The 261,933-nt window shown below is 41.6% G+C and overlaps 1 protein-coding gene across 1 annotated transcript; it reads right to left on the minus strand.

Moving 5' to 3' along the window:
- Positions 1 to 8,020: 8,020 nt before the first annotated feature.
- On the minus strand, positions 8,021 to 161,249 carry DOK5 (docking protein 5). Its single transcript, XM_026503767.4, has 8 exons — positions 160,707 to 161,249; positions 91,365 to 91,472; positions 60,108 to 60,222; positions 59,903 to 60,022; positions 56,939 to 57,128; positions 42,733 to 42,868; positions 16,501 to 16,621; positions 8,021 to 8,785 (listed from the first exon to the last, which is right to left on the minus strand). The coding sequence occupies exons 1-8, from the start codon at positions 160,770 to 160,772 to the stop codon at positions 8,721 to 8,723; spliced, it is 921 nt and encodes a 306-aa protein (XP_026359552.1). The 5' UTR covers positions 160,773 to 161,249; the 3' UTR covers positions 8,021 to 8,720.
- Positions 161,250 to 261,933: the final 100,684 nt, after the last annotated feature.

The raw sequence follows: 261,933 nt of genomic DNA on the forward strand, positions 1-261,933 counted from the left end.
GGTTTGAGGCTACATTTACCAAAAATTCACTGAAGGCCAAAACTCTCCCCCCAAGAACCTGCATTGGCATCTCCTGGAATGCGCTTGGGGAAATCCTAGTCTAGCCCTGTCTGACCCCTTCACTATTAACTGACATTGCCCCCAGGCAAGGAAAGGATCAGAATTAGATACTGGGCTTTTAAGACTTCAGAGCCCGGTTCTTCCTATTGTTCTCCGCTCTTTTCTTCCTTCTCCCAGTAAATCACAGGATCATCAGAAACCCTATTGAAGCCTCTCCAGGACTGCACTGTGATCTTTATCTTCAAAGCCATCCCGCCAGGCCTCTGGCTCGCGATTTGCATGACAGCGAAAGGAAAGTAAATTTGGGGGCTGGCTTCCTTTGATAACCAAATGATTCTCTTTCTTTGTTAGGAAGGTACAACTTTAAAAGAAATTCAGTGATGAGGAAAATAATTCTATAGTATTTAGCGAGGCGCAGTCACTGTGACTGGCTTGGGGCCTTCGCTCAAAATAGGAACTGTGCCCGGTGTCTTCAATAGAGGTCAACTAGCCAATGACTGCACTGGAAGGTTCAAAAGGCGAGCACCAGTTCCTGGTGGGAGCCTCGAGTGGAAAGCAGGAGAGAGGCCCAGAACAACACCTGAACAGAATCCACTGTCCGGGTCCCCTCACCCTTCCTTCAAGGAGCACCTTCTGCACGGGACTGGCCACAGAATCTGCGAGACCACGTGTAAAACAAAAATGCAGCGCTCCTTGTGCAAAAAGCAGGAAAGAAGTGCCGGTTAAGGGACTGAAATGCTAAGCGTTCTCCTTTCTCCTAAGCTCTCCCTCACTCGTCACTGTTTCTCAATTGCTATTAACGTCATTGTAAGAAAAATTAAAAGTCTAAGTTATTGGCATGAGTTTTACCGGTCGCCTTTATTGTGCAGGGTCTCACTTAAATGTGATTATAAGAACATTTAATTCACGGGGCGCCTGCGTGGCTCAGTCGGTTGGGCGTCCGTCTTTTGGTTTTAGCTCAGGTCATGATCTCTGGGTCCTGGGATCAAGCCCCGCGATGGGCTCCGCACTCAGTGAGGTGTCTACTTGAAAGTCTCTCTCCCTCGGTCCCTCCACATGCCCCGCCCTCCACGCATGCACACACGCTCTCTCAAATAAATCTTTAAAAAAAAAAATTTACTTCTCATGCTGATTCATCAAAATTGCCCTCCTTGCCTTTTGTGGCTCCAACAGGCACATAAATTGTTGTTCTTGCCAGAACGGAGGAAACACTGCACAAAATGACCACGACTGCTTTTATTTCACCTCTTGATGCACGCACGTTCTAGCAACAACACTCTGGCTTAGGTTTAATGACGGAGAAGGAAGGACTGAGGCCAAAGGAATGGTGGGTTGCCCTATCTTTCCTTTTCCTTCTAGGTCATATAGGAAAGCAGTGAGACGAAGAAGACATAGGATAGGCTTCTTTGGTTGTCCAGGTTTCTTTGAATAACATTTTCTTTCTGCGTTAGAAGCAAGTTCTGGTTCACAGGGAAAGGCCCCTGCTTGTTTGGTGATGGATGTAACACACTTATCTTGAACTTGCTTTGGGTCTCGCTGAACTCCCGCACATCTTGGGTCCTCTGGACTTTTGTGTTTATGGGGCACATGACAGCTACACACAAACAAGGCACCGAAAGAGCAGGGAGTGGACCTCACGCTTCAGCTGCCTTCTCTCCTCATGCACCTGCCCCACTGTCCCACTGGGCTTTACTTACAAACATAAGTTCAAAGATAAAAGTACGGGAATTTCCACGTGGCTACATTCAATCAAGTACGGGGCCCTTAGGAGCATGGATCCCTGTGTGACTGCGTGGGTCGCACCCATAAAAGTGCCTGCTGTGGGTACCAGATACAGAGCTGGGGTCTTAAACCCTAGAGCCTACATGGGGGGCAGTGGCAAGGCAGAGAACCTAATGAGGGCAGAAGTTCTCACATTTTCTCTGCGAACTCAGCACTCTTAAGATCTCGGGAAATTTCTTCCTCTCACCTGTAGGCCTTTAGGCCAAAAGAAATACCTAGCAGTTTCATTTCTCATGTTGCTAGGGCCAAACAACTTTAGTATTTATGTCCTAACAGATCGGTAGCCATTAAAAAAATAATACACCTAAATCAAAAGAAAAAATATTTGTATTTTACTCTTCACCAACCACAATTCCTTGCTAAGGGGCTGTGTATGTTGGGCACTGAAGTGCCTCAGACCTTGGGAAAAAGACTGGATTCCCACTCCGCATGGATTTTCAAATAGTACTTCTGATTTTTATCAGAGCAACTACCCAAAACCCAGCTTCACAAAAATGGTATCACAGAAGTGAACTGAGTGTGATCTAATGTTGAAATTGAACAGCCTCTAGCCTGCAGTAGTTCCCAAGGGTCCAATACACGTTGAGTACCACGGTCTCCTGCAAAACTCAATATATCCCGCAGCGCCTCTGTGGGCTCCCTGTGGCACCCCAGGCCACCTTAGCACAGTTTGGGAAACACAAGTGTAGTAGTAAAGAGTGTCGACACTGGAGTTAGACTGTCCTGGAGGCAAGTTGCTTCAAGTCTCAGTGCTGTAGATTCCACATCATAAAATGGGGGGGTGGGGGGGTTCACCTCATGGGGATGATATAAGGATTATACTCAGCACACAGGAGTTCCAGAAATAGAGAGAGACTACCTATCCGAGGTAGAACCCATATCACGTATACCGTGATTTAGTAATGCATCTGTTTTGGACTCACTTTCCATTTATTTACAAAATGAATATTTTGAGCACCCACTAAATTCACTGGGTATATTGTTTGGTCCCGGAGGTACAAAGCTAAGCCAAACAGACATAACATCTGCTCTCAGGGAGCTTGAGAAGCATGGAAAAGGCAGACAATCCAATAACCATAGGAAAATGTCGTTCTGAACAGAATGTGTGCTAGGACCAGCGACTTCGTCTAGCCTGGGGTCTCAGGCAGGAGCTCCGACAACTTGCTGTTTAAGTTGAAGTCTGAAGGGTCAGTTTGGTAAGAGTGGAGGAAGATAAGATTTTTCTAGGCCAGTGGAACCATAGCAACAATAACCTCTGCTGTGAGAGGGAGCAGGCCCTACTGGGGGAGGGCTGAGCATTCCCGTGCACGGAGAACATTCACTTCACAGGTAGCGCTGAAGATGGGAAACGTGCAGTAGCAGGGATCCTAGCCATCAGCTGGGGGACGGCGGGGCTCATACAGAGCAGGACCCAACAAGCCTTTCCTACAGAGGGCATATGGCCCTGTCAGAACCTCTCAGACTTACAGGTGTCCCACAAAAGCAGCCATAGATAATACATAAAAGAATAGGCATGGCCCTGTGCCAATAAAACTTTATTTGCAAAAGCAGTAAGTAGGGGCGCCTGGGTGGCTCAGTTGGTTAAGCGTCTGCCTTTGGCTCAGGTCATGATCCCAGGGTCCTGGGATCGAGCCCGGTATTGGGCTCTCTGCTCAGCGGGGAGTCTGTTTCTTCCTCTCCCCACCCCTGCTCACACTCTCTCTCAAATAAAATCTTAAGAGGGCTTCCCTGTGCGCCACATTGGTTGGGTCTAGAAAGGGTAACTACCTACTGAAAAGACAAACGATTAAAGCTGGTTCTTTGCCTCTTAGGGTTTCCAATGCAAATAAACACAACACATAAACAATACGGAGGCACAGAGCGGAGCCGAGACGGTCTGCCAAAACTCAGACCAAAATACCCATCTCTACCTACATCTTCGACATCTTCAGTCCGCTCGAGCAGCTCCCGCTTTTCAGCAGAGACAAATGCAACAGTACCAAAGGCCAAAGAAAAGAAAGTTGCTCTTGCAGTAAGGCTGGGAGAAGCTGGGACAGGAGTGGGGGGGGGGGGGCGCTTGGCTAGGGGCTCAGCGCTGAGTCGTTAACAATGGCAACTAGGCTCTGGCTCCTTCCTCGCCCTGCTCGTCTTTTCCAGCCTATGCTTTGCTTTCACAAGTAGCTCTTGGCTGGCGCTTTCCTATTAAAAAGAGTTCAGGAAGCCCTTTGCACTTCAGGCTTTCTTAGAGAAACAAAGAAAGTCAAACCAGGCTCCTTATTAGTTGTTATAGCAACAAAGAACATATTGCGGAGGCACTGAGAAGGCCACGTGGGAGCCCACTTCCAGAGCCCCATTCACGACACATCCCCCCTTTCTGTGGGCAGCCACACGCACGATCACACTTGTACCTGTATGCCCGAATCCCCACATCTCCTGGCGTCCCAGCTCCTCCTGCTGCCTTCCTGGCCGTGGCTTGGTTAAGAACACCTTGCTGATTGCCTCTGGGGGTCAAATCTCCCCTGATGGGAGATCTCTAGCTCCTCAAGCTGTAAGATGGGATTTTACACCACCTGCCCGGGAATTACCTACAGACGCTGATTGAAAAGGCAGAATCATGGGCTCCCCCCAGATCCACGGAATGAGTATCTTTGGCCAACATTTGAGAACTACAAGCTCAGAGAGTAGAATGTGGGTGGCTCCATCTTATTCAGCACAGCTGTAGGCAAATGATTGTCACACAGTCCTGGCTTGGCCGAAACGAATTATCACAGATTCAGCCAATGAGCTTGCTCTGAAATCAGCCAGCTGTTGACTTTCAGCAGAAGATGGGCAGCCTTACCTCCAATATTTAACCAAAGAACTTAAAACCTCAATAGGAATGGAAAGTATTGAGTTTGCTGTCTTAATGGGAATCTGAGAATGGATGTATTTGTTCTGGGACTAGAGGGAAGATTTTGTTAACACAGGTGACCCTTGAGCAACCCAGGCACACTGACTCCGTGCTCAGTTGAAAATCTGAGAATAACTTGATTCCCCCAAAACTTAACTACCAACAGCCTATGGCTGACTAGAAGTCTTACCAATAGCACAGTTGGTTAGCCAATTTTGCATGTTGTATGTATCATATGTTATATATTCTTAAAGTAAGCTGGAGAAAAGGAAATGTCAAGAAAATTGTTATGAGAAAATACATTTACAGTACTGTATTTATCAAAAAAAAAATCCGCATGTAAGTGGACCCACACAGTTCCTGGAACCCCCCCCCCCCCCCCCCCAGCCTGGCACACCCAGGGATGATACTGAATAAATGCTTGGTAAATGAATGAATGACCTTCAGAAACCCAAACAGTCTTACCCTAGAAAGCATTTTAATAACTACTACATTATTCTGCCTTAAACTGAGTAAAAGATCTTTATATCACATGCCCGGCATGCAAAGGGGACACACAGAACATACACTTTACTCCCCAATCCCCCCACCCCACCTCCCACCAAAAAAATGTTGCTTTTCTTAGTATATAATTAAAGCAGAAACAACAACTATGTCTAAGAAGAATTCTGTAGCTTAACCTCCAGATTCAGCTCATTTCTAATGTTGGCATGAGTGCTTTAGAATATATTTGAATCATGTACAAATCCACATGGCTTTGAAAACCTCCCCCTTTTCTTACATTACATGGTCACCACCTGGGTTAGAGAGTAGAAAAAGACAAAGAAAAATCATTTCAAGTCCCTATTCCCTTTATTTAAGGCCCAAGATTAAAACGTTTAAATTTCTCATGGTTTCGATCCCAAACCTGAAACTAATAAAAGGGAATATTTGAGGTTCTTACGACTTAGAGTAGAGGTTCGCGATTACCGGGTGGGCAAATCCAGCCTGTCACTTGTTTTTGTAAATAAAGTTTTATTGGCACACAGCCATGCCTATCGGCTTATGTATTGCCCATGGTTGCTTTTGCGGTATAGCAGAAACGGAGACCATACGCCTAAAATATTTATATTCTCACCTTTTAAAGAAAAGTGTGCTGCAGGGGGCAGCACGTGTCAGGACTTGACACAGAAGGCTCAGGAATCAGATTGCCTGGGTTCAACTGTGAGTCTGCCACTTAGCAGCTGTTAAAGTAATTAAACAAGGATGGGGAGGCGCTAACGCCCCGGTAGCCTACGTGAGCCAGAGTCGACGCGTGGACTCCTAGAAAATGAAACTCAAGCACAACCAAGCGCGAGACTTTCTCAAATAAGACAATCGCTTAAACGAGAGTCAATCAAATAATATCCTTGCTTTACTGCCTCATCTTCTCTGTAAAAACCTCTCCCCGGCTCCTGTCCGCGGAGCACCCCCAACCACTCTGGGTTGGGCGCTGCCCAGTTCAAACAATTTTTGCTCAAATTTCAATTTTTGCTTGAAAACGTTACCGTGCCTCCGTTTACCTTTTAACAAAGCTAAGAGACCTTGGACATATTATTTAGATTATTTATCCTTAAAGCTCAGTTTCCCCATCTATAAAATGGAAACAAGAATTATACTCACCTCGTGGACATGTTGTGGGGATTAAGTATGATAATACAGGACAACCGAATAGGACTCTCTTTTTTTTTTGTCGATATGTTTCTTTTTTAAAAAGTCCTAAAGGAGGTTCTGACATGTAGTTCACTATATTCAGCAACATTTCTTTACGTGCTCATAAGCTTGGGACTTGCTTCAGCAGTTCTGACTTCATTAAAATGGTAATTATTTCCTTAATTCCATTCCCTTTATCTCCTTCAACATAAGCCCCCATGTTGGCAGCCCAGGCCCCGGGAACCGGGGGAACCTCTTATGAGGCAGTTTTAGAAGAGAAAGAAAATTAAAGAAAAGCCAGCTAGCGTTAGGACAATAAACGGTGAAGAGCTAGTCAATTGCGTGTGGTGAACCAAATTTTTAGAAGATGAGTCTGAATACACCCGGGAGAAGGAGGATTAGCGAGCGTGGTGTGGAAAGTCACTACACAGACACAGAGAACACAACGGCATCCCAGCAAAGCCATTAGCACCGTGTCATGTAGGCGTCCCTAATCCACTCATTCTTCCCTGAATTTAACCCTCCTTCCCCCCAATTTTTCTCCACTTCCGAGACAAACACATTCTAACCAGCAGTGTCCTTGGAAACCCCAACTAACTCAGATCCAACCAGGATTTTCTGTAGGCAGACTGGATTTTAGCAGGTCCCTTGGCATGGGTCAACCTCCATTTTGAGATAGTATGCACTTCTGGGAAGGAGCACAAATGAAAAGGAACCCTTTAACGGCCCTTGCTTGCTGAGTAAAATTCACTTTTTTCCCTAGAAAATACAGGATAGATTTTTCTGGGGAAAATTATAATTTTAGAAGGGCCTAGCTCAGTGTCTGACACTGAGAAAGTATACAATCAATATTAACTTGCCTCCCCTTATGGGAGGAATTCTATCCCTAGGATAGGAGTTCATTCATCTATTCATTCAATTATCACGTATTTTTCAAGCATGAGCTATGTGTAAGGCACAGGTCTAGAGCCTGGGAAATAGGACTGCCAGATTTAGCAGAGAAAACTACAGACCATTCCATCAAATTTCAATCTGAGATATACAATGAACAATTTTTAGTATATTTATATCCCATGTGATATTTGGGATATACTTACACTAAAAACTTAAGCCATCATGTATCAAATTTAACCAGATGCCCTATATTGTATCAGGGGACACTATTGACAACAGGGCAATGACCGAGACACACACCATCCCTGCTTCCCACACAGCCATAGCCATTCTAGCCTCGGGACCTCCCAAGCTTGAATTCCCATCTGGCAGATTCCAGGTGGAAAGCCTGGGCCAGAGACTGACCGTCTCTTCAGAGGCACATGGCCACTGAGGACACATTCATCAGATGTCACTCTGTATTATAATTGCAACTTTATTTCCCTGTCACACTCCTCGGCACTTAAGGGGACAGGGCTCTTATCTCTTCATTCTTGTATCCCTGGACTCCATCTAGGACAGTGTCCGGAACTAGAAGATGCTCACGACAGACCAGCTGAATGAGTAAGTGGCCAACGCATAAACGGTCACACGGGCATCAAGGGCAATGCCAGACGTGCTCCAGGCTCCTAAGCAAGATATTCACATACCCTCATAAATACCGAAGATAGAAGAGAAAACCAGATGGCCAGAATCCAAAGAACATAGGGGTGAAGAATGCTCCTTTATTTTAAAATGTTTTACGAAGGTACTCCAAACAAAACAAAGGCTTTTAAAAAAGGAAGGTAGAGGGTAGTCGGAAGATGGTGTCAGAGCAAAACGGTAACCCTGAAAAGAAGACTAAAGGGTCCTTGGAAATTCTTTCTTGACCTAATAGGTTAGAGTCAGTCAAAGCACTGATTTGACTAATCGGTAACGTAATAAAAAATCATTTCCAGTAACCAGAACCATAATATTAACAACTGAGGATTACGGTATCAACAAATAACAAATAATGAAGAGCCATTTTATTATCAGTACTGTCATACAATTGAAACACTCAGAAGGAAAATCACAAGAATCCACAAAAGGATAGATTCAGAGAAGTGCAAGGGACATGGTATCTACAATAGAAAATCATTCTGTGGCATTGACTCCTTTCTGTCTAGCTGTAAAAGAGGGAACAAAAAGTCGATATCTATAGAGCATGTTTCAATCACGCTAAGATTTAAAAAAAAAAAAAGAAAAAAGAAAGAAAAAGACAAATATTGCATTGCAGTTTCCCAATGACCACACAATTAGCCAGGACTTCCAGCCTCTTTCCTTCGTGGCTTCCCTCGCTGCCATCCCATGGCCTCCTGGTGAATCTGCGGTGGCCAGCACATCACCAGTGTGTCACATGAGTCTCGATTCTCGGCAGCTCCTGTCAGTGCTCGGATCGGTAGGCAGGAAAAGTCTCTGTCCGATGAAGCTTCAGAGGGCTGGCGACATCTTTGCCAAAAAGAATTTAAAACCGGCAGTTATATTTCAAGGAGGCACATGATCAAATTAGCTAGCAACAAGTTTCTATAGCATAGAAATAAGTTACACACAACCTAAGATTTTTTTCCAGAGGGCACTCAGTGATATGCAAATAAGAGTCAGGATAGACTACATGATTAACATATCATTTGCATGTGGTCTTTGCACGGAGCTATGATCAAACTACTAGCAGTTACTTTCCTCCTTAATTTTTTATCTTCATCAACCCCTCTGTTCAGGATATTGAAGGGAAATGAGAAGGAATCGTAGGACTCGGAATCGTAGGAATCGCAAGCACTCAACCCCGCTGTGTGCAGCACAAAAACAGCACAGTGAATACATGACGAACAGGCACGGATGCCCCAGCAGAACTGGGTTCACAGGACCAGACAGCGGACTGCATTTGGCCAGCAGGCCCTGGTTGGCCAATCCCCGTAGACAGAGCGCTTGATTTTATACAAACAAGAGGTTTTACTGCCACCTGCTGGCTGGGGGCTGCCACAAGCCAGGACACTCACGCTGTGCACTAAGGGCGAGGCTCTCAGAAGGGAGCAGAGCAAAACCAGCACAACTGAGTACAGCATTTCTTTTCTTTCCCTCTCTCTCTCTCTCTTTTTTTAAGATTTTATTTATTTATTTGCGAGAGAAAGCGAGATGGAGAGAGAAAGTGAGCACAAGCAGGGGGAGAAGCAGGCTCACTGTGCAGGCAGCCCGATGCCAGACTCGATCCCAAGAGTCCAGGGATCATAACATGAGCCGAAGGCAGACGCTTCACTGACTGAGCCACCCAGGCGCCCCCAGTACAGCGTTTCTGGTAACCGAACGCGTGGGTCAAGCCGGCATAACGCAGGGTTAGGGCTGCGGCTACGCGGAGCACGCGTGCCCCACTGGAGCACATTCAAAACAACGATGTTTTTAAACAATGAACCAAGCGAAAAGGTTCATGGTGGCGCATGGCTTAGTTTAGCCTCTATGACATTGTCCCAAACAGCCCTGAGCTCCATGAGACCTGTCAAGACCCTTTCTGACATGAGTCATGGATTTGAGTCTTTGCAAGCCTCAAATCTGAACCATAAGGACATTACAGACCTAGTCAGACAGTCACTGGTACCTAACAGCAGTGATAATTAGTAAAGAAGCATGAATACAAGGATGTCCAAAATCACAAGAAACCATTTTGAACACAGATTCTATTTTCTTTCCAACACACACACACACACACACACACACACACACACACACAGAAATGTGAATGCATTTGAATACTACAAGGGGCACGTGGCTGGCTCAGTTCGTAAAGCATCTGACTCTTGACCTGGGGGTCGTGAGTTCAGGCCCCATGATGGGTGTAGAGATGACTGAATGAGTTTGAGGACTACAGGTAAATATCCCATTTATCTTTATTACAGTTTGATAAAAGTTCCCACAGGAAGCAGACAGTGCACAAACAGTATCGATGCAAAACCCAAATCTTCGGTCAAGAACAAAGCCCTCCCTGAACCTTCATGTGTCACTCCTTAGATTGCAAAAGTCTGTGAGAAGAGTGACTGACGGTATTCGCTTGAGGTCCCATGAGAATGGAAGTACCCACAGCCTCGATCACCACTCTGGCCAACGGAATCTTTCCGGCTTGGTTTCTGTGCTATTTTTAGCTTAAAGCCAGGAAATGGATAGAATCACCTGTCCCACACTTTTGCAGTTCACGCAAAGGTCATGAGCTGGAACCAATCCAGACCCAATCTGGACCCAGACCTGGTTTCTGGCCTGCACAGGTCATAAAACGTTTAGAATTGATGGTCAATAGTTAAATAACTTCAAACGTCCACAAAGGTGCCGATTTCCCTGTTCTCTTGTCCTGTCTTCTGCCCCGGGGTTCCTGGGATTCACCAGGGACCCCATCACACCCACCCATGCCCGGTTTCACTGTTCACACGTCCTCCCTGATCCCGAGAGACACGAGAGATTGAGACTTTGGTTTATTCGTTACCTTTCCCCATTTGCTCGGATCTTAATCCATTCTCCCATAATTGATGCACACACCACGTATGGGACTGTGTTAGAATTCATATTGAAAAACCAGTGTTGATGTCTCTGAAGTAGCCACTTGCTCTAGGACTCTGTCGTCCTTTAAATATGTAAGTCGCCCAAGCTGGAACGAACCCTCTGGAGGAGCTGTTTCCGTGCTACGGTATGTGCCTTCGAAACAGCCAAGCTGGCAGAATTTCTTCTCACAGGTAAGAACATATGATAAAGAAAGGAGTTTTAACGTCAGTCCCTCCACCCACTAGCCCTGTGATCTCGAGCCAGTGCCGGACCTCCCAGGGTCTCAGGTGCTGTCTTCTGAAATGGAGAACGCGGTCCTGCTCTTGCCGACCGCAAGTGTTGCCAGGAGAACCAGATACGGCCACGCGAAGGGTGCCGGCAGACGATGACACACACGTCCGATGCCAATCTCTGATTTCCTAAAATTATCTAAAGTCAAAGCTGATAAATGATGCCTATTTTCATCTTGTTTTTAAACAAGGGACACTATCTTCCAAGGCAATTCCAATAGAAGGATTCTGGAAATAGGAAGCAACAGAGCACCTTCAGAGTAAGAGAAAGATTCCTAAGAGGATCACTTTAAGAAGGAAGTGACAGAGTTTAAGAAGGGCCCCCACTGAAGCTGGATACACCTGCTGTCTCCTACCGCCCCTGAGGCACCAGCGACACTCCCCCCATTCTGGTTTTTACCGCCAGCCCATTTCTGTCTCAGGGCCTTTGCACTTGCTGAGCTCTCTATGGAGAATGCTTTTCCCTGGCTCTCAGTATGACTGCTTCTCTTCTGACTTCAGGTCTTGGGGTAAATGCTGCAGGCTCTTGTGACCACCCCATCTAAAGAAGTCCCTTTGTCACCGTCCTCCCCAAACCAAGAACTCTGCTTTGCGATTCTCCATTACAAACACTTCATTTTTGATGTGACAGGGGCCAAGTTGGAAATCATATATATTTGTGTCACTATTGTTTGTGACTCTTCTTTAGACTTGGAGCTCTAGGACAGCAGACGCATGCCTGTCTGGCAGCCCGTGTATCTCCATCACCTAGCACAGGGCTTGGCATAAACTTGGCATAAAGTAATGCTCGAAGAATATTTACCAGCTAAATGAATGAGTGAGCGCTTGAATGAATAGAGAAATAAAGACCTCACTTACTAGTTAGGTGACCTCGGACACACTACTAGCCCTTCAAATCCTCCGTTTCTTAGCTGCGAATGAAAATAATATACTCTCGTGTCACTGTTTGAAGGACTAAGCGAGGTCATGTATGATAGGAACCTACTGCAAAGCCCGCAGTGCAGTGGGTCTTCAAGGAAGGCTATCTTCGTCAAAGATGCTCATTCAGGATGTCTTGTCTGCCTTGTGAGGAACTAGCTACGTCACTAGGGATCTGTTCGTGTTTACGTACGTTAAAAAAAAAAAGGAGAGAAGAGGTTTCACATGCAAATAAATTTGCAGAGCTCTGGTTTGAAAAAGATTAAACAGATTCTTTATCGCAGGACATCTTGAAACCTTGAAAAGAGTGATTGGCATTCTCAGTCTCCAGAAGGAAAATTTAACTTAACATGTAGCATTTCCCCCAAACTCACTGGACCACAGTACGGTTTGGGGAAAGGGCCATATCTCCTGGGGTTAGTACTCCACCGAACACACTGGGGAACCCACCACTCTGTGGTTAATTGATGCGATGCATTCATGAAGGACTCCTGGGAATACAGTGTTCAAACTTGATAAATGCTTCTCTTTCATGAATTCCTTCCAGGATTCATGATAAACCTCTTTCACATGTTCATTTTTGTATGTGCTCAACCCTAGAAGGGCATTTCGATATGAAAACTGGAAATGGGGCAGGAGAGGCAGTGATGGTGGATTAAATATGTCTTCATACACCAGGCTGGGTCAAAGCCAGCACCTCTTCCCCACCACTGACAGTAATATGAAATAATAATTCCAAAACCAACCAGCAGGTGGCTCTGTAGGACTAAATTTGGAGACGAAATGCCCTGTTCTCAAACCAGATGGACTAACACCCCCTGGTAAGGGTCTATTATGCTTTCCACGATTAGCTTCCAGATCTGTCATCTAGAAAAGTCATCCTGAAATACCCCCAGGTAAATGAGCTGGCCAGAGGAATCACAGCTCACAAACACCATCAGAACAAGAAGAGATCAAGTGCCATGTAACCTCAATGTATGGCACACAGGCAATGATGTCATTCACTTTCTCCCGGTTTCAGCTTTATTCAGGGGTGGGGGCAAGGGAAGGAGGGAGACAGGGAGCATAAGTAGAGCAACAGATGAACTTATCCTATGTGTCATATAAGTGACCACCTCTGATAAACAAGATAATTTTAGGTCCTCTGAGAACTTTTTTCTTTTTTTTAAGGTAACAAATTACTGGTACATTGAGTCCCATACGACACACAGACCACATATTGGCCCTGTATCTCAATGAATACTGGTGACTCAAAAGTGATCCATGAGATAAAGCAATGTAGACAAATGTACGCAGAATGTGCAGGTGGAAGAAATCTCTCAGTAAGCACAGATTAAATACCAAAATAAATAAAATACCAAAATAAAACATATTCACCGACACAGGTAACAGAAGTATGGAGAAGCAAATAATCTGACGGAATAATTTGTACCAAAACATAAAGCAAAAAACTAATAATTCTGGAACAACTGTAATGCCATTGTCATACATACAGATATTCTAAGATATTAGGGTTTTCACCAAGTATTATCAGGGGGCCAAACAGGGAAGCCATAAGAACTCATATGGACATTCATGTTCAGTGAAGATCATAATGTGACAAAGAGTAACTAAGAGAAGTTTTCACTATCATCTTGAAACCTAGAACACAATCATCTTGAAAACCCTCTGCAGAAAATCTGTGGTGTCCGTTCTCATGGTGATGGCCATTAATCTCACTAGAAACTAAGAAGTCACTATCCTCAAATTACTGTTCTGGAACTACCGTAACTGTGAACGCTTCAAAAATCTATACCAAGAAACTCGAACCTGATTTTACAGTAATATCTCATTACTTTTGAGTGATGGGTTGAGGGATAATTAATAATACAAACTATAAAGGGAATAAACCCGTTTAATTTTGATGAGTTGATTTGTGACATGCTAGTTTTGATAAAAAGAAGTATTAGGAACTTCTCAAAGAATGCAAATTTCTTTCTTTGCTGGGACCTTGTGCATGGCTCTGCTCTCCTGTTAGAGGCACCATCATCGCTACTATTATTTTGGAATCGGTGGATCACTAGTCTTTGACAATCAGCCCAGACCCGTAATATGGGCTTCCACCCGTAATATGGGCTTTTTGTGTGCAGGTAAATTTGCAAATTATGTTGTTGTTCTTAAGAAAAATGTGTCTCTATGCTGGAAATAGAGCTGTTTCCTCATAGTAACCAGATGTAGACATTGTCAGAACAGTCATATATAAGACCCTTAGGCTTCATCATTTCTGATGAATGTCTCCTCGTTTTGGTTAAGGATGGTTAGATTAGTTAAGGAGAGGTAGGGGAGTATGCTCTTCGTATGGCATCTTCTATGTCCTGAGGATTCTTAAGCTCTGGGATATTCACTAATAAATTCTAAAACTGCAACATATCCTAAGTGTTCAGGTTTTCCCGCTCTCAGTGCATCTTTGCAAACACGCTATTCTACAGACACCCCACCGTACATCACCTTTGATGCAAACTGACTTCTCCAATTACCACGCAGTGTCTCAGGAATTAAGGTCACTTATCAATTTCCTCCCTATGAAGCCTACATCACTTTGGTTCCCAACTTTGTTTTGCAAGCCTGACATGCAGAATCTAAAAAAGACATACTTTCTTAGTAAAGACCATCCTGGTATGTGTAGAAAGTCAAGTTACAAAGCAATTCAATAGCTTTGTGTGAATTTATGTGCAATGCATACTTCCTAAACTTTCAATCATTACTGTTTATCTTATTGTGTATTAAAAAAGACAGCCAGTTGCTATAATAGTATAAAGGCAGTGGCATACAATTTTCTTTACAAAAATGAATTTGTTTAAGGAAACGAGACTGCGTAAAATTGAATAATAGTATGGGGGTGTGCATATGAGAAAAATGCTGATAATGTAGTTCAAACATTACAAAAATGTCTGAACACGATAGGGCACAAACGGTCTTTGGGACAACCTGATCTAACCCAACTCTCTGCCTCTCTCTCTCTCTCTCTCTCTGTGGGTATGTTCTGGAAAGCAAGCTTGTTTATCCGTTATTTATGAGTGCAGTCACTCACACAGGCATTTAGGACATGTTTTTCCGAGCATCCACACTGTGCCATGCTCTCTGCTAGGGAGCAGAACTTACAGTCACAAAGACTAGAATGTAAGTGCCCTCAGTACACATTCATTCAACAAATACTCAGGGCATGGCCACTGCTTCAAGGCACGGGGGGATAAAATGAGGACAAAAGAGACCCCGCTCTCCTTGGCTTTACTGCTGCGTGGAAGCTGAGTCCAATGGCCACACGTGAGCACTGGGATCAGGACCCTAAAGAGAGGGGTCAGCACCCCCGTCTTGGGAGCACACATAATCAAGATTCCACACCAGTTATAAGGGAATCTGGGAAGGTTACCTTGGAGTCAGGAGGGAAGACCTGGAAAAGACAAAGAGAGACCTAGGATGGGGGAAAAGCCCAGCCTTCCAGGAAGAAAGAATGGGAAAAACTCTCTGGGGGAGAAACGGCCACCAGGAAGGGCTGAAAAGGCTGAGTGAGTAACAGTGCCATTTACGGCCGAGACCACGGTTTTCTGTGACGCTTCATTTGTTCTTAGATTCATTTATTCAGATTTCTGCATACGAACTAGGTGCCGTCTAACGCATGCCCTGCAAAGTTCCAACATCTTCCAGCTCATCATCATGCAAAGTTCTTCATCAGGGGTCCCCCCAATAGGCCTATTTATTTTTTATAAGTTACATATGAACAAGCTATTCTTATATACTATAAACCACAAAAGCTGCATTTGAAAAGATAAGAAAATGTTTAAATTTTTTATTGTTCCTGCTGTCCCCACCAAATAGGGGCTATTCTGTATCCCGTTTCTGAGCCCACTTTTCTGGAAGGCAGGCCTCCTAGGGTTTGCTTAGAGTCCCCGCAGAACCAGAACCCAGGACCCCACCCCAGAGCATCTCTTTCCAACAACACATGGTTCCTAAGCTTAGGCGATCACGAGAATCACCTGGAGGGCTTGATGACCACACAGACAGCTGGGCCCCACCCCAGAGTTCCTGATCCTGGAACTTTTGGGATCCTGGAAGGGGCCCGAACATTTGCCTTGTAGCATGTTCCCAGGTGATGCTGATGCTGTGGGCGCCTAGTGCGCTTGACTGTTTCTCGCAGCGTGCACCACATCCCTCCTGCCCACACCCTGTGCAGGTGTTTGCTCAGCCACTTCCTCTGCCTTAACATCGAGAATCTCTGGAGTTGAGGGCCAAGAATCTGCATTTTAAACAATTTCCCCAGGACACTGTGATCAAGGACGTGCCCTGGAGTGCAGCCTCGATGGGGGCCCTGGCCCTGGGGGGGAGAGCCAGTCTGGCTGAGCGCCCCCTGCACAGGGCTGCCAGACGCACCAGCCGGGCACGTGGCCCCGCGCTTACCTTGCAGGCGGCAGAGCTGCCCGGCGCTGTGCTGCCGCGTGATATGCTGCCAGTAGGCGCTGCGGGGCAGGGGCACCATGGTGCTCAGCGAGGCGGCCCGCTCGCTCATCTTCATCTGGAGCTGCAGCGAAGGGAAGAAAGGAGCGTGTCAGTGACCCCGGGGCTGGAAAAGACCTGGCAGGGAACTGGAGCGCTGGGAGTCAGCACGAGCTTGCTGACCCAAGCCAGGCCAGTAAGACACAACCCCTGGGAACGTTTATTAGAACTTTTGTGGAAGAGAGAACCAACAGAGGTAAGCCAAGGTTTTTTGCCTGTTTGGTTCATTGCTCTCTCCCCCAGGTCTGGAATATTTCCTGGCACGTGGTAGGTGCACGATAGATGAGCATTGTGTTGAATGCATGGGCTTCCTCGCGGGGCTGCGCAGGCGCCAGCCTTGGAACAACGCGGGGAGAGCATGCCAGTCAGTGAACTGATGCAAAGGAAGACAGCCAAGAAAAGGGGGGGACCTTGGATCCCACCTAAACCTGGAAACTAGCCCTGGACTTCTCAATTATATGAGCCAGGATCTCTTTTCAGGTTAAGCTGATTGGAATTGGGTATTCTCTCACAAGCCTCAGAACAAAACACTGCCTGCTCTTCCAAGCGCCTGACCCTCGTTCCAGATACTGAAGGAGGAAAGGGGAAGCCACGGCTCTTGGCCCCGGGTGCTGGGGAGTAGCCTGACCTGTCCTGTCTTACACCCTGGAGGAACTGTTCTTACAAGGGAAGTTTCAGAGAGAAGGTGGCCTCATAGGATGGGTAGGAGTTGAGTAGAAGGACAGGTACACGGGGACAAGATAGCTGGAAAAGCACAAGTGTGGTGTGGGGTATCCCTCCCCGCCCCCCTCTCTTCTCAGCCCCGTCTAAATGCAACCATGGTTTAGTTTTATTACGCATTAAGAGAAGTGACTATTTGCAATGTTTTGTTTCCTGGAGTTGTCTGGATATCAAATAACCCACATCAGTCTTACAAATGTGCCCAAAATACACAGATTTGCACAAGCTTATAAGCATCGAGAACCGGAGGCAGCTCACATCTCTACCCGAGGACCTGGTTAATTGCACTGAGATGCTAGGACATACTTGGCAACTGCAAACCAGAGGAAGGTAGATTCACGTCAACGACAAAGGAAGCATTTATATATTCTATCATTAGGGAGACGGTAAGTTGCAGACCATTGTATCTAGTGGAATGTCATTTAATTGCTTCTGTGAGAAGCAGTGACATGAGATGCCTACCCACTGGGGTTGCAGAGAGTGCGGCACCCGCTTAGCACAAACGAGGTGCAGGAAAAAATGAAGGACATAATTATTATTATTATTATGAATTGCAAGGCCCGTTTGAAGATTTTTTTTTTTTTTTAAGAAAACTCTCCATTCTACACACCTCATCAGTATGGCAGATTCAGGCCTAATATCTGTCCATTCATGCAGTGAAGCCAAAATAATAGGAGGCTTCATACCCTGGTGACCAAAACTCAGTCTAGTTGATGAGATTGAACTTGAAAAAAAGATTAGAGCCATTTATTCCAAAGATAATTTAATTTACATGTGCTGCATTTATATGCGATGGATTGAATCCTCGGTCCTATCACAATAGGACATTTACCAAAATGTGTCCCCAGGTAGAATTAGATAGCACTAGGTTTCGTGGGGACATTTCTTCCCTAAACATGTCCTGTCAGATCAAAAGGGCAAAGAGCCGAACACAAAGCTAGTAGAAAAGTTCTGTGGCTGTTTCTCTATTTCTGTACACATGAAAGTCTCAAAGCTTAGGAGCAAAAAAAAAAAAAAAAAAAAAAAAATCAAAGAAGCAAAAACTAATTTACCAGTGACTTCCAGTGACATTTAACCTCATTTACACGGAACACAAAAATAAATAAATAAATGAAAAGAACTGGACTTCCAAGGTACTGATTATTGGATTTCCTTACTAAAAAGAGACTCTATTGAATATAATAAAACAATTTAATATAAAGAAAACATTCGGGAAATAGCCGTCACTTCAAATTTTGCACTACAGTACTGCGAATATATTTCTGCAGGCCAGCATGATTTGACTGTATTTTTAGAAAGCTTATTTAGGAACAAGAATGCAATGACACCAACATCATGTTTCATGCAGAACATTACACAGCCTGGCTCTCTAGTTCCTCGTCAACCCTTTGGAAGAGTACCATAGTTTATGAAAAAAAGGGGCATTTTAATGGTCTCTGGAGAAAAATAATGAAACAAAATCTTGTTTAACAATGCAACTCTTTAACGGTGAGAAGTCATTTGGTGAGATATCAATCTGGAAAGTTTCCATCGTAGTTCTTTAACGCTGCAAGGCGCTCCGAGTCTTAGTCTCCACACCCCATGCAGGGGACATGAATGGGTGCTCATTTACACCGTGGGCGGAAATAGAAAGTAACACTACATTTTCAGAGGATTTAAAATTAGGTCATCTTGAGTACATAGAAAGGTTGCATTCTTCCTCCTTTTTCTTTTTTAACCGTACACACTTTTATATAGTTTGGTTTTGTTTTTCGATTACAAAAATCATGGTAATGTCACATGAAGAAGTAAAAAATAAAGAGGACCCCAAACCATAAAAATGTGAAGTACAGCTATTTCTGCTATATCGTGACATGGGCATTTCTGAAACACCTCCCCATCTGCAATTCTTTTGGGAAAATTGGTTTATGGGACGACCCCTCAAAACGTACGCTGCTTTCTAACCAAAGTCATCACTCCTCTGAGAGACAGCTTGGAGGCTGGAGGTTTTGCAAGGGTTATTTGAAAAAGACAAAAAAAAAAAAAAAAAAAAAAACCAAAAATCACACACGGAAAAACATTTGCTTAGAAATGCTGTCTTCAGAAGTCCAGGCTAGGCAGATGGAGCACAGGCTCTTCCGAAAAGGTGTGCACTGCGGACAGTGTAGCCACAGGACCCAGAGCTGGTCCACAGTTGCACAAGGCGGGCACGCACCTCTCCAGGCAGAGCCTTCAGTGCCTCTGCTCACGTCCTATCTTCTTAGTGTATCTGGAAGAGGCTCTGTCTCTGCAGGGGTTTATTGAGGGCTTTTGCCTTTCCTGCTAAAGGTTGTAACTCCACTCCTGCTATTTTAGGCTTCCCTTGCCTAGAAAAAAAAAGTGTGTGTGTGTGTGTGTGTGTGTTTTGCACCAATGCACTTTGATATTACAATGAATCATTCTCCAATTTATCAAATGCATCTGAACTCAATGTGACTACAGAAATGGTGTTTTAGGTAGAACTGTCTACCACATCTGACAGTCTTGTTCCCATCTTTCCATTAAATAGGTATTCTTGAACTCTCTCTCTCTATATATAAAAAAAAGACAGAAAAATTATCCAAATCATCCATTTTGCATCCTGTGACTATTAGGAAAGTTTAATACAATCATGGGACACTGAACTAGGGGAATATCCAGCCCAGTCTGTGATAACAAGCCCAGAGATTAGTACCCGAGTTCACACAGGAAGGCGGCAGCTGGCACCTGCTTCCCAGGGCCTGAACTCCTTCTCTCAGAACCTACTGACAGGTACCTATTTGTTCTCCACATTTATTCAAGTTCAAGGTTAAATTCAAATCACCTCCTAAAACCATGGCTGCCAAACGGGGAGCAGTCTTTACATGTGCTCATAAACATTCCAAGTGGATTTTTCCAGACATGATAAACTTACAAGGTGTGGCCATCTGAGCAAATCAATGGAAAGAACATTTATTCAGCTTATCATCAAATACTTGTTGATTCTGATGCATAGTCTATAACCTCAAAGAGCTTGTGTCTAAGATAATACAATAAGGGCAAAGCGGAGGAAATCTGCGTGCCCTGGGATGACAGGAAAAGGGCATCCTGGGCAGCAGGAGTGACAAGGGGACAGAGCAATCAGAGAGGAATCCCTAGAGGAGCCCAGGCACACAGTCTAATCCCCAGTCGTCTCTCCCGGGTCACAGAGGTTCCGCTAGTTCCACGTTTAGTACATCTCCCAGACCAGCTCCAGCCCGCAGGAGCTACAGGAGGATGTCGGAGGTCAGACTAGGTGTCATTAGCTGCTGCTTCTAAATGCGAGACTCTTGAGATGCCTGGATGTGTGCGCGCCAGCAGCTCTGGGGATGATATGCCCAGGGAGCCATGACTGCGGTCAGTGGGAATCAAGCCTTGCAGACGGCAAAGGGAACATGGAGGTCCAAGACTGGCTAGAAAGATCGGTGACTAAAAATCAGAATTTTAGAACCAGAAGGGAAATTTGTTATTTGTTCTGTTCACCGATGTATTCTCAGCTCTCAGAACAGTGCCTGGGGAACAGCGGATGCTCGGCACATTGTTGCTGAGTGAAAGAATGACCCCAATGATGCAGGGGAGCTGGCTCGAACCAGCTTGTGAAAGCCAAGTATTACTTTTTCAGACATTTTGTGAGCTGGTTGTTAAATGCAGCCACCAATAAACATTAAATTATACAAACTTACAGTTAAATAAATTGTATATATAACATATAACACAATTGCATACATGTTATTCAAGTCATAACAGATGTATTACTCAAAACTCATTGCTTCCTGGTTATTTTACTATGATGCATGCTCTGGATTATCTGAGTCTGTTACAGCTACTTGGTATGAACACTGTAAAACAGTGTGCCTCTGTTTATCACTTCCCAACTCTGTGTACACACATGCACTTTTTTCCAGAGAGCCATTTATTAAACATTTGCGAGCACATGAGTGAATTGAACCCCTAAGTGTAAAAGAAGGGCCTGCCAGCCAAACAGGGAGAACCAGATAGGCTGCATCCGGTCTGTGTGCACCCATTTCCCCACTTCCCACCTGGCTGATGCCTACCTTCCCTTCGGGAGTCAGCTCAGGAACCCCTCAACATTTTCCTGACATCTCTTCTCCCTTAATGACATCAAGTGCTCCTACGAGACATCTCTAGCTCCATTCTTTTTTTCCTTTCAATTTTTAAAAAGATTTTATTTATTTGAGAGAGGGGAGAGAGAGAGAGTGCGCAAAGCATGAGTGGGGGGAAGGAAGGGGTGGAGGGACAAGCAGACTCCCCACTCAGGGCTCCATCCCAGGACCCTGAGAGCATGACCTGACTTTAACCGACAGATCCGCCCAGGCGTCCCTCATGCTCCATTCTTACTCCCATCATTTCTGTGTTTTGTTGATAGTTGCTAGACCAACCCAACTCTACTGCAGACCATAAATAAACTCCTGGGAAACGGTGATTATGTATTTGATCTCCATATCCCCAGCACCTCACTAGGGCCTCCAACGGCTTCACAAATACAGAATGGATGAATGAATGAATGAATGAATGAACCCAACTTTTGCCCAGCTAGCAGGGAATAGTTTCCAGAAATCAATCCTCATCAGCTCAGCAAATGAGAAGCACCGTTAGCCCCAGGCTGAATTCCTGGGGAAGCTCTAGGTCCAGGTTAAATTACCGTGGCTCTCACCGGCTGTGGGGGACGTGGTAATAAGACTCGGCTTCATCCTACTTTGCTGTTCAGGTGACGAGCAGCAGCAAGGCCCCAGGGAAAGATCTGCCTACGTGCGCATGCACAATTGGCCAAGACAGCCCAGCAGCAGGGGAGTTCAACTCTACACATTTATGCATTCTATTAGCAGTGTGAGCTCAAGATCCCACCAGGGAAGAAAGACAGGCTTCGTGAAAGTCAAACAAATGCCTTCTTGTACCTGAACACTCGAACTTTCTCCCTCAACAGCAGGGATGCACGTAGGTCTCTTCCTGACTCAGCCTGAGTGAGCTCTGATGCTGCCGATGGTCGGAAATACTCAACCGATCAATGGTTGTAACTGATAGGGCACGAAAACACTACGTTGCCGGGAAGAGAGACTGACGGTGGAGTCAGAGACCGTGCTCCAGCTTAGGCTGTGCTCCCTAAGAAACGTGGGATATGGACACATCCTCCTCTTGTCTGAGCCTCAAGGTGCCCTTTCTCATAGAACTTCCCTTTTACTGAGACAAAGAAACAAAACATGTAAAAAGTAATCAGACTGCGATACAAAAGAATGAGGTCTGGCTACCTGCTACCACATGGATGAGGCTGAAAACGTGATGCCAGTGAATGAAGCCATTTGCAAAAGACCATTATGTTGTATGAGTCCATTTATACGAAATATCCAGAACAGGCAAATCCAGAGAGAAAGAGAAGGTAAATTAGTGGTTGCCTATGGCTGGCCAGGTAATGGCTACAGGAGACAGGTTTCTTTTGGGGGTGATGAAAATATTCTGGAGTTGATGGTGGTGATGGAGACACCTCTGTGAATATACTGAAACCATTAAACCGTACAGTTGAAAGGGTGTATGGCATGGTATGTGAATTATATCTCAGTAAGCTGTCCTCAGAAAAATAAAATCAGACAGTGGTAGATGCCATACAGACTATTAAAAAATTCATGATATAATAAATTAATGGTTGATGACTTCCGGTCAACGAGTCCCAGGGGAAGTGACTTTTAAGCTTGAGTGACACCTGGCCCAAGCATGGTCTCCCATCATTATCATTGTCAACAACACAGACAGATCCTTTTAAAGACCTCCCAAGGCTCACAGTGAGGGAAAGGCTGATTGCCCAGGCCCTTCTCGCATAATGATGGGCAAAATATATCAACCCTCTTGGGAGAGAAAAAATTCTAATGACTGCTATTTATAGCTTCTCAGTGAGAAAAACAAACAAACAACTGGCCTCCACGCCTCCAACCACATTTTTGGTTTCTGTGTGCTTCATTTGGTCTGGCTGACACTTGTTGCTTAGACAACCCTTTTATGAGCGGGAGACCAGTAGTACAGAGCGGTGGTGAGTCTTAGCCGAATATGCCACCATATTGTCCTTCTCCGGAGTCCAACTGTTTTATGGCCAAGCATTGTGTTTTTCGAAACTGAACAGCACGACAGGATGTAGCTATCTGCTGCTGCGGTGGGTCGTGAGTACCATATGCCGTGTCTGTGACATCAGTCTGGACCCATTCAGAAACAGGCACGCATCACCACAAGGGCAGGTGAGTACTTCAAGAACTCACTCCATCCTCCTCAGGCTCTTCAACTTGCACCACGTTGCTCCTTCAAGTAACTAGAGCGGGGGTTTGCCAAGAGCAACTCTGCATATGCAAATCAGATCGTAATTTTCCATCTCCTCCACCTGGATCCTGAAGTGATGGACCAGGACACAGTTTTGACAATGAGATTCGGCTGTGAGTCAGAGCCGCCTCTCTGCCAGAATGTCTGCTCAACCTGACAGCCTTCCAGAGCTCATGCAGTTCTGACAGCATCCTCAGTTGAAATGTATAGAAACCAATTTATCTTCTACAGATATTTTAAGCACAAAATGTGGGCAAAGTTGAGTCAGAGGGACAATTCGAGAGAGAAATAGTACAACTGTGTTTCAAAAAAAAGTCGGCATCTCAATGTCTGCTTTATTCCGCTCACTACTCAGCTTTGTTAACACTACCCTCCCTGTTCATTGACGTTCTGCACTGGGCTTCCTGAACTACGCCTTCATCTTCTGCCCATTTATTCTCCATTGAAAAGAATATTTGAAAATATGGCTTACCTATGCTTTCCAGACCCTGGGTCAACTGCTCTCCAACTTTAGCAAGCAGAAGAATCACCTGGAGGGTTCATTCAAATGCAGATTCCTGGGCCCCACCCACCAGGAATTCGCATCTCTACCAAATCTCCAGGTGGTTCTGATCTAACCAGTCCAGGGACCACACTTTGAGAACAACTGTCCTATGTCCTTTGGACCAATCATGCTGGGGGGGGGGCGGAGTTTTCCATGTGGTAAGAGCCCAAACACCGCCAAAAATCAGGTTAATGTCTGGAAGCTGCCACTACTAACTGCAGGACTCTAGGCAAGTTAACCTCCTTTACTCCTTACTAGCTCGTCAGTAAAAAAGAGAGAGGAAAAAAATAGCTTCTACTTCGCAGTTAATTTTAAGAACATCCATGGCTTATTGTGGGGTTCCATAAATTTAGCAATACTATAATTAAGCCCATATCAATCAAAATACTGTCTTTAGCAAGAGTTTCTGAAAAGGGTCCTAATAGGAAAATTCACATCTTTTTAAATCTAAATATTTGATACTGGACTGTTCCTGGTTTCAGGACAGAAGCTTTAAAAAGCATTCAGGCAACAACAACAAAAAGCCACCCAATTAAATTGAAAACACAAGTATGTTTAGAGAATATATGTAATCACCCGGTCCCATTTAGTACACAATGCCTTCAATGAGTAAGTATGAACAAAGCTCTTAGTGTGGGCACATGGAATAACTGTAGGGAATGGAGAAAACCCAAAAGTCCCCCTAAAACCAAAGTCTCTCTCTCCCCCACCTTGGGGAGCTTACAATCTCCAAGGCACCTCTATCTACGTAGCCAGTAGCATTTTGCTTAGCACCTAAAACGGGGTAGGAGGGAGGTCCACATTTTGTTCATGACCCATTTCTTTAAAACTTGTAATACATTTATTCTTTCTTCCCTAGTACTGATATATTTTTATTATGTTCGGGAAATACACAAAAGAATATAAGGGAGATTTGAAACAAGCCCTATACACATCACCTGGGAAAAATAAAAGCAAAGAAATAAAGAGACCTTTTAACATGTTAATAATTACCTTCCAGTCTTTTTTTTTAAATGTGCATACATAATGTGTATTAAGCACAAACCGTATGCCTGTGGATATGCTGTAATGCCATCCTCTCTTTTACATTTCATATATCGTGAACAGACCTTAACGTTCCTAAACACTACTATCTTCTGTATGGCAGCCCACCCCTTGCCTGTGCCAGACTTTATTTGCTCATTTCCTTCACCATTTCTAATTTACCAGATGAGATCGTGGAATTAAATTCTGACCCAATCTCCTTCCTAACATTTTTTTTTTCCTGCTAACCACAATTTTTATTCTGGGACCCACTCTACCAACGACTATACCAATAACCAGTTTTTAAATGAATTTAAAATTTTAATTTTAATTTACATGTCAAATTGGGTTTTACAGTGACTCAAAAATTACTTGTAAATGCTACAACATCAGAAAAGTACATGAGTTGATAATTTTGTTTTTATTCTTAAACAAAGCTGTCTTACCTTCACAATACTGTGGCATCCATATTACAGACTAATCTGTAGCCGTTAAAAAGAAAAAGGTAGATCTCTGTGAAGTGATATTGAAACAATCCTAAAAATAAGGAGCCACAGTTACTTATCTATACACATGCTCACAGGGAGAGCGTATCACTGGGGTGGGTTTAAGTATCATCTATCCACACTGTGATGATTTTCAAACGCACATCGGGAGCCCAAATCTGTCCCCTAAACCTCAGACTTGTGTGTTCAACATCCCATGTCCACTACGTGCTTAGTAGGCATCTCTCATTTAACACGTCCATTTCTGAACTACGGTTTCTCACTGTCCACTCCCTCCAATCTCATCTCCTTCTAGATAAATGGGTCTTCCATTCTACCTGTTGCTCTGCTTGAAGCAGAAAAAACCCCACGAGGCTACCTTGTTTACTCTCTATCGTACAGGATTGCTTGCTTACCCATCAGCAAATCTGGTTTTTCTAATCTTCAAAATGTGCCGAGAATCCCCCACTTTTCACCATGTCCAGCCCGCCATCTTGGTTCATGTCATCGCACTCACGTAGATGCCACCATAGCTGAAATAGCTCCCTAATGTGTCTTCCTGTTGATACTCTTATCCCACCTACCCGGAGTCTTTTCCAAATAGCTGCCAGGGAGATCCTTTTAAAAGTGAAGCCAGCATATCTTACCTTTCTCAAAACCCTCCAATGACTTCCCAACCCACCCCAAGGAAAATCCAAAGTCTTTATCACAGCTTCAAGGTCATATAGTGCCTGGCTTCTAGTTACTTCTAGACTACACCACCTAGTCCCCCTTTCTCCACTTTTTCTGCTTCAAAATCATAGCCTTTTTGACCTTGAACATGCAAAGCATAAAACAGCCTCAGGACCTTTGCACGCAAGGTCCCCTTTGGCTGGAACAACTGGCCCTCAGAAATTTTCAAGGCTCATTCTTTACTTCCCTCAGATCTCTGCCAGAGTATCACCCCATCAGAACCTTCATTGTCCTCTCCTGCTTTACACTGCAATGTTCTTCAGAGCATTCACCACCTCTTGATATAGATTTATATTTCTATTGTTGATTGCCTGTCTCATCCCCCACAACAATGCAGCAAATTCTTTGAAGACAAGGACTGTTTCTTGTCCTCTGCTGCACTCCTGCTTCCTAGAACAGGGCCTGCCACAAGGTAGATATTCATATTTGTAGAATGAATGAATGTATTAATAAGTAGATATGTTTTCTATTTAATAAGTGATACCTATTCTGGAAGGATACACAAGAATCTGGCAAAGTGTTTGCTCCTGAGAAAGTAAACTGGGCGTCTGGGGTGATAAAGCCTGGGAGAGAGACTTATATTACACTGCAGGTCCTCATGCAGGATTTGTTTTTTACATCATGCACAAATCCAATTCTTTTTTTTTTTTTTAAAGATTTTATTTATTTATTTGACAGAGATAGAGACAACCAGCGAGAGAGGGAACACAAGCAGGGGGAGTGGGAGAGGGAGAAGCAGGCTCATAGCTGAGCAGCCTGATGTGGGGCTCGATCCCACAACGCCGGGATCACGCCCTGAGCCGAAGGCAGACGCTGAACCGCTGTGCCACCCAGGCGCCCCCACAAATCCAATTCTTAATCCAAAAGTCTCCTTTTGATATTAAATGCATCTCAAAATAAATCACAGCTTCCTCTCTCAACTGCACCTCGTCCATTCACTAGTTTAAAGAACTCTGGAGCTCTCAGTAAGGCACTGAGGACTATGTGTAAGAACAGCACTCCTCCAAGGCTAGGCTTGCACAGAGCCAACATCTCTCTGCTTCGACACCGTAGCTTTACAGGCCCTCCCACTCCCCAGCCCTTACCCGTTTGGGTCTTCTCCAAATGAGACTTATGAGAAAATGAAAACCAGGAGAAGCTAAAAGGAGTCGAGAAAAGAGTTCTCGAAGAAGCTAAAACGTAATTTCAAATCTCTAGCCAGAGAGAAGTACACTTCAAATATCTCATGAATAGTAAATACGTTTTGAACGGAATCTTAAAATGTTAGGCTTATTCTTATAAAATTCAGACCAAATGTCTCTCTTAAAAGAGAACAGTGGTTTTAGACAATACTTAAGAAAAGAAAAAAGACATAAAGATCAAGCATGTGTTTGTGGAGCATGCAATCTATTTACCAAGTCTGACAAACCTCTATTTCTGAAGGTTATCAAACACACTGTAAAGTTCTAGCAAATATATCTTGTATGGTTTGGTGCTAGGAGTCATTTATTGAGATAACTACATTTGCTGCATTCTGTGGGGTTCTTTCTGCTTGATGAAGCAGATTCACTTAATACAAACTGCTTAAAATGCTAATTGCTATGCTAAGTGGCGGTAACCAATCCCTCCTGAACAGAGATGCAAATGCTGTTGAAAAAGTTCTGCAATCATTGCGGGGCAACCACGTGGTGCATGAGATGTCATTCATTCTCATGGTGGCATACAGAGGTGTACAGAGAGGCTCTTGTGCCCCTTTTCTCCACCTGCTGGACAGGCACCCTCCCCTCTGTGTGGCAGGAGGAATGATCTCTTAAAAGGGTCTAGTGTTCTTCAGTGAGACAGCATCACATATTCCTGCTTTCCCAAACCCTGTAAACACAGACCACTGATACACATGTAAAGAGTGGTTAGTGTCCAATAATAAAACAATGAGGGAACTATGCACGCATTGACACTCTGTTCCCATCAGAGGAGTACACTCACTGATTGGCATATGTCTTCCTGTGAATCTTTACAGGTATACAGGACATCAAGGCATGCGGTCCCATGCTGTGCTGTCTCTAGCTCTTGTTCCATTTCTTCCAGATACCAAGGAGCCAGATCCTCAGAGCCACTTTAGAGCAGCGTTCTCAAAGTGTGGTGCCCAGACTGGCAACATCAGCATCACTTGAGAACTTACTAGACATTCAAATTCCAATGCCCCACCACAGACCTGTGAAACACTCGTGGTAGAGCCCAGTGACCTGTGGCTCAGGAAGCCTTCCAGGTGACTCTGATGCACTCTGAAGATGGAGAAGCACTATCCTGAGTCTCCCTTCCCCATGCTCTCGCCCTTTCCCCCCGTGCCCAGCCCATAAGCACACACTAGGGCCCCAGAAGTCCTCCATTTTCTACCTATACAAAGTCCCCAAATTTGATCCTCCCTGTCAGTCCCATTGAATCCATGTACTGGGCTTTACATCCCTCTCCTGACTCTTCACTTACTAATTGTGAGCTACTGAGCCTCAGTTTCTCCCTCTACGAAACAGACCTAATAGAGCTCCCAATGAAATGCAAAGTACTCCAGTATTTTGGAAGGCAATATAGCAACATTTAAATTTAAAAATACTAACAACCTTTAATTCAGCAATCCTGCTCCTCAGTTTAGAAAATTCAGTTAAATAAAGTAAAATTTAGAAACTCAGTTAAAGTTAACATACATAAGGGCACGTATACGAGGATGTATGGTGTAGAATTGTTTATATGAGGCCCCCAAAATCTGATATTCCCATAGATAGGCTTAATAAGTTAGTGTCACATCGAGACCCTGAAATATCAAGCATTCCATTAAAAAGAATGGATAAGAGCAAGGTTGGCAACCTTTTCTGTCAAGGGCCAGGTAGCAAGTAGCTTTGTACACTGTACAGTCTGTATCAAGCCAATAAATCAACTCTTTTGTTTCATTGTGAAAGCAGCCATGACCACATATCAATGAATGGGCATAGCTGTGTTCTAATAAAACTTTATTTATAAAAACAGGCATAAGCCAGATTTTGCTCATGAGCCACAGCTGGCCAACCCTTGAGTCAGACCTATGCTGTATTTCCATTAGGTATTTACTATTAATTGAGAAAGCCAAGGGGGTAGTTTTGGAAATGTGTAACAGGATCACAATTTTATAATATAAACAATGACTTCCAAACACCCATCTTACATATGTATCTACATGTGTGTGTGTATCTATCTCCGTGGGTCTGTAGATACGCATTTTTGTATAGGATTATATGAGTACAGAGAAAAACACGGAAAGAGGAATACAAACTTCTGAACAAGATTTAGGGGTTGCTAAGGAGGGGTTGCTAAGGAGGGAATGGGATGTATACAAATAAATCATGAAGGGAGAAAATACTGTAGTACTAATCATCATCTCTATGATCATACCTTTGCAGTTAGTTAAATTTCACATACACGCGTTTCCGTAAAAATAAGCAGGATTCAAAAACCAACCCCTATCCCTTAGGAGAGCTGTGAAAATTAGATGAAATACAGCATTCAGACCCTTGCACAGAGCCAGATGGAGCTACTCGTTCCAACTTTAATTATCCCTCTATTAGACTAAGCCCCTCAACTTGGTTTGCTGCTTACACACTCCCTAACAGCCCTGCCTCTCCCCTTACCCCTTTCAATGAATTCTGTACTGAATGTTCTTCAGGTCTTTCACTTATTGCATCCATTCATATGCTATGCATGCACTAATGTCAGGGGCTGGAAACTTAAAAATGAATGAAACACAGTTCCTCTGCTCCCCAGGATTTTATAGTAAATGGCTGGAGAGCTAAAGGCCAGCTTTGGTCATGTAGCCCGCCATCTGCCTCCACAATGGCACTCCCTCCTCTACAAAAAGGGAATGGACTCTCATGTAAGCAGCGCTCTCCTTCATGCGGGTGGGGGGAGGGGAGGAGATTCTTTGTATGTGCGTGTGTCACACGCTTGGGTGCCTGGCAGGAGTCCTGGCCCACAGGAGGCATACAGTAAGGTGTGGATCAATGACTGAATCACTAAGTGAATAAGAAACCTCTATCATGTCCCACCCCCCCTTGCCATTGTATCCTTTCTTACTGTGAGTCAATGATAGTAACCACTCAGTTTGATTTGTTCTGAGCAGGTGCCAGACACTACATCAAGAAATCACTTGCTTTATCCCACCTGGCCAGGTAGGTATTAATAATAAAAAAAAAAAAAAAAAAAAAAAACCCTTTATAGAGCCAGGAGCAAATACTAAGGGTGGTGAAGTCACCTGCCAAAGACACTGAGCCAGCATGTACGACCTGGCCTCTTTATTACTCCAGAGATAAAGTTCATATCACAATCCAGTGTGTTCTAGAAAGCACTAAGGATGTTACAAAGGCCTTAAAGGATGGGCTCAAATCCTTTTCTGAATGATAAAAGGCAGCTGAATTTTATTTCCAAAGCTTAGAGAAATGGCAACTGGCCAAAAGTCTAGGCTGCTAAGAGAGGGTTATGCCCCTGCCATCTTGAGTAACAGAATCTACCAGTAATTCTACCAGGCCTTCAGACCCCCACTGTCCCAGGGGCCTTCTCTCAAGTGGAAATTAGCAATCTGCCAAACATGTGGTCTTCCTTGGCTTCTTAACGCAACCCATTCTCATGGCAGTCTGATCCTGGTTCCAGCTCTGTCAGATGTTTGGCATAAACCACCCAAAGAGCCGTCTTTACTTCCTCTCACCCTTCTCCGTTGTTCTGACATTTGCAGGAAAAGTGATGGGTATGCCCATCATTGAAATGTTACCGAGGTATCACAGAATATTACTGCAGTGTCAAGGAAAGAGAGCACGCAGAGGCTTAGTTATTGAATGTTATAAAGAGAAGGAGAGACAGAAAAACAGAGAAAAGAAAAAGTGAGTAGGAGAGCACGACCGCTTTCCTCTTAAGGAAAAATGCAGTAGAGACACTACTTGGTGAACAGAACTCGCTAAAACAATGCCTCCATTGTCACCACAGCTTTGATAAAGCAGACTGTTGGTGAAATCAACCATTTGGGGCCAAATTTCCAAGTGAAGCATTTGGTTGAACACCAGATGCACTCAAATGGTTATTTTCATGGGGAACGAAAGTGATTTGCAGCAATTTATTCAGAGCCATCTGAATTCTCAGCCACATGCATAAAACAAAATCACTGCTCCCTTTGCTTCTGGTAACTTTTAATGCCTCCTTACTAAGGAAATCCTCTCCCCACCCGTACATCCAAATTGATATCCTCGGGGACTATTTTCCACAACCTCTTAAAGCAGACTCGCTTGAAACCTGGGCCTTGGCTTGGCATTAAGAGGGAACTGGATTTGGTATTTGGGCTTCACTTTTCTTTTTCTCTCTGCTCATAAAATGACCTATTTGGCCCCCATTTTTGTTCATTCAACAAATATTTAGTAAGTCCTGTGCCAGACCCTGAGCACATTACAGACACGTGGAGCCTAGCCTCTGCCCTCCGGAGGCTTCCAGCTTCTAGAAGAATGGCCAGTTACTCAGTCAGCCTTCAAAGCTAATGCAAAAATCCCATAGGCTCAGACTGAACTCAGCAGCTCACCTCAACAGAAGCAGTTGCTTTTGTGACAAGATGCAGGGCACATGCTGGAACTGAGACCAGGGAGCAAAGAGGTGGTTTGTGTTTTCTGTCTTATGCTTACCCCAGGCACAAGTCTACTGGGAGGAGTGGGGGGCTGGTGGCCAAGGAGGGCCACGTAGATATGGTATACTTTGTTTTGTAGCACTCTGGGCATATTTATGGGGTCCTGCTGAGTGCCAGCCCCTGCTAGTGCCCCACACCTAAGGCAGGGGCCTGACCTCACAATCTGATGCTGCACAAATACCCCTGAATATCTTAAGGAGACAATAAACAACAGCACTCAGCTCCATCACCCAATTTCCTGGAGTTGCCTGTTGAAATCCCCATTGCTTCAACGTGAGTCTCTTTCTCCTGGCTCATCGCATGCCAGTTTGTGTGAGTAAAGCTCACATTCTCTCACACCATACCCAAAGATAAACTCTAAATGGATGAAGGACCCTGATGTGAGACATGAATCCATCAAAATCTAGAGGAGAACATTGGCAGCAACCTCTTCGACACTGGCCACAGCAACCTCTTTCATGACACGTCTCCAAAGGCAAGGGAAACAAAAGCAAAAATGAACTTTTGGTACTTCATCAAGATAAAATATTCTGCACAGCAAAGGGAAACCACGGAATGGGAGAAGATATTTGCAAATGACACTTCAGATAAAGGGCTGGTATCCAAGATCTATAAAGAACTTCTCAAACTCAACACCCAAAAAACAAATAATGAAATAAAAAAAGGGGTTGAAGATATGAACAGACACTTTTCCAATGAAGACATACGAATGGCTAACAGACACATGAAAAAATGTTCAACATCATTAGCCATCAGGGAAATTCAAATCAAAACCACATTGAAATACCACCTTACACCAGTTAGAATGGCAAAAATTGACAAGGCAAGAAACAACAAATGTTGGAGAGGATGTGGAGAAAGGGGAACCCTCTTACACTGTTGGTGGGAATGCAAGTTGGTACAGCCACTTTGGAAAACAGTGTGGAGGTTCCTCAAAAAGTTAAAAATAGAGCTACCCTATGACCCAGCAATTGCACTACTGGGTATTTACCCCAAAGATACAGATGTGGTGAAGAGAAGGGCCATATGCACCCCAATGTTCATAGCAGCATTGTCCGCAATAGCTGAACTGTGGAAGGAGCTGAGATGCCCTTCAACAGATGAACAGATTAAGAAGATGTGGTCCATATATACAATGGAATATTATCAGCCATCAGAAAGGATGATTACCCAACATTTGCATCGACATGGATGGAACTGGAGGAGATTACGCTAAGTGAAATAAGTCAAGCAGAGAAAGATGACTATCATATGGTTTCACTTATTTGTGGAACATAAGGAATAGCAGGGAGATCATTAGGAGAAGAAAGAGAAAATGAAGGGGGGAAACAGAGAGGGAGATGAACCATGAGAGACTATGGACTCCGGGAAACAAACTGAGGGTTTTAGAGGGGGTGGGGGTGGGGGGGATGGGCTAGCCTGGTGAAGGGTATTAAGGAGGGCACAGATTGCATGGAGCACTGTGTTTTATACTCAAACAATGAATCATGGAACGCTACATCAAAAACTAATGATGTACTGTATGGTGACTAACGTATCATAATAAGAAAATTAGAAATTAAAAAAAAAGCTCACATTTGTTGACTCTTCCTATGTCCCTCCTAAGTGCCTTACATGTTCTAACCCGTGTGAAGCACACCACATTGTGAGGCATAAACACTATTACTATCACCCCCGTTTGACATATAAAGTAAACAAGGCAAAAGGAGGCCAAGCTGCATAGCTCGGAAGTGACATTCAATCCCAGACACACTGACCCATCAATTTCTGGCCCAGCCTTCACGCAGAACCTGCCTATCTTTAGAACAGGGTTCTCAGCCTCCCACTGTTGACATCTGGGATCAGGTTACTCTTTGTTGTGGGGGGCTGCTCTGTGTATTAAGGGATGTTTAGCAGCATCCCTGCCCTCCGACCCCAGACCCTGTGTTAACAACCAAACTGATTCCAGATACTGCCAAATGTCTCCCAGGAGGCAAAATTGCTAGCCACTGAGAATCACCGGTTTAGGGTGACTATACATTTCAGTTTTCCTGGCTGCATCCTGCTTATACCTGTTATCAGGCATTACTCTTCAACAGGGCCAAGGTCAAGGGCAGATGACCCATGTAGTCACGCCGAGCCCCATGCCTGATTGGATGTTCTGCCATCACCATCTTGAAAAATCTTAACTTTTGAACAAGGGACCTTATGTATTCATTTTGAATCAGGTCTACAAATTGCATGGCCAATCCTGCTCTTAAGAAGGTTGACCCTGACTCTCAAAAGTGTCCCAGCTTGGAAAAAATTCCTAGGGTAACCCTACTGATTATATGTAACAGAGCCTTTAAAAGCTCACCATGCAATTTTTGCCTTTTGAGTGAAAAATACCAAAGTCTGGTTTGCTCTTCTGTACCAGGCTGCACAGCTGGTTTTAGTCACCAAGCAGCACTCTCATGCTTACACGTTTTGCATTTTCCCTCATAGATTCCCTGATGCATATCCTGACATTCTTCCCAGTAAGAGCTAGTCTTTGCTTCTAGTCAAATGGCCATAATCTTCCATAAAAAGAGGTATCAAGGACACAGCTATCTTGGCAAAAATATAAAGGGCAAGAAGGCATGTGTTGTTCCCCTAAAGCAGGGGTTGCAAATTCAGCATGCCTACATGGGTCATGCAAGTAACAGAAATCAATAAAGTCTTCTGGTTAGTGAGACGACAAGAAACAATAAGAACTATGTAATCCTGAAGGGCATTCATCCTCTCAAAAGGGTAGCTCCTACTCAATTTTAACTCAAGCAGACACGGTATTACCAGATATTCTCATTTCTCCAAAAGATACAACTATTTTATGTGACACCTCCCATTGTAAACACTGGGAACTAATTTAATTAAAAAAATATCACCTGTGCCAATACCCTGTAGACCAAACAAAAAGTCTGCATGAGCGAGCTCCCAATACCTGTGCTATCATCTTTGGCCATCTTAACTTCTTCTCCCTGTTCTGGTCATTTGGGGACTCCACCAAAGTTTCCCTACTGCCTGAAGCTGAACCAATAGATAATTTTACCCCTCCCCCTGGCTAATCACATGGTAGAGGAGGAATTGTATTTCATGCTTAGAAGGGTTGACAAATATCTGGGTAGGAACCTAGTATGTAATCGATTTCCAGTTCTGCAAAAATAATTGACTAGATCTCCCTAAAATATTGAAACTTGCATAGTTGGTGACAACAGTCCATCCTGGCACCACCTTTGAATGCATTCTCTAGGTTGTCAGATCCTGGTCACACCCAACACCTTAACAGCATGAAAAAAATAGAGCCATACAAGGCAGAGCATGTCCGCTGGGGCAACCAAAAGCTGAAACCCCTATTAAACGATCTCTTAAAATCACGGATTCTGGTTAAAGGCATAAATGGCCTCTGGTTTTGTGACAGGCATTTAGGATTATTGCTTTGCCTTCAGTAAACTCTCAGGAGAAAAAGCAAATGCGTGTGGTGTACAGGAGAGGGACTGATTAATAATATAAGCACCTTTGCGTCTAACACCTAAAACCAAGGTGCACAGGGGCTATCAGTGACCTGCAGCCCGAAGGCCAAATCCTGTGTTTGCAGAGCCTAGAACCAAAAAAATGGTTTTTACATTTTTAGAGTAAAAAAGAAGAGGAAGTCCAGGAGGAAGAAGAGGTGGAGGAAGAGGAGGAAGGAGTAGTACCGTATGTGGCCCACAACATAAACTACTTACCATCTGACCCTTCACAGAACATGTTTACCAACCCGTGGTGGAGACGGATACATCACTCATTGCCTAACTTCTCAAAATTGATTAAAAATGGCACTGAACTGATCCTACTCATCTCTTCATCCCCCCCACCATCCCTATCTCTATCTTCCCTGTCATGACTGACTTTTGGAAAATTCTATTACTCACCACTGTCCATCTGGTCAACCAGATGCTCCCATATGAACATCTTCGGTTCCTGTCATGAACTGCTGCTGTCTTACCACCATCAGGCTTCCCACGGGCTGGCTATTTACAGAGCCGCCATCTTAAACATTAATATTAGTGTCAGAGTTAACAAGCAAAGCTACAACCTGTTAGCATCATTGAGTTTGTTTCCTTTCCCTGCGGAGACACAGCCACCAGCTGACAAGGAGCACCGGTGGGTCACAGGAGCCCAGCTACGAGGAGGAATTGCATAAGACAGGGCACACTTAATAACCAAGTAAAAGGACTACTAAAATCCGCCACTGCACACCGCAAGTTATTAGGTTATTACAAGAGACTGGAAAGGATGTATTCCGAAAATGACATTTTCCCCCTAATATACCGGAACAAAAGTTACAGCAAGTTTAAGGAAGAAACCTGAGTTTCATCTGTTTCTGTCCTATCTTTAGAATAAATTCCTGGCAGTACTATTGCTGATAAAGAGATACATGAATTTAATTTTGATAAATAAGGACAAATTGCCCTCCAATGAGATCATAGCAAACTGAACTCACAGGATTATACCACTGCATGCATTGAGGGGTATAAATCGCAACTCCTTATCTAAATTTCAAGCTCCTGTAAAGATTCAAACAAGTTTTTTTAATGTTTATGTTCTCCATAAGACTTACTACAACGTTTTTTTTGCAAGGAGTAGATAGGTGTTCCATAAAAGGTTTTTAAATCATAACTATTATGCCAGAATATAAAAAGGGTTTATTTGGGTGGGGGGAAAAGCTGATAATTGCTTTAAGTGGTACACAATAAACAAAGAAACAAATAAATTAAATAATGAATAAATCAATCCATAAGTTAACCCAATTAACCAGAGCCCACAAGGATGATAAGAGATAAAACCTGATTCTTTTGAGGGGAGGGGGTTGAGAACAGAGGGGCAGGTTGAGCTGGGAGAAGAGTGTTTATATACATTAAAAAAAAAAATTTTTTTTTAAAAACCCCAGCAGGGAAGAGCTTATTTCAGTGCTAAACAGTAATGAAATTGATTCTATGATTTCTCTGATTCTCGCTCTATTAAAAAAAAAAAAAACCTGCATAGTTTATGGCTTTTTAAATTAGGTTGAGTAAGAACTACTGTGGTCTCCAGAATTATGGAAGAATGCCACTGGAATTCTACCAATTCACTACATTTTATTTGCAAAACCAAGTTTGGAAGTAAACCTATCAATTAGGCAAACAAACAAACAAACAAAGAGGTGACAAAGAATGGTTCAGATTAACTCTTAAGCCTGGGTGCCATCCAGGGCTCTAGAGCACAGGGGAGAAGTCATGCCCTGGGGCCTCGATGGCACTCTCACCTGGGGCCTGGATGGAGCCCCACCTGCAGCCCCGGGGACAGCCTGCTAAAGTAGTCTTTCTCCACCTTGTCACTCAATTTGCCTTGAAGGAAATTCTAAAAACGACAGGCCCAGGCATGGAATGAGGAACATCCCACACGCCGGCACTCCTTGCTCCAAAATTAGACTTTGTCACAGACACTGATCTCCAAGGTGGCAAAAATAGCAAAAGCTGCTCGGGGGAGTCCCGAGCTGTCCCGGCAGAGTCCCTGCAGCTTCTCCAGCAGGCCAGCTGGCAGCTGCTGAGCAAACAAGTGCTTGGTGCTCGGTCTCCTTCAACAGTTGGTCCTTCCCTCCCGAGACTCCAGCCACCACCCCCCAGCACTCCCATAGAGGACAGAACAACAACACGTTGCATTTAAAAAGCGAGAATGTGAGAGAGGAATTTTGAGATATAATATTGCTATTTGGTGCCAAAACGACCCAAAGAAATGGATTTCTTGTAGCCGTGATCTTCTTAGGCCTACTCTAAATTGACAGATATTTCTGAAAGGCACTCTGATATTCCAGGTAATTTGCAAACACTAAGCCACTTCTTAGTGGGGACATATGAGGGATATGAGAGCCTTCAGATTCTCCAAGGGAGCAAGGCACTGTGGCCAGGGGTAGAGGTTTAGGAATCAGACAAAAGGATCTTGCATTCCTGGCTCCGGTAGTGAGGAGCTATGTGGCTGCAGGCAGGTGACTGAACCACTCTGAGAGTGAGTCTTCCCATCTCCCTGACAGAGACTGTGATTCCTTCCAGGTCAAAGGTCATGAATAATACTCTTTTGAATTGTGATCCCGACAAGAACATGAGCCTTACTGTCCATCCACCACTATATCCTGGAGCGCAGAGCAGGTCAGGTCCTCAATAAACATTCTTGAATGAACAAATGAATAGGAATGAATGAATGAGCCTACTTTCCAATTAAGGTAGTGATGAGAGAAACAGCACGCGAAGTGCGTGGCACAGCGCAGGAGGCTTGGTAATAGTACCACCTTCGAGGAGGAAATATTTACAATATTTACAAAGGTAAAATCAAAGCACTAAATAAATACTATTCTGTAAGTTTGTGTGGTGTGGCGACAGACACCATGATGGCGGTCTCCACGGTCTTTTCCTCTAGGAGTTCACACTCTGTGTGGGCCTTTTCCCTGACTATGGGAAGGACTTGTGACTTGCTTTTAATCAGCAGACAGGGCGACAGGATGTCACTTGTGTGGTTAGGATACATAGGATTGTGGGACTGCGGCCTGCAAGGAGACTCTCCCTCTTGTTGCCTTTGATGAAGTCAGTGGTGTGTTGGGGGAGCCCATGCAGTAAGGAGTTGACGGTGGCCTCTGGGAGCTAAGGATGGCTTCCCAGGCCACAGCCAGCAACAAATTGAGGCCCGCAATCCCTACGTTTACAAGCAACTAAATCCTACCAATAACCACGCTCGCTCATGAGTGGATCCTTCCCCAGTCTAACCTTGAGATGTGCCCGAATTATCTCAGCCTTGTGAGAAACTGAGGCCATACCAACCCTCCGGACCCACAGCCAACTATGAGATTATAAATGTGTGTCGTGTTACGGTGCATAGCTGGTGGTGCTTTGTTATGAAACAACAGAAAACAAACAGGCCAGATATCGACTGTCCACAGCATGGGTAGCCGACACGCAGAGAAGGACCACTTGTGGAGAGTAACGAGACAGGGAGGTGGGGACTGCGGGGAAGTGAAGCCCCCCAATCTGCTATGACCCCCAATCTGCCCAAAGAGGTCAGACTGTACTGGGCATATCTGATTTCTGTTGCCTTCCGGGGGTGTGAGATCAGGGCTGTCAGACCTTTTCACTTTTCAAGATAGCATTGAAATCTGAGTTTTATGTGAAACCTCTCAATTTTTAAATGTTGGTCCCTAATTTGGTAGTTTTAGAACAGCAGTAAGCTAATCTCATGGAGGACAAAGAAAACAGGTCATGAGCGATAGGGAGAAAAGTGGGGGTTATCCCAGGACACCTGCTCCAAAGTTGAGTCCCATGACTTCCAAGCTGGTGGCCTTGGGCCTTCCATACAGCAGTGGTTGTAGGGTTAGAAAGTCCTGAAAGTACTGCTTGTTATAGAGTAGAGACAAGATACATATTTAGTATTATGGATAGCGTTATCGTACTAGCTTCCTCTGGCTGTAGTTAACAAATTACCATGACTTGGGGGCTTAAAACAACCTATATGCATCCTCTTACAGCTCTGGGGGCCAGATGTCCACAGTCAGTTCACCAACCTAACATCAAGGTGTTGGCCGGGCTGGGTCCTTCTGGAAGTTCCAGGGGAGAATGTTTCTTTACCTTCTCCAGCATTTAGGGGCACCCACATCCTTTGGGTCACATCTCTCTTCCACCTTCAAAGCCATCAGCATACAAACTTCAAATCTCTCTCTCTCTCTCTCTGTCCCTCTGTTTCCACTGTCACATCACCTTCTGACTCTTCCTCCTCCTGTTTCTCTCTCGTAAGGACCCTTGTGATAACACTGGCATACTTGGATGAGCCAGGATAATCTCCCCATCGCCAGAGACTTAACTTGATCTACAAAATCCCTTTTGCCACATAAGGACACATTCACAGGTTCCAGGGATTAGGACACATCTTTGGAGCCAACTATCACTCTTACAGTTGTTGTGATGGGACCCACACGCCTCGTCTTTATGGCTGCTGGGTTCAGGTCACAAGTGTATCCCAACCAATGCACTGAAGGCTGTAACTTCAAACTGGTGCAGGTCCCGCGGGGAAGCGTCTGTCTGGAGAGGCGGTCTTGCGAGTTTTACGACAGAGGCAGCCAACAGTGGGTCGGGGCTTCCTAATAATGAGGCTAAGCCCAGAGGTGAGCATCACCATCTTTCTCCATTTATGACCTTGACCATCTCAGAGAAGCCAGCCAGTAGTGGTGAACATGCAATTCCTAGTTGAGAATATAACCAACAGATCTGTGTGGTCTGTTCCCGGTCACCAGAATATGCAGAACTGTAACCCTGGGGGGGGGGGGGGCGGTCAGTAGGGTTGTCTTCATTTGCTTCATTGTCACGGGGCATCTATTTCTCCCCAAATCAGGGATTGATTCGTGTACATTAACTTCAAGCATTTCATAATCCCCACTTCCCTTCCTTGAAATTCAGATCCCATTCTGAAGCTTCCTCATTTCCATCTAAAACAGGATGTTGTTGCTTTAAAAATCATATTCGTTTTACGGAACTCGTTAGGCATACAGCAAATTAAGAGCAAACAACATTATTTTGCAGTTAAATTTGCAAAGGGATGATCTAAACGAATTACTCATATTCCGGATTAATTTTTAGTGGCAGTAATGAGGAGGTCGTAAATGGAAAACATGTGCACACACAACCTCCTTTCAAGCACAAAACAATTCATGCTAATTGATGGCTTTGCCAGTAAGGTCATCTTGGAAAAACGTCTTCAGATGCTTAAAGGTATCTAATGGGACAGCTAAACAATTTTAACGCAATGACATGTTGCCCTGTCAAGTTCCAAGTGACTTGAATTCTACGTTACGGCCATCTGTCTGCCTACCTACCTATCCATCCATCCATCCATCCATCCATCCATCCATCCATCCGTCTGTCCATTTACTGATCTCTATTGCAATATCCAGAATTAGTAAGCATATGAGGAAATGAATACCAAGACTGCATTAGTTCAAAAAAATATTTTGAAATCAGTGGGGAGAAAATCAAGAGAATATTTCATGATGTGTGAAAATTACATGAAATCTGAATTTCAGTGTCCATGAATAAAGTTGTTTTGCAGCAGAGTCCTACCCACTGGATTATGTTTTTACCTATGGTTCCTTCTGCACGACAATGGCGGAGTAAAGTAGTTGCAACAGAGGCCATCTTACTCCACAAAGCCTGACGTATTTACTGGCTGGCCCTTTACAGAAAGTTTTGCTGATCTCTGCTCTAAAATCCCAGACCACTGCATGAACAAGTCATTTGGGAATAATCTGAGGCCACTTTGGGACAGATCATATTTCTGGTATGTTTTCCCCCTCTTTAAAATCCAACCACCCCACATGTTTTAATCATAAATCTTCAAACTACCCTAATCTTACCACGCCAACACAGTTCCTTTTGGTTTTGCAGACTTCCTTCCAGATGTGAAGCTCTGTGCATGTATTTGCAGCGACAATGGATGATTTGCATTATTTAACTGCTGTACGTTAAGATTTCAATCCTAACTCTGTGCAAGTCACGGTCCCCAGCACAATGCAATGAACAGAGGAGGTATTCCTAGACAGCTATATGCTCATGTGTATTTGTGTTTGTGCTGTCTTTATAAATCAATGTCCATGAAGGTTGATCAACCAGAGATGGGAGATGCATGGCTCCGGGCAGGATGGAGTCTCTGGACGGGTTTCCCTGGGCCCACAAAGTGTTACTGTTTTGTTGCTGGCTTTAACTAGAATTCATTTCCAACAGTTACAAACTACGAGATTTTATATACAGTTCAAATCCTCGGCTTCTCTGGAGAAAAATCAAGAGATGTCCTATGTGAAGCCCACAGTCTTGTCAACACTCTTCTGGTCTTGGGCTTATGATATTTCACCCCCATTCCCCTCAGCCCTCTTCTCTCTGGCCCTGTTACCATTTGAAATGATAATGTTTGGTACAGCTATAAATGTATACCTAGTGTGTCTACAGATGTCCGGATGCATCCAAATTGATGCTGGTAAACCTACTCACAACGGTGGACTAATGATGATGGCCCCTCCCAAGTTCATATACTGAAATCTTAACTCTAAGGTGATGGGGTTAGGAGGTGGGGCCTCTGGGAGGAGATCAGGTCATGAGGGCAGAACCCTCACAACTGGGATTAGTGCCCGCATGAAAGAGACCCTAGAGAGCTCCCTTGCCCCTTCCATCAGTGAGACACAGAAAAGATAGCCATCTCCGAACCAGGAAGTCGGTTCCACCGGACACTGAGTAGGCCAGCACCTTGATCTTGGACTACCACGCCTCCCAGTGAGAAAGAAATACATTTCTATTGTTGATAAGCCACCCAGTCCCATGCTATCTGCTGGAGGAGCCCAAACTGATGAAGACACACACAAGTGATAACTGAGGCACAAAGTAAATAAACAGGGATGTCCGGTTACTGTGCTACCAGCTGGCTCTTGAGGCTTTGCGAAGACGGCATTTGATCCCAGTGACACACTGTTGAGCACAGGAGTGAGCCGGCTGCTCAGACAACGCCGGCCGCACTTTTCAGCATAAAGATTCTAAGACGCATTCTACAAGGGTATGCGCTGGGTCAGAAGGAAGAAATTCCAAACGTACCATTGAATTTTTCACGCTCTGGAGCAAGCGCTCGTGCTGCTCAGCGATCGCCAAGGCAGCAGAGTGGACCTTCTGGTAGATGGCCTCCCCATCTCGCGTTTGAAAGATAAACAGCCCTTCCCCAGTTTCACACATCCTGTGAAAACAAAAACAAAAAGCTGTTGAAGATCCAACTCTAATCACTTCCGTGCACGGAGGGCCTAGAATACTCCATGAAACCAGCCCCATTTACTTCACACGAGATCGGGATTCCTGTTCACATTTGCTAAACGAAGTTAACCAGAATCAAAATTTCCAATTAATCGTTGTTAATATGGGCAGGAAAGCATGCATTCTAGGCTAACACGGTGCTGAATTTTTTTGTTTTTTAATCAAGAAGCAAAGGTTAATAAAAAGCTGTTTCTTGATTCTTTGTATAATTCCAGTACTCCAGCTTTCCACTTCCAAAGAGGCACCTGTGCAACTGTGTTCTCACTACTGTCCACGAATCAGAAATTCATCAGAAACTATGTCATCCCGCGCAGAAGTGGAAGGAGGATTCTATGACTCCCAGATTCTGTTCTTTCCTCAGAGACATGGCTTTAAGGATTCTTTCATTTCCAAAATCAATCTAGATTCCTTTTTTTTTTTCACTGTACCCACTGACTTTTATGTAGGACACTTTTCCAGCAGCCAAAGTGGTCCTAAATGCCCCCAGCACTCTTTCCTTATGGCCTTATACTAACAGAAACCAGTAGATGGAAACCCAGAGTCCAGAGAAGGTAACATAATGAGTTGAAGTTGGGCTTCTCCTATGTCCTTTGTGAACGTAAGGATTCAGACATAAGCACATGGTGGCCATACAGACACACTTAACAGTTTTGAACTTCCCCGGAATTACTTTGTCTACATGATAATACCGACACTCCAAGCCACGGATTATGCAATTAATCAAAAATCTAGAAGACAAGCAGGAGCTCAGAAAGCATTGGGAAATTCACTCCTGCCTGCGCATAACCAGTATGTAACAAGGCAGACTGAAATACGAAGCAAAGCTGGATACCTGGCCCAGGTAGTCCTCTTGCCAGCTTTTTGTTATGCGTTACTTAGGCTCTCTACACCTACATTTCCATTTGAAAAATAAACAGAATGCCTGGGGTGCCTGGGTGGCTCAGTCTGTTAAGTGTCTGCCTTTGGCTCAGGTCATGATCCCAGAGTCCAGAGATCCAGCCCTGCATGGGGCTCCCTGCTCAGCGGGGGGCCTCTTTCTCCCTCTCCCTCTGCCTGCTGCTCCCCCTGCTTATGCGCTCACTCTCTCTCTCTGTCAAATAAATAAATAAAGTCTTTAAAAATAAATAAATTAATAAAATAAATGAATAAACAAACAAACAAACAGAATGATTGTAACCATCACCTAAATGTCCTGAAAGTGTTAGATAGGATATGTGAGTAGGCAAAGGAAATCTTCACGTCCATTATTTCACTGGAAGGTAAGCTCCGTGTAGACGGGATTTGTTCCTGAGTAATTCTTAGTTCCTCGACCAGTGCCCACAACACGGCTTGCCCTCTATCTGGCACTCAATAAAGAACTGTAGAATGGCTTGAGGATCAGCGGGCGGTGCTGGGCAGTGGTATAATGAAGAACTTGACCCCGGCTTCCTTGAGGAAGTTTTATTTAAGTTGAGGTTTCATGGAGCCACCCTGGGGAGGGCAGGGCTCTGGCAGAGAAGGCAGAACAGTCCGGCAAGGAAATGCACAGAGAACACCCTGAGGCGGGACAAAGTCGAGAGACCCAGCACACCAGGGAGAGGGTGGCAGGAGGGACGGCCTATGTTCCTGGAGCTCCGGGGACGAGCGTGAGTGCCCCGAGATGAGGGGCTTCATTCTGCGGGGATCACCACCCGAGGGCAACAGTTCCATGGGCTCGGATGCCCGATTTTGGAAACTGTTCCCTCTCTTTGCCAATGACATTTCACACCAACGTCCCATATGAGAAAAATACTGATGGGATTGCAATCATGAAAACCAAAATAAAGGATCTCCTGGAGGAAAGTATTAATAAGCGAACTTAAGAGCTCAGAATCCAAGAGTTCCACATTTCCTCACGGTCAAGATATATTTCGTGTGTGGGCATGTGTGTGTTTAGAATTTTTGGACACTGACAAGCAGGATGGATCTTATACTCGACATGTGTATTTACGGCAATCTTTCTTTCCCTCCATCCCTGCAAAGTGGCTATTAAATCAATGTTACATCTCACATGTATGATTACATTATATTTGAAAGAATATGGTACTTGTTAGACAAACATAAGGCAAATCCTAAGAGCCACAGCAAGGGATGGAAGGGTAAAGACATGGGCTTTTTCCTCGAGGAGTTTACAATCGACTCGGCTTAACAAGATCTATGTGAGTGAACAGGTTCAAGACTAACGTCGTGGTACAATGAGCCACGCTGGTCAGAGGGACAACTGATAAAGCAGAGCTGGGGGAAGGGGTGGGTGTCGATGTTACACAGTAACAAAGAATAGGAGAAAGCCAAAAACTTGAGAGAAACCGACCAGAAGCACCTCGCAGAAGAGACACAAAATTAGGAGCCACACATTGCAGAATGGTGACATTCTTTTGTCGGCGAAAGTGAGGTGAACAAATGGAACGTGACCCCTCCCCCACCCGTGGCTACCGTGTGCCAGAGACACGACGGTAAGAAAAACAGACGCACAGAAACACAAGACGAAGTAAACAAGAGCCCCAACCACACGGGATCTGGTGGCTCCACCTCGAAGAAAAATCTGGGGAAAGGTTTATTAGGAGCTTGTAATTTAGAACAGGGGCTCTCGACACTGGCACAGCTGACATCGGCCATGTGGTAGGGCCAGATCATCCTTGGCTGCGGCAACTGTCCTGTGTGTTGTAGGATGTTGAGCGGCATCTACCCACTGGCTGCCAGTAGTCTCAAGTTGTGACAACCAAACATCTCTCCAGACACTGATAAATGTCCCCGAGGTGGCAAAGTGTTCCCCAGCTGAGAACCACCGAAATAGCCCAAAGACAAGGGGTTGAGGGAGCACCGAACTTAGGGGTCAGCGGTAGAGAGGCTGTACACCCACGGCAGCTTCCGGGTTCAGGGGAGCTGTTGCTTCGCCACTGACGGTATCCAGGTTGAAGCAGAGAGCACACCCCACGCCTGTGGTCTGCGTGGTCTTGCCCGTTCCAGTCACTGGTGCCACTGCTGGCAGATCTCAGCTCGAGATGAGGTAGCAGTTGATTCTGTTGGTGCAGTGTGTGTGTCCATGTGTGTGTGTGTGTGTTGGTTGGAGACCAGGCAATCGAGGCTGCCTGCTAATGGGATGACTGTCCTGTCCTTTCCCGAGACCAGTGGGGTGAGAAAGAGAAATCGGTGTAAAACCCTCCACCCTCCACAAGGCATCACTGTGCCTCCCGGGCCGCCGAGCAGGGGGCAGCTCTTGGGAATGTCAGTCACTCTCGTCCAACTTCCATTCGTCAAATCTTTGTGCCGCCTGTTTCATACTTTTAAAATCAACTCAGGCTTCTTCTCCCTTAAACAAATATATTGTCAAGGAGCCACCAAATCAATAGTCCTAAGCCAACACGCTCCGCCATAAATTGAAGGCAGACATGAAAATGAACGCAATGGAGACAAAATATGTTATTGAACTCTGTCAGGGCCTCTTGTCAGAGATCCGAACAGGACGTGTGCTCGCTTGTTAGTAACAAGTAAATGAGAAAGTGTTAGAAGATGTGTTCAGCACCCTGCTGAAATTTATATATATATATATATATATATATATATATATAATTTAATCAAAAAGATCAAAAAGGTAATTGGGAAGAAAAAGACTTTATCACTGTGAGGGTCACATTCATTTAATGTTATGCCGCTATCACTACAATCACCCCACGTGTGGAGAAACGTGGGTGCGCTTCCCGGAGCCCTCCTCCAGGTGCTGTGGGAGAGAGGCAGGGAAGACAGAAAGTCTCCTCCAGTTCCCTCACAGGCTGGAGTCATGGTCAAGTATCCTGACCTCTCCAAGTTCCATGGCCTTATATCCCAAATGCGAGTAATAAGATCACTGAAACCTCTTCGGATGGTGGGAAATTGTGTTTTATCGTTAGCAAAGGATCTTGCATTGAGGGAAGCACTGAATTAGGATTTGCTGTTATTTTAACCCTTTAAAATGTCAAAGCCAATGAGGATGTGGTCCTCAGGGAAAACTTCAAAAGGGAGACACAACCACATTTTTGCCTGGAAGGAAACGTGGGTGACCCACATTCGGCAACAGTGGGGAAGCGAGCCAAAGATGTCTGGGGGTGGAAGGTGTGTGGCTGGGGAAGAAAGTCTATGTTTGAGGTTCACAGGCTATGAAAACCGAGGAATACAAACCTCTTCCCTGAGAATGGAAATTTGGCTTCAGGAATAGGATTCTCCCATTAAGAAAAGCAGCAGCTTTCACTAAATAAAAACTACGATGCAAATGACCGGGGGTTTTGTTTCTCCAGCCCCAGTGAAGTACTGCACCGCGTCTGCTCCGGAGTGTTCGCGACAACTTCCATACAGCTCACCGGCCCAGTGAGCGAGGGGAAGACAGGGTCCCAATTCAGAGGCAGCACTGATTGTCACGTGCTGTCCTTTCTCCCGTGTCGCCACCATCGATGTCACCAGACTTCCCAACGGTTCTCTTAAATGAGGACCTGATCACTTTTTAGATTTAAATTCTAGGGGCGCCTGGGTAGCACAACGGTTAAGCGTCTGCCTTCGGCTCAGGGCGTGATCCCAGCATTTCGGGATCGAGTCCCACATCGGGCTCCTCTGCTAGGAGCCTGCTTCTTCCTCTCCCACTCCCCCTGCTTGTGTTCCCTCTCTCGCTGGCTGTCTCTCTGTCACATAAATAAATAAAATCTTAAAAAAAAAAAAGATTTAAATTCTAATCCCATGTGTATGGACTAGAGAGTTTAGGAAAACCAAACCAAACCAGACTAACTATCCAAAGTCATAAACTTGGCTAGTGTGAGGGATGGTGGTAGTTTAACTAATGATATCTGTTCTTAATCATGTAACAGGTAAAGTCAAAGAAACATCCCCGTTTTCCCCTTTTGCTTCCCCATGCCACGCCCTGACCTAGATCTAGGGGGGCACTTTGCCCCTCGTTCTCCCCGCTGCAGAGCTCTGTCAGCAGCGGGTTGAAATGGAAGTGCCTTTCACGATGGCTAAACTCAAACACCACGTGTGGCTTTCCTCCTCCCCAAGAGAATGAAAAGTCGGGTTAGCACCAGAGGGAAACTGCGGAACACACCTTGACGTTAACAGGCCCGAAAGTGAAGTCCGATCATCCCCACTCTGGCCCCCCGCCCCCGCGGCCCCCAGACCTCCCTCCGCAGTCTGAGCGGCTCCTGGAGAATCCTGACTCCTCTGTGTCTGTCTCTCTCTCCCCCCCAACTCACGTCCAGCCAGTCAGTATATCCTTTCGGCTTTAGCTTCAAAACATGTCAGTGTCCAAACCCTTAAGCCCACGTTCATTGTTACCAATGTCCTTGCCGCCACTCTTGTCCTCACTGTGAGCACTACAGCACCTTCCTCACCCGGTTGCAGCCTGAGAGGCTAGTTAAATAAATAAATAAACAAATAAATAAATAAATGTCAGACCACGTCACTTCTTTGCTTACCACTTCCTGTGTAGTAAAGAATTTAATCTTGTCCAAAACATCTTGTCTAGCTTGGTGTTGGCAGTTACCTGGGAGGTAATTTTGGTTTGCCTGGGGTTCTTGGGTTAGGCAAACAGTAACAACGGGATTTAGGGTGAGGCTTTGGGTCACGTGCTGTCAGCTGACCTGGAGGCTGGGATCAGCCATGTGCACAACGAATGAATCAATCAAACATGCCTGTCATGAAGCCCCAATAAGAACTCTCAACTGTGGCTGGGGGCTTCCCCGGTTGGCAACACTCTACGGGTACCGTCAGATACTGTGTGAGGGCAGTACGCTGTCTGACTCCACAGGGAGAGGACACAGAAGCTCTAGTCCTGGTATTTACCACTTCTTCCCTTGGCTGATGTTAGTTACTCTGTATCCTTCGCTGTTAGAAACTTTGACCATGAGTTTCATAGACGTCAGTAAGCTCTGAGTCATTCTAGCAAATTATGAGACCTTTGGTAGTTGTGGGAACCCCTCAACTTGCAACTGCTGTCAGAAGGGCAGAAGGTCTCGGGGACTGTTCCTTCGAACCTTGCAGGGACCCACCTCTACTCACCACCCCCAGTGGCGCCCCAACTAAGACTAAAGCCAAATTCTTTACAGTGGCCTTCCAGTCGCACACAATCTGACCCTGTTGCATCTCTACCTTTATATACATTGCTCCCCCCTCCCTTACTCTGCTCCAGTCGTGCCAGCCCCTTGCTCTTCTTTGCACACTCCACATATACCCTCCTCAGCACCTTTTCACAACCTCCTTCTTCTGGCTGGAATGCCCTACTCCCCACCCCACCCCCAATTCCTCCTAGAGCTTTCGTCAGGCTTCACTGACTTAGCAAAGCCAGTTCCGCTCACCCTATTTAAAATTGCAACCCCCCCTCTGGCACTTTCTATCGAATGACTTTAATTTTTGCTGTGGACTTACACAATCTAACATCTCTTTTACTTTTTAAAATGTCTATTATTGTCTGTATCCCCTTTCCTCTATGGAGTGATTTTCAAAATGGCAGAACACTTGTATGTTTCATTCACGGCTACATCCACAGTGCTTGGAACCACACCAGGCTCTTAGGGTGGACTCAGCGAACATTTGATGTAAGAAGAAAAGGACTCCTTTTTGTTAGACCCTTCTAGAAGATCACATATAAAGTGGTCACACATTAGTGGATCATCACCTGCAGGAAGATGGCTGCACATACAAATGGCCAACAGGCTCATGAAAATCTGTCCAGCATCACTAATCATCAGGGAAATCAAAACCACATAGGATATCACCTCACACCTGCTAGAATGGCTAATACGAAAAAAGAGAAGGGATAACAAGTATTGGAGAGCATGTGGAGAAAAGGAAACTTGCACACTGTTGGCGGGAATATAAATTGGTACAGCCCCGTGGAAAGCAGTATGGAGGCTCTTCAAATAACTAAAAATAGAACTGCCATATGATCCGGCTATTCTACTTCTGGGTACAAAGAAAATGAAATCACCATCTCAAGAGATATGTGCACCCCATGTTCACTGCAGCATTATTTACAATAGCCAAGACATGGAAACAGCCAAGTGTCCACCAATGGAAATGCATAAAGAAAATATATATACATTGTATATATACAATGTAATATTAGCCATAAAAAAGAAGAAAATCCTGCTATTTGTAACACCATGGACAGACCTCAAGGGCATTATGGTAAGTGAAATAAGTCAGACAGAGAAAGACAAATACCATATGATCTCACTTGTATGTGGAATATAAAAAAGCCAAACTCAAGAAGCAGACAGTAGAATGCGGTTACCAAGGGCTGGAGGGTGGGGAAAAGGAGGAGATGAGCACAGGGCACAAACTTCAGTTAGAAGGTAAGTTCTGGGGATCTAATGAATAGCATTGTGACTACAGTGGAAAATACTGTATTGTATACTTGAAAGTTGCTAAGAGAGTAGATCTTAAATGTTCTCAACCACACACACAAAAGGTAATTATGTGAGGTGGCAAAGGTGTTAACTAAACTTACCGCAGAAATCATTTTGCAATTTACGCATTGTACACTTTAAACTTAAACAATATAAGTCAATGTGACCTCAAGAAAGCTAGAAAAATAAATAAATTAAATTAAAAATACACATAAAAATTTTTCTTAAAAATGATGGCCACTAGATAGGATGTATTGATGAGAGGTTTTACCCAAAGGTCATGAGAAAGTCATCCTTTCCTTTAGGGATTTCACATGCTAAAATCACAACAAGGGGGTAGAAGGGACCTGGGGCTAAGCTTCTTATGTATGATGTGGTCTTGTCTTGTCTGTGTTCACACCCCCACACCTAGCACAGATCTCCTGAAGATGATTACTAAAAAACTTACTCCATAGAGAAGAAAGGAGACTCTCTCTTCTATTTCACACCTGCCTCCATTAAAGGAATATTTATAATAGGCGTGTGTTACCTTTATAATTAAAATTACTTTTGAGATAAATGTTAAAGGGGAATAAACGGCCACAAAAACGGCACAACGGCAGTTTGTATTTTCTTGCAAAAGAAAAGAATCACACTTCTAAGCAAGCCCGTGTTTGAGATCCAGCATGTGTTTATGCCAATTTCTCTACTCAACATGGCAGGAAGAATGGAGTACATTTTGTCAATTTGCTTTCTATCATTTACTAAGAATGGGTGTATATTCCCTAAAATATTCAGGAATGAGAGATTACTAAATAGCTTAGAATCAAGAAGAGAAATAGAGACTATTCAATGATTTATATTAGAAGAGTGGTCCTGTGAACTCATCAATTACAGGGGGAAACAATTTGCTTCTCCAATGAAAAATTATTTCACCAATTACTTGTTTTCAGAGTGGTATATACTAGACATGAATAATTTATTTTCCAAGGCTGTTCGGAGGGCTTTAATCCAAAAACAAACAAAACAAAAAACAAAAAACACACAAAAAAACCCAAAAAACTTTTCACAAATTTGTGCACTCCCCTTAAGAAAAATAATTTGTACATGCAATGTCGATTTTCACATATACTTGGCATACCTAAAAGTTTCTCTTAAAATGATGTCAAAAGCACAATAGAGACTCTCTCTGGCTGGTAAAGAGAAGCACTCATGTGTGGTAATTATTCAGTACCTTCTGCCAAATGTCACCTGAGCTTCTTCCACTCCTGCAGGTGCTAAACCCAGGGTATTAATTTAAATCCGTCAGGAGGTAAGGCAGAGCCTGACACTGGAGCATGCTAGCACAGCAGCCAGCTATAAAATTAACAGGGGTACTTACTGGACACCTGCCACCTTTCTTTAAACAATAACATTTCAAGAATGGTTCCAAGGGAGATGTTGACGCAGTTAGAACCTCATGTCAGTTGGATCTTCCCGTAAAAAAATCAGAGCCCCTGCCAGCCTGATGTGTTTCACTGAAGTTTCAGGGCTTCCAAGTGGAAGAAACAAACAAAAGACCAGAAAAACCTCACACAAAATAAGCACTATGTCTCTCGGTCCACCAAAGAAACTAACCGTTCTTTGTCTCCAGGGGCAAGGAGTGGCAATCAATCATGCAACTGCACCTTATTAAAAAGCTTATATTTCAACTCTGGATTTCTTCAAGGAAAAAAACAGAGATAATGATCCGATTGCTTCTGTTGGGTAGAGAGGGGGAGAAACAACATATAGAAGACTCCGATGACCCATGATCATGATACTGCTGTCCGGGGGAGACAAACAACCCTGGCTCTCTGTGCCTGCTGCACTCCAAACTAAAGGAACAGATAGGAAGTTCCAGTAACTAAGAAAATTCGTACATTAGCACACATCCAAATGGTTTTAGGGCGCTCTGGTGATGTAAAAACACCTTCTCTTCCCTAGCTCCATAGAAGTTAATGAAGAACTAGGCTCACCTAGTGACATAGGACATTTAGCCTTCCTAGATGTCTACAGGGTTTGGAAGGAAGAAGACCGGACTATGACTCCTGAATCCACCATTTACTAGTCTAATGCCTCTGGACCAGTCATCCAGGTCTCCAAGTTTCCTTTTAAGATGAGAATGATAATATTCTCTCCTTTATATGAGCAGCGAATGGCTTAAATGAGACAGTGCATGCAAAGTGCTTAGTATAGCGAGCTTCATGTAATAATGGCTCCATAAATATCAGTGATTATTTTCAATGGCTGGTATGCCTGCTGGAACAGAGTTTTGCAAGTGGATAATTGGACCAGATACCTATTTGTGGTGGGGAATTGTTCTGTGTAGTGTACGTTTAGAAGCATCTCTGGCCCCTCTACCCACTAGCTGCCAATGGCATCCTTGTCCAATTGTGACAATCAAAAATGGCTCCAGACGTAGCCAAATGTCCCCTGGGACAAACACATCCCTGGTTGAGAAACACCATTTTGTATCTCAGCACCATTATGAGTGATATTGCTAATTACAGTCCAATAGCTGCTTTGCCCTATTTGCTTTGAGCAATTATTAAATGCTGTATTGGACACATATTGTTAGATTTTCTTTCATTTTAAACCTTACACCCATCCCTCTTCTGATGGCATCTGTACCCTCTTCCTGCTTTGGGAGAACCACCCATTGTGTTTGTACCCTGTGTGCTTTGTATAAAGTCCTCAATAGAGTACTTGACACCTCGTAAATGTAATGCTCAATATACGGTAGAAATTTCTCTCTTTTCTATTGGTTGATGGTGTGAGAAGATCCCAAAGCTCTTGGAAGCCACGGTGTGGGGCCAGAGCAAAGCCATCCTAGAAGAAACAGGACAGAGAGATGAAACCTATGGTCACTTAGAATCTGAATCAAGTCAAGCCTGATGCCATCCCTACCTCCTGGATTTCTTATGTGAGCCAATGAATTTCTTTCCTGTAGTGTCAGTTTGGTTGATACGACTGTCTACCACATGCCAGGCTTTATTCCAGGTATTTGTGTATGTGCCTCATTTCAACTTCATGGCAATCTTGTGAGGCTCATAGTATATTGTACCCATGTTACAGGTGGCCAGTGGAGCCCAGAGATTTAGGTCATTCCCTCAAGGGGTAGAGCTGCAATCTCATTTCATTTCCTCCAATTCCCATCCAGTTTATTACACACACCCCAGTGTCAGTCTTGGTGGGGCAAAGTGGGGCCACCGAGTCTCTCACTCAGAGGTGACACTCAGTCTCAACTCTAACAGAGGCTGAAGGTGAGCGGAACTTTGTCCAAAGTCTTTGGGGAGATTCCTTGTGTATTGGAGGGCAATACTGCAAAATCTTTGCAGATGCATGTTGGATACATGAAAACTATTTGCCTAGACAGACTTAACTCTTCTTCATTTATTGACATGAGACAGGGAGAAATTATATTAGCTAATATGAAATTGCTTTGTTTTGAACACATCCAAAAATAGCCAAGGAAAAAATTATCTTCACTGATAAAGGAAGGCAGATATGAAATCTTCATGCTTGGGGGAACACAAATGATCTTATTATCCTGAGCATCTTGATGGTAACTACAGAAACTCATCTTTATTTGAGTTTCAGGCAAAATATAAAATAGTAATATTACCTTGTGTTTAACACTGTCTGTATCTTGCACACTCGAGTTCTACTCCAAAAGTAATCATAATAAAATATCAAAGACACTACTGAGGAGAAGCCCAGCATCCTTCCAGATCAACCACATGGATCGCTGCTGTTACCCACAACAATCCTGCACGGGAGTTATGACTTGGATAAACTCAGAAGGGAAGTTAAAACCTTCGTTCAAGGTCAACCGCTAATGAAGAACAGATTTTAGAAACTAGGGTCTCTCTGACTCCTGAATGAGTGCTTCTTCTACCCCACCGTGCTGTCTGAGAACTGAACAAGATCCTAAGAGCACATTCCCGATACTTTCCCTTCTGAGGACTCACTCTCCAGCTAGCACCAGCCCCACAAAGCATGACCACTGAATAAGAATAGGATTCAAAAGTATAAGTGTTCTAAGTCCCTACAATATTTGAGACACAACAGTGTGGGGTGTGGGTTGTAGGTATTCTAGTCATCTAACAGCTGGAGATCTTGTACAAAGGACCCTAAAGGTTAGACCATAGAGAGACCAAAGTCATAGAACAAAATGCTTTCATTTTCTGAGTCAGCACTTTATGGCTTTTGGTCAAAGGCCACTGGAATATTTCTGAAATTTATGTCTCCAATATATCCATAATTTCCACCATGTGTGTCTCCAATATATCCACCATTTCTTTTACCTAAGCTACTGCAGTATCTCCCCCTATGTACATCTGCTGCCTCTATCCCGTTGTCCGCAAAATATAAACATGATCTCTATCTCACTCTCTCTCTCTCTCTCTCTCTCTCTCACACACACACACACACACACACACACACACTTGCTTAAAAGTCTCTATGGGTTCCTATCACACTTAAGAGAAATATCAGTCTTCAAAATAATCTCCTAGGGCACCTGGGTGGCTCAGTCATTAAGCGTCCGCCTTCGGCTCAGGTCATGATCCCAGCGTTCTGGGATCGAGCCCCACATCGGGCTCCCTGCTCAGCTGGAAGACTGCTTCTCCCTCTCCCACTCCCCCTGCTTGTGTTCCCTTTCTTGCTGTCCCTCTCTGTCAAATAAATAAACAAAATCTTTAAAAATAAAATAAAATAATCTCCTAGATCCTTAGCAGTCTACCAGATTAATACGAATAAATTAAGCTTTTGCAAGATATGAGTGACATTAAGACCTGAAAGATAATGTCAAAAAAAGTTTAATATTAGTCATGAGATACTATAAAAGTTTACTAAGATTTTAGCTTTCAGAAATTATGATGGAAAGACACACTCTTCCTATTACTATTCCTATAAATCCAAGGAATAATTGAAGAATTTTAATGTGTGAATAAGGGCTACCCAAAATAGGCCCCAAACGTCCTGATCAATGCAGAATTCTGCGCATTGATATGAAACACAAGTGGGAGATGATATGAGGCATATAATCGATAGAAAAGTCTACTATCATAAAACATTTTTCATACATAGATTTCACTGGTAATGATAAATACATAAATAATTTCTGAGACCTAAACAGGGAAATATACCCACTTTCCCAAACAAATTCTGATCTTTCTACAGAGAGTTTCCCGTAAGGATAATAAACAAGTAATTGTGACAAAAGAACACTGCTCTGAAGATTACAGTTTAATTTTCTAATGTGAGGACCTCTGCCATCTCTGGGAGAGTCACAGAATCACCTACAGCATTTCCATTTCCAGGTACTTAAAAAAACAAAACAGAGGGGCGCCTGGGTAGCGCAGTCGTTAAAGCGTCTGCCTTCAGCTCAGGGCGTGATCCCGGCGTACCGGGATCGAGTCCCACATCGGGCTCCTCCGCTGGGAGCCTGCTTCTTCCTCTCCCACTCCCCCTGCTGTGTTCCCTCTCTCGCTGGCTGTCTGTCTGTCACATAAATAAATAAAATCTTTAAAAAAAAAAAACAACAAAACAAAACAGAATAGGAAAGAGTTGCTTGGGAAAGAAGAACTTAAGGACTTCCGAGGGTAGCTGTAGGAGAATCAACTGGATCGTATCACCGAAAAGCAAAGCTTAAATCGTTGGGCTTTGCTTATCACAGAATGAGCAGATTAAGCTGAGTAGAGCGTTACTGTCACATATTCACACAAATGAGAGTCTGAGGTGTTTGGAACTCCTGTTTTTACTCTCCTTATATCGACTATTGTATTTCTGTCGGGAAGAACCATCCACTTTTACAAACAAAAGATTTTTCAAAGTCACAAGCTCACTGCTTTCAGCTTTAATGTAAATGTCAGGCCATTTTACAGAAGGACTTGTATTTCTTAAAATTTAGTCATTTAAAATTCTAAAATACAAAATTAACCTGCGGTGTTAAAAAAAAAAAAAAAGAGCCCAAATTCCAAGGGAGGAAGGGTGAGTGAGGGGGAGAAAACTGAGATCCTGATTAGATGAATCTCTGTGTAGCTAATGATCAATCCAGATATTATTGGCACCCTCTTGTCTTTCCAAAATTGACATCTGAAAGGAAAAAGGGAAAGCCCTAGAAGGGCTTATTTGGTACTGACTGCAATAAGCCAGTTCCAGAATCAACCTCCCAGTGTTAGTGCTATTTACACATGCATGTAATCCATCAATGGCACCTTCAGAAATGAATGGCTCCTCATACTGATAATCTACCATAGTAAGCCAACGAGGAAACATAAACAGAATAATATGGATGTTTTCCAAACCCCAAGAAGTTGGCCTGTGTTCAGCACGACCCAGTAAATGGTACATTTTCAGCATTTTTACCTAATTCCACTTCAGTCTGTGGTATGGAATCAAACCGTGCAATGAAAATTCGTATCACATTTGTGAGACATTAGAATCCTCCACTGGAAATAAAGTCATACTGAATATATGACTCCTTTATGATATGCCTAGCACTGCAGGGTCATAGCTCTACACGGTTGCAGAAGCAAGCTTCAGGGTAGATCTCGAATGCGACCCTGGGGAAAGAAGAAAAGTAGAAGGATAGTCATGAAACTCACCTCCCTGCCTCAAAAGTGAACCAAGCAGCATCTCGCCCGTACCGCCGCAGGGCACTTAGCGGCCAAGAGATGAGTTTGACTCTGGGATTCTGGACGTCCCAAAGACAGATGTGCTCATACGTAATCTGCAAGGCACATTCGCCATGTACATCTAAGTTAGGGGATGGCGTCAAATACACATTGAATCTCTCTGGGAGAAAAACAAAAGGTTAGTCTAAAATCCCGGGAATAAAACATCAAAGACATTGTAGGAACAAAGAGGCATTTCAAAAATAATTCTAGCCCATATTCTAGGTTTAGGTTGAACATTCAGGAGGATAAAACCTTTCTCATAAATTCACAGTCCCAGAAAATGATTTTTTAGATGAAGACCATGTTAAGTAACATAATAATGACATAGGCTGGCTGTCAACACACACTAAACACTATTTACATGAGCAAAGACCATTTTTAGAATGTTTGAATTTGCATAATAAAAAAAAGTGTATGCCAATAAAAGACTAAAGCAACGAAACCATTAAAAACAATTTTTTCCCTGCCAAGTACATATTAATTACACCCACATTTTTGTGTTCACAAAAGATGCAGGTGCAAAATAACTGTCACATGATTTAATGATATTAAAGTTATATTGATCAACTCATAATTCTCATAACTAAACGAATAAAACTACATCCAAATTATTTAAATAAAACTCCATGCTAATACCGTGCACATAACTGACCACCAGTTTGGGAAAAAGCCAATGGATGTATTTGAACTCGTTTTAACAAGAACCCTCCTTAGCCAATTACAAATATCCATTTGCTTCTTTGGATGACTATTAAAATTTAACCAAGATCACTCTCAATAAACGACTTGGCTTATTACTGCAAGCAAGTTTTCATTCCCACAGAGTCAGTCACGGTATTTCTGTTATATTTCTAGAAAATTCATTAATTTAGGAAATTATGAGTCAAAACCTCTTAGCAAAACATGAGCAAAAATATTACTACAGCAAACACATCCATCACGATGGCAGATTGCCTATTATCTGACAAAATAGTGTGGCACTGATCTTAGTAGTGGTATTCTGAATTAATTGTTTAATAATAGGAAGTCATTAGAATTCTTGTCAATTTTAGCTGAGCTTAGTACATGGGAGTATCATGACTGCAGGATTTCATGGATCTATTTTTCAGGTTTTCTAAAGTTATTTCAAGTTCCCAATAACGAATTATCTGCTGCTCTCTAGCAACTATTATTTTAAAAGTATATTCTAATGGAGTAAAATTTCTCCCAGGGGAATTCTAGAACAAGTCAGAAAGACTGTCATCATTAAGCAAAAAGGAAGAGAGATCCTTACCAATTTATTCACTCGGAAGTTCTATAACTGTACTTCACTCAAGAATAGCAAAGTAACAGTGGTAAGAGTGACTGCCTTGGTTAACAATTCCTTGAAGTCACGCAAATTACTGTTGTAAAGTGCCTTCAAAGACACAGTTGAGTTTTGTCATAATCCGTCCTAGTTATGTACCAGGGATATTCTTATTTCTATTTGACAGAAGAGGAAACAGGCACAGTTGGTACGGGAAAGGGAACGCCTAGGCGCAGCCCGCTCTTGGATTCCATTTGCAAGACTATCGGGATACAGCTTCATAAATAGAAATTTGTGAAATCTAGGTGCAGATCTGAGCACTCTAGATTAAAAAAAAAAAATCAACACCTATCCTATTTCCCTCTTTATGTCTGGCTTCACAGGCTTCTGTCCGTGAGGCACTACTGGTGTGTGTCCTTCAGCCCGGAGCCCCCTGCCTTAGGAACCACACAAGGAAGAGCCCAGGGCTTTGGTTGTGTGACCCTGGAAAATGGCTTGGCTTCTCTACCGCGGAACTTCCCAGTCTACAAAGAGACTTTTTTGAATTAGCCAAGCACTTGTAAATCTCAGTCAATAACATTTCCATGGAGATGGGTTATGGCAGATCCAGTACATCCAAAGTGGTCCCAGCCTGTGAATGTGTCATGAAGACAGAGCTCCAAGTGAGAGCCAGGGCATTTTTTACTACCAACTGGAGCGTGCGCCCACGGAAGGGGTCAGTACAATTCCACCTCTGCCATGTTCACCATCAAGCCAGGGGACCCGTGGCCTTTTCTGTTGTGTTCCGTCCTCACAGATCAAGTCAAGAGGCTACAATAGAGCAGGGCCTTGGGATCCAATCTGCCCTGCCACAAAGCTTTGTTATTTGGAAACAAAGAAATAATTCCTCACCTCCAGGCTCATAGTATAAACCAATATTGGGTTTTGCTGAAATGTTCATGGGTGTTTTGGTCATTATTACCTAAAATGGTTTAGTCCCAGGTTGAGTGTTGAGCTCAAGGAGTTGACTCAAGTGTTTCAGTTAAAAAAAAATATATCACAGAATTAGGTGGGTTTAAGCCTGAGAAAATACTCATGAAGTTTGGAGTCTATTAAAAACACTGGAAAGTTTTCAATGAAATACTTTTAGTGAAAAACCTAAGACCAAAAAAAAAAAAAACCAAAAAACCATAATGTGGTAAAATCAGTATATTAGGAATCTAGGCCCAGGAGTGTATCAAACACAAGCTGCTGGAGTTAGAGCAAGAGCTGTAGCTCTTCTGAGCTTGTCTCCTCGTCTGTAAAATGGGGGAAGGAACGGTGCCTGCCTCACGGAGCTGCTGGGAAAATTGAACGACCTAATGCATCTGCCACAGAACCTGGCACATCACAGGTCCCCCCCGATTTCCAGCTGATGTTACTAACACACAGACATTCCTATGTGTGCATCGAAAACACATTAAGAAAAGAAATACACTGAAATAGTAACACAGGATCTGGGTCACTAAAAGGTTATTTTTACTTCTTTATACCTTTTTTAGAACTTCAAAAATGTCACATAATGAAGACGTCTTATGTGGGACAAAACAGTGTTCAAGAGAGCAAAGGAGAGAATTTTCTTTACATACCACTCTGTTCTCTCTCAACCCCAGTAGCCAGTAAGTCAGGCTCTCCGAGGCTGATGTCATTGATCCGTGTGCCCACACACTCCATCTGGAGTACTTTGCACCATTCATCGGCCTCCAGATCTGTGGAGATGTCCGAAAGATTAACATGCATGCCCAGCGCCTGCTCAGAAGCTAAAAACAAAAGCCCTCCCTGCCTTGGACGAACCTGATTCACAAGCAAAGGTCTTGGAGGTGTCATCATTGAAATAAATCCCTATGGCGTGTTTCTTGGTGCTCTTTGGCAACCGAGCTACGTTCTTCACATTGTTGAGCTCTGTAACCTGAAAAATGAACAATTGCAAATCTGGTCACGATCCCTGAATGAACATGCCCAGTCAACATCACCACACTGACGGGAGGCACAGTAAGTGGGAGGCCCACCACACATGAACACCGCCGGACAGAAAAGTGCACTTTTGAAAACTGTGAATTATTTCCATGTTATCCTTAATACATAGTAAGGAAGGTTAACGAATTATCTTCCTTTTAAAATTTTCTGAAGCATATTAGGTGGTGTGAGCTCAAAACTTCAAAGAGATAGAAAGCTTGTTTTAGTGTTCTTATCTCCCCGAAGATTCTCCCTAATGAATAGTTCTCAGAGCTATATCCCCATTCTAACCCTTCAGGGTACTCCCAGTGAAGGTAACTTAACACCCATTCACACCGAGGAAGGAAGGGAATGGTGGACCAATTCATAACTGAGTCATCTTACTCTTTGATAATCAGAAATGGAGTGTCAGAAGTCCCCAAAAATGCCCCTCTACTCGGGGTTCAAGTCCTATATTCCAAGACAGATAGTGGTTTTGTCCCATGCTTCCCCGCTCTCTCTGGCTTACTCCGAACTTCTCAATGGTTTACACAACCTCTGTTTTGGAGTCTACATACTACCCTGTGTGGTATCACCCCTTTCTTATCAGTAGGGAAAGCTTTCCCCATTAGAAATACTCTGTTTCCTTCCTCTCTCCCACAGTCTCTTGGTCCCTGTTATAAACTTTCATAATGTTAACACTTTTATAAACCACTCCCCTCCCACTAAGGTATTGGCTTATTGTGTTTCCAAAATGGCTGTCCAAAATGGCTGTCCCTCTGAGGCCCTCAGAGGGGAGGGAGGTGGGAGAATGGGATAGACCGGTGATGGGTAGTAAGGAGGGCACGTATTGCATGGTGCACTGGGTGTTATACACAACTAATGAATCATCGAACTTTACATCGGAAACTGGGGATGTACTGTATGATGACTAACATAATATAATAAAAAATAATTTAAAAAAAATGGCTGTCCCTCTTTTGGTTACATCCAGATCCCCTGCTGCATTCAAGGGTTGTGATGACTGGCTGAATGGGAGAAGGCATCGTGGCTTCAGGGTATTTCCAAGATAAATAACGCACATTAACAAGTTTAACCTCCCCCTGGTATATCTCTTCTGTGTTATATAAAAGAAGGTATCTCCCATCAGTCTTTGGCTTCAGTCCTATCTCTCATCTTATTCTAGATTTAAGGAATGCCTGGCTCAAGAAGTAGGGGAGGAGAGAAATCAATATCCTCCACACATACCCTAATTTGATTATTTTATTCCCCTACTTCTTAACCTCCACTGGCTCTCTTTATAGTATAAATGCAAAATCCTTGGCATAAACTATCTTAACACTTGCTCCTGACCAAATGTTTGTGGCTCTCCAAATGTATAAGTTGAAATCCTACCCCTCAAAGTGATAGTATTAAGAGATGGGAACCTTTGGAAGGTGATAGGTATTGAGAGTGGGGCCCTACTGTATAGGATTAGAATCCTTATAAAAGAGACCCCAGAAAGCTCCCTCACACCTTCGCCATGTAAGGACATGGCAAGAACTGCCTTCTATGAACCAAAAAGCAAGTTCCCACCAGACACCAAATCTGCCAGTGCCTTGACCTTAGACTTCCCAGACTCTAGAACTGTGAGAATTACATTTCTGTCGTTTAAAAGCTACCCAGTATATGGTATTTTTATGGCAGCCCAAATGGACTAAGACATCAGTGTTCCCCCAAAGCTGGTTATGGCACCACCTGCCTTAGTAGGTACCTTTAGTAGCTTGGCACCACCGACTTTATTCTCCAGCTACTCCAGATGCCTCAGAGTTTACCAAATAAAACTGTTGATGTTTTGAAGATTTTATTTATGTATTTATTTTAGAGAGAGGGAGACCATGAGCAGGGGAAGCGGGAGAGGGAGAGAAAGAATCTCAAGCGGACTGCCATAAGGGCGGAGCCTGACACGGGGCTCAATCTCATGACCCTGAGATGGTGACCTGCGCTGAAATCAAGAGTCAGACGCTTAACTGACTGAGCCACCCAAGCGCCCGGCAACTGTTTATTTTTTGTCTATGTATTTTTGTGCCAATACCCCAATCCAAGCACTGCTAGCCTCAACTACTTACTGGTCTCTCTATTTCCATCTAACCTCATTAATTTACTGTAAACACAGCATCCACACGATCTTTTCAAACACAAGTCTGATACCAGCATTTCTGTGCATAAAACAGAACACTGCAGTGACTTCTCACTGCACTTGGGACAAGCAGCCAAGCTCTTAGGGTGACCATCAAGGCCCTCTGTGGTCTTGCCTGTAGCTGTCTTACCAGCCTCCTCTCTGATACCTTCCACATAAGTCATAAGTTCCAGCCATACAGGCTTTTGTTCAGGGCCCAGAAGGCACCATGACCCTCCTGGCTCAGACCCTTCCCTATGCTCTCTTTACTTCAAATGCACCTACCTTACAGGTCTTAGTTCAAATCTCAGTCACCTGCAGAGCCCTACTTGAAGCCCCCTGTTCCTCCATCTAATCAGAGTCTCCAGGTTCTATCTTCCAATGACATCATTGCCCTCACGGCCCTCTGATGGCCACATGGGCTATGGTTTAGTGCCTATCTTGCCTCTAGAATGAAAATTCCCTAGGGTTTTGCTCACCACTGTGTTCCCTGAATCTAATAATCTAATACAGAGCCTGCCACATAGTGGGAATATATGAATCTATGTGGACTGATGAACAAAAGACCAAACACAGAGTTTAAATTTACTTGCACGGGGCTTCTCCAAGGTGAATGCCTCATTCTCCAGGGAAATTTCACTTTTCCTGCAAGGCCCACTTCCTCGAGTAAACTTGCCCTGACCTCAGGGTGAATTACTCATTGCCTTCTCTCTGTTCCCATGTATGCTGTATGAAGCTTTGTTCTATTATCTGTTATTGTAATTAATCCATCGATCTCTCCAGCACCCAGCTAGACGTGAGTCACCTATCAATGACTTACTGATGGGCTGAATCAATGACGATCATCTGAGAGCCAACATTTATTGAGCCTGCACAGTATACCACACACTGTGCTTAGACTAGTCTTACATAATATGTCTCATTTAATCTTCATAAACACCCTGCTAGATAGATATTATTATCAGTTATTTTCCAGCTGAAGAAGTTATAGATGAGAAAGGTCAAAGTCATGGGCTCAAGATCACAGCCAAAAAATGGCAGAACCAAGTTCTGAGTGAGGCAAATTGGCCCCAGTGCCCGTGCTCTTCACCCATCTGAAATACTAAGGACTCTCAATACTTTCAGTCCAGAGAATCTTCAGCCTGGAAAGTCATCTCATATTCGAGGACTTCTTTCTTTTTGCTGTGTGTGGGGAGATGGGGGGCACAGGTGAAGTAGGGCGTGAGTGCCCCAGGCTTTATTCTGACCCTCTACTGAGACATTATATAAAAGTAGCCCACCCTAACCTGAGGCACAGCAATGACTTTGAAATATGCCATTTCATTACACATCCATTAAAGGTAAAGAGGAAAGAATGTCAGCTGGAAGGGTCAGAAAATGTAGGGAGAATTGCATGAGTCAGAACACAATTACCCATTTGGGAAGTTGTTTTAGATAATAAGCAACCCAACACCCTCGGCTTGGAGGAGGTGAGTGTTCACAGAGCAGGCAGAATTATGTTTTATGTGTCAAAGGACTAGAAGGTTCTAACGCAACAGTTTCTGCCCCCAGTTCAGAACCACATCTCAATGAGCACGCGCTTGCACACATATCCACCCCCCACCACCCACATACACACTCCTTACTTTCAAAAGAATTGCAATCTACACTAATCCATAATAGAGCCTTCCTCAAAATACATGCTAAAGTGAAAATTATGGAAACATTTGCAGATATATTTCTGTCACTTTAAAACCTGTGTAAGACATACTTATTTCCACCATCGCTCCATTTGAAGCAGAATGTATTTTTAACATTTCTTTTTTTTTTTTTTAGATATAATTTATTTATTTGACAAAGAGATAAGAGAGCACAAGCAGGGGGAGCAGAGACAGAGGGAGAAGCGGGATCCCCGCCGAGCAGGGAGCCCAACGCGGGACTCGATTCCAGGACCCTGAGATCATGACCTGAGCCAAAGGCAGACACCTAACTGACTGAGCCACCTAGGCATCCTTTTAATATTCCTTCTACAAAGACATAATTTACCCCTAAAGAATCACTTTTGAAGCAAACAGATTTTGATAAGGTCTCAGGCTCTTGTGTAATATGAATGTTATTTTAAATGGGGGCTAATAAGTGTTACCTGTATCAGTACGACCTCAAAGAAGATGAGCGTTCAGACCACGGGCAGGCAATACCTTCAGGTCACCTTCAGTTTGAATTTCTTGTCTTTTCCCTATGTCTCACATCAGAACTTATTTCCTACCAAGTTCAAAACTTTTTACGAAAACTCCCTCCTGAGCCTCTGTAGTCAGAGATTTTATTTTTCCTTCACAGTGTCAGAGAAAAGACATCCCCTAAACTCTCCAGGAATTATGCCACCTTTGTGTAGAGATTCACAAATAAAATGGAAAAATCTCTTCAAGGTGTAACAGCATCAAGGAGGGAGTGCCTTAAACACAATGGTAGGAAAGCCACATTCCCTCTTCAAGAATCTTCCTGGAATCCATTCATTCATCACCCTTTGTAAGCTCATTATTTATTCATATTTATTTATTTATTTTTATTCTTATTTAAAGGGAGGAAATAAGCAAAGAACCATTTACCAGGCAGGGATAGGAAGTGCTATGAGGACAAAGAAAGGTGTGAAAAAGGATTTCGTGTGGGCTCAGGAGAATTCTGCTACCTTACAGAAGGGGGTAAGGATGCCCTTGCAGAGAAGGAAGCATTTGAGCAGAGACACAAAAGATCTAAAGAAGCGAATCATATGAACAGCTGGACCTAGCCACTCCAGGCACCGGTAACAGAAAGTGCAAAATCTCTGAGGAAGGAATTTGCATGGTCAAAGTTTGCTTATAGGTTTGAACATGCGACTTCCTGCCCTTGACATGTGCACTCAAGGATAAGCCTTCTCTGCAGTCTCCCCTCTACCCCAGGCATCTCCCACCCACCTTCCCCATAAGGCTCTGCAGCTCACGCAAAGCCAGAGGACCTAAGGAGATCAATATCTTTAAGCTTTTATGTTGTTGTTTTTTTTCCTTTAATCTGTCCAAAATTTGTTTTCCTGAGCTCACTGAGGCATCTTTATGATGATGATCGCAAACTCTTTCTCAGGTAATTCACATACTTCCATTTCTTCAGGGTCATTTTCTGAAGATTTATTTTGTTTCTTTGATTGAACTATGCTTCCCGTTTCTTCATGTCCCTTGTCAGTTTGTGTTGGGATCCAAACTTTTGAAAAAAACAGACACCTCTCTCAGACTTTAGGGACTGATTTTGTACAGGGAAAGGACCAGTCCTGAGCAGAAGAATACAATAACTGAATTGAAAATTCACTGGCAGGATTCAGAACAGATTTGATCCAGCAGAAGAAAGAATCAGAAAACTTGAAGACAAGTCCTTTGAAATTATCCAGTCAGAAGAAAACAATGCACGAACAAGAGCGTTTTATCTCAGTATTCCTTACCTGGAATTACTCCCTGCATATCTTAACAAAGCAAGGGCTTAATTCACTACTGGGATTTATGTATTACTCTGAGAGCCACACTCATTGTTAGGGCATCACAAGCGAAATCCATACAGCATACTTTATTTCAAGTGAAGCCAAAATACAGTTTAAAATATAAAATGTTAAAATACCGTATTCAAAGCAGAAATCGTTTTATCAAACCACCATGGTAGAGACATAGTTTATTCCCGTTTCTATAAAAAATAATGTTTATACATGCATGCTTGCACACATACATGTTCTTGTATGTATATGTAGTGAGGACGACTAGGGTCTGGATAGGCTTCTGTTGTTTGTCTCTTTGTATTACTGCTTTTTACTCTATGCATCCAGATTGGAAAGGAAGAAGTAAAATTATCTCTGTTTGCAGATGACATAATCTTACATGTAGAAAACCCTAAAGATTTCTCTCTCTCTCTCTCTCTCTCTCACACACACACACACACACCTGTTAGAACTAATAAACGAATTCAGCAGAGTTGCCAGATACAAAATGAACATGCAAAAATCAGTTATGTTTCTATATACTGACAGTGAACAATCTCAAAAGAAATTCAGAAAACAACCCTGTTTACAATAACACCAAAAAGAATAAAATACTTATGAATAAATGTAACCAAGAAAGAAAAAAAAAAGCACTGAACACTACAAAAGAATGCTGAAAAAAATTAAATAAGGTACAAATAAATGAGAAAACATCCCTCGTTCAGGGACTGGAACACTTAATATTGTTAAAACGTCCACATTTGGGGTCCCTGCGTGGCTCAGTCAGTTAAGTTTCTGACTCTTGATTTTGGCTCAGGTCATGATCGCAGCATTGTGAGATCCAGCCCACGGTCAGGCTTCATGCTCAGCGAGGAGTCTGCTTGAGATTTTCTCTCTCCCTCTCCTTCTGCCCCTCTGAGCCCCCTGCTCATGCACACCCACACTCTCTCTAAAATAAATAAATAAATCTTTAAAAAAATAAGTAAATAAAATAAGATAAAATTTCCATACTACTTAAAGTTATCTACAGATTCAATGCAATCTCTTTCAAAATCCCAATGCACTACTTGCAGATATAAAAAGGCCATCCTAAAATTCATATAGAACCAGGAAGGACCCTGAATACATAGTCAAATGATCTTGAGAAAGAACGAAACCAAAGGCTTCACACTTCCTAAACTTTAAAACATATTACAAAGCTACAGTAATGAAAACAGGATGGTACTGACACAAAGACAGACATACAGACCAATGGAATAAAATAAAGAGCTCAGAAATGAACTGCTGTGTCTATGCCAAGAATACACAAGGATGAAAGGAGAGCTTCTTCAACCAATGGATCTGGGAAACTGGATATCCACATGCGAAAGTATGGAGTTGGACTCTCGTCTTACACAAAAATTGACTCAAAATTGATTAAAGACTTAAACGTATGTCTTAAAAGTATAAACTTCTAAAGAAAACATAGCAGAAAAAAGTTTCTTAACATTGGCCTTGGCAATGATTTACCAGATACAGCACCAAAAGCATAGGCAACAACACTGAAAAATGGACAAGTGGGACAAAACAAAAAAAAACTTCTGTGCAGCAAAGAAAAGAATCAATGGTAAAAAGCAACCTAAAGAATGGGTGAAAATATCTGCAAACCATATATCTGATAAGGGCTTAATATCCAAAATATATATGGAATCCCTACAACTCAACAGCTAAAAAGCAACCCAATTTAAAAAAATGAGCAAATGACTTGAATACACATTTTTCCAAAGACCTAAAGAAAGGGGGGGTAATCAGAAGGGGGAATGAAGCATGAGAGACTATGGACTCTGAGAAACAAACTGAGGGCTTCAGAGGGGAGGGGGGTGGGGGAATGGGATAGACTGGTGATGGGTAGTAAGGAGGGCACGTATTGCATGGTGCACTGGGTGTTATACACAACTAATGAATCATCGAACTTTACATCAGAAACCAGGGATGTACTGTACGGTGACTAACATAATATAATAAAAAAACATTAAAAAAAAAACCTAGAAATTACCAACAGGTATATGAAAAGTTGTTAAACATCACTAATCTTCAGGGAAATGCAAATCAAAACACAATGAGATATCACCTCTCACATGTTAGAATGGCCATTATTTAAAGAAAAAGAAAAAAAAAAACCCAGAAGGGAAATTGAAAGCTTTGTGAATTGTTGGTGGGAATGTAAAATGGAGTAGCCACTTTGGAAAACAAGATGGAGGTTCCTCAAAAAATTAAAAATAGAACTACCACGTGATCGAGCAATCTCACTTCTGAGTATATTGTATATCCAAATATACAAAACGGGATCTCAAAGAGATATCTGCACTCCCATGTTCATAGCAGCATTATTCACAACAGCCAAGATATGGAAACAACCTAAATGTCCATGGATAAATAAATAAGGAAATATGGTATATGCATACTATAGAATATTATTGAGCCTTAAAAAAAGAAGGAAATTATCATTTGTGACAACATAGATGAACCTGGAGGACATTATGCTACGTGAAATAAGCTGGTCATAGAGGGAAAAATAATGCATGATTCCACAAGGTATCCACAGAAGCAGAAACTAGAATGGTGGTTGCCAGGGGATGGGGAGAGGGGGAAACCAGTGGTAGCTCTTCAATGGGCATAGGGTTTCAAACATACAAGGTGAAAAAGTTCTAGATCTGTTATACAACAGTGGGCATGTCATTAACAATACCATACTGTATACTTAAAAAGTTATTAAGAGGGTAGATTTCATGCTATGTGTTTTTTACCACGTTAAAAAAAAAGATTAGCAAAATAAGTAGTTAGAACTTAAGAACATTAGTTTCTTTCCATTGTATTTCTTTTTAAATGTTAATTCCTGTTCATGGCAGGAGATACTGGTCTTCTATTGACGGTAGTAAGAAAATCTGCTCTTATGGTGAATTTACTTAAAAAGAGAAGTGAGCTGATTTAAAGCAAAAGATTAAGTAAATATGAGTAGAGGTGTTATTGGACAACAAACATTAGTGAATAAATGACAAATGACTGAAGATTAAGAAAAACACCATAATACGCCTACTACTACTGATCTAATACTAGTATTATGAAACTGAGTTTCATTTCATTTCATTTTCTATGAGTCAACAGTCCAGGTGAATCAACTGACCTAAAAGTCCTAGAGTCACCCAGAACAACTCTCATTGGCTTGTCAGAGGCATGACAATAGACTGCGACAGAAGCTAGGTAAAGGCTTGGTTCCCACTTGAGATCCCAAAGGCCACCTATCTGAATAGCATCATTTCTTTTCCTTTTGCCTTTTTTGCCCATTTCATGGCTGCATTTCCTGAGTGAGAAAGACAATAAAATATTTCAAGTCTCATGACCAAAATCTGAAATATCTCTGAGAAACATGAGTTAAAGGATGAAAGAATTATTCCAAAGAGAAGTCTAAAGTCAGGTCCAGATACACTTTTTCATCTCTAACAGAAGAGTTTTGATAGCAGAAAAGAAGTTGAATTTTGTGATTAAAAATGGTATATAAAGAGACTTTAAATATTTTTACCTACCCTTTTATATACTCTCCATGCTAAAACAATAGCAGATCCCAAGTTAGACAAACCAAATAAATTCCGTTTACTTGGGGGGCTGATACCACCTGGTTACCTTTTCAAATTAACCTGTGACCTCTCAGTTTGAACCTTGCTTTGCATTTACTAGGATGTATTTAAGCTTACTGGCTCCAGAGATTTTTCTCTTGAAATGAAGCTAAAAAACATATAGCTCAAAAAAGACTGGGAATATCTGTATGGCTTACTGAAAATGTCAATATTAGGACCTTTGAAATGCTTGATTTTTCTCTAGAAATTGTATGTTTACTTTCAAGAGCCCTGCTTAGTGTCAGGCTTAATCTGATTTTGCACATCCTGGGGCCATTTCTTTCTGACAGAAATTATCATGGACTAATTAAAAATTCACAGAAGATAGTGGCTCCCTAAAAATTCTGCAGGTAAAAGATAACGCACACTAAATAGAAAGCTCTCTGATGCATAAAGGATGCTTCTAAGCATGGAGGTTGGGACAGATTAGGCAATGATAAGACTTGGCAAAATGATTCTGTCTCTAGGATTTGGAGGAATTTAAAATAAGACCAAAGGTAAATTCTGCCCCTCATAATAATCTTCATTTTCTACCATTTATTGAATTATTTGTTTATAATCATCCATTCTCTCCCAGCCCTTCTGATTCTTTGCTAATGAGTTTGGACTTGGCCATGCAACTGGCTTTGGCGAACAGAACATGACCTGATAGGTCATGTCCAAGAGGATGCTTTAAATGTGTGCATAATTAGGTCAGTTCTGCCCTCCTTGAGCGTCAACCTTCCACTAGGAAAGTAATGTTCCCCACCTTCCTGGATCTCTGAATGTACAGACAGATGGATCTCAACTGAGTGAAATTAATCCAGCTGTGCTCAGTACACCCACAGCCAACCCAGACCCCGCATGTAACAAGGGCAGGAGATAAAGACATGTCGCTATAGGCTACTAAAATTTTGGAACTGTTGCCACAGCAGAAGTTGGTTAATACACCCTCTGTTCGATTTTCTTGTGGCCAGGAATTTTCATAGAGATTTCCTCTCAAATCTCGCTGTCCAATAATGTTTTTTTGTACAAAGCAGACCAGACTTCCTTGTCAAATACATTATGATTGACTAGGATATTGATTACCAGTTTTACTTAGTAGTCAAATCAGTTGCTCTTTAAAATTTTTCACAAGCAATCTGACATAGCGCCCCTAAATAAAAATAAAGTATTTGTGAAATTCAAAGAAGGCAGACTGAACTAAACTCATCTTTCCTACTTGGACCTTAAAGCGTTGAAGAAACCTAGCTTTTCAAAACCCACTTGCTTTTCCATGGATACATATGGCACCACAGTTTATAACGTGGGCTACTGCTCAGTGCACTTCTGCCTGAGACACCCAGAGCAGGAATTTAGGTACAGGTCTTGTGGGTCAGACACACACAGCAAAGGACAGAAATCTTGAGAAGACAATCCCGTGCACCTTTACGTGCAGATACGTAACCACCACGCGTCCCGACTCATAAAAGTCATTTCAGTCACTATCACCACTTCCTGGGTCAGTGCCGCCCGCAAATAAGGTCACTACTCTGATCGCTATCATAGTTGGTTAGTTCTTTTCAAAAGCTTTCTATAAACGGAATAACAGCATCTGTATTTTTCCGTGTCTGCCTTCTTCCACCCGACCTCGCCTCTGAGATTCTTTTGTGTTGTCTCATATATAAGAGGTTTGGTCTCTGCATGGTATTCCGTTGTGTGAATGACCATTTGGTTTTTAAATTTTTAGTTTGCTTTCATTTTAGGTGTAGCTCTTGTAGAAATATATAAGTGATTTTAAGAAACATATCATTGGAATGTTACATTTTTATCTAATCTAATCTAATCCACTGTCTCTTGGTACAGCTATTAAAGTAAATTAATTCTTACGACTGACATTTTGGGAATTAGTTCAGTCCTTTTTTATTCTTTTTTTTTAAGATTTTATTTATTTATAACTTAGAGCATGAATGGGGGGAGGAGCAGAGGGGGAGGAAGAGAGCATCTCAAGCGGACTCCGTGCTGAGTGCAGAGCCCAACATGGGGCTCCATCTTCTGACCGTGAGCTCACGACCTGAGCTAAAATCGAGTCGGACACTTAACTGACTGAGCCCCCCAAGAGCTCCAGTCCTTTTTCATTCTTTCTCATCCCTTTATGTTTGTTTTTTAAAACAAAAATTTTGTCTTTTGTCCTCTGCTTTTTTGTTAGGGAATTTTGTGCTCATTTTCTTTTCCAAAATTTTATTATGAAGACTTCCAACACAGAAAAGCTGAAAGAATACTACAATGGGTTCCATCACCTAGAATCCACAACATTAACATTTTGCCACCTTTACTCAGTTTGCCTCATCTCTCCTTACACTTAAACAGTGGGGGGGGGGGGGTGAGTGCATGTGTGTCTGTGCGTGCGTACTTGCATATTCACTTGGTTTGGGTTGAAGTATTTGAAAGTAACACGCATCAACCCTCCAACTTTGCGATCCGTTTTTACACCAGGGTTCACCTACATCACCTCAATGCCATTTTCACAACTAAGAAAATGGGCAATAATTCCTTGTATTATCTAATTTCCAGCCCGTCTTCGAAGTTCCCTAAAAGTCCCCCAAATGTCTTTTAGACCTGTGCCCACATCCCTCCACCACCACCCAATCTAGGATCCAAAAAAGATGCATGCATTGCATTTCTTCTTATATCTGAGTCTCTTTCAATTTAGAAGGGTCCCCACATTTCACAAATGATACTATCATGTTGAGAAGATCACGCCAGTTTTCTTATAGAATATTCCATGTTCTAGGTATTTTTGTTTTTCCAGGGTGACCTTAATTTTTCTACCCCTTGTATGTCTTCTGAAATGGAAGCTACATCTGAAGGGTCGATGAGATTCAGATAACATTTTTATTGAGAATACTTTGGAAGGGATGCTGTGGGCTTCACACCGCATCATATATCAGGAGATATGTCACATCAGAATGCCCTTCTATTAGAGTGTGCAGTTTGATCACTTGGGGGTAGTCACCACTTCTCTCTGTCCTAAAATAGCAACTTTTGTATTGTATTTAAGCTGGGTGACACTTTGGTATCATGTGAACGTCCTGGTCCTCAACCACCTGTCCTGGAATTATCTTAGCATTGACTAAAGACTCTTTTTTTTTTTTTAAAGATTTTTTTTATTTATTCGACAGAGAGACAGCCAGCGAGAGAGGGAACACAAGCAGGGGGAGTGGGAGAGGAAGAAGCAGGCTCATAGCGGAGGAGCCTGACGTGGGGCTCGATCCCATAACGCTGGGATCACGCCCTGAGCCGAAGGCAGACGCTTAACTGCTGTGCCACCCAGGTGCCCCTGACTAAAGACCCTTAACTGCAACAAAATGGAATTCTTTTTATCGTGATGATCACGTGATGTATAGAATAATGTATAAAATTGTTGCATCATTATATTGTACAACTGAAACTAATACAACACTGTATATCAATTATATTTCAATAAAAATTTTTAAAGTACTATTCTTTTTCATAATTGGTCTGTCAACCTAAGTCCATATTCTATGATTGCTAGATTCAAGATAAATATTGACTGAGGATTTGTTAAAACAATCTGGAAACACAGATCACACATATTACTAGAGTCCCTATTCTTATTCACCTATTATTTCAAGATTGTGTAACTACTGCATTTAAACAGGTGAGCAAGTTCACCTATCTCAAATTTACTCTGTATGTTTAGCTGACATAAGTGCCTACCATACACTCCTTATACATTTGGGCATCCTCATTCTTACTTTTTAACTGAGATTTGCCAATAGGTGAGCTGCTATCCACAATTCGGTAGCTTATGTGAGAAGAGAACCATGCCATTTGTGACCTGACACCATCACCAGTCTCTTCCCAGGCATTTCTGCGGGGACAAGCAGCTAACTGTTAGCACAACTGCAAGTCCTCACTATAGTTAGTTACGGTCTAAGAAAACCATGCACAGGTGAATACGGGGGTCCATTTAGGGTATACTTGCAATGCCTGTTGAGAAGGGATATCGGTGATTCTTTGCTTCTCAAGCCTTTATTGGCACTTGCACACCATCTTATCGGGACTTCTAATCTTCTGCCTGCAATGAGGCAACCTTCCTTCATCAGAGACTCAAGGCAGATGGTGAAGGCGGTCCAACTCGCCTCTCCTGCACCGACAGGGGAAATGACAGAAGGCTACCTTGTTGGGGGTGAGCTTTTTGGCTCCAGCATGTGATTATGTTGGATGGCATGGCCTGAAAATCAGTCTGAACAAAGTTTGATTCACTTTTCTCAAGATATATTCCGACCTCATGTTTTCATCCCACAGATTCTGGGTTCCTCTAAGAGAAATGGATTTCTTTCCATAGCTGGAAGAAATAAAGCTGCACACTGAAGTATCCGTCTAGGTCCTGCTCATCTAATGGACAGTTCTTCGGAGCTTTCAGACCGTCCCTATACATCTCTCTGCAGATACAGTCTACTGTAAGGCTAGAGGTCATGATATTGAAGGGACACAACTCTACCGAAATAAAGGCAGTGCACAAAATTTATTGTTTTCCTTAACCTAAAAGCCCAACTGGAGACCAGTTCATTTATGTGGACTTTTGAAGTCCTTTCAAGCAGGAACACTTGGCACTTGCTTTTCTTTTGCCCAGAAACACTCTTCCTTTAGATACCTCCATGGCTCACTTCTGCCCTACCTCCAGGTCCTCATATACTATCTTCTCAATTTTTTTTTTAAGATTTTATTTATTTATTTGACAGAGAGAGAGACGGCCAGCGAGAGAGGGACCACAAGCAGGGGGAGTGGGAGAGGAAGAAGCAGGCTCCCAGCGGAGCAGGGAGCCCGATACAGGGCTTGATCCTAGGACCCTGGGATCACGCCCTGAGCCAAAGGCAGACGCTTAACGACTGAGCCCCCCCCAGGCGCCCCTCAATAACACCACTTCTGATTACTCTAGTTGAAATTGCAAACTCCCATTCCATACTTCCTATCCCTTTTCCCTGCTTTAATTTCTTCCTTAGGGTTTATCAGTCACACCAACATACTGTACCTTTTACTTGTATATTTCCTTAATGTCTGTCTCTTCCCCATTAAAGCAGGGGCGGAGAGCTATTCACATGGAATCAACGAGATTGGCACTCCATAGAGCTGAGCTGTGAGCAGCTGGCTTGCCCATAAATGGCAGCCTTAACCACCAGAAGGATGGGAGCAAGTCCTGAGGGCAAAGGTGAGGACTGGGGAAGCCAGCATACAACCAGGCAGTAATTGAGGACAACATCAAACCAAGAGGAATGAGAAGACAAGGAGAGATTTGACAGCTTCTTGACCACTCTGCAGTTCCTGCTTTCTAGTTTTCTAGTTTTCAAAAACACAAAGTACTATGACTCCATCAAAGGAAAGAAATATTCAACACTCGCCTCAATTTCTGATAAATCTTTAAGTATGCCATCCAATTAGGAATGCCCCCCCCCAAAAAAAAGACTGCCAAATTAACTTGGCTCTTTAAAGCCATGCTCCAGATGTGATATTCATCATAAACGAGCATTCATTGAAATACATGTTCAACAGCCAGCAATTAACAAAGTGGGCACACTTTTAAAAGTTTAATTTGCTACCGATATAGTTTTGCATTAACAACTTGGAAAACAATTACAAATTGCACAATTCAATTTTCCAAATGGATTATTTTGTAACCAGATGGAGAAACTGTTGAAATTTCTTCTGGTGTTTCAAGGGAAGATTAATACAATCGGGTTTTTAAAAGTACATACATTCCCTTGAGGAACTGGTATATTCCTGTCAGAATTATGCAATTAGTCAGCATTATGTGGGAATATTAAGTATGTTTCTGGTGTGCTGCAAAGTCAAAGCCATTTAGGAAAACAAGGATTTGATTTCCAATTTTTCTCCTTCTTTTGCTGAAGGTAATTTACAGATGATGATTTATTTATGTTTACAGAGTAAAAACAAGACCACTACCTAAAAGGCAATTTTCCGCCTTGCTTTTGTAGGCTGTATCCCAATTATTTTTCCCCTTGTGGGACTGAATGAATGAAGTGAGCAATTCACTTTGTATATGCAAATGGCCAAGCTCCGAGGAAGCTTCCAACTGCTTCATTGTCCCAAAAAAAAAAAAAAAAAAAAATTAAGGCCATTATCTTACTGGAAATGAAGAGGCATAAGCCCCTTTAACTTCTTTGGATTGTCTTTGAAAATAAAAGCAACACGAAAACAATCCATTTCTGGATCCATAATGTTTTCTTAAGTATTAATAAAATAACTATTATTATTATTGTGGTTATTACATTATTGTTCTCTGTTGAAGATGTTCAAAGTACTCTGAAATACCCTAATAAACATTTCTGTTAAACATTTCCAAAAAAACTCTTATGACATGTTCCAAACCTTTTAACTTTTTTAATATTGTCTTTCCTGAAAAAAGCCCCAGTGGTTTGAAGTTAAAGGTGTCAGGAAACAGGGACAGGCAAATAAGAAGGGATACACTCAGTTCTTTTTTTTTTTTTTAATGTTTTTTTATTATATTATGTTAGTCACCATACAGTACATCCCCGGTTTCCGATGTAAAGTTCGATGCTTCATTAGTTGCGCATAACACCCAGTGCATCATGCAATACGTGCCCTCCTTAATACCCATCACCGGTCTATCCCGTTCCCCCATCCCCCTCCCCTCTGAGGCCCTCAGTTTGTTTCTCATAGTCCATAGTCTCTCATGCTTCATTCCCCTTACTGATTACCCCCCCCTTTCTTTAGTCACCACCCAAAACATCTCTGCCCACTAGCTTCCCCTAAGGACCCTGAACATGGCATTTTAAGCAAACGTTTTATAAAAGATTTCTTAAGAAAGAACCAGTCTAGACAGTTATATCCCAGTCCCCATATAGATGGTTTCATTCTTTCCAAAAATACCTACATGCCCTTGGTCACTTGAAATAAATTGGACTAGCGCCTGTCTGAGTTATATATTTGGACTGTCTCCCCGAAGAAGGGATCTTTATTTGTCCACGTGAAATAACTGAAATAATCCATTTGTTGCGTCTTCCTTAAAAATAAAAAGCCACACACACCAAAAAAGGTGCTTAAACTGAAAAGTCTCAACGTGAAATTTATAGAGAGAATGGAATTTGGAGTGGAGGGCACTTCTCTACACTGTCAGTGTGTGTGCAGTTTTGTGTAACCTATCTGGAGACAAGGTGGCAGTAGCTACCAATACTTTAAAGGTTCAAGATGTTATCTGAAAATATCACTTCTAAGACTTTTCTTCCAAAAAGATTAGCATGAGCGCATAAAGACAGATGCACACATTTTCCACCATGATAGACTCTGTATTAGCAAAAAATTGGAAACCCTTTTGTCCACTGATTTGGGTATTTTTAAACAGATTAGGGTCTATTAATATTGAACTGTACTCTTGAGCTGTTAAATTAATGAGGTGTGACCACTAACTACGGACTTGGAATTACAGCCAAAATGTGAGGTAGGGGCGCCTGGGTGGCTCAGTCGTTAATCATCTGCCTTTGGCTCAGGGCGTGATCCCAGGGTCCTGGGATGAGCCCTGCATCAGGCTCCTCGGCTGGGAGCCTGCTTTTTCCTCTCCCACTCTCCCTGCTTGTGTTCCCTCTCTTGCTGGCTGTCTCTCTCTCTGTCAAATAAATGAATAAAATCTTAAAAAAAAAAAAAAACTTGAGGGAAAGGAAACTAGTATAATTAATGTGACCATTTAGTTTCTCTCATAAACCAGAATATTTTGAATGGGAAAGGAATTCCTATTAAAAGTTATGTAAGGACTTGAGGCTGACAACGAGGGTGTCCTGGGGAAACCTGTATTTACAATCTCCTTAAACACAGTATGTATAGCACGTAATGAATTACTCCATTTTTGCCTTAAAAGTATCATCTGTGTATTTGTGAGAATATGTTTCTCTTTGTATACAGAGAGAAAAAGAGCCTGAAAAGCACACAATCTATTAGTATTTTTTTCTGAGGACTGGGACCAGGGTCCAAGACAGGGTTCTTTTCTTTTATTTACTCCATGCACTTCAGAACTGTTTAAATTTGTTACTGTGTGACATTTATAACTTAAAAAAAAAAAAAGAAGAGAAAAATGAAAGGAAGAAACCTGCCAAAAAATTTTAGATAAAGGAAGTGGATCTCCATCCATTGTCAACACATCTTCCTCACTAGTGACTCACTTGGCCAACAACACTCTGTGATTTCTTCCACACCCAAAATCCATTTGACTAATTTTTCACCAACTTGAGAAAACCCACTTTTTTTCTTTTGATGTCATTTACAGAGAACGTTTGTATGCACTTGAATTATAGTCAAGTATTTCCACATAGATCAAGTCCTAAAGAGATATGCTTTTAAGAAATTCATATAAAAATACATATGCATGGAGGGAAAGAGCATTTATAATCAATGAACTTTGTAGCTAATTTTCTATTTGTCTTGTCCTTATTTTGGTATGTGTATATGTGTGTTTCTTAACAATATAACTAAGTCAAACGAACTATAGACAGTGATAGAGTAAGCAGATTAAATTTTCATAAACCCTCCAAAACTGGGGACTCTATCCAAAATGCAAGGACAACTAATCATTTCAAATGGTAAAGTCAACTGTGGGATAAGAAAAAAAGTCATTTAAACTACGTGATTGTTTTATCAGGTCATAGGTCAAAAAATGACTGGTTTACATAAGTTAAGTATTTAAATCAAAGGGCTTTAAACCTAATGCAAATTAAACAAAATAATCAGGTATAAACTTTACAAAACATGTACAAGGATATGGAGGTGGAACATTACAAAATGCTGATGAAAGAAATTTTAAAAGATTCAAGTAAATGGGGTGACATACCATGTTCAGGAAGTGAAAGGCTTGACATAGAAAAGATGTCAGTTCTCCCACAATTTGATGTATAGGTTTAATATAATTCTTCTCAAAATCCTAACATGGGTTTTCTGTAGACATAGACCAGCTCCATTTAAACTTTTAGGAAAAGACATGAGAGTAGCTAAAACAATCTTGGAAAAGAGAATAAGTGGAAGCATCATTGTATCCAATATTTAAGATTATTACGTATCTACAGTAATCAAGAGGGTATGACATTAGCAGAGAGATACATGGCTCAATGGAAAAGAATAGAGAACCCAGGAGCAGACCCATGCTAATATGCTCAAATGATTTTTGACAAATGTGCAAAAGCAACTCAATGCGAAAAGAATAACTTTTTTTTTAAACAAATGGTATTGGAGTAATTGGAAATTCATAGGTAAAAAGAATAAAACTCAACCTACCTCTGACATCTTATACAAAAATTAAATTCAAAATGATTCATGGACTTAAATGTGTAACATAAAACTATAATAAGATGTTTGGGGAAAAACAAACAAACAAACGGAGAAAAGGTTCCACATCTAAAGCTAGGCAAGGAGTTCTTACATCTGATACCAAAAGCATATTCTATAAAAGTAAAAATTCAAATACTGGACATCACCCAAATTAAAACTTTGTTCTGCAAAAGACCCTGTTAAGAAGATGCAAAGATAAGCTGTGGAATGGGAGAAATTATTTGCAACCACATAGATGACAAAGGACTCGTATCTAGACTATATTTTTTTTTAAAAACCTAAAAATAAATAAATAAATGAATAAACAAGTAAATAAATAAATAGAAGAAACTAAAAACTTCAAAACTCAATAGTTAAAAATTGGCAAAATACATGAAGAGATATTTCATAGAAAAAATGTACAGATGGCAAGTTAACTGTATAAAAATACTTTCCACATCGTTAGCCATTAGGGAACACAAATTAAAACCAATATGCTATATCACTATCAGAATGACTAAAATAAGAAACGGTTGACAACACCAAATGCTCGCAAAGATGCAGAAAAACTGGACCACTCATACCTCGCTGGTGGGAATGTAAAATGGCACAGCAACTCTGTAACACAGGTTGGCAGTTTCTTATAAAACTAAAGATGCAACCCCATGTGATCTAGCAGTTGCACTCTTGGGAATTTATCCCAGAGAAATAAAAGTTCCATTTGTAATAAACAAACTAGAAACAACCCAGATGTTCTTCCATCGGTGAATATAAACAACCTGTGGTAATCCATACTAAGGAATACCGCTTAGCGATAAAAAGGGTTATTGATAACACACAAAAACTTGGATCAATCTCAAGGAAATGATGGTAAGTGAAGAAAGCCAATCTCAAAAGGTTATATAGTGCATGATTCTTGAAAAGAAAAAATTATAAAAAACCTATTAGTGCCTACTGGGGTAGGGACCTGTGAGATGTAATTACAAAAGGAAATACAAGGGATCGTTTTGCTGATGGAATCTTTCTGTATCTTAACTAAGGTGGTGGGTACAGAAGCCCACAGGTGAGAAAATTGCACAGAAAGAAACACGTACCCACACAAGAGGACAGGTAAACCGAGGCAAATCTGAATGAAATCAGTCACTGTATTAATGTCAGGATCCTAGCTGGGATACTGTATTACAGATTTGCAAAATGTTCCCACTGGGGAAAACTGGATAAAGGATACACATTTTCTCTATGTTATTTCTTACCACTCCATGTAACTCTACAATTATCTCAAAATAAAGTGTAATGTTGAAAAATGTAAACAAATAGTTTTCAAATGTGTTCCTTGGAATATCTCTATAACCCCTCTGGGAACATGAGGACCAGTGGGATAAGAATGAATGTGGGGATCTCTCTTCCCCACTCCAACCTCCATTCGTGCTTCAATGAGAACAGCTCTTTCTTTTATTTACTTAAAGGCTGGGCCATCTAAACAAGCTATCATGTGAACCAAAGACTCTGTCTCTGGGAGGTAGTGTACCATGGGTATTAAGAATATGGGCTTTGGAGCCAGAATGCCCAGACTTCAGCTCTAATTCTGTCACTTCCCATGTTCCTCAACTTCACTCATCCTGAATTTCCTCATCTGTAAAATGGGAATAATAATACTATCGGTCTCATAAAACTGCTGTGGAATTGAACTAACATATCTGAAGTATTTTGTTTAGTGTGTATTGGGACAAAGTAAGCCCTCAATAAATATCAACTACTATAATGATCACAGGAAAACCTCTAGCTTAAATGGTATGTCCAAAAGCACACATCTTTAAAAAAATTATTTATGATCTATTCCAAAGGGCTTTACAAAGCATAAAGTGCCCGCCTTACATCACTTTTAAAAAATCTTCACATAACCTTGTGAGCCCAGTCTTATTATCTTTTTCCCACTTTGTAGATTAGGAACTTAAGACACAATTTAAATGTAGTGAACAGACTTTCTGACCCAAAACCCATGGTGTACTATATTCTCCCTTCTGCCACAAATTCAACCAACATTTAACGAATGCTTATTATACTTCTTATGCTGATAAAGGTGCTGAGGACACAGATCTGAACACACAAGACAGGATCCCTGGCCTTCTGGGGCTTACTGTTAACTAGCAGTAAACAAGCACAGAAATGAATGAAAGACATACTTTCAGTAGTGATAAGTGTTACGAATTTAATAAGAAATGTGACTCAGACTTGCATAGAGGGTTCAAATAAGGCCTTTTTGAGGAAATATTTCAGTTAATATCCAAAGTAAGAGGGTGCCTGGGTGGCTCAGTCGGTTAAGTCTGCCTCCGGCTCAGGTCATGATCCCAGGGTCCTGGGATCAAGCCCCACATCGGGCTCCCTGCTCAGTGGGGAGACTGCTTCTCCCTCTCCTCTGCCTGCCGCTCCCCCTGCTTGTGCTCGCTTGCTCTCTCTGTCAAATAAATAAGCGAAATCTTTAAAAAATAAAATAAAATAGAGTAAGAGAAGAAACCATGGGAAAGGTTTTGCAGACCAAAGGAACAGCAGATGCAAAGGTCCTGAGGCGGAACAAGTACGGCAAGGTGATGAGTGGCCTGGGACAGTCTGAGATGTGTGCTGAAGCAGAATCACTCAAGGCCTTAGTTGTGGTAATGACAATGGGTTTCGATATGATTCTAAGGGTGACAGGAAGCCTCAAAAAAAAATTTCCTTTAGAGGCATCACTTTGAAACCAGCTTGTTTTGCAACTCACAGATGATACAGGACCCAATGCCCGGGATGGATACTATGGTAAGTGTAACAATTTGGATTGACACAACCTTCCATCTTGAATCAAGCATGGTTGTACTACCTGGTAGACTTATTCTTTCTCTCTGATTTGGTTTTCTGTGTCTTCCTCTATTCTTGTAGAGGAGGCATACAGAATAAATCTATCTTTGACAGTTTTAATGGGTGTTTTTGACTAAAATAATATTTCATGATGAATGTGTGTGGCTCTGATGAAAATCCTATTGTAGCTATAGTGCTGGTGAAGCTTTTCATCACAACGCATATATATATGTATATATATGCCCAATATAAATAACTGAAAGGAAACAAGATGCTATATTCATCACAAAGTGTTACGACATCACAAAGTATTTTGTTTGCAGTTTATACATGCTAAAATAGTCAACCTACTAAGTACAGTGTCTCACGTGGACTTCGGCAAGATATCACTATCTTCTTCATCTACTATTCAAGAGGTAACTCAAAGATTAAAAAAAAGTTCGGGTGGGAGAGCCTACAAGTCAGTGCAACTCAGAGAGACGTTTGATTCGGTCTACACTCTATTTTACAAATACACTTAAATGTTAGAAGTTCTCGGGGCGCCTGGGTGGCTCAGTCGTTAAGCATCTGCCTTTGGCTCAAGGCGTGATCCTGGTGTTCTGGGATCGAGCCCCGCATCAGGCTCCTCCGCTATGAGCCTGCTTCTTCCTCTCCCACTCCCCCTGCTTGTGTTCCCTCTCTCGCTGGCTGTCTCTCTGTCATATAAATAAATAAAATCTTAAAAAAAAAAAAAGAAGTTCTCATCAAAAAAAAATCTGCATTTCCGGTGTCACTTGAAAGGGTGGAATGCGTGACACAGTGGGCTCTGCTTTCCTTTTTTTTTTTTTCTTAAAGATTTTTATTTATTAAGATTTTTATTTATTTATTCGACAGAGATAGAGACAGCCAGCGAGAGAGGGAACACAAGCAGGGGGAGTGGGAGAGGAAGAAGCAGGCTCATAGCGGAGGAGCCTGATGTGGGGCTCGATCCCATAACGCCGGGATCACGCCCTGAGCCGAAGGCAGACGCTTAACCGCTATGCCACCCAGGCGCCCCTGGGCTCTGGTGTCTATGAGGCAGCGATAATCTGGAGTTGGAGACCATGAAGGCGAAGAAAACCCAGCAAGTTGGAGCAGAGACAGCAAAGGGTAGACGCACAGGACCTTCATCATATAAGGTCGTGTGTCAAGAAATACTTCCGCGGGCTACCATAACAAAGCACCACAAACCGGGCTTCCTGAGCATCAGACGGGTCTTCTCTCTGTAGGCCTAAGCCCCAAGTCAAGGGGTCAGTGGCGGTGGTTCCTACTGAAGGCTCTGAGAGAGAATCTGTTCCAGGCTTCTCCCCTAGCTTCTGGCAGGGGCCCGCAATCCCTGGCATCCCCTGGTTTGAGGCTGTATCATTCCAAACTCTGTCCCTCGTCTTCCCCGGTGTGTCTGCGTCTTTTCTTAACAGAACACCAAACCCAGTAACCGCATCCTAAACTGATGACATCTACAAAGACCCGATTTCTAAATAAGGCCATATTCACAGGCACCAAGGGTAGGACTTAAACATACGTCATTCAGCCCACGAACAGAGGGGAGAGATGAAGTAAGCACAGTATCATTTGATTTTTTTTTAACCTTGTGTGTATTTTATACAGATTTTTAAAAATTTCAATACCTGTACAACTGTGACAGGGCTGTCTTTATTATTAGTCAGCCTTCTCTCTAAGACAAAACCATGCAGTAATTTCCAATGACCAAGAATTTGCACAATTCACACAGCTCTTTTTATGCTCCATATACCAAAGGGTCTCTTAACATTGCCACTATGCGGTACTAGTGTAAGTAGGGCACAGATCATTTCCTGGGCACCCTAAGTGTCCCTGGGATCCAAAGCAGCCACTGTAGCAGACGCTGCGGTGGGCCCCAGGCACACAATCCAACAGAGAGGATCGTAGCAGGAGCCTCCTGCTTGTAACAGAGTTCCCTACCCAGCATGCACTGGGAAATGAGGACAATGTATTCTATTGTCTCTCCCGGTTAGGGCAAACCCTATCAGTTCTCTGCTGCACATGAGAGAAAATCCAAGATTATGAGGTTTGAACACGATAGAAGTTACTCCTCTCACAGGAGAGAAACAGAGACAGTCTAGGGCTGACCTGGTGTTCTGCGGCACTATCGGCTGAGTATCTGTGTTCCCCCCAAATTCATGTGTTGAAACCCAATGCCCAATGTGATGGTAGTAGAAGTGATTCCATCATGAAGATGGAGCCCTCATGAGTGGAATCATTGCTTTTACAAAAGAGAATCCGGAGAGCTCCATCTTCTCTTGCACCACATACAGACAGGCCAAGAAGTCAGCAATCTGAAACGCAGAAGAGGGCCTTCACCAGAATCTGACCATGCTGGCACCCTGATTTTGGATTTATAATCTCCAGAACCACGAGAAGTGAATTCCTGTTCTATGAGTCACCTGTCAATGATATTCTGTTACTGTAGCCTGAACCAGGCATATGGCGTCAGGGAGCACAAACCAGTCCCCGACATCTCCCTCTACACTTGTATGGGACATGTCCGGTTGCTTTACCATCCTCAACCCATGGTCTTTCCCATAGTGTGGGCCAAGATGGCTAATGTCCATTTTCTAATCAACAGGAAAGAGAAAGAAATGAAGGACATCTCACCTTCTCTGCTTACACTCAGACCAGGATTTAGTCATATGGTCATACCTCACTACATAGGGGTCTTTTCTTTGGGTAGCCTTGTGTTCAGCTAAAAATCAGCTGTCTGTCACCAAGGAAGAAAGCCTATGATTAAGGGGTCAGCACTAACCAGACAGAATCTGCCACCAGCATGAAAATAAATCACTGCTTTCAATACAACCAGTGCATCCAGGCAGAAGGGGCCCAGAAGACAGGCTAACTTGGGGTGAGTCAGGAAGAGTCATGAGGAGATAAAGACACAATAGAGACTTTGAGGGATCAATTAGACCAGGGAGGGAAGGGTGTTCATGCAAAGGCAGGAGTATGAGCAAACATGGTGATGGACTGGACAGGAGAGGGGATAAGGAAGAGGGTGAATCTAGATGAATCTTACACTGAGGCATGGAACTCCAGAAAGGAATCACGCTTGGGTAGGAAAGATAGTTAATTCAATTTTGAACATATTTCAGGAGCCTCTGGCACACTGACACAGACTTTTCTCTGCTTGAGTACTTAAAATGGGAAGATGTAGTTTGGGTACCACAGTTAACCCCTTCTATCTACTCTACCTTTGCCTAAGAAATGTGGGTATGGAAGCATTTACCATCCGGGAAACCTTCCGAGTCATAAGCTATAATCTAATCTGTTGAGATGTGAAGAGGCATGTCCTCATGGCATAAGTGAATTCAGCTTCCAGAACAGGGTCTGGTGGGTAGTTTCTTGCACAAAGAGGGAATGACTCCAAAGCTTGTGTGTGAGTATTGAAAAAAGAGGCTATGACATACAGTAAGATTTTGAAAAGATGTATTACAGACAGCTACGTCACAAGAGGAAATGTTTTAGAAGAGAGAGAAACTGAACAAACAAGAATGAGTCATTAGTACTGAAAACATTAACACACACACACACACACACACACACACACACACACACACAAAGTGATAAGCTGGTGAAAATTCCAGAGAAATAACTTTTAGGATGTTAGTTTACTGTGAAGAACCTGGAATCCTATTTTTGCAGAAACCAAGAACAAGAAACCAAGAATGGGTTTGGGAGATGGAAAGTGACCTACTCAATTAGGAAGGACAGAATGACAGAACAAATAACTCTTTGGCAAAAATAATAACGGTGATTACTCTTTGCAGTGAGAGGGTCTCCCATTTTTCTGATACATTCACGAACATGTATTCATTTGATACACAAGTGAACCTTATGACTCTGGTGAAGTGGGAATGACCACCCCCAGATGCTCGCTGTTGAAAAACAACAGGCTAAGTGGACATTTAATAAACAAGGTAACACACATAAGCAGCATATCCAAACTGTCTTCCTTAGAATTAAATTTATTTGTTTCATGGAACATATGATTTAAAAAAAAAAGGTAGCTCCATGGACCAATCGGTTTTGGAAATACTGACTCCAAGTTACTCAGGTGTCCTAACTGTAGGCCTCCTCAGAGCCTCTGATAAGCTACAGTGGATTAAAAATCTGAAGAATGGATGGAAATGTTGCAGTTCCCAAACTTCTTCGACCACAGAACCCTGGTCCTCCTGGAACTCCCCTCTTTCAGAGTTTCTGGCATGTGTTTTGGGAAACACTCTATTAGAGAATCGGTTAGAACTGTCCTTCTGCTCCTGCAGGCTCAGCAATGTGAGATGACAGAGAAGCCATGATGTGACTTGCCCTGGAGGTGTTAAATTAATTAAATAAGGAGACCATCAGACCGATGTGGCTCTCATGCCCTGAGAGCCTCTGGAAGCAAACCAAATCCTGAGCCTGTCTGTACATGCCTCGAGGTTATGAAGTCAACATGTTAAGGACAACCAATCACAGCCAACTAGGCTTTAAGCTACAGCCAATCAATAACTGCCTTACTTTGCTTCCTCCTTTTCACTATTAAAGTCCCTCCCCAACTCCTCCTGGTGTGGGACTCCCACCACTTCCGGTGCTGCACGATTTGAATCGATTTTTGCTCCCAGAAACTCTTGAAATGTTCAATATGCCTCAACTTCTAACAGAGGTCACCCTGACAAAGAAGTGAAGTAACCTATCATACACATACCACGGCAAGGCCAGGATTAGAAAGGTTTCCCAAATCTGGGTCGCGCATACTTCCCACTCCACCATTTGGCTTGGTCGCAAAAAGAGTAGACGGTCTTCTTTCCACTTTGATTGCCTTCCAGTTGTTATTCATCTTGAAAAAGTAAAATTATTCATAGAAACGCTCAACCCCTTCTGGTTGGGGTGAGGCACTTTGATTTCCTGAATGAAAACAGTGAACTTGCCTTTACCAAGAAGGTCGGGAACTATATTTAAAGTCACTGGAGTATTAATATTGTTGCAATTACAGTTAATCAATTTCACAGCCATCTCTGACAGCTGCGGTGCTTGAGGGGAGCTTCATGGAAGAGGTAAAAAAATGAAAAATGAATTGCTCTGTATGCGCATTATTCATATATTTATTTTCCAATTTTTTTTCAGGCGATCATCGTTAGCTACATCTTCAGTGAGGAAGGCACCAAGTTTTAAAATTCTGCAGTCAATTTCCTGTTTAATAACTTCTTATAGGAATCCGATATGCAAAAGTGGCAATTTTTTTCTTACTAATATCTCTAAGAAAGAGGCGCTGTGGTCTCATAAATGCTAGATTTCCTGCAGGAGGGATGTGGCTACATACGCCGCACCACCTCTGTATTGATCAAATAGCAGAATGGCCAGTTCCTCATCTCTTTCAGAAATTGCTTTATTTATATTCGAAGAAATTCTGAAATCTGGTCACGGTGTGCTACTTATAACCCCAGTATTTTATGATCAAGATTCATAAATTACACAGTATTTAGATAAAAAATGCATATCGCAGAGTTATTCTGGCTTTTTATATGCCCCCAAGAGATTAATACTAAATGTATCAGATCTGAGAGAGTAAGGAGGATGAATGGCTACAGGAACTCATCAAGGGCTTGGAGGCTTAATGTAGATAATTCTTCCATTCTAATGCTTTGAACTTTGGTTAATGATTATTATAGATGAAAGAGAATGTGGCTTACCACAGTCCCCAAAGATTTACATATTAAATTCCAAAGCCAGCGGTAGAAGTCTGAAATAGGACAAGTTTGTCCTCAATCTTCCCTTACTTGGTTCACATTCAAGGGGGGATCATTACAATCCACTTTGGTTTTACATTTGAGTCTGTCCTCCTAAAACTTCCAATCCCCGGCTTTTTCTACCCCCATCACTATCCACCTCATATCCTTCAAATCAAGATTCCTTTTCCTGGCTTCAGGTGTCTCAAAGACAGATTTCTTTTGGTAAGCTAAATAAAAGCATGACACAAAGACATTTGTATGTACTCTATTGATAATATTGCTTCTCAACCAATAGTTTAAAATATGTCTACTATGTATTAAGCAATGATCACTAATAGTGAACCATGCCTCCCCGCCCCCCACCAAACAAATAAACACAAAACCTGCTCTTGTGGACCTTATTTTATGGTGGTGTGGGGACGACAGTAAGAAATAACCAAACAAATATACATGTAGTGATAAGTGCTGAAGAGAAAAATAGAGATGCGCAGGGTGTATCAAAGGATTCTATTTTAAATAAGAGATCAAGGAACAGACTCTCTTAGAGGAGGAATCTGAGCAATGACCAGAACAACATAGGGAAATGCGCTACATGGATATTTGTGGGGAGAGCATTCCAGAAAAGGAAACACCACACACAGTGCTCTCAGGAAAGCAAAGAGCCCAGGGCGCCTGCAGCACAGTAAAGTGGGATGGGGGAACTGGGCAGATGAGGTGAAATAGGGGACAAGGGGTCAAATCACATGACTGTGTAGGCCATTATAAAGACTTGGCTGAGGGCGCCTGGGTGGCACAGCGGTGAAAGCGTCTGCCTTCGGCTCAGGGCGTGATCCCGGCGTTCCGGGATCGAGCCCCACATCAGGCTCCTCCGCTATGAGCCTGCTTCTTCCTCTCCCACTCCCCCTGCTTGTGTTCCCTCTCTCGCTGGCTGTCTCTATCTCTGTCAAATAAATAAATAAAATCTTAAAAAAAAAAAAAAAGACTTGGCTGAGGGTTTTGCATGGAGTACCATGATGTGCTATGAGTGTTTTGAATAGACTCTAGAGGGCTGGGCGTTAGGCAGCCCAGTGGCTGGGACCACAGTGGTAGCAACAGAGGTTGTGAGAATGTCTGGAGTCTCTATGCACATTGAACATAGAGCCAACACCACTTGGTGACAGCCTGGATTTGGGAGTTCCTATAGACTTTGCCTCACCTGTCTTCTTTCTTCTCTTAGGTATGGGAAGGTCTGTAAGCAAAGCATAGCCTATTTCTTTATTTTTTTATTTTTTTATTTTTTAAAGATTTTATTTATTTATTCGACAGAGATAGAGACAGCCAGTGAGAGAGGGAACACAAGCAGGGGGAGTGGGAGAGGAAGAAGCAGGCTCATAGCAGAGGAGCCTGATGTGGGGCTCGATCCCAGAACGCCGGGATCACGCCCTGAGCTGAAGGCAGACGCTTAACCGCTGTGCCACCAAGGCGCCCCTCTTTATTTTTCTATATTAGGTACAGGGGATTGTGAGGAATTAGGGATTTCTGGGCTCTATCTGGAACTCTACCAAAACAAGAAAGGACTGATCCACATTAGCAGTCACACACAATGACTAGACAGGACAAGAGTCTGATGGTGTCTTAGTCCGTGTGAGCTGTTGTAACAAATCACCACAGATCGGGTGGCTTATAAACAACAGAAATTTGTTTCTCACAGTTCTGGAGGCTGGGAAGCCCAGGCAGAGGCACTGGCAGATTCAGTGTGTGGTGAGGCTCCACTTCCTGGTTCACAGATGGCTGTGTCTTCACATGGAGGTAGGAAGGAGGGAGCTCCCCTGGGATCTCTTTTCTAAGCGCACTAATTCCAGTCATGAGGGCTCCACCCTCATGACTTAACTACCTCCCAAAGGACCCATCTCCAAATGTCATCACATTGGAGGTTAGGTTTCAACACATGAATTTTGGGGCGACACAATCATGCCCCATATGGTGGCAGATGGTGAATTGTAAAGTTACAGACTGGCTGAGGTTCTCAAGAGAGAGCTGATGCAGACCACAACTTCTGGCCACCTAGAAGATGAAGCCTCTAGATGACCTTGTTAATTATAATGAGAAGGCAATAAAGAACCACGAAGAAAATAATCAGGGTAGGAAATCTGGTCACCAGGATTGATGGACCTGAGAGGTGGAGGGAAGGAATCAATGTCAGTTAAGGAACAGAAAACTAGGAAAGACTCTCCTTTTGTCCTACAGATAAACCAAACACCCCCTTGGGCATTTTGAGCTCCCTTTTAAGGCAAGCCCTCTCAAGTAAATACGAAGCAAGCTATTCCCGTATCATTGTTCACCATCTTACTAGTAGCAAAGATACTGGGTACGTGTGGGGTAACTGGGACATAATACACCTGGTCTAAAACGTCTGGACACCAGGAATCTCAGGTATTATAGAAATACAGAGATTGGCTCAAGATTATCTGCAAGGGCTGAAAGGTAAGCTATCACTGGCTTCATGGAGCGCAGATCCTATCTAATAGATTGGCAACCCAACAGCTCTAGCCTGAGGACAAACACCCTTATCTGCACAGTGGAAATACGGGGCACATGGAAGAGAAATGGTGGAGCAAATTCTAGACTCCTGAAGAGGTTTCCTTGGTTTCTCCTTTAACGTTAAAGGTAGGCAGGGAAGGAAGCTGACCTTGGAATATGGAACTTCATGATGAGATGGTGGGGAAATAGTACACATGGAAGATACGACTCTTGACTGCCTTCCCTACTTATCTCAAAGTCTTGCTTAGTGCTTTTTCTTCCCTTACGTATGCGCAGATGTGCCTATAAAGCATGGCATATGCTTTATTTCCCTAAATTGCAAAGGATTACAGCTTGCCCTACTGCTTTTCATTATTGGATAAACCAAGGTGTCAACACAGGCCCTTAATAAGAAGTCATAAAGTCACCACCTGTGGAGAATGTGCATAAAAAGGAAAGATTATTCACTTTCCATCACCTAGCCAAATTTCTCTGCTAATGAATCTACCGGTTTCACATAAAATTTTAAATGGCAAGTAGCCCCACTCCTGATAAAATCTCACCAAGTGAGGATCAGAATCTCAAGATAGAAAACTGAAACAATTAAAATGTTCCGTCGTAAAAATAAACATAATTCCTCCACAGACAAGAGTAGTATTTTCCCAAAACGGAAATCACCAGCACCTTGGGGGAAAAAGAAGTTAACCATGCATTTGTTACCTAATTTCATGAAAAGAAAAAAGACATAACCTGCCCATTAACAAGGGCCATGAAAAACATTGCCCTGTAGAGGGAAAGACATGGCTAATTTGTAAATCCAAGTATGCCTTGTATTTTTCTTCATTTTCTACTGCCAGAGGATGTATTTTAATACACAATTACTATTTTTAGTGAGGAAACAGACTACCACGATTCAAACTGCAAGTCTGAATTAAATTTAGACATCAAGCTTAAAATAAATAAACTAATGAGTGGAACTTCCTCCTCCTTCACCATTCACCCGTTTTCTAGGTTCCTCCCCTCATCCTCACCCCACATTCCAAGCACTGAATGAGGATCTAATTTGCATCAGGCCCTAGATGTGCTAGGTACATGGAGACCTCATCTTTACTCTCAAGGGGCTTCAACGTTGGCAGTTGGGTTTATTACGAAACTTGAAAATTCAAAGACAGCATGGTAAATCCTACACTTGAGATTGGAAAAACAACAACAAATAGTAGGAAATCAGAAGAGTAACTTTACAGTAGTCCATTATTTTAAACAATTAGTAATTTAGATAGTAAAAAAGATAGTAATTTAGAGATGTTTTGTCCTTGGAAAAAGAATTATTCGTACTTTTGTTAAACGATCCAGACAGGTTTTCAGACTCAATGAACTCAGCTTACCTATTTGTGAACAGAGTTCTAGAAAGCCACAACAATCAAGTTTTACCTTATGATAACACCTAAAATATGCAGCACGTTCATCGGAAAATTTCTCCAGTCTTTTTGGACCTTTGCTTGAAGCTTTCTTGAATACTAGCCAGCATCGCTGATATATCTGGGAGGAAATACAAAGACAGAGTTCAGCATCACTGACTCATGTATTACTGACATTTGCATTTAAATGTTTTCTTTTTGATGTTTTCACCCGTAAAGTATTCATAAGCCATAAGCATGATGCTACTTCGGGAAAATAAAATTTTAAAACCCAAAACTGTTTCCACAACAGGTGTATAATGTCCTTCAATTACTGGAATCAAATGAAAACGAATATTTGAAGGCAAATTTCTTAACATTTCAATAACAGTAGCAACATTTCAGAAAAAGTCCCAGAGATTAAATTCCCAATCAGCACAAATAATATAGGCATTCATGGCACACGCTCTTATTTCAAATGCAATTAAATATGGAAGCCATGGGCCCAATATATGCTGAAGACTCCACTGACAGCCCTAGAAAGAGATGGCCCCTATGTGTCATGTGACATCCCTCATAACTGAGGGTCAAGAGTTGGGCCAGACACTAGACTAGCTAATAAATGACTGATCAACACCAACCAGATTCTCCCTCAGAACACCCAACCCAGAGACTCAAAGATTACTGTCAAACTGAGGCACAGGCTGAGTTGAGAGGTCAACACTGGTAGTTTATAAACAGGTTGGCGACCATGTTGAATCACGGGCCTAATAGTTAGGCAGTGGAACCTGGTACAGAGAACTAGATAATTTCTATTTCAGGCAGAAGAGACCTTTTAGTCCTTTGTCATCTTTCTGTTGCTGACTTCTCCTGGTATTCTTGCAAATCATCTGTGTCCCTAAGAACCCACCACCATCAACATCATTCTTAATTGAGTGAGGCTGACTGGAATTCTGATCAGAGCAACCAAAGCTACCTTTACTGGAATAGCCAATATAAATGAAATTAGACACTAAAATATTAATCATACCAAAGAGAGGAAAGGGCAAAGAGTAAATGAAAAACAACGTTCTCCAAAAGCAAAATAAAATGAGATGTTTTAACCTAAAAATTAATAAGAATGTATATTAATGATAATATCCACTGATAGCAGAGATCTGAGTGGCACTCCTGTACTCTGCTGGTGACCTCTAAAGGGCATCTGGCAACAAATATGCAGAGACTTAAAAGAGTAAGAATCTATACTTAAAAAAAAGCCCAACACTGACTGAGGAATTCTGAATTCAAGTGCAGACAGGTGGGTAAGTATTCAATCACAATCATCTCCCTGATCCTTAAATCACCCTCTAAGTACCATATTTATGTGGTTCTGTACAGTCAACCCATAAATAAATTTTATGCACTATAAAGCTGAAGAACCTCTGAGCTAGTAAGAAGAAACAAAAAGTCCACATAAAACATTTGGCCTTTCAAATCATACTCAATTTAAAACGCCTTTTACAACTTTATTAGTAACTCTCAGGTAGATGAGGAATTCAGTTTGCTACTATTTGTCTGCAATGCTGAATAGATTCTGTTTTTCTCTTCTCAGTAAACTAAACATTCATTAATCGTTTTGTTTGGGATGGTAAAAACATGAACTCCACTCCACGATGAAGTTTTGTTCTGAGTACAGAGGGTAAGACATGTGCCTCTTCCTGCTGAATGTATAATATAATTCTAGTATTATTATTCATAAGAATAATAAATAGAAACTACTAAAATCCTCAACAATAAGGAAGGACAAAGTTAATGATAGTATTTCTATTACATACAGTATAAGTATGTGGTATGTAATATATATAATACAATATAGATGTATACATCTGTAACATAATATAGGTAGCTATTATATTAAAAATGTAGTAATATGAATAGTACACACAATATATATAGCAAATTATACTACACCAGTAATATATATGTTACCTATCTATAGGATACCACAGGTATATCATTTTAAATAAATTTCAGAAGGAATTTCTAACGACATGAGAAAGAGGGGTGTTTTTTTTTTGCTTGTTTTTGTCTTGTTTAATAAAAATTAATACTGTAAATAAAATGAAAGAGAATTGTTATTTCTTAACTATCCAGAGGTATCAGTAAAATAGTACAATTAAAGTCAATTCTACTGGCTTTCATCTTGCATAGTCATTGAACTTATCGAGATATATAAAAGCATGGGGGCGCCTGGGTGGCACAGTGGTTAAGCGTCTGCCTTCGGCTCAGGACATGATCCCGGCGTTCTGGGATCGAGCCCCACATCAGGCTCTTCTGCTATGAGCCTGCTTCTTCCTCTCCCACTCCCCCTGCTTGTGTTCCCTCTCGCTGGCTGTCTCTATCTCTGTCAAATAAATAAATAAAATATTTAAAAATATATATATAAAAGCATGGAGATAGAAAAGAAAAGTAATCTGACAGAGAAAGGGTAGCCTTTCAAGCAAATTACACTGGAATAACTGAATATCTGAAGTTGAAAAAATCAAATAAAAAAAGCAAAATAAGCATCTTAACTTAAAACATTCATCTTAAACAAAAATAAACTCAAAATGGACTTAAATATAAAACCAAACTATAAGACTTTAGGGGGCAAAAAAAGACCATGTTTGGGATCATGGTCTGGACAAAGAATTCTTAGACTTCATACCAAAAGCACAGTCCATAAAAGAAAAACCTACCAAACTGTACCTTCTCAAAACTTAAAATTTTTGCTTTGTGAAAAACCCTATTAAGAGGATGAAAAGACGAGTTATAGACTAGGAAGAAATTATCGCAAACCACGAATCTGACAAAGGATTAGTATCTGGATACATAAAGAACTCTTAAAATTCAACAGTAAAGACTCAAACAATCAAATTACAAAATGGATGGGGAAAAAAAAAAAACCATGAACACACATTTCACCAAAGAGAATGCACAGATGATAAAGCTGCACAGAAAACATCATTAGCCCTCAGGTACATGTAAATTAAAACCACAATGAAATATCACTACACATCCATCATTTTGGCTGAAATAAAAAAATAATAGTAATACCACCACCCAATGCTGAAAAGAATGCAGAGAAATTGGGTCTCTTACACTTTGCTGGTCGGAATGTGGAATGGTATAGGCACTCTGAAACACAGCTGGGTAGTTTCTTTAAAAACTAAACAAGCAACATATGACCCACAATTGCTTTCTTGGGCTCTATCCCAGAGAAATGCAAACTTCCCCCCAATGCCCACACACAATGTGAACATAAACGCTCACAGCAGCTTGATCTGTATCAGTGCAAAACTGGAAACACCCACATATTCTTCAAGGGGTTAATGTGGTCCATCCTAACCAAGGAATACTACTTAGCTATAAGAACAACTGAACTATCAATACTGCAACAATTTGAACGAGTCTTCAGATAATTACGCTGAGTGTGGGGGGGAAGCCAAACCTAAAAGTTTACATACTATATGACCCCATTTACAGCATTCTTGAAATGACAAAATTACACAAACAGAAAACAGATCTGTGGTTGTCAGGGGTTAGGGATGGGAAGTGGATATGTCAACAGAAGGGGAACATGAGGGATCCTTGCAGCAATGGAACTGTCCTGTATCTTGACTGTATTCATGTCAATATCTTGGTTATGATGTTGCATTATAGTTTTGTAGATGTTATCGCCAGGGAAACTGGGTAAAGGGTACGGGATCTTTGTGTAATATTTCTTACAACTGAATATAAATCCACAACTATCTCAAAATAAAATGCTTAAATTTTTTTTAAATGGAAAAACGTAAGGATATTTAAGCAAAATCTTAAAATTACAGCCTAACAGTTAACTACATTCTTCACCAGTTCTCCTTCTGGTGCTATCAGACCACAGTCTAATTAACCAGTGGACTAAGGAACTTTAAGAAGCCACGTTTTGAGCGCCATTGGTTAGAGTTCACACATAAACTCCTTCTCAAGATAGAGACCCCACTATGAAAATGAACATTTCCAATCCTGTGGTCGACACACAGAAGTCCTACCAACACCTTACTCATGTCTGAATAATGGATGAGACAACTGTCTCCCTGAAAATTTGACCACCAGAGGACTGTAATTACAGTGGGAATAACCGTCACTCTGTTCTCATAAAAAGCACGGGAAACAGGCTGTCTTTCTACTATCTGCAACCCCTTTCTTTTGCACATGGCCCTGAAAATATTTTAGAAATTGAGCATGCTAAAGGTATGCAAAAATATATCCACTGTAGTAAAACATTATTTTCATTCAGGAAGATAATTTACATTTCCTAATTATGCCTCAACTTTCAGACTCATTCTTGAATGATAACATTTCTAACTTCCTTTTATACTTGTTCATTTTCTTCACAATCAAACCAGTCTTTTCCTGGCTTCTGTCCAAAGGCTGTTGAATGCGAGCTAAAGACTCCTCAAATTCAGCATGCCTAATAATGTCCACTGTTGATCCATCTGTAGAGGGTTTAGGGGATTTTTGTTTTTCATTTTTTATTTTTCTTCTGTTTTATTAAATAGTAAAGGCAAAAGTGCAATGATACAAATAACCACAAAAATACTATTATATAAATTCACATGCAACGACTGGTGGGGGCATCACCATGGAATAGATCACATCATGTTGGTTCATCAGGAGAGAAGGAAAACCCAAAATTTGGTTTATGAAAGGGTAGCTCAGGATGTCTGTAACATACAAACACACGGTACAAAAATAATGCAAAAGTTGGGAGCAATCGTGCAATCAAGGCCATTCCTCATTCTGCCACACATCACGCATCAGTGATTCTCAGCGCTGGTCCAGGATCACTCAAGATAATTGTTAATTATGTAGATTCCTAGAGATTAGCCAAGGTCTACTGACTCAGAACCTCTTGGGGTGGGGCCAGACAAATTTGCTCTTTAACACATTCCCCAGGTGTTTTATTTGTAATTTGCAAACCCAGGCCATAAATATTCATAAAGACACAGACAACACAGTGCTTCCCACTTGGGACTGCCAACAAAGAGTTCTCCAACGAATGCTCCAGGAGGAGGGCCTCTGAAATGTGTGCTTTCTCACAAGTGGCACACAGAGGCCTTTGAAGTTGAGCAGTGTGAGATGCTGTCATGAGTAGAAGAGAGATAAAGAAGCAGAAATAAATCTATTGAGCTCCAGTGAACTCTCTCAACTTCACGGCTGGACACTCTCTGTCCTAAGAATTCTGGGAGAGCCACCTAGTACCTGAGGATGAAAAACTTACCCTAAATATCTTAGTACTCTTCAAAGAATGAAACAGGACTCCCCGAACATGGTAATGGGCGACTCGTCAGAGTAACACAGACTTTGTTAAAAATATGACAATTTGAGAACAATCCCACTCAAGAGTTTACAGCAGTTTTTTATTCTTTAAAATTAATTCACTCAATCATCTCCTCCGTATTTTATATAACACATCGACTTACCATCTGTAGTATTTTTTAGTTAACGTTTTGCTGTCAATTGATTTTTTTTTAAAGATTTTATTTATTTATTTGACAGAGAGAGAGACAACCAGTGAGAGAGGGAACACAAGCAGGGAGAGTGGGAGAGGAAGAAGCAGGCTCCCAGCGGAGCAGGGAGCCCGATGCGGGGCTCGATCCCAGAACCCTGGGATCATGCCCTGAGCCGAAGGCAGACGCTTAACGACTGAGCCACCCAGGCACTCCTCTGTCAACTGATTTTTTAACTAAATGTTTTTTTCTATTTAAAAGAGGAAACTTTCATTCCAAGGATAATAGCTAAGTGTAGTTCTCGTTAGACATAAAGAATAGATAATCCTAATGAAAAATATACTGTTAGAGAATTTGATGACAGAATAAATTTCATCTTGAGCTAGCTCACCTCCCACGCATCAAAGTTCTACAATCTCAGGACTAGTGACATTTTAGGCAAGGTGATTTTTCGTAGTGTCATGGGGGTGGGGTGTCCTGCACGTTGCCCAATATTTAGTAGCATCTCTGGCCTTTGCCAGCTGAATGCCAGCAGCACACTCCCCCTACCAGCTGACAGTCAGAATTATCTCCAGACATTGCCAAATGTCCCCTTGGGGACAATCAGAACCACTCCTAGAGACGAGTGTACACTGATCTAAGATTGCACATTTGAAAAATATGAAGCTTTGTGAATATCTTCAAAGTCCTGGATTTGGACAAGTTAATCCGCATGAGCCACTGCTGAAGCTAAAAAGATAAGCACATCACACAGTTCTGACAACCTGGGTGGAGAGACACCAGATTTAGCAGTTACATGACAATTTTTTTCAGTTGCACTTGCTAGCTATTGGTGGTGGCTTTATTACATCTAATTTTCAGCCTTAAATTGTCACCAACCCCTATATGATTTGTACTGCTTTTTCCATTGTCTTTCTTTAAAATTGGATACCCTTAATAACTGCTTAGCTCTGGTTTCAAATTGCTGACACTTTTACTACCTTCTTCTCCTAACAAAGAACACTCTGGTAAATTCACCAAGATTCCCAGTGCCAAAAAAGCAGCTGAAAGAAGCAAGTATTCGTTTTGAGTTCCTAATTTTATCAGCAGTCCGTGACAATGGGCTGAACAACAGAGTCACAAATTACACTTCTGGAGAATGCGTGGAGTGATAAAGATGACAGAAAGCAAATTTTGGTTACATTTCTGTTAATTGGAAATTATGTACTGCCTCCATGTACACTCAAGAAAAATCAGAAAGCCTATGTAAGGTATATGAGCACGTGGGTCTCTATGGTCCATTGCAAGTGTCAACAAACTTCTTCTGTAAGGGGCCAGGGGGTAACCATTTTGGTCTTTGATGTTCATAGGTCTTTGCTGGAGCTACTGCGCTCTGCAGTGGTAGCACAAAGGTAGCCAGAGAATATGTATAAATGAACGCTGTGGTTATCCTCCAATAAAACTTTATTTAAAAAAAGCAGGCAGCAGGCCAGGCTGTAGTTTGCCAACCTCTGGTCTATGGCAATATTTCTCAACTGTTGAGACATGACCCTCATGAGAGAAAATGAGGGAGAAATATAGCCCAGGTAAGAACCCCTAGATATTCCCCATCTTCCTACAAGCCCAAATTTTACTTACCTAAAATTATATTAAAATGTTGACCTGATACTTTTTCTGCACGCTCCACCACACTTCTGCGTCCTGTCCACTGCCTGGGATTTACTCCTCTGCAATCAATTCGGATACTGCCCTAAAGGGTGGTCTCGCATGCACCAACACAGCATCCCACCCCAGCCTTGGGATATAGTTCGCTTTTGATCATTAGCTTCTTCTATGAAGTCAAGGTGCACTTTGGAAGAAAAGGTAGATTTTCCATTTTGCCAACATCCCCTTTCTCTCATCAGTTTGGCTCTTCTCAAAGCATTCTCCCCAACTGCCAAGACAGACCCCAGCCACACACTGCTAAATTAGCCTCACTGCTCACAGGCTAACCTTATTTTTACCTACTCTCCGAAACAAACCAAATGTTCCTCTCATCCAGGTTGTTAACATCAACACCGAGCACCGGCTGAACCTTTCCACTGCAGAGTGCCCAGGGGAGCCTTTTTTGTGCGTTCTTTTCTTTCAATGAACCCCCTCCCCCATAGCCCTGTGGAGCAGGTGGGGCACTGTGCCCATTGTATAAGGACACACAACCTCAGGAAGGTTACTCGCTAAGTATTACTCGAGGCCATGAAGCTGGCAGAAGAAAGCCGGGATTTCATCTTTGGTTTGCCCTGCTCTGGAGAACAAGCTACTCACGACCCTGGGAGTTTCCCAGAAAAGCTGGACTCCTAGAGAGGCATACATGTATGCCGAGGGTCGAGCCGTCTGTAAGAAGTTTATTTTCAAGCTTATCACAATCTAAAAAGAGACATTTCGTTGTAACCATATGCTCTTTCATCTGGACGACAACTTTATGGCTTAGCTATTTCAGAGTGACATTTGCATTTGTAATGTTAAAGTCTCTGGCACCAAGCCTTCATCTCCAGGGATGGCTTTTAATGGAGTATGTCTGCAACTGGGGTCTTAACATCCCAGGCTAGGACTCGAAGGTTTCCTAGCCTAGTTTGTGTGAAGTGCTTGCTTTTAAAAGAATTTCACACGCTCTCTCTTTAAGCGACAAAGTATTCCATATCCTTGACCGAAGTCCAGAAACCCAAACATGCAAAGTATCTCTAACTACATTAGAAGTATCTTCAGTTTTTCTTGGCCTTCCTTGTCTTGCTAACCTTCAGCCTCTTGCTCTCAATTAGCTATGGCTGCAGCTAAGACACACCCTGACGAGCTGGGTTCCTGCGGGCATATGCAGTCACCGACCTGGGGCTGACCCGTCACTTCCCCAGGAGCACCCGGCTCTCCACTTTGGTGCATGACAGATGGCCAGGGTAACCAGCTGCCCCCTAGAGTCTCGGGCTCCTCTATTACTTGGAGACTGAGGAAATGCCACTATCTAAGGACAGCCCAACAGCCACAGAGAATAGTGCCAAACGATGCAATCTGGGGGTGGAGAGGAAGTGCCTTTAACGAAGACAAAACAGGAGGTAGGAATGAGCCCAGCAGATAATCCCCACTCTGTCCCGTCTGCCAGGGTCTGCAAAATTCTCCTTCCACCCTGTGAGAGCTTTGACCTGGATGGTCTCTGCGACCAAGGTGGTGGTAACTTTCCAGTCCTACAAATAACTATCATTATGGGATTTCAGAAGGTGAGAGATGAAGACTATACAAAGAGTTCTTTGGCATTTTTGAGTGGTAACTTGTAGGCTGCTACCAGTGCCACTTCCTAAAATAATGAGCCGGTTCAGAATTATTTATTTCGTGATGGGAAAAAAATTTTAATGAGTAAACAACATGATCCCATGCCTATCATTTGCGCATACCGTTCCTTGTAAGGAAAGAAATGCTAATTTGGAGGAGACTGCACAGTGGGTAGCAAGGTACATTTTAAATTCACTGAGAAGAAAAAAGACCAGCAAGAACAGGATAATTAATCATAAAATAAAATTTTACAAAGAGGATTAAAAAGCCTTAAAAAGCATCCACAGGCAATAAATTAGCTATGCCAATCCTTTGCTGATGGTGCGGTAAATTAGCACACCCTTTCTAGAGGCAGAATTATGCCTACCCTTTGACCTGGAAATATCACTTCTAGGAACTTCCCCCCTAAGGGAATAATTAAGGAAATATGCAGACATATGGGAATAAGGTTCTTCCACGTAAAAGCTGGAAACACTCTCAACGTTCCAGGGGACTGGTTTAATTAATTATGGCATATCTGTAAACTAGAAATTGCTATCATTAAAAATGATATTGTCACATAATATTTATACCATAGAAAATGCTATTAGTAAATCATTAAGTTTAAAAAGTAGGCTATTCCTGCTTTTTAACCTGTTTCTATTCCAGTATACATACTCATTCAGTAGATAGGGCCCTGTTGCTTATGCAAGAAGATTGTGGGTTACATTCGACCCTTCCCCACCAGCCCTCATTCACACACACACACACACACACACACACACACACACTCATACGTGTAATTACTGGGGAAAATCTGTGCTTTAATGGAAAACTGCATTCCTTGGCACACGCACTTGTAGGATTATCTGTTTCGGATTCTGTGGGAGCTATTCTGCATCTAAATTGTAGGTAACTCATAGAAATGCAGCATAATTCTAGACCATGAAGAGGCAAATTTTGTCCCATGAAGCAGAGGCTCAACTGACTTCCCTTGCCCACTGCCAACAAGGCAAGTTTTCGCCTCCTTTCCAACATTCATTTCACTTTGCCAGGTATATAAGGGTGTGGGTCCTCCGGGTTACCCTTTGAACTGCTCATAATATTCTGCTTTGTTCTCTCATTTAACTAATGAGTTAAAGCAGAATGTGTAACATGTTCATTCTTCATGATTTTACCTGCTTTGGAAAATCATCTTTTAACACAATCCAGCAACCCCAAGTCCCGCGTACTTTCTTTCTAGCTAAGCCTGGAATGTCCTTAGTGCTTGGCTGGGGACGGCCACCCTGACCCAAGTCACCATCTCCTGAGTTTCAGAGACTCCCTGCTCCCGTTCTGGCTGCATTTCAATCCGTTTCCCACAGGGCATCTGGGGTGATCTTTAAAAACTTAATCTGACCACATCAATCCACTGCTTAAAACATTTCTGTGGCTGCCTGCTGCCTCTGGGGTAAAAACCAAAGTCTTAAGACATTCCAGAACCTGCAAGAACTGGCCGCTCCCTACCGTTTTAGCCTTATTTTGCGGCTTTCTTCCTTTTATACGTTCTTCAGTTGTAAACACACAGATATGCATATTTTAGCAATGACCAAACAAGTAATACGTTATTATTAAAAATTCTCATGGACTCAATTATCTGCCACAAAGGGTTCTCGTCACCAAGGGAAACCCTTCGGTTGTCTGTACAGAGCTGGCCAGTGTCCGGACACCCAAGGCTGAGACAAAAAGTTATGCACCCCTTTCCTTCTCTCTCCAATTCCTCTCTGTTTTCCAGATCTATAATGTGGGAGGGAGCTGAGGAGTGAGGACGTTGGAAAGGAAGATGAGAAGCCATAAGCAGTAAGAGTCATGTATTTAGCTTTTATTTTTAATTAGCCTTTTCGGAAAAAATACCAAACTATCCTTAAAAAAATGCTAGAAAATCTTAGCTATTGTATGGGCATGTCTAGGAGCTGATATCAATCCTGAATTCATCGGACAAATATTTCCTGGGTGCCTACCCTGTGCCAGGCACTGTCAGGCACCGACCAGGGACACAGCTATAAACAAAACGGGGAGAAGTTGCTGCCTTCGCTGGGCTAACAGGTCATCGAGAAGACAGTAAGACAGTAAGAGCAAGTCCTACAGGACATGGATAATATAGCCTATGGTATTACGGACCATGAAAGCAAGTAAACCAAGGAAAAGTGGACAGAAATTGCTAGTGGTGGGGCGCCTGGGTGGCACAGCGGTTAAGCGTCTGCCTTCGGCTCAGGGCGTGATCCCGGCGATCTGGGATCGAGCCCCACATCAGGCTTCTCCGCTATGAGCCTGCTTCTTCCTCTCCCACTCCCCCTGCTTGTGTTCCCTCTCTTGCTGGCTGTCTCTCTCTCTCTGTCAAATAAATAAATAAAATCTTTAAAAAAAAAATTGCTAGTGGTGAGTATTTTCAGTGGGGTAATCAGGGAAGTTCTCACAGAGAAACTGCCATCTGAGCAAACACCTAGAAGGGGCTGGAAGAGAGGAGGGGGTGAGCAGAGTAGATATATGGGGGAGGGGAGGCTCCAGGTAAAAGAAACAAGTGGGTCTGGAGCAGAGGCATGCCTGCATGCAGAAGGAAGCGGAAGGAGGCCAGCGGAAGTCCAGAGAATTCCGGGATGGCGGTGGTGGCGAGTGCAGGTGGGACTGCGTAGGTCTTGCGGGTCTTCCTGCAAAGACATTGGCTTTTTCCCTGAATGAGACGAGACGTGAGCTGAAGAGTTCTGAATGGAAGTAATATAATCTGAAGTATGGTCAACAGACTGCGGGGTTCTGAAGGCAGAAGGAGGGAAGCCAGTTAGGAGCTGCTACGATAAGACTTAAAGGAGTGGATGGGGCCCAGAGCCAGGACGGAAGTTAGGAACGGGTGAGAAGTGGTCACAATCTGCCTACAATTAGAAGGCAGAACCAGCAGGATTCACCGCTAGGACTGGACATAGGGAGAGGAAGGAAAGACTCGGGGATGATTCCAAGATTTTTAGCTCAAGCAAGTGGAAGTATGGAGTTCCCACCAGCTGAGCAAGCCTGCAAGGCGACCAGGGTTTGTAGAGACAATGTGGAATTCGGTGATGGATATAGTGAGTTTGCCATGCCTATTAAACATCTCCGTTTATATAAACATTACATTATCAAACACTGTGAATAGGAAGTTACATACATTGTCTATGTGCGCCTGTACATACAAGATTTTATTCTATTTTAAAATGAATTAATAATACCATCTTCCCTACAGAGCTGCTCTTAGAATTGAATGAATTAGTGCATTAAAGTGCTTCCATTGCCTGGGAAGCCCTCCAGAGCAGTCAGTGGCTCACACCATCCAACTAGGTGGTATCTGCACGTAAACAAGGACAACATGCGTTTTGGTTCCTTCATTTACTCATTAATTTTGCAAATATTTACTGAGCATCTACTATGTGCTGGGCCCTATTCCAACACTGAAGAAATGGCAGTGCACGAAGGAAAGTCCACAAAGCATACTTTCCAATGTACAGAGACAGATAATTAAGTCTCCCAGCCCTTAGCACAATGCCTGGCATGTAGTGATAATAATTAGAGACTACGTTTGTGGAACACTGTCATTTGGTAGTATGCACCCAACTAAGTATTTGGTGGAGTTAAAAAAGAAATGATCTCACTGTGGCTTCCAAAGCGACTTCCAGAGCAGTCTTTGAGTGATCACCAAACCCACATCACCAGACTAAGGTCCAGTTTCATGGCCTGGCCCTACATAATTGGACCCCTGCCAACTTGCTGGACCTCATCTCCCACCACTTCCTGCTTCACTCATGACACACCAGCCTCCAAAATGTTACATGCCTTTCTGACAAAGGATAAGAGAACTTGCCAGAACTTTTTTCCCCTCACTGTTCGGATAGCTGCTTCCTTTCACTGTTCAGGTCTTTCGTGAAATTTCTCTGTTACTTAACTATCACTGCACAAAACTCACCACAGAGCTTAGTAGCTTAAAACAATAACCATGAATCATTCCTCATGAATATGACGGCTGATCTGACCTGGCTGCATTTGTTCATCATGGACGGGCTCACTCACGCGTGAGCAGTCAAGTCACGGATTTTCTGGAGTGCGTGCGGGGTGACTCAGCTCTGTCCCACATCATCTTGGATTCTCCAATGGGCTGGCTGGGGCTTATTCTCCTGGAGGAAGCAGTAGTCCCAGAGAACAGCAGAAAAATGTAAATGCTTTTTACTTCTTAATCTCTCCTTCCATTTAGAGATAATCGTAGAGTCATATGCAGTTGTAGCAAATACTACAGAGAAATCCTCTGTATTTTTTATCAGTTTCCCGTGAAGGTAACATCTTGGGAAAGTTTAGTACAATATTCCAGCCAAGCGGTTGATATTTCCTTCAAGACCAGAATCCTCATGTTGCTCTTTTATGGCTGTACTACCTTCCTTCCGGCACGACCCCCTCCTTAACCCCTGGCGACATCTAATCTGTTCTCCATTTCTGTAATTTTGGCATTATGAAAATGTTATACGTGGGGCACCTGAGTGGCTCAGCTGGTGAAGCGTCTGCCTTCGGCTCAGGTCATGATCCCAGGGTCCTGGGATCGAGCCCCAAGTCGAGCTTCCTCCTCAGTGGGGAGTCTGCTTCTCCCTCTCTCTCTCCCCTCCCTCCCACTCATTCTCTCTCTCTGTCTCTCTCTTTCTTAAATAAATAAATTAAATCTTTTTTAAAAAAAGGAATGTTATATAAATTAAGTCATTCAGTGTGTAACCTTTTGAGTTTGGCTTCTCTCACTTTGCAAACTTTTCTGAAGAGTCGTCCAGCTTGTAATGTTTCCACGGCACTGACATACCATAGTTCTTTCAGCCATTTATTTGTTTGAAGACCAGCTGGGTCATTTCGAGTTTCTGGCTCTTACAAATAAAGCTGCCATAAACATTCACATACAGACTTTTGAATGAAGGGAAGTCTTCATTTCTCTGGGATAAACCTTATCACCCTTTATGTACTTTCACTTCTCTGGTTTATAAAAAAAAAATTTTCGTTGACATACATTGAGAACTACACAGTGTTATAATTTTTGCTTCGATCATAAAACACAATTTAGAAAACTTAAGAGAGGCAGGAAAGCCTATTGTATTCACCCATATTTTTGCTTATTGATTTCCTTCTTCCTTTCCGATGTTCCAATAGTCCTTCTTTTATCCTTTCCTTTCTGTTTAGAAATCTTCCTTTAATTATTTCAGAGTAGATCTGCTGGTGACAAATTCTCCTAGTTCTCTTTCATCTGAGAATATCTTGTTTTCCCTTCATTCCTGAAGGATACTTTGTAGGTGTAAGAATCTGAGTTGATGGTTCTTTTTCTACATCACTTGACAAGTGCACTTCCTCGTGCTACTTCCTGTCAGCCATTCTTTCTTCAGTACTTTTTTAGTTCCACCTTCTTTCTGGGCTTGGATGACACGAATGTTAGATCTTTTGTTAGAGTCCCACAGGTCCCTGAAACTCTGTGAATTTTTTTTTCAGTCTATTTCCTCTCTCTTGTTCAAACTGGGTATTTCCTGTTGTTCTCTCTCTCCTCTATGCCCTCCACTCTGCTGTGGAGCCCAACCACTGAACTTTTTATTTTAATTATCATGTTTTCTGTTCTAAAAGTTCTACTTGGTTCTCCTCTCTGTATTATTTCTTTTTGGGGAAACTATTTACTGAGACATTCTAATTTTTTCATGTGTTCCAAGCATGTTGGTAATAACTCACTGGAGAATTTTTATCATGGTTCTCTAAACATCTTTGCCACATAAATCTAGCACGTCTCTCTTCTCAGTGTTGACAACCATTGTTTGAAGTCTTCCTGATTGTTGGTACACCAAGTACATTCTGTTATGGAAATGTGGACATCTTGGGTGTTATAAGTTTCTGGATCTTAATTAAACTGTCTATTTTACCTGGCTTCCTTCAACCCCACTCCAACATGGGAAGGGGTGGGAGGCAGAGTGTGCTTACCTGTTACTCTTGGCAGAAACCCAGGTTCCCCACTTGGAATCATTGATATCTGAGCGGTCCCTTCATTACACCTGGATCGGGATGAGAGTTCTGAGTCCTCATGTGATCTTCTTGCACCCTGCACTGGGGGTGGTCTCATTACCACTGGGTGGTAGTCAAAGTCCAGACTCTCCCATAGGCCTCCTCTGACACCATCCCAGTGGGGAAAGAGATGGCACCTCACTGTAGAAGTCCAAGCGCCCCACGTGGTCACCACTGACACCATGATGGGGAGAACTAATTACCGACCAATGGGGAAGAAAGTCCTGGCTCCTGACTTGGGCTTTATAGACACCACTTCACAGAACACCTTATTACAGATGAAGGGGATCACAATATACTACCCTAAAACATGCCACTTTGGCATAGGATTCTTTTCACCAGACATAGGAAAAGCTGTCTGTGCTACCCCTTTGTGCCTAAGAGCAAGACATAAATTTCCCTTTAAAGGTGACATAAACCTATATTTTTAGGTGTTTCTGCATCTTGTACCAGGAAGACCAGAGATGACACTGAGATGAGTCTGTATATCAAACCTTACTAACCCCAATACACTATCTATCTCCTAGTCATCTTCCCACAATGCACCACCCCTGGCAACTCAAATTCCCTTTACCCTATGTCTAGTCACTACTCCACAACTTATCACCCTCTGTTAAAATGGTATATAAGACTCCAAACCTAACCACTTCTTTGAATTTTTACTTCTTTTCTGTGAAGTCCCATGCATGTAAAGGTATCAATGGTACCTGTAGGTCTTTTCTACCACACATCTGTCTTTTGTCAGCTTAATTCAGAGCTCCCAGGTACAGCCATTAAGAGGGTATAGGAGAAGTTTATACTCTTTACATATTCTCACAAGGGTTTAAGTCTAGGTTCCTTACTCTGCCTTTGCTGGCATGGCCTGGGAAGTGGCCACAGTCTATTCTGTCGTGTTTGGCCAATGCAGAGTAGTTACTTTCTAAAGTTTTCTGTATTGCTAGGCTGCCTCATTTCCTGTCCTTTGGCCAGAAAAAAAAACAAAAAAACAAAAACGTTTTCTGTTGGGGCTTTTTTTGTCCAAATAAAATGCTTTTATTAAGCCGCTGCTTGTGTCTAGTTTGCTAATATTTCATCTCACATGGTCAAACAGGGCAAACAGGGACAACAAAGCTTCAGAGCAAAGATCATGGAAGTAACTGAAACCATCAGTGTACTCACAATTGACCACGATGTCTCCTCCTCAGAGACACCTTCCTCCCAAATCTACAGTACTCCCAACCCCCCCACACACAAACTTCAAATCAGTATCTGAAAATTATCTCCCTCATGGATTTGTCCACATATTTATGCTTGCCTTCCTCCTTGGAATGTAAAAAAATAAAATTATATATTAATTACTTTGAATCCTCAGGGCCTAGGAAAGCATGAGGCTCTCATTTTTTTTTTATGAATGACTGAGTGAATAAATAAATGAGCAAATAAATAAATGGGGAAAAGCCACACTCAGAACTCAAGAGATTTCCAAAATTTCATAATAGATCTGACATCTCCAGATCAGCCTTAACATCTTTATGCAAGAGATGGGAAAAACAAACAAACAAACAAACAAGTTATTTAGTATATAAACATTAAAATGATTTTGAGGGACAGTGTTTTCAAAGACACAGAAATATAATCAAATTTTTCCTTAAAAACATTCCACAAAATGTTACTTTCTATGTTATGGAGAAAGACTCCAGTGGCTATTTGTCATGTCAGTGTTTTCAAACACCAAGTTTTGTCCTAAAACCACTGAACTTCAAAATGAGTATATTTCCCTATAGACTAAAGCAAATAGATTCCTATAATTAGAAACAGGCTCTAACCAAACTGGAAACAGGCTCAAACCAAACACTTATGGCAATAATTAATTAATTAATTAATTAATTAGGGGTTTTCATTAAATATGCCTATTCTGGAGCCCTTACTGTACTGATTTCTGAAGGAAACATTTCAACAAGCCTCGCTTCTCCACATTTTTGGGACAACACTGAGTAAAAGTCATTTTGTGAGAAGGCTCAGTACCGAAAATTAGAAAATCACTTTCCAAGCAAGGAAGAGAAATGAATTCCACTGCTGAGAAGACACTCTTCATAAAACAAACAAACAAACAAACAACAAAAAAAAAAACCCACCAAAAAACCCCCACAAGGAACAGATATTGCCAAAAAAGGGCGGAAGGGTGAAGAGTTAACAGTCATGTTGTAAAATATTCTGAGTCAAGAATCCAAGAGAAGAGGGGCGCCTGGGTGGCTCAGTCGTTAAGCGTCTGCCTTCGGCTCAGGGCGTGATCCCGGCGTTATGGGATCGAGCCCCACATCAGGCTCCTCCGCTGTGAGCCTGCTCTTCCTCTCCCACTCCCCCTGCTTGTGTTCCCTCTCTCTCTGGCTGTTTCTCTCTGTCAAATAAATAAAAACTCTTAAAAAAAAAATTAAAAAAAAAAAAAAAAAGAATCCAAGAGAAGGAAACCCAGGTGGCCACTGAGAAATCCCTCACAGATTTTCATGGGCAATTTACAACAAAGAAACATACTTGCAAAAATTATTCTTGATGGAAGGAGATGTGAAATTGACAGCCCTGGCAAGGCTGGTTTGTTTGTTTGGGCCTTTGTGTTTTTGGTTTTGTTTTGTTCTTTGGTTTTGGTTTGGTTTTGTTTACGGATGAGAGGTATTAAACACTGCCAACATGTTCAGTGTCTGTAACGCAACATCCTCATCAGCCTCCTCAGCCTTCGCTGAGCACTGGCTACATGATGGACAAGCATTACTCATGTGTCACCCATGCTGTGTGAGCTAGGACCTCTTAATGCTCCCTTTCTACGCTTTTCTATGGCTCAGAGACTGAAGCGATATGCCCATGGCCACACTAACACACTAGCTAACGTGATGCAGAGTCAACGCTTGCAGTCAGGTCTGTCTGCCTCCCAGACCATGATGTACACTCTGGGCTCAGATCCCCAACATCTGAGCAAAAGCCACACTTCAGAACCATGCTCGTTTTATAGCAAGGAGTCCCACCACACTGGCCATTTTCTTTATGAATTCATTCTTCAAGGACTGAAGTTACTCTTGCCAATAAAGTGACACTTAACTAAGCCTTTATCAGAGCAGTAAAAAATGAGGTGATTATCAAAGAAGAAGTTATAATACAGGTGCTATCCATAGACAGCTGCTGCTTGAAAACAGCATGTGGGGGACTTACATTTTCTAAAATTACAGAAGTCAATCAAAAATATAATTTTCATCTTTTAATTTTGACATTTCTTTAGAAAAAAATAACAATTTATCTCGAGGACTAAATCTAATAATAAACAGTGATCAAAAAATAAAAAAGTATTGGTTGTAGCACAAATTTAATATTAAGAGAGGTACAACTGAAGCTCTAAAAATGGGAAACCTGGCATAAATTGAGGTTAATAAAAATACCGTCAGAATGACTTTGAGCAAATAACCCTTTTGAACTTAAGGGTTTCCACCTGTTCAGTGGTGACACCGGTGCTTTTCTGCACAGGTTTGTGTGTAAAGTAGCCTATACTTGTAAATGTTTAATTCATGTTATTATTATTTTGTTCCTCATATATTCATTTCTTAGTTGTGTTTTATTATTTTATTACCATTCATATTCATTTAATTTTAACAGGTTAGAAAAAGATGTCCAAGTCCCTGATTATTAAAATTCTGTGAAATGGCCTTTTACTATATATCACCTCGATTATAAAAAAATACCTAGGGGTGCCTGGGTGGCTCAGTGGGTTAAGTGAATGTCATGATCTCAGGGTTTTGGAATTGAGCTCCAAGTCAGACTCCCTGCTCAGCAGGGAGCCTGCTTCTCCCTCTCCCGCTGCCCCTTCCCCTGCTCATTCTCTCTCATTCTCTCTCTCTCAAATAAACATGTTAAAAATATCTATATTTGAATGACAGAAGACTGCAGATGATAAACAATAGTCCTGTATGTTTGGCTCAGTGGTTCTCAACTGGGGACAAGTTTGCCCTTCAGGGGACACTTGACAATGTCTGGAGACATTATTTACTTGTCACACCTGGAGAGAGGCTACCAGCATCTCGTGGGGAGAGGCCAGGGGTGCCGCTAACCATCCTACAGTGCCGAGGATAGGCCCCTATGACAAAGAATTATCTCCCCAAAATATCAATAGTGTCCAAGTTGAGAAAAAGATGACATTAGATAAAGAAAAGTATTCTCAAATGTAAAGCCTTTATCCCAGATTTAAGAGGATGAATTGATCAAAGTCAGGTCTGCTTGATAAGGCAATGTACACACCCAAAATATTTTTAAAATGCAGTAAAACCAAGTATCTGTCATGTTGGAAAACAAGCATCAAGACAACCAAACATTCCTGTCCATGTGACAGAATACTTTAGGGTCAGGTAGACACAGATCCCAACAAGCTGACACATGCCCGTAGTCCCAGGACAAGATATTCAAAACTTCAAAGAATTTTCCATATCAGGTGGCCGCAATTAGTTCCGGACCAGAAGTTCTGGACAAAGCCTGAGGAAATGCCAGCCAGACTGCAGTGCTCCAAGCCTGCTGGCATCTTGTCAAAGTAGGAGCCTGGCTGGAAGAGTCACTGCCGCCCAACATACGGAAAACAAGAGGAAAAGGTGGGATGGTAAGGATTAATCAGGAGGAAAAGAAACACGACAGAGGCTGTGAACAGCAACAATCCCTGCACCGAAGTCTCAAGTGTGCACATGATATGGACATTTTCTGCCAAGCTAGGCACCTACCCACCTGTACGCTTCCCCCCATCAGGTATCTTTCTTTGCAAAAACCATCCCCCCTTTCCTTCTTGCACCTGGAGAATAATCTTCCCATTTCATGCCCCATCTTCCTTTCTCCTGCTACTTCCTCTAGGAACTTTCACTACTGCCTTCACCCCATCACCCCCAGGCCAACCAATATCCACACAGACCATACAAAGCAGCAAGTACAACAAAAGTCAGGAGCACAGCCTCAAAAAACCAACCAGTCTAGGCTCCAATGTTCATTCCACGATGTACACAATGTGTGGCTTTGGGCAAGTGATTAACCTCTCTGGACTTCATGGGACAGCTATAATATACCTACCTCACTGGGCTTTCAAGAGGATCCAATGAGTTATGACATTTAAAGCACAAACCTTTAATAAGTGATAGATACTCTTTTTTTTTGCAACTTTATCTTTTTTATTAACTTTTTGTGTTTCTTTTTTTTAATGATTTTTATATTATATTTATTATATTTTTTATTATATTATATTATATTTATTATATTATATAATGATATTATATTATATTATGTTTATTATATTATATTATATTATATTATATTATATTATACAACATACAGTACATCCCCGGTTTCCGATGTAAAGTTCGAGGATTCATTAGTTGCGTATAACACCCAGTGCACCATGCAATAGGTGCCCTCCTTACTACCCATTACCGGTCTATCCCATTCTCCCACCCCCCTCCTCTCTGAGGCCCTCAGGAAAAAAAAAGTGATAGATACTCTTATAAGAGTGCAACCTCCATCAGTAGAAGGTATTTGTTTTACACTCTTGATTGTTTTATCCTCAGCTCTAGCACAATGTTTGCCACATTGAAGGGACTCGACAATTGCTAAGTAAATAAATTGTCAGAGTTCTCTATTACGTATGCCCAGAGCAATCTGACTTTCCATCATCATAAACAAATAATACTGAAGGGTAATTTTTAGTTCTCTCTTCTAGACTGTAAGTTCTGTGAAGGGCAGCGCCTGCCTTATGCAACACTCCGATTACTGGATCATGGCGAGCACACAACAAAATAGTTCCCAAATGGAATGAAGAAATTACTGAATGCTTAGAAAAATAAGTAGGATTGTCAGCAGAGCCAGTAGCTTTCATACAAATTCCTTCTTTTTGTTTTCTTGGAAACTTGTCTCTACCAAGTTTTGCTAGACATGCCTTTGCCTTTACAAAGAAAATGAAGAAAATGAGAGCTTTTCCACTAAAAACTAATTGGAACCAACATCCCCAAGACTCTGTCTCCAACAGTGCTATGTGGAGGCAAGGGCTCAACTTTCATCTTTCTTGTATTCTAGACCGAAAAGAAGCCATGTAGGAAGCTGTTGACCTTCCTGTTGAGCTTCAAGACCCTGGAAAGGAGTTCCCACTCTGGTTCATTATGAAATGAAGCAGAGTTGGCAATTTCTTTCTCTTATAACATCAGTTTTTCCCTAGATGTCCTATCTCCAGTGGATGGTACTCAAACTCACCCAAAATGGAAAGCTTCCCTGGCCTAGGAGGCAGGTTCTACAGTCGTTTCAGTCTTTCAGAGCTCTGAGGTCCAAAGTTAGAATTGAAGTTGACTCGTGACTCATCTGAATGAGAATTTAAAGATCCAAAGTAATGCTTTTGCAATACCATGAGATAAGCAAAAATGAAAGACTAACACAAAAATCTGGAACACCATTCCATATACTTAATAATGGTGGCAACATAGTACAAACTTGATGAGTTTGGAGTCAATGCTCCATAAGATGAAAACAAGCCAATCACTGAGGAAAGGTGCAACCATTTTTGATACTAGATCCAGAGAGAAATGCTTCCTCAGGGTCTTCATTAGAGATGGCACCACAGTTCAGTCAACTTCCATGAAGGCAATCTGGCAAAATCTTCCCCCAAAATGTACATATCCTTTGACCCAGCAATTCCAGAAATTGAGATTACCCTTATAGTCTTATGAGTATGAAATAATGGGTGTATAAGAGTGTTCACATAGCATTATTCATAATAGAAAAGACTGGAAACAACTAGAATACCCATCGTGAGAGTGCTGGTGAACAAAACAAGAACGTCACAGATGACCAGGCAGTTGTCAAGAAGTCAGAGGCTACCCTGAATCTATCAAAATGGTCTCCTTCAGGAAGGGACGTTAAGTGAAAAAGCAAAGTGAATGCCCTGAAGAAATTAAAACATATGTCTACACAAACGTTCACAGCAACAGTAGACGCAATAGTCCAAAGGCAGAAACGACATGACTGTCCATCAACTGATGAATAAACACAAGGTGGTCTATCCATACGATGGAATATTATGCAGCCGCAAAATGAACAACGTTTCTCAAACATGAATGAACGCTGAAGACACTGCAGTATGTTAGAAGAAGCCAGACTCAACAGATCACATATTGTATGAGTCCCCTTTTACACAATATCCAACAGAAGGGAATCCATAGACACAGAATATAGGTTAATGGTTGCAAGGGACTGAGGAGAAGGGACAATCAGGGATGCGTGCTAAGGGTGCAAGGAGACTTCTTTATGGACAAAGAAGCATTTACAATGGCAGCTGTGGGTGCCATGACGACACATGGTTCTCTGGAAGGAAGGGAGCTAACACCTGCTTCTTGGGACAACCAGGTATTTGCAAATGTACAGAAGCTTCGCAGAACTGTAAGCACAGGATTATACACTTAAAATGTATCTTCACTTGGCAAACCATAAAACAGCTATTAAAATAAAATAAAATTTTACAAAACTTTGAAAGCCGTCATTCCCCCAAGAGAAAGCAAATTCTTTTTCTTTTTTTTAAGATTTTATTTATTTATTTGACAGAGAGAGAGACAGCCAGCGAGAGAGGGAACACAAGCAAGGGGAGTGGGAGAGGAAGAAGCAGGCTCCCAGCAGAGGATCCCAGAACACCGGGATCACGCCCTGAGCCAAAAGCAGATGCTTAATGACTGAGCCACCCAAGCGCCCCATGAGCCACCCAGGCACCCCGAGAAGGAAAATTCTTAAACACAGACCCTGAAGTTTGCCATTGGGCCTTGACCTGCAGTTGCATTGCCAACGTACATCTCCCATATCATCCGAAGACCAAATCCATGTTTTTAGGCGAGTTGCTCGAACTGTCCATCTTAGAGAGAAACACTAATGAAGGAAGTTCTCTGGATTGCCCTTTCGGCTCCAAGTACAATTACTGCAGCATCCTTATCAGACCTGTCCAGAAACCACGACTATTTTGAATCCCTTCGCAGGAGAATAAAAGACCAGGTAAACTGTGCCTTCATAAACACTGTCTATGATAAATAAAATCTCATTACTTCACAGACATTACCCATTTGTGGTAAGCAAATGATTTTAAAACCTCTCTACCTCTGAACAAGTCAGTGTGCTTGTCTTTGACACTGGTGTTCGGGAAGAAAGAAAGGCTCCTTTCTGAGCCAGGCGACTGTCCTGCCTTCTCTGAGTTCAGACCCAGCCGTGCGTACGAGGAGATATCTATTATTGGAAGATGGAGTGGCTCCAGGTATTTCTGAAATAACACAGTTTAATTTAATTACATGGCTCGAGGAGGCATGCTGCAATTGGACATCTTTTCTTGTGTTTTCAAGGCTTTTTTTTTTAAACCAACTGTGCTCGGTTTCTGCCAAATACTCACTCGGTTTATAACGACGAGTCGACAGCAAGAAAGTTCATTCCTAAGGAGACAATCATTATTTCTAACGTTCTCAATACCCAAGTTGTCAGGCCCCACATTTCCTTTCACTTTCCAGCAGCCCAGGCAGCCGGCTCTGGATCAAAGGGAACAAATCCATTTCTTTCCTGAATATTCACCAGTTAGAACTCCACGAATCCTGGCGCCAGACTGTCGGGGTCCCAGCTCCGGGGCCTCACCCCTCACAATGCAGAGAAAGGACACCCCTCAGACCGAAAGCGCTCTTGAAACAGCTTGGCTTTATCCAACACCATCCACAGAAGAAGGAGAAAACTGTCAGGTTGGCCCTTTGGAAACCTGACCTCTTTGAACCTAAAAGAGAGGAATGTGGGGAATGGTGAAAAGACTCCTGGCTGGCTTCTAGGCAGACCTCTGGGCTAGAGATCAATCAGAAGAAAGGGGGGACTTGAATCAGGAGAGGCAGCCAGGTTTCGAGTAAAACTCAGAGCAAGTGGTTGGAACAGAAAGGAAACAATGCAGCTTGTACAGGGAACTGGCCCAGAAAAATCACCCACTGGAACACACACATTTAAAATAAAAAAGCAATTTGTTTCTTAGAGTTTGGCCCCAAATTTGCAGGCAAATCTTCAAAATAAATCAAATCACCAAAGGGGAAGCATGAGAAGACCTGAACACAGTGCCCAACAAGCCCCCCTATGATTTCCCTAAAGATGAAAGGATTGCCTCAATTATTATAATAATACATTTTAAGTTGTAAAAATAGCACGGGTTTTATGTGGTTTAATTTCAAATGTATAATAATGGCCAATATTTAATGAGCGCCTCGGCTCTGGGTTTCTACATAAACGGAGCCTATTTAACTCTGTTCACAAGGGTATTACGATCAGTGTCTCCACGTTATTAATGAAGAAACTCTCAAAAGCTTCCATGATAGGCCTTGACATCTCGAAACCAGATCTACGTCTAGGGTTTTCTTTATTCCCTCTCCCCTCACACTCAGAAAGGTATCCCACAATTATTAAAAGCCCTGAAGAAATAAAATCATAAAAAACTAACCAAACTATGTGTTACGTGCTCTTTTGGGGCATTTCAATGAGGTTTTTTTTCTCTGACAGGAATCATTCCCTGCATAACTACGTTCAAAGGGCACACGAAAATGAAGTAAGAATTTTAATGCTCGAGTCCAAAAAAAGCAATTTGGGTCCATTCAGTGAGATTCCTTATGTCCAGGCAATATTCCTCCGTACCCCACAGTCACCTGGAAGACTCATGTAAAGGTTTTTCCAACCAGGAGAACAGGAATCCACCTCTTCCTGCCAGAGTTCAGGAGTCTCTCAGCCAGTCTCCCACCCTTGGGGAAAACGCTTCCTTCAGGGCAAGGACATTCATAATTAGACCCACTATAAATAAACCAGGCTTGAGAGCAGTGCCACTTGGAATTTAACATGTGAGCAGGGCAAGAGCTTGGCCTTGCTCTCTCACCAGACGGTGACCATCACCCACGCAGGAACATCCTCGAATAATGTGCTCTAAAGAGCTGAAAGCAAACTACAGCCGGAACCACACATGAAAAGCTATAAGAACCCAACTTTTTTAATTTTCTTGTTAAGGTCTGATTTTTAACCTGAGAGAGATAAATGTCAGCTACAAGCTCAAGAGCATGCTAATTATCTTAATGAAAATTAAGTTATTAAGAAAGATAAAGACAGCAGAGGGGAAATATCGAAACCAAGAAATATCAAAACCCAAGAAATGACGTGTGTTGTGAATTTGCTTTGAGAATGGCAGAGAGTGGAGTTTTGAAACCCTACTGTGTGATCCTGGGCAAATAAATTCCCTCACTCCTCAGTGTCTCAGTTTCCCCCCCATGAATAATGGAGAAAATACAACCAACAGCTTCCTTGCCCCCCCACCGGTGGCGCAGTTACAGGAGAGGGGCACGACAGGGTCCGTTTCAATGTTAGTCACCGTACTAGAGATTCCTAAAATCAGATTATTCGAGGAGAGTATGCAGCCAGAAAAGCAGACTTTGGGATTTCTGGGAGCTGTAGCGGTTTCAAGGGCAAATCCCGATAAGTTTTACTGCATCCTAATGAGTACACTTATCAGCAAATATTTACTTAAGGTTAGTAAGTGGAACAGACTGATATATGAGGACAAGTGGACAAAGCCCCAAGCAAAGCTGCCCCTTCACTTTTTCCTGCTTCAGCATTTATGTCACGGCTCTCTCTCTAGTCCCAAACTTCCTTATACAACCTTTCCTCCCCTCTTCCCGCACACTACGCTCCTCCCCTCAGCCCTCCAACACCTCAAAAGGGGAAGACGCTGAATTTGGGTTGATCTGAGAGGTGCAGGGGACAGAGTTGAGAGGTGAGGGGTTGAGGGTATTTGCATTCATTAGGAAATACTTACTGCGCACAGATCATGTGCCAGGCACATTTCTGTTACATTCTGAGGCTTATTAGGGGTTTCACTAGCCAAGGCACTTTGGCTTGCAACAAATGGAAAGGCCATTCAACCTTGCCTAAGAAAAGGGGGATTTATTTCCAGGAGACAGGCAAAGCTCATGGAACTTTCTACATTAAAGAAATCAAAGAGTGTCACAAACGACTAAAACTCAAACCAGAAATCTCTTCAGAAAAACCTCTCTTTCTTTCGTGGTTCTGACTCTCATGGACCACGTGTTTACTTGTCTCTGCCTCTCTCTGTGGTCTTCCTCCACTAACTCCTGAATTAATCCACATTTCAATTTAATTCAATTAAGTATCTCAGTCAATATTTTTATTGACTGTTGACTGAGGGTCTACAGGGCCTCGGGCACTGTGCCGGGTGCTGAATGACAGCAGTAACACAACAGGAAAAAATCACCTGCGGTGGTGGAGTTTAATTCCAGCAGGTGCAGACCATCAACACCTAAGTGCAAGATGAACCAGGCTGGCGGGTGTGGTCTAAGAAATAGGTATTTCATTTTTGTTCCCAGTGTTCGGCACAGAGCTCCAAAAAGCCTTGGAATTTCCTGAGCAACTGGAAGGAGGAGTTTTAGGGACATCTTTTATTACCCATAAGCAGCTCCCTGCAACCATACCTAAATTTATGCTAATGAGGTGACTCGATGAGCCAGAGGAACCAACCAGGTGATGAGAGGCTTGGAACTCTCTGCCCAATCTCCCCACTCCCTCTACCTCTAGGGAGGGGAGAGGGGCTGGAGATTGAGTTCAATCACCAATGGCCAATAATTTAATCGATCATGCCAGTGTAACGAATCCTCCATAGAAGCCCCTAAATGACAGGGTTTGGGAAGGACTGGTAGACACATCAAGGTGCCGGGAGGGTGGCAGGCCTGGAGAGGACATGGAAGCTCCACACAAGCTCCCCCAACACACACCATTCCCTGTTCTAGGCATCTCTTCAATCTGGCTGTTCCTGAGTTACATCTTTTATAATAATCTGGTAAATGCAAGTAAAGTGTTTTCCTAAGTTCTCTGAGTTCTTCTAGAAAATTATTGAAACAGAAGAGGGAGTCACGGGAGCCCCAAATTTGTAGTCAGCAGGAAGTTGTGTGGCTAGCCCGGGCATCCCATCTGCAGTAGGGGAAGTCTTATGGGGCAGAGCCCTTAGCCTATGGGGGTCTGTGCTAACTCCAGGAATCAGCATCAGAATTGGATGGAATTGCTGGACACCCCATTGGTGTTGGAAAATTGGAGAACCAGTGTGGAAAAAGACGTAAAGGCAGAAAATAGAGGATAAGGCCAATGGGAAAAGACATGTACTAGTTCAGAGGTTGCTCACAGGTCTCTCTGACAGGTGTCATTCAGCCAGAGGGCTAGATGATGTAAGGGAGCAAGCTGAGCCATTTATAGATAAAGAACATTCTAAGTAGAGAGTGAGTGCAAAGGCCCTGAGGCAGTGAGCCTGCCATAATTAAGGAAAAGCAATGCTGTTCATAGAGTGAATGGACAAGTGGTTGAGGAGACCAAAGAAGGAGCCAAAGGCACAACTCTGTGAAACTTCAGAGGCCATGGATAGACTCTGGATTTTATTCTTAATAAGATTTGAGACTTGTGGAATTTTGAGCAGAATAGTGGCATGCCCTAATTTACAGTCTCAAATGTCATCTCAACTAAAGAAGCAAGAAAAGAGAGCAAGGAAGCAAGCAAGGATAGAAGCAAGGGAGCAAGTTAGGAAGCTGTTGTCATAGTCCAGCCAATAAGATACGGAGTTTTGACCTAGAGGCATAACAGTAGGGGTACTGAGAACTATATCCTACACCTATTTTGAACATAGAGCTAACAGACTTTGCTAAGGAAGGACTAATGAAGTGTGGGAGAAAGAGAGGAGTCAGGGATGACTTCAAGTTCATGGTCCAAGCAACTAGAAGGATGGAGGTACCACTGATTGAGATGGGAAGAACATATGAGGGGCATGTTTGGGGAGTTGGGCTAGGAGACTGACTGAGATGTCTTTGGTCCAACTGACTGGAAGAGGAAGGACCCAATGACATGAGCATTGCAACAAGAGTCTGATGTTCAGGGGTGCCTGGGTGGCTCAGTGGGTTAGGTGTCTGCCTTCCGCTCTGGTCATGATCTCGGGGTCCTGGAATCAAGTCCCACATTGGGCTCCCTGCTCAGCGGGGAGCCTGCCCCCTGCCCCCCCAACTCGTTCTCTCTCTCTCTCCCTCACACACACACAAATAAATAAATAAAATCTTTAAAAAAAGAGTCTGATGTTCAGCAGAAGCTGTAGGTCAATGAGCATCAGGAGGCAGCTATGTGCACTATGCAAGTTATAACATACTTGATCTTCAAAGACAAAAATGCTAAAAATACCGAATTCTCTCTCTTAACAATTTGAAATAGGGTGTTACTAAAAGCCTATAAGTCAGATTTGCCACAGATAATATGCAATTTCTAATGCATCACATCTCCCTGAAGCCAAAACAAGTATTAATTCAAAGATAAAATCAAACAAATTGGTTATTTCATAGCACAGAGCCAAATTCACAAATAGTTACTGAGTGCGTCATTCACTCTCAAATGAACTGGTACAGCATCACGTTTAAACAACCCATTGCTCTTTCCTAACCGAATCTCAAGAGGATGGTGTTATAGACTTTATGATATTTGTTTAAAATACAAACTAGTTATTTGAAAAAATGAGTGCAAGTCATATTTCAACTTGAAACTGAGACCTAAATGAAGAATTTGTTTCTGCCTTTCAATAGATACTATAGCAATCTTGTCACTCTCTCATCTTCACTGGTGTGGGCATTGCTAACTTCTGTGTCTCTGTAGAGAGGAGAATAAATAATTTAATCATTTCTGGGTAGTTTTTAAAGGGAAAACTGTTAAAAGGAATAACAGTAATGGAACAAAGATTACAATTGATAAGTAAAAACAAAATAAATTTAATGTTCATTAAATTCCTACTATTTATGCAGCATTTAGTCAGGGACAAATACTCAACAATATCTACTACATCTTTTTTAATCTTCATACCAGAGAATGCAGTTCATATTGTCAGAAGGTAATGAAAACAGGAAATGAGACACGGTACACAGTGAAAGTCAGTCAAGTCTACACTGAAGTCCTACGTGTGCTAATTCCTAACCAGGTGAACCCGAGCATGTTCATTAATGCCACTAAACCACATTTTCCTTCCTTTCCATGAAAACAAATGAGACTGGGGCGCCCGGGGAGCTCAGTCAGTTAAGTGTCTGCCTTCAGCTCAGGTCATGATCTCAGGGTCCTGGGATCAAGCCCCACATCGGGCTCCCTGCTCAGCGGGGAGTCTGTTTCTCCCTCTCTTTCCGCCCCTCCTCCCTGCTCATGCTCTCTCTCTCTCTCTCTCTAATAAATAAATGAAATTTTAAAAAACAAAACAAATGAGATTATTATAGTACCCGCCATAGAGGGTCACGGAGGACACTACGAGCTGATGCACAGAGAGCTCAGCGGGGAGCCTGCCAGAAGCAATGACCTTGAGGCATCATCATCAACGTCATCACTTTGCCATCCCAACCAGCACCTTCACCATCATCAATCCTATAAGGGAAAATCTATTTTCGTTCCTATTTTACCAAGAGGGAAACTAAAGCTCAGAGACGTTCAGTAAATAACCCAAAGCCACACAGTTTGTGAATGTCCGAGCCAGGATTTACTTCAAAGACTCATTCAAAGTCAAGTTGGATGACTCCAGCACACCCAGAGGTGAGGCTGTTTTGGTCTCACATGCTGCAGAAATCACGATGCTTCTAATTTATTTCAGAACTTAAACCTGCTATGGCATTACTTTGTTTCATGGAACTCCTATAAAATAGCATTTAATCCTTGTAAGAATCCATAGCTATGCCCATATTCAGGTGAAGAAACGAACCATGAGAGACTATGGACTCCGGGAAACAAACTGAGGGTTTTAGAGGGGAGGGGGTGGGGGATGGGCTAGCCCAGTGATGGGTATTAAGGAGGGCACGTATTGCATGGAGCACTGGGTGTTATACGCAAACAATGAATCATGGAAAACACATCAAAAACTAATGATGTACTGTATGGTGACTAACATAACATAGTAATAAAAACAATAAAAAATAGATAAAATAAAATAAATAACAAATAAAAATAGAAACAGAGGCCAAGTTGACCCAACTGAGTTAACCAAATGTTTATAAAACCTTGAAGAGACACAGAAGGGGTTGGAACTCAAATCTATTACACTCAGTGGTTTAACGTTGCACAGAGGGTGGGAAGTTACATTTGAATCAAGTCAACCCTGCTAATTCTTTAGAATTTTTGCAACACATATTTTCAAATTCTCAGACAAATAGAAGAAATCCAAAGAAATTACAAAACAAAGAAAATATGAATCTGATATATGCTATATTTAAAAGTGAACGCATGGCTTTCAAGAAACTTGATAACAGGAGGAATTTTGAGCCAGGGAAACAGTTTGTAAAAACAGAACTTGCTTCTGCGGAAAACCTGTTTGAAATTCAGTGTTGCAGAATAAATGCAAAGATGTTAAAGACTTTATGGCTGGTTTAGAAGTGGGTTCCCCCTACCCTGTAAATTCTTTGAGGGCAGGAAAGAAATATAAGTTCTACATTTTCCAGTCCAGCAAAAAGTTGATCTTCTGTATTAGGATATTTTAATATTATAAGGAATACGTAGTTGGTCTTCATCCCTGTTTCTTAATATAGAGTTCTTCAAACTCTTCCTGAGTGAAAGAGGTGAGGAGCATCTTTTGTTAATTATAATAAGTCCCTTTCAACCATCTCTGAGTTTAGGCTACTGAGGTGAATCCTTAGATTGGGAGCTGATTGCCAGAGAAACCAACCCTGTGATTGAAGGGTAGAATACAGCCCCATCCCCCCTCCAGGGCTGGAGATTGAGACAACCACCAATGACCAGTGGTTAGACCAATAATGACTATGTAATGGAACCTCCACAAAACCCCTAAACAATGGGGTTCAAAGAGCATCCAGTTTGTGAATGCATCCATGTGCCAAAACGGTAGCACACCCCAAATCCACGGGGTCAGAAGCTTCTGGACTCAGTGCCCTTTAGGACCTCGCCCTATGTACCTTTTCATCTGATTGTTCATTTATATTCTTTATAACAAACCCATAACAGAATAAAGTGTTTCCTTGAGTTCCATGAGCTGTGTTAACAAATTATTAAACCCAAGGAGGGGTCATGGAACCCCCAATTTGAAGCCAAGTCAGAGAGAATTTGGCGTAATGTTGGGGACCCACTCTTGCAATTGGCATCTGAAGTGGTGGGCAGTCTTGTGGGTGAGCCCTTAACCTGGGGGGTCTGCACAAGCTCTGGATAGTCAGCGACAGAATGGAATTGAATTCTAGGAAACCAGCTGATGTCCAGAGCGTTGGAGAACTGGTTGCTGTGGGAAAACCACGTACACATTTGTCATCAGAAGTGTTGTGTGCATAGAAACTGATCATAGTCAGTAGTAAGTGTCTATTTAGTAACTGAATGAATGAATGCCTGAGTTAATTTTCCTCACTTCCTGCTAGGCTAGTCTTGGGTCAGTGCAGAGCACAGATGTGGGATCAAACCATCTGAGTTGGATCCCCACCTCTAGCACTTAGAGGGACCTGAGTTTTGTGAAAATAAAGCCCTTAGCACAGGACCTCAGAAGGAGAAGACAGAGCTCAAACATCACAGCACACTTTACCAGACTCAAAGAAGACAACAGAATGTCCCTAAAGCTACAGTATTCCCAAAGAGTTAAATGTAAATTATTTTCTTCCCTCACTTATAGCTTTCCATCTGCTGTAAAAGCCTCTTTAAATAAAGCAGGGCTATAGATACACATACACATACTGTCTCTCCTAGGAGGCAATCATTTCAACAACACTGTTCAGTTCTTTTTAGACTGAATTAGAACCCTAATTTGAATAAAATCAACCCCTACATCATATTCAAATTTGTGGAGCTTTTTTACAGTAATTAAATATGTATCTGTAGCTGACAATGGGTTCTCCACATGCATATTTAAATATAGCTCTTCTTCCCACTATAACACGGTTATATAACCAGACACACTTCTGCCCACTTAAGGAATTACATACAGGGAAATGAGCATCTGGGAGCTGGATTCTGAGACGCTGTCTATCTTTAGCCTCAGGGTGCATGACACGCTGCAAGGGAACATTTTACTATTATACACACCTTCCTTTTTGTTTCCTCTGTCCGCTTCGAGAGTCAGAAGCAACGAGAGCTGGAGAGAGATGGGCTGTGGCACGGAATGCTGTCAGCTATGGCACTGCCCAATTATTGCCGCATCGCGGAATGCGTGAAAGCAAACTCTAGACATTGATGCCATCACCTGACAAAGCTGGCTCACAGTCAGCATCTGACGTGTTTGTATTACTAGCATACATTTCTGGGTAGCCAGCATCTCCTCAGGAGGCATGGAACCCATCAGGGCACGCTCTCCTTGGTTGAACCATGACCCTTCTCATTGGCAACCAATAGAAGGAATGACTGGCCTGCTTGGTAAATAAATTAACCTTCTGAGATGAATTAAGCAGAGAGAACCCAAGCTCAAAACTCTACAACTAAGGGACATGGGTAGGGTCCTCCCCCTTATAAGATCTCAAAGGAAGATTTTAGTAATCAATAGCAAGAAGGTCTACTACAGTAGATGAGGAAGGATCCCCACAAAGATGTCCATGTCCTGATACCCAGATCCGGTGAAAAGGCTGCCCTCCATGGCAGAAGGTACTCTGCAGATGTGCCTACGAAAAGGATTTTAATACAGGGAAACTACCCTGGATTATCCAGATGGGTATAATGTCATTACACATTGCCTTACAAGAGCCGGGCGAGAGGGCAAAGGCAGAAGAAGGAGACGTGACACTGGAATCAGAGGTTGGAGAGATGTGCTCTGAAGATGAAGGAAGGGGCCATGAGCCAAGGAGTACAGGCAGCCTCTGGAATCTGGAAAAGGCAGGGAACAGTCTTCCCGAAAACTTCCAGAAGAAACACAGCCCTGCAGACCTCTTGATTTTTGCCCCAAAAGGCTCAATTCAAACTTCTGACCTCCAGAACTGTAGGCTACTAAGTTCATGTTCTTTTAAACTATTAAGTCTGTGATAATTTGTTACAACAGCTATAGGAACGAACAGGTGGATTTTATTTTTTTTTAATTTCAGACAAATCTTTTTAGGATTAATTTCCATTTCTGAAAATCAAATCCACATAGAACTATTTTGGCCACTGAACGGGAAGTACTGTAAATTAACAAAATTATTTCTGACTCTTAAAAATGTACTTATGCCTTGGTTCCTCATTTATTTGTCCAACACATTCATTTATTCACCCATTTAATATTTTTTTCACTTGTTCAACAGCCCTTATTGAAAGCCCCGAGCTGAAGCAGATTAGAAGAAACAAAAGAAAATTTCAGCTCCTATCCTCTTGTCACTCCCAGTCTAATAGAGGAAAAACACATGTCAAAAATTTCAGTATCATGTCATAAATAATTTAAAGAAAAACACAGATATGATGTATAGTATATAAAGAAGATCTCTCCATGTCCTTATATATATTATAAGTATATATAAATATATTTAATATAATATATTAATGTTATAAACAAGATTTTAAAATAAATAATATATAAATATATATGTATGTATATTTCATTCTATAGCTCCTTCATTCTCTTTAAAACTACATGGAATTCTATAGTATGCATAATTAATAGCTATTTGGCTGCTCCTCTGTTAATGGACAGAGATACTGTTTTTCATTTATACCACCACACAAGCTATGATGCAGTAGTCATCCTATTGTACCTCTGGTTATGCACATGACTACTTCATACAAGATATCATGTACATAAAAGAACACAGATACCAAATAGCTACATTTCTGGAGCTACATACATTTATGCATATGCCTAGAAACTGTCTGTAATTATATCATGCAAATTAATAACAATGGTTACCCCTGGTAAGAAATTAAAGGCAGGATGATATTGCCAAGGGACACTAGCCTTGGCATTTATTTGTAAAGTTTTAACTTCCTATAATGAGAATGTGCTTTGCATTATTCATGTAAAGTTAATAACAAAGTATTACAGTGGCATATGTTCTTGAAGCCGAGCAAGAAGGCATCAATGGATAGAAATTGAGGAAGAGTCAGCCAGACACAGAAAAGAGAAGGACGGTGATCATGGCATGGGGCTTCAAGGGAACACAAGATAAAATTCAGGAGAAAAGACTGAACAGGCTAGCCAATGATTCATCCAATGCAGAGACGCCAGAGAACATTTAGTGAAAGAACGAGGTCATTGTCTCTGAAAGGTTAGATGGGAGCTGACTTTCCCTGGGACGAACTGTGCCTACAGCATACCTAAAACCACCGTGAATCAACCCAGCCATTCAGTGAACTATTAATTCGTTTTCCCTTCCCTAAAACACACTTCTTTCAAATTCAGTGCCTTTCCACAGCCAGAAGACTGAGATTTAATCAACTGGGAAGGAATGTTCTAGGGGCATGATCCTTGCTTGTCTTGTTCATCATACTATCCTGAGGACATGTTCCTGGCTCAGGGATGGCAACTACTAAATATTCTTTATTCAAGTCCAGGTTCCCTGCATCACAGAGTACTAAGAGCTCCCTTCACTTAAACTGCATTTTTCCCTCAGTCTTCTCCCTTACAGGTCAAAGAGTGTCAAAAGAGAGGAAGAGAGGGAGGGAACGAACACACCCTGTCCCTGAATACGGGAAGGTGCATTGAGACTACTAGAAGTTCATACAACTCTCAGCATCCCCATACAACTCTGCAAAGTGCAATTATTTCAGCTCTTGGACAGGTCAGCTACAAATCTGCACTGGCTCAGTAAAGCCAGGTGGTGGTACCACCCATACCTCATCCTGATCCGTGATTAATTATCTCCCGCCAGGTTAAAAGAAGCAGAATTAAGACAAGGAGTAAAGTCAGTTACGAAATCAGTTATAATTAACCCGTATCTCAGAGCCCAAAGTCAGGTCCACAAGACACTAACAATATCCCTACTGTTACGGACTGAATTGTGCCCTGCACCCCCCTCCCCTACCAAGGTCACACATTAAAGCCTCAAACTCCAACATGACTGTATTTGGAAATAAGGCCTTTAAGGTGGTGAATCAGGTTCCATGAGGACATAGGGTGGGGCCCTAATCCTATAGGACTGATGTCCTATGGAAGAGACACCAGAGATCTCTCTCCTCACACACACAGAGGAAAGGCCATGTGACGACAGCCAAGAAAGTGATGCCTCCCCAGACAGCAACTTTTGGGGGGCCCTGATCTTGGACCTCCAGCCCCTTGAACTGTGAGAATATAAATTTCTATGCAAGCAGACTAATACACTGTTTTAAAAAAAGGAAGGAAAGATGGAAGGAAGGGTGGATGGACAGAAGGAAGAAAGGAAAGGAGGGTGGGAAGGGGGGAGGGAAGGAGAGACTGAGGGAAAAAGGAAGAAACAGAACATTTTCTTAATTCAACTCCCTAGGATACACTTCACTCAAAGTCTTCAGGATCAACAAAGATAAGGTGGTAGCTGATTCCCTTGAACTTGCTCCTAATTACCACAGACAGGAACCTAGTGTTACATGTTCCCGCTGACATCAGTTTTGTGTGACCTCAAACTCCAAACAGACCCCTTATTTTCTCATCTTCATTAATTCCTCAACGAACCCTGTCTCCTGTTACTCTTCCCTGACCTGCCAATTCTGTAGGCGCAAAAAAAAAAAAAAAAAAAAAAAAGCAAGATTCTCTTGCACAGCTAGTGAAGCTGTGGTTACTAGGCAACCCTCCATATATTTTAAAATAACTTGAGGTTCTTTAGCAAAAGGAAAGGGAATATTCAAGACCCCGTTAAGCTTCAAATTTTTAAAGCGCACCCGAACCAGAGTTAGTAAGAAAAGCAATCTACTGCCATTTCTGGAATCCTTGGAATTCCTCTTCTGTCTGAAAACTGAAGAACGACCGTGGACTCTTAGAAACTCTTGACATCTTTTGACAAGTGGAAAAGGCAAATTCTCATGCTCAATACAGTACTGGAATGAGGAGGGCTTTGCAGAGTAATTCAGAATAATGAAAGAGGAGGAAAATGTCACGTTGGCATCTGTCAAGCTGGAAGATGTGACTTCCCTGGGGGGAAACTTCTTTTCTGTATCTCCAAAAGGAGCCCTGTCTTTAAAGCGTGTGTCCATTAGCTCGAGCGGTTCTGGCACATGGGGGGCAAAAGACTCTCTGGAGTAATCAGAATCCAAAATCACTCAGGACTTCGCAATCCTTCCCTTGACTTGTTCCCTACAATGAACAGCAAGTACAAAAATGTGGATGCAGCTATTGGACCCTTTCAGTGAAAGGAGTCACAGCCTCACAATTCCAGATGGGGGGGCACTCCAAGGTTATCTGAACCATACAAACGAATCCCTCTGATAACCTGTCTTATTTTTTTTTTAAAGATTTTATTTATTCTACAGAGATAGAGACAGCCAGCAAGAGAGGGAACACAAGCAGGGGGAGTGGGAGAGGAGGAAGCAGGCTCATAGCAGAAGAGCCTGATGCGGGGCTCGATCCCATAATGCCAGGATCACGCCCTGAGCTGAAGGCAGATGCTTAAACGCTGTGCCACCCAGGCGCCCCATACCTGTCTTATTTTTTTAAAAGCCTTTACCAAATAAGGGTTCGCAGTCTTTTCTCCTGTTTTATCTAAAACTTAATTAACTCCCAGTATCCAGGAAATTTTTCTCATATTCATTCATAATTTTTCAAGGAGAATAATTATCCATTTTCTTTTTGTACTATTCTTTAGAAAATAAAGGATAATTAGTCAACATCAACTGCTTAAAATTCCTTCATATTAATTACCCAACTCACGGCCCATTCCTTGGACTTGAATAATCTCAGTGTCTTTTACATTCTTTTGAAAGTTTTATTCTCTGGCTCTTTTGTGACTCACTTCTGAATTACCTTCCACCTCTCCACACTCTATTGAAGGAATAAATGGAATGAATCAATGATCAGTAATGACAAGATGGCAGCCTGCAAATGCGTATGGAGAATTTTTTGCCCACAGAGCATTAAAAAAAAAAAAAAAAAGAACGAACGAATATTTTACGATCAAGTTTCCCATAAAACTTGGGATTTCAATTGGAATTTCAATTTTGCTTAAAAAACTGGAAGAACTGACGAAGCTAGATCCCAGATGATAACCAGCTTTAAATCTGGGACAAAAGAAAATCTGGGAACAGACTCTCATTCACACGTAACCACTCAAGGACAAGTAACTTACAATCTCTCAGCTTCGGTTCCCACATTTGTAAAAAAGGGATACTATGGTAATTATCATTAACTATGTGGTTGGAGTAAGGATTAAATGAAATAATGAAGTTAAAGCATTTGGCACTGTTGCTGGCAAACAGCACATACTCAACTAAAGCTCAATAAACCACCGTTAGTATTATTTTACTTATTAGCGACTGAGTAACAGAAAACCAATTACTGTGGCTTGTTAGCGCGTGGTCCCAAGATGGCTGCTCAACCTCAGGTAACGCTTCCATGTTATGCTCTGAGAAAAGGGCAAGAGACGAGCTGCCAGAAGACTCTGCCCATTTCTGAAGGGTTTTACCAGAAGCCCTATGGAGTGACCGAACCCAACCTGAGGGAGTCATTTTAGCTGGGTATACCATGACCCCAACCCAACTGGGGATCTGTTTGTTGGTAAATAAGAAGCAGAAAAGAGATACCAATTAGATGTCCAGGAGTGTCTAACAAACAAACCTACAAGGTGTTCTTGTTATGAAACAGTCGGTGGAAAACTTCTGAAACAGGCTTACCCCTCCACAAATCCATGCTCCTGCCTCCTTGCTTTTATCCCTTTCCATTCGTGTTCTTCCACTTACAGCTGCTAGGTGCTCTTATGACTGCCTTCCTCAGGACCATGTGACAGGAAGTACATAGCGACTGAGGCCAAAATCTAATAATCATCACTCAAACAGAGTTGGTCTTTCACAGCAAATTTCTTCTAAAAGTGTATTTTGAAATAGTAAAGCAAAGTGAAGTATTTCAATAGGAAAGACTACTATTAAAAATGCTGCACTTTCTGGGTGCCTGAATGGCTCAATTGGTTAAGTGTCTGTCTTCAGCTCAAGTCACAATCCCAGGATCGAGACCCACATCAGGCTCCCTGCTCGGCAGGGAGTCTGTTTCTCCCTCTGCCCCCATTCATGTGCACTCCCTCTCGCTCTCTCAAATAAATAAATAAAGTCTTTTTTAAAAAATGCCACACGTTCTCACCAAACTGCTTTTATACGCTTACCATTCCAGAGGTGAAGAATTGGTGGGCCTATATTTAAATCACTGCCTGCTATTACCACTGTTAAGCAAACAGGGTATAAATGGCAGCATCGAATTCCCAAATCAACCCAAATAATGATGAGATTCACAATTCATATGTCTTACAAAATGTAATGCAAGTGAGTCACTTCTGTATCATTTCTGCTAATGACCATTAAATGTCATGATGGTCTGAGTACAACTGATGTGCCACAATATTCAGGAAACCCACAGAAAATATAAAATGTTGCATTACAATTTGTTGTCTCTGGAGGATGATAAATCTTTCTTTTTTCCTTCATTCTCTGAGTAAGCATAATTTGCAGAAAGAAAAGTTTAAGGGAAGAGAGAAAAAGAAAGGTAAGGAAACAGGTTTCTCTGAAGGTTCTTGGAAGAGTCTGCTCACTATTTATTCATTCATCCCCCAGTAGATTTCTACTGTTAGTGTCACTTGGCTCCTATCCACTCCCACTGGTAAATGGCACTCAGATTCTCCCTGTGAAACCACCTCTGCTTTGCTGCTCTGGGTAAGGTCGACCACACTCAGGCTCAAGACAGGAACCTGATTAGCCAAAGGCAACTCGCCTACCCCATCACCTCAGACATATGACTGGTTCGATCATAGATCTATGATCTAATTCTGGCCAGGGAGAGCCAGGCTCAGAATGTTCCTTCAACTGTTAGGAGAGAAAGGCACTCTGTCTCCCACTGGATAAGAATCTGAAAGGATATGAGCTGTGGAACTGCCATGGCCACCGGAACCTCAAGAAGAATCACTTCCCACCAATGTCATTGGGCCTCCTGCAACAAGCCACCCCTTCACCTAGATGCACCCTGGCCTTTGAATCTTATGAGCCAATTCCTTCCTTCTAATTGGATTTTCTGCCTTTTTGCATCATAACTGGTAAAAACTCCAGCTATGAACTTTCACCTAGTACTGGTCAACAGTTGATGAAGAGAAAGACAAAGATTGTTGAATCCTCCATGGAAGGATGGATAACCCACTAGCATATCGGAAAAACACTTTTTTAAAAAAATTATCAGCTACCTGGCACCTTTTCTACTCCAATTTCTTTGGCTTCATCGTTTAATAAAACCAGAGGAAATATTGGTTGTGTGAGTATGAGCAAGTTAGACAGGTTGCTTCTCTTCCCTATGCCTAAATGTCTTTACTAGCAAAGCAAATTCAACAGCTAGCTTTTACTGAGCACCTACTATGTACCAGGCACTACAGTATCCTGCTTAATACAGCAGTTCTAGATAGCCACTACTATTGTTATCCCTTTTAAAGATGGGGAACCCTGTCCCTCTAGGAGTTAGGCCATTCCCATAGGGTCACATAATGAGGAAGTGGTCAACATAGCGGTCACACCCAGGACAAGCACACTCATCCTCAAAAGTCATGCCACATAGCTCACAAGGTCACGGTAAGGCTTCGTGAGGAAATACATGAAAACGTTTAGCTGAGCACTGGGCACACAGAAAACACCCAAGAAATGGTAGCTATTGCTGTCGATGCGGTCGCTGTTGTTGGAGTCTGGTGGTCTGACTGTCCTCACACGGAAACGCTATTCTGTATCGTCATGTGCAGCGCAACGGGCAGGCACTGTTGATCAAGCCAGTTTGGCTGAGCCCTCGGGCTCATTCCCATTCTCACGGGCTGCTCTTTCAACTCCAGAAGCCCAGAAGCGAAATCCAGTGGATGCATTCCTAGACGGCGTGTGCTCCCAATGACCGAGCAGGGAGACTCATTCTGGCCCAGCGAGGGCACAAAGCCAGGCAGCCTTCCAACCCAGCCCAACCCGGGGCAATGGGAGTGAACTCAAGCGAAGCAGGAAGGGGACGGCCTAACTGCAATCTGGCAGATTAGGAAGGAGAAATGTTCCCTCTCAAAGTAGGCCATGGGATCCCATGTCGAATCCATTGAGAAAGCCCGCACAACATTTCTTTCACCGTTGGAACAATATTGTCCATTTTCCCAATTACTCATTAGTATAAAGGGATTTTCTAAGTATACATCTCTGGGTGTGGTTTACAGAGATTAGCAACAAAACACCTCTCTTCACCATGACCAGAAGGTGAACATGAAAGGGTTTATTCTCTCTTAGTAAGGAGCTAAAAATCATACAAGTGTAGAAAAGGCTGTTCTAAATGTTATGATATTTCAAGTACATATATTTTAGGATTAAGTATAAAGTATGACTGTTCATTACTGAGTATTTGGGGATAAACAGCCGCTCCCACAGCCACTCTGTCTAATCAGAGAAGGGAGAAAAGAGAACTCACGGCCAAGAGAAAGGAACAGCATTGTTTCCAGGACGCTGGGCGTAAACGAACAAAGAATGCAAAGAAAAGGAAATGTAAATCAGTATTTTCAAAAGTGTCCGTACTCTGGCTGAAAGCTTCCGGTGGACATTTCTAAGTCTCCAGTACAAGTGGATGGGTTTTACTGGCTCAGCCCTTAGGCGGCATTTTTCTTCTGGAGCCATGGAAGTAGGGGTCTGGGCGAGCTGGCATGCGGGCTGCCCAGGAATGAAATCTCTCACTGATCAAAGCGATAGTCTTTACCAGCATGAGTTTCCCACTTAGAAACTCAGAGAATTTAACTAGAGAAATGGAGAAGAGGGGAAGAATACTCTAGTCCATAATAAATAATCTTGCCTTAAACCCTTTCATTTGCTCTTGCTCTGTGTGTGTTAAAGACAAATAAAATGAGAACATGAACGTAAAGTGCTGAGCAAATTGGTGGACGCCCTCCCTTAGCTTAAAGCCCGCCCGTGGCCTTCCATCGTACGCAGAAACATGTTGACATCTTTCCGAGAGCCTATATGCTCTTCCTGATGTAGCCCCCACACAGCCCTGCAGAAACGACCCTGAGCACTTCCTCCCCACCGCCCGCCCAGCTCCCTTTGAACACTCTTCCCTCCAGATACGCTGAGCTGCTGCCGTTCCCCACGTGGTCACGCTTTCTTATAGCCTCACTTCACCTGTGCCATTCCCTCCGCCCACAACAGTCATTTCCAAACTGAGGTGCAGTCACGCGAAGGGAAACGATACGAAAATCTGTGTTTGCTTGTATGTGTGTCTGGAATAAGGAAGGAAACAAGTTTACTGAAATCTAATACTGTAAGCTATGGATTGATCATAGAGCACATCCATAATGAATAATGAAGGATAAAGATATTAGGAGTTGCTTTTTTTAATTGAATGAATCATGTCATCAAAACATTCGAAGCCTCTGAATCTAAAACACTCTCTGGGTCTTATAATCCCATCTCAACCCCACTGTGCCTCGAGAAGTCCACTTTATGACATCCTTCCTCCAAGCCATCCTTGAAGTTCCTTGAAAGCTGGACTGGATGTATCTCCAATGCCTTGCTGCTCCCCTTCTCGTGTCTTACCATTCCTCTCTCCCCTCAGGGCAGCCAGTGACAGCTTCATCATTTCACTTCCTACTTCCATCCTTCCACTGATTCTCAACACACTTAGAATTCATCCCCACCCCTCACTGTGGACTCTAAATTCTACAGGATCTCACCCCATGTAGTTCCTCAACCTTATATAACCGTTCCCTTTGTCCTCTGGGCTCTGGCCCCATTGGCCTTATAGATCTCTTCTCAGTTACCACAGGAAGCCCATTTTTGTCCTAGGCTCTTTGCCTCCTTCATTCTTCTACACAGAGCGCGTCTCCCAAATCTCTGTATGGCTAGGTCCTTCCTGTCAATCTAAAGCACTCAATCTAAAGCAGACACCCACTCACTCTAGAGCTGCACTGTCCAAGATGGCAGCCATCAGCCACATGTGGTTTCTAAGCACTTGAAATGTGATGTAACAAATAAAATGCCAGGTTTTGAAGACTTACTAGAAAAGTCTTACTAGAAAAGACTTACTAGAAAAAAGAATGTAAAATGTCTCATTAATAATTTTTACGCTTATTATATGTTAAAATTATAACATTTTGGATATATTGGATTAAATAAAATACATTATTAAACTTAATTTCACCTGTTTCATTTTACTTTTTTAATGTGACATCTAGAAAATTTAAAATTGCATACATGCAGCTCACATTATCTTTCTATTGGACAGTGTAGCTCTAGAATACATTTAATTTTTCATGTAATTCTTAGTTCCACCTACCATTTGCATTTATTTATCATGTGTTCTCCACCCCTGCCCCCTAGGATCTCCTGGAGGCGGGGTCTTCGTCTGTCTTGCTCACACTATAGCATTAATGCCACCCAAGTTACTGCACATGGTAGACATTCAACAAATATTTTTGAAACAAACGCTTTTACAGCCCCTTTTATACCAAGCCAACATTTACCGAGCACTTAGATGCATTATAAAAATAAAGTCGATGTCTCTATTTTATAGATGAGGACAGGGATACAGAAAGAGTAAGTAAGCCGCAGATCACTAGTTTTATAAAAATCATGATTTGGATCTATGCGGAATCTGCGATTCCCCCATACCGCCCACACCAGTGATCTCACATAAAATTTCTAAGTATTTATCTGTCTCCCCACCAGCACCATGAAGACAGGGACAAGAACTCATCCAATGTTGTTTCTCTAGTGCTGACATACAGTAAGTGCATATATATATATACACACACACACAGATCCTGAGCTCTCAGTAATAACAGTGAACCTTTGCTGACTATTTACGAAGTGGCCGGCATTGTTCTAAGCACTTACATTCCCACCTGGAAGCCTAACAGGAACCTCAAAATTAGCATGTTCGATTCTGAATTCTTCGTCTCTGCTCCAAAACCCACTCTAGCTCCCACTTCCCCACATTTCACTTACTAGCAGTCTCATTCTGCCAGGGGACAAGTCAAAATATTGAAGTCATCCCTGACTTTTTTTCTTTCTTTCCCAGGGCATTTCCAACCTGTTCAGAAATCCTTCTGGTGTTATTTTTACACCACATCCAGAGCCTGACTGCTTCTCACCATGTCCACAGGTATAATCACAGTCCAAGATGCCCTCAGCACGGCAGTAGCTACCATAGGGCCTCGCAGCTCCTGCCTGTGCTGTCTGTGGACAGACTGACGCTTCTGAAAGGTAATCCAAAGCACACGCCATTCCCCAGTTCATCACCATCCAGTGTCATCCCTCTTGCTCAGAACAAAATGCAACGTCCTTGCAGTGGCCAAGAAGTCCTACCTCACTGACTGCATCTTCTGCTCCTCTCCCAGTGCTCACTCTGCTTTGGGGACACTGGCCTCCCTGCTGGTCCTTGAACACTCCTCCCTGCATGTCCACACAGCTCCGTTCCCCACCAGCTTCAAGTCACTGTGTAAATGTCACTCTTTCAGGGAGGGCTCCCTGATCACCCTAAGTAAAACTACAACTCACTCCATACACACCAGATACACACACACACACACACACACACACACACACACACACTTTTTCTCCCTTTCCTGATTTTTTCCTCCATAGCACTGGAGGCAGCTTGGACTGTTTTTTGTTTTATGCGTTTTTGTTTTGTTTTTTTTTAATTTGGTCTTATCGTCTTACTCTCTCCTGGACTGAAAACTCCATGAGGGTAGGGATTTTTGCCTGTGTTTCTTCACTCTTGCATGCCCAATACCTAAACACGGTAACCAATAAGCATTTCTGAATTGAATGCATGTGTATTATTTAATCCAGGGGTGCACTTTCTCAGGACATACCTTAGGCTCTGTGGGTTATAAGGTCTCTGGCACAATTACTCAACTCTGCCGTGTACTGTGGAAACAGACACAGACGATACATAAACAAATGGGCATGGCTGTGTCCCAATAAAACTTTATTTGCAAAAACAGACTGGTGAGAGGGGGGCATATTTGGCCTATGGATGGATGTTGCCAGGCCCTGATTTAAATCTCACAACTGCCGGGGGGCCTGCGTGGCTCAGTCAGTGACGCGTCTGCCTTCAGCTCAGATCATGGTCCCAGGGTTCTGAGATTGAGCCCCAAGTTGGACTCTCAGCTCAGTGGGGAGTCTGCTTCTCCCTCTCCCTCTGCCCCTCCCCTGGCTCATGCTCGCTCTCTCTCTCAAATAAATATATAAATAAAAATCTTCAAAAAAAATCTCACAATTACCCAATGATTTGGAAAGTATAATATCCCTACTTAGCTGGGTCTTGAAGTGGTTTTCCCAAGATCACATGGCTGGTAAATTCTAGAACCTATCTGCATCTTTGCAGTCAGATGTGGATTTGAGGATCCTGGGAAACCAAAAGATGCCTGGGGAACACCAATGGGACAAATATGAAACGGAAGCATCTCAGTGAGAAGCCAGCCCCTGTTGCTTCCATTCACACTTACAAAGGCGGTCCCTCAGAGTCTCAAAGTCATGAGGTTTTCTCAGCCAATCAAAGTTCTCCAGTGAGTGGAGACGGCCACCAAACCCTCAGAGACCTGAGCCAGGCTGTGCTTGTTTCCCAGCCACCCCCTCAAAAGCCCACAAGCCTTTGATGCTGATGACCTATGCACTCAAGTGTGTCCATGACAGGTCTTCAACGAGCTGAGTCTACAGGTGATAAAATCACATCTGGGGCTTTGCTCTGTTCTGTCCTGTCTAACACACTGTCCTCCCCCATGCCGTTTCCTTCACTTAAGAAGGAAACATGCAGAGACAAGTGAAGAGAGCACAGCACCATTGCTACTCACCACCACGTAGCCCTTAAACTGTGGGAGGACCAGAAGGAACTGTACTGGCAAAGGCACTAAATAACCTGGAATCTCAGGGTGAGCAAGATACTCATTTTGTCGTTTCAGTCCTTCCAAATGAGTCAAGGAGAATGTTCCAGTCAGTTGCTAGTAATGATTTTAAAACCTCTCTAAAATCTGCTAATCTTCCTTTTCAACAAACAGAAAGCCTCAAAATCAGTACCTCTAGTGAGCGATGCATCCAGTTAAAATTCAGTAATACTGCTTAGTTTCAAGGCATTTCTTTTTAGTTATCTTTTGCGGTGGATTCATATTATGTCAACTCAGTTATGCTGGAAACAGTTTTCAAAGAATTGCCTTCCCTGCGTAGATCAGAAGATGGACCACAAGACCTGGAAGGAGGAAGTAAAGCTCTGTATTGTTTTTACACCTGGGAAGCTCAGCGCGGGGTGCCATATTGACAGTCGGGCACATTCTCTGGGATCTGCTGGTTCACACTGTGGACATGGGGCACCAGCTGGGCTGCAACTTCTTCGGTTCCTGCGAGATCTTCCTTCAGCTCCTCAGAAACCCGGGCCAAGTGACAATGGGCACCATCTTCCCATCTTTTCCTTGCAGGACACCCCCATTGTTGAAGATGGTGGATTAAAGACTTTGTCAATCAGAGGCTCCCATCCCACCCTCATGGGTGCCAATTTGTTTTTGCTTCCTACCACTTTGTGTCCATCTTTACTTCTGATGTTTCTGATGTCAGGCTCCAGCATCAAGCACACCCAGACCCTGTAAACCAGATCCTAAAATTCGTTAAGAATGAATCCCAAAAACAAATCCCTGATGAAGTACCTCCCCCTGGTTCTGCTTCCTGATGGAACCCAAACTAATACAGCTTCTATGTAGGGAAGGTGACATTGGTTTTTCACGTTTGGTACTTCTATAAAATGTAAGCATAAGGGAAAGTCAACCATTTAAAAGGGAAAAAAGTAAGTGAATAACAGGCAAAGTTGTCCACAACTATGATAAAGATCGTGGAGGGGACGTGTGAATCACTGAGGTTTGGAAAATACTCCATTGCCTTTCCACTGTTTTTAAGAGTCAGGGATGAAGGCCGCAGACCTGAGTTAGATCCTACCAGTGAGCAAGATTCATGCCCATGTGTACCTTGTAACTTCCCACATTTCACTTGATGGTAGTACTTTCCAACAGCCCAGTCTTAAAAAAAATAAAATAAAATAAAAAATAAAAAAGCTGCTCATATCCATATATTGAAAATAGCAGTATAACAGAGAATTACATTTCATTTTTTTAATTTCATAGTTACAATGGCCATTTTACTATTTTTATAAGACATTCACATGGTTCAAATTTGAAATGTCAGAGGTATATACTGATGAGCCTGGCTCCTACCTTTCTGTTTTCTATCCCCTGAACCAGTCCCTGTCACCATTTGCAACTATATTTATTAGTTTCTTATGCGAACACAAGCACATACAAATATTAATATATAGCCTTACCTCCCACTTCTTACACAAAATATAGTACTCCATACACACTGTGGGATCAGTACTTCCAGGTTATAATTTAGAAAGTTTTTTCAATAGCCCTAAAAATTCACTCCACTTTAAAATCACAATTACACTTACTGAGAAAAAAAATCTAAAGGAATGAAACCTATGTACAAAGACTTTTATTTTTAAGATTTTATTTATTTATTTGACAGAGAGAGACAGCCAGTGAGAAAGGGAACACAAGCAGGGGGAGTGGGAGAGGAAGAAGCAGGCTGCCAGTGGAGCAGGGAGCCCAATGCGGGGCTCGATCCCAGGACCCTGGGATCATGACCTGAGCTGAAGGCAGATGCTTAATGACTGAGCCACCCAGGTGCCCCGTACAAAGATGTTCTTTGCAGTGCTGTTTATAACAATAAAAATGAGATAATAAACTTAAGAATTCAATGTTAATATAATATTTAACACAGTGGAATACCATGCAGCCAGGAAAAAGAAGAGAGCCTGATCTTTAAGTAATGATGAGGAGTGGCTTTCCAAATTAATTAAGCAACACAGGGTAGGTGCAGAATAATGTATAGAGTATATATGCCATAGATGTGGAAAAATGGAGTATGCAACATAACACATATGTGAATTTACCTGTGTGTGTATATGTTGATATGTGCCTGAAATATGGCTGAAAAAATACATACGAAACTATACCACTGATTGCCTATTTGGATAATATTGTGTGGCTATAAGGAGAATTTTCATTGTGTATTCTTTCTAACTTTTAAAGCTTGAATTTTCAGCCATGTGAATTCCACAAAAATTTAAATCAAATAGTATAAAATTGTTAGTCATATTAAAATTACTGATTAAATGAGTGCACTTATCATGAACATATCTTCCAGCTTATTCTGATTCACCACTTCTCTGTTAGCACTAAGAATTGAGCCTTGCACATGATAGGTCCTCAAGAAAAATGAGCTGAATGAATGAATGTGTGAAATGCACGAACCCACAAATGCAAATCAGCATATTAAATATTTTAAACCATAGGAACGGTTAGGTCACTGGTATAATGATTATGAAATAGGTCTCGATTGCTAATGTGGTTTCCGGTAGTGCTGTGTATATACCACTAATAGCCAGAGACGCACACTTACTTAGGACACAACTTACTAAAAAGAGCATGCTCTCACTTTCCCAACTTCAGAGTCGATGCAGATTGCTTTACTGATGGAGTATAATTAATAAAGGGCAGAAGCCACAAAAACCAAATTCAATGCTCTGCAATGTTGGCAAGCATAACAAGAAAACTGCACTCAGAGTATTAACTGAGGAATCTAAACTTTGCTCAACGTTCAGAAATAGATATCATGTGTCCTCTCTCCAGTTTTGGGAACAAACGAAACCAAAAAGTTCATTGAAATCATTTGACAGAGGTTATTAATGTGCTGAGAGATAGCACAGCTCACCACTTCAAAGAGCATATTTCATTTTTCTCTGGTTTTAATAAAATTCCTAAATGAGTCAGGGAATTTACAGAGGGCCTAAATTATGGAAGTCACAAAACACTGTACATATTCATTTTTTTAAGTTTTTATTTTAATTCCAGTTAGTTAACATACAGTGTGATATTAGTTTCAGGTGTGCAATATAGTGATTCAACAATTCTATACATTACTCAGTGCTCATCATGAGAAGTGTACCTTAATCCCCATCATCGATTTCCCCCACCCCCCATCCCTTTCCCCTCTGGCAACCATCAGTGTGTTCTGTATAGTTAAGAGTCTGTTTCTTGGTTTGTCTTTTTTTTCTCCTTTTGTTCATTTGTTTTGTTTCTTGAATTCCATAGATGAATGAAATCATATGGTATTTCTCTTTCTCTGACTTATTTCGCTTAGCACAATACTCTCTGGCTCCATCCATGTCATTGGAAATGGCAAGCTTTCATTCTTTTTTATGGCTGAATCACATTCCATGGTGTGTGTGTGTGTGTGTGTGTGTGTGTGTGTGTGTGTGTGTATGTGTATGTGTGTGTATGTGTGTATGTGTGTGTATGTGTGTGTGTGTGTATGTGTGTGTATGTGTGTGTGTGTGTGTGTGTGTGTGTACCACCTCTCCTTTATCCATTCATCAATCAATGGACACTTGGACTGCTTCCACAATTTGGCTATGTAAATAACGCTGTTATAAATATTAAGGGTGCATGTATCTATCTGAATCAGTGTTTTCATATTCTTTGGGTAAATACCCAGTAGTGCAATCACTAGATCATAGGATAGTTCTGTTTTCAACTTTTTGAGGAGGCTCCGTTCTGTTTTCCAGAGTGGCTGCACCAGTGTGCTTTCCCACCAACAGTGCAGGAGTGTTCCTCCTTCTCCGCATCCTCGCCAACACCTGTCGATTCCTGTGTTGTTGATTTTAGCCGTTCTGACAGGCGTGAGGTGATAACTCAGCGTAGTTTTAATTTGCATTTCTCTGATAGTAACTGATGATGAGCATCTTGTCATGTGTCTGTTGGCTGTCGGTACATCTCCTTTGGAGAAATGTCTGTTCATGTCTTTTGCCCATTGTTAATTGGATTATTCATTTTTGGGGTGTTGAGCTTTAGAAGTCTTTTATATAATTTGGATACTAACCCTTTATCGATAGGTCATTTGCAAATATCCTCTCCCATTCAGTAGGCTGCCTTTTGGTTTTTTTGAATGTTTCCTTCACTGCGCAGAAGCTTTTTATTTTGATGTAGTCCCAATAGTTTATTTTTGCTTTTGTTTCCCTAAAACACTGTATATATTCTTATGCTAAGAGCCAAAACATGTACTGAGGTCTATAGGTAGGACTTTGTTTTATAGCTTGGGATCTTCAGCCCAGCCCTATCACCAGTGAATGAATGACTGCATAGCACATAGAACGGCAGCTCATCTCTGGCATCCTGCCAGATTTCTAGTCTTAAAAACTGGTCTTTCCCCTCAAGACATTGCTGACAGAAGTGTAAATTGGTGTAGCCCTTAGGAAAGCTGATTCACAATGTATATCAAGAGTCATAAAAATATTCAAACTTTCTAGCCTCCTAGTCGCCTCCATTGAAAGGGAACAATCCAAAACACAGTGAAAGTTATTATAAGCCTGAGTGTTATTTGAATTAGAAACAATTTAACTGCTTTAACTAGCAAGTAAATTACGTACCTACTCAATGCAGTATTGTAGACTTCAAAATTATGGTTTTAAAAATTATGTAACCCTTTGGGGAAATATTTATAATATAACACAATCCATTGTAGAATATTCACAGGATATGACATTGTAAATATGTAATAATTGCAATGATGTGAAATTTTAGATGGGTATGGGAAAAAATGGAAAGTATATTAAAATAACAATTTTATATTGGGGTAACAGTTTATATTATTACAGGGAAGATATCAGAAAACCCAGGGGTGCCTGGGTGGCTCAGTTGGTTAAGCGACTGCCTTCAGCTCAGGTCATGATCCTGGAGTTCCGGGATCGAGTCCCACATCGGGCTCCCTACTCAATGGGGAGTCTGCTTCTCCCTCTGACCCTCTCCATCTCATGGTCTCTCATTCTCTCTCTCTCTCAAATAAACAAATAAAATCTTTAAAAAAAAAAGATATTGGAAAACCCAGCAAAACAGAAACAATAAAAAAAGGGAAAACATTTTATTGACACTGATGTAGTCTTTCCTATTTTCTGTCCAGTGTTCAAATATAGTTTGAATGGGATGATCTTGGTTACTAAAATTCTTCTAAAGATTCTGCTTATGGAACCTAGCTTAGTCTAGCGGTCTACTTTCTTAAAGGAATAAATAAACTCACAAAGAATGCTCAGACACCCCAGCTGTACTGTTTTTCCACTGTCTTTCAAGCCAGTTGTATGACATCCACTTTGTCATACAATTTTGGTTTTTACTCAAATGCAAGTTTTAGTTCTCTTCCTCATTAGCAACTCTGAAGTTTCTTCTCATTTTCAGAGAATCAGATAAATAAAATAGGTCAAGAAAATATCTAAAAGAGGAAGTTCTACAGTATCATTTCAAGATATTCAGCTTAGCCTATTACTGATACTAAAACTCCAAGGACTGGGTACAGAGACCGGCATTAGTATAAAAGAGATTATGCAGAGAAAGGCATGTATCTCAACTTCTTGCTCCTTTCGTTCTTAGGCTGAGCAATCTTGAGTAGATTATGATTCCCTGTAAGCCCAACTCCTTTATCTATAAATTGAGGACAAGGACAGTACATTGTAAGGGGCTGAGACTGAGTTCAAACCTCAGAGGGGCATGAGCCTCTCCTTCCCTGCTTTATATTACAGTCCTAAACAATATGTGTTGGTTATACAATTTATACAGATCATTGGGACCACAGCTCTAAAATAGTTAATGTAATTTTGCTACGTAAGAGCAAACACCAACACTTGCAAAATAACACCGAAAACTAGAAGTGAACAAATTATCAAGGTAACTTGCAATTCCAAATCAGCTTGATTTGCTCTGGAAACTTGACCCAGCCTCCTTCTTCCATTTTCCCAATCTGACCACTGTCTCTCACTACCAAATCTGTCATATTGAAATATTTGAGCATAAGAACCCAAATCCCATCTTTCTCTCCTGACAAACTAGAGCTGCTATTGTTCCCCTGATAATATGATATGTAAAAACCATTTAATCCTCTAATTTATGACAGTGAGTGAGACATGACTGAAACCCTGAGCTATCAGTGCTCTTAATTAAAATAACATTAATAATGATCATTAAAGGAAAATAAATTTCATTCTAATTGGGAAGAGGTCTTATAATGTTTCTGACAAAGCCATAATAATTATGCTAAGATGCAGGAAGCACCGCTGCCAACCGAGCTCTCCTGCAAAGGAAAATACACAGTGAAAGTGACAAATGAATGGCTTTACATATGAATGAACATGATCATTGCTGTCCCAAGTCCCAACAGCCACATAAGAGAAAAGGTCAGTGCCATTACTCGATGATGTCTTTTAGGACAACACAATATATAAGTATATGCCTTATATAAAGAATGGACTTTCAAAATATTTAAATAAAATGAATTCACAAGAAGTCTCAACTCTCAACCAGTGTTCTTTGTCTCTAGCCAATTAAGGTCATAATATTTATTTTTGTTATACTACAAAAGATATGAATGTGCACTATAAAAATATATAAACAAATAGATAAAGAAATTGAAAAGCATAAAAGTAAAAAGCAGATGACCACCCACCTCACCTTACCTCCCCCCACCCCACTTCTTCAAGGAAAGCACAATTACTTTGTAATTGTTACTACGAGAAACCATTCCTTTCTTCATTTTTCTATGCCCACACAGTGATATATTATGTGCACACATCTGCACCAAAATTCCTCTTTTTTTTTTCCTGCCATTTGCTGTTTCTCATGCATCACAAGATTTCAGGACAATTTTCCAGAAGATACAACGATGGAATAAGGCAGAACAGAGTAAAACTTGAAGGCTTCAAATTTTCAGTGGAAAATTTCTCACCTTACAATAGATTACACCACCTTTCAACTGTCCACTCCTCCCTTTAAAGGATGCCCTTTACCAACACCTTAATTACATGATTTCACACCTTAATTGTAAGAGTTTGGAAATATATATTCAAAGAGTAAGTGCTTGGCTTAAGAATCCACGTGAACAACCAGCCAGGCTCTCCAACTTCAAAATCTGCTTTTCAAAGTAACCTACAAGCCATGAAATGCACTTCACCGATTATTTTATGTAATTTTCATACACCCCCCACCCCCGCCATGAGACAGGCACCATAATTATTGACACCGATTAACGGAGAAAACAAATTAAGAGAGATTAACTAACATAAACAAAATCGCAGTAAGTCAGTGGCCTAGAAATATCTGTCCGCCACCTGTCAACGAGGTTTATGCTCTTAGCCCCCAGGTTGTAGACTTCACAGTTCAATTCCTGAGGGGTCAGAGCTTTGGAGAAGTCATGAAATCTCTCTGGGCCTCAGCTTCCCCATCAGTATAATACAGGGATCAGATAGATAAATCAATATCAAATCACTTTTGTTATGAATGTCTATTTATTCTGGCCCTTTTCTCTATCCTCTGGTTTCCAAACTTGGAAAACGTTATTCTTTTTATATGTTATATTTAATATAACTTTCACTTGCATGCCTCTCTAGGTCAGAGAATAGTAAGAAATACTTTTTAATAACCCTTATAAGTCTCCTTATTAGTCATTTTTCCAACCAGTATGCCAATGCCTTTTTCAGCTTGAACCTTTGGAAGATGAAATGAAAATTGCTAATTTTTAACTCCATGTGCGTAATGCCCACCTAAAATCACAATTACAAGTTCCCTGGAATGCATGACCTGAACTGGCAGAAAGCTGACCCACTCTTTGAGTTAATATTAGAGCAATTAGTCTAACAAAAGGATTTTTTCATCTTTGAAATATTCGACTCCATCTTTCTCTGAAAAATAAGCTTCAAAGTTGAACACCAGTAAAATGTCCAATCTTCTTCACACACACACTTTATCCTGTATCCATCTCTCTCAAGTGGAATTTAACTTCAGAAATTTATTTCTGTATGATAAAGAACTTTTTCAGCCCCATGTGTAAAACTGTCAATCTCATTAAAAGGTAGCCCAGCAGCCTGGGGAAATGTACTTCTTTCTAAATCTTTAATCAATCTCGAAACATCTGCCAGTCAGCATATCTTCTGTAACTCCATCTTTTTACAAATGTTCCCCAGAAATTCACAGTTGCCCAATGAAATTGACAGTTATGAAAAAAAATCAAATTGTCTCCTCTCAGTGAGTGGGTTACTTGATGGCCAAACGCCCTGTTCAGGAATAAAGTACAATCAAATCCACAGACAAAAGCATTTCTCTTCCCTCTGGCTTCAAAGCTATAACCAGCACTCTCCTTTTATGATGGTGTGAACAGGTAGGCAGGAAAAAGAACTGAAATCAGGACTTCCAGGCAAGAAAAAGTAAAGTAATATGCATATAAATCTTGCCTACTGTTTATTTGGAGTTTCTTCCTCCAAGAAACCAAACCAAACCAAACCAAACCAAACAAAAAAACCCAAGGCTGATACTAATAATTTATGGAGTCCAGATTCAAGGTAATAAAGTGATTAAGGTATTTTCTTAATTCATTTATCAGATGATTCTACTGAAGAGACTGGAGCATTTTAACAACCTAATAAATGAAATAAGCCACCAAACTTTTTATGAAAATTAAATCAACGAATCATTTTAGTTTTGAGAACACTAGGTAAAATACAGAGAGAATCCATGGGCCAACAAATCAAGCAAAAACATATTCTTGCAAAGGATCACGGACCCTTCTTTGGAAGGCTGAGCTAAAGCTGCAGATTTTCAGTTATAAATCAGACTGTTGCAAGCTGAGTTTACTGTTGCAGATTCTAAGAAGGAGATTTGGATTCTGGAAGTTCAATGAGAAGGGCTCTCAAGAGCAACACCTAGGAGGGAGTCAAGGTTGTAAGTCAACTGCAACGTACTCTCTATAATGCCCTCTGAATATCCACCAGCCACCCAGAGTCATCCCAAACTGGGCAGCTCTTGAGTGTGGGCTGTGCCCCATGGAAAGGGGTTTGGCTTTTGGCCAGGTAGCTCTCTTCAACAGCAGCAAGGGGCTCAGCTGCAGTTTGTCAGTCTACACCACTCTGAGCACTCCCAGCTGGAGAAAGGAATGCTTCAGTTCCAAGAGGGGGCGGAGGGCCTGGGAGGAAGATCTGGGAGGCCCACCAAGATGCCCACTGCGCAGGTCTAACCCAATCCCGGGCAATCTTTTGACAGTTAGGCAATGGATGCTGAAGTATCAAGCCCAATGGCAAAGGTCAAATACCCCTGGATCATGATGGTAAAAGAATTAGGGTTCTGCTAAGGCTCCCAACTGGAATGTGAAGGGTAAAGGCATGGAGGATTTGGCCCCTTCCCAGAAGGTCTACTGACCAGTGAAGCACAATGATAAAGTTAATAGCTTGGAGAAATTCTTTAATTCACTCATTCACTCACTCATTCATTCACCAAACAGTTTGGGGAAAAGTAAGGAGCCCAGACAAGGACAAGCTGCACCCTTATGGAGCTCACAGACTAGTGAGGGTAAAGTCATCAAAACAATATTCTCAAAATATGTATTTTGAAACAGCCATGAGTGTTATGAAGAAACATAAGGCAGCACTGTCCAACAGAATTCTCTACAATGAGGTTAATATTCTGTATCTGTACTGCCCAAGATGGTAGCCACTAAGGAAATGTGGCTAGTGAACACTTGAAATGTGGTTAGTGTAACTAAGGAATTGGATTTTTAAAATTCTATTCAATTTTAATTAATTTAAATGTAAAGGGACACATGTGGCAAGTGGCTCCTCCCACCACTGAGATGGGGGACGGTGCCAAAGCGTCAGGAAAAGCATCTCCAAATCAAGGACATCCCTGCTGGGATTTTCAGAATGAGTAAAAAGTAGAGAAAGTAAAAGGAAGAGGAAGAACTTTCTAATCAATGAAACAGCAGGCGTATGGGCAGTAATGAAGGAAAAAGCCCAGCTAGTGGAGGAACTACAGAGGGCAAATTTGCCTTGAGCACTGCTTTGGGGATATACTGATCTGAACACTGATATGGGTGGTATGAGATATAGCGGGGTCTAGATCACAGGGTGTATTGAGTACATTACAGAGTAATTACATGTAAGGGGAAGGCATTTGAGAATATTTTAAACTAGAGGTAGGTAGGATTAGGTTTGATATTTTTTAGGTGACCAATTTCCAGTAAGCAGAATAGATTTGGGGAGTGGGGGACTGAACCAAGGAATGGAGGCAGGAGAATATCCTTCAAGAGTTACACACGCACACACACACACACGCACACACACGTTAGGACTGGCAGAAACAAATACCGTACTCCTGAGTTCTCAGTGGGAACATACCTGGTATAATCTCTTTGAAGGAAAACTGGCTCTAATTACCATTATAAGGTACGCCACTTTGTAAGAGAAGTTCCTTTTTTCAGATTTACCTTAGAAATACAGTGTTATGTGCATACAGGTAGGCACAAGGATGTTCACTGCTTTATTGTTTAATTAGCAAAAATAAGAAATTACCTTAAAGTGTCCATTAATAGTGTTAACTAAAGAAATTGTGAAACAGCCAAATAAAAGAACAATGGGCATCCATAAAAAGTGCTGAAAAGTGCTCCAACATAAATTAGAAGAAAATGGACAGGGTATACAACAATCAACAATATTAAATATGAACCCATATGTGCAAAACGAACTACACAAAAACACCTGCATTTTTATGTATGCCCACGCACACACATCTCTGCACAAATAGACAAGAATCTGCCCGGAACGGTATACCTGGGAAGTGAGACAAGTGTGGGGTAGGAGAGAAACTGCCTCTTCATTCTATTCATTTTTGCATTGTTTTATTTATCTGCCACGTACATGTAATGTAAAACACTAGTGAAAAAGAACGGATACATATACACACAGAGAAATAGATTATTATAAAAGCAATCTTTTGTCGTAGCTAGAGTGGACTTCCTTCCTTCCTTTTTTTTTTTTTTCTTTCTTGATAGATATTCAACTCCATCTTTTTGAAATTCGAGATAAATGATACATCTACAAAGTTACCTGGTTTTGTATCGGGTCGGACCCAAACAGCGCAATAGAATCCAAGTTTTCTCTGCTATTTTCCACTCAGGAGGCCCTGGGAAGACCCGCCTGGGACAAAACAGAATATTTCATGTGCTTGGGCACGTTCTTCCCATCCACAACTGCACTTCTGGCTCAGAGGTGGACAGGTGGTGAGACAGGAAGGTCAGACATTAATACCTCCGTCTTGCTGCAACGGAAGCTGAGGTGTGAGAAGTTCAGTGACGAGCTCTGGTCACAGCAGATGGCTGGCAGCACCAGGACAGGACAAAAGAAAGGCCATTCTTTTTAGGCCAGCCAGGTTTTTCTCCTCCACATGTCTGGCCTGCGCTGAGGACTGCAGATTGGAGACTGTAAAACGGCTGCAACTAAAAGTCACAATGGAACTCCACAAAATTCTTGAAGTTTCTTGGGATTTATAAATATGTATATGCATTATATGTTAGGGTTATTGTCTGCTTCATAATTTAATATGCCAAATGTTACTGCAGGGTTTCATTCATACTGAAATGTTTGCTGAGCTCCTACTATGTTCCCAGACACTATTTTAGCCATGAATAATTCTGCCCTTAAGAAAACTAAAGAAGATTTTATCCTCTTGATGCTTAGAGGCAAGTGGGGAAAAAATGAGAGATAAAGAAATGAATAATTTAAAAAATCGTTACAGGTGTGAGGAATATGATCCTGGTTGAAACAAAAAGGAGATGAGACTGAGAATACTGGGGGGGTGGGGGGCCACCCGCAACTGGATGGTCACCAGTTCCCAGGAGAGAAAAAAGGGGAGGTGGCTTTTGAGCTGATGACTGAAGTGAGAGCCAGCCATAGAAGGGCACTACAGATGAAGGGGAGCAGTAAGTGCACAGGACGTGGATGACAAAGAGCTTGTCCTGTGAGGAACAGAAAGGAGCTGGTGGCTGGAGCTTAGAGAGAAAAGGAAAGAAGGAAAGAGAAGCTGGGGCTCCTGGGTGGCTCAGTCAGTTAAGGTTCCAACTCTTGGTTTCAGCTCAGGTCATGATCTCAGGGTCCTGGGACTAGTCTTGCATCTGGCTCCGTGCTCAGTGAGAGTCTGCTTGTCTCTCTCTCTTTCTGCCCCGCCCCCTCCTCATGCTCGCTCTCTAAAATAAACAATTCTTAAAAAAAAAAAAGATTAAGAGAAGTTCAAGATACCGCATTAAGCAAGGTCTTGTGGTTCTTAATATCTAGGAACCACATAAATGGCATACTCAGAAATTGCATCAAGCTGTCAGTCAAAAGATACATCTCATCCCACCTCCCAGCCAGACCCACTTGAAGCATCTTACAAGACTTGACCAGGTTAATAAAAATACTAACCGTATTCAATATATATGGGCTGCATGAGTCAATATTTATTTGATTCAGTAAACATCTTTTTACTCAACAGATATTGATCAAATTTTCAACTTTATAATTTCATTTTTAGAATAAAAATTAAAAACACAGCCACAGTTAACATATGATTTATTGTATCTTCTAAGTGAAAGATTTCTGTATAGCATTTCCCAGGAAGGTGCTTGTCTAATAAAGTAAATCATCTCTTCCATGTGTCTAAATCCTACTATTAACTACTTCTTAAGTTGGATATCACCCTAAAAGAAAAAAGACTACAAGACTGAAAAGATTCTAATTATAAAATCGCCAAGAACTCAGTCTCAGACTGGAGAAAATCTATACACAAATGGGTCCATCTTTCACCTGTTGGACTAGCAAAACCTTGAAAAAGCTCTCAAAGCATACTTTTTGCAAGATGAGAGGAACCAGGCATTCTCATAGCTGGCAGGGCAACTTGAATAAAACTTTATGTGTAAATACACTTTGGACACTAAGTCCCACTTCTAGGAATTCATTTACCAGTATGCTCCCCACTGGGTGAGAGGAGGGGGTCATCTGTGACACTGTTTGTCACTGAGAAGACAAAGAATTACTCAAATGTTCCACAACAGACATGCAGCTTGGATTCAAACTCAGGCTCTGCCAAATACCGACAACTATGACTTGGACAAAACTTACCCTCTCAGGCACTCAGTCTTGTGATCTATAAAATGGGCACAAAAACACATACTTCATGCTCATCTTTAATAACAGATAAAAGGAAGGAAGGAAAGAAGAATGAGTAATCAAATAAATGCACAGAATTTATTTATACACTGGAATCCTGTCTAATTATTGAAACGCATGATATATTACTAAGAAAACCACAGCATAGAAGAGTATGTAATTATATCACACACACACACGCACACACACATGCACACACAAAACTAGTTACACATGGACTATTCTGGAATATTCACAGTGGTTGCTTCTGGAAACTAGATTCCTGGGGATGAAGTTGAAAGGAAATCTTACTGTTCAATGTATAAACTTTGTACCTTCAATCCGTACCAAATATATATATTTCCTACCACAAGAAGAAATCAAATAAGATTTAATTTTAAGGGGATCGATCTAAACCTCCAGCATTAATTGCTATATTCCCTGATACTGAATTTGCAGATTACAGACCAACAGCAATTATGAGAAGTTCTAGAACGTTCTGCAACTCAAGCACAAAATCTACAACAAAATTAGGTGTGATATAATTTAAATATCCCATTCTATTATTCTGACCTGCAGCAAAATCACTCATTAATTTGGTCAGCAAATATTTGACATGTACTATGGGCTGAGAGCTGGGGGATACACGGTGAATAAGGTAGCTAAGGTCTTTGGCCTCCTAAAACTTACACCCTCGTAGGAGACAAAATACCGACAAAAACAGTATGAAGAAAAACATCCGGCACAAAAGTTAAGAAAATCTAAAAATCCTATGCATACTCAAATTAGAATGATGTTCTAAAGGGATGTATGGAAAAGACTTTTTAGACGTGGTTGTTCTGAGGCAGGAATTATAAAATTAAAATCTGGAGACCAAGAGAGAGCCTGGCAGGAGAAAATCGAGAGAGAAGAGCCATTAACGGAAATCTATTCAAACCAACGAAGACCTCTCAGGGCAAACTCCCCAGGAAATGTTCCTTTCAAACCTCACTTCACACCACATTTTCCATCTGAATTCATGGATGTCGAGAACTAGACTAGTTTCATAACACCTAGATTTGGGGCCAATGTTGGTAGAATACAACTCGGGCTTAAAAAGTGGTTCTTTTGCAAATTAGCCAAAGTATCTGCATATTTACAGATGGAAACCCTAAAGAAATTGTTCATATGAGGAGTCAGTTTTGCTAGGGGATTCAAAGACGCATGATTTCTTGAAGGTTTTTAAAAATAAATTTCTTTTATTGAGTTAATGTGTGGCTTTAAGATAATAAAATGCATTTTAAGACTTTAATTGCTTTCCTAAACACTGAAACTTGTATTAAGGAAAAGCTCTGAACTCCAACTAGTGTTTTAATTTAATTTGAGTCAGTCCACTCATAAGACAGACTGATTTTTTTTTCCTGTTAACCACTATTCATTGTAAACATGAATGAAGAGAAGACAAAATAAAGGTTTGGGCAAACTTGAGATAAATTTGTGGGGGTTTTAGGGGTGAGAAGTGACATATACACAGACGGTATTGAGCACATGGGATATTTTTTCTTAGGACCCAATTTTTAAGATATTTGTATAAAATCAAGTCATATGGCCAGTGTAACTTTTATAGATAAGGGTTACAAAACCTACTTAAGGAGAGAAGTACAATCGTCATGAGTCTCCCAAGCTCGGTCATGAATAATAGGTCACCATTTGGATTTGCACCATATTGAATTCCACCACCTACCTTCATACTTTTAAGATTTTATTTATTTGACATCGAGAGAGAGATCAATAGAGAACAAGCAGGGGGAGTGGCAGGCAGAGGGAGAGAGAGAAGCAGGCTCCGTTGAGCAGGGAGCCTGACGCAGGGCCCAATTCCAGGACCAAGATCATGACCTGAGCCAAAGGCAGACGATTAACCAACTGAGCCCCCCAGGCGCCCCTACCTTCATACTTTTTGCCACTTTGTGGTATGCTTGTCCTGTGACTTAGTTATCCATTAAATAACTTTATTTTTTAAATTAAATAAGCTTATTTAAAGAGGAAGCTACATATTTTTATCTTAAATGGAAAACCAATATCACTTGAAGGTAAATATAACATTTAATGCAATATAAAATTAACGAATACAATAAAACGTAAGGTTGTTACCTGAAGCCTCTGCACCTAAGTATGGTTTTCTCTCTATTAAAAGGCCTTCAGGGAGCACCTATCTGGCTCAGTTGGTAGAGCATGCGACTCTTGATCTCGGGGTTGTAAGTTTGAGCCCCATGTTGAGTATAGAGATTATAGAAAATAAAACTTTGAAAAAAAATAAAAATAAAATAAAAAGTAAAAGGACTTCAGGGCATCAGTTCTTTGAGACAAGTTGATTAAGAAGTAGCAGTTTTCTTATCTTATGATTCAACGTTATTTACCATCCTAATAATTACTTTCTCTCAAGATATATAATTCCCACGTTTGGAGGCCACTACTAGAGTTAGTAGACAAAAATATTGTGAGCAGTCTTTCAATCAAAGGTCTGCTGTTTGGGCCAATATAGTCAACTCTATATTTTCTAACACGGTGTTTCATGAATGCTCCTAAATAAGTCCAATGTTATGAAAATATATTACTAAAGTTAACAGCAAGAGGAAAGTAAAATGCCTTCTGTTTTTCAGTACGAAAGCCATGACTCTTCTGCTGAGATGAGTGAATTAATTTTTACCAGCTTACTGTTCTTACAATGCACAACAAATATCACCTCAATCTTTCAACAATAAAAAAATAAAAATCGACATTAACGCCATTCCTTAAGTTCCTACAACTGTGAGTCAGGCACAGGATTAAGAGTTTGATATACTTATCTCTTATGAGAGGTATATTACTATCCTCATTTTTGTGCATGATGAAGTAAAATTTCAGAAAGAATAGGCAATTTCCTCAAGACCATAGAGTCAATAAGTGGCCAAGTTGAGATCCAAGCCAAAGTGTCAGTTTCCAACGTATGTTATTTCCACCATGGAAAGAATAATGCATCAATTCAACTATGAAAGAAAGAAAGCAAAAAAGGAAGGGAGGGAGAGAAGGAGGGAGAGAGGGAGGGAGGGAGGAAAAGAACGTGTCCCAGAAAGATTTGTGGAAGCTACAGTCAAAATTATTCTAAATTTTGTATCAAAAGGCAGAGGAACTAAAATACCTAAAACAATTTTGAAAAAGAAAAATGGGGGAAATCAGCCTCCCCTGTTTGAAGACTTATTGTACAGCTACACATATAGATATATACAGACATATGCTGCACATACACAGGCATACAAAGCAATGGAACAGAATAAAGACTTAAGAATAGAAACACATAAATATGCTCAATGGAGAAGAGACAGCCTTTCCACAAAGGGTGCTGCAGCAATTGGCCATCCACAGGCAAAAAATGAACCTAGACCTAAATGTGCAACTTACACAAAAATTAACTCAAAATGGATCATGGGCTTAAACGTAAAAGGTAAGACTCTAAAACATCCGGAAAAAGTATTGGTGATCTTGAGCTAGGCAAAGTGTTAGTACCAAAAGCATGATCCACAAAAGCAAAAAAAGAATAAACTGGATTTCATTATAATTAAAAACCTCTGCTTTGTGAAAGACCTTGTTGAGAAGATAGGAAGAATGAGCTACCTACGGAGAGGAAACATTGTGAACTACACATCTGAAAGGATTGCGATCTAGAATACATAAAGAACATTCAAAATTCAACAGTCAAAAAACAAACAATCCAATTAGAAAACGGGCAAAAGACATGAACAGGGATTTTACCAAAATGTATGTCCAGACAGCAAATAAGACATGAAAAGATGCTCAATATTCTATCCATTACGAAAATGGAAATCAAAACCACAATGAGCTATCACCACACATACGTCAGAATGACTAGAATAAAAAATAGTGAGGACACCAAAACCTGGTAACAACATCAAATGCTGGTATGGACACAGAGAAACTGGATCATATGTCGCTGGTGTGAACATGAAACAGTACAAACACTGTGAAAAGCATTTGGGCAGTTTCTTTAAAAAACTAGACATGGAAATACCAATACCACCTAAAAGTGGCACAGCCAGGCATTTACCTAGAGGTACAAAAACCTATATTCCCTCAAAGATCTGTACACAAACATTTATATCTGCTTTCTCTGTAACAGCCCCAAACTGGAAACCACGCTAAATGTCCTTCAGTAGATGAAATGGCTAAGCAAATTACGGTCCATCTAGTCCATGGGTCGCTATTTAACAATAAAAGAAGGAATGAACCATGATACCCACAATAATCATGACAATTCCAGAGAATTATGCTGAGTAAAACAAAGGAAAAAAGAAAACTCAGTCTCAAAAGGTCACACACCATATGGTTCCATTTACAGAATATTCTCAAAAATGATAAAATTATAGAAATGGAAAACAGATTAATGGTTGTCAGGGCTTTAGGACTGTGGGAGGGGGAGCAGTAGGGGAAGCTATAAAAGGACAACAGGAAAGACCCTGTGGTGAGGGAATGTTCTGTCTCTTGATTGTACCAATGTCAGTATCTTGGTTGTAATACTGTATTATATATCTGAAGAATATCACCATTGGGGGAAACTAGCTATGAGAGATCTCTCTGCATTATTTTTTACAACTGCATGTGACTGTACTATCATCTAAAAATTTTTTTTAAAATCATTTAAAAAATGAGACAGTGGTTTCTTAATCTTTTGGAAGTTGTAGGGCGTGGGAGGTGAGAGGCCTGGGGGGGGGCAGGGCAGTCCGGACCTCCATAAGAATCTGATAAAAGCTATGAAGCATCATCCCAGAAAGGTCACCTGCGTTCTAGAGCCTACGTAAAGGGCTCCACTCAAGAACATAATACACACAAGCTAACATTTATGTTCTCTGGGAACCAGGGTGTAAAGAGAGACTTAGAACACTAGCAAAATAAAGACAGCCCCACAACTGCTTGGCGAAGATCAGCTTCCAGATACTTATTCAAAATTCAGCCATCTGCATCCTAGAAAGAAGTTATTTTAAAACTTCAACATTCACACATATCTGTGGCATTTCTAAACTCACAATTTCATGTTGAATTTCAAAGGAACAAGGGTTGCAGGAGGGAGGCATCATAATCTCTTCCTCGCTTAGAATCTCCAAAGGCTTAATTTCCACCCAACCAGAATCAAATTCCTGGGGTTAAGAGGAAAATCAAATTTGACCTTCCTCATTTCACAAAAACGGAACAGGGAGATTTCTGCAGAGATCTTTGCACTTCAATATCTGATCTGTTACTCAGACTAATTCATCCTTAAGTATAGAGAATATATTAATCTCATGTTAACAATACAAGTCCAACAACAAACTGTCAATCCCTTGAGGACAGTGACTGGACCTGTCTTATTTAAGGTGGTTTACCCTGATCTTACACTAATATGCACTCAAAAAATATTTGATGAATGATAAACCAGCAGAGATCAAATACAGCCCAAGTGAAAACCAAACTCTTAAAATACCCAAGATAATGATTGCTCATAAAAGTTACAAAGCTGCTTGAGAAATAAATATTTCTAGTCAATGAATGATTACGACTAAAAAAATACATTGGCAGATGTGGGGAAAATCATCCCATCAGTAATTTGGTTTATGTCTACATACAAAGTCACTAAATTGGCCGTTCTTGGCTTAAGTCAGTTTTGGGGGAGGCTGATGAAAGGCTGGGCTTTACGCACAGTTAATCATAACATCCACACAGACCATCAAATAAAGATGACTAAAATACCAGCTGAAAAGCACTTCTGACACGGAAACTGGAGAAGTCGATTCATGTGGGGCCAAGACGCTGAGTGGTCTTGACATAGGCATGTGTATTCAGTCTGCGTGACCCTGAATTTCACCACTGCAAAGTTATCTCCAAACCCTCTTTCTCTTGAGGAAGGAAACAGTGCTCCATGTATCTTATTGGATGGTTGAATTTTGATGTTATGACTATAACTTTGTCGAGGTACCATAAAAACAGTGGATCTTCTATGGATCCCAAAACCCTAAAGGGAGTGTTATAGTTGCTTTGGCAAACTGGGTTAGGTCAAACGGGGAAACAAAGGAGTGAGAAAATATTTCTGCCTAAAAACTAACCAATTTTTCAAATCCATTCTCTACAACCCAAGAGAAAGACCCCCAAATTAACAGAAATTCCTCCTAATCTGATGAGCTCCTTCAAACTGAAGTTTCATGGAGATAAGTTTCTCGTCTCTGATTATCTTTGCCATTTATCCAAGGACCATGAAAAATCTTACAAAGGCAAATATTCCTTCTATACCTAGCATCATTGCCAATCAACATTTGTGCTTATACAATAATTATTGCATGTGTATTAACTTTGTTTTCCTAACTAAACAGCAAGTTCTTTGAGGACGAGAGTTATTGCAGTAGAAGCAGTAAACATAATAACCACCTAAGCATCCTCATCCCTAACAGCCGTGGTAGTGAGAAAGGGCAGTAATAAACATTAATTAGGTCTCCATGCGTCAAGCATTGTGTGGATCCCTTTACGAGGATCATCTATTAGGTAGGTACTACGGTCTCCTTATTTTTACAGAAGACTGACGCTTACAAATGTTAAGGAACTCACCAAAAAGCCACATAACCAGGTGCTGACCTGGGATTTCGACAGTCTCATGTCAGAGCATATGCTCTTAAACCAGTTCGCATTTGTTCGCTCAAGAAATCTTCATCAAGAAGACTGTCGATGGGGGCGCCTGGGTGGCACAGCGGTTAAGCGCCTGCCTTCGGCTCAGGGCGTGATCCTGGCGTTATGGGATCGAGCCCCATGTTAGGCTCCTCTGCTCTGAGCCTGCTTCTTCCTCTCCCACTCCCCCTGCTTGTGTTCCCTCTCTCGCTGGCTGTCTCTATCTCTGTTGAATAAATAAATAAAATCTTTTAAAAAATAAATAAATAAATTAATTAATTAATTAATTAATTAAATAAATAAAAGAAGACTGTCGATGAAGTGCTGGGTACTATTCCAGCACTGGGGTTCAGCTATAATTAAAAGATAGAGAAGTCACAGCCCCCATGGAGCCTCATGTGCTATTTGGGGGATACAGGCGATCAACATGTAAAATAAACAGACCAGTATGTGAGGGGATGGTAAGTCTAGAGAGAAGAAATGGAAAGGATATGGGGGAGGGGAAATGTAAGAAGATATGGGGGAGGAGGACAAATAAAATTAAGTATCTGGAAGGCCTCAGGGAGCAAGTGGCATTTGAGGAAAGACTGAAGAAGATGAGGGAGCCAGCTGGGAAGACATACCTGGGGGAACAGCATTGCAACCAGAGGGAAGAGCAACAGAAAAGGTTCTGCGTCAGCCTAGGGCCTCTGCGCCCATCTAAGGCTTTTCCCGTGAATTGCATGGAAAGGCATTTGTGGTTTGAGGAAGGGGGGACAAATTAGGAGATTTTTATAATATCACAGGGAGGAGATGATGGGGACTTGGACCGGGATGGTAGTGGCAGATAGTATGAGAGACAGATTATAGATATATTTCACATATAGAGCCCACAGATCTCGTGATGGACTCGTTGTGGGGAGAGAGATTAGAACAGACAGAAATGCAACAGAGGTTTGTTTGCTATTTGCTTGCTTGCCTGATTAATTTTTACCAGGGCAACTAAAATGTTGGGACCTCTAGTGGCTGAGATGCAGACTCCAAGAGAAACTGGTTTGGAGGAAACAATCAAGGGTTTGAATGCATTAAGTTTGAAACTCTTAAATGTCCAGGTGGGGACGCAGGCTAGACAGAAGAGGCCCTTGGTGTACAAGAGCATCGAGATGTGTGATTTAAAAGGCGAGAAATCAAGAGACTGCATGTAGATGAAGTGAATACGTCTGAATTTAAACTCGGAGGCATGCAGGGCAATTATTGATTGGAAATTCTCTCCATTGCAAAGGAAGAAACAAACTAAGGACAGTTATATGACACCGTCTAAGCCATACGCTCAGTCAGTCGGGTTAATGATGTGCAAATTGCGTGATTCACCATCCCTCGAAGAATACATTTTTAGTGCCTTTTGTGGATTAGCCAGATAATTGTAGACAACTGCTCCCTTTCCTCCCTCCCAGAGCCCCCCAAATTGGGGCACAGACATTCCTGAACAAACACTGTACCCGGGACAGAGGTTGAGACCTCCATAAACCAATGGAGCTTAAGCTGGAGAATGCAGATGTTAAAGATACTGAGACTTTTAAGTTAAAGGAGTTGAATTTCATTAAGACTTTTGATGTTTAGAGAAAAAAAGTAAGCCTATGTGTAAAATGATTGCTTAATCACTTAAACTATATAGGATCTCAACTAAAAGTGGTCATTTATCTTTGATTCATGTGAATAGAGATAGTCTTAAAATGTCTAGTGTCCCACTGTAAAATCACTTAAATGTATAGAATTTGTAAAAAAAAAAAAAAAAAAAAAAAAAAAAAAAAAACTTCATTCAATGAAAACATCTAGATCTGAAAAACCACTTATGCCATTGGACACTTCTGGACAGAAAGATATCTATAATCCCCGTATCCTTCCACCAATAGTGACTGACCTTTGATTATACCAAATAATACAATCAGAATCAATGCTATGCTTTCATTACATCTTCACAGATATTATCTTAGTCAATACTTCCAACATCATGAAATAGTGTTCATTCTACAGATTAGGAAACTGAGGCCAAGAGAGGTCAAGGTCATGGAGCTAATGAGTAATAGAAGCAGAAATGGCTCTTTCCTCCTTTTCCAAATCTAAGGGAGCATTCCTTGGCCCAACAGCTGCTTACCATGAAATGTTGTTTTCTTGTTTAATTATAAACCCTCCCAAACATGGTTCTAATCCACAGACATTTGTCTGGATTCCATTAATAAAATGACTATGTCATATTAGTTCCTCCAGACGCCTATGAACTGCAAAGTCACACATGACCCTGTAGTTCGACGTGCACGTTTGAGTGCCTACTTTGAACAGAAGTGATGCCCCAGCCCTGGCTGAGACTTTCACAAGGCACATGCTGTTCTAGGCTCTATGCAGCCTGGATTAATACCACTGACATTTCTTACTCTGGACAGAGGGTCTATACTATTCCCTGAAGCCTTCTTCCCCATTACTTGGGACCTCCATGAAAACTTCAGTTTGCAGTCTTTTCTGACAACTATGTAATCAACCTCTTTCGTTTATATAAATCAATTACATCATAAGGAGACTTTTTAAAAACTAACTGGTGATAAAAACCAGTATTAATAAATAAGACCAGATTTCACTGATTATGTCTTTGACCTTTCTCTCCATGAGCAATAACCATCATTCTATGGATATTCTAAAATCCACTTGAGTAGTAACGCAGGCAAGATAAATAAATCCTGAGAAAGTCGACTGCTCACTGGCATCCAATATACAATATGTACAATATAAAATGAATACAAACTAAACTATATTTCCTTTCCTTCTGCTTCAAATATCTGTCTGTAAACACTGGCACACATATAGGACCATGTTATGTCAGCTGTAATAATACAGAAAAATAATCTCAATTACCATAAACTAGAAAGTTATGGTAACTAGTCTTTCAAATAAATCACCACGTGTCACAATTTGGCATACACTCTGATCCTTATGAATAATTCACGTTTTATGCATTAATAATGCATGTCTTCTTCCTATTGGAATGCTCTCTAACACAGACTGGATGTCTCTTATCAATTTCCTCATTGACATTATGGAATAAATCTAAAATTAGAATGGTGTTTTTAATGCTCCCTTTAAAACTGTAACAACTCAGCTGGACCCTAAGGTTATCAAAAACATAAAGCTCCTATTATTTTTTGCCCTTTGCATGGGAGTCACCAGGTTTTAAGTACCCTAACAATAGTTGCTCCGGCTGATGAGAATATGTGCATGGCAGAAGAGATCAAAGAAACTTGCACAGGGCCGATAGGGATTGGTTAGTTCTGTTACATGTCTTCCTAATTATATATGTATATATTCACAACAACATGGGACATAATTGCTAAAACACGGTAGCCAGCAGGGAAAGAAAGAAAGCAAGCAAGCAAAGGGTCAAAACAAATCAAGCAAGAGTTTCTAACAATTACAGATGTTTCCTCTCATCCTCCCTAGCTGGTAACCAGTGTGAAATTTTCAGCAAAATTATCTAGCACATAAAAAAGTACAAAGACCAAGGAAGAGAAAGGTGCCAATGACATGTATTTGTGGGGAAAGACATTCAGTTTATCACTGTAACTATACTCCCAGTGTGGTCATTGCATATCATTGCTGATATTATTTCAGACATTATTAATGTAAACTTTCTGCTCCCCAACCCCGACACCCAAACACACCCAATGAACAAAAACAGCAACAATATCTGACACAAGGCAAAGAGAAATGACATAGGTTGGAGTGGGGGGAGGGGGAATCATTCCAGCATCCTCCCCCTCTCTGGAGAATTCCTTCACCATCACTCAATCTCAAAGAAAAGAAGAATGAGTTCTCTCTGAAGTCCTATCAATGAAGAGCAAAGGGAAAGGGGGCAAAAGAGAGGGAGTTTTAAGAGAGGAGCCATCCCTATGCCAACATCTGTCCCCTACAAGCACCCTCTGAGTCATTCATTCTTTCTTGTGGTTCACATTGAGGGAGCACCTGCTCTAGGCCAGGTATTATGTTCTACCCTAAATAATCTTCCAGTGGGCTTCCAATGTGTATTCCAGCAACAGAAATCCACCACCCCAGATAAGGACCAGAGAAAATTCAGATTCGGGTACACACCCGAAGTTGGCCTGGCCAAAGGCCAGCCCACACCGCCTTGGCCAACACCTGAGACAGAGGTGGGTCATTGTCCAGAATTCGACGCCGGAAGAGACTTTTCCCTTGGCAGCAATTTCTCCCTGGGGTCAGAGGGTTACTGACCTTATTCACACCGAGAGCGTCTGCCCTCTTTCTCAGCCAGCCTCCCGTCCTCTGGAAAAGTTAAGTTGGCGGCGAGTGGGAAGAGGGGCACTGGGGGCATCCGGCAAGCTCAGCACCCCCAGCCGGCTTTCTCAGCTCCAACTCCCTTGGCTACCGAAAAATATTTATTTCCAGCCGATGGGCTCCAGTGGCTACCGAAGCCCAACACGCGGCCACCATCAGAAAGCCAAGTCATCCGAGAGATAAAGATAGATCCATTACATACCTAGACCCGGCCTTACAGGGGCAGCCGCAGGCGATGTGGATTTCGGCTGAGAAAGCCACAGCGCAATTCACCAGCGCGCGGCCGGGGAATCTCCGGCCAGCCTCCAGGGATGCTGGCGAAGGATGAAGACAATTGAACGCACGAACAGGAAAAAAAAATAGAATCGATACTTACCCCTAGGCGTCTGCTCCGGATCCTCACGTACCCTTGCTTCACTATGTCATTAAAATTGGAAGCCATCCCGGACGGCCAGTGACCCCCCTCACCCAAGCGCCCGCACCCGAAGTGGCTTTGGGGCGGGTTAAGGGCAGGGTCAGGAGAAGACGTGGGGGGAGAAAGTTGAAACGGCGAAGCTGCTTCGGCTGCGGCTCGGCGAGGCTTTAGAAGGCGCACATCACTTTGTCTGTCCCCCAAAGCCTGAAAGTGGGCGGCCGGCTCGCAGCCACTTTGGGGGAGCGCGGAGAGCGCAGCGCAGCGCCGCGAGGCAAGGCTGGAGCGCCGCCGTCAGCTGACTCATCTGCCAGCCTGCCAGGAGGAGGAGCGGCGGCTGCTCAGGGCTCCAGCCCTGCCTCTTCCCCGGGCGCAGGAGGAGCGGGGGAGGGGGAGGAGGAGGGAAAGGAGGAGGAGGAGGAGGGGCGGGAGGAAGGGGAGGAGGAGGAGGAGGTAGAAGGAAGAGAAGGAAGACCGCGGAGGGGTGGGCCCCACGGGCCCCACCCCCAGGAGGAGGAGCCGCGCGGGTCCCCGCGCCGGGCGGCGGCCACCCGCAGGCAGACACCCTTGAAAGCGCTCGCACCCCTCCCCTTCTCTCCCGCCCACCTTGCCCGACCCGCTTCCCCTTCCGATCCCTCCCCTCCTCCAGGACCCCGAGCGCGCCCCAGCCCGCCCCCGCACCTCACTGACAGCCTGCCGAGATAACGCGCCCTCTCTTCTCGCTCCGGTAGCTGATTTTAGGAGGAGAGGAAATTTCACTTTTTTCACAGCCACCGCCTTACCCCGCCTCTCCCTTCAGCCCCATCTCTTTCCCGAGAAGGGCTGATTTTTACCTCTGTTGTGCGGGTGTCTGAAGAGGCGGTGTTGCCATGGTTTGCCTTGACCTTGGCATAGGAGGGGAGGGATATTGCCCTGGCTTAAGCTACATAAGAGCTTCCTCCGGTTTCCTTGGCATCCTGGACCCAGCCCTCGGTGATACCATTTGCTGCATTTTCCTTGTTTAAGCCTGTCTTTCCCGCCCGAATGTAAGTTTCCCAGGGACTAACTGTTGGCCTCATTAATATGTGTACCCCCAAAACCTAGTCCAGAGCAGATGCTTGATAAATTCTTGGTGCCTGGCAAGGCTCTAAGCCGCATGCACGGATTAATTCACTTAAACTCCCCTGTACATATGAGATACGTCCTCCCTTATGTAAATACCAGGCCCATACTTAAGCCCCAGTAGCCTGGCAATGGAGCTCACCCTCAGAACCATTAAGGGATGCTGCCTATACAAAATGATGAAAAGGCAAGCAGATTTTGCACCCACTCTCCCTGACTGCACTACTCTCCTGAAGCATGCTTGAGCTGATACCCACTGACATTTATTGGGCACCAGGCTGCTAGACATGGTACTAATCCTGTTAAAGGAATAATGAGATCTGTACTACCGCGCATATTTAATAATGAGATAGGTACTATCGCACACATGGAAACTGAAGCTCCAGCAAAGTGAGACTTGCCCCAGGTCCCACAGGACAGGGACCAAAGGGAGATGTGCCTGATGCCACCTTTGCTGGTAAACACTGTCCTACAGCCCTCCTGAAGACCAGATGTCATGAGGGAGGGAGCGTCCATCCTTTCCAAGGAATTTCTTTCTAATCATTTGTCCTATCCACAAAGGCACAAAGACAGCATCAGAAATGGACAGTTCTTGTTCACAGGAGGTGACAAACCAAGACTGGATGACCTGTGGTCAGAGCTATGGAGAAGAAAGTTCATTTACTGAGTGGACTATTCGACCTGATGAGATTTGAAGATCTTTCAACTCTAAGATTATATAAATCTTTCCTTTCTCGCAGAAACACTAGCTTTTAGTCACTTTGTCAGATAAAGAAGAGAAACACCCAAGAATGTGTCCTAGGAGGACCAAGGCTAAGTTGGGACAATCAGAAGGCAAATATTCTGGGAGGAGAATCTATCTAGTAAATCATTAGCTCTATCATTGTGTTGCCATTTGATATAAATAATGTTTTAAGCTTAAATCTCTCACCAAAGAAAGATGAAATGATAAAATCATTTGGTGAGTTCTTTTTGAAGGCTTAGAACTTAAAAAATACTGTGGTTGTCATGTAGTAGACACGTTCATGGAAGGCATTTGTCCAACACATCTCTGTAGACCAAATCAACAGTATCATAGAAACAAAGAATGAAGGCATTGAGGCATAAGGACCTAGAGGTGAATGGCTCAAGATAAAAGAAGTAATTACTGATCACCCCATGGTAAGTAATGTTCAGTAGAATCCACATCCATAAATAATTAAGCCAGATGTGAGAAAACTAGAATCAAACTAGAAAATACCAAACTAGTTGTGAAGAGACAAGTGATTTTTGTGAACTGCAAGACCGAACCGGTATATGGTTTTATTTGTTTGTTTGTTTGTTTTTGGTTAAATCGAACTGTTAAATGTGGAAAATACACAGACCATACTCTTCACAGGATGGACAGCCACTTGCACTTGTCCAAAACATGTAATACACAACCACGGCAGAAGAGGAAAAGAGGAATTCAGAGATATACAATGTAAATAGTGCTTATAGAGTTGTGCGGTACACAACTTACACAACTATCCACTGCCAAACGGACATATAGTCACACACAAGTTAGTTTCACTGGGGATAAGTGTGACACACACACCCAAAAATCGTTATTTGGGGCATGTGGGTGGCTCCGTTGGTTAAGCATCCTACTCTTGATTTTTGGCTCATGTTGTAATCTTGGGGTCCTGAGATGAAGCCCCACATAGGCTCGGCACTCGGTGCAGGGTCTGCTTGTCTCCCTCTCCCTCTCCCCCTGCTCTCTCTTTCTCTCTCTCTAAAATAAATAAATAATTTGAAAAATCATTATTTCAATCCCCTTTTTTAACTCGATTTCCAACACTTGAAGCTGCTTATTTGTAGCATCCATTTCTGTTTGTTTCCTCAGCATCCAAACTCCGTTCTGCCAACAGTGGTCATCGTATTCAGTTTGAGTATACTTAATCCCCTGCTCCCGGTCTAAGCTGGGGGAATAAGAGTTGATTGCATTAAAATGAAATAAGTGTGGGATCAAAATGAATTACATATAGTAGTATTTTTCTCTTTCTTGTTGATAACAAAACTGTGTCACGAATTGAAATAAATTTTATAACCATCACATTGCAGAGCCAGAAATTAATCCATAGGTCCCCTACTCCAGCATATTCAAAGTGGAAACCCACTCTAGGTGAAACATGAATGACTCATGCCATTCCCTCCGTACTCCATTCAGCCAATTATCATCATCATTATTATTATAAAGCTCTTCAGGACAGAAAATTATGTGCGAAACCCAAAGGCTTCTGCACTTTTCCAGAGTAGGTGATGGGTTCCCACGCTTCGCCCAAGGAGGCTGTACTTTCACCAAGTACCACAAAGTACCAAGGCAGAGGCTGAAATGGCACTTGTCCAATATCTTTACCAAAAATAGCTTGAGCTTTGGCCCTGCTGCCTGCTGCTCTCAGTGGGAGAGTCCAGAAACAGGCAGCCTTTCCTCCGGCAGGTGCGACAGTGCCAATGAAAATGATTCGGCTATCACTAAGGAGAGAGGTTGTTTGCTGGACGGCCAGGTCCCCGTCCACCAGTCCTTCCCCACCTAAAGAAGGATCACTTGGAAGATGACACTGAAATCAGGTGAGAGAAAACCTGGAAGCAGACCTACTTGTCATTCATTGCTTCCTTGCTTCTGTCCTGCCTTCAGCAAATATTGACTGAGCACCCACTATGGGTGGAGACTGTCCACAATAAGCTTTCACTCACACACACTCACACTCACACACACACACACACACGCACACGCACATGCACGCAAACAAAATCCTTGTCCCCATGGAGTCTACACCCCAGTAGGAGGAAAAAAACAAACAGATAAACGGTTTAAATAACTATAAATGACAGTTTAAAGAAAAGAAGTGGTGTGTTATGTGGGGGGTAATAAGCAGCCTTACTTTCATTAAGAAAGAGTCAGGGAAGACTTCTCTGAGGAGGTGACATTTAAGTTAAGACAGGAAAGATGGGAAGAAGCTATGGGAAACGTTGGGGAGGTACATTCCGGCTAGAGCGAAGAGCACTTGAGAAAGCCAAATGCAGGAAAGCGTTCTATATATATTAAAGATGTATTTATTTATTGTATTTTAGAGAGGGGGTGGGGGAGAAGAATAGGGAGAGAATCTCGAGCAGACTCCATGACACAGGACTCAATCTCAAGACCCTGTCATCATGACCCGAGCCAAAACCAAGAGTGACATGCTCCACCGACTGGGCCACCCAGGTGCCCCAGGAAAGTTATATTTTTAAAATATATTCTGTCTAATGAATAAAGAATAGATTAGAAGGGACCAGACTGGAAGTGGTAAGACCATATAAAGAAATCCACTTCTAAAGACCTGTACCCAAAATCCTTAAGAGAAATGAAGCTTCCACTGAGAATGTAAATTTATATCAATTGATACAACTGTCTTGAAGCATAAGTGATATCTATAAAATCTTTTTTAAAACTTTTAAAATTGCTTATCCAGTTTGGAAATGTATCCAAAGGCACAAAGATTTAGTTACAAGAATATTCACGCCAGCATTATTTACGATGATATGTATAATTACCTTCATATTATATATATATGTATATATATACATATATGTATCTTAATATAATATGTATACATCTAAACATATATTTTACATGGAAGTGGGTACACACATGTAACCAAATTTCTGAGGGAACTGGGATCAGTTGAGTATAATCTTTTCCCATTAAACAATGCTTATTGAAAAGTTATTTTTCTAAACCTGAATGAAATCTCCAGAAGGTCTCTGGCTTTTTTGGCTACTACTAGGTAATAAAGAGTCATCTCAGCCTACTAGCTGTATAACATTGAATATCATTCAATTTCAGGTTTTATCTCTTACCCCAGTTCCTGAACTGGGAGTGTGGGGGTTGGAGATGGCTTCTTCACTGGTTTTCTGCTCTGCCTCCTCTTCTGTGTAGTAACTACAGGCTTCTGGCTTCCACGGGATTGGAGCTCAGGGGGGAAAGGAAAGGAAAGTACTATTTGCTCCAAGTCTTGCCTTGGAGTCGATGCCCTCTGGGCAACAGGTATATAATGTTTGCTCTTTCTCTCAAGGAGCGTTGTGAGTTCCTTAAAGATGCACCTGTTATTCACCTGTTATGAGCTCTATCTCCAATGCCCTTCTTAGTCTGGCTGTTTTTACTCCTGTGAATACCCCAGGGTCTCAAGCTCCAGGGCTGTGTTGGGTTTTTGCCCTTCCAGTTGGTTCTCTTGGTGGATCTATTCTAAGACAAGCCCTACCTGGCCAGAGGAAAAACTCATGCAGTATTGTCCATGTCAGTGAATGGTCAGCTCACTCCCAGGGCAGCCACTGCTCTTAGGTCTGCCTCAAGTCAGGTCAACTGGTTGACCCTAGGCCTCCACCTTTAGAATATTAAGGAGTGGGTCTACCACCAGTCCTTGTGTCCTCTACGCTTGTGGGGACTCATGTCTAGCCTCCTGGGTGATTCTCTTGAAAATCACTCCCCTGTTATAAAGTAAGGATCTTCTCTCCGTGTCTCACAGGGAGGAGAAACCAACTCTCTGCCAAAGAACCTTCCTTCTTTAATCTCTTGAATTGCAAGGTCTTATTTAGGCTGGAGGGACACAGTCAACGAATGCAGACAAAATCAGGGAGCTGCAATAGGAAGGAGAAGGAGCTCTGGCCTGAGTGGGGGTAGAGAGGATGGGGGGGAGAAGGACAACATGTTCAAGTGTCCCAAACAAAAGAATGTATAGAATGTATAGAGCATCTCACAGAAGGTGGTCAGGGCAACTGGAATCTGGAGAATGACAAGTGGGGATTGGGGGATGAGCCCTGGAGGATAAGAGGTTTCTCAGTGGGTTATAGATGATCTATGAGGTAGGGCCTGGTTTTCAAAAAAAGAGGTTTGTTTTTTTAAACTAAGGTTGTATGTATCTACACTAAAATAGTAGTCGTAATTATTTGATGTGGGGAGTATTGGAGATGTCAACCTTCTCCTGTGTGCTTTAAAAAAAAAAAAATCCTAAATGCAATTTTTAAAAGTAGGATGACTATATCTTTCTGCACAGGTGGACTTCACATCTTGAGTTTTATAACCAAGGACACAAAAGCAAATCTAAACTTCTAGTGAGCTTGATTTGGAATATAAAAAAAGGAGTCTTGTGATCATTAGGCTCTCCCAGATATTCGAGTTTCTTTTCTGATGAGAAGAGCCCTCCCCTCTGTAGGTCAGTGCAGAGCCAACCCAGGAAGATCTAGGCCAACACATGAGAAAAAGACCAAGAGAAGTAAGTAGACGACAAAGACACTTGGCATTTACAGGGGCCCTTTTCAAAATGAAGCTTGTATCCAGGGTTGTCGCAAGAAGATTAGAAGGCCAGTGCCCCAGAGGTCTTCTCAGGACTGTTCCCCTGGTTCACGGACTGACTTTGGGCAAGCCATTCATTTCTCCTGCCTCATAACCTGATCTGGAAAACAGAGATAAATGGGACCAGCCTCGTTGGTATGGTCTGTTGGAAGTCTCTGGATAAAACGTGTGAAGAGGGCAACGTCTTATGTTCAAAATGCTTTGCAAATGTTAATTAATCCTCACAGCACCCTCCAAGCCCTGTCATATTATCCACATTTCACAGCGGAGGGACCTGAAGCACAAAGCCTGAGTGACTCGTCCAAAGACACAGATGAAGCCTGCGTCAGAATGAGGATCAGCCAGGGACAGTGGTGGCGTCCAAAGAGGCATCATTTTCCCTTCACTCATGAAATACAATTCAATGAATTGTGTCTGGAATGTTTTTATTTTGAAAACATACTTTCCGTGTCAATGAATTATAAAGCGAGGGGAAAAAAACCAGGCACATGGACCAAAAAATATGACAGACAGATCCATTGGCAATGTTAGGGACTCCTTTCTCTGGCTGGTGACTGTAAGAGCTGCACACATCAATTCGACTTTTGTCTCATTGGCCACAGCTGAGTCACGCGCCCTCAGCTTCACAAAGAGATGGGGAAGTGGGAAAATGGAGGCTGTACTCCAGGCAGCCGTGAGCCAGGCTAAGTGCGGGAGTCTACAGCAAGGGCAGAGGGCTGCTGGCTTGAGGACTGGATCAGAGAAAAAAACCTGAGGGCACGGAGTGCCCCGGAAGGATGCTACGGGGGGTCACGAGTCATCCTAACTTCCTACTATCTTCACATGGCTAAAAACAAATTCACAGTCTCCCTGACATTATCCCCCGCTGGTATTTCCTATTTTGTCAGTTAGCATGTTTTTAGCTCAAAATAGCATAAAACTTAGCCACCAAAATCTCAGACCAAGGCATTTATTGCTGTAGTTGATGAAATCTAAGACGCCATTAATTCCAAAGTGCTCTACCGCTTTATATGCCCTGGTAAGGAAGAAAAATTACTGCCAGCCTTGGTTTTCACGTCGATGACCAACCACAGAAACGTTTAATGGCTTTATTGAGGTATAATTGACACAGAGCAAACTGTGGATATGTGAAATGTGAAATTTCCTAAGTTCTGACATATGTGTGCACCGGTGAAGTCATCCCCATAATCAAGGCAATAAATATATCTTTCATCCCCCAAAGTATTCTCATGCCCTGGCTGTCTCCAGCCACCATGCTGCTGTGGGCTTTGGTGGGAATCATTCTGCAACATGTAAATGTATCACATCAACACTTGTACAACTTACATTTACTCAACATAATGTGTCAATTGTATCTCAATAAAGCTCGGGGAAAAAAATCATATGTTTCTATACCTATTGTACTTGGACTTCCAGTTCCCCCTCCTCATTTCGTGGAGACCTGCACGGTTGATCTGTGTAGATATAGTTCATTAACCTGCTGAATCACATTCCATCATTTGACAATAATACATTTTATTTCTCCTTTCTCCACTGATGGACATCTAAATTATTTCCATTTTATCCCATTACAAGCAATAGGCATTAAATTGTTACGCCTAAAACACGAAAGAGGATCGTCACCATAATAATATCTTTCTTAAAAAAACCCCAAATCACTAACAATCACTGACACTCAATATCAAAATTCTTAAAAACTATAGCTGCTTGTGGGCTCTTTTTATGAAATCAAATACTCAACAGACCTTCTAAGGACCAAGTGCAATAAAAAAGTCTGTTTTGCAGAAGCTCTGCAGGGAGAATAAAAAACTAAACTAATATATTTTAAATATTTCTTTGATTTCCCTTGTAAGCTTCAAACTGTAACTCTTACATCAGTCCATTTAAATCACTGCAAACATATAACCACAACTGATAGAGGCAGGAACATGCAGGACATTGCATTTGTATTAGCTCGAAGAAGGGTTACGTCTGGCCTTCCTCTTGAAGTGACTTCAGCAAGATCATGTTCAGTGGGCACAGAGAACACCAGCCACACTCCTCCTTGCTCAACAAGGTCAAATGTGACCGTGAGTCCTCATGTACCTCCCTGACATCAGCTACCTCTTGCCCCTGCACGCCCCCCTCCCATCCACAAAGACCTTCTTTCTGTTCCTGAGACACACCGAACTCCTGCCTCTGCATCTTAGCATTCCCTTGTGCCTCTCTTTGCGAACTCTCGCTTCAGATGTTCACATGACTGTGTCACCTCTTCTGAGAAGCCTCTTGTGATCTCTGAATCACAATTCGCACGCTCCTTCCAACCAAGTCACTTGCTCTCGTAAAACCCTTTTATTTTTTCAAAATACTTATGAAAAATTGAGATTCCCTTGTTTAATGATATGTTAGCCCGTCTCCCGTCTGTTTCCCTCCCTCTATGAAACTAAGCGTGAGTAGGAACCTTTCTGACTTGTCCACTATGAGCCTCAATGCCTAGGGCAATGCCCAGCATTGATGAATGAATGAATGAATGAATGAATGAATGAGAGGGAGGGAGGGAGGAAGGAAGGAAGGAAGGAAGGAAGAAAAAGAAAAGAAAGAAAGAATTAAAGCAACACAAACAGTGTCTGCAGGCTATTATTTATCGTTACATGTGATATCATGACCTGAGATATTGAACAAATGGTAGAAACCTAAAACAATGTCTGCCTTGCCTTCACTGTGTCTCTTCCTCTGGTGTGAGCCATCTGTAGGGAAACGCACCTCCTCACTGCATTGGCTTCCATGAAGACAGCTAGTTAAACATCAGTGGATAGAACCCAAGATACACCTGTTCGTAGAGGCACTGTACACTAGATAAAGAAAGAAGTCCAAGCAAACAAACAAACACAACCAACAACTACGGTCATTAGAGTCAAACAGAGTTGGTTTGAATTCCCACCCCACTGCATACTCCGTCTCTGAACCGGTGTTTCCCCACCAGGACACCTTTGTCACCCAGGAGACATCTGTCTGGAGACACTTGGGTTGTGGGAACTGGGGGAGAGGAGCTACTTGCATCCAGTGGGTGAAGGCCGGGGATGAGGCTGAACGTGCTACGAAGCACAGGACAGCTCACAACGAAGAATCAGCCAGCCCCGAATGCCAACGGCACCGCAGTCGGGAAACCCTGCTCTAAACAAATTACTTAATCTCTCTTGTAGTTCATTTTTTCATCTGCAAATTGGGAATAAACAACATCAACCAGGTAGGATTACTGTGGAGATTAGTAGACACGTGTTTAAGGCCCATGGCTGGAGCGTGATAAGTCAACAAGTAAACATTATGTGTATTACGCATCACATGCTATATTGTGTATCATTTCTCTTTATTAGTTACTAAAGCATGTGGCTTCTTCTATGGCTGGAGTTTTCCTTCTTCTCTTTGATCCTCAGTTCCTAACAGAGGGCCTGGCACTGAGCAGATGCTTACTTAATGTGGTCTTGATAAATTAAATTAAATGTTGAATTGCCTAAGATATCTTTAACTTTGCTCATCTTATACTTCGTCCCTTTCTCTCAAAATTAGTTTGCTCATTCCAATCAGTCCTGTCCCCTATATGATTAATGTTTTTATTATTTTCTCATGAATCATCTTGCTGGCCTCTTAAGTCAAAGATTAAATTATAGGATATGAAAGTTAATGATCTGGACTCTTCCCTGTCTTTGTCTGTCTTATAGATAAAGTGGATGCAGCACACTGGCCATCTTGCTATTTCTTGACAAGCCAAGCAGGTACTTGCCTCAGGGCCTTTGCACTTCTTCTGGTTAGAATGCTCTTCTCTCTGGATATCAACATGAGATCTTAATGTTCCTTCTTTGGTGACAGTGGGGTTGAGCGTTATTGCAATTTTGTTAGTGTATTCTAGATAACAACTTTTCATCAGTTCTAAGTGTTACAAAAAACGTCTGGCCTGAGGTAGTCTTTTCTTTTTCTTTATGGTGTCTTTTAATGAAGAGAAGTTTTAATTTTTAATGGAGTTAAACTTCTTGATCATTTCTTTCACAGTCACTTTAGTGTCTTTTTAAATAAACGTTTCAGCGTCCTAAAGTCATAAAATATTTTACAATATGTTTTTCCACCAGCTTGAAAGTGTTGCTTTCACATTTAAGTCTTTAACTCACTGTGAACGACTATGCCGCGGAAGACTGGAATCCAATTCATTTATTTCCACGTGAGCTCCCCGGCAGTAGGCCTCTTCCCACATCAATCTATGGTGTCACACCTGTCATAGATTCAGTTTCCCTATGTGGGTCAGCCTCTGGATCTTCAATTAGACGCTTGTCCCAATGCCCACTCCTTGTGATCATAGCTGCATATCCATTTTCTTTCCTCATCTAAAAGTGCTCCTCCTTTTTGGGGGTTTTTTGTTTATTTTTTTTTCAGGATCCTCTCCTTTTGCCTTAAATGCTGATGTTCTTTGGGATTCAGGGGACCTCTCTCTTATTTTCTCATCCTACACAAATTCTTTAGGATCTCGTTGCCCTATGTTTCCCAAATACATGTCTGAACTATGACCTCTCTCCCAAGTTCTGTAATTGTATGTACAAGAATAATAACCCACACACGCTGAGTACAGACCAGGAGCGTAGCAATGACTATCCAGGAGCTTACGATGCATCCGTTCACGGAATCCAGCAGCAACCTAGTGTGGTAGTGACTACTGTCATGACGCAGTCACCAGTGAGAGAGCTGTGGTCCGCGGGTTAAGAGACTTGCTCACAGTCTCAGTGCCAGTGAGTGGGGGAAGGCAGGCAGGGAACACCGTGGACAGAGCAGAGCACACACTCAGCCAGTCTGTTCTACTGCTTATTAGGGAGTTCTAGGTCAATGTCCCCAGCATATGTCAAACTCAGGTGTCCCAACCTAAGCTATTGTTAGTGGGAGTTTTTCAACGTCCTGCGAGGAACTGAGTGTGTGTATATGTGCACACACACGCATACACTCATACACATGATGCTTGTAGGAAAAAATTATTCAGATGTTTGCTTTTTATTTAATTTTGTTAATATTCAATTTTTTTTTGAAACTCACAAATTTAAAAAAACCTACTTGCTAAAAAAAAAAATGGGTGAAGGGTACAGGGGACCTCTCTGTACTATCCTTGCAACTTCCTATAAATCCTTTAAGTATTTCAAAACAAAAGTGAAAGAAAAATCTAGTTTTTCCTTTTAACTTTAACTATAAAAGCTTAATATTGGGGGGGGGCGCCTGGGTGTCTCAGTTGGTTAAGCGTCTGCCTTTGGCTCAAGTCATGATCCCAGCGTGCTGGGATAGAGCCCTGCATGGAGCTCCTTGCTCAGCAGAGAGCCTGCTTCTGCCTCTCCCTCTGCCGCTCCCCCTGCTTGTGCTCTCTCTCTCTCTTTCTCTTTGACAAATCAACAAAATCTTTATAAAAGATTAATATTGTGTTTACTGGTTTCACAGAATTTGACTTTCTTCTAAGGAGCCTTTGAATGATGTTTGATTTCTTTCTTTTTTTTTTTAAGAGACAGAGAACGTGGGTGAGTGTGTGCATACAAGTTGGGGGGAGGAGAGGGAGAGAGAGAATCTCACGCAGACTCCTCATCCAGCACGGAGCCCATCAAGGGGTTCAATCTCACAACCCTGAGATCATGACCTGAGCCGAAATCAGAACCAGACGCCTGAATGACTGAGCCACCCAGAGGCCCCTGGTTCATTTTCAAACTTAAATCCTTTTAAACATTTTAAACTGCATTTATGAATTTAATATATTTGATTTCTTTCTTAAGTACTTCCACTGTCTACCTTAACATGTAAAATATTCCCCAGTACAAATAATTTTTATGAATTTTAAATGGGTAAATACTGTGAGCCTAATATTTTCTTAAATATCTCAATGCAGAGTAAGATGTAGGTCTAAGTCTGAATCAATTCTTCATTTACACCTTTTTTTTTTCCTGCAGAGTTATAAAACTTCCGCTTGAATAGACCTAAGTCTTCCAAATTCTATAAGTAAATTTTAAAAAACTAAATATGTGACAAATTTTAATAATGTACTTTGGCGAACAGGTACAGCTGCTCTGCAAAACGGTATGGAGGTTCCTCAAGAAGTTAAAAATAGAGCTACCCTATGACCCAGCAATTGCACTACAAGGTATTTACCCCAAAGATACAAACATAGTGATCTGAAGGGCGCCCTGCACCCCAATGTTTATAGCAGCAATGTCCACCATAGCCAAACTATGGAAAGAGCCAAGATGTCCATCGACCGATGAATGGATAAAGAAGTAGTTCACATATACAATGGAATATTATGCAGCCATCAGAAAGGATGAATATTCACCATTTACATTGATGTGGATGGAACTGGAGGCTATTGTGCTGAGTGAAATAAGTCAATCAGAGAAAGATGATTGTCATATGATTTCACTTGTATGTGGAGTATAAGAAACAGGACAGAGGACTGTAGGGGAAGGAAGGGAAAACAGAATGGGACAGAAAACCATGAGAGAATCTTAACTATAGGAAACAAACTGAGGGTTGCTGGAGGGAAGGTGGGTGGGGGACGGGGTAACTGGGTGATGGGTATTAAGGAGGGCACGTGATGTGATGAACACTGGGTGTTATACAAAACTGATAAATTATTGAACACTACATCTGAAACTAATGTACTAGAAGTTGGCTAATTGAATTTAAATAAAAATAAAATAAAATAAATAATGTGGTTTTGATTCTGCCGAACCCGTCTATACTCACCTGTCAATCTTCCTGGCCCCCAGGAGGCATGGAACAGAGGAAGGTATCAGCTCAGCGTACACAGGCTGGGATCCCAATACTGCTGAAATTCCAGCTAAGCCAAAATCCGTTATTCCTTACGTTCAGATCAGTTTGGGGCTTCCCTATCCTGCATGCTAGAGGTGCCTAACGCCTGGGACACTGACTGATACTTCTCAGGAATACTTTCCTTCATCATAGCCCCACCTCAGTGCTGCTCTGTCGTGGACCACGGAAAATAAGCAAATGTGGCCGGCCAGGTCACATGTGCCACCACCTTCGATTCCAGTTACATTCAAGATCCTAATTCTGTCTACTCCCAGAAATGTGGACCCCCACTCTGCTTGCACTCTTGAGTGGAATCTGCATTTCCATCTGGGTCTGAATACCACTGGATTTGTCAGCGATCCTGAATTCTGTTGTTTTTTTTAAGATCTATGTATTTATTTAAGAGAGAGAGAGTGAGCGAGAGAGAGAGAACATGAGCAGGGAGAGGCGCAGAGGGAGAGAGAAAAGCAGACACCCTGCTGAGCAGGGAGCCCTAGGTGGGCTTGATCCCAGGACCCTGAGATCAGGACCCCGAGATCACAACCTGAGCCAAGAGCAGATGCTTAACCGACTGAGCCACCCAGGCGCCCCAGGAATCCTGAATTCTTGTGCGTGCACTCTCTCCTTGGACCACACAGCTCAGTGATACTCCAAATGGCATCACTTTACACTTTGCTTTCTCACATTTGACTCAGGTGGCCATTCTCCTGACCCTTCGGCAGTCTTTCATCTTCCCTCCACACCTCTGCGACCCCTCCCCACACTTCACCCCGACTCACTCTCTCAACACCTGGCCTCTCATACTGCTCTAACCCCAAACTACACACTCTTCCTTAATTCTGCTTTCTCCTATGTTCTGCCCTCAAAAGTTCCTAATTTACAGATTTCGATTCCCTTTTTTTTGCGCTTAAAGTTCCATGACTGCCTTTTTCCGCGACGTTGTGTAACACCAAAATGAAATGAGCGTCTTTCACATCAATAAGCTGTGCCTTGAAATCTAATGTCTCAGATTAATATAACACACCCTCTTAATGTTTTCGTGATGGTCTGAGACATCACTGCCCATCCTCTATCTTTCATCCACAGGTATCACGTTAAAGCATGTTCGCCTTCAGTTAGTATATGATTGAACGCACCTTTTCACTGGATAACGTAATTCATTTTCCTTTTTAACATTCACTGGTGAGTTTGGTCTTCCGCCTGCCCTCTTATTTTTGTTTTCTGATTTTATACTCCTTTTACATTTCACCTTCCCCCACTTTATATACAAGCTGTATTTTCTTTTTAATTTTTAATAATTCCGATATAAAAAAATGTTGACAACGGCCATTATCTACTTCAACACACTTTACTCTCTACATGACCACGACTTTATTATGCCAGGAAATTCTTGCCCAGAAAAATGAAGTTGCAAATAACTTTACTGTTTGCTTGAGGAATTTGCTGAAAATCCATTTATCTAAAAACAATAGACTATTCCCCTTCTTCCCTTCATTACAAGGAACAATAGTCTCTTCTTCCTACTAAACAATAGATTGCTCAAGTGGGCTCATCAAATTATTCTTTATCCTTGAAAGACTCACTTTCAAGATGTTCCCCTTTCCACATCCATCACTCTTCAACAACATCACAAACTTTGCCAAATCCCAATGGGGTCCCTGCACTGAAAGATCCACCTTAAATCAGACCACAAAGACCTCACAGACATCCACTTTTGACTTTCCCCTCTAGAGATGCTACATTGACTGTGCTGTCCCTTGCTGCAATCAACAATGAACTTGGCTTTCCTTGATCTGTATGTTATTTTAATGGTCTCTTTGGGGAGTTAGCAGTCAACACTGTCCTCTTTTTATTCCTCCTGGCTGTTAATTTTACAATTTTGTGAATATATTTAAATCTATTTTTGAAAGTCTAACTTTTTGTACAAGATAAAAAAAAATGAAGCAATTTTTATTTCCCCTAGAGCCTCCCCTTTCTGGCTTTTGTTACTATGATGTATGAGATTAGACTATAATGATAAAGATGGTGATGAGTTTACAACATACTTGCTCTTTGAATAATCATTTTTGACCTTTGTATTAGGTTGTATAAGCATATAAACATCTATGATGGAAAATTAAGCACTTTGTTTCAATCATCCCATCCTACTTCTAGTATCTATTATTAGTGTATCTGTCTAATCTGAGATTTTTAATTCATACATCTGTTTTTCATTTTTTTCTGCACCTTGTCAATCAAGAGTTATTTTTCAGATGTACAAAACAGTGATTCAACAATTCCGGACTTCACCCAGTGCTGTATGTTAACTAACTGGAATTTAAATAAAAACTTTAAAAAAATAATATAATAATACGGGCAAGCAAAAAAAAAGTTATTTTTAAAATTTGTGTTCACTATTACTATCACATTTAATGAAATCACACCTATTTTGATCAATGCCAGTTTTTTTAGACTGCCATTTTCCTTCTCTGAAATTCTTTGACACGTTCTTATGAATAGCAGGAGGGTGTCTTTGATTTTATTTTTAGGAAAGGTACTGACATTTGCTGCCAGGGGAACGACCTCATGAGTTTAAATGCAAATCGGACAGAGGCCATGTGAAGTATACAGAATTCAACCGGATATCATTATCAACATTTCCATCAGTGGTATGAAGTTGAGAATATGTATTTAAAAAACGAGCTCATCCAGGGGCGCCTGGGTAGCGCAGTCGTTAAAGCGTCTGCCTTCAGCTCAGGGCGTGATCCTGGCGTTCCGGGATCGAGTCCCGCATCGGGCTCCTCCGCTAGGAGCCTGCTTCTTCCTCTCCCACTCCCCCTGCTGTGTTCCCTCTCTCGCTGGCTGTCTCTCTGTCACATAAATAAATAAAATCTTAAAAAAAAAAAAAAACGAGCTCATCCAACTGACAAGCCTTTATCCTTGGGTAGAAATTCTATTTCTATGTCTTCAAATTCCATCAAATGCCTAAGTCTGAGTCAGCAAAGACCAATGTCATGTGCTTTTAAGATGGAAGGAAAAAGCCAAAGCAAACTTAAATCAAGTGACCAACTTGGGTGAGAGTCACAGAGCCTGTGAATAGACGTGAATTAGTAAATGTGTTTAACTTGAACTTAGGGCAATAGGCTACCCAGTCACATTCTGGAGTTACAAAAACAGGAGGAGGAAATTAAAGTAGAACTTGGTGAGCCCCAGCAGGGTAGCCACCAATAGTCTGCAGAGTCTCTGGGTGAAGCCTCCGCTCACGGATCATTCCGGTTCATGGGAATGATAACTATATTCCTTAAATGGGAATAGATTTCTTAAACTTCAAAATTTAGTCTAAAAAATTTGAGAGTAACAAAACCGTAGTATTGATAGTTTTCTATAAATAATAAATTTGTATGCACTTTATATGTATGCATTTGAAACATATTAAGAATATTAAAATTTAAAATTTTTGTGTTTAAATATTCATAAATTAAAAAGACTTGGTAACTATTCAGAAAGATGGTTTTTATTAATCCAGTCTCTTGGGGGACACTTAAAGAAAGCGAGTATGTTAAATTTATAAAAGCTGCTTAAAATATTTGAGGCATTTAAGCTTGTAAAAGAAATCAAATATTTGTCAAAGATCCCGTAAAAGTGATTACTTTATCAGCTGGATTTAAAATATATGCTCACAAATATATTTGTGAGCCTAAGATTAATAAATTTGTGAGCTAACCTTAAAGCCTGAGAGTTAGTTTTTCCTTTATAACTTCAATAAATTGAATACTTAAAAAAAAAAAACCTCTTGAATAGTATTTTCTGTATGTACAGGCATCCCCTGAGGGCACCAAAAACCTCCCACAAATATATCCTTCCTTTCATACTGCTTCCTTAAGCATTTTTTTTTTAATCATTAAGCAGAGATTTATTGAGTGCCTATTACAGTCCAGGTAATGGTCAAGACACTGGGGATATAGCGAGGAATGAGGGAGAGTTACTAGCAACATGTTTACACAGACACATATTTTTGTGTTCTTCTATATTTTGTGAGAGTGAGGTGTTTAAGCACAATTAAGTTAGAATTCTTCCTTCCCCACCAACTTCCTGCTTATTACACATCCCTGTCATCAGGTGGTATTAAAGTGCTTGGATCTGGCTAAGGGAAAGACGAATTTAAGACACACAGATTTTGGTTTCAGTGGGATATAGATATGTGATTCATAATCGTTGGTGTGTTCAGTTAACATTTTGCTCACTGTTCTGGTGTAGGAATTGCTTCCTGAGAGATTCTCGGGGTCTACTGGGTTAGAGCTCCCTCCTAAAGACACAAAGATGCAAGGACAGAAGTGGAATCCAAATGGAAACATGTTCCTGACCTCACGAGTATGTGGGCCATGGATGGAAAACAAGGCTTGGAATGTTCAGAATCGGCTGAGCATCTATGAAAAATTCTGACACCAAAGGTCTCTATCATTGAGAATCCACTTGATAATAGAGCATAAGTAACAATAAACACACCAGACACTTTCACTCTTCTTGACAGGAATGCTGAGAAACAGCATTTTTGAATTCCTGAATTCATAGTGTAAAGGACACAAAAATCGAGTTGAAGCCTATCAAATCACGTCTCAGCTCATTTGACACATCTTGTCCTGATGAAGTCTTACGGATCTAGACAAAACAGCTCACAGAACGACTCTCAGAACAGAAATAAGCAACCATAGTAGAAAAAGGGCTGAATTATCTTCCCATTTTCCCTCTACAAATAAAATTATGAAATCATTATTACATGATAGAGTGATCAGAAGCTAGATCCATAAAAAATGGAGAGAGAAAGGAACTACAGAGGCGTGAATCAGTTAACAAGAAAATAAATTCTCTGCTATCTTGAGGCACTCTGGACATACATGGCTTTTTTTTTTTTTAAAGATTTTATTTATTTATTCGACAGAGATAGAGACAGCCAGCGAGAGAGGGAACACAAGCAGGGGGAGTGCGAGAGGAAGAAGCAGGCTCCTAGCGGAGGAGCCTGATGTGGGGCTCGATCCCATAACGCCGGGATCACGCCCTGAGCCGAAGCCAGACGCTCAACCGCTGTGCCACCCAGGCGCCCCATACATGGCTTTTTTTTAAGTCAGCATTTAAGTCATTTGTGATGTATGATTTTTAATCATTATGTCATATTTGTTTTTCTCATTCTAAGTTAATATTTGCTCTTTCTCTAATTCTGCCTTCAGAATCTTAGATACATTTTCTTTTCAAAGAGGGCTCTAGTAATTGTAAAAGCTTCAAGTCTCCAAAACCAGGGTCTACCATTAACAGTGGATGGCTGGGAAAATGGAGTTTATAGCACCGTGGGAAAGTGTCCACTGCCCTTAAGCAGTAAGGGTGATTGTTTGGGCCTAGATTCTTGGGGTTTTTTTTAATTGTTTTTTCCCTCCTAAATGGTAGATGTCATTTCATTGGATCCTGGGTTTTAGTATTGCAAAAGACTGGCATGATGGGAAACAGAAGACAACAGGGCAGTGAGAGGTGGATTCATACATCACGGCATAAAAAAGTCATGGTTCAGTGGAAGGCTCCACCGGCCTACAGCACACTGAGTTATCAGAATGCAGCTCTGTTCTGACTCTGCAAGTTGTAGATCACTGAGACGTGTGCAAAGTGTGTCTTCGTGTGGGAGAGGTTCAAACTGTCTTCACTCCTACCCTTTGGAAAAAAAGCTTTTTGTCTTTGGCTACAGCTCATCTCGACATCTCTTATTCTAGATAAATCTCTGCTGTTTGGACTTTCCCTTTGAGTAAGTCATAACATCAGCCTGAGTCCTTCATATGCGTAAAATAAAATCTTTAACGTGTTCATGTGGATATCTGTAGGTAAGTCGTGATTTTACCTTTTCCCGAAAATCACCTTTCAACAGTGGTCAGTGCTTCCTAAACCTCTCTTTCCCAGAAGAGAAGGTCGGAGCTAGCCTGACTCTTGTTTCCTTAGAGATAATTTGGTTTTTCCCTCTGGATACTCAAGGGTTTTTCCCCCCCTCATAGATGAATACCGTTAGTTCACTGTGACATGGTGAATTTAAAAATAGTCGACAGCCTCTAATTTAAGACAAAATAAAAAATCATTCTGATTCCCTTAACTGTGAACTCTCTGGTTTAGTGGAATTTGTGGATATCATTGAATATTGTTGGAACGGCAAAAATAATGATTTTTCACATTAAAACATTCAACTGTCTTAGAATTAGACAAAGCCTAGAAGGCACTGTACAAGCCTACATTCCCATGCAGAGTTTTTAGTTCATGTCCACTGGGCCTGTTTTGATCCAGCCTAATGGTATTATTATTATTTTGAGGGTAAATTTTAAAAATCTGATATGTTATTTTGATCCAAGATTTGTTCTCCAGACAGATGATTTGAGATGGCTATTATATTGTCAACAAAGCTCGTGGGGCTTGTAATGATGTGGGTTATGGAGGTCTATAGGCTTAAAGCATCACGGAGTTAGCCTAGTCAGATGGGAATTTTAAAGAGAAATGGTTATTTTTAGAAAATAAGTACTCTGCTTAAAACCTGCCATTCTTTCTCATCTACATTTTCTTTCTCAAGACACGTTCTTTTTCACTTATCTCTTAAAATGCCCCTTCATAAAAAATGGAGCTGTTTGGTTTCTGTGAATCACACGATGAGTTGAGGCACATCAAAACTAATCAAGTCATCAGTGAGCCATGGTAGGAGTTCGAAGCCATCTTGATATTCTCCTAGACTGTAGAACCTCTGCTTTTACCAGAGTACCAGAGTTTTTAAAATGTAGATATGTCATAGTACTATGTAGAAAAACTTCTTCCAGATAAAGTCCATGGTATAATGTGAAGTAAAAAAAGAAAAAGAGAGACAGACAAAAGTATGTATACCTTAACATTATAATAAACTAAAATTAAAATAAATACATTATATTGAATTCATCAAATAATTTAAAGAAAGACTGAAGGACATTCATAAAACACAAAAAAATTAACTCTGGATGTAGAGATTAAAGGTGATTTTAATTTCCATATTATACTTTCCACTGCTTTAGGTTTTATATAACAAGCTGAGTTGTTTTTTTTTATAGATTTTATTTATTTATTTGAGAGAGAGAGAGCATGAGCAAGAGGGAGGGGCAGAGGAAGAGGGAGAGAGAGAGGGACAAGCTGACTACCCACTGAGCAGGGAGCCCAACGTGGGGCTCCATCCTAAGACCCTGAGATCATGACCTGAGCCGAAGGGAGATGCTTAACTGATTGAGCCATCCAGGTGTCCCCAAGCTTGATTAATTAAAATGAAGAAAAATTAGTATTAAGAAAATAAAAGGGGGCGCCTGGGTGGCAGAGCAGTTAGGCGCCTGCCTTCGGCTCAGGGCGTGATCCTGGTGTTATGGGATCGAGCCCCACATCAGGCTCTTCCGCTATGAGCCTGCTTCTTCTTCTCCCACTCCCCCTGCTTGTGTACCCTCTCTCGCTGGCTGTCTCTACCTCTGTCGAATAAATAAATAAAAAATCTTAAAAAAAAAAAAAGAATGAATGAATGAAAATAAAAGAAAATTATTCCTTTTTGATGACTGAGTTGAAACATGTATGCTAGAGCCCCTAAACAGGCCTCACACTCTATACTCCAGCCACAGAGGACATAATACGGGACCTATACCTCTTGGCCTTTGCACAATCACATTCCCTGCTTGTGTTGTTTCTGCTTCAAGAAAACCTTCCCTGATTTCCTTCAATGGCATCAGTTGTATCCACAGCATTTTGAAAATAACCTCTTCAATGGAACTTATCATATTATCCTATTTCTTGACATGCTTTCTCTACTTGTCTGTGGGCTCCCGAGGGCAGAAATCACATCTTATATATCTTTGCATCTCCCTTGTCTCTGCCTGACATCCAGGGGGGCTCTGTATTTATGTTGAACAAATGAGTGAATGAGCAACAAAACCCCAGACAAGATGATAGGAGCTTTTTCCGTCCCCGCCCCAGGCCAACTTTACTTCTCAAGAGGCCTGAGCATACTTTCTGCATCTCCATAAAATTATTCTTATAAAATTATAAAATTATTGTCTGAATTGACATTCTCTTCCACAAGTTCAGTGAAAAAGCCAAATATGGATGGTCCGGGCTGATGAAAACTTCCTTTCTTCCAGAACAAACAGAAGAAACAATCTTTTCCATCTCAGGGGAGAAACTGGTTTTCTCTTAAGAAGTGTCCAGTCCATACATGAAGGAAGCAATTTCTGAAACTTGCTTCAGAATCACAGCTAGGTCAGAAATGACCATCCTTTTGTGTATATCTCACTTATTTTGAAGTTACTTATTATTTTGGTAAAAATACACCTTGGGGAGCTCAGCTCCTGTAAAAAGGAAGTTGGCTGGGTATGTAACAAAAGAATTCTAGACTTCATAAAGCCTGTCCTATGAGTAAGTCCTCATCTCTTCGATTAATCTGTCAGTGATGTGTTTAATAATTACAGAGTACTTTTTCCTCAAAAGACTTGAATCTCATTATCTGCCCTTTAGTACCCCTAGAAAGAAAGCAATTTTATCACAAAACCAGTGAGGACATGGAATCTTGGTGCTATGGGTTATGTTATGGTTGAATTGTGTCCCTTCACAAAAGACATGCTAAAGTTCCAACCCCCAGTACCTCAGAATGTGACCTTATTTGGAAATAAGGTCATTGTCAATGTAATTAGTCAAGATGAGTCAAAGTAAAGTAGAGCGGGCTCTTAAGCCAATATGGCTGGTGGCATTACAAGAAGCGAAGAGACTCAGTGACAGAAATACAGGGAGTAAAGCTATGTGTCGACAGACGCAGAGATTGCCCGTGATGCATCCATAAGCCTGGGAATGCTAGTGATTGCTGGCAAACACCAGAAGCTCGAAGAGGCGAGGAGAGATTCTCCTCCAGAGTCTTCAGAAAGAATATGGCCCTGCCGACACCTCAGTTTCAGACTTCTGTTCTCCAGAACTAGAAGACAATAAATTTCTGTTGTTTGAACCCACCCAGTTGGCAATACTGTATTACAGCAGCCTCAGGAAACCAATACATAGGGACAGATTCAACCCATTTCCCAGGATTTTGCACCAAGTTATTGGCGAAAACAGAACGAAGCCCACGTCTTCTGTCCTCTGAATCAGTCTGTGGTCAGGCAGGGGACTATTATAACTCTCTAATTATAATTCTCCTAGTTCTGCTATAAATATTGGCTGTGAGTCTTGTGAGTCGTACAAGGTGGAATATGAATTTGCAGAGAGACAGACTTCTCCTTCCCTTAATTTTCCATTTAACCTTTTGTAAGGCTGGTCTAAGAGTCAAGAACAAACCCAGTAGAGTTAAAGTAGGCTGTAATTTTGCATTATCTTTCACGCAGTCATTTATCTGTCCTGAGGTACTGTGAAGTCAAGATTTCTGCTTATTAACCTTTTAGCAAAAGCAAGCCTGACTTTTCAGTTAGAAGCCAAAGTATTAGGAACGATTACCTTAAATAGCACTGCATTTCACATCAAGGAATTTGGCCTTGTGGCTGTTCTTTTTTAAGTGGCCATTTGTTACCTAATAGAGGGAACAGAGATGGGAACAAATGATGAGCCGAAATGAATAAACTGGATAGATTCGAACCAGGAGTTCGCTGCCGGGCCCATAACTGACCAACCTGAAATTCTCATGAAAGCAAACACATGACACAGGAGGAAGAAGAGGTCCACTTGGAGAGCAGAAAGTATAGATCCAGATTTTCAGATTTAAAATCCTGGCTCCTCCATTCACCAGCCTTAAGATCCCGGGTGAGTCGAGTAATCTCTATGTGCCCTATTTCCTCCTACATCATAGGACTGCTGTAAGAATGAAGAGTTCTTAGTATCCAAACTCAAGAGAGAAAATTGTTGATGGTATTTTGACCCTAGTCCATACTGGGACCAAGTAATCACTGGAACTGATTTTAAATCCATTTCCAACTATCCATGGCAACTCAGGTTCACACTAGGCAGACCTGCAGAGCGAAAGGCAACCAACCCCGCAACTCTGCTTCTGAAAGCCCACCAATCCTTGAACTCCCCAGGTCCCCAAACCAACCATTAAAGGCTCAGCTCTCTCTGCTTGTTCAGAGGGATACAAAACCAGAACAGTTCTCCCTTCCTGGCAAGTGAGAAATTCAGCCTTTTATTTCAGATCTTGAGTGCTGGCTTCTTCCTCCAACACCCTAAGGATCAAATCCCTAAATAGATACATAGAACCCTTTGATAGTGCCTGGTATGTAGTAAGCTGTCAATAAATGTTCATTACAGTTATTAAAAACAAAACTGTAGTGACCCTGACCTACTGGACGGGCCAGCAGAAGGGAAGGACAGTAAGTACCGAAATGCAGTATTTGAAACCTAGTTGGGGGCATCAGGACAATCTGAGTTCAGACCCTAGTTGCCACTTAGCTGCTATTCAATGCAGGCAAATGTCCTTCCTTCTGTAAGAGACATTGGCAAATTGCAGCTGCCTAATCCCGCCCGCCGTTTGTTTTGTGAACGAAGTTTTACTGGAACACAGCTACACCCATTTTAGACAATGCTCTGGCTGCTTCTGAGCCACAAAGTCGGAGCTGAAGAGTTGACATAGACCCCCCAGGAGCCCACCAAGCCTAAAATATGCACTATCTGTCCCTTTCCAGAGAAAGTCTGCCCTGATCTCTAAAGCTAAAGTACCACCTATGAAAATGATGGCAATTCGTACCTTTGTCACAGGGCTATGATGAATGTCAAATGGAAGAAAATACAGCCAAAGCACAGGAGAGCATTTGGCCGAGTACGCGCTGCATCCAGGACTAGAAACCAGTCAGCTGAATCAGTGGCAAAGGCTACAGTTTTTGTTTTTATGTTTTAAATTGAATTTGAATTATTTTAGGCAGGGACATGACTTCTTGAGTTGGGCCACATCCCTCCCTCCTTCTCCTGTTTTAAAAATGAGCTTGACTTCAAACACAGTTTCCCCGCCCGGCTCCTGTGCCCCTTTAAACAGGAGCACACCGTTCCAGATATTACCCATCACTAATACTGTCTTTCTTCCAAGAGATCAGCTATAATCTCATGAGGCCTCACTGGGTTTAATTATACACCTACATATTTTCTTTAAAAGGGAATAATTTGCACGCAGTAGAAGCATAATTCACGTGATTTAAATTAATGAACTACTGGCACGTCTCTGGCACTGTTGCAGGCACTGGGGGAGAGTTCCTTGAAGCGAGGTCCGTAAGAAGAGCGTCTGTGGGGTGGCAGAGCTCCTCGTGGAAAGGGTAGACAAGAGCGTGCTGGGAGTGGAAAGGCCTTGAAGCTTGGTAAGTTTGGCTCCTTGAATGAGACACCGTAAGACGGATGGGGCCAAAGCAGAGAGACAGGGATCGTGATGCGAAATGAGGACAAAGGCCCACAGCGAAGTGGGGCTCATACCCAAGGTAAGGGGACAAGGCTTCATCCGATGCATGAGAAACTGCTGAAGCTTTCCCACATTTAAGAATGTTTGTGATCTGCCTTGCTTTCTTCATAGCCCTCTCTGGGTGCTCTTTGGAGAATGGATGAGTGTGTGAATGAATGAATGAGTGAATGGTGGTAGTCCATTTTCCGTGTTCATTAATAAAAAGTCAACAGGGGAGAGCTTAACAACTCTCCCCAAACCAGGAGGCACAGAAAGCCCATTGAAACCTTTCACGCAGAGTGCGCTGGTGCCCTTGGACATTGCTCAGGGCTGCCGTGTGCCAGACCCGGAAAGGGACACGCCAACCGGGTGAGAAGCCGGTCGGCAACGGCAGCAGGGGGTATAAATGTCCTCCCCCAAAAGTTCTTGAAAAAGTCTGTTGTGAAAATATTTAATTAAACTCTTGAGGTTCTAGCTAGAAATGTGCAGATGGACACACAAACATGTGGAAATCTTTCAGCCTCTACTTTAAAAGAATCTAGATAAGGGATCCCTTGTTGTTAATGTGTTTTGTGAATTCTGGTAGGGCAGGATATAATTTAAAATCCTTTGCCCACAACACCTTGGCAATGCCTCTCAAAATAAATAACTAATATAGCCTGGAGTTCTTTGGCTGGGTCTATACGCATAATTGGTCTGCTCCCTTTTGACTGACATGCCTAATTCATTTACTCAATATTATTTTGGCTAATGGATGTTTTAAAATATTTAAGGCATATGAAGTACTGTTTTAGGCACATGTTGCATCTTATCCTCCCAAACCCTTATAATTATTAATATTAATAACAGTAAATGAGTGAACGCGGAAGTGCTTACAACTGTACCTCTCAATTACTGTCAGCTGTTATCATCACCATCATTATCATTATTGCTATAAATATGACTCTTGTATTTGCTACTAACTCAATCTATAAATCAGGAACTGAAGCTCAGAGAAATTCAGTAACTTCCCCAAGGTCAAAGATAGAGTGAGAATTGAAACCCCAGAGTCTGACTGCAGAGCCATACTCTGAGCTACACCAGACTATACCAGATCTACAATAATTATCTGGTTGAAAATATATTATTATTTGGGCCAAAATTTGAGCCAGTTGCCTCTAGGATCCATCTGTGATGTCCGTTTAGATTTCCTACACACACACACACACACACACACACACACACACACATACATACATAGAGCTGTCCGTATAAAAATACATTCATAGTTGTAGGTACACTTAGGATAGCTAATCAATTATAATAATTACTCTTTGTGTGATAAATGTGCTATGTTTGTCAAGTCAAAAAAAAAAAACCAACCAACAACAACCAAGAAATTATTTTTTAAAAACCTTTAAGCCATACATTATGGACCTAATACTATAATCTAATTCTCAATGAAAAACATTCCACGATTATGATTCCAATTCCTAACAATAAATTCCCTAATGTTGCCACTGTCGTTTCAATGGGTGCAGTGCTTTCCGTGCAAGAGCCTGGAGAAATTTCCAGAGATGTGTTCTGATTAATGCACAATTAAAAAAAAAGTTGCATTTATGTGTGTGCTGTTTTGCTTAGCTCAGGTGTTTCTTAAACGAGGTCTAAGGGAGGCAAAAAAGAAGGATGATTTCAGTGGGAACATAAGCAGAACTTAAAAACCTGCAAATGAGTGTCAATATGGCGAATATTATTAAAAGGAGGAAATGGGACGCTGACTCAACCTGCGAGCAAGCAGGCCGGGCTGCGTCCTGGGCTGTGTCACCTGCTGAGAAACGTAGCACTCATTTTGCTTGTTTGGGATTTTTGTGACAGGTTCCAGGCATACAAACAGCTTTCTCCCCACTTCCTTCTGCTTTCGGCCCCTTGATAGCATATGCCTACAAGACTTTCTCCTCATTCTATTCAGTGACTCAGGAACATGCAAGCCTTGAGTCAGATTACAAAATAATTCCCATTTGTCCTCCTTTGTGCTCTTTATTTAAAGTTCACTGAAGTGGAATTCTTTGCCAAGTTAATTGGCAGGCTCTGTGTCCATCCCCAAACCGGGCTGGCGTGAATGACAAAATCCCTCTTCATTGTCACCCCTGGGCAACCACCTATAAAGCCACTCCTTGCTTTAGTGATTGTGGGATTCCAGGTCATTTCTCACCCAGCGCCCTTGTCTAAATGCCAGAAAGTAAATGGGGGTGGAAATGTGCCAACCCAAAGGCCAACACCTCTTTTCCTCACAAAAGCTTGACTGTATTCGAATATCTGGCGGAGGCCTCTCAGAAGAGAGAGGAGCAAACCACAATCTAGCGGTGGTCACGTGACCCAGGTGTGGCCCTTGGGCTAGAAGCAGAGAGAAGCAAACCACTAGCTTGCGGTGCTCACGTGACCCAGGTGTGGCCCTTGGGCTAGAAGCAGAAATCCCCTGCGGGCCTGGGAGGATGTAAGTCTTCACCCCTGACAAGGGGACGCACTGGAAAAGAAATGCTCTGTGCCACTGGCCTTTGCTTTGGAAACAACTGGGTGAAGGACACCATGCTCAGAAGAGTCAGGGCCATCTCGTAACTGTAAGTGGAAAGTTCGGAAGATTGCAGGGAAGCTAATCCGGAGCCCAGACATTGTGGAGCCACCGAACCACCACCAACAAATCACCTGTGGGTAAAATTTCATTTTATGTGAGAAAATGAAACCCTCCTCCAAGATCCCGACAACTGAACCTTCCCCTACCTGCAGCCAAAATCATTCAAAACTCTTACACCAGTACTCTGATTTCTTGTGCATCTCCCTACCTCTTTCTACAACAGTGTAAGGGTTAAATTTGGGACAACTTCCTGTGTCAGTCCTGAGGAAGATGGCCTTATTCCCACTGGGATGAGCTGAAGGCCTGGTAGGGGAAGAGGCAGTCACCATCGGCCGTGAGCGTTACTACACAGTGCTGCTGAAAATAATGACCAGAATGTAAGGCCCTGCCTGCCTGCTCTTTACTCAGGTCGCTTTTTAGGGTTCCATTAATTAGAGAGCAACGTTGAGGCCTGTGGTAATGTCTCCCCCAGATAGCAAGCAGTCTTGCTTATAGATTTTTTTTTTACCTCAAAGTATAACTTTGTTATTTTTTTTATTATGTTATGTTACTCACCATACGTACTTCATTAGTTTTTGATGTAGTGTTCCATGATTCATTGTTTGCACGTAATACCAAGTGCTCGTTGCAATAGTGCCCTCCTTAATACCCATCACCAGGGTACCCATCACCCCACTGCCCTCCCCTCTGAAATCCTCAGTTTGTTTCCCAGAGTCCATAGTCTCTCGTGGTTCATTTCCCCCTCTGATTTCCCCCCTTCATTTTCCCCTTCCTTCTCCTAATGTCCTCCATGCTATTCCTTATGTTCCGCATAAAAGTGAGACCATATGATAATTGTCTTTCTCTGCTTGCCTTATTTCACTTAGCCCAATCTCCTCCAGTTCTGTCCATGTAGTACAGTTTACTGTAACAGCAGTACATTCCCTGAGCTCAATGTCCCTCATTTGCAATGCAAACCCACCTAGACCTCTCTGCTTGAAAGCCTCCTTTTATCCTCTCCTGTGGGACTTGGAGGGCAAGGAGGGAGCCAAGAAAGATTCAAAGCTCATGCTGCTTGCTGTGCAGAAAAAAGTCCTTTGTCTCTGACCCAGGAGCCTCGCGTCTTCTGGCAGCACGTATGAAACTGTTCACTTGCAAGTAGGATAAAAATCTCAGACCCTTCCCTGTTCTCAACAGGCCTGTGGAGCAAAATGCACCCCTAGATGACAGACAGATACTCCCACATCCTTACACTATGGCCTTCATTCCCATCATACCTCCCATGAAAATCTACAACAACCATTTCCTTGAAGTCATGATAATATAGCACTTAAGAGCACAGTCTTTGAAATGTAACTGATTCAGTGTAGAGTCTGCTATTTGCAACTTTTTTAACCTCTCTGAGCTCCAATTTTCTCATCAGAAAATTGGAATAATAATAGTACCTTTGCAAAATGTTTTTGTTAGTTTTAGCATTCTTGAAGTGTGAATGCAATGTCTAAGACATGAGCACACAATCCTCACAGCTCCCTGCAGTCCAAACCACCGGTCTCCTTCCTAGATGATGGTAATAGTCCCCTAACCAGTTTCTCTGCTTCATACTCGTCTTGTTTCAATTCATTTCCCAAATAGCGCCAGGATAATATTTCAGCAATCAAATCATGTCTTTCTGTTCCTAACCTTTCTAATAGAATAGAATCACATGTCAAGTCCTAATTGTGGCTGATAAGACTCTACATGTTTCAATCTCTGTGTACCTTTCTAATCTAATTCATCAATCTCTCTATTTTTCACTGTGCTTCTTGAACAATTCAAGTTCATCCCAACCTTCGGGCATTTGCACCTGCTATTACTGCTACAAGGAGTGCTTTCTCTAGGGGTCTTTGCAGAGCTCACCACTGCTTGTCATTAAGATCTGCACACGAATGCACTCCTGCGGAAAGACTTTCTCGTATCACTCTTCCAAGATGTGCCCCTGCCAATTAGTCAGTTCCTTTATTCCTTTTGCTTTCATTTGAACTACCCAAAATTATTATTTTTTTTGCTTACTTAGAAATGTTATTTTGCTTTTCTCCTTTCATCAGGACACGAGTGCTATCTTGTTAACCGCTATAACTTTGCAGCAAGAAGAGTGCCTGGAATCAAATTATATTGTTGAATGAATGAGTGAATGAATGAATGTTATGCTTATATCATCAGGATATTAAAGATGCAAAAGTCTATAGCCATTGAATATCTTGACGTAAGACTGAATGACAATAATAATAATAATAATCATCATCATCATCATCCTCAGGCTGTTCCCAAACCCATGTTTACTTCTGGAAATTCAGTGGTTTGTGGTCAATGTTATAGCTTAACTTTTTTTGCAATGTTCAAACTAAATAAATACAATTTTGAGAAAATTCCTTCATCTTTAAAGGTCATCCTTGTGACTTTTGCTGAGAATTCCCTGGAGATGGATTGTTTTTAGTCACAAATATTCCCTTGATAACTACGCCCACAAGGACTCAGGCTCCTTATGGGAACTAAAACATTATTAGAGATAGGGTCATAAAAGCCTACAAAATATGCAGAAAAACAGACTTTATGTTGTTGACTTTTGGCCATATGACTTTATTTTTGAGAATCTGGGCTTTTCTTAGACATTTATGGTTCAAAATAGCATTTCCTATGTATAGTAATCAATTACACAGGAAATGAGTAGTTTGGGGACAATCATCTAAAGTGCATTTTCCTTATCGTTTCAAAATAGCTTTTTGTGGGGTGGGGGAAGAACTTTTAAAAAGTATAATGTCCCGTAGAAGCACATTTTAGGCTTGATTCTTACCAAATATTAAGTACAGATAATACATAGCCATGATATCCTAGGAAAAGTCTAGCCAGGTCCTTTACAACGTCATTGCAATACTCAAGGCTTTGCCTGCTGATATATATTAATGTAATGAAACTGCACACTGGATTATAAATGTCTTGCCAGTTTACAAGCAATCTGAGAGATTGCGTCTCTCACAATGTTTATCACACTTCTTGGCAGGTAGTATGTGTTTAACACAAATTTATTAATTTGTTGGTTGTAAGAATAAGGAAAAGATTTTTATTATGAAGAGAAAATATGTTACTATAATCTATTACAGTCTAGGACTGGTAAGGTGACTCTGATGGTCTCAGTTTCCCTACATTTTTGGTTTTGCTGTTCTTAGTGTGTGGCTTCTTTCTTAAGTTTGCTTCATGATAACCAGATGGCTGTTGCTGTTCCAGCCATTAAAGTCCAGATTCCGGCCAGAAAAAAGGAGAAAGGGCAAATAGGAATACATGAGTTGAGGTTTTTTTTAAGTGCTTCCCAGGCAGTCCCACCAAATAACTTCCATCTACATCTCACTGGCCTGAACTGGTCATCTGGTGAGCCCTACAGTCACGGGATGACAGGAAAGGCGGGCTTTTAGGTGAGTGCATTGCTCTCATCATCAAAATCACAGCCTCTTTTAGTAAGAAAGAAAGGTCGAAGACTTATCGGGTAGGCAGCTTCTGCCTGAATAATGTATTATGAGCATCCATTTCCCTTGATTTTGGAGGATAGATAGGTAAGATTACAGGTTCAGAGATGAAAGATACAGTTTTTGATATGCACTAGTTTAGGATTTTCAATCTGTATACCCTGACGTATCTGTTCTCAAATTCTCTGAAACACTAAACACCCAAATTCAGAGGTTTTATCTAAAAAGATGAAAATGCAAATGCAGCAGGTCAAATAAAAATATTCCCATTTTAACTAGTGAGTAAGGATGGTCGTTGAATGCTAAGTGTTGAATAATAAACGTATTATGATATAGCAGATGCTACTGGATTATCAAGGAATTGCGATACGCCTGATAAGCTTAAAAAGGATTTTTAAAAAGCCAACAAACAATGAAATCACTTAGAAGAGTCCAGTTTGAAAGCCAGCAATTATCAATTCCATTATTGATAGGATGCTGCTGCTGATGGTGGTGGGGGGATGATGATGGTATTGGTGAGCATGCAGTGGAGAGAGTAGCTAATATAAAATTTAGAACCTCATGTGTGCCTAGCCCTGTTCTAAGCACCTGAGACATTCCATCTTGTTGAAGACTCACATCCATCCTATAAAACAGCTAAATATTTTTGACCCTATTTTACAGATGACTGAAGAGAATAACTAACAGTCCAAGTGCATTTGATTCATAAGAATTTGAAGTCAGATCCAGAGTCTGGCTCCTAATTCTCACATTATACTTCCCTGGGGATAAGGAAAAGAAGGTCCGGCAGGATTCAGAAGATCTGAACCCACATCACAATGCAAGTCTGTTACCACTGGCTTTATATCCATCTTGTTGTGCCCTCACCTAAAGACCATCCCCACTCCCTTGCGTGTCTGTGATACTGGAACAAGGGGAAGCCTACAGATGAGTCAGGTCCAGGAGGAACCTGTGTTAGTGTGTCTACACCACCATGAAGGACAAAATGTAGGGACAATTTCATCTGGGACTGAAACTGGTGAACAGTACAATCCTCCTTTATTGTTTACAATAACTGACAAACAGATTTGGTCCCTTTTCTGATCATTTTTAGGTATTTATTACATCCAAAAATCAACTTTCTATCAATCAGGACACCACTGCAATGAATATCGGTGTTGAACAGGGAGGGATATTTAAGCAAGGACTACTTTTTGAGGTAGCTTATTAATCAACAATTTTATATTACAATAACTTTTTTTTGAGAGAGAAAGAGCATGCGTGGCTGTGCTCATGAGCACTGGGGGATGGGTAGGGGCAGAGGGAAAGGGAGAGAGAGAATCTCAAGCGGACTCCACGCCCAGCACAGAGCCCCACAGTGGATTCAATCCCATGACCCTGAGATCATGACCTGAGCCAAAATCAAGCATGGAATACTTAACTGACTGAGCCACCAGATGCCCCAACAATAACTTTTAATTTATCTTGAACCACATGGTTGAGATAAGAAAATTTCAGATAATGGAGACCCTTCAGAAGTAAGTGGGATAATATATAATATAATATAATATAATATAATATAATATAATATAATATATTTGTTTTTAACTTGCTTTGCTCACTTAACAATGTATCATGAATAGTTCCCATATTATTAAACATCTTTGTGCAGTGTGCTTGTAAATGTATATATAATATTTTATTAGAAAGACATACAATGTCTACCATTGTGTATATACTACTGGATACCTCAACTCTAAAAATTAATTTATTATTAATAATGCCATATTATATATATTTCAGTGAAATATGAACACTTAATTATTTGAGATAACCAATTTCTAGAAGTGGGACTGTCACATTGAAGGGTTTATATATAGTAGGAAAAATTATAAATAAGTAGCTTTGAATTAGCATTCACCAGGAAGTTGCCTTTGCCAGCTTCCTCCTTGCGGTCACATGGAAAGGTGATGTGGCCACAGAGGAGCTTGACTCCCACTTACATCCATTAGCTGTTCCGTCCCAGCTATGTATTGTCAGTACTGCAATATGGAAGCTCCTCCAGGCCAGCAATCCTCCCTCAAGTGTTTCTCATCCACATGCTGTTCTGTGTTTCACTACCTCCTTCTACTTCCCTCCCTTCCAAAACCTCCTGCTCCCTGGAATATCAGTTAACCTGGTTACCAGACTCTCCTCTAGTTCCTCCATGTATGTCCTCGTCACGGCGCTCTCTATCTAGTGGTGTCAACTCAACTCTTACTCCCTGAGAGCACTACTTTCTTGTAGGCTAGTGAAGAAGAGTTGTACTTTCTTCCATACCTGTTTCCACAGGGCGAGGGATGGCTTAGTCTTCTCCTGGCTTCTGACCGCCTCTCCTTAGCTACTGCATTACATCCTGAAGGAAAGTGTCCTCTGCTTTGGGAGTCATGGCATCTGCTGTCCGCCCAGCTTCTCACCTTCTCTCCTGACCACCCCCTTGCCTCACACAAGCAACCAGGGAAATAATTTAGAAATATATTAAGTCAGATCCTGCCACTGTTGACCTAAAACCACCTACTGGTCCCCAGTACACACAGAGTAAGATCTGACATCCTTACTATGGACTGTAAGGCCCTAAAATATTTTGTCCCATTCTCATTTCCCGCCTCTCCCCAAGCATATCCCACCTCAGGGTTTGTAGGTCGCACTCCGTCTGCCTGGCACATGGTTCCTCTCTCACCTCCTACAGCTCTTGGCTCAAGGACCTTCTTATTACAGAGGCTTTCTCCAGCCAACATATCAAAAGCAGTGATGGGTCTCCTACCTGGATCTGATTCTCTGTTTCCTATGCCTCTTTCTTCTTCCTCTCATGAATGAAATGGCATGTACTATTCCATTCAATGGTGAATCTCCAGCATTTTCAGTCTCTGGCACGTAAGAAGTAGTCAATCAATATTTGTTGAATGAATGAATAAAGAAATGATTATCTACTTATCTTTGGTCACTCCCCCACGCTTATTTTCACACCCTTTCCCTCTCTGTAGTATAATGTAATTATTCCTATTTTCCTGTCTTACAAATTCCCTGAGGGCTGGGCTTCATCCTACCTTTCTCTGTCTCACCTACACTTAGGAAGGACCCGACACGTGACAAACGTAGGAAAATATTTGTTGAACTGAACGCTCCTCCCTTTCAGACTCCCTTCTTGCCTTTCCTATCGTCCCCATTTCTCAACCAGGAAACAGAGGCCCAGAGGAGGTCAGAGAATTCTCCAAGCTGGTGAATGGCTGAGCTATGATTTTAACTCACACATTTTTACCCCAAGCATAGTCCTCTCTCTCTTTTTTTTTTTAATGTTGTTTTTCCTACTAATGGCCTATCCTCCTCTTGAATTGATATATACAGAAGCTTCCAGCATTATGCACATGCTGTGAAAAGTTATGTTTGAGACCTTGGGATCCTTAATTTGTCAAATGTTTGGAAGAAAAATATACTGCTCTAATTATAGAATGCAGATGGCAATTTGAAAACTTACAAACTATGTCATTTAACAAAGTAGAACATGAGAGAATCATGCTTCATAAAGTGACCTTATTTTCTTAAAGGGACAGTTTTTGAGAATCTTACTTTGAAAGACATAAACAGGCTGCCTCCTCATTCTTGATTATAAGGATACCTAAAGTAAGCCCATTAAGTACCAGTTACAATAATTTTAACTATCAATTATAAAAGTGGGCCTTTCTAATTATAGGCAACATTTAGCATTTGGGACTGAGTTATTGCTGGTTATATAAGTTGCAGATCTAACTAAAGCCAAATATACCCTAGCTGGATTTTACCCCACATTTCTAAATTTCTAATTATATTGTGATGGCATCAGCACTACCCTCTGCAAAAGTTTAAAACCTCATGACTCAAAAATAATCTGCAGGGAAACTTCCAGAAGCAAGGGAAAAATGTGAATGAGGACATGGCCTAGTATCAAAACCAAATATCATGAGAAACAAGCCCTTAAGAACAGAGGTAGCTATGACTAGCCAATGTAATTCCTTATTCTTAGGTGAATTTTCTAGAAGTGACACATTCTCCTCCATTCTGCCATTTCTTGCATGCAATGCACACTAACCATAAACCAGAAGAGCAAAACATAATACGACAATTCCCACTGCACCCCCAGAGCATGGCATGAAGGAAGAGAGCAATTAATTAATTCCACAAATATTTATGGGGCCGTGAATAAGACCAAAGATCACACCTTTATGGAGTCTATATTCATTTTGTAATTAAGACTGGTTATAAAACCTACTCAAGAGGTCTTTAAAAATAAGCTTGCCAGCTATCTGGGAGAATAAAAAGGGCTTCTGCCTAAAGTATAAACTCGTTAATGTTTCCCCAAATGTTAAGTATGACATGAATTCAGTGTTAAATTTTAAGTAACAATGCCTTTATTTGAATATATATCAGAAAAACACTGTTTCTCCATTTAAACCAGTGACACATTTTATATATGTACAAATATATATGTACTATATAAATATATGTTTATAATTATATTATATGTTATAAATTATACATAATATAAAAATTATATATACTATAACTATAAATATGTAATATATGTATAGAGACATATGAAAAAACATTATATATAATACATATTTATTTATATATTCCATATATTTATATACTTATTTAAAGAAAAAGAGATTTTTCCATTTGAAGAAAAATACTATATAAATACGAAGAGAAATGGTTCAGTAGACTATATGGCAAAAATTGTGAAGGTGACATGTGATCAAAGTTTTGCAAACACTAATCTCCTCAGAAAGTGATTGTTTTTAGAGAGGGGGAGGGTCTAAAGGAAGAGGGAGAGAGAAAATCTCAAGCAGACTCCCCGCTGAGCACAGAGCCCAACACGGGGTTCAACCCCATGACCCGACCCTGAGATCATGACCTGAGCTGAAATCAAGAGTCAGACACTTAACCGACTGAGCTACCCACGTGCCCCAAAAAGTGATTTTTAACCCACATAATTCCAAATTGTAAATGTGAAAATGCTTGCTATTAAGAATTACTTAACTCTAGAATGTTTTATCAAACACATGAATTAATATATACATATATATACTACACATATATAATAATTAATAACTAATTGTGCAATGACAATACCGTTGATTGTAGATTTATTACATTGTAGGCACTGCTCTAAGCATTTTGCACATTTCATATTCTTTCATGCATACAACCCAATTATGAGATAGATAAATTTACTGTTTCATCTTATAGTCTAAGGAACAGTGGCATAGTAAGAAAATGTAATTAGAGATGTAAGAATTAGAAAAAAAGAAGTAAAGCGTTCCTATTTTCACATGACATATTTACACATCTGGGAAACTTAAACAAATCAGTGGAAAATTACACAAACAATAAGATAATCTAATAAAGTAAGAGGTATAAAATCAACATGCTAAAACCAATAGTCTTTACATTATATACTAAGAAAATGAGGTGTAGAAGATATAGTGCAAGGGAAGGGAAATAAAAATGAACAAATGAATAAAAAAATACTTAGATGTACACTTGACAAGAATGGTTCAAGAATTATGAAGAAAACTATAAACTACTCCTGAGGGACCCCCAAATTAACATGGACAAAAGGAAAGACACGCTGTCATATAAAGATGGCGTCATAAAAATATCAATTCTCTATAACTTAACTTATAAATTTGACATTATCCCAGTAAAAGTATAAAAGATTTTTTGAGCTAGACATGTTTATTATGAAGTTTATTTGGCAGGACCAAAAGGCAAAAAAAAAAGAAAAAAAATCAAGAAAATCCTAAAACAGTTAATAATAAAGATGGAGAATAACTGGCCCTACCAGATAGGAACACGTACATAAAGCCTCAAAAATTAAAATGATGTGATACCGGTGGATGGATGGACATGGAGAACAATGGATCAGAAAAGAAGTCTAGAGAGAGACATAGTTGTATATGCAAATTTAGCATGTCATAAATTCAGAATTGCTGCTCAACTGGGCAGAAATGGACATTTTAGTAAGGGATGTTTGAATAACTGGCTTGCTCTATGGAAAAAGATAAAACTGAGTATAATTCTCATACTGTACACAATAATTTCCAAATAATTAAAGATTTAGATGTAAAGAAAAAAATGAAATAATACAAATATTTTTAAAAATTGATGAATCCCTCTGTAACTTGAGTTTGCTGAAAGCCTTCCTAATTATAATTCAAAATCCAGATGCAACAGAGGAAAGGGCTGATGCATTTGACTACTTAAAAATAAACTTTTGCACCATAAGCAGAGTAAAAATGTAAATGACAAAACAGGGAGAAGGCATTTGCAACAGATACGAAAGGATTAATATTCCGAAAACATAAAGAGCTTCTAAAAAAAAAAAAAAGAAAGAAAGAAAGAAAAGAAAAAAGTTCAACACTTCTGTTAGAAAAATAAGCAATGAATATGAACAGATGGCTCAGAGGAGAAAATGCAAATAGATCTTCAACAGAAAAAAAGGTGCTCAACCTTGGCTCACAAGAAGGAAGTGGGTAAAAGCCCAGATGTCATGGGAAAGAAAGCATCCACGGTGGACCTGTGACTCCCTCCTGCTCTTCTTGGGGTTAACGTCAAACAGTCTCCCTTTTCAAAGTTCCAGCATTTTTACCAGGATCCACTGGGTTTGTCTAGATTGCTTGTCATTAACAAACCCCTGGAATTTATTAATGGATGGAGCAGGGTCAGTTGGAAAATGGAAGTCAAGTCTCATAGAAGGGAAGTCGGTTTCTGCATGACCAACAGAGTTTAAAAAGCCCCAGACTCAGCTTCCTCAGCTGACTTGTGCTGCACACATCCTCACTGAAACGTGTTCCAATGTGGGTGAGAGAGAGTTTCGTAAGATGCATCTGAGGGTATGGGGGTCCCTCCAGAGAAGCTGTGTCTCTGCCTCCACTTACCTCATTTCTTGACTTATTAGTAGAGACAGTCTGGTGGTAGATGCGATCTATGCTTTGCCTAAGTCAGCTCGGACAATTCGATCTTTTGCAGCGAAGAAGTCACTATCGTTCACCTATGAGTCTGACAAAAATAATCTGTTGGTGTAGCTTGTGGGGAAAGAAGCATGTTTATACATTGCTGGTAGGAAAACCAAGTAATATGTGGAATTTAGCAATGTGCAGAACCGTCACGTAAGCATCTACTCTTCGATCTAGCTCTCCCCCTTCCAGAAATCAATCCTAAAGATAAACCAGCGAAAGTCAAAACAAAATAAGGCCAAAAACAAAAAACAAAAACCAAAACAAAACAAAACAAAAAAACACCCCAAACCCATATATACATAAGGCCATTAATTGCAGCCCTGTTTGAAATAAGCAGAAAATCAGAAACAACGCAAGTGCCCATCTGTAGAGAAGTGATTTCACAAGCAGCAGAACATCCACACAATGGAGTACCATGCAACTGTTAAAAAAAATAAGGAATATCTTAATACTCATATGCGGTTGTGGAGTGGTTTCCAGAAAATAGTAAGTGAAGAAAGCAAGGTATAGAATAGTATATATAGTATCTACATTTTATCTAAGAAATGAGCAATATACAAGTGCACACATACATCTGCTTATATTACAAATAAAAAATGGAAAAATAAACCAGAAATGTTACAAATAAAATGTTATCCATAGGGTAAAGGAGAAAAAAGGTTGAAGAGCAGGGATAGAAGCTAACGTTCTCTGGATATTTCTTGATTTATGGATTTAACCTTTACAGAGTTATAAAACAAAAGCAAAGCAAATTGTTAAAAAAAAATAAGAAACTCCTAAAATGAAAGCAAAATAAAACAAAGCAATCTAATGGGTATTGATTGGTGGTTTACCCACAGATGGGAATTTTTTTTTTAAGGTTTAGTTGAGAGAGAGAGCACGCATGAGCAGAAGGGGCAGAGGGAGAGTGAGAATCCCAAGCACACTCTGCACTGAATGCGGAGCTCAACATAGGGCTCGGTCCCACGACCCTGAGTTCATGACCTGAGGGGAAACCAAGAGTTGGAAGCTTAACCAACTGAGCCACCCAGGAGCCCCAGGCAGAAATTAAATGAAGCGACCTTACAGCACAGTAATCTGACTGCATATCCTTAGTAGGACATATTAAAAGGACAAAGCTATTTTACTAATAAGAGTGGCATTATTTTTCTCACACACAGACATACACACACATAAATATATGCATGATTAATCATCTATATGCAAATGATAATAGCAGTATTATTATTCTGACACACACACATTTATAAATATGATTAAAAACAAATAGGTAAAAAAAAGTAAATAGGTAATTATGTTAATATCATTACTAACCAAGATTTTTCAGCACCGAAGTAAAGAGATTCAAATAAAAAATCAAAGAAATGAAGTAAAAATCTTGTAACCATAGATTTAAATTGGTAATAGCAGGAGAAACCCATGGGTGGTTTTTTTTTTAAGGTTTTATTTATTTATTTGTCAGAGAAAGGGAGAGGGAGGGAGAGAGCACAAGCAGGGGGAGTGGCAGGCAGAGGGAGAAGCGGGCTCCCCGCTGAGCAGGGAACCCGACGTGGGACTTGATCCCAGGACCCTGAGATCATGACCTGAGCCTAAGGCAGACGCTTAACTGACAGAGCCACCCAGGTGTCCCAAGAAACTCATAGTTCACCTGTCCTTGAAAAACAAGCTTATGTCTTATCTCTAAATACCGAAAAGAGACTTTGTATGACAAAGTAACCTAGCACCTAGACGATGCTTCTCACAGGCCATGTTTTTTCTCACAGGCCATGTTTTTTCTCACAGGAACCATGGGTCTTAGGAGAAATGGCAGAATCCTGGTCTGAGGGAGGCAAAAGACAGTGGGAGTTCTAGAAGCATCTCACAGAAAGCTGTGAGAGACCCATGATGTTGTGTCAAGAGGTCTCAGGAGCAAACTGAAGCAACCTTGACCAAAGATAAAAAGAGTTAAGTCTCAAGAAAAGAAAAGGGAAAAGAAAGAAAGAAAAAAAAGACTGCATGAAAAAACAAATGCGTTACAAAATACATTCAAAACACTACCAAAAATTAATACCAAAACCAACCAAACAAAAGAAATCCTTCCTAGAGCCCTTGTAGAACTCCAGCAAATATGGGGAAAACCAAGCATTGTTTCTGCCAGATCTGCATGAACAGCACCTCGGGGTGACCGTATGTTAGATCGGGGGTAGGGTCCAGCACAGAGGGTTCCAGGTAATACACGCGGAAGGACTGGTAAGGAGAGGCAATTTACCACTTGCAATGCCTATTGAAATTATCAAAGATGGCTGAAGCCATTAGGTGGAAAGCCGGTATGGAACTCAGGAACGGATAGGTTGAGCTAACAGCACTTAACCGCATTGGTCAGTCGTGACATCATAAAAACAACACTAGACATCTTCTACTTCTTGACCGGATGTAAGAGGAAGCACACAGCACCACCTCCACCTATGACATATTCCACCATGGGGTGGCAGGGAGGGAACTTGACCCAACTTATAAAACTATCAAATGACAGAGCGACTTCTCACATGATACCACAGGGTGCAACCAACAAAACCCACATGGCAGCTTTATGGAACAATCTGGTTTCTCCAACAAGTAAGTAGCAAGCAAGGGGAGAAAGGGGAAGGTGAACTTGTATCAATCAAGGGCAATGTGTAGGCTTTGTTTGGATCCTGATTTGAAAGAAGGGGAAATTATCTAAAAAGAAAATGTGTATGATATAATCAGGAAAATCTGAACACTTATGGAGATTTTATACAATTAAAGAGTTATGGTTCCTTTGAGTATATGATGATGGTGTTACGGTCATATTAAAATTTAGAGGAACCTACAAAATGCTGATGGATGAAAAGAACATGATATCCAGGATTGGTCTCAAAATAATCCAGCAGTTAAGGAGTAAGGGGGAAAAGAAAGACATTTAGATGAAAAATATGTTTAGCCATGGATTGAAAATCGCTGAATCTGGTTGATAGATGGTTTGGGGTTCATTACACGATGCTCTGTACTTTGTGTGTGTTTGAAATGTTCCGTTAGTACACACACACACACACACACACATACACACAAAAAAAAAAAAAAAAAAAAAAAAAAAAAAAAACAGGCACAAAGATGTTAGCTACCTTGCCCATAGTCGCATAACTAGGAAATGATAGAGATATTAAACACTGTATAAATGAAAGTGTGTTGAAATTATGAAAAATTTGAGAGAGGGATTATGTCTCATCTTTTTAAAAATCTCCAGGTCTTAACAGAGTACTTAGCATGTAGTTACCCAAAAAGCTTTGTTGCATAAAATATTTTTAATATTTTTAATTACTTATGCCCTGTTTTGTTTCAGAAATGATATAGAATAAATGAGTAAAGTCAATATGCAAAGTAGTATTATGAAATTAGGACCTTTATTTAGATGTGATAGCCGTATTTTGGTTTGATATTCATGTAATCTGTCTTGAAAACACAAACTTCATTATTCAATTTTTTCTAACATTGGCATTCAATAATATAATACTGATCGTACTATTTATTCAGCTTTTTAATATATTTGAATTTAATAATTTATTTAGGAGAGTGTTTTGCTGAATAAAGTACAGCTCTGATGAAGGAAAGCTAGAATGGTCCAAAACTATCATCTTTCTTCATGCAGTCATTTATTCTACAAACTCTGTTGAGCACCTACTGTATACCTGGTGTTCTGCTATGTTTGTATTTAAAACCAGAGTTGCAGTTAAGAAAAGGGCAATGTGTAAGTTATCCATGTCTTTGGGATTCTCATTCCCCTAACCTTAATATGAAATCCTATTTATTCTGTACCCCAATTCCAATTTCATCATCAAAGGTCCACACCAAGACTTACCTCCTACAGGGAGCTTGCCTGGACTGTCTCAAACTAAGTCCTCCAAACTTAGTGCAGGGTGCCTTATGTAAGTTAGCTTCCTGATTCCTCCCCATGTGGATTCCTTGTCACTTCACGTAGGTCCCTGAAGACAGAGCCTGTCTTTCATGTTTCCACTTCCTACAGTACATAGGATAATGCCCTGAATATGGCGGAACCTCTGAGAATAGTAATATATTCTTCAATTACTGATAAAATTCAATGCAGTAACATGAACCTTGCCAAGTTTTCTCACAGTTTCTTATTTTATTTAACCCTTTTGACAATTCTGAATTAGTTACAATGATTAACCCATTTTACTGTTGAGGAAACTGAGTTACAGAGAATACGCAGAAGGGAAGGGACAGGAACCTACACAGCCACTTAAAGTGTGCAATTAAGTGGTTTTTACCAACCAACATTCTTAACACTGGAAACAAAACAACACAAAATGACTTATACCCATTAGCAGTTACTCTCCATTTTCCCTCAACCTCCCAGACCTTAGAAAACAGTGGATCTAATTTCTGCCACTATAGGTTTGCCTATTTCAGACACTTCATATAAATGGAATCATACAACGTGTAGTCTTTTTTGACTGGCTTCTTTACTTAGTATGATGGCTTTAAGGTCCATCCACATTTTAGCATATGTTCATTCATACTTCATTCCTTTTCATGGCTAGGTAATATTCTATTGTATGGATAGACCACATTTTATACATCCACTCATCAGTTGATGAACATTTGACTTGTTTCCACTTTTTAGCCATTACAATTAATGCTGCTATGAACACTTGTGTACTGGTTTTCATACGGACAGCTCTTTTCATTTCATTTTCAGCCAGGATGGCTGGCTTATATGTTATCGTGCATTTAACCTTTTGAGGAACTTCCAGACTTCCCCCAAGTAACTGCATGAATCATTTTACATTCCCACCAGCTGTGTGTTAGGGTTCCAGTTTCTTCGTATCTTTGCCAACACTCAGTATTGTCTGTACTTTTCATTCTTGCCATTTTAGTGGGTGTGAAGTGGCATCTCATTGTGATGTTGATTTTCATTTCTCAGATGGCTGATAATATTGAGCATCTTTTCATGTGCTTAGGGATCCAATTTTAGTCTTTGCATGTGGATATCCAGTTATCCAGGCTACCATACATTGAGAAGATCTTTATTCTCCATTTAACATCTTGGCACTCTAGTCAACAATCAGTTGGTTATAAATGTGAGGATTTATTTCTGGACTCTCAGTTCTATTTCAATGACCTACATGACTATGCCTACAGCAGCACCCACCTATCTTAACTGTGATAGCTTTGTAGTAAGTTTTAAAATCAGGAAGTGTGAGTCTTCCAACTTTTTTTTTTTAAGATTATTTTGGTCATTCCACATCCCTTGAATTTCCATATGAATTTTAGGATCAGCTTTTCAATTTCTGCAAAGAAGCTAGCTGGGATTTTTATTGTGAAGGCACCAAATCTATAGATTAATTTGGGGAATATTGTCATCTTAACAATATTCTGTCTTCCATTTCATGAACAAAAGATACCTTTCCATTTATGTAGGTCTTCTTTAATTTCTTTCAACAGTGTTTTGTAGCTTTCAAAGTGTAAGTTTTACCCTTCTTTTCTCAAATTAGTTCCTAAATACTTTATTCTTTTTGATGCTGTTGTAAATGGAATTACTTTCTTAATTTCCTCTTTAGAAATTTTATTGCTAGTGTATAGAAATATAATTGGTTTTTGGTGTCTTGATCCTGTCCCCTGCAACCTTACTGAGCCTGTTTGCTAATTCTAATGGTTCGCTAGTAGATTGTTTAAGGATGGTCTCCAAATAAGATCATGTCATCATGGTCTTTGAACAGGCTGTTTCCTTTGTCAAAAACATTTTCCTCCTCCTAATGGAGCCAACTCATTCTCTTCCTTCAGATCTTACATTAAAAGTCACCTCCTAGAGACATCTCTTCCTGATCACTCAGCATTCAAGGTGGCCAACACTGCTACTTTATCTCAATCCTCTGCTTCTGTCTTACATGGCATAAGAAACAAAACTTGTATACTTATTTTGAAAATGCAAAAGGAAACAGAAAGGTAGTAAGAATATTATAGTGGAGCCCCATATACTTATCAACATAACTTAATATTTTTTATGTACTTTCAAACTATTTTACTTTTACTTTTACACTTTTAAGCATATTTACAACTATTTTGTCATTTTACCCTAGATACTTCAGTATGAATCTCAAAAAACTAAGGACATTTTCCTATAACTGCATTATATATGTAGAGACACACACAAAGGTATATCCTTACTATCATCTAATACCCAGGCCATATTCAAATTTCTTCAACTGTTTCAAAGTCATCTTTTTCAACTGATATGTTACAACTTGGATCAAATTAAGGCCCCAAATTCCATTTTATTATATCACTTAAAATCTAGAACAGAACACTTTCTTCTCCTTTTTAAAACAACATTGAAGAAACTGGATCCATTGTTCCATTAATTATTTTGTGTATTTGCTTGTTTACTTGATTTTGGTTTCAGTCTTGGGCTGTCAACTCCAGGAGAGCATTGGCTTTGTCTGTCTTGTTCCTTATGAGTCCACAGTGCCCAGAATGTAGCTGATACTCATTAAATATTTCTTAAACAAGCGAGTGAATGAGTGAATGAATTTCCATGATAGGAGTGTGGAGAAAGTGCTAGGGGAACACTGAGGGGTCATTTTTATATAGGTCCCCCTTTAAGACCCCAAAAGAACTGCAGAACATAGACTACAGAGACTAGATTGTAAAATCTACCCTGCTTTGAAGGAGAAGCATCTCTCTTTGAAATGTCCTCATTGACAATAGGCATATATCTGGATCCCTATTTAATTAGAAGATGAGCCATGGTATTAAATTTTAGGGTCACCTTCTTCTTTGATACTCAATTGGTCTTTTCATCTTTATCAAACCTCTCCTACTTTTGTATTCATCTTCCAAGAGAGAGAAATAAAATTTCAGCTTTATGATATGGACACAAATCTTCTGGCTTTAGAATAAACCCCTTGGTTTCCAAGGTTCACAAGTATAATACTGAGTCAATATGGGGGAGGGGGTGGCATGACTTCTAGTTACAGTTTTCCTCCTGGAACTTAAATGATCTCGATCTTTAGTTTAGACGTGACTAATGTAAAATGGTTCCTATGGCATTTAGGAAGAATTTAAAGTCTGAATGCACTCACATTACTTTACAAGCTGTACAGCCTCACACCTCCTGACAGAGCCCATTACCCTAACATTAAAATTTAATACGGGCATTTCTCCTCTTTCCAATTTGATGTTTAAAAATGTAAGCACTCTTATAGTCAAGCTCTCTTTAAACAATTCTTTCTAGTTTCAAAATGCTTTATGTGAACCCTGGAACTTCTTTTTTTCCCTTTGAATACTGAGGTCATTCACTGGTACCTACCAATTTTGTCAACCAGAATAAAATGCAAGGACCCTGTAATAATTTTCAGTGTAAGGTGCACACTGAGTTGAGTTTTAAGAACCTCTTCTGAAGGAAGGCATGGAATAGCAGAAGGGAATGAAGGTAAAGTGGCTTATTAATGCCCTTTCCCAAGGCTTGATACAGTGGACATAGTTTTATTATCGTAGTAGAGACTCCACAAAAGAAAACACTGGGAATGTGATTGATTTTTGATGTCAATGGTCTTCCCATCTCCATCCCTAATAGACAAACATTTTTGTTGGTTGGTTGATTTTTACTTTCCATCACTTATTCTCTGTTCTTTAGTAATAGCCCATTTTTTGTCCTGTGGAAAGAAATCCTCCTTAATTTAGTCAATACAGTTTATGTCAGATTGAATCTACACGCTTTGCTCCAGCAGTAATCATATGACTGAGGAACGTACACAAGCCAAACCACTAAGACACGATCTTAAGATTTTGATGAAATCATTTATTTAAAAAAATCTATACTGGGGCTGCTATTAAAATAAGATGTGTATCTAGAACTACTGGAGGCCATTTTGCTACAATGCCTCAAGAGCCTGACTAAAGCTAAAATAGAAGAAAGCAAAGAGAAAAGACAGCAATAGATCTCTAATGACAATGTCTGAGCACCTAGATTCATCCATGCCTGAAGATTTCTCTGAACTTTTCTGTTACATTAGCCAATAAATTATTATTGAGGTTAGTTTGTGTCATATTTTGTCTTTCGGAACTTTCAGAATACTCACAAATACATAGGACAGTTGTCTGATTATCACTGGCCCAGCTTTGGGATTCCAGGAATAGGCCAGTCAATTCTCACGTTAAGTGCTCTAAGCAAGGATCTTCATGGTGTCCATCCAAGGGAAAGGGATTTTTCAAGAAGATCCACTAATAATCCAGTCTTTTTAGAAAGATGTACTCTTCTAAAGACATCTAACAGGACACTGTCTCTTTTCCTTTCGTGTTGCATTCTTGGTGGACATTCTAAAGGAAATAATAAGTCTAGAAGTAGTTTTCTATGAATGTAGTCCATATCCAATTCTTCAATGCTATTTATTTTCGTTGCTTTATTTTTTATTTTTATTTTTTGCTGAATTTCTGCTGTAGGTTCAAGTCAACTTCGCCAGAACACAAGATTGGAATATTGATTTAGCGCACAGATAGGAGAGCCAGCTTCTTGCTAGCATGGCCAAAGCACCGTCTGTGGCAAATGAAATCTGATTGCTTTGCACAGAGTCCTCTGGATCCCAGTTATGGACAAGGTACAGAGTCTGTGAGGGTGAAAATGAATCTAGAGGCTCGGCTCTCCTTAAATCGCCCACATTCTTTGGACAATGAGGAAAAGAGAAGGAAAAGTCCACCTCCAGATGACAAATGCTCACCACCGCTTGCTTGCTAAGTGAGGCTGACTAATCTAATATCTCTGAAATGATTTCGAGGTGTTACAGAATGAGCTTGGCTCTATTTCACTTTTGCTAGGACATAAGGCAATAAATTCTAAGCATGCTTCATTGCCCTGTAATAAGTTACTCACATCATCTTCACTCTAGCTGATTACTGATCAAATCATCAGGAGCCCATGATCGAGACTGCAAGCACATTTCTGCCAAAGCATGTGTACTGCCAAATGTTTTTGTAGCGGGAAGATTCAAGGAAATACACAGTTGGAAGTTCCTGAACTCTGCTTTCAGTCGAATAACAACACTGGTTTTATTCAATCACAGCACCTTATTTGCAACCTGTGCAATTTGCATGTACTTGTTTATTTCTAAAGAACCCAAGAACACTCATGCTTTAACCTCATTGATCTCCATAATGTTCTGAGGTGGAGAAAGGATAGGACTGACTGCAAACCTGACTCAAATCATCATGTTTTGCAAATCGAAGACCTCACAGCACAAAAAGTTGGATTAGTTTGCCCCAGGGCACTCACACGCAAAATATAAATTATCAAGACTCTACTGATTTTCTCCTTCAGCATCGAGTCTCAAAGACTCTGGAGTAGAAAAAGAAGCTAACCCTATTGGTCATGGTGGTAATTACCAAGTAACCCCCCTCTCCCTTCACACCACTTATCAACTTTTTGCTCAGAGATTTCTCAACAGTGTAGCTCAACACAACACATAGGATTTCCCATTAGCCATGTGCTTCCATCCATGTCACACCTGGAGGCAGAAAAATGAATACATGAGGACCCCTGTTCTCCAGAACCTGCTCGTCTGATGGGAGAGGCGTACAGTGAAACATATCAAAATTTGGGTACTATCTCTTATTTAATAAACAAAAATAAAAACAAAGCCACATGAATAAACAGCTAACAATTCCCATGTACTTGCTGAAGCTATCCTGTGAACAAAATTGGTGTGGACTCTACATCGCCATTTTTTGTGCCCATGTAAATGTATACAAAACTGTGTACCCTTTTCTGTTTATCTTCTAAATGGAATCCCATGACATACTGTACACACAGCAACCTGGTTTTTGCTTGTTTGGTTTTGGTTTAGTAAAATCATGGCTATCCCTTTAAGCATATATGGAGACATCTAACTTTTTAAACAACTATGTAGCCTATTTACAGTTATACCACATTTTATTCAACTTTCCCATAATTGGTAGACATTCAGGTTATTTTGTTTTTCCTCCAGTAATTTTTCTCCTCCTTCTTCTTCCCCTCCTCCTCTTCTTCTGATTCTTCTTTTTTCCTCTGGCCACCTCCAAAGTGATGTGCAAGAAACACACATAAATTGTACTGTTACTTCCACTGAAGTTTTCTTATTTCTGTAGAAAAGATCCATAAAAGTGGGATTTCCAGGACAAGAGGTTTACTTGAAATTTTAATGTCAATATATACAGTTATTTCATCTGAAGTACTTTTGTAAAAAGAGTCACATTATAGTCTACTTGTTTATATTTATATCTCTTCTTTTATTGAGTGATTTTTATTATAATAGTGGGCCTATTGTAACCGTCCTATGATTTTTAAAATCATGCTCATTATGCTGGCAAATGCATCAGCACTTAACCTTAGCCCAGATGCTGCTCAAAAAACTTCATTTTAGTCAACTCATCTTAATAACAACCTAGGTGCCATCTGTGACCAGTTTACAGGGAGGGAAACTGAGGCAGAGATAGGCTCAGTAATTTCCTGATGGTTCCACAGTTCCAAAGTGCCAGAGGTAGAATTTGAAAGCAGCTGAACCCACTGTCCTGGGCTACACCAAGTCTCAGTAAGCACACAGGAAGGGCTAGAACTAGAAGGTAGACAGCCTTCAGTTCAGCCATCGACCCTTCTTGCTTACTAGTCTCAGAGCCTTGAGAAATTACCCGTTATTTCTGAACTCAGTCTTCTTATCTTTAAAATGAGTCTGAGGGTTGTCACGAGAACTGAATGAGGAAATGTTTGTCGAGTGTGTGGCATACGGCTGGCTAAGTCTTTGTTTCTCTTGCCCCCTCTTCCCCTTTCCTTCCCTTCATGAGTTCCTTTCATTCTTTCTCTGTCTCTCCAGCTCCCTGTTCCGGCATGCAATATTCCAAAGACATGTTACTTCTCGTCTTCTTTCTTTCTTCCTCTTGTTCACATCTCCCGCTCTCAACCTACTGCTTTGTCACTTAGAAGGCGTTAATAATTGAAGATTGAATTCAGCAAGCTTTGGTTTTGCATTCAAATCACTTGGAAAATATTTAGAAGTATGTGTTTATGTACATACATACATACACAGAGAGGCCCATGTCCCCACCACTGAGAACGGATTGAGTTGATTTGGTCTGAGCATCAGGAACTTTTAAGACTTCCTTTCCTAGGTGATTCTAATGTGCAGCCAGGCTTGAGAACGACTGGTCTAATAGGAAAAAGTCTGTACTTTGAGCCATATTGATGTATTAATGGGTGTAAAACTTGAGGCGCCTCACAATTACTCACCTGGGGGAAATATTTTCTTATTAAGTTTTTAATTTTGATTCCTGTATTGTTAACATGTAGTGTTATATTAGTCTCAGGTGTACAATATAGTGATTCAACAATCCTATACGTTACTCAGTTCTCATCATGGTAAGTGTATTCTTTAATCCCCATCATCTATTTCACCCTCCCCCCACTCTTCTCCCCTCTGGTAACCATCAGTTTGTGCTCTATAGTTAAGAGTCTCTTTCTTGGTCTGTCTCTCTCGCTTTTTCCTTTGCTTATTTCTTTTGTTTCTTAAATTCCACATGTTGGTGAGATCATACGATATTTGCCTTGCTCTGACTGGTTTATTTCACTTAGCATTGCACTCTCTAGATCCATCCATTTTGTTGCAACTGACAAGATTTCCTTCTTTTTATGGCTGAATAATATTCCATTGTTTAATATACCACATTGTCTTTATCCATTTATCTATTGATGGACACTTGTGCTGCTTCTATAATGTGGATATCGCAAACTATGCTGCTATAAACATTGGGGAGCGTGTATCCCTCCAAATTAGTGTTTTTATATTTTTTGAGTAAATACCCAGTCATGGAATTACTGGATCATAAGGTAGTTCCATTTTTAACTTTTTGAGGAACCTCCATACTGTTTTCCATTGTGGCTGCACCAGTTTGCATTCCCACCAACGGTGTATGAGGGTTCCTCTTTCTCCACATGCCTGTCAGCACTTGTTGTTTCTTTTGTTTTTGATTTTAGCCATTCCACAGGTGTGAGGTGATATGTCGATGTAGTTTTGATTCGCATTTCCCTGATGATGAGTGATGTTGAGTATCTTTCTGTGTGTCTCTTGGCCACGTATATGTATTCTTTGGAGAAATGTCTGTTTCTGTCTTCTGCCCTTTTTTTTTTTTAAGATTTTATTTATTTATTTGACAGAGAGACAGCCAGCGAGAGAGGGAACACAAGCAGGGGGGTGGGAGAGGAAGAAGCAGGCTCGCAGTGGAGCAGGGAGCCTGACGCAGGGCTCGATCCCAGGACCCTGGGATCACACCCTGGGCCAAAGGCAGACGCTTAACGACTGAGCCACCCAGGCGCCCCATCTGCCCATTTGTGTTTTTTGGCACTGAGTTGTATAACTTCTTTATATATTTTGGATACTAGCCCTTTATCAGATATGTCATTTGCAAATATCTTGTCCCGTTCAGTAGGTTGTCTTTGAGTTTTGTTGATTTCTTCCTTTGCTGTGCAGAAGCTTTTTATTTTGAAGTAGTCCCAACAGTTTATTTTTTATTTTATTTCCCTTGCCTCAGGAGACATACTTAGAAAGATGTTGCTATGGCCAATATCAAATAAATTACTTCCTCTGCTCTCTGTAGGATTTTTATGGTTTCACGTCTCACATTTAGGTCCTTAATCCATTTTGAATTTATTTTTGTGTGTGGCATAAGAAAGTGGTCCAGTTTTATTCTTTTGCATGCACCTGTCCAGTTTTCCCAGCACCGTTTGTTGAAGAGACTGTCTTTTTCCCATTGCATATTCTTGCCTCAAAGATTAACTGACCATTTAATTCTGGGTGTATTTCTCAGCTCTCTATGCTGTTCCACTGATCTATGTGTCTGTTTTTGTGCCAGTACCATACTGTTTTGATTACTACAGCTTTGTAATATAACTTGAAGCCTGAAACTGTGATACATCCAGTTTTGTTTTTCTTTTTCAAGATTGCTTTGGCTCCTCAAGGTCTCTTGTAGGTTCCACAAAAATTTTACGATTGTTCTAGTTCTGTGAAAAAATGCTGTTGGTATTTTGGTGTTTTTTTGTTTGTTTGGTTTTTTTTTTAATAGTAATTTTTTATTATGTTATGTTAGTCACCATACAGTATATCCTTAGTTTTTGATATAATGTTCCATGATTCATTATTTGCGTATAACACCCAGTGCACCATGCAATACGTGCCCTCCTTAATACCCATCACCGGCCTATCCCAATCACCCACCCCTCTCCCCTCTGAAGCCCTCAGTTTGTTTCCCAGAGTCCACAATCTCTCATGGTTCATTCCCCCTTCTGTTTATCCCCCCTTCATTCTTCCCTTCCTTCTCGTACCGATCTTCCTATTTCTTATGTTCCATAAATGAGTGAAACCATATGATAATTGTGTTTCTCTGCTTGACTTATTTCACTTAGCATAATCTCCTCCAGTCCCATCCCTGTTGCTGCAAATGTTGTGTAATCGTTCTTTCTGATAGCTGAGTAATATTCCATTGTATATAAGGGCCACATCTTCTTAATCCATTCGTCTGTTGAAGGGCATCTCGGCTCCTTCCACAATTTAGCTATTGTGGACAATGCTGCTATGAACATTGGGGTGCATGTTGCTCTTCTCTTCACTACGTCTGTATCTTCGGAGTAAATACCCAGTAGTGCAATTGCTGGATCATAGGGTAGCTTGGGATTGCATTAAATCTGTAGATTGCTTTGGATAGTATAGACATTTTAACAATATTTTTTCTTCCAATCCATGAGCATGGAATGTCTTTCCATTTCTTTGTGTTGTCTTCAATTTCTTTCATCAGTGTTTTATAGTTTTCAGAGTACAGGTCTTTCCACCTCCTTGGTTAAGTTTATTCCTAGGTATTTTATTATTTTTGGTGCAATTAGAAATGGGATTGTTCTCTTAATTTCTCTTTCTGCTGCTTCATGATTAGTGTATATAAATGCTACAGACTTCTGTATATTGATTTTGTACCCTGCAACCTTACTGAATTCATTTACGAGTTCTAGTAGTTTTTTGTGGAGTATTTAGGGGTTTCTATATATAGTATCATGCCATCTGCAAATAGCAAAAGTTTTAATTCTTCCTTACCAATTTGGATGCCTTTTATTTCTTTTGTTGTCTGATTGCTGTGGCTAGGACTTCCAGGACTATGATAAATAAAAGTAGTGAGAGTGGACATTCTTGTCTTGTTCCTGACCTTAGCAGAAAAGCTTTCAGCGTTTCCCCACTGAGTATGATGTTTGCTGTGCGTTTCTCACATGTGGCCTTTATTATGCTGAGGGATGTTCCCTCTAAACCTACTTTGTTGAGGGCTTTTATCATGAATACAATATGGATGTTGTATTTTGTGAAATGCTTTTTCTGCACCAGTTGAATTGACCATATGGTTTTTATCCTTTCTGTTATTGATGCAATATATCATGTTGATTGCTTTGCAAATATTGAACCATCATTGCATCTTGGGACTAAATACCACTTGATCCTGGTGAATGTTTCTTTAATGTGTTTTTGGATTTGGTTTGCTGGTATTTTTTTGAGGATTTTTGCATCTATGTTCATCAGATAGCGGCCTATAGTTCTCTTTTTCGTGTGTGTATTTTCTGGTCTGGGTATCAGGGTAATGCTGGCCACATAGAATGATTTTGGAAGTTTTCCTTTCCCTTCTATTTTTTTTTGGAATAGTTTGAGAATAGGTATTAACCTTTCTTTAAATGTTTGGTAGAAGTTGCCTGTAAAGCCATTTTGTCCTGGACTTTTGTTTTTTGGGAAGTATTTGATTACTGATTCAATTTCATTGCTTGTAATTGATCTGTTAAAATTTTCTATTTCTTCCTGTTTCAGTTTTGGGAGGTTATATGTTTCTAGGAATTTATCCATTTCTTCTAAGTTGTCTAATTGTTGGCATACAATTTTTCATAATATTCTCTTATAATTGTTTGTATTTCTGTTGTATTGGTTATTTCTCCTCTTTTTTTTCTGATTTCGTTTATTTGAATTCTTTGTCTTATTTTCTTGATGAATCTAGCTAGAGGTTTATTAATTGTGTTGTTTTCAAAGAACAAGCTCCTGGTTTTATTGATCTGTTCTACTGTTATTTTAGTTTCCATATCATTGATTTCTGCTCTAGTCTTCATTATTTCCTTCCTTCTGCTGGTTTTGAGTTTTGTTTGTTCTTCATTTTCTAGCTCTGTTAGGAGTGATTTTAGGTTGTTTATTTGACTTTTTCTTGATTCTTGAGGGATGCCTGTATTACTATAAACTTCCTTCTTAGAACTACTTTTGCCACATCCCAAACACTTTGGATTGTTGTGTTTCATTTTTATTTGTTTCCACGTAATTTTTATTTCTTACTTTGATTTCTTGGTTGACCCATTTATTGTTTAGTAGCATGCTACTTAACCTCCATGTATTTGTGCTCTTTCCAGATTTTTTTCAGTGATTGATTTTTTTTGATAGCATTGTGGTCAGAAAAGCTGGATGGTATGACTTCGATCTTTTTTAATCTGTTGGGACTCATTTCATGGCCTACTATACGATCTATTCTAGAGAATGTTCCATGTACACTTGAAAAGAATGTGTATTCTGCTGTTTTAGGGTGGAGTGTTCTGAATATATCTGTGAGATCCATCTGATCCAATGTGTCATTCAAAGTCACTATTTCCTTTATTGGTTTTCTATTTGGATGATCTGCCCATTGATGATAAGTGGAGTGTTAAAATCCCCTACTCTTATTGTATTACTATCAATTACTTCCTTTACGTTTGTTATTAACTGTTTTAGGTATGTGGGTGCTTCCATATTGGGCACAAAAATATTTACAATTTTTATATCTTCGTGTTGGATTGTCCCCTTATTATTATATAGTGCCCTTCTCCGTCTCTTGTTACAATCTTTGTTTTAAAGTCTATTTTGTCTGATATAAGTATTGCTATTCTGGCTTTCTTTTGAGATCCATTTGCATGATAAACGTTTCTTCATCCCCTCACTTTCAATTTGCAGGTGTCTTTAAGTCTGAAATGGATCTCTTAATAGGTAGCATATAAGTGGGTCTTTTTTATACACTCTGCCACCCTAACTTTTGATTGGAGTGTTAGTTCCTTTACATTCAAAGTAATTATTGATAGATATGTATTTATTGCCATTTTGTTACTTGTTTTGTGGTTGCTTGTGCAGCTTTTCTCTAATCCTTTCTTCTCTTGTTCTCTTTCATGGTTTACTGGCTCTCTTTAGTGATATACTTGGATTTCTTTCTCTTTATTTTTTGCATATCTATTACTGGTTTTTGATTTGTGGTTACCATTCAGTTGGTATATAACATCTTCTGCATATAGCAGACTACATTCAGTTGATGGTCACTTAAATTTGAACCCATTCTTTACTCCTCTTCCCCCAAATTTTGTGGTATATTGTGTCACATTTTACTTCCTTTTATTTTGTGAATACTTTGACTTATTTTTACAGGTATACTTATTTTTATTGCTTTTGTGTTTCCTACTTTTCATAGTTAGTTACGTTACTTCTTTTCTTCTCAGAGTTCCCTTTAGCATATCTTGTAGGGCTGAATGAATTCCTTTAATGTTTATTTGTCTGATAAACTCTTTACCTCAGCTATTATTTCTTCAAATAAGTTTTTTTGCCCCCCTTCTCTCACTTCTTCTTCCGGGATCCCTATAATATGAATGTTATTATGCTTGAGAGAATCACTGAATTCCCTAAATGTATTCTCATTTTGCATATTTCTTTTCTCTCGTATGTTCAGCTTGATTACTTTCCATTACTCTGTCTTCTAGGTTGCTGATTCACTCTTCTGTCCCCCCAGTCTGCTGTTTATTCCATCTAGTGTATTTTTTTTTAATTTTTAAAAAGTATTTATTTATTTATTTATTTATTTATTTGACAGAGAGAAAGAGAGAGACAGCGAGAGAGGGAACACAAGCAGGGGGAGTGGGAGAGGTAGAAACGAGCTCCCAGTGGAGCAGGGAGCCCAATGTGGGGCTCGATCCCAGGATTCCAGGATCATGCCCTGGGCTGAAGGCAGATGCTTAACGACTAAGCCACCTAGGCGCCCCATCTAGTGTATTTTTAATTTCATTTATTGTGTTCATCTCTGAGTGGTTCTTTTTTTATCTCTTTGCTAAGGGTCTCACTAATGTCTTCCACTCTTTACTCAAGTCCAGTGAGTATCTTTATGATAATTACCTTAAATTCTTTATCAGGCATATTACTTATATCCATTTCACTTAGGTCTCTTGCTGTAGTTTTGTTCATTTTTTTTTTCATTTGGGACATATTCCTTTGTTTTTTTTACTTTGTCCAACTCTCTGTGTTAGTTTCTGTGTGTTAGGAAAATCAGCTATGTCTTCTGCTCTTAAAAGTAGTGGGCAGGGTGTGTACTTCTAACAAGGTAGCACTGGTCCTCTTCCACTGGGGATGCTTAACCACTGCAGAGACTGGGGTTGGCCAGAACTACTCCATGAAGCATACACAGGTGGGAGAGTGCAGTTTTAACAAGGTGCCCACATCTTCCCTGGGATGTGGCCAGCCACTGATGCTGGGACTGAGGCCCCACAAAATGTGCAGTCAGGAGACACAGTGTTGGTAAAGTTTGCACAGGTCTTCTGGGGGAGTGACCCACAGTACTGGCACTGAGGCAGGCCCAGCAGGCATGGGCAGGGCACAGTGTAAGCAAGTTAGGTAGTGAATGCTGGTGCCATGCTGTTCCTGCAGGTGGTTGTGTGTTTATGCTGGGGGTCAGGGGTGGCAAATGGCACCCGCCAGCTCATTTGTCCCTGGATAATTCCCTCAATGAACTCTGGGATAAGTACTTAACTTTCCCTCCCATATGCTCCAGGAGTTTTTGAAACTGTTGCTTCTATACTGGATCTCCATGGCCTGTTTGTTGTAATGTCTCTTTAAAGGCAGGGACTCAGCTCCCTCTCCCAGAGCTGAGCTGCTAATTTTTAAAATTCCAGGCATTAGGTCCCACTGGTTGTAAGAACTCACAAAATTCAGCCCCCGTTGCTTTCAAAGTCAATGCTATGGGGATTTGTCTTCCCCATGCAGGCTCCTCAGTGTGATAGTCTGTTTCTCCCCCTTCCCTGCACTGTGGACAGCCAGGGCCCTTTTAACTGCCCACTGCAACTCCACCCTCCCTACTCTCTTTGATGTGGCCTCTTCTGTACCTTTAGTTGTGGAGTTCATTCTGAAAGTCTTTGGGTCATTTACTGGGTTATTTATGCTGGAGTGTTATCTAGTTGTATCCATGGGACCAGGTAAGCTTAGGGTCCTCCTACTCCACCATCTTCCCAGCCTCCCCAAATCCTTAGAGGGCTTATTAGAACACAGATTGCTGGAACTTTCCCCAGACTTTCTGTTTTATAACAAGTTATGCTGCCGATCAGGGAATCATATTTTGAAAAGCACTGTGCTATATTTTTGGTGACAGAGGATGATGTTTCATCTTCCAGGAACTCTGTGTTAGAATCCCAAGCTGGGTTGTAACCCTATTCTGTTTCCATACCACCTAATACACACTTAGCTCGTGCCTCCATCATAACACGTAGCATATTTGTTTCCCCAACTAGACTACACTCTTCTTTAGTATTGGAACCATTTTTTTTTCACTCCTGTAATACCCGAAGGTTAGCCTAGCCTTTGAACATAGTTGGAACTCATAAAATGTTGAATGAATGGAAGATTTCTCCCTAGAGGCAGGAGCAGTAAAGGAAGTGCTTGATTCATCATCGAATAGTACCTCACTTGCATGGCACTAAACTCAACGAACTTCCTTAGCTCAATCAGAAAGGCACATGCAGTGGACAAAATAAAAATACCTGATACTACATCACATCCATCCAATTGCTCATTTTGCTGTAATAGAACCACAGTCAGCACCTCTGGCTGGGGTTTTCATATAAAGAAAATCAATTTCACATCCCCACAACAGCAATGTTCGACTACTCCATATTCCTTGTTTCCCCCCACCTACCTCATTTTAATTTAGCAGGTGTTTAATAGTACATAATTATATCTCACTACTGTTTGGGATAGGGAAATTAGGAATCCAATTTGCATTTTAGGAATAATTTGGAAACATGAAAGCTAATTATCTAAGATCAGATTTGGCCAAATCGAATAAGCAGGTCATCATTTGACTATAAACTCTGGCATTTACCTGAATAAATCTAAAAACTGGGCATGAACTCATTTATAAATCGATTGTTTTTAGGTAGTATCCATAGTAGTATTAGTTAGTATTCATAGTAAAGTAGTCCTACTTTATTTTTTGCCTGCCCATTTTGATCCCACTTCCTTTTAGGAATCTTCTCTCCCCATTTTTATATAGCCTTGGCAGTAGGATAATCTTAAGGACTGCATCTTCCTAGGGAAGCTTAGAAGGGAAAAATACTTTCCTTCCTTGGCTTGGGATACGTCTTTGCTTGTACGTAACCCACCTCCTTGGGCACTCTCGCCCAGGATTTTAATTTTAACAACTGAGAAAAAGTGAGAAGAAAGTGATGCTGGCATCTTAAACCAGGATGTCCCAGATAAAATATCATTGCTAACCTCCCTGCATCCTTGATTCTGGGTCATCCCCAAACCCGGTATATTTTAGTTTCCTCTTAGTTCTGTGAGTCCTTCAACCCTATGGCCCCACCCTGCTTTAATGAATTCTCTTTGGTTTACATTTGCCATATTTGCTTTCTGTCGCTTACAACAATAAAACTCCGGCACAGACTGGCTTTGGCACAAGTAACTGTTATAGTTTCCTGCCCATGAATTCTTCCAGTCAAGTCCATGTTTGTCATTAGCTGGGACTTTGCTTCCACATCTCACACTTAAATTAAGTTCTTCCATAGTTTTTTCATTTTAAATGAAATCTCCCACCCAAATTTTAGGTGGCTTATTTCCATTGGCTACATTACTACATATAAAAGTTAAGTGTTATATTCAAACCTTGTGGTCCATAGTATCTTTTAATAAGAATATCCTTGTCCTTATAACAATTGTTCTTTTCTTAACAGCAGTGAAACATACCCTGTGTTCTATAGGAAGTAACAGTTCTTATTTCTAAAAAGCAAACTCTGTGGGAAAACACCTGTGTCAGAGCAATGTTGGGCACATGCTCAAGGCACAATTTTTTTTTTTTTTGAGTGACTGAGTATTATTTCAAACAAGGACATCTGAAGGGCGTTAAAGTCAATGAGATCATCCCTTTACTTACTCATTTACAAAGTGAGGTGAGGAGTTGTTGGTTTACTTGTGCAGGGATCCCCAAAGCCAACTCCACAACCAACATGATCCATAGGAGCATGGACTTTGGGTTCAGGCATAGCTAGACAGACATTACTGAAAACCTTACAGACTCAGTTCCCTCAAATTTATAACGGGGATGATCTCTTTTAAGGTATAAAAGTTTAGCAGAATTGATCACATGAGTGCTAAATAAAGAGTACCATTATCATTGCTGCAACAAAGGTTTTAATCTTTCTAATATTTGATGCCTCGACTACTTTTCATTAATGCCACTGCTGCATTTTTCCAAATAAGAATCCACTAGCTATTTTATTATGATGTCTTACATAAGAATTCTTCTTAGAGATGTTGGTAGTTCTTGGAAATACAAAAGGATTGCATGCCCAGGCACATCAAAGCAAACTTGGCAATTTCAAAATAGTACAACTGGTTGAATTACTTTGAAAGATGATCTTTTAACTCAAAAAGATATCTACACTCTCATGTTCATAGCAGCACTATTGACAGTAGCCAAGACACAGGAACAACCTATGTGTCCGATATATATATATATATATATATATATATATATCTCCTATGTGTCTGATATATATATATATATATATATATAAATATATATATATATATATATAATCACAGTGGAATATTATTCAGCCATAAAAATGAGGAAGGGGTACCTGGGTGGCTCAGACAGTTAAGTGTCTGACTTGGCTCAGGTCAAGAACTCAGCGTCATGAGGTCAAGCTCCATGTTGGGCTCTGCATTCATCATGGAGTCAGCTTGGAGATTCTTTCCCCCTTTTTCTCCCTCTCCCTCTGCTCCTCCCCTGCTTGTGCGCTCTCTCTCAAATAAATAAATAAATAAAATCTTTCTTAAAAATGAGGAAATCCTACCATTTGCGACAACGTGACGGACCTTGAGGGCATTAGGATAAGTGAAAGAAGTCAGACAGAGAAAGAGAAATACTGTATGATCTCACTCACGTGTGGAATCTGGGGAAAAGATCAAACTCTTAGAAAACGAGATCAAACTTCTGGGTATTCGAGGCAGAGGAGTGGGGAGAGGAGGATTTGAAGGAAGGTGATCACAAGAGTACAAAATTCCAGTTACAAGATGGAGAAGAACTAGGGTTGTCATATACAGTTTCATGACTATAGCTAGCACTGCTGTATGATATAGAGTTAGAAGAATAAATCCTAAAAGTTCTCATCACAAAGGAAAAATATTTTTTCTTTTTCGTTTTCTTTTTATTGTCTCTATATGAGAAGATGGATGTTAACCTAACCCATTGTGGTACTCATTTCACAATATATGCAAATCAAACCATCATGCTGTGTGCCTTAAACATATATAGTGATGTTTATCGATTATTTCTCAATAAAACTGGGGGAGTGCAGTGAGATGTTCTTTAAAGACACAAAGATGGCACAGAATACTGAACAAATTAAAGACTAGATAGGTGAAGAAGGCATATATTTCTCAGAATGTGGGATAAAATAAAGTGTATTCTGCTTTGTAGGAAATTAAATAGATCGGACATCAGCAAAGTATGGTCATACAATCTGGCCTAGCACCTGCTTTTGTAAATAAAGTTTTACTGGGGGGGGGCATGTGGGTGGCTCAGTTGGTCAAGTGTCTGCCTTTGGCTCAGTTCATGATCGCGGGGTCCTGGGATCAAGTTCCGCATTAGGCTCCCTGCTCAGTGGGAGTCTGCTTCTCCCTCTGCCCCTTTGCTCCTTGTGCTCACTTGCTCTCTCTCACTCTCTCTCAAATAAACAAACAAGTAATCTTTAAAAAATTAATAAAGTTTTATTGGAACACCACCTGGCTGGTTCCTGAACACACTCTCTGTGGCTGCTTTCCTGCAACAATGACAGAGTAGCTGGGTCTGAGATCGTGTACCTGCAAACTCTGAAATATTTACCAGCTGGCCCTTCACTGGAAAAAAATGGCTGGTCCTTAAGCTAGGTAATTTGCCCCCCTTACTGGTGTAATAGAATTCCAACAGCCGTAAAATTCAATTTCTGTGAACTCTTTCGAGGACGAATTTAAAATGGTTGCCTTTTCCCTGTGCCTGCATTCTGCCTTTTACACAAAATGTACATGTTTCCTCTCCCGTTTAGCCCATCTATCTTCTCACTTATGTATATATTTACAAGTCAGGTTCTTTTGTTCTGATGCCTGTTGAACATCCCATAATGGCTGGAGAAAACTGAGTATATTTGCAAACGGACATAAGTGAAGGCCTTTGGGTTTGGGCTCCTTCTCTAGCTGGAAGTGTTGGCCAAAGTCATTATACACATGTAATACACACCTCTGAGAATGGCAAAGGCCAGGTCTCAGAAGAACTGGCGAATTAGAAAAGCCAATCTGAAATGCACCTCGGGTTGTGCTGTTTCAAGGGACAGTGGCTATTTCACGAGAGTGGCAAACACAGACCGCGCATGAAGGGAATGATCTGGATGCTAATGATGAGGCTATGACAATCGGAAAGAGGACCCTTCCGTACTCCTATGTGGTGACGACGAGGGTGGAAAAGAAAGACCTCCAAGTTACCAACGTGGCGAGAAGAGGTTGAACAGGCGGGGAAGCACCCGGAATGACAGAGGAAATGGTATACGGCAGAAGTGGCAAAGGGGAGGACGGTGGGCTGTACGCTCTAGGCTGAAAATCACAAACATTCCATTTGCCAAATGACCAGTCTGCCCTGAACTCAAGCTTTTGGAGATCAAAAAAAAAAAAAAAAAAAAAAAAATCATAAAATAAGGTGAGTAGCATCCAGGGCAGCTATTTGGACCCGGAGCCTGGAGTCGGGGGCACTACTGCCCCTGCCTGCCTGTGGAGTGTGAGAGCGTTCAGAGAGCGGACGCCGCGTTCTCAGGCAGAGTCCCGCCGGTCTCTCAGTTTACCTGTGGGGGGGGGGGGTGGCCATGGTGATCACGTGGGAGGCAAGTCCTGGAGTTTGTCCCCTCGTGTTTCGGAGGACTGAACTGTGATTGGGACGCAGGTGAAGCAGGTAGGAGGCGCCCACCACGGACAGACAGGAGCCCAGGTCCGCTGTGCTAAAAGAGCAGCTCCGCTGTGAAACTGAAAACTTCACAGAATGACACAAAAACAAAAATAAAACAAAACAAAAAAACAACCACCTAAAATGTTGCTAAAGCCATCCTGCAGGACACAAATTGCCATGAACTTTAATTGCTAATAGAAACAAATTTTGGTAGAGATCTGCTTCAAACAAAGGACAGCCAAGGCCATTCATGAGGAGCGGTGAGCCTCTGGGACCCTCAGTAAGCAATCTGTGGTAGGAAGTCAGCAGTTCTGCCGGTGGGGACTGACCTCAAGAGCTTGAGTTTCCTTCTTTCTTTCTTTCTTTTTTTTGGGGGGGGGGGGTTTCTGTTTTTAAAGATTTTATTTATGTAATAGAGAGAAAGTGTGTGAGCACATGAGGTGGGGGGAGGGAGGACCTGAGGCAGCGGGAGAAACAGACTCCCCACTGAAGCAGGAAGCCTGACACGGGGCTCGATCCCCGGACCCCGAGATCATGACCTGAGCTGAAGGCAACGGCTTAACCAACTGAGCCAGCCGGGTGCCCCAGGAGCTTGAGTTTCTAAAACTTAGATTCTGGGCCTAATTGCTCTGCATATAACTTAACATTTTACACCTTCTTTGTTGAGACACATTCTTTGGTGAATCACATTGGAGTGAGCTCCTTAAAGGCCCCAATCAGCCCACCCCTCTTTGGCTAAAGGTGACAGTTTTATCCTGCTTTTGAGCTCAGTGCCTGTATGGCCATGCACACATCTGGTTGTTGGGGTGTATGTGCAGGACGAAACTCCCATGCTTTAAAGCTCCAAGCAAATGGCCAGCCTCACTTTGCCGATGTGAGTCCAGAGTTATGGGGCAGCAACACCAAGAGGAGACGGAGAAGCCAGATGAGTCTGCAACATTTTACAGGGTCCCTGAGTCCTTGCAGTACGCGACCGCCGTCCATGACCTTCACGCCACTTTTCCATGGGTAAGGCCCAGACAGTGCTTGTCAACATAACAAGACAAACAGAACCCACGTAGAAGTGTAGGATCCTCTGGTTTCCAAGCCCTCCTCGAGTCAACTGTCTTTTAGCTAAAGTCTGCATCCTAGGTGCAGGAAGTGGATGCACATTCAACTCTAATGAAACAATCTGAACACAGCTGACTCATTTATTCTAGTGCCCATTTACCCTAGTAGACATCATAGTTCATTTTCATTCCCCAAGAGCTCCATCATGCCTCCTTCCCACCCAAACTCCATTTCAGCATGTAGCCAGTGGTTTCTATGCGATGAACATCTGCAGTATAATCACAGGGAATAACATTCCCTATGAGCCAGGCACTGTGCTGTGTCCTACACGGGTTATGCTTACTGAATCTCTACAACAGCCCTACAAGTACAGGTGAGTACAATGAACATCCCCATTTGACAAGTGAGACTGATACAGGAGCTAAGCATGATTTTTACATTTTAAATGGTTGGGGGGTGTATCTAAATAGGAACTTCACACATGTAATTACATTAAATTGAAATTTCAGGGCGCCTGGGTGGCTCAGTTGGTTAAGTGTCTGCCTTCGGCTCCAGTCGTGATCCCAGGGTCCTGGGATCGAGTCCCATTTCGGGCTCCCTGCTCGGCAGGGACCCTGCTTCTCCCTCTCCCACTACCTCTCCCTGCTGCTCGTGCTCTCTCTCTCAAATCAATAAATACAAAAATCTAAAAAAAAAAAAAAAATTGAAATTTCAGCGTCTGCAAATAAAGTTTTATTGGCACCCCCGACGTGCTCATTCATTTAGTTACTGTCTGTGGCTGCATCTGGGATGCCACAGCAGATTTGAGAAGTTGCAATAGCGACCATCTAGCTAGCCACGCATAGAATATTCACTCTCTGGCTCTTGACAGAATGTGTGGTGACCCCTGCCCTCATCTGGGGCAGTTAGGTCTCAAGGTCTCAGCAGACTGCAGACCCACAGTCAGAACTTTGTGAAATAAAATGTCAATAATGATTAAAAACAAAGACAGCGTCTTTGGTCTCTCTCAGACTAGCAAAAGTTATAACCGCTGTACGTGCCTATTGTTTGAGTCTAGAGTTGCCATAGTCTCACACTGGGTTTAAAAATAGCGCTTGCTTCTGTTCAAAGCCAAGATGAAGCTGCAAGCCTGCCGCTCCGCTGCCTCCTGTCTGGGAGGGCTGCCGTGTGCCTGGATGGCACGTCCACGCCACTGCTCCTGCAGCTTAGTCCAATGGCGCAATTAGAAGAAAAACTTAATGAACTGACACAGTAATGAGACTGACTTGTCCTCTTAGCAACAGTGACAGCAACAGTGCGGCTGCCGAGCATGAGGCTGAGATGTCCTCTTTGTGAGAACAAACAAGGTATCTTAAACACTGTTACTCTACAGCCCCGGGTCTGCCATTTTTCATTTTTTTCTTGGGTTTCCATGGAAAAATTGCTTAACACATAATGCCTAGGTCCCTGAAGAAGTTATGCCTTTAAGAGAGACTTACAATAAAGGTCAACATATCTGGTGAGTAGCATCCCTTCTGGTCCTCCCTAGTTCTGATCTTTTCTTGCATCATGCCTAGTAACAAACATGCTCCTGCTAAGTCATCACGTGACCCAGGACTCTGCTAAGTGAATTGCCACTGACCAGCCAAGCCGATTTGAGCTCAGGTTCCAAGTACAAGGTGGTGGTTCACCTCTTTCAGATAAGTATTCTCCCAGTTTTATCTGCATAGCGTCCATAGCCGTGGCTCTTCTCTATTCCTGTTTTATTGTGGCCCCCCGAGTTGTTTTGCTTTTCCCTTTAAATTTGGCCCCGCATTTTTTAAAGTCTATTCCCAGGGTTTAACCTTGTTGTTGTTGTTGTTGTTGTTGTTGTTGTTGTTGTTGTTACAGTGAATAGGATCTTACACTCTGTAGTATTTTCCAATGATTTTTAGCTCATGAATAGCTATTGCTTTTTTGCAAATTTATTTTACTGGCCATCTTTTAGAACTTACTCATGGTAAGTTCCATTTTTTTTTTTCACTTGGATTTTTAGGAAGAGAAAGAGTCTGAAAACAATTATAATTTTATCTTCTACATTCTAGTATTCCTACACTGTGCTTCCTTTTCCAGTCCTATTATAAATGTGGATACCCTTAAAATTGATCCCTAATATATGAAGCCTCATTGTATGGACTCCAGTAGTAGTCTGTGTTCTTTTTTTAAAAAAGTGAAGCCCTATAAATAAAGCCACAACTTCTGATCTGCAAAGTCATTTTGCTGACATCATCTTCTGTGACTCAGATTCAATCTTAGTAAACTGGAAATGAAAATTTCTGATGCTATTTCACAGGATTATTGGGTAAGTAAAACAAAATGATGCATATAGCTTTGCTTAACACAATTACCAAAGCGTCCATTCTACGGGAGAGATGTGATGTGCGAGGAATATCAAAGTGACACTGTGGAAATGATGTCATTAACACGGCGACACAGATCATTCCCGACTTCAGTACCCTTCACAAGAACACCAGCTAGCAACTCTCCATGCACAAGACATCACTGTGAAAATCCCAGAACTTGGGGTTAATGCTGAAGCAACGCCTGGGCCACAGAGACTGAGAAGAACACAATACAAGGGTAAGAGGAGCAGCCATGCTGTGACATGTCCGCTCCCCAAGGCAGGCCCAGCACCGCCCCTAGAAGGCCCCCTGGATCTAGGGTTTCTCCTATAGCAGAAGAGAGTCCAAGGTGAACAATCTGGCTCTTCCAGTGCTGTAGGGCACTTCCTGGGAGGCCCACTAGGATCTCACTGCCTGGGGATCCCTGGAGGAATCTGCAAGGCTCAGCCACAGGGCATTGGATTGTGATAGAGAAAGGGGCTGGGCTTACACTCAGATCTGGGTGGACCACATTCCTGCTGACAGTGGTGCCTAAGCAGAGATCCCAGGCAACGCGTCTGCCCATCTGCAGGGCAAAGCAGGGGGGCCTGCCTGGCTAGAAAGTTCAGCGGGCAGGTCTGCCTGACTTGACCCCAGGCAGTGGACTGTGCTGGCCAGGGAGTTGTACTGCCACACCTAGGGAGGGCAGCAAATCCACAGCTTGGCTCAACTGCTGAATATAGCCTCCAGTCCAGCCAGGCCAGGAAACCTGGTCTGAGAACCTGGGCAGCTGTGGAGCCCATCCTACAGCCCCACTGAGGCATAAGCCAAGCCAGCAACCTTGTCTAACAGTCGAGCACAGCCTCAGGCCCCACATAGCCAGGGACCCTGCCCAGTGACCCTGGGCAGCCTCAGAGCTCAGCCTATGGTCCTGCCCAATTGCTGAACACAGCCTGAGGCTTTATCCAGGCAATAACCCTGTCCCATCATGGAGCACAGTCTACAACCTCACCCAATGTGGGGGCCTGGACAGCAACCCTGCCCGACTGTAGAGAAAAGTCTCCAGCCCCACCCAACTGTGGGATATAGCTGGAACACCTCCTGATCTGAGAGCTCAGCCAACAAACTTGCCCAACAGTAGATCATAACCAGTGGTTTACCCAATTGCAAAGCCCAGACTGTGGCTCTGCCCAACTTCGGGGCTATAGTCTGTGAACGGGCCTGATCACACAGGCCCTATCCAACCATGAAACCCTGCTCATAGCCCTGCGTGAACACAGATCAGCCAGCAGCACCATCCAGGTGGGAAGAACAGCCTGAGATCCCACCAGATTAGAATTTGAAGATTCGACTGTTTTGGATTTTCCAGACTCATTGTATTTCCACACAAATTTTCTAATCACATTGTTAATTCCTACCAAAAAAAAAAAAAATCTGCTGGAATCCTGATTGAGATTGCATTTAATTTGTAGGTAAGTTTTGGAGAATGTTCATCTTATCTATATTTCCTCTTTCTATCCATGAACATAGCATACCCATCCTCTATTTATTTGCCTTTTAATTTCTCTTGGTATTGTTTTTATGCACAAGTTTTATGTATCTATCATTCAATTTATCCTTTGGTATTTTGTGTTGTTTGATGTTTTGTAAAAGGTACTGTTACTCTGAATTTCATTTCCCAATTCTCTGTGGCTAGCATTAGAAATATAAATTCAAGGGCGCCTGTGTGGCACAGTGGTTAAGCGTCTGCCTTCGGCTCAGGGCATGATCCCGGCGTTATGAGATCAAGCCCCACATCAGGCTCCTCTGCTATGAGCCTGCTTCTCCCTCTCCCACTCCCCCTGCTTGTGTTCCCTCTCTCGCTGGCTGTCTCTATCTCTGTCAAATAAATAAAATCTTTAAAAAAAAAAAGAAATATAAATTCAGAAAAGAAGACTCAAACAGGAAGATGGACACTACTGGATCATAAAACATATTAAGACTTAAGACTCATTAAACCCAGAATAAATGTGATATTTGCATAAGAACAGTCAAATACATTACTGGAACAGAATAGAAATTCCAGAAATAGATCCATACACATATGGTCAGCTGACTTTTGCAAGGGTTGCAAAGCAATTCATTAAGAAATAGAAAGTGTTTTCAATAGATCATGATTGGAACATCTAGATAACCTTAATCTTTACTTCATACCATAAACAAAAATTAAACCGAGCAATTATGATGGGTCTTATGCCTACATATGGTAAATAAAACTATAAAGGTTTAAGAAGAAAATATAAAATGATATCTTTGTAACCTGAGGGAGGCAAGAATTTCTATGACGGGATACAAAACTCAAACTTCCATTCATTAAAAGGCGTCGTAAAGAATAGGAATAGTAAAGCCACAGGGTGGGAGAAGATATCTTCAAAGGTTATATCTAACAATAGACCTGTATCTAGGATGCTGTGATATTCCTATAAGTCATTAATAAAAAGACAATCAACCCAGTGAAAAGATGAGAAAGAACTTCATCAGCCTTCCACGAAGAAAGATATGTAAATGGCCAATAAGCACAAGAAAAACTGCTCATTGTCAATCGTCATCAGGGAAACAAATGGTAAGTACAGGGAGATACTAGGACATGACCTCTAGTATGGCTAAAACTAAAACAACTGACATTATGAAATATTAGTAAGGATATGCAGCATCGCGAAGTCTCATAAGTTGGTGATGGGAAGGGAAATTAGTTAAGTAATTTGGCAAACTGTCTGCAAATTTCATATAAATTTACCATATGACCTAGTAATTCTACACCTATATACTTACCCAAGAGAAATGAAAACACATATGTAATAGATACAAAGAATATAATGTATATTATACATCATATGCTGCTATATACCAAGTTAATGTATCACATTTTAACCTTTTAAAATACATGGATTGTTACTTTATAATACTGACATTGCCTAATTCCACCATCATCCTGCATAACTTTGCTTAGCTTTACACACACTGAAGAAAATAACTAATATCATAAAAGACATAGTAACAGCATATTAACATGCAATGCACACAACAGTTTTCCATAAGATCAACAGAATTCTGTTTATCTAGCTCTTAATGGAATAATCTTCTTACAAAATCTTATCAGTTAACTTGATGGCAAATAAATATTATTCCATATTTTAGCATCGGTGTTGCCCAGGTTTCAGTAGTGGCTTAGATGGTGAGGCTAGCCTGGAGTTCTGGAGGAAAGGGTTCCATCATCAATTAAGGATGGCTGCTATGCGTACCTGGGCAGGCGCAAGGCAGACAAGCATGCCTCAAGGTAACATTTGCCATCCCAGACTTAGATAGTTAAAATTTAGTACAAGTGCATAATAGTAGAAATGCACTTAGCAGAGTCTGATCTTTCTTTGATGATTCAAAACTTTATTTATTAATTCATTTTTTTGTTTTTGTTTTTGTTTTTTTAAGAGAGAGAGCACGAGCTGGGGTGGGGTGGGGTGGGAGGAACAGAGGGAGAGGGAGGGAGAGAATTTTAAGCATGCTCCATGCCCAGCGTGGAGCCTGACACAGGGCTCGATCTCAGGACCCTGAGATCATGACCTGAGCTGAAATCAAGAGTTGGATGTTTAACTGACTGAGCCACCCAGGCACCCCTAAAAGAAACTTTAAAATATTTTAAGACTACAGGCTCATCGTCACAAACATCAGTCGTGAACCAACAAAAATTTTTTTTGTTTTGTTCAGTTCTGGGTAAGCAAACATTTATTGTAGATCAAATGGCTATGTGTTTAAATTAAAGTACCTTTAAAATTGAAAGAGTATATACGGAGGGAAACATCCCCACTATTTTAGACAGCACCCAGCACTCGTGAGATTACAGTAATACGAGGCAAGACTTCTACAAGATGATAGGCATCCTAACAGTCAAAGTGAGTCTCTGGACATCACTCTAAGCCTTAATGAGCATTACTTTATCTTCCAGGAACAGCAGGAGAATAACCTTCTTACTCCCCACATTTGCAACAGTTTGAGTTCCAGATGTTGGGGGCTGCTCAGCAGGGTTTTGGCAGCTCCACACATTTCTTAACAGATAGATCTGTTTTCATTGCCTTAGAAAAAAAAATTAGTTGGCAAATTTACAATGCCATCTTTTCAAAGAAAATAAGAAGGAAAAATGACCTGCATATTTACTAAGCTGTTGGTTACAGTTTTCATCATCTTTGCTCAGTTTTCAGGACCATGAATTGCGAGGGAGGGAAACGAATAAAGGGGCTGAATCCATGAAGCCCCAACAAAAATCTAGCATTTGGTGTTCTGACTTCCAGCCATCAAGTGTAAAACTATACTATTGTATTGCTCCTTGGAGAGAAATCAGAGCTAGGTTGTTTATCTAGAGAAGCCACATGTCTCCTGTAATGATGCTTGCTTTATCAGAATGTTATTTCACTTCTCTTTTCAGAAATTCATCCCAATACAGAGCCGGGCTTGATGTATTAATAAAATTTCACCTCCTTTCCCTCTCTCTTCTCTACCTGGCTCACTATTTGGGACTGAAATTACAAAAAGAAAATCTTCCTTTCTTTCATACACTGCTTTGGGTGGTGCAATGAAGCTACTGAAAAATGACCAAATTTTGCTGTATTTAAAATCCCTGAATGTGAAAGATCATTAAGTAAACCTTCTCAGTAGGATTATTGTGGAGAAAACACACAAACTTAAAAGACAAGCCATCTGATTACGGACTTGCTTCCGACACTGATTTAATAAACCCAAGATGTATCATAGCCCCCAACGTGGGGCTCTAGAATCAGAGACCCTGGGGTAATAGCCTGGCTCTCTCGCATCAGCCGTGTGAGCTCATCTGAAGTTTCCTCCTCTGCGAATTAGGAATACGCTATGGCTGCCTTACAGGGTTGTCACAAGGATTAAAGAAGATCATGCCTGGGAAATGCTGGCACAGTGCCTGGCCCAGCATCAACATGAGTACATGTTAACCACTATTTGAGAAACTGAGCAAGTTACTTCTCTTTCTAGGGCTTCATTCTGTGTGTGCGCACGCATGTGTGCGTGCCAATGTTATTTTCCGTATGTGCCTTGAACACTCCTAGGGATAGTGGTGAACCTCTTAATGGCTAGAAAGGTTGGGGGATGTGAGACCCCCTCCCCAAGACCCTCAACTGAAACAGCTCCTCTTTTGTGTTTCTACAAGCTAGGTTTCTGCTGAAGATTCCTTCGGAAGAATGCTCTGTTGTTTCAAAAGGAGGCGGCAGAAAGCGGGGGAGCTTGCAAATCCAAAGTCTGTATTTCCTCCCTCCTTGATCATGCCGCTCATGCCTTTCAAGGCTGATTGCAGACCTACTGTGTGCCGGTCTTCACAGAAGGCTTTGTCTCTGAGGCGGCTGGTCCCCAGCCTTGTTCTTACTGTGTTCACACCAAAGCGAGGAAACAAAGAAATCGAGAATTTCAATGTGGATGGTTGGAATGGGTCACAAAAAGGAAGGGATACTTCTGATCAAGAGAATTCAGGACAAATTCATGGTCAAGGTGACATTATAACTGTCCGTTATTAATAATGATGAATAACAGCAATCATTGAGGGCTAACCATGGGCCAGACATCGAGCTTGGTGCTTTACATGAATTATCTTGTTTAATTCTCCCAACACCTAATCACCCACCCCATTTTAAGAACTCAGAAAGGGGAGGGGCGCCTGGGGGCTCAGTCAGTTAAGCGTCCAACTCTTGACTTCGGCTCCGGTCATGGTCTCAGGGTCACGAGATCAAGCTTTGCATCAGGCTCCACACTGAGCATGAGGCCTGCTTGAGAGTCTCTCTCTCCGCCTCCCTCTGCCCCTTCTCCCCCCACCCCCTGCTGGGGCACTCTCTCAAAAAAAAAAAAAAAAAAAGAATTAAGAAAGGAGGGGGGTACCATAGCAGCCAGTGTTTGAGCTAGGTTGCTGGTTCTGAGTCTGGATGTGTATTTACATGGGTATACCATCCCCCTAAGGCAGTCTGACTTGGAACAATAAAGACCAGATTTCATCAATGCTAAATGCACATTTTTCTTCCCATTTTATAGTTTCAAAATTGGGATGCATCTTACATTCAATAGCATGCCACAGATTTCTTGGCAACATTCCTTCTTTCCTGGTAGTACAGAAATAATGGCGCGTCATAGATGTCAAAGGCATCTCAGATTTGATGAAGTGAGATGACATGCTGGCAGAAAGCTCAGGAGGTGGGACACCCCGGATAGATGAACCCATGTGTGCAAAGAGGGCAGAGGCATACGTGCCAGCATGCTGTCCTCAAGGAATAAGAATCAACTGAGGGGACTGGTGGACATGGTAAGAGCTGAAACTATAAATGCAGAATCAGGGGACAACAGGGCTTCCTGACAAGCTCTGGCACTTCCCCAAAGTAAAGGGGAAGTATACTGGACATTTCTCGGTTGTCCCGATAGTGGGGTTTCCAACAGCATTTAGTGAAGACGGGAGGCAGCTTGAAAGGCCAGTGTCCTGCAGTGCGTAAGATGGTCCTGCCCATGGAAACACCGCCTCACCTTCTGCCTACCTTTCAACCACCAATCACAGTGAAACACCTGTCCACAATGAGCTGAGAATAGAATCTAAACTCCATTTACAGAGGAACACAATGCAATATTCAATGACTTTCACAAATGTGAAACTACTATGTAAATTAAGGGAGACCTCCACTTTGTCTTGTGAGATCTTTACCACCTTGTTCTCTTTTGCAAAATCCCATCCTGGACAACCGTGTGGATCATGGGATCATATTGTCCATACCTCTGGATCAGCCTGGACCAGAAGCTGCCTAATCCCATCGGTGGCACAAGCATTAAGAAATCATTAAGATCCAGTGTAGTTAAATTCAAGCATCTGTGTTTTAAAATACATATTATTTTTTTGTAATTTACTTTGCTTTTACATCTTTTTAAATGATAGTTACTGCATTATATCTACCTTCTGGGTATAATTTGGTTCTATTATTTATGAATTTAATTTCATGATAATTAAAAATATTTTACAAATATTTGTTATAAAAAGGTGGAGAGGGACTTGGATCTGTATGGCTGCAAACTACAGGTGAGATCAAGGCTTGGACACTTGACAAAGATTCAAATCTGAGAGGCAATGAGAAGGAATCAGAGAAATTATGACAGATTTGAGAAATTTTGAAAAATACAGAAAAAAATGTTAGGAATAAAATTGGAATCATCCATAAGTTAATCATCCAGAAATAAGCACTGTTAATTTTTTTATCCCTCTTTACCTACCCACTTATATTTTCTTTCTTTCTTTAAGTTGGGATCATATCATTTTTAGAATTCTTTCCTACACGATGATCAATTATTAACTGATTATTAATTATGATCCTGCATTCTATTAATTATTCTTTTTAAACACCTCTTTCAGTGGCTGCATAATATTTCATCAAAAGTAATTCCACCTATTTCCTTTAGGACACATTAACAGAGCTGGTTGATCTCCCAATATGTTCTGCAGATAGTATATAATAGCAGGGGCTGCCTGGGTAGCTCAGTCAGTTAAGTGTCTGCCTTTGGCTCAGGGCATGCTCCCAGGGTGGCGGGATCAAGCCCCACATCAGGCTCCCTGCTCAGCGGGGAATCTGCTTCTCCCTCTCCTCCCAGCTTGTTCTCTTCTCTCGCTATCTCTATCTCTCTCTCTCAAATAAATAAATAAAATCTTAATGAAAATAGTATATAATAGCACGATTATAGTGATGAAAGGAGCTTTAGAATTTGCCAGGATTGGGGCACCTGGGTGGCTCAGTAGGTTAAGCATCTGACTCTTGATTTCGGCTCAGGTCCCGATCTCAGGGTCGGGAGATCGAGCCCCCAGTTGGGCTCCACACTCACAGGGAGTCTGCTGGAGATTCCCTCCCTCTGCCCCTTACCCCGCTTGCACATGCTCTTTCTCACCCTCTCTCACCCTCTCTGTCTCACTTTCTCTAAAAATAATAAGTAAACAAATCTTAGAATTTACCAGATTAATCTCCATACAATAGAGGTGAAAAAATGGAGGAGCAGAGAGAATAAGTCACAGAGACACAAGAAGCCTGGTCTTTATTCCCAGACTAATGTCTCCTTTGTATTATTCTAAAGCTGCCTTCTCTGGTGCTCCCTCTTTAATGAATTGACCCACAACTGGCATCTTCATGCTGTATGTAATCACTTGTAACTATTGATTTGGCTTTCAACACAAACAAAAGCTGGACGTTCAACGGGGTGTGCAGCTGAGAGGCAATGCTTTCTGCTTTGGGAGCAGAAACATACACAGATAAACAAGAAACATCTCTCATTCTCAGTGCCCAGCAGCCACAGCAGGAATTCTTCACGGGTGAGACCGAAATATTGCATGATTCCAAGAAAGTTTTATTACCAGAAACATATGGGAGGATCGATTTAATGCCAAATCATTTTGAGCTATAATAAAGATGATAACAGCTTGACTTCAGACATGATATGTAAACACATGGCTCTTCAAATTACAGTCGGCGTACGTGTTCAATGTAACGTAACCCATTATGCACACAGATAATGCAGATTCGGAGCAAAGAACATCTATGCCATCCAATTTAAATGTGGGATACGTACTTCCTGTCCATTCTGCAGATGCAAAATAAGACCTGTGCTGCAAATGGTCAAGGGAGGTTCTCAGTAAGGGATAACTACAGAGTCTCAGTTATATGTAGGGAATCGGGTAGGAGGAAGAGGCAGGGAATGAGGCCAAAGGAGGATAGCAATTAGCATTAATCTCAGGAAAAAGTGAGAATGGTGCTCCTGGCAAGGGAAATCAACCCACCGTGAAAAATCGGGGGCACTGATTACAGATCAAACCTTCTATCACCATCATATCTACCCCAATAACTGCAGTAACTTCCTAGCTAGTTCCCGGCTCCCATCCTTGCCCCCCACAGCAGTATGCATGATCCTATTAAAACCTAAGGCATGATCCTTGGAGTTGGGTTGGGCTAAGAGTAGAAGTGACGTCAACAGTTGCCAGGCCAACAGAGGTCAGAGCCACTGTGCCCCCTCCAGCTCCCCTCCATCTTTCTCTGCCTCAGCAACCTTGGAGATCCCATGGCCCAGAGGGAAGAAGGCTGCTTGACTGGCATTTGACTGTGACATGAGTAACACCTACACTTGCATTGTGTTAAGTCACCGAGACTTGGGATGAGGAGTATTTGTTACTATAGCACATCACTTGTCTTGACTAATACAGCTATTATTTTAGTAAAGCCATAGAAAGCCTTGGTGAACAAGTATTCACCTTGTGACAATATCTCATGTCCTACAAGGAAAGTTGAATTTATTTTTCAACTTATATTTTGTTCTGTAAGAAGTTAAATGCATTATGTACAATCTGGGGATATGAATCCAATCACCGTACCTCCCCAAATACATTTATTCATCTTGGCAATCTTGTAGATGCTCATTCAAAGTCCCTTTGAAATTCAGCTTTGATGGATAAATGACTTTTATTTGACTGTTTCACTAAATGTCTCCCCCTCTAGGAATTAAAAAGAAAATCCAAAGATTTTCAGTCTGTAAGATGCTTCACTTAATTATTGATGGCTGCAGTTGAGGCCATGATCAAACAAATTAGCTCAGCTCTGCTGAGGGAGAAAATATCCTACTGAAAAACAAAACAGAAATTCTCTACAAATCTTTCGTGGTTTGGATATGAACAACTTGTGGGTGACCTCAACTACAGTGAAAGGTGTGTGTGTAGATGATCTGACGGTTACGGCAGCGTTGATACCATTGAACGACCCGTGACCAAAAAGTGGGTACCAGGCTGGGCATCGGCCAGCATGGCAAGGTGACAGTGATGAAGAGGACAATATGCTGAGCACAGCTTGCCGTTAAGGGAGAATAGATATGATAATCATAGAACCAAGTTAATGAAAGCTTGGCATCAAAGTGAGAGAAATAGCTTGAAAAAAAGAAATATCTTGAAGATTCTGGAAATCTGTAAAAATGGAACCTGACCCAGAAAAGGAGTGGTGGGTGTCCTTGAGGAAGTGGTGCTTGAGGTAGGACTGAAGGGTGGGGAAGGGGAAGAGTATTTTAGAGGGATGGGTGTGTGGAAAAGCCCTGTGGCAGGAGGGAGGGCATAGCCCTGAAGAAAGAAAAGAAAAGCACTCAGAAGTCATGCAGTTTGTGGCAAGAGAGGGATTTGGAGATTTTGGGGGCGGGGGACGGACATGCAGGGCTGCAGGAAACAAAGCAAGGGCTTCAAGGGGGAGCAAGGAGGGGCGGGGCTATCTGCACCGCTTCACCCTAGATGACTCCAATCCCAAAGCAAGCCCATGCTTTCAGTCCAAGCCCCATCTGGCCTCAGGTCCAGGCAAAGGGGTGGAGGCAGGATGGTCCTGCTTTTAAAGAGGATGTTCTAGTAAGAAGACATATCTGCATAAAGACCTGGAGCAAATGAAGAAAGCAGCTTAGGCATCAGACAGCCTCACCGTTGAGTCATGGCTCTGCCATGTTATTTCCCAGTCTCAGTTTGTTTGTCTCTAAAATGGGGGCAACAGGCAGACCTCCTATAGCCACTGGGAATATGAGAAGAATGATGGAAAGTGCCAGAGCAGATGCCTACCACTGATTTTCTTCTCTTGGCTGAGGAAGTCGCAGGCCAGGGGATGTGCTTAGCCTTAGACACATCAGAATCATCAGAAGGACAAGGAGAAACTCCTGAGGAACAACTCTCAAACGATATCCCTGCTTCCTCGCCCCTCCGGGACAGCCCTGGGGAGGTCTCCCGCGGTGGCCCAGCAGGGTGGAGCCCCAGTGGCCCACAGCAGTGACCAGCCTTCAGTGCACACTGTCTTTCCACTCTTACCTCCCAGCTCTCCTGTCTCCACTGTCCTGTGCATCCGGGGATCAATCCCAAAGCCACTGCTTGCACTTACCTGCTTCCCTCAGGAGTAAATAAGTCTGTGGCTGTGAAGAGCACATGGTATAAAAAAGCATTTAGTCAAGGTGGGATTTTGTAAGTATTGTTATGGGGGGAGCAGAATTGAAGGAACTACACTCAGGATTATGAGCCCAGACAAAGGAGAGCCTAGTTCAGGGCCAGTTCAATGAACAGAATCTGGAGAACTTCCAGCTGCTTTTGCCAGAGAGCTCTTGCCTACACCAGGACTGACCAAACCTCAGACAGAAATGACCTTGCCAACAAGAGCTGGAAGTCGTTGTGAGCCTGGAAGAAGGGGAAGGGGAAACTCCTGGAAAGACAGAATCTGTAAGAATCACGGTGAAGACAAATGTAACACCAAAGACATTATCCTCCTCACTTAAGTCCTCAATAACGGAAGTAGCTACCAACAGTCTCTCCGCATAGATAGTAAATCAGAATATGTGCATGTGTGTTTAATGTATATTCAGGCATGGATGCAACAACAAGAATAAATATACAGATATTACAAGCATCTGCTACGGGCTGGGAAGACAAAGAAATGTTCTGATTTCACAGAACTTGCATTCTAGAGTGTGGAGACAGACAATAAACAAAAGAATTAAGTAAAAATCTGCAATTGTCAGATGCAGACATGTTTTGGAAGCAAATTCGGCACAAGAGGAGAAAGCAGTATTGCCCTTTTAAATAGGATGACTCTGCAGGCCTTAGGGAGAAGGTAACGTCTGCATAGACAGACCAGAAGCAAACGAGGCGGAAAGCCACGAAGATGTTTGCAGGGAAAAACCATGTTAAGCCAGAGAAAGAGTAATGCAAAGGCCCTGAGCAGCTATAGGGCAGAGGACAGCACATTTTTTCTACAAAGGGCCACATGGTGAATAATTCTGGATTATTGGGCTATGCCGTCTCCCTTACAACCACTCACTTCTGCTATAGCCACAGAAAATACGTAAGCCAATAGTTACGGCTGTGTTCAAATACATCTTTACCTATGGCCCCTGAAATGTAAATGTCATATAATTTCCACATGACACAGAATATTCTTCTTTTTCTATTTTTTTCAACCGTTTAAAAATGTAAAAAAAAAAAAAAGATTTTTTTTAGCTCATCGGCTAGGCAAAAATAGGCAGTGGGCTAGTTCTGGCTCTTGGGTGGTAGCTGGCCAAACCCTATCATCAGAGCCCTTTGGGTCTGAAGAAAGCTTTAGCTTTCACTCTAAGATGGGAAGGAACAGGAGGTTTGAACAGAAAAGCAGCACAATCTGACTCTGACAGGAGCAAAGGGGCTCTGACTTGTGTTAAGAGCAGGTGACAAGGGAACGAGGTTGAAAGAACAGAGGGGAGCAGGGAAACCTGCTGAGAAGCTTCACACAAAAACTATTAACTATCCTTTTAATTAAGGGTATGGTGGTTGGAATGATCATTTGTGATTCCAAACGCATATTTGCAATTTCCACGACTGGACAATGAGCCCGGAATTACAGTGTTAGAATAAACACCTGCCATCAAGAAATATATCACTAGATCAAACGAGCCATAGTGCAAAAATCCCATTTATATTTATATTTCATAGCATTGAGATGGCGTTATCTTTGAGAAAGGGAGCTTATCTCTTATTTTGCATGTGCTTTTTATCTCTGACTTCAAAGGCAATGCTCTTTGGCCGTGTTTTTAATATCATCGTGTTTGCATTTAACTCAAAATCAAAGCTGACACCAAAGCTTTCGATTCGTTGGAAAAGCATCACCCGGACACCTCCTCTCTCCCAAGCACCTTCTTGGTGCTGGACTTTGTATTGAAAAGTAAGAGAGCTGTTACAAACACGGGGGGTATATAACTGAATGACTGCAGTCTGAAAACAGAATTTACCACAGAGCTATGAAAATGGTGCTATTAGGGCAGGTTGTCAAGAAATGATGAATACTTGTAACTGACTATCATTTCTTTAAGTCTTCACGCATGAGTAGGCCATTAATCTGAAATTGCTCCCACACCAAGAGCTGTCACCTACTTTGTTTGTCCATAAGGCCTAAGATGTCTTCTTCGGAACGGGGAAATAGGACCAGACTAAGGTTTAGGCTTAGATTTCTGCCTTAGTGTACCAGTAACGTGTGTGTGTGTGTGTGTGTGTGTGTGTGCGCGCGCGCGCGTGCACGCCCAAGCGTACTGTCCCATGAGCGACCACAGGGACTGTTTCTGGGCAATTTAGTGATGAAACATTTTGTTAGTGCACTGATGTGGTAAATGATTTATATTTCTGTTCCACTGGACCAAGAATTGAAAAACGCTCCTAAAAATTGAGCCTGGGGTCATGAACATTATTTTTAAATCCACGGTGAGTTAAGTAAAAAAGAGTCACAGTGTGTCTAAATATTTGCACTGACTTCCATTGAGAACTTTATTAATAATGAATTCTATTGAAGATTCAACCCAAATATGAAATTGAGAAAAAACAGACACTGCTTTTTCACTCTCCCTGTGTCTTATAGTTTTGTGTGTGTGGTGGTCTTCTAGGAGTTATAAGCACACAAGCTATCATCACCACACTCTTATGCGATGTCTCAGAGGCGTAATCCCCGTAGCAGGCACCATGACGAGGAAGAAACTGGCAAGGATATACAGGCACCAAAAGAAATCTCAAACTTACACTATTTCTAATCCAAATGCAAGAAAATTCATAAGGAAAAAAATGTCTAAGGTCGACCCCCTTCCTCATTGAAATATAATAAAAATAATAACAATACCCTAATAAAATGAACTTACATATTTGCTCCTCCTACAGTGAACTCTGATTTTTAAAAAGACAGTGCATCTGAATGACTTCTCAAAGATGGAAAAATGAGTGATGGCGTGAATCGGATCCAGGATATTTACTGAAAAGAATCACATCTCAATCATCTCTGCCAACAGAGCAGTAAGAATAATCCCATTCAGGGGCGCCTGGGTGGCACAGTCGTTGGGCGTCTGCCTTCGGCTCAGGGCGTGATCCCGGCGTTGTGGGATCGAGCCCCACGTCAGGCTCCTCTGCTGTGAGCCTACTTCTTCCTCTCCCACTCCCCCTGCTTGTGTTCCCTCTCTCGCTGGCTGTCTATCTCTGTCAAATAAATAAATAAAATCTTTAAAAAAAAAAAGAATAATCCCATTCAAAAGGTAATAGAATGAAATGATTTTTGTAGAGGTTGGATCTCATTCGGGTTTCTTTTTATAATAATGTTTTGGATATTTAAGGTGCTTAATAAAATATTAGAATGAGCATGCTTTTCTACTATGATCTGGCTAGTGGTTGGGGAGCGATGCTAAGGAGGAGTCTGGTTAAAAATACCCCAGGAGCAGACACTCACTCACTGCAGATAGTTCACTAGATGAGGATTCTGGCTCCAAATGGCATCTAACTTTGGTCATAATGGAGTAGCCGGTACTGGCGTTACCCATAAATTAGAAAACTGGAGAAAATATATGAAACTACGGTTTCAGATGCTGTCAACAGTCAGTGAAGGATTGATTCCTAAATACAAAATAGCGAGCCCTGTTGTTGTCACAGCTCTGTGGCTGACTGAGTCCAAGAAGAAAATGCAGAGAAGGGCCTGGTGACCTTACAGGGTTGAGAAGATAGAAAGGACCTGAGGCTGCCAGAAGATGCTGGATAGGGCTCTCCATAAAGAGGCAGGTATGGAGAAAAAGAACTCCAGATGTCTGCACGGCAGTCCCATTAGTCTCTTCTGAGTAGGAAGCTGGGCAGGCAGAGAGCACAGCTCTACGAGGCTGAGCAAAGAATGGCTAGGAGCTGCACAATGAATAAAGCTACAAGCAAACTCCAGAGGTCCTAGACCCCTCTCCTCTTTCTAGAAGCCCTGCCTCTATCAGGTGAGCAAACCTGGACCAGACTCCTGACAGATGAGAGAATGCATGGAAGAAAGCCCAACTGCTCTGGCCAAGGCTGTTTTGGACCAATGTACAGCCAACAAACCCCTGTACATCCAAAGGAGCCCATATCGTCAGCAGGGCCACTCAGCTGGTCTGTACGTGACATTAGCAATAAGCTAAGCTGAGACCAGCCAAATCTGCATGGATCAGCAGAACCCCCAAGCCAACCCATAGACTTGTAATCAATAATGAATGCTCACCGAGGCAGTGCATTTGGGGTAGGGGAGTTGTTACACAGTGGTAGCTAACTGATACATATCTCACACACACACACGCACACACATATACGCACATAGATATACACACACACATTATGTAACTGATAATACCTAATGCATTCCAATGAAGTGATTTAATATGACATATTTACTTAATTCTGAAGTTTTCTTAACTACTCAAAAGAAATGAGAGAAGATAGGACTGTTGGAATGAATCTTTCCAATTATTTTCCTTTCAATCACATTTAATAACATTAACAAATGATGCTTGGAGATTACCTTGTGTTTTTATCCCCTGGCTATTATTGGCATAACATTATAAGCAATCTTCTCTGTGTCTGGGGATTAGTGTGACTGACGTGGGATAAAAGCTTCAAAATCCTCCAAGTTTAGGTCTGAAATTTGGCATCTTGCATCACAAGCCACACTTTCCAGACCAAGAGGTGGGGTTTTGGCGGGGGGAGGTTCTGTTTGGTTTGGTTTTTTTTGGAATAGCAACTCAGAGAAATGCTTTCTGACTTGGATCGTGTTACTACAACAACAGTCCCACATGGCTCTTTAGCTCAAGTTCATTCTTTTAATTAGCAGACTGAGATTCCTCCTCCTCCCCAACCTTTTCCCCTAGGAAAATTTTCCAAACATCTCTAGCTCTTCTCTTTCCTTTGGGTGTTCACATGATGCCAGGAGGAATTTGCTAATTAGAATATTTTAGTGTTGGGTGATGGCTTTTGTGATTTTGAGAGAGTCTTTGTAGAGCAGATTTTTCCTAAGAGGTATTTTTTTCCTGAAAGAGATAATCCCATGATATATATCTGTACAACTCTAATTTTGACAAAAAGGGAATTAAGAATGGGCTTCTGATAGCCTGGCATTCATGTTGGCACAATGGAGTTAAGAGCGTGGGAGTAACCTGCACTGGAATTCTTCCTTAACTCTGTATGATCTTTATTAATTCATCTAACAGATGTTTGAGCATATTCCAGATATATCATGAGATATAATGGTGATGAATTTTTGTGAACTATGCCAAGACAATGATGAACAAGACCTCCTCTTCATGGAGCTTAAACTATAAACTATAGAATAGGATACTTGCTAGGAAGACAGCGTACAGGAAAATTAAGTTATCTATCTGGATTTTCTTTTTCTCACCTCTAGAATGGGTATAATCTTACTACTGCCATTTCTGCATTCTGTGAGGTGTCAGTGAGGAAATTCATGGACATTTCAGTTGGGGTTGCATTCAGCTATGAATAACAGAAAGCCTAATATGGAGTTTATCAGTCACCGGTAACAACAGTCTGGAAGTAGACAGTTGCTGGTGTTATTCCAATGGCTCCACACGGGAAAGTCTCTTGGTCTTTTACTCAGATGCCAAGCATGGCTGCTGTGGTTCCAGCTATTACATCTGTATTCATAGCAAGATGAAGTAGAGAACAGCCAGACTAAGCTATCACTTTTTTTAGTAAAGTAACAGCTATTGGAGAACCCACCCCAACTTCAGATTAGACCTTACGGGCCAGACAGCATCACAGGGTCACAGATAGTTGTAGAAAAGCCTGTGAATGTGGGTACTTAGCTTTCCCAGCCTCTACAGAGGAGTGGGTTGAAACGGGTACTGGATCCACCAAACTAGAGTGCTGGCTACAAACACTTAACTCAAGCATGGATTAGTATAAGCACTCTGTGCCTGGTAGCTACCTGCTTCTTCATGTTCTTAAGTTCTAGACACAAAAAGGATTTTCTAGGTGAAGTAGGCTGATGCAGTCAGCCAGGAAATTTGGATTTTCTTTGACCCAATCAATTTAGGACCAGCAAGCAATTTCCTGGGACCAAGCATAACTGCTCAGAGAATTTTAAATAAAAAGGCAACTATATCCAGGTGGCATCAGAAAATGTCACTTACAAGAGAAGGAGCAATACTCTGTAGAGATTAATGGTTTACAAACTGCAGACTGAGAACGCTGTGGAACACACTGGGATGTTGAGAATGTCCCCAAGTGACCTTTTAAATTTCATGTTTTCATTTAAATATAATACCCTTTCTTAATTAATATAGTATGTTCTGGATTATGCAGATGATTTCCACATTAGTCAGGTTACATTAAGTTATGCTGATGTAACAAACAGCTCCAAAAAAATCACAGTGATTAATCCAATCAATGTGTATTTCTCTGTGAGGACTATGACTTGGCTCAGGGATGGAGGCTGCTTCAGTCAATGTAAATGTCAAATTGTGTCCCCCTGTGACTGCAGCTGGGGAGGAGGACATGGAGTGCTGGACACTTGCTCTTACTGCTTCTACTCATATTTCACTGGCCAAAGCAAGCCCATCACTACACCTAGTTTCTTTTCTTTCTTTCTTTTTTTTTTTTTTAAATTTTATTTATTTGACAGAGAGAGACACAGCAAGAGAGGGAACACAAGCAGAGGGAGAGGGAGAAGCAGGCTTCCCCTGAGCAGGGAGCCCAACGTGGGGCTCAATCCCAGGACCCTGGGATCATGACCTGAGCTGAAGGCAGATGCTTAACGACTGAGCCACCCAGGTGCCCCTACACCTAGTTTCATGCACTGGGGAACATGTAATCTTCCTCTCTGTTTCACAAAAGGGGCAGGAACTGCAAATGTGGTCACGTGTGCACCAGTTACCGTGCCTCTGAGTACCGTTACTCTGATCCAGTGCCAAAATATGAATATATGATTGAGTTGAGGTCAAGGTATGCGACTGTGATTTAATCTCTCCTTTACAAAGAGAAGGATATAACTGGACCTGACATGTGAATGGTTCACTCATACTGGGGATGGTATAAAATGGCTTAAGGTCATAGTTGGGGAGCGTGTAAAGCTTAAGCTCTGAAATTAAAATCTGTGTTGAGATGCTGGCAGTACCACTTATTAGCTACGGTAACTGGTGCAAGTTTTACAACTTCTCTGAGTCCGAATGTCCTCATTCCTAAAATGCGGGTATCAATGTAGCAGGACATCAGAAAGGGGCAGAGATTAAATGAGACGGCACAGGTAGTCCCCGACACACAGTAGGCACCATATAAATGGTAGAAGCCATTAGTATGGTTGCTGCTGCCATGGTTATAAGTTTCAAGAGATAAAGCCTCTCAACGAGGTTTTCCCTGGATGAATCGGAACAACAGCTTTCCAAAGGATGAATCCCATACCCTCACCCCCAGAAACACATTACCTGGATTTGCACCAAATAGATCAATTTGGCCCAAAGTGAAGTGGAAATCTGGCAGTTTTCTGAGGTACTTAATTAAAGGAGTGAGTCAAGTCAGATAATTAACATGCAACATTCATAAACAATAATTATTACAGGAGTGGAAATACTAGCCCTAGGAATTACACAGACAGCGTAGCATCCGTTTTGGTGTTTCTGAAAGTTGGTTTTCAAGTCAGATCTCTGTGACACTATATACAACTTATTACTGAGCAAAGCTGAGGACTTGGATTTTACTGCTTTCTGCAAATTTGCTTTGTCCACTTGTCCCTTCTGGAGGTTCCATGGAGCTGGGAAAGGAAAATGTTATAGAGAAAAAAGAGTGCAAAGGACTGGTCCCTGGTGGTGGTTTTTTGTTTGGTTGGTTGGTTGGTTGGTTGGTTTTGTAGGGGTTTCTTTCGTGGTGGTGGTGAGGATTTTTTTGTTTTGTCTGCTTTCTGAAAACATTCTTTTCTATATATCTACCTTATGGAGCCTCTAAGAGACATAATTCCACCTAGGTATATAAATATTTATAACCCCATATGCAGAACACTGCAATAAAATGTAGTAACATTTTTTAAAACATCGATGACTTTAATTTGGTGTTGGCAATTAGAATTTTCAAAACACAGAGGCTATGAATATATGAGTGCCTAAATTGATCTCCAACGAACCATCTTTCATAAAACATATGCATCTTTTACGCTTTGTAAACACCAAAGGCCTTGAAAAGCAATTGCTCGACAAATAATTTTTTAATGCCACTTTCTCATTACAACAGCCCAAAGTCATCAGGTAATAGACAACTAATGAATTTCTTCCTCAGGTTAAAATTTTAAATGAAATTTTCCATGTCAGGAATTTTCCTCATGACATTAAAATTCAAATAGTTTTACGCATAAGGACAGCCTTCAAAAAGTAATTGGTAATAAATGTAGCAAACGCCTTTGCATTATTCCCAACCTAATTTTCAAATTTGATTTTCCAGTGTAAAACTCAAGGCAAAACAATAACCAATCATGCAGCTAATTGCGATGAAATACGAAGGCATCTTTCCACCAATTTATTTCGTAATGTGGTTTGGTTTTATTTACCTCTGATGCACTCAAAACATTACAACTTGTTTATTCTTCTGAGAACTAATGGTAAAACAGAGTCTTAATTTGAGAACTGGAGAATCGGGCTTCTTTTGGCTTGTTTCCAGAATGATCTGTCTTCCTTTCCTGAGCAGCAAATAAAATGCTTCTTTATAGGCTGAAAGAAGAAAGGTAATCGCTCACATAAAGAGGAGACCTGTCCTACCCAGTGGAGACAGGGAGCCAAGCTTCAACTGTAATTGATCTTTAAGGAAAAGGGCAATATGGATTTGACTTGGTATTTATATTTCTCCCTTGAAATTGATGAAACTTAACCAACTAGATATTCTAACTTTATTGTGTCTAAAAATCTGTTTTCCTTGGTCACATGGGTAAGACTCCCAGCCCCGTTTTTTACTTTTTTTTTTTTTTTTTTTGGTTTCAATCAGTTTTTGTTTTTGTTTTTGTTTTTAAATAATTAACTTAGAAAGATCTATTGCTGACAATGAAACACTCAAAAGCCTGTTTCGGCCGGGCTTCATAAATGCAAATGAGAGAAAAATTTCCCCTATTTTTCCATCCAAAGTCATTTTAAAACAGCAAATTCTTAATGAGCTCTGTCAAGAGACCGCCAATCACATAACTCTTTAGCATTTCCTAGTTATGAAGGCCATGTTTATATCCAGAGGCACACACAATTTTAAAAGGTTATGAAACCCCCAATCTAGTTTCCATAAACGCATTCACTTCCATCCAAATGCTAGAAAACCCCTTAACCACAATCCTTTGTGTTGTCAGGTAACAATGGGTTTGTTATGGCAATTATCACATTATAGTAAAGACTGTGCATATGCTGGGGGTGGTATTTCTCAACAGTTTATGAGCCTTCAGAGAGGACCATGCTTATTAATTTCAGTACCCCTGGCTCCTGACCCAGACATAAAATGGGTATGCAAAATAGTTTGCTGAATGAATGTCAACAAACATTTATTGAGTGTCCACTCTATGTTAGTTACTGCAGAGATAGTAATGAATTCAGACCCTACATTACAGTAGGGATGACAAACACTAGACAAATATTTACATGAACAAGAAAAAAATATCAGATAGTGATAGGTGTGGTGAAGAGAATTAAAATCGGATAACATGGTTAACCAGTAGTTCTCGGAGAGTGATCTCCAGATCAGAAGCAGCTAGGAACGTCTTAGAAATGCTAATTCTTGTGCCTCATCCCAGATCCAACTGAATCAGAAACTCTGGGTATAGGGAAGTCTCTACCAAGCCCTCCAGGTGATGGTGAGGTGTGATCAGGTTTGAGGACCATTAAGCTAGAACTCCAGGGTAGCTCCTTTAGAGAGACAAGCAGAGGTCTCTCTAGGACCACCTCTCTCTCTAAGAGGTGATATTTCAGTTAAGAGCTGAATTTAAAAAGGGAGGCAGCCATAGAAAGATCAGGAGAGAGAGAGCATTACTCCAGGCAGAGGAACCAAAAATCACAAATTCTAAAATAAGAACAAGCTTGTTGAGTTTAAGGACAAGAAAAAAAAAGACCACTATGGCTGGAGTCAGGCACAGAAAACATAGCCTGGAACACTGGAGACAAGGAGGAAACCCTCTTATCTGTGTTGTAGGTCATGGTGGGGGCTTTGGATTTGATTCTCAAAGGGTTATGAGGTCAGGAAGGGTTTTGAGTAAGAGAATAGCATGAGCTGAAGATACTAGAACAAAGGACTTAATTTACAATGCACACAGGCTGTATCATGGCCCTGATACATACACTTCTCAAGCTTCTTTTGTCAAAACAAGTGTTTTGCTTTTCCAAGAATGAAAGTGAATTGATTTGCTAGTTTGAGATAATAGGTTGGAAAATGCTTTGGGGCTACCCCTTTCCATGCTGTGACAGGTGAACCTGCTTTGGAGCAAGAGATTTTCAGGGAAAATTATTTCCGGGCCAGGTCACCATCCCTTAGCTCCTGCAGGCTTTCATAAATATTGCCTGCCAAAGTGCTTCCTCCTAAACTGGCAATAGAATCTCAAGTTGTGAATGGATCAAGTTTGGTGGTGCCAAACCGAGGAAGAGCAGAGATGAGAACTCTTTTGATCCCATTCATCTGGTTTCCATAATGAATGCTGGATCTTGAGCTTCGGGGGGAAAGAGGGCGAGCAGAGTCCCATTTATGAAAGAAAAAACATCTCTAATTAACAAGTATCAAAACCACCAGCTAATTACCACTACACTAGGGAAACTTTTAAAAATCACAAATAAATAGCTGATAGGCCTAGTCCTCTATTAATGCCATAATAGCTGAACATGGCTGTTTGCTAAGAGCAGATTTATAATCACACTCAACGCCCTTATTTTTCTACCATCTGTAATTATATTTCATTAAAGTAGTTGCTATTCTTCCAAAATGCAGCATCTCTCACACTAGAGAAGACAGAAGCATGGACAATTTATGAACCTAGAAATTCTAATTTTATTCTGATAGTTGCAGTAATGAATAATTTACATACTAATGTTAATTAGATGAATTAATAATTTTTCTCAAGTGGCAAGATTATTATTAAAATAGTTCATCCTTAAGGACACTGCCCCATTTCTTTGCAGTTCTAACCAGCGGTGGGTTTGAGAGGCCATCAATTTTCACCTCTTGTCTCTTATCGAGATCTGCTATCTATTAAAAATAAATTCCAGCATACATTTTTTTTCCTCCACACATTTGCATGTAAATTAGAGCTCTCTTTTAGTAGTAGAAAATTTCTTTCTTTTCATTCTAAATTACTGGCCTGTTAATGGGTTTCTGCATATTTGTTTTCTGATTCACAGCTCCCCTCATTAAAAATAAAATCCTTTGAATGTTATTTGGTTAGAGATAACTGGAGAGAAATTTGTAGAAATAGTTTTAAGTTTTTAAAAGATCATTTGCTTTGATTGGAAGAAACACAGGGAGGCACTGCAGAAAAACCTTTTTTTAAATAAAAATTCGAGAATGAATATTAAAACCTACCTATTGGCATTCAAGTGATTCAATTATTGCTGTCACCACTTTTTCCATAGGACTCCACCAATTTTGTTAGTATTTTACAAGGTTTCATGGAGTTATTCTAAAAAGAGTTTAATGCACTAAGATCCATCCATCAATCCTTAACTATATAATGAATAAATGATGTCTGGCTTACCTACTATGGTAAAACAATAACAATAATAATCCCTGCCTCTGAATTTTTTACAAGCTAATTAGAAAGATGAGATAATTTCTAAAATGATAAGAGATACCACAAAGGGACATGTGCTAAGTATCCAATAAACAAGATCTCTCGGATACTGATTTCTGAGCATCTCTGACCACTCGAACCAAGTGGAGACCTTCCAGAAATACAGATTCCTAAGCAGTGCCCAAGATCACCCTTTCCTGAATCCCCTGAATCAGGCTCTTTGGGAGGAAAGCCCAGGAAATCAAATTTTTAAAGCGCTACCGTGATCACCATGAGACACTGAGACGTGCATCGTCCATGAATCACTGCCCTGGGATTTCAGAGGAGGCAGAATCTCATTTCCACCAGAAATGGTCAAGGAGGTCTTTGTAGGGAGGTTAGATCAAGAGAGGGTGACAGGCCAGGTGGTGTGACCTGTCTGAGCAAAAGCAATGATGGCCGTGAGCACACAGAAGAAGGCCAGGACCAGACTATAGGGCACCGCTCCCTTGGTCCAGGCTATGGAATTCGCAAGCCGGTGGGGGACTGAGTGTTGCCTTAAGTTTGCAAATCCTTTAAGGGCAAATAGTGTGTGTGACAACCCAAAAAACAGCTGAGAAATATTAAATGCTATCTTCTCTACCCTATCAGAACTTTTGGTTTACCTTGACTCTTCTTCAAATGTAATTACTATGCCACTGGTTGCTAAGCCCAACCCCCATTAAACAAACAAAACTCCATGCACTCTTCTCAGTTAAAACATTGTGGGCACGTTTCAATACGTGTATAATCATTTATTTTATATTATTTAATATATACTACACTATATTGTATTATGTATGTTGTACTGCCTGAATTAGAAATAAAACTTTATAAATAGAACTTTTTAAAGAACTGAACATCTTAATAGTTGTAAATTTAATTTCATATATTCATGGTGAAACACGTTTTTTGCTCCATAAAATTATTATAAATATTTTATGGGGAAAATATGATTGAATATGCTTTATGATTTTTTTAAAAAATGCATATTGAACAATGATTTAAAAGTATGGTTCTAAGCTAAATGTTGGCTTTCTGTGGCAGTCAAGGGTTACAAAGACATTTCAAAAAGATATGTGGATCCACACAGGAGGAGGACACTAGTGGCCATCTATCCGAAATGTTGGTGTTCATTTTCAGGTGCAACTGCCAATTTTGTAAACTAAAAAAAATCCTGTTTTCTTGATATTGATTGACTAGTTCTGTAAATTAAATGGCAGATATCTTTTTATTTTTAAGCAAGTGGGTTCATAAACTCAATAAAAATCTTCCTCAGAAATATTTTTTCACATGATGGAAATTCTGTCTCCATGTTTTTATTTTATTTATTTTTCAAGTCCCAACCACCCACCCCCAGATCCATTTTTAAAAGGCCTTTGCTACAAGTTTCTCTTGAAAAGCACATTGCTTCTCATTGTTAAAACATCACCATTATCCTGAATGGACAGTTTAAACTTCCCTCACACCCAAAGAACGTTAAGGGGGCGGCGGGGGGCGGGGGGTGCCTGGGTGGCTGGGTGGCTCAGTTGTTACGCGTCTGCCTTCAGCTCAGGTCATGTCAGTGTTCTGGGATCAACCCCCGCATCGGGCTCCCTGCTTAGCAGGAAGCTTGCTTCTCCTTCTCCCACTCCCCCTGCTGATGTTCCCTCTCTTGCTGTGTCTCTCTCTGTCAAATAAATAAATAAAATCTTTAAAAAAAAAAAAAGCGGGGGAGTGAGGGGATGTGGGACAGTTTCCATCAGATTTCACTTAACCTTGAAATATGGCAGGAAAGTGTAGATCCCAGAGGTAGGAGTGGTATAGGGCTGGCATTTCCTTGCTATATGCTTACACTTACATAATTATTTGCTATTTTCAATCTATATTTTCTTTGCAGCAATTTATTTGGTCTTCTGCAATTCTGTAAGGGTGAGTTACTGAAAATCAGGTAGCATTTTCTATAAATCACTTCACAGTGTTCATAGAACCTGACCCAAGAGCCCGGGCACTGCTACGGACACTCTGCATTGAGGGCTTGCACCCTACCCTCCCTCTTCCTTTGCCATGCAAAGTGCTTGAGGAATGACTGCCAAGCATAAGCACTGGGTGAAGATGCCAAAGTTGATTTCTGTAATAATTACTGGTAAAGATCAATTCCTATATGCATAAACCCAAGTATAAATAAAAGCTGTACGATTTTCCTCTGCCACCTGCCCAGCCCTCCTGGGCCTTGTGAGGGTGTAGGTACCCCAATGTGGCGATCACCGAACCAGGCTGGTTTCCTGTCACTGCTCACGGAAGGTATGTGGCAGCAGAGAGCACAGAAAATGATCTCTTCCTTGTTTGGGAATTTCAAAAATGAAGTCCTTGGGAGAACAGTAAAGACTCACAGTAGGAGCCACAAACTTGGGGAAATTAAGTGATAAATAAAAGGACTGCCTCCCTACCCAGCAGAGTAGAAAATACTTCTTTTGGGGGGGAGGGGCAGAGACAGAAGGAGAGAGAGAATATCAAGCAAGCTCCACGATCAGCACGGAGCCAGGCGTGGGGCTCAATCCCATGACCCTGAGGTCATGACTTGAGCCAAAACCCAAAGTTGGAAACTCAGCTGACAGGGCCACCCAGGCACTCCTAGAAAATACTTCTTCAGGCTAGAGGAAGGAAGAAATTAAAGTGGAATGAACAAGAAGTCTCAGGGACGTTAGGGGTCCCTGAAGGAAAGCCCCATGGTCAGATTTGTGGAATCCGAGAGAAGAAACTGCACTTCGAGAAACGTGATTTCCACCTTAGCCCAGACCACAGAACAGGATCCCTAACTAAAATGAGAGTCTACTGTATGGCGATGCCCGCACATTTGCAAAATGTTCTGAAACTTCCTTTAAAGATGAGCTGGAATTTAACTCTTACTCCTTTCATCTATGCCACACCGAATTCCAGGATTTAGGAAGCATGCCCTGAACTTGAATGACCGAAGACCACTTTAATAGGTAGGTGTTTGAAACTTGTTGAATGGTTGCCTGTCAAAAACCATGTCGGATGTTAGCCGCTTAGCACCTCTGGGCCTCCAGTACTGAGGACGTGTGTGGCAGGGACAACCCCCGATGAGAATAATCCATGCAGGGAAGGTGAAGCATCGAGGAAAGACTACGAATCTACATTGGCGTGGGTGCTGCTTCTAGCTTTACAATAAAAACGCAAGGCAATATGTATTGGAATGAGGTCTTTGCTGTGGACTTTTCCATTTGGCTCTAAAAATAATGAGTACTCAAGTCTGGCCAATTAAAAGTCTGAACATGTGGTGTCCCTTCAGTACACTGGTTTCTTAGGAAACTTTGGAAAGGCTCTTTGCCTTGCAATGCAATTTTCGTTACTAATCTATCCTAGTTATGCCATCGACCATGTAGCTAAACTGCCTGTGGACATATGTAATCACAAGATTCACCTGTGCAAATTACAGGTTCATCATGCTCCGTTCCCCACATGATCAGCTACTCAAATGAGGAAGAATGTGGTCGCATAGTTCAATGCATCTTATTTAAGAAAAATGCAAGGATATAAATGCAAGGATATAAACAAGAACTCCTTTGGACAAATGCATTCTGTATGGCAAAGACAAACTGCGGGGTAGTGAGAAATTTTTAAAATATCTTGCGTCTTTGCTAGAAGGTAATTGGAATGACCTAGCTGCAAAGATGTTCTGTAATTGCTGGTCTAAGAAGTCCAATAATACCCTCGCAAAGCACACCAGAGAGGGACGATGAACACCATCTGGCCTGTTTTCCAAAACAGTTGGTCATCACAGCTGATGGTAACTCAAACGTTCATTTCTTCTGAAATGAGGTGGGGGCTGGATTCAGTGGTCTCCAGAGATGTCCCGAAGCTCTAGCACTTAATCATGAAAAGATCTTTTTCTGTTGCTATTAACGTTTGTTTTGCTTAAACATGGTAATAACATTAGTGTTTTTTCCAATCACAAAGTCATACAAAAAAATTTGGGATAACAAAGGAAAATATAATGAAATGAGTAAAACTTATCCATAATCCCAACACTCAGGAAAAATGACTGTTAATATTGGTTTTTTTAAGTATATCTATAGGATATGTTTATCTTTCTAATTTAAATAAAAATAAAATTATATTTACTGTGTTTGACTTATTTTTACTTAATACTAAATATCACAGATATTTTGCATGTCAGTAAAATAACAACAACAATAGTTATGGTTGTATAATTGGAGGGTGTGGATGGATCAGAATGTACGAGTAAATCTCATATTGATGAATATTACATTATTTTTAATATTTTGCTATATCAGTCATTCTTTAAAAATAATCAGCTCTCATGAGGTATAATTTGCATGTCATAGAATCTATTGGCTTTAAGGGTAGAATGCAAGGAATTTCAGAGATACAAGCAAATTTTCTTATAGACAAAAATGTGTGCACGTGGAAAGTTACTTCCTTAACATAAATCCTAGAAATGGAATTATTAAAATGTGCGTGTGTCTTAAGACTTTTTTAAATACAAATTACTAAGATGCTGTCTAGAAATGCCGTGCTAGGAAATACTTCTCTCCGATCCTAGAACACTTTTTTAAAGACACAGTCATGAAGGCAACTTTGGAAAGATCTTACACCTAAGTCCACAAATCCCTGCATAATCTGGCCCTTGAATACTTCTCCAGTCCAACCATATGCCTGCCCCTTTGTACACTCTGCTTCCCAAAATATGGTAGCTCTCTCCCACTCAGGGTGTTTGCAGTCCCTTGGCCCTGCTGGGCTAGGCCTTCTGCAATGCTATACTCCAACAGCCGACGTGATGGATCTTTGCATCATTCATGTCTCCCCCTAAAATGTCACCTCCTCAGAGGACCCTTCTGTAACCAACCCATCTAAAATGGACACACCCAATGTTCACGATGTGTGCACCATGTTTATTTCCTCCAAGGAGCTCATTCAACTTAAACAGCTATTTGTTTGCTTACTATTTTTTTCTTTTGGCTTATCTAAGAGAATGTACCATAAGGGGAGGGAAATTATATGTCTTTCTCACCTCTGTAACCCTAAGCACCTGCGTGACAGGTGTCATACATACATGTTGAAAAAAAAAGAAAGGATAAATGAACATGTGGAAGCTATTGACCAGCGTGTGTCCTGCACGTACAAAATCAGCTGGACAAATTTAAATTTGATTATTAGTGTCTCGAGTCCATAAGTATCAAATATTACTGATACAAGAAAAGTCTAGGGTGCTGATGGATGACAAAAGACGAGTGTTAATTTCTAAGCACATTTTCCTCATGTCTCATCTTGTCTTCAAATAATGCTGACCTGGGTCCTGCCCCAAGACACCACAGAAATTGTTTGATCGAGTTCGCTGAAGACTTCCACGTTGCTAAAGCTTCGGGACCCTTCTCTGTCCTTCAGCGGCAGTTGACACAGTATGCCTACACTATCCTTCCCAAGACATTCTCCTTTCTTCACGTCTATCTTCTTGTTACCTCTCTAGTGCTTCTTTCTCAATTTCTTCCTCTATCTGACCTCCAAACATGGCAGTGCCTTGGGAATTTATCATCAAACCTCTTCTTCAGCTTTCTAACTAGAAAAAGGTCTTATCCAAGCCATACCCCTAAATACTGTCTATATGCTACAACGCCCAAATACTAGTCTCCAACCCACGGCCCTTCCCTGGCTTCCAGACACATCTGTATACCTGATGACTATTTGATATCCAACTACTATCTTCCACTTAGTGCATCTAATGCAGAGTTTTTGATTCGAGCCCTTACCTCGTCCTGCATCCCATGTACACACAAGGTCGATTCCTCCCCCAGACTACATCATCTCGTGAAATGAAATGTCTATTCACCTGCCAGTCATAGTGTTCTTGACTCCTTTCTATCATCCATCTTGTTGATCTGTAAACGTATCTTTGAAATCCTCTGCTTTTCTCCATCTCCACTGCTGCCCCCGAATTCAAACCCTCGTCGTTTCCCATCTGGATTGTGGCAAGTGTCCTCTGACTTCTCAGTGCTTCCACTCTTGATTACTCACATGCACTTTTCCCACAGAGCAACCAGAGGGACCTTTACACGCTGTAACCCAGACCACACCGTTCCTCCGCCGAGGAGTAGGAGTGCCCTTCATTCTTTGGAAAACAGCCATGCTTTTTATGAGTGGGCACAAGATAACTATAGTACACATTTTCTCCTTAAAAAAAATGCAGGAATAAAGAGTACAGAACAGTCGCTAATCTGTAATGATTCTAAAATCCAGATGATCACACTGTGCGGGCACCTCACTTAGGAGACAGGGGATGCCCTTGATTAGAACCCATTTATGCTCCCCGGACATGGTCCCCTCATGCCCTGCTCCCTTCCATTTTTGCTGAGTCACTCTCTCCTAAACTCTTCTAGATCATTCTTGGTTCTTGATCTAGCACTTGAAATATTTTGTTGTGAAAAATATGTGTATGTGGAAGTGCCTCATGAGCAGGGATGGTAATTCCTTCTTGTATTCCCTACCCAACATGGAATGTAGAAACTTTACTGGAGGAGATACCCAATATCTATCTGTTGAATGACTATTTTTACAAACAGTCCATAAATATTTTTTAAAAAATGCTATATGTGACTGGAAGACACATGCCAGGGCGTAAGTGGGCATTGAGAAGAGGCAAGAGAAAACATTAGTGTCAAGTCTTCATGAAAAATCAAGAAAACATCTGTCTATCCACAAAATTCTTAAGCTGCTGTTTCAGAGCAGGTTCCAAACTCCATTAAGCCAATAACAGAGAAGAGGTCTCTGAAGAACGGGTATTTCACAGCTAAGAGCTTGAAACATGGGGGCGCCTGGGTAGCAGTTGTGTCGAGCTCTTGGTTTCAGCTCAGGTCATGATCTCACAGTCTTGGGATAGAGCCCTTGGGATAGAGTCGGGCTCAGTGCTCAGCATGATGTCTGCTTGAGATTCTCTCCCGCTGCCCCTCCTACTCCTGCTTTCTCTCTCTCTCTCTCTCAAATACATAAATCTTTAAAAAGAAAAAGAGCTTGACACATAATTTTTTTCTATGGCCCACATATGGACATGCACAACTTGACTACGTCCCGATCATAGGCACCATTTACAATAGATCCCCACCATCTTTCTCTATTTACTGTGAAGTGTTCTCATTACGCCTCTGCGTGTTAGCAAATAATAACAATTGAGACCTACAATGATAAAAAAGATAATACACATTTGTGTAGATTTTCCATGGTATGGATTGAAAGTGCCCACCGCCCCAAATTCATATATTGAAGCTGTCTCATCTGTTTAGGCTGCTGTAAGAGCGTATCAAAGACTGGGTAGCTTATAAACAACAGAAATGTATAGTTCATAGTTCTGGAGGCTGGAAGTCCAAGATCAAGCCCCCAGCATGGTCATATCCCCTGCTGAGGGCCCTCTTCCTGGTTCATAGCCGGCACCTTCTCACTGTGGCCTCACATGGCGGAAGAGGCTAGGGAGCTCTGTGGGGTCTCTTTTATAAGGACACTAATTCCACTCACTAGGGCTTCACCCTTATGACCTAATCAATTGCCCAAGACACCACTTACATATATCATCACCTTTGGGGGTTAGGATTTCAACAGAGGAATTGGGGGGGAGACACAAACAATTCAGACCATAGCAGAGCCCGAATCCCCAGTGTGAAGATATTTGGAGATGGGGCCTTTGAGGCGGTAATTAGAGTTAGATGAGGTCATGAGGGTGGGGTCCTCATGACAGAATTAGTGGCCTTATAAGAAGAGATACCAGAGAGGCTGGCGTCTCTGCTCTGTCTTTCTCACTGAGTGCGCACACCTAGGAAAGTCTGAGTGAGCACACAGCAAGAAGGCAGCCATCAACAAGCCAGCAGGAGGGCTCACACCAGAATCCGGCCATGCTAGTGTTCTGGTGCCAGGCTTCCAGCCTCCAGAACTGAGAAAATAAATTTCCATTACTTCAGCTACTCAGTCGACGATATTTTGTTATGGAAGCCCAAGCCAGTTAACACAGTCTGTTATTATTCGGCCTTAAGTTAGCTGTGTGAATGCGTATTCCTATGGGCATCTCTGGTATATATGAGAAATTCAGGATCAAAAGGACCCACGGGGAAGGACACCTCTGTGTTGCAGGTGGACTGCCGTATGCACTGGAAGATGTTTAGCACCATCCCTGGCCTGGATTCCAGAGGTCCACCCTGCCCAAGTTGTGATAAGCAGAAATGTCTTGAGACGTTGCTGCGTATTTCCCCAGTGGGAAAACTGTACTGGGTTGAGAATCATACATCTAAACTCTTTCCTGGCATCAACCCCTCTGGGGAGTATCAGTGTAGTTAATGTCTTCTTGCAGCTAACTCGAGCTCTTTGATGTTTCAATCTGTAAAAATGGCAAGTGCCTTAAAAAAAAAAAAAAAGCAGAAGGACTCAATCCTCTGACAAGTTTTGAGCAGTGACCACTTCAATGGAAGGTGCCGCTTGCAAACCATGTTCTTTATAATTCAATTTTTTTCCGCGATTTGATGCAGCAGCAGCAAATTCACGGGTGGCCCTATCCTTGCTGATGGCAGACTTCCAAACTCAAAGAAATCCATATGTGGCACCGTGCCTTCTCACCAGTGCCCTTAAGCAAAAGAAAATTTAGACGGGTGGCATTTTGTGACAGTATTTCAAATGTCTGATTTCACATATTTTAAAAAATGAGTCAGTCACAGTGGACTCACAGTTGGCAAATAATTATATGGTAACTGCTGCCACTCCTGATAAATACGACAACTTCCATTACACAGATCATCGCTGACTATTTGAGAGCTATGTCGAGTAGGAGTGCAGCTATTTTTGTTAATTTCCTATTTAGAAAAAGTCAAATATAAAGCCATTGAGATTCTCTCCCTCTGCCCCTCCTACTCCTGCTCTCTCTCAGTCCTTCTTTTGGACTGAGATGTGCCGTTGGACATTACAGATTTCCCTGACATTATAAAATTTGCTTTTTTCTTCAGTGCCTATCTTCTTGGTCTGGGCAGGACTTTACAGGAGATCTGATCAGATTAGGGGGATTAAGAGAGTAGGTCTTTAACACAACTATATCTTCTTTTTTGTTAAGATTTTATTCATTTATTTGAGAGAGACAGAGAGAACAAGAACGAGCAGGGGGAAGGGTAGAGGAAGAAGCAGGCCTCCTGCTGAGCGGGGAGCCTGATGCGGGGCTCGATCCCAGGACCCCGGGATCATGACCTGAGCCGAAGGCAGACCCTTAACCAACTGAGCCACCCAGGTGCCCCACAACCATCTCTTCTTAATCACACTGCATTAATCCATTGATGTGCTGTCACTGGGACTTCCATGAATCCTTGGAGGACGGAACGTGTAAACCTCAAGACATAAATACACCTGAGAAAGCGCAATTTCATTTCACATGGCCCCCAACATACACTAGAAGGGCAATTTCTGAGTTCCTGAAAGTATTTCATCTTCCACCTCAATTCTGACTGCTGTCAGGTGAAGAGTTATTAGAATTCACTCCCCTGAAGGATGAGGCTCTAACCGCAAATCAACAGCACCCAATCTGGTTCTCAGTGGCCACAGAGAAGGGGAAGATTTTGGATCAAATATAAAGATAAAAGATTGCATTCCCCCTAACATCACACATTTGGCAACAGGAAACCAAATTCTAAAGCAAACCTTGACAATGACCCTTCCAAACATAGATGCCTTCTTGGTGGGGCGTGGGGTCAGTCAAGGTCTCTATTAAAAGGTCTTCAGAAGTTTGAGACGGTGAATGTTTTCCTCTTATGAATATTTCCCCCTTCTCCTTTCATAAAAAAAATAATGAAAAGCAATGAATGGAAGGCCCCCTGGGAAACAGAAAAACGGCAAAAACTAACCAAGTTACAACCTGAAACTTCCCTTTCATGCCCCAACTGCAATTTCCCTTCTCAGAGGAAACTACTGTTCTAATTTGATCTATTTAAATTTTTTTAAAAAATGAAAATAGCGTGTGTGTGTGTATGTGTGTGTGCATTTTTGTAACTCAGGAGTTTTACTATCCTACTGCTATTCATCTTGGTGTTTTCATGCAACTATGTAACATAGAAATATTCTTAAAGCACATTCTCATTATTTTATTGCATGGGTATGCTGTAATTGTTTTAAAACTTACCCTCCTGATAGAGAGTAGGTACTTTGTAAATCTTGTGGTCTCTACCTACAGATGCATGCAGTTCTGACTGTTTCTCACCATCTCCAGCTCTCCCACCCTGGTTTCCAGGCTGCTCTTCTGTCTCTGCTAGAGGTTCACAATGGCCTCATCACTGGTGTACCAGCTCTGGCCCTTGCCTCCATGCAGTCCAACCCCCACTCAGCAGCCCGAGTGATCTGATTAAAACACCAGGCACATCATGTCACTCCTCTGCTCAGAACCCTCCTCTTTTTCTCACCTCACCCCAAGGAAAAGCCAGGGTCCCCGCCAGCCAGTCCCTGCACTCTGCTCCTTCTCCCACCTGCCACTTCTCTGCCCTTGCCTCCTTCCTCCTCTTCCCTTGGTTCTCTCTGTTCCAGGCGCACAGGCCTCCCTGCTGTTCCTTGAACATGCTAGGTACCACCCTACCTCGGTGCCTTTGCACTTGCTCTTTCCTCTACTGAGCTCATGCTCCCCAGACATCCACATGAGTCCCTTCCTCACCTCCTTCTGGTCTTTGCTCAGATGTCGCTTCTCAGTAAGGCCTTTCCTGCAACCATATTTACAATCACACATATACCCCCTGCAAATTTTCCATCCCATCTCACAGTTTAATATTATTTATTTAATTATTTATTCTGTTTATGGTCTATCTTTCCCAAGAAAAGCATCAGCCCTATGAGGGAACAACTGATTCCCTACGGCTTTGAACACAGTGAATACAAAAAAAAAAGCATGAAATGAACAAATAAGTTACAAATAATGATGAAATGTACATCATTATAGTCTATCTTACTATATGACATGGGCAAAAATAAAAATTAGTAGAATAAATTCTTAGAAAAGGAATTGCTAGTTCAGAGGGTAGATAGTTGTATATTTACAGAATATAAAGTCTCCAAAGAATCAACACCAGAGATATCTAAAATATTTTAAAACCAGGGTGAGCCTGAGAAAAGTTTTTGGCATTAGAACATGTAAAGAATGGTTGTTGGTGAGGGGCCCCGGCTGTGCTCAGTGCGGACAACTGCGCAAAGGATGCAGTCGAATCCCTGTGCTGGGGAGGACACTGATGAACTGGAGTCGTTTCTGGTATTTATTTCCTCAATTCACCCATCATCAGATGACTGGGCCAAAGAATAAGCCAGAAAAAAAAAAAATCAAATGGTAAGAAAGCATAAGCCACATAGGCGACAGGGGTGGGAGTAGTCCTGAGTGCAAGGCTGCCGCTGTGATTTTGAACCCTGGGGCGTTCAGGGAGGTTCCCACAGAGGGTCATCAGGGCTGGGGGTGGGGCCACGCTCACCAGCTACCGTTTCCATCTCAGTCCTGTCAAGCCGGGAAGACACAGTCAACCCCTCACACCATCCATTTCAAACCAAACTCAGGGTCAAATCCAGGGCTGTGCAATTAAATAGAATTAGGAGGAGCCCAACTCCCAGCTATTCCCATGACTCCAATGTCAGCCTCGGCAAATGCCACTGCATTTGTCACGGTGACGGTGAGGTGAAGGTTGCTTCGGGTCTGTGACCAGAGTACACACCCACAGGTACACACACACACACACTCACATACACACACCCACATACAGGCACACACACACAGAGGCATATGCACACCCATACACACATGGGCGCACACACAGGTACACACCCATTCACACACAGAGGCACATACACATACCGACAGAGGCACAGGCACATACACAACCACACACACACACGCACACAGGTACATACACACTCACACATGGGCACACACACACAGGCACACACAGGTATACACAGGCACATACACACTCACACACATACACACATGGGCACATATACTCACATGCACTCACACATGGGTGTACACACAGGTACATACACATTCACACACAGGCACAGGCACACACTTGCACACACATACGTACACATGGGCACACACAGAAGTACATACATACACTCACGTACACACTCAAACATGGGCACCTACACACACACTCACATACACACATGCCGTGCGTTCTTCCTACTTTTGCCAGGCAGCCTGCAGACTTGTCTCTCCCTCCCCTGAAGGAAGCTACAACGATAAGGTCCAGGCGGCGCGATCAGAGGAGACAGGCGTGGCGACGTTACTCCTGTCTGCTGAGAACCAGTTCTCGGTGGAAACACTGACACACCGTTCACCGTTTCTCCCAGGGCAACTTTCCAAGGGTGAAATGCGCCATTTCCGGTACGTGCGTAATCTAACACACCCACTGGAGACCTGAGAACCCCGCCTGGCCACGGCGGCAACCGTGGCAGTGAAATCAACGGCAGAATCATCTTAAAATGCCAATCGCCGAAGAGACAGTGTAGGAGAACTTTCTTCGACAAGAGACAGTGCAGGAGAACTTTCTTCGACAAGAGACAGTGCAGGAGAACTTTCTTCGACAAGAGACAGTGCAGGAGAACTTTCTTCGACAAGAGACAGTGCAGGAGAACTTTCTTCGACAAGAGACAGTGCAGGAGAACTTTCTTGGACAAGAGACAGTGCAGGAGAACTTTCTTGGACAAGAGACAGTGCAGGAGAACTTTCTTCGACAAGAGACAGTGCAGGAGAACTTTCTTCGACAAGAGACAGTGCAGGAGAACTTTCTTCGACAAGAGACAGTGCAGGAGAACTTTCTTCGACAAGAGACAGTGCAGGAGAACTTTCTTCGACAAGAGACAGTGCAGGAGAACTTTCTTCGACAAGAGACAGTGCAGGAGAACTTTCTTGGACAAGAGACAGTGCAGGAGAACTTTCTTCGACAAGAGACAGTGCAGGAGAACTTTCTTCGACAAGAGACAGTGCAGGAGAACTTTCTTCGACAAGAGACAGTGCAGGAGAACTTTCTTCGACAAGAGACAGTGCAGGAGAACTTTCTTGGACAAGAGACAGTGCAGGAGAACTTTCTTCGACAAGAGACAGTGCAGGAGAACTTTCTTGGACAAGAGACAGTGCAGGAGAACTTTCTTCGACAAGAGACAGTGCAGGAGAACTTTCTTCGACAAGAGACAGTGCAGGAGAACTTTCTTCGACAAGAGACAGTGCAGGAGAACTTTCTTCGACAAGAGACAGTGCAGGAGAACTTTCTTCGACAAGAGACAGTGCAGGAGAACTTTCTTCGACAAGAGACAGTGCAGGAGAACTTTCTTCGACAAGAGACAGTGCAGGAGAACTTTCTTCGACAAGAGACAGTGCAGGAGAACTTTCTTCGACAAGAGACAGTGCAGGAGAACTTTCTTCGACAAGAGACAGTGTAGGAGAACTTTCTTCGACACATACGTACTGTGTCCTTACAGACGCAGACCCTCTTCCAGGTCGAGGCTCACCCAGTGGGCTCTGGAATTCGACCCCATCTGGCTACTCACTACTTGCGGGAATTTAGACGACTCACTTCGTCTCTTTCTGACACAGTTTTCTCATTTCTCCATGTTCTCGTCTTTAAATATCTCCCTTCCACACAGTTTTTGTGAGGATTATTCCAAAGAGAATTACCTCACATTTCCTGGAAGCGTAGGTGCCAGGCACGGCGCTGAGGGTTTTGGAGACTTTATTCTTCTGAATTCTCACCACAGTCCCACGAGGCACCTTTTATCACGGTTCCCATTTTACAGATTGAAACACATGCGGCAGAAAGGAAAAACACATTTCCCAGCCTCCCACAGCTCGCAGGTGAGAGGGCTGACGTCCAGCTCCCGGCCCGAAGTTCCTCCTCACGCTGCTCCCCGCAGCATGTAACACGGTTCCCCCAGCTTAATCGACAAGACACGTCGTGTCATTATTCCCCAGGATTTACCTTCTCTGCCTACCTCGCAGGGTTGTTTTACCAACTAATGAAATAAGTCTGCCGAAATGCCGTGGACTCTTCCTCTTTTTAGTGGAATCTGGGTTCATGAGGATCTTTCTCACTGGTCGGTGCCTTCGATTA

Source organism: Ursus arctos, unplaced genomic scaffold (assembly GCF_023065955.2).
Source record: "Ursus arctos isolate Adak ecotype North America unplaced genomic scaffold, UrsArc2.0 scaffold_16, whole genome shotgun sequence".
In the NCBI taxonomy this organism is placed as follows: Eukaryota; Metazoa; Chordata; class Mammalia; order Carnivora; family Ursidae; genus Ursus; species Ursus arctos.

What these genes read in the sequence shown, in the direction of transcription:
- DOK5 (XM_026503767.4), bottom strand. Translation starts at nt 160,772, where the DNA reads ATGGCTTCCAATTTTAATGACATAGTGAAGCAAGGGTACGTGAGGATC. An exon ending in TCCGGAGCAGACGCCTAGGG is followed by an intron (nt 91,473 to 160,706) that starts GTAAGTATCGAT and finishes ATTTCCTCCCAG; the next exon opens with ATATATCAGCGATGCTGGCT. An exon ending in GCAGCTCTGCCGCCTGCAAG is followed by an intron (nt 8,786 to 16,500) that starts GTAAGCGCGGGG and finishes TTTTTGGCAAAG; the next exon opens with ATGTCGCCAGCCCTCTGAAG.